At 41.1% G+C, this 243,793-nt stretch overlaps 5 protein-coding genes and 2 long non-coding RNA genes across 13 annotated transcripts; 5 read left to right on the top strand and 2 right to left on the bottom strand.

The window, feature by feature from the left end:
* Positions 1–310: 310 nt before the first annotated feature.
* Positions 311–76,177, bottom strand: XPNPEP3 (X-prolyl aminopeptidase 3). 5 transcript variants are annotated; one of them, XM_078449420.2, is made up of 11 exons: positions 75,894–76,177; positions 60,023–60,139; positions 47,948–48,355; positions 44,624–44,826; positions 22,207–22,269; positions 20,795–20,908; positions 14,248–14,333; positions 7,158–7,338; positions 5,976–6,096; positions 3,716–3,910; positions 311–3,217 (listed from the first exon to the last, which is right to left on the bottom strand). In XM_078449420.2, the coding sequence occupies exons 1-10, from the start codon at positions 75,955–75,957 to the stop codon at positions 3,744–3,746; spliced, it is 1,524 nt and encodes a 507-aa protein (XP_078305546.1). In that variant the 5' UTR covers positions 75,958–76,177; the 3' UTR covers positions 311–3,217; positions 3,716–3,743. The 5 variants fall into 5 exon arrangements, with proteins under 5 accessions (XP_078305546.1, XP_078305545.1, XP_078305547.1 ...); XM_078449419.2 differs by having other exon boundaries at positions 311–3,910; positions 75,894–76,175; XM_078449421.2 differs by lacking the exon at positions 75,894–76,177 and adding an exon at positions 63,854–64,034 and having other exon boundaries at positions 311–3,910.
* Positions 10,774–59,119, top strand: LOC132693692 (uncharacterized). The gene is made up of 3 exons (XR_009616923.3): positions 10,774–11,390; positions 52,862–53,078; positions 59,028–59,119. It is a non-coding gene; the product is annotated as an uncharacterized LOC132693692 (long non-coding RNA).
* On the top strand, positions 68,905–70,118 carry DNAJB7 (DnaJ heat shock protein family (Hsp40) member B7). The gene has a single exon (XM_060656266.3). The coding sequence runs from the start codon at positions 69,145–69,147 to the stop codon at positions 70,033–70,035; it is 891 nt and encodes a 296-aa protein (XP_060512249.1). The 5' UTR covers positions 68,905–69,144; the 3' UTR covers positions 70,036–70,118.
* A 255-nt stretch (positions 76,178–76,432) lies between the features above and the next one.
* On the top strand, positions 76,433–108,436 carry ST13 (ST13 Hsp70 interacting protein). The gene is made up of 12 exons (XM_060656261.3): positions 76,433–76,710; positions 82,519–82,576; positions 84,353–84,428; positions 86,443–86,513; positions 90,805–90,871; positions 95,852–95,936; positions 96,293–96,403; positions 99,935–100,037; positions 101,606–101,722; positions 102,973–103,021; positions 105,434–105,567; positions 106,554–108,436. Exons 1-12 carry the CDS (start codon positions 76,601–76,603, stop codon positions 106,680–106,682), a joined length of 1,110 nt encoding a protein of 369 aa, XP_060512244.1. The 5' UTR covers positions 76,433–76,600; the 3' UTR covers positions 106,683–108,436.
* Positions 108,437–112,641: 4,205 nt separating this feature from the next.
* SLC25A17 (solute carrier family 25 member 17) lies at positions 112,642–158,652 on the top strand. 2 transcript variants are annotated; one of them, XM_060656267.3, is made up of 9 exons: positions 112,643–112,845; positions 138,509–138,569; positions 140,967–141,033; positions 142,446–142,597; positions 151,609–151,725; positions 153,378–153,523; positions 153,609–153,704; positions 155,828–155,910; positions 157,831–158,652. In XM_060656267.3, exons 1-9 carry the CDS (start codon positions 112,792–112,794, stop codon positions 157,976–157,978), a joined length of 924 nt encoding a protein of 307 aa, XP_060512250.1. In that variant the 5' UTR covers positions 112,643–112,791; the 3' UTR covers positions 157,979–158,652. The 2 variants fall into 2 exon arrangements, with proteins under 2 accessions (XP_060512251.1, XP_060512250.1); XM_060656268.3 differs by lacking the exons at positions 140,967–141,033; positions 142,446–142,597 and having other exon boundaries at positions 112,642–112,845.
* Positions 158,653–183,584: 24,932 nt separating this feature from the next.
* Positions 183,585–226,881, top strand: LOC132693695 (uncharacterized). 2 transcript variants are annotated; one of them, XR_009616924.3, is made up of 3 exons: positions 183,585–184,773; positions 188,991–189,061; positions 226,796–226,881. It is a non-coding gene; the product is annotated as an uncharacterized LOC132693695 (long non-coding RNA). The 2 variants fall into 2 exon arrangements; XR_013556632.2 differs by lacking the exon at positions 226,796–226,881 and adding an exon at positions 225,089–225,956.
* On the bottom strand, positions 226,209–229,591 carry MCHR1 (melanin concentrating hormone receptor 1). Its single transcript, XM_060656269.3, has 2 exons — positions 229,073–229,591; positions 226,209–227,740 (listed from the first exon to the last, which is right to left on the bottom strand). Exons 1-2 carry the CDS (start codon positions 229,152–229,154, stop codon positions 226,761–226,763), a joined length of 1,062 nt encoding a protein of 353 aa, XP_060512252.1. The 5' UTR covers positions 229,155–229,591; the 3' UTR covers positions 226,209–226,760.
* Between the last annotated feature and the right edge of the window lie 14,202 nt (positions 229,592–243,793).

The following is a 243,793-nucleotide window of genomic DNA, read 5'->3' as shown; positions in this document are numbered from 1 at the left end:
GGCCCGACGCCCAATGTGGGGCTTGATCTTACGACTGTGAGGTAATGACATGAGCCAAAATCAAGAGTCGGACATGTAACTGATTGAACCACCCAGGTGTTCCTAAATTATATATTTTTAAATATGTATTTATTTAAGTAATCTCTACGCCCAATGTGGGGCTTGAACTCACAGCCCTGAGATCAAGAGTCGCACACTCTACTGACTGAGCCAGCCAGGTGTGCCTCTTTATAAGACATTTTGTAAAACAAAACGTTCTCACATTTAAAGCTATAAACTCTAGATGTGAAAATAACACATACACGCCACACACTGTTATATGGTTTATTTTTAAAATGATAGTAATAAATGCTTTTCCCTTGTTGGGAAATGACATACCTATTTTCAGTGGATAGAGCCTTAAAAAGTAACAGCGTTCTGTTCAAACTGAACTTGTATAATTGCACAAAAGTCATACAAAGCATTAAGAAATGCTAACAAAGCCTGCAGCTCTCTCAGATCCTCATTGAGCACACCCCGTAAGGCCTTGATTTCAGTGGGGACCCCCGATCTGAGCAATACTGATGCCCACGCCAAGTTCCTCAGTGACACTTAGGCAGAGGTTAAGAACAGTCAGGAGGACCCACATGCTTTGTGACAACGGAATTCTGCTCTCATTAAACATTAGCATTAATGATGCATTCACTTTCTCATTATATTAGGAACATTAAACACTTCAGCTTGAAGTATATTTTCCCAGGCTTAAAATGTAACCCTATCAGCTTAAGTTTTAGGTGACAGATTCCCACCTCAGGAAATTAAATTAAAAAAAAAAAAAAAAATTAACATCATAAAAACCTCTTCCAAGAGGGTCCTTTATGCTGCCACCAGCCTGGGTCCTCACTTATTTTCTAACACACACACACACACACACACACACACACACACACACTACATTATTGTTGATCATATGCCAACTGAGGGGTGGCAGATAGGTTCTGACTCAGATCCCAACTTTGTTTTATTGGTAGCGGTTATTGGAAACAGAGTGTTCCAAAGGACTCTGAGGTCACCGCTGACCTGGTGGGCAGTCCCCATGCCTTACTTGTGATCTCTCACACAGACATGGGGGAAGGGGAGCCAGCACTCCTGCATCAGATCTGTAATCTTTGTATTATCAAGAAAGCTAAAGGAGGGTGTTGGTTATCTAAGCTCTGAAAAATATAACAGCTCAATTTTCCTATTTTAATGAGTTACAATGTCTTTATCTTGGGTTTTCTTATTTTATGAATCTTTATCTCAAATTAAGATATAATGTCTATGGTAGGATTTTTCCCTTTCTGACCTTGTTACAAAGCTTAGTGAAAAAATAACCAAGTTTTAAAAGAAGACACAAAGAGAACTTTAAGTCATCTCATGAGGAGTACCTTCCTAATTTGGATATGAGGACTATGGGAAGAGGAGGGTTTCTACTCCAGTATTTCTACTCCTGTGTTTTAAATAAACAGTCTGTTTGTTGAGTAGGAAGAAAAAGAGCAGTTCCTGAGACAAACACACAAAAGGATGTGGCAGAGGCTATCTGGAAGTGCTTCCTTCATTTAGATGGTATGCATCATCAATGACCCAACCATCTCTCTTCAACTGAGGGAGAAAAATCCTAGTGTAACATTTGAAGGATTTCTGAGAATTAAGGTTTTCATTCGGAGAGGCCGGTGTATGAGACTTCGACATGGAGGAAATGTGGGGCATGTCTGTGGTGTGGCTAAGAATGTGTGACATTCTTGCACTGTGCACCACTATCTGCTTAACAAATCCCGAATATATCAGGCGGCCCAGAAACACTAGGCCAGCTCTTGATGGTGCTGACAGTCTGATCCGATGCTTAGCTACTGAAGTTAATCTGGGACTCAAAGGACAATATACTTGGGCCAGGGACTAAAAATCACCAGAAGAATTCTGCAACAGCCATTCTGTGGCTCGCGACAGCTGCAGAACTTGACTAGGTTCTAACCAGAAGTCTGTTTCATGTCCAGGTATGACGCTATACATAAAAGTCACTGGGCTTTTACTTAGAAAGTTGAAGACTACTGAAAACGATTTATAGCCAGAAAAGGAAATTCCTTATTTCAGTATTGTAAATGAACAAAGGAAACTCAATCCAAGGAAAGGGTCGTTGGGGCCACAGAAGCCCAGAGGGTGAGAAGTTGTGGATTTATTTTCAGTCCCCTTCTTTTAGAAAGTAGCACAGGGCTGAGAAGTTGGAGGGAGGGGGGAGGACAGGCCCGGGGACGAGACTCCGGCTGTGTGGCCATCCATTCCCACAGCTGCTTAGCAGAGCCAAGCATTCGAGGGTGAGCACTGGCAGGACACCGTGTGTATCACTGATTTATAACATGATCTTTGTCCCCTGATGATGCCGGGTGTCTGCTTTTGGCTGTGTACCTTGGGTTTTCCTGGTAAGATGGGCAAATATCTAACACCAAGTGTTAATCCCCTTGCCTGTTTCTTTCTTAAAATCCCTTGACTTTACGCTCTAACGACCAGCAGGTTCTGTACATCTTGGGCCATATCCAGGTTTAAAGGAGGTGAACACACTAGTTCTAGGACAGAAGCTCCCAAATAAACCACTTGTGACAATCTAGCCCTGTTCATTCTGCAAACTGAGTTCTTGTATGACTGCAGCCAGTGCCGTGTTGAGGGAAATATGACTCCTTCCTACTGCCCTTCCAGGGCTTCTCATTTCATAGAGAAATGAAAGGATCACAGGATGTTCTTGGTGAACTCTTGGTGAGTTCTGCATTTTGCACTAGAGGAAACTACAGAATTGTAACAGGAGCATCTCTCTGAAACGTGGGTGCCATTCCTCTGACTTCAAGAGGGTTAAGGAGAGGATCTACCTTTTCCCCAGGGCGGCAGCTTCTAGGGTGTGCCATAAGGGTCAGTGCACTAAGAATCTATCAAGAAAGCATGGATGCCTGGGATAGGAATCATCTTCAGCCTGAGAACAGATGGACAGAGGTCTAGATCTACAGAAGACACATATGTTTTTCTTTCTCTTCCATCTCTTCCCTTATCAAGAGTCTAAACATCTTCCAGGCCATAGGCAGCCAAATAGCGAGAAAAACTCAAAACTGTTTTAATAGTTAGTGTTGCTAGAATCTGGATTAGAGCTGAATGGTGGGACTGCAGGACACCAGTGCCCACAAGGGCTCATATGGCTCCAGTAGAGACGTAGGATCTGGAAAAAATGGACAGGAGTTATGGAAGGTATGTACTAGCCACCCACAATCACTGACAGGTGGTTTTTAGTATAGGCAGAGACACTGGTGGTTAGCTCAAAATACAAGCATCATAAACATCTTATGACATTAGGTAGATCTTAGCCAAAGTACAGAAAGGGAAAGACCTGGAGAGAAGGAGAAAAGTTTCTGTATATTTAATTGTGTTAACTGGAATGCATGGAGATATGTAACCACGATTTTTCTTTACATTTAAAAATTCAAACTGCCTTGGTCATTAACTGTACAGAGTTAATGTTACTGAAGTTGTAGTAACATCCAGTTCAAAAATTCAATTTTCTAGATTTCTAGATACTTACAACAAAGAAAGATCACACACAATTACATACATTCATACAGTTGCCACACTCCCAAACAGAACACGTGTATAAATGTGCACACAGAGACACACACACTCAGGACATGCGCACAGATGCGAACAAACACCCCCTTTGAACCTGAGCTGCACGTGGGCTGCAGTGAGGGTCAAGAGGCCCTGCTGCATATCTGTTCTATGTCATTCATTTCTTTGGGACAATCTGCAGAAAGGATGAGAGGTGAGTCCTGAGTCACCACTACATCATCTTCAATCCGTACACCAAGACCACGAAACTTCTCTGGGGCATCTCTGTCATCCTCTGGAATATAAATGCCTGAAAAGTAGAAAAAAGAATGTGCTGTTCATAAATGGCAGTAAGTGGATGATTTGGGATAAGTAAGTTAACCTCTCTGTGTTACAATTCATCTGTAAAACTGGGATCCTAACAGTATCTACCTAGAATTTTGGATATTAACTGAGATAATACACATAAAAGTGTGTGGCACATAATGGTCAATAAATGTTGGCTATCATTACTAGAACTATTACTCTAGTTTTGTGAACCAGACTACAGGCGCCACGTGACCGTGATAATAGTGATCATGATTCTGTCATATTCTAGTGGTTCAAGCAGGCCACTAAAGTTACTTTTGAGTATGTTAATATATGCCAGAAACCAGTAGATTATATAAATGCATTCTTTTCCTCCCGAATCATCCCATGGGAAAAGGGAACTTTGCTAAAATAAGGACATAAAGTATTTTAAAATATATGAAAAACACTTATTTTGAGATTATTAGCCTGAACAACCATAAACTAGAAAAACTCAAGTAAGCTCTTTCCAATAAGCCGTAAATATAACTGATGTACACAATGGAGAGTAAGAGAGAAACAGGAAGACTTTAACAGACATTTGGACAATTCTAAGAGTCCCCTTTCTAATCATGAAGTAAGATAAGAACAGGTCTTTTCATATTTAAGAAACTGGAAACTTCCTCCACTATACTCACAGATGCTGCCCTGGGATAAAAAGAAAAAGATCAGTGAAGGAAAATGTATTCAAAGTCTAAGGAAGCACCCATGTACCAACCAGACTATACTGAATAATACATAAGGCATACATAATAGCAACATGTGACTGGGTACTATAAAGTCGGGTCCCAACTATAATTTATATACTTTAGAGATGAAAACACTTGAAATCTATTGTTGAAATACATTTTCTTGACAAAAACAGCATCATTATTCAAAAATCACTCTTGGGGGGCACCTGGGTGGCTCAGCTGGTTAATTAAGTGTCTGACTTTGGCTCAGGTCAAGATTTCACGGCTCATGAGTTTGAGCCCTGTATGGGGCTCTGTGCTGACAGCTCAGAGCCTGAAGCCTGTTTCATATTCTGTGTCTCCAGTTCTCTTTGCCCCTCCCCTGCTCATACTCTGTGTCGCTCAAAAATAAATAAACATTAAAAATTTTTTGGGGGGGCGTCGGGGAGGCTCAGTCAGTTACGCGTCTGTCTTCAGCTCAGGTCATGATTTCATGGTTCATGGGTTCAAGCCCTGCAATGGGCTCTCCGCTTTCCGCACAGAGCCCGCTTCAGATCCTCTGTCCCCTTCTTTCTCTGCTCCCCCCCCACCTTCTCAAACAACAACAACAAATTTTTTTAAATCACTCTTGGGGTGCCTGGGTGACTCAGTCGGTTGAGCATCTGACTCTTGATTTTGACTCAGGTCATGATCCCAGACTTGTGGGATCAAGCCCCATGGGCTCTGAGCTGAACATGGAGCCTGCTTAAGGTTCTCTCTCTCTCTCTCTCTCTCTCTCTCTCTCTCTCTCTCTCTCCCCCCACCCCCTAAAAATTAAAAACAAAAAACAAAACCAAAAATCCCTCTTGTAACATCAATCCTTACACTCCACTGTGACCACCACTTTTCTGTGGAATTCTGTCCACTGCCCAGGATCGTTCAAACCGGGGAGCTTAGATTGCCAGTTTCCTGTCAAACTTGCGAGAAAGGACCTGGACACCAAGAAGCAGAGCAGCTCTCTGAAGGAAAGCACCTGTGGCTTCAGACGCGTGAGCATCCCACCACTAAACAGGAGACGAGTAGAAATTGGCCCCGGGAAAGGCAGGGTCTAAAAAAAGATTTATTTCTTAATATCTACTTATAGAAAGCAGTCTCCATCTGTTGTTTACTGGAGAAGTCAAATGAAACAAATTGTGTGATGTTAAATAGGAAAGCTCAAGGAAAATCTAAAATAAAATTCCCTTCTACACTGAAGAGATCCATTTTCCTGTCTCTCCTAATTTAATTATGTTGGTTCAGGTAAAACTAAGCAACATTTACCTTTCTACCTGATAGTGTCATGTGTCCCACGGGATCAGGGCCTGCACCCGCCCTTACCTGGCTCTACTGTGATTACCATACCAGGCTGTAGAGGGAGGGAACGGGGCATGTCAGGGGTGTCGTGGACATCCATCCCGAGGTAATGGCCAACGTGATGAGGGCAGTATTTTCGAGCAGTCTGGAAAAGATAATCACCACAGTGTTATTAGGGCAATGACCCCTTAAGGGGAAAGCTGGGCATGTATCGATCAGTGAGATATGTGTTAATACCTCCCCCCTGGTTCTGCCACTTAGGTTTAACCTGTCCTCTGGTTAATGCCTAAGAGACCCGATAAACTGCTACCTCTTAAATGCAATTCTGCTGATGGCATTCAAATGCGTCCAAGTTTCCATTCCCACTATTTGATATACTACATACATGCTGACTTGGGTAACCCCAGCAATGACTACAGTAAATGAAACTCTTTTCAGGGTGGAGGGAGGATGATTATGTTAGAATAGTTCTCTTTTCAATGTTCACAAGTCCCTCTCAGAAAGCCTGCTCTGGAGACTGAATATCTCACAGCAACTTGTGGAGTAGGCACAGGACATTAAATTAACACAGTAATTATTAGGCATTTACCGGCTTGGATATTCCTATCTGTTAATTAGATTTGTTGGCTGCAGCAGCAGGAGGAATTTATAGCGTCTTTCCTATTGATAAAAGAAATCCTGGCAGCCTAAACTTGGAGATGAGATGCCTTAATGGTCTGTTTGGTGTGGCCACCTGGCATCTTAATTTACAGCTAAGGTTTTACATTTTTACTGAATATTATTACATTTTGGCTACAGATGAAATTCACCAAAGACGTGGCCCTTGGGGATATTGTTAGTCTCACCAATGTCACTGAAGCAACAAACACCCTCCCCCATGATTTCTACTTTTCAAAATCACCACAAAAGGACTGAGAGTTAACCTTTTATCCTTTTTGTGTCCTTTTCCATTCTGTCTGCATCAGCCTTCATTTTATATTTTCTGCCCACTGAGCTACTTATACAGGATGCAACGATCTAGAATGTGCTGCCATCTTCTGGAAGAAATAAGTACTGACTCCTTTTGTTTTAATCCATGTTCAATCTAAACCTCTTCTAGATGAAGAATCACAAAGACCATTTTTAAATCTAATTAGTTTTCTAGAGGCTGAAACCCAGCAGCACATCAGGTGTTCTTGAGAGCCGAGGTCAAAAGAGGGGCCATACCTTGAAGGCATTATTTTCCTTAATGTTCTTCACAATCCCCAACTCCTTCAGCTTCTGGGCTATCAGTGTCAGCATCAAGCTGTAGATGTTCTCCAAGCTTGTCCCAGGGGAGCAGAGCGTCAGACAATCTCTCTGAATCTCTAGAACAGCTTCATAGAGTTCTGCCTGAGGTGCTGTGAATCTGGGGACAGGAAAACCAAAGAACTCACATTTGGAATAATCTGATATTGCAGGAAGTTTGCTTCCAAGTCTGATTAGGAAAAACTCCAAGGTGCTGATGATGGGGCATTGTTGATACCTAATCAGTATCAATATATCAGTACTGACAGGACCTTAATTGTGACCTAGACACTCAACAGGAAGAACAATAACTCTTCAAGCTGGGGCAGCAACAGCCTCTCCTGTAAACGATCAGCAGATATACATGAGGTGAGGCTAGCAGATAAAGTCAGCCATGAATGAATCTGGAGGGTCAGACCAGCCTCAACTTGATCCTTTCCATTTTTTTTTTTTTTTACCACTTTAAACACACACACACACACACACACACACACACACACACACACACACAAAGGGTGCTTGGGTGGCTCAGTTGGCTAAGTAAGCATCTCTGACTCTTGGTTTTGGCTCAGGTTATGATCTCACAGTTCCTGAGTTCGAGCCCCAGGTTGGGCTCATGTGCTGTTGGTGTGGAACCTGCTTAGGATTCTCTCTCTCCCTCTTTCTCTGCTTCTCCTCCACTCTCACCATGTGCTCTCTCTCTCTCTCAAAATAAATGAACATTTAAAAAGCAAAAGAAAACAAAGCCTAGGAATCCACTTCTTGTAGGTAAAACCTATGTCATGAGATAAACTAGTAGATACTCTGGATACTAGGTATCCTTAGAATAATAATTTCTTTAGCAATCATGGAGAAAAACGAGAAAAAATTAAGCTGGTGCGGTGTATGATATGTATTTTCTACACTGCTGATGGGGAGTGTAAATTAGTATAGCCGATTAAGTCAAAGGTTTTAATAAAAATATTCATAAAATTTGAGCTTATATTCTGTGCTAAGAATCCATCCTAAGAAAATATTTGACAAAAAACAAATAACCCGTGAAGAAATGGACAGAAAACACAAATAGACACTTCTCTAAAGAAGACATCCGGATGGCCAACAGGCACATGAAAAGATGCTCAACGTCGCTCCTCCTCAGGGAAATACAAATCAAAACCACACTCAGATATCACCTCACACCAGTCAGAGTGGCCAAAATGAACAAATCAGGAGACTATAGATGCTGGGGAGGATGTGGAGAAATGGCAACCCTCTTGCACTGTTGGTGGGAATGCAAATTGGTGCAGCCACTCTGGAAAACAGTGTGGAGGTTCCTCAAAAAATTAAAAATAGACCTACCCTATGACCCAGCAGTAGCACTGCTAGGAATTTACCCAAGGGATACAGGAGTACTGATGCATAGGGGCACTTGTACCCCAATGTTTATAGCAGCATTCTCAACAATAGCCAAATTATGGAAAGAGCCTAAATGTCCATCAACTGATGAATGGATAAAGAAATTGTGGTTTATATGCACAATGGAGTACTACGTGGCAATGAGAAAGAATGAAATATGGCCCTTTGTAGCAACATGGATGGAACTGGAGAGTGTGATGCTAAGTGAAATAAGCCATACAGAGAAAGACAGATACCATATGGTTTCACTCTTATGTGGATCCTGAGAAACTTAACAGAAACCCATGGGGGAGGGGAAGGAAAAAAAAAAAAGAGGTTAGAGTGGGAGAGAGCCAAAGCATAAGAGACTCTTAAAAACTGAGAACAAACTGAGGGTGGATGGGGGGTGGGAGGGAGGGGAGGGTGAGTGATGGGTATTGAGGAGCGTACCTTTTGGGATGAGCACTGGGTGTTGTATGGAAACCAATTTGACAATAAATTTCATATATTGAAAAAAAAGAGAAAATATTTGAAATTCAAAGAAAGCTGAGTATATAAAAATGTTCACTGTAGATAAACTTTAAATGTCCCCTAATAAGAATGGTTAAATATAACAATATAATGAGTATAATGAACATCTACATACCAAATCCAAGTTCGGCCATGAGCAACATGTTATATTTGTATCACTATGAGGCTGCCCACACTCCAACCCCCGAAGTATTTCTAAAGAGTTTTTAATAGTTCTTATTTATTTATTTGTTTGTTTATTTTACTTATTTTTGAGAGAGAGAGAGAGAGAGAGAGAGGGAGAGAGAAAGTGTGAAGGATGCACCCACGTACAAGTAGGGGAGGGGCAAAGACAGAATCCAAAGGAGGCTCTAATTGACACAGGGCTTGAACTCACGAACCCCGAGATCATGACTGGAGCCAAACAAAACCAAGAGTCAGATGCTTAACAAACTGAGCCACCAGGTGCCCCTTAATAGTTCTTTTTTTAAAAGTTTATTTATTTTGAAAGAGACAGAACAAGCAGGGGAGGAGCAGAGAGAGAGAGAGAGAGAGAGAGAGAGGGAGAGAATCTCAAGCAGGGTTCACACTGCCAGCACAGAGCCTGACATAGGCCTGGAACCCACAAACAGTGAGATCACGACCTGAGTCGAAATCAAGAGTTGGACTGAGCCACCCAGGTGCCCTATTAATAGTTCTATTTTTAGTGTAAATTTTATATACACTAAAATACATAAATCTGAGCTGTACAAGTTGGACAAATGTCAATACAATCAAGGTGGTCAATAATGTAATTCACATCTATAAGTTGTGTTTCACCACACTTGGGAAGATTTTGGCCATTATTTCTTCAAAGGTTTTTTCTGATGCATTCGCTCTTCAATTTCTGGGGCTCTAATTAGATGTATGTTAGATGGCTTGAAAATATCTCATAGGTCTCTGAGGTTTTGTTCATTCTTCTACAGTTTATTTCTGTTCTTCAGACTGGATAATTTCTATTTCTCTTCAAGTTCACTTGACTTCTGCCTCCAATTGGACTGTAAAGTCCACCTAGTGAATTATCCATTTCAGCTACTGTACTTTTCGGCTTTAGAATTTATTTAGTTTTTGAAAAAAATCTTTTTATTGTAAACAGAACAGAGGCACAGAAAGCCAAACAAACCAAATATAAATACCTTAAGAAATTAGTGTAAGGTTGACCAGTCAGATAAAAGGTGGAACTTGGCCAACTGTCACAGAAGTCCCTTCTATGTGCCTCATAACTATTACAATTCTCCCAGCATGTAACCATTACTCTAACTTTTCCAGTTATCATTTCCTTGTAGTTTTTCATTTGCATGTACATGTTTATCATTTTTACTGATATAGTTTCTAGATCATAAAATTCACCCACTTTAAAAAGTTTACAGTTCCGTGGTTTTTAGCATTTTCACAAAGTTGTGCAGCCATCATCACTATCTAATTCCAGAGCATTTTCATGCCCCCTCCCGTCTTCTTGTATCCATTAACAGTCACTTTCCATTCCTTGTATTTAAAAAACTATTTTATAACCCAAATGTGCATCCCAGGATAATTATCTTCCTGCTTATTTAAAATAAATTTGATTTGTCTCTTGAATCTCTTTTAGTCAACAGGTTCCTTTCTCTTTTTTTTAATGTTTATTTATTTTTTGAGAGACAGAGGGAGACAGAGTGTGAGCAGGGGAGGGATAGAGAGAGAGGGAGTTACAGAATCCGAAGCAGGCTCCAAGCTCTGAGCTGCCAGCACAGAGTCCAATGTGGAGTTCAAACTCACAAACTGTGAAATCACGACCTGAGCCAAAGTTGGACGCTTAACCGACTGAGCCACACAGGCACCCCAACAGGTTCTTTTTTCTAGCCTTTTTTATTCCCTCGTAAATTATGTGTTAAAGAATCCAGGCTGTTTGAAATACAGGGTTTGTCACAGTCTGAATTTTGCTAATTGTATTCACAGAATGAATGCCTGTGTTTCTCCAAACTTCTTATGTTGAAGCCCTACCCATTAGTGTGGCTGTATTTGGAGATGAGGCCTCTAAAGGAAGTAACTAAGGTAACATGAAGTCATAAAAGCGGGGCCCTGCTCTGACAGAATTAGTGTTCTTATAAGAAGAGACACCACAGAGCTTGCTTTCTCTTACTTTCTCTCTTTGTGTAAAAGAGGTCATGTGAGCATACAGCAAGATGGCGGCTGCTTACAAGCCAGAAGAGGCCTCAGGAGGAAACCTACCTTGCTAGCACCTTGATCTTGGACTTCCCAGCTTTCAGAACTGTGAGAAACAAATTTTTGTGGTCTAAGCCACTAAGTCTGTTGTATTTTGTTACGGCAACTCGAGCTAACATACATATCCTCTCAGCGCAGTTCAACATATTCCTTTGTCTTTTTTATTTGTTACAAATTGGCAGTTGGACCCCAAGAATGAATCAGACTCAGGTTCAGTCTCTTTGGTAAGACTGGCTATATGTAGTACTTGGCAAAATCGTAGGAGGCACATAATATCTGATTATCTCTTTTTGTGATCTTAGCAGTCACTGATCCTTAGTACTTATATCTATACATTAATGGGTGTTGCAAAATGGTAATAATTTTAATTCTCTATTTTTCATTCACTTCATGTAATTTTTTAAATGTTTATATTTAAAAGAGAGAGCGTGGGGTGCCTGGGTGGCTCAGTCGGTTAAGTGTCCGACTTCGGCTCAGGTCATGATCTCACGGTCCGTGAGTTCGAGCCCCGCGTCGGGCTCTGTGCTGACAGCTCAGAGCCTGGAGCCCGTTTCAGATTCTGTGTCTCCCTCTCTCTCTGCCCCTCCCCTGTTCATGCTCTGTCTCTCTCTGTCTCAAAAATAAATAAATAAACGTTAAAAAAAAAATTAAAAAAATAAAAGAGCGCAAGCAGGGGAGGTGCAGAGAGAGAGAGGATCTGAAGCAGGTTCTGTGCTGACAGCAGCGAGCCTGATGCGAGGCTTGAATCACGAACCTTATGACCTGAGCTGAAGTAGGAAGCTTAACCGAGTCACCCAGGCGCCCCTGAGCGCATATTGATATTTCAATTAAAATTTGAGACCACAGAATTTTTATGTAACCTCTCTGTATTTCATTTGCCTTCTTTCTTCTGGGTTCTTGAGGACACAAGGAGGACAGAATTAAAATCATCTTTTACTCTTTTGTTTTATATTTCTTTGTTTTTTATTAACTTTGTATGAGATTAACCAAGATACTTTTTTTATTGCTTACTTTATGTGAAATTAATTTTCCTGAACTTCTGAATGAGGCAGAATTTAGGAAAGATTTTTTAGCCTCACAGAGCTTTTTCTTGTTTTGGTGCAGTGGTAAACAATATGGTAGCTTGCTTTCAATTCCTCTCCCACTCACTCCTTTCCCTTGTCCCTAACTTGCTCAATTTCGATTCTACTTCCAGCAGTTTCTCCTCAGTATGAGAAGGGAGCACAGCACCCTCAAACTTCCTTGGGCCTTTGGAGTGACAAATCTTTCCCATTTCAGTTTCTGTTCTCGAATTGGTCATCATCCTTTCCAGTGAACAGCTATTGGTTATTTGGGAGTTCCTTTGTTCTCAAGCACTTCGGACAGCTTCTTCCACTACTGTTGTTTCCTTCTTTTTCCTTCCACACAGATAGTGATACCAGCCAGGTCTTGTGGTTGTATAGAGTGTGTTCATAACTGTTTGTGCTTTTAGGCTGAAGTGATACCCTATCACCCAGTGTTTGGTTTTGCTACCTAGTTGCTCTACTGTTATTTGACAATTTGGAGAGACAGAAAAACTATGCTTTTGTTGCCATCTCCCCAGAATCCTTGGTTCTTATTTCTTAGTTTCTTATTTCTTACTGAAACTCTCAATCTGTTCACTCACTATATTTATATTTGTTCCTTTAACTCTTTGAACATATCTATAATAGCTGCTTTAAAGTTCTTGTCTGCTCATTGAAATTTTAGGGTTATTCAAGATCTGCTTTTATTGGCTGTATTTTTCTCAACTATGGTTATTTTGATTCTTTTCCTGATTCTTCTCATGTCTAGTGATTTTTTTTTAACGGATTACTGGAATTACTTTTGTAATCAGAAAATAAAAACTTCAAATTTATTTACTTTATTTTACTTTTAAATGTTTATTTTTGAGAGAGTATGAGCAGGGGAGAGGCGGGTGGGGGGGAGGGTGGACAGAGGATCTGAAACAGGCTCTGTGCTGACAGCAGTGAGCCCAATGCAGGGCTTGAACTCATGAACCATGAGATTATGACTGAGCCAAAGTTGGACACTCAATAGACTGAGCCACCCAGTCTATTTATTTAATTTTAAGTTAATTAATTAATTTTTTATTTTTTAAAAAACGTTTATTTAGGGGCTCCTGGGTGGCTCAGTCGGTTAAGTGTCTGACTTCAGGTCAGGTCTGATCTCACGGCTTGTGAATTTGAGCGCCACGTTGGGCTCTGTGCTGACAGCTTGGAGCCTGGAGCCTGCTTCAGATTCTGTGTCTCCCTCTCTCCCTGCCCCTCCCTCACTCTTTCTCTCAGTGATAGACATAAAAAAATTTTTTTAATGAAAAAAATGTTTATTTATATTGAGAGGGTGTGAGTGCAAGTGGGGGAGAGGCGGGGAGAGGCAGGGATAGACAGAGAGAAAGCGAGAATCTCAAGCAGGCTCTGCACTGTCAGCACAGAGCCCGACACAGGGCTTGATCTCATGAACTGTGAGACTGTGACCTGAGCCAAAATCAAGAGTCGGATGCTTAATCCACTGAGCCACTCAGGTGCCCCTTAATTTTTTTTTTAAAGATTCTGTTTTTAAGTAATCTCCACACCCAGTGTGGGGCTCAAACTTACAACACTGAGATCAAGAGTTGTATGTTCTACTGACTGAGCCAGGCAGGCACTCTTCAAATTTATTTTTTAAAAATGTGAATGTTAATTGGGTGTGTTAACTAGGTGTGTCTAGGTGTCTGATCCAGTGATATGATAAATATCATATCAGTCTTAGAAAGTCATCAGGTACTTTGCAAAGGCAGTTAACCTGAGCTAGAGGGGATGAGTATATTTCTTTAGTCCTTTATTCCTCATATACCCATATTCCAACTCATACTCCTAAGAAGCAGTGGGATCTGTAGATGTCCTACCTGCCATTGACAGGCCAGGTCCGGGTTATGTCACTCACATAGCAAGAAGACTCACAACCTCCATCCAGCAGCACCATTTCCCCATCCTGCAACAAAAGTGAGATATGTCAAAGTAGGTGACCTTATGATTGTCAGCTATTTCTTCTCATTTAAACTCTCTGTGCCTTTCACTTTATATATATATTTAAAAAGCTATATCTGTGTTCATTCTCACAAGAAACAGCATCTCAATTTTTCAAATGAATTCACATTGACTCAAGAAAGGTGCCACTGCATAGTAGTCCATAGGCTCTGGAACCACACTGCTTAGATCATCATAAATGTTACTACTATCATTATTAGTTTTACAAATCCTATGTAAGTTGGTATCCAGGGCCTTATTCAAATACAATTACCCTTAACCATTTAACTTTAGAATATCTCTTCCCCATTTGTTCCTCATCAAAGTACACGTGGGGAAAGAAAAAAAACTTTGGGTATCTTTACCTTACTTCTTGTCATGTTATATTGAAATTATTTATGTCCTTGAAGACAGGGAATATCTTATTCATACATAAATGAGCACACAACATGGTATGTAGTAGAATAATGGGCTGAATATTTATGTATGTACATATATATAATAGCAACTTTGAAGAATAGATGTGGTTTTTGTTTCTGGTAAAATGCCAGAATACATTTCTTGTTAGAAAACAACTAGATGCTGGATCGAAAATATATTTTATGAAAGGCTGGCATTACATAAGGCAAGAGATGTCCTAAAGACATTTTCTCTCTTGAAAAAAGACACCTTAGAACTGAAAGTAGAGTGGAAAGTAGTGATAAGGTAAGAGGTACAGTATATATAGAAAAGGAGATGTTGCCCTGAGGTCCTGCAGCAAAGTGGGGAAAATGAGCCGGACATTTTTGCATTAATCTAGGATGCTCATAGAGGATATAGGAGTTGCAGGGCACTAGGATCCACTTGACTTCTGGCAAAAGCATAATCAAACAACCTTTGGAAGAAATTTCCCCCAAATCTGGGCTGGCATGATTTCCAAAAAATAACATCAGGCAAATGTGAGCTCACAAGCCAAGGTTGTCAAGCACCTGACGTAGGTCACCATGCCTGAGAGTCAGCAGGAACAACAAATTTAGATCTTCCAAGACTTCAGATAAGGGAATGATTAGATATGGAAGGGCTATTATGAAAGCCTTAAAGGGATAAAGTACGGAATCACAAAGACGAATAAGCAACAAGAGACAACTGACGATAACTCTGATTTGAAAGGGACCAAAAGGAAATAAAAACAACTGCTGAAGTCAATCACCCAGGGGATGGCTGAAGAAGCAGATAAGACAACCAAAGGGGAAAAAAACTAGTTTCATGGAAGACAGACATACCGAAGGCTCTGAGAACATGACAGAGAGAGACAAGGCAAAAATAAACATGAAAGTTAGCTTACTGAGACCAGACAGAGGTCTAACATACATCTAACTGAGATCACGGAAGAAATGGATAGAGACAGCGTAGGAGAGACGGTATCTACACCAGGTTCTGAGGATTTCCACGAACGCACAGATTCCGGAGGAAGAAGGGACCATAATGACGATATGTAAAAATAAATCTGTTCTTAGACATACAAAAAACCAGAAACACCAAAGAAAAAGAAATCTTAAAAGGAGCCAGAGCAAAAAGAGAGACCCCATAGGAAATGACAATTATGTTTTGTTTGTTTGTTTGTTAACTTTTTTTTTAAATGTTTATTTATTTTTGAGGGAGAAACAGAGACAGCATGAGCAGGGGAGAGGCAGAGAGAGAAGGAGACACAGAATCTGAAAGAGGCTCCAGGCTCTGAACTGTCAGCACACAACCCGACATGGGGCTTGAACTCACAAACTGTGAGATCATGACCTGAGCCCAAGTCAGGTGCTTAGCCAACTGAGCCACCCAGGTGCCCCTGTTTGTTTGTTTTTAATCGGTAACACTGAAAGTCAGGAGAAAGGGGAATGATATACTACAGGTGATGACTGAAAAGGGAAGATAGTTTCTTTGGTACAGGCTTCATCAAGAATTGAGAATGAAATAAAGATATTTCAGCTAAACAAAACCAGAAAATTTTCTCAGCAACAGACCTTCATCTAAAGGATTTTCTTCAGGCTGAAGGAAGGTGATCCCGGGAGGGCCATCGAAGATGTGAGAAGGAAAGGTGAACACGCATGTAAATCGAAACAAACCTGCTTCTGATGGTTGGAGAGAGCTGTGGTGAGCATAGAGGCAGAACCACAGGGCAGCCCGCTCTCGGACTGCATTTCTGCCAGATGCTTACTACCAAGTCCACACCAGAGCTCTCCCAGAGGCCCCATAGTACCCTGCATTTCTTAAAGCTTGTTGAGGACCTTGCCCACTGACTTCACCAGAAAGGACCCTTGTAAACTTTCAGATAACCAAAGCCAAGACTATGACCTAGAAGCTCTCAACTTTTTTTTCTCTCAGGCCAATTTATCTAATAATGGCAATACTTTTCTGTCCCTGTACAGCGACACTGGTGCTTATTCTCCAGTTTTTCAGGAATGAACACTATACTGTTTAGGAACAGACACACTGGTGGTAAAACCAGGAAAACAAAATAAAATGGATTAAAACAAAAGTCAAGATGGTAGAAGACAGAAAGATGTACTTGATATTGCCCAGGGGACTAGTAATGTTCTTTTCATCCTAGATGGTAGACACATGGTTGTTTATTTGATAATTGTTTTTAAGCAGTACATGATATTTATTGTGTGTTTTTTAACGTTTATTTTGAGAGAGAGTGAGCAAGCAGGGGAGAGGCAGAGAGATAGTGAGAAAGAGCCCAAGTAGGCTCTGTACTAGTAGAGCCTTGACGTGGGGCTTGAACTCACAAACTGTGAGATCATGACTTGAGCTGAAACCAAGAGTCAGATACTTAACCGACTGAGCCACGCAGACACCCCTATTTATTGTTTTTAATATACATTTAACAACTTAGGCAAACCTTATGGAATAATGAAAGTGAAAAATCTATCCTTAAACACTTATAATAAGAAAAGAAGGATGAAAATTAATGAGTTCAGTATCTAATTTAAGAACAAGAAAAAAACAAGAGAATAAACACAAAAAGGAGAAGGGTGAAATTAATAAAGGCAAGGGGCCAGTGTAATGAAATAATAAACAAAGATAAAATAGCATTAATGATGAAAAGTTGGTTTTACAAGAGTAGCAAAACCGAACAAACCTCTTTTTTTAGTGAGATTTCCTTTTTTAGTCGAAGTTCTCGAGGTATAATGTACACGGTAAAATGCACAGATTTTTAAGTATATAGAGTTAGGTCAGTTTTGTCAAAACCCATGTAACCACTCCCTCAGGTGCCTTCCCAGTCAATATTCCATCCGAAGCAACCACTGATCTGATTTCTATCAATACAGAGTGGTTTTGCCTATTTCAGAACTTCATACAGACGGGATCATAGAGCGTCTAACTTTTGTGTCTGACTTATTCAGTCAGCACAATGCTTTGAGATCATTTATCTGTTGGTAGTACAGTGGTTTGTTCCTTTTCATTTTAAGAATACACCACATAGCAATTTCCTTACTTAATATCCTGGTAAGAGACGCCTGGTCTATCAGGAGCAAACTTGCTATAAACATTCATTCTTGTACAAGGCATTTTGTGGACCTACATTTCAATTTTTTTGGAAAAATACCTATAAATGGAATTGCTGCTGCATGTTTATGTTTTAAAGAAACTACTAAGATTTATTAGAAAAAAAGAGAAGAGGCAAAAATATATCAAGAATGTAAAAAGGTACATAACTGAAATTACAAAAGATTAAAAGGTAAGACAATACTATGAGTAATTTTAAAAACTTAGACATAATGGTAGAAAATTATAATCTACCAAACTGTCTTAGGCAAAATGAAGTATAAACTGATATAATCACTTCGGAAATGTCTGGCATTTTCTGCTAAAGTTACAAATATGCATACCTATGACCCATCAATTCCACTAATTAAGTGTCCTTAGACAAACTTGATGACTCATATACTAGGAATATGTACAAGAATGTTCACAGAATATTGTTCATAATGGTAAAAACCTGGAAATAATAGAAATGTCCACCTAATGGATATTTATCATATTAATAAATTAAAACAGAAAACTTTATAATATTTATTAATTCATTTAAAAATAACAATGAACCTATTACATGTTAAGATAAACAGCATTTTTAATGAAAAGTAACTATTTTTCTAAATAAAAATAGAAATGTAGCGTACATTTTTACAGATCTCTTTGTCTAGCAAAACAAAAAACAGCTAGAATCTCATATCTGCTTTTGCCTTCAATTTGGTATGATGTTGATGTCATAAAGCCTCTAGGGTCCATTTCTGTGCACTGAAGAGAACGAGAGTGAAAGAGACACATAATGTCTGGGTATTCTTATGAAAATATATTTAACCTCATGGAACACACTTTAACTGCTGTTCCACACTAGAACAAACCACAGTAGCATGCAACAACATACTGTTATACGAAAAAGATGCAGATACAATATTTGAAATTTATAAAGTTCAAACATGACCAAAACCAAACTACATTAAACTCTATTATTCATTAGTAGTAAAATAAAATGAAAAGCAAAGAATTGATGACCATCAAAATCAGGGTAGTGGCTATCCCATCAGGGAGGGAAGAAATTATCATTGGGAAGAACCACATGGTGGAAAAGCTTTTTAGGGGTGGAAGGCTAGTAATGTCCTGATTCAGGCTTTCACAAACTTTTTCTGTAAAGGGATAAATAGTAAATATTTTTTACTTTGTGGACCATACTGTTTCTGATGCAACTATTCAACTCTGCCACTGTGGGAAAGAAAGCAGGAATGGCTGTATTCCAACAAAACTTTATTCACAAAACAAAGTAGCAGGCTGGATTGGCCTAGAGAGGTGTAGCTTGCCAAGTATGGACAATGGTTACGTGGGTGTTCATTTTATAATTAATATTAAACTTTTCCTTTAAGTTTTAAGTACTTTACCGGTAGTTACATTTTGTAATAAGAAATGTTTGTTAAAAAATAAAACAGAAAGCTTTAGTATATTAATGAAATTGAATCGGTAGTTCAAAAAGTCTACAAAGGAAAATATCAGGCCCAAATAGGTCTACAGGGATATTCTACTCAATTTAAAAAAAAAACCACATTAAATCATTTCATAATATTAAAAACAACCTAACTCATTTGATATACTAATCAGAAAAAGACACTATGAGAAAAATAAGCCAATTTCATCCACGAACATAGATTATTATATCCCAAACAACACATCAGCAAGTTGAAAATAGCAGTGCTACAGATTAAAACAGAAAAAAAAATGCTTAATTCCACTGGTAATTAAGGTAATGGAAATTAAGACCACAACGAGATGCTGTTTTATACCAATCAGAATGGCAGAAGTTAAGAAGTCTGATAACATCAAAGGATAAGAGGATGTGGTAAACAGAATTACGCACCACCAGTAGGAGTATAAATAGGTACAAATACTTGGGAAAAAATTTGTATTATCACACTTATGAATAAGAAAAAAAGTTCCCCAAAACTACATATAGCAGTATATAATTTTTATATAGTTCACAAACAAGTAGAACTAACTAATATTGTTTGGGAAATCATGCATGTGTGATACAACTACATAAAAAACATCAAGGGAATGATGAACAAAAATTTAGGGTACCAATTAGTTACCTCTGGGAGGGAGGCATTAGGATAGCAGAGCATAAAGATACATACAGTATTGGTAATGTTCTAGCTCTTGAGCTGAGTGATTGGTTCATGGGTATTCATTTAAAAAATATGCTGTATACTTTACATGTATGCTATATTTATTCTTTTGAAATTACTGAAAATTAAAATAGATAATTGAAAGTGGACTTAATAAAGGTATATACAATCTTTACTTGTATAGTCACTTGGGGAGAAAACCATAAAAGGTAAGTTCCCTCATAGCTAATAAGGTACTCTTAAGGGGCGCCTGGGTGGCGCAGTCGGTTAAGCGTCCGACTTCAGCCAGGTCACGATCTCGCGGTCTGTGAGTTCGAGCCCCGCGTCAGGCTCTGGGCTGATGGCTCGGAGCCTGGAGCCTGTTTCCGATTCTGTGTCTCCCTCTCTCTCTGACCCTCCCCCGTTCATGCTCTGTCTCTCTCTGTCCCAAAAAAAAAAAAAAAAAAAAAAAAAAAAGTTGAAAAAAAAAATAAAAATAAGGTACTCTTAAAATCTGCTCCCAAAATATGCTTGGTCCACTGTTGCCACAAGTCCTTTCAGAAGGAGATGAGCAAAAGCTTTAGAGTAGAATTCTTGGCTCTGCCCTAATGAGTTGCCTAATTTTTTAAGTTTATTTTCCACATCTATTAAACAGGTATGTCAATAGTTGCTCCTATCTCAAAGTACTAACATGAGGATCAAATGAGATAATGTCTGTAAAATCATTTTATAAACAATAAAGTGGTTTGTAAGTGGCACCATAGGAAGCGGCACTGAATGGCATTTCATGTACCTTGATGAGCTGATTATTCTTCACATAGTGCAAAGTGTTGGACCGATTACCTCCAGCGACCACAGGCGGGTAGGCTAAGATGTCCGCACCGCGGGCCCGGCATTCAAATTCGAACTGAAAAACAAGAGCCAAGCATGACGACAAGTATGACTGAAGACAGGATTTCCTCCGGGCTGTGCCAGCCAGGGCTCTCCTTGACAGTCCGTCCCTCCATTCAAGTACTTCTCTGTCATTTCTGGAAAATGAGTTATCAAATGTAACCAGACTTCTTATGCTTCCATTTCAGTCTATTTTTTTATTCCCCGCTCCAATCCTGTTATTTGACCCTATTATTATGTCTGCTTGGTTCCTCTGAGTGCTCCAAATTTCCTAAGATTTTCAAATTAAGTCCAGAAGAGAACACAGAAAACTTACAATCAAGGTTGAGTACAGAGATACAGTCAAGTAAAGTTTCTATCTTTTATTCTTTTTTTTAAATGTTGATTTTTGAGAGAGAGAGAGAGAGAGAGAGAGAGAGCGAGCGCGCACAAGTGGGTGAGGGGCAGAGAAGAAGACACAGAACCTGAAGAAGGCTCCAGGCTCTGAGCTGTCAGCAGAGCCCGACGCGGAATTTGAACTCACGAGCTGTGAGATCATGACCACAGCCAAAGTTGGACGCTTAACCAACTGAGCCATCCAGGTGCCCCACTATTTTTTATTCTTATTTAGATAAACACTGGAATACGGCTTGCATTAACAACACTTCTGCATTACTAATTTCAACTTTTCAAATAGCTACCAACCTACATGTGCTGGAAAAGTGACAAAGGATGCCTGGCAAATGGTCAATTCTACCAATTTCACTTTGTCCTAGGATGGAGCATGCCCATCCATGGAGCTGTCTCCAATACTACTCAGATTCTCCTCCTGTGAGAGGAGACACAATCGTGTCTTTGCTTCTTCATGTGTTCTACTTTGCAATTTTCTTCATTTAATTGTAGCTCTGAGTATTTTAGACACATCTAATACATTATCAGTGACGTTTAAGAACCAAATCCTCTCCACTGATATCCCGGTCACTCCCATGAAAGTCAACTAGAAGCCATCTGCTAATGAACTACTTAATATTTTTGCCTCCAACAAAACCTTCCCAATCTTTATTTTTTTTAATGTTTTATTTTTTATTTTTTATATTTGAGAGAGAGAGACGGAGAGACAGAGAGACAGAGAGCGAGGAGGGGAGGGGCAGAGAGACAGAGACAGAATCCGAAGCAGTCTCCAAGCTTCAAGCTGTCAGCACAGAGCCTGACGCAGGGCATGAACGCAGGGCTGGAACTCACGAACTGTGAGATCACGACCTGAGATGAAGTCGGACGCTTAACCGACTGTACCACCCAGGCACCCCAAAACCTTCCCAATCTTTTAAAGCTCACCTTAGCATAGAGAAAGCCTTCCTCCACAGGAGCTTTGCTGGCGAACATGGTCTCTATGAAAGCCTGCAGACAGAACGGAGAATGAAAAGAACAGTCTCATTTTAACTGTTGCTTACTCATTCAAAATACTGGAGCTCAGGTGAAAAGCACCCTTCTCCCCAATTTTGTTGACCTGAAGTTGTGACTTTGTGAGCATGATAATATAGATTTCTAAGAGGAAACTATTGCTTTTAAGACTATGCGACTGATGACAGATTTAGTGGAAGGGCACCCGACTATCACACTCAGAATATACGCTGTATGCTACAATAAGGGACACGGGAACACATTTTGCCATTTCTGTAACAAAACAGCCCAGAAATATATGAAATAATGGATTGAATGGTCCAGTCTATAGCAAGGTTTCTCAACCTCTGCACTATTGCTGACATTCTGGACTAGATAACTGTATGTTGGGAGGTGGGGGGATTGTCCTGTTCAATGTAGGATGCCAGCAGCACTCCCCAACTGCGACAATAAGGTATTGCCAAATATCCCCTGAGGGACAAAACTGCCCCAAGTTCAGAGTCACATATAGTATAAGTACTTAAATTATTTCTCTGTAGTAGCCACAGTGCATGTGTGTGTTTTCTACTTTTATAAATATATATGCTTAAAATTCACCACTATACCCCATGCCAAAAAAGATTTAGATTAGCTTACACGGATACCGGATACACAAAATACAACAAGATAGCATAAATTCATGGTAGAGTTAAAAAAAAAAAAAGCAAGCCTTAAGGGGAATGGAGCTCAACAAAATAGTAATGTATACTATAATGACCTTCCTGATGACAATAGCAATTGTGGATAGACCACAAATATAACTGAGTTTTCTAGCAGCCAGTGTGAAAAAGGAAAACATCAGCTCAATTTCCCATGCCTGTGGGATAAAAACAAATCAGATGCACAGGGATAGGGCTGTATGATACCATAACCAGAAACGAATTTCTCTGGAGTTGCTATGTTCTAAGAGTGAAGGCAACGTGGGAAGGAATGTTTTTAATAACATTTCTCTAAATACAAGGCAATGACCTCACCATAGAAGAGCCCAATGGAGGATAAGTGAGAGGGATGATAATGGAAACAGCTTCAGGGCTTGCTCCTTTTCTCATTCTGATCTTCTCTCAAAAGTTTCATCCTTAGGCCTTTCTGATCACCCTGCCTAACTGAGCACTGGCACTTTATCCCTTCCACTGCTTCATTTTTCTCGAGAGCATTGAATTCCAGCTGACCATACAGCATGTTTGTTTCTTGTCTTTCAACTGGAGTGTACACTGAGGACAGCGACACACGGCAAGTCTGTGTTGCTCACCACTGTGTCTTTAGAACCTAGAACAGTACCTGGCACCATAGCAAATACTCCATAAATATCTGCTGAATGAATTAATTAAATTTAAAGTATACTTATTTACGTACATACAAATGCAAATGCTGATGAATAAATTGTTGGCACTACATTTTTACCACGAAGCTAAAACAAAACAAGAGAAGAGTATGGGATCTCTAGTGAGGCTCATTCACTTAAAAGAGGGATTTGTCTTTTTTTTTTTTTTTTTTAATGTTTATTTTAGAGAGAGAGAGAGACAGAGTGCGAGCAGGGGGAGGGCAGATAGACACAGAATCTGGAGCAGGCTCCAGGCTCTGAGCTGTGGAACAGAGCCCGATGAGGCGTTCGAACTCACAGACTGCGAGATCATGACTTGGGCTAATGACGGACGCTTAACCGACCGAGCCACCCAGGCGCCCTTGTCTTTTTGTTTTTTGGCTCTAACCAGCACCCTTTGTCTTTTTATTAATTTCCTTTCAAACCTTTACTGAAAGGCACGCATGTAAGCATGTGTGCCTGTGCACACATATATACACACACACACCCTTTTGTCTATGCATTCATCCATTGATGGACATATGGGTTGTTTGCATCTTTTGGCTACTGTGAATACCGCTTCTGTGAACATTTGCATACAAGTATTTGTTTGAGTACCTGTTTTTAATTCTTCTGGTCATACACCTAGGAGTAGAATTGCTAGGGCACATGTTAATTCTGTTTAAGTTTTTCAGAAACCTCCAAGTTATTTTCCACAGTGGCTGAAACATTTCACAATCCCACTGGTAATGTAAAAATGTTCCAAATTTTCACATCTTTACCAAAATTTGTTTTTTTTTCCTGTGTGTGTTTTACTTTTATTTATTTATTTTTTAAGTTTTTATTTTCATCACCGCGTACTCATCACAAATGCACTCCTTAATCACCTATTTCACCCTCTCCTCCTACCCACCTTCCCTCTGGTAAACCCTCAGTTTGTTCTCTACAGTTAAAAGTCTCTTTCTTGGTTTGTCTCTCTTTTTTATCTCCCTTTTGCTCATTTGTTTCATTTCTTAAATTTCACATGAGTGAAATTACATAGTATCTACCTTTCTCCAACTGACTTGCTTTGCTTAGCATTATACTCTCTAGTTCCATCCATGCCTTTGCAAATGGCAAGATTTCATCCTTTTTTTTTATGGCTGAGTAACATTCCATCGTGTATGTGTGTGTGTATACACACATTATACATATATATACATACTACTCTTCTTTATTCACCAATCAGTAGACACTTGGGACTGCTTCCATATCTTGTCTACTGTAAATAATGTGCCTGTAAACATAGGGGTGCACATATCCCTTTGAATTAGTGTTTCTGTATTCTTTGGGTAAATATCCAGGAGTGCAATTGCTGCATCATAGAGTGGTTCTATTTTTAACTTTTTGAGGAACCTCCATACAGTTTTCCAGAGTGGCTGCACCAGTTTGCATTCCTACCAAGAGTGCAAGAGGGTTCCTTTTCTCCACATCCTTGCCAACACCTGTTTTGTGTTTTTGATTTTAGCCATTCTGACAGATGTGAGGTGATATATCATTGTAATTTGAATTTCATTTCCCTGATGATAAGCAATGATGAGCATTTTTAAAAAATTGGTTAATTTTTTAAAAGTTTATTTATTTGAGAGAGAGACCGTGTGTGCGCACAATCAGGGGAGAGAGATGGGGGAGACAGAAAGAATCCCAAGCAGGCTCCATGCTATCAGCAGAGATCTCTGTACCATGAGATCATGACCTGAGCTGAATCTTAACCAACTGAGTCACCCAGGCACTCCTGATGAGCATCTTTTCATGTGTCTTTTGGCCATTTGGATGTCTTCCTTGCAGAAATGTCTGTTCATGTCTTCTGCCCATTTAAAAAAAATGTTTTTATTTATTTATTTTGAGAGAGAGAGATTGAGAGAGGGAGAGAGACAGAGGGAGACAGAGAATCCCAAGCAGGCTCTGATATGGATCTTGAACCCACAAACTGTGAGATCATGACCTGAGTTGAAATCAAGAGTCAGACACTTAATGGACTGAGCCACCCAGGCACCACTTTCTGTCCATTTTTAAGTGGATTATTTGGGGTTTTTTGGGAGAGGGGCTCAGTTTTATAAGTTCTTTATATATTTTGGATACTAACTCTTTATTGGGTATGTCACTTGCAAATATCTTTCCCCATTCTGTAGGTTGCTTTTAGTTCTGTTGATTGTTTCTTTCACTGTGCAGAAGTTTTTTTATTTTGATGTAGTCCCAACAGTTTATTTTTGCTTTTGTTTCCCTTGCCTCAGGGGTCCTATCTAGAAAAAAGTTGTGATGGCCAGTCAGAGAAATTACTGCCTGTGCTCTCTTCAAGGATTTTCATGACTGTAGGTCTTTATTGAGTTTACTTTTGTGTATGGTATAAGTGGTCTAGCTTCATTTTTTGCATGTTGCTGTCTAGTTTTCTCAGCACAATCTTATCGAAGAGGCTGTCTTTTCCCCACTGGATATTCTTTCTTGCTTTGTCAAAATTAATTGGCCATTTAATTATGGGTTTATTTCTAGGCCACCTATTGTGTTCCACTGATCTATGAGTCTATTTTTGTGCTGGTACCATACTGTTTTGATCACTATAGCTTTGAAATAATTTGAAGTCCAGAACTGTGATGTCTCCAGTTGTTTTTCTTTTGCAAGACTGCTTTGGCTATTCAGGGTCTTTTGTTGTTCCACACAAATTTTAGGATTGTTTGTTCTGTGAAAAAATGCTGTTGGTATTGTGACAGGAATTGCATTAAATATGGAGACTGCTTTGCGTAGTACAGACATTTTAACAATAGTTGTTCTTCCAACCCATGAGCATAGAATGTCTTTCCATTTTTTTGTACTGTCTTTAATTTCTTTTATTAGTGTTTTACAGTTTTCAGAGTACAGGTCTCTCACTCTTTGATTAGGTTTCCTGGGTATCTTATTATTTTTGGTGCAATTGTTTTTTTTTTACTTTTAAAAAATGCTTATTTATTTTTGGGGGGGGGGGAGAGAGAGTGTGAGCGGGGCAGGGGCAGAGAGCTGCGACACAGAATGCGAGCTGTCAGCACAGAGCCCAATGCAGGGCTTGAACTCATGAACTGTGAGATCATGATCTGAGCTTAAGCACCCAGGTGCCCCTTTTTGGTGCAACTGTAAATGGGATTTTTTCGTTTACTTCTTTCCTTCCTTCCGAGACATTTTGAGAGACACAAAGATAGTGCGAGTAGGGGAGAGGCAGAGGGAGAGGAGAGAGAATCCCAAGCAGGCTCTGCACTGCCACTGCAGACCCTGATGCGAGGCTCAAATCCACAAAGCTGCGAGATCACCATCTGAGCCAAAACCAAGAGTCAGACACTTAACCGACTGATACACCCAGGCACTCCAATGGGACTGTTTCTTTTCCTTTTCCTTCCTCCTTCCTTCCTTCCTTCCTTCCTTCCTTCCTTCCTTCCTTCCTTCCTTCCTTCCTTCCTTCCTTCCTTCCTGTTTATATTTGTGAGAGAGGGAGATACAGAATCCGAAGCAGGGTCCAGGCTCCGAGCCGTCAGCACAGAGCCGGACGCGGGGCTCCAACTCACGAGCTGCGAGATCATGACCTGAGCCGAAGTTGGAGGCCCAACCGACTGAGCCACCCAGGTGCCCCAATGGGACTGGTTTCTTAATTTCTCTTTCTGCTACTTCCTTATTGGTGTATGGAAATGCAACAGATTTCTGTACATTGATTTTGTATCCTGCGACTTTACTAAATTCATTTATTGGTTCTAGCAGTTTTTTGCTGGGGTCTTTTGAGTTTTCTAACTATATATCATGTCACCTCCAAATAATGAAAGTTTTATGTCTTCCTTACTGATTGGGATGCCTTTATTTCTTTTTGTTGTCTGATTGCTGTGGCTAGAGCTTTGAATATAAGTGGTGAGAGGGGACATCTTTGTCTTGTTCCTGACCTTCGCTGAAAGGCTCTATTTTTTCACATTGAGAATGATGTTAGCTGTTAGTTTTTCACATGTAGCCTTTATTATGTTGAGGTATGTTTCTTTTAAATCTACTTTGTTGAAGATTTTTATCATGAATGGATGTTGTACTTTGTCAAATGCTTTTTCTGCATCTATTGAAATTATCCTACAGTTCTTGTCCTTTCTTTTATTGATATGCAAATTGATTGATATGCAAATATTGGAACCCATGAAACCCAGGAATAAATCCCACTTGATCTTGGTGAATGCTTTTTTTAATGTATTGCTGGATTAGGTTTGCTGGTACTTTGTTGAGGATATTTGCACCCATGCTCATCAGAGCTCTCTTTTTTTGTGGTGTCTTTTTCCGATTTTGGTATCAGGGTAATGCTGGCCTCATAGAATGAATCTGGAAGTTTTCCTTCCTCTTTTATTTTCTGGAATAATCTGCGAAGGATAGGCATTAACTCTTTTTTAAATGTTTGGCAGAATTTGCCTATGAAGTCATCTGGTCCTGAACTTTTGTTTGTTGGGAGTTTTTGATTACTGATTCAATGTCTTTGCTGGTAATCAGTCTGTTTAAAGTTTCTATTTCGTCACATTTCAGTTTGGGTAGATTATATGTTTCTAGGAATTTACCCATTTCTTCTAGGTTGTCCAATTTGTTGGCATACCGTTTTTCATAATATTCTCTTATAAATGTTTGTATTTCTCTGGTGTTTGTTATTTCTCCTCTCTCATTTGTGATTTCATCTGAGTCCTTTCTCTTTTTCTTGAAGAGGCTGGCTAGAGGTTTATCAATTTTATTGATTTTTTTCAAAGAACCAGTTCCTGGTTTCATTGATCTGTTCTGTTGTGTTTTGTTTTGTTTTGTTTTGTAGTTTCTATATCATTTATTTCTGCTCTAGTTTTTAGGTGAAAGGTTATGTTGTTTATTTGAGATTTTACTTGCTTCTTGAGGTAGGCCTGCATTGCTAAAAACTTCCTTCTTAGGACTGCTTTTGCTATATCCAAAAGGTTTTGAAATGTTGTGTTTTCATTTTCATTTGTTTCCATGTACTTTTTTATTTCTTCTTTTATTTCCTGGTTGACTCATTCATTGTTTAGTAGCATGTTATTTAAGCTCTATGCATATGTGGTCTTTTCATATTTTTTCTGGTGGTTGACTTATAGTTTCATAGCATTATAATCAGAAAATATGCATGGTATGACTTCGATCTTTTAGAATTTGTTGAGGCTTGTTTTGTGGTCTAATATGTGATCTATTCTGGAGAATATTCCACATGCACTTGAAAAGAATGTGTATCCTGCTATTTTAGGATAGAATGTCTGAATATATCTGTTAAATCCATCTGGTCCGGTATGTCATTCAAAGCCACTGTTTCCTTGTTGATTTTCTAATTAGATGATCTATCCATGGATGTAAGTGGGTGTTAAAGTCCTCTTATTGTATTATTATCCATTAGTTCTTTTTTTGTTTGTTATTAACTGTTTTATGTATTTGGGTGCTCCATGTTGAGTGCATAAATATTTATAATTGTTATATCTTCTTGTTGGATTGTCCACTTTATTATTATATAGTCCTTTGTCTCGTTACAGTCTTTGTTTTAAAGTCCATTTTGTCTGATACAAGTATTGCTACTCTAGCTTTCTTTTTACATCCATTTGTATGACAACTGTTTCTCCATTCCCTCACTTTCAATCTGCAGGTGTCTTTAGGTCTAAAATGAGTCTTCAGTAGGCAATATATAGATGAGTCTTGTTTTTTAATTCATTCTGTCACCCTATGTCTTTTTTTTTTTTAGTGTTTATTTTTTTTTAAGTTTATTTATTTTAGAGAGACAGAGATAGCGGGAGTAGGGGAGGAACAGAGAGAGAAGGAAAGAATCCCAAGCAGGCTCTGCACTGTGAGTGCAGAGTCCAACCAGGGCTTGATCCCACGAACTGAACCATGAAATCATGACTTGAGGTGAAATCAGGAGTCAGCTGCTTAACCAACTGAGCCACCCAGGCGCCCCATCTCCCCAATTTTTTTTGGTAAGATTTTAAGTAATCTGCACATTCAATGAGGGGCTTAAACTGACAACCCCGAGATCAAGAGGCACATGCTCCACCAACTAAGCCAGCCAGGCATCCTCACCCTATGTCTTCTGATTGGAGCATTTAGTCCATTTACATTCAAAGTAATTATTGGTAGATACATATTTACGGACATCTTATTTGTGGTTGTTTCTTAAAATTTTTTTCTGATCCTTTCTTGTCTTTCTCTCTTTCATGGTTTGCTGGTTTTCTTTAGTGATATATTTGGATTTCTTTCTCTTTATTCTTTGCATAGTTATTAGTGGTTTCTGACTTGTGGTTACCATTAGGTTTGTATATAACCTCTTCTGCATACAGCAGTCTATATAAGTTGATGGGCATTTAAGTTTGAACCCATTATTTACTCCTGTCCTCCCCATGTCTTTGGTACATGGTGTCATATTTGACATCCTTTTATTTTGTGAGTTCCTTGACTGATTTTTTTTTTGACAGAAATATTCATTTTTACTGCTTTTGTGTTTCCTACCTTCATACTGTCATTTTTTCCCTCACTCAATTCTCCTTTAATATTTCTTATAGGACTGGTTTAGTCGTCATGAACTCCTTTAGTTTTTGTTTCTGAAACTCTTTATCTCTCCTCTGTTCTGAAGATAGCCTTGCTGCATATTCTTGGCTGCAGGTTTTTTCCATTCAGCACTTTGAATATATCATGCTATTCCTTTCTTGCTTGGAAAGCTTCACCTGAAAAAATCTGCTGATAGCCTTATGGGATTTCCTTTGTATGTAACTGTATTCTTTTATCTTGCTGCTTTTATTTATTTATATTTACATTTTATTTTATAGAGAGAGCGAGAGAGCGAGAGTATGGGGGACAGGGACAGAGGGAGACAGAATCTCAGGTAGGCTCCATGCTGGCTGTGGAGTCAGATGCTGTCCTTGATCCCACAACCCTGGGATCATGAACTGAGCTGAAATCAAGAGTCGGTTGCTCAACCAACTGAGCTACCCAGGTGTCCCTATTTTGCTGCTTTTAATATTTTTTCTTTATCACTATGTTTGGCTTTATGTATGTATGTATGTACATGTTTATTTATTTATTTGAGCAATCTCTACAACCCAATGTGGGGCTCAAATTCATGACCCCTGAGATCAAGAGCTACATGCTCTACTGACTGAACCAGCTAGGCACCCCTATATTTTGCCATTTTAATTACAATATGTTTTGGTGTGGATCTGCTTCTGTTGATTTTTTGGGGGGGGTTCTCTGTGCCTCCTGGATCTGCATATCTCTTTCCTTCCCCAGATTAGGTAAGTCTTTAGCTATTATTTCTTCAAATAAATGCTCTGCCCCCTTTTCTCTCTGTTCTTCTTCTGGGACTCCTATAATATAAATGTTATTATGTTTGATGGAGTCACTGAATTCCCTAAGTCTATTCTCATTTTGCATAATTCTTTTCTCTCTCTTTTGTTCAGCTTGATTACTTTCTATTACTCTGTCTTCTAGGTCATTACATTGTTTCTCTGCTTCTTCCAGCCTGCTGGAAGAAGGGCCCTTTATCTCTGCTACGTTATTCCTTATCTCTGTGTTATGATCTCTCTGATGCCCTCCACTATTTCTCAAGTTCGTTGAGTAGCCTTATAATCATTGCTTTAAATTCTCCATTGGCAAGTACTTATGCATGTTTTGCATAGCTCTCCAGCCATGACCCTGTCCTGTTCAATTGGGACAAATCTCATCTTTTCATTTTGTCTAAGTCTGTGCTTGTTTAGGAGAGTCAGCTACATCTCCTGTTCTTAAGGGCAATGGCTTTATGAAGAAGAGGTCCTGCAGTGCCCTGCAATGTAGTGTCCTCTGTCTCCAGGGCCTGGTGCTTCGGGGAGTGTCTCCAACATGTGCTGCTATGTCCTGGCTGCTTTATCCTTCAGGCCACTTGTCTGCGGGGGCTCTCTTTGCCTGTTGTGGGCAGTGTCTGGTCCCTGGCCTGAATGTGGTGCATTTCAACTAAGTGTTCTCTGGTCTGCTTGCAAAGAGACCTGTTGCTCCCACCTTTGGAACCAAGGCCTTGCAAAACTCCCGGGCTGGGAAATGTGTTGGCAGGGGTTCAGGCTGGTCTTCTGGGATGGGAGTGGGACCCAATGACCCGGGACTGAGGAAAGTGTGACTGGGAAGAGCAGTTCCACTGGAGTGGAAAAGGGGGGATTGGTGTAAGCAGTTTAGGTAGCAAGTGTTGACACTGCTGGTTCTCAGTAGTGGCCCTGTGCTTATGCTGAGGGGTCGGGGAGGGAAATGGAGCCTGACAGTTCCTTTGTTCTTAGAGGGATCTCTCCATGATTGCTGCTTCACTGGGATACACTCTGAGGTGAACAACTAACCCTCTACAGTCTGTGCCTCAGGTGCTCTTCAAATAGCGGTTTCCACACTGTTTGTCCACAGGCTGTTTGCTCTGCCTTTTCTCCAAGAACGGCCCCAATGTCCTTTGAACTCTCTCAGAGCCAAGCATGCTGACCTTTCAAACTTCAGGCTTTAAGCCCTGCTGGTTGCAAGAACTCACAAAATTTGTGCCCTGTCACTTTCCAAGCCAATTGCTATGGGGATCTGTTATCCCTGAGTGCTCTCCTGTGTGCTAGTTTGTTCTAGCCCTTCCCTGGGATCGTGGCTCCCTCCCCACCGCAGGGGCTGCATTCTGTTTCTCTCCCAAGCGGTGTCTCTGCACTTCCTACCTTCTTCGATGTGGCCTCTTCCCCACCTTTAGTTGTAGAGTTTGTTCTGCCAGTCTTCAGATCAATTTCTGGGGTATATAGGATGGTTTGACAGTTATCTAGTTGTATTTGTGGGATGAAGAGAGCCTAGGGATTCTCCTATTCCACTGCCATCTTCCCTTCCTATGTGCTTTGTTTTTAAATTATAGCCATTTTACCAGGTATGAAGTGGTATCTCATTTTGGTTTTGATTTGCATTTCCCCAATAGCTAATGATATTAAGCATCTCTTTATGTCCTTATTGGCCATTTGTATATCTTCTTTGGAGAAATGCCCATTTAAGTCCTCTGCCTATTTTTTAACTGGGTTATCTTTTTGTTTTTGAGTTGCAAGTGCTCTTTACATATTCTGGATACTGGACCTTTATCAGATATATGGATTGCAAACATTTTATCCTATTCTATAGGTTGTCTTTTCACTTTTTGGATAATGTCCTTTGATTGATGCATAGAAGTTTATAATTTTGATGAAGTCCAATTTATTTCTCTTGTGTTGCTTATTTTGGTGTCATATCTAAGAATTCATTGCCAAATTCAAGGTCATAAATGTTTGTTTCTGCTAAGAATTTTATAGTTGTAGCTCTTAAGTTTAGGTCTTTGATCCATTTTGAGTTAATTTTTGTATATGGTGTGAGGTAGGGATCCTACATCATTCTCTTGCATGTGGATATCCATTTGTTCCAGCATACCTGAATTATTTTTTATTAAATATATGGTTAAAGCATTATTTTTAAAAGAAAAAGAAAGATTCTGATAAAGAGGATGAAAATCCAATTATGAACTTGGGTGACTGCCAAACCATTCTTGGTTTGAATTAGCACTGGCTTTGAAATCTGTGGAATCAGGAAATGATAGAACCTGAACCTTAGCAGGTAGCAAAAATGGACTAGAAGAGAAGTGCACATCAATGGCAGTTCTGCTAAAAACTCAGTGTTTTTTTGTTTGTTTGTTTGTTTGTTTGTTTGCTGCTTTGTATCAGCTGAAAGCAAGCTCAGAATCTCCTTCACAAGAATTCCACCTTTGGCCAATAGGTGGTGCTCCGACCAAAGGAACCCAAGCCACTTTATTTTTTGATAAATCAGCTTGTGAGAGACATTCACTACAACTAATTCAAGTAGGGCAAACTGACGAAGCAGGACAAAAGATAGTGAAAGGGGTTATTCAGTGAAGGAAATGAGCCATTTTTCAGATTTAGATGCAGCAACCTGATGAATTCTTTTTAAAAATGAATCCTGAGAATTTTAGATCAAGGAGCAGTATCTTTGGCTTTAAGCACTGCTGAGGAGAGGAAAATGTTAGGGCTTACTGTGGATCACATGACAATCCCTAGTTTACTAGAATGGATTAAGGGATGTGTCCAACATAGAAGGGATATTGCCCTGACTCTCCCTTGTTATATATATGGTCAGTACCTCCTGAAGCTGCATCAGATAGTCAGTGCTATCTGATGAAGGAAATGAACACCCTTATGGGATGCCCCTTACTTGGTTATGACTGACACTGTAATAAGGGATTTCATATATGACTTTGTTGTTGGAACCCAGGAGGATATAAAAAGACAGTTTCAGATCTTTAATCTCAACTTCCTCCTATGGATAATAAAAAGATAATAATGAATTGAGGACTTTACAAGGGAAATAAAATCCAGTAAGAGGACATGCAAAAGAATAAAAAGTTGAACCATTGTCTTTTTGTTGTTGAGTTATAAGAGTTCTTTATATATTCTGGATATTAGAGTCTTATCAGATACAGATTTGCAAATATTTCTCCTGTTCATAAGTTATCTTTTTATTCTTTTCATGATGTCCTTTGATGCACAAAAGTTTTCAACTTTGATGAAGCCCAATTTGTCCATTTTTTTGTTGTGTTACTACTGCTTTTGGTGTCATATTTAAGAATCCATTGCCAAATCCAGGGTCATGAAGATTTACCCATATGATTCTCTTAAGAAACACATACAAAAATTAACTAAAAAATTGGCAAGGACTAAAATGTAAGAGCTAAAATTATAAAACTCATAGAGAAATACATAGGGGAAAAGTTTCACGATGTTGGATTTGGCAATAATGTTTTGGATAGGACACCAAAAGTATAGGCAACACAAGAAAAAAGAGATAGATGTTGTATGATTCTACTTATATGAGGTACTCAGAATAGACAAGTTCATAGTAGGGTAGAGCTTATCAGGGGATGGTGAAAGGGGAAATGGGGAGTTATTGAAAAGGGAAACTCTAATGGTTAGAATTTCTATCTGGGATGATGAAAAAGTTCTGGAAACAGATAATGATGCTGGTTGTACAACAATGTGAATGTACTCAATGCCACTGAGTTGTACACTTAAAAATGGCTAAAATAGGAAATTTTATGTCATATAAATTTTACAACAAAAATAGCAAATCAAAAAAAATAAGAGAGGGGGCAATAATTCAGATCCTAAAATAATTCAGTTTTTTATGATTAATTAAAAATGATATATGGCACAAAAACAGACACTTAGATCAATGGAACAGAACAGAAAACCCAGAAATGGATCCACAAACAAACGGCCGACTAATCTTTGACAAAGCAGGAAAGAATATCCAATGGAATAAATGGTGCAAATGGTGCTGGGAAAACTGGACAGTGACATGCAGAAGAATGAACCTGGACCACTTTCTTATACCATACACAAAAATAAACTCAAAATGGATGAAAGACCTAAATGTAAGACAGGAAGCCATCAAAGTCCTAGAGGAGAAAGCAGGCAAAAACCTCTTTGACCTTGGCCACAGCAACTTCTTACTCAACACGTCTCTGGCTGCAAGGAAACAAAAGCAAAAATGAACTACTGGGACCTCATCAAAATAAAATCTTCTGCACAGCAAAGGAAACAATCAGCAAAACTAAAAGGCAACTGATGGAACGGGAGAAAATATTTGCAAATGACATATCAGATAAAGGGTTAGTATCCAAAATCTATAAGGAACTTATCAAACTCAACACCCAAAACCCAAATAATCCAGTGAAGACATGGGCAAAAGACATGAATAGACACTTCTCCAAAGAAGACATCCAGATGGCCAGCCGACACATGTAAAAATGCTCAACATCACTCATCATCAGGGAAATACAAATCAATACCACAATGAGATACCACCTCTCACCTGTCAGAATGGCTAACATTAACAACTCAGGCAACAACATTGTTCATTGTTGCACTATATGCTAACTAACTTGGATGTAAATTTAAAAATAAATTAAAAAAAAAAGATATAAAAAGGAGGGGCATCTGGGTGGCTTGGTCAGTTAAGTGTCCAACTTTTGGTTTCAGCTCAGGTCATGATCTCATGGTTTGTGAGTTCAAGCCCCACACTGGGCTTTGCATTGGCAATGTGGAGCCTGCTTGGGATTCTCTCTCTCCCTTACTCTCTGCTTCTCCCCCACTCACTCTCTCTCAAAAATAAATAAACTTAAAAAAAAATTTTTTTAATGATATAAAAAGGAGGAAATTGAGGAGTGTCAAACTTTGATAATTTTAAAGTAAGGCAGAGAATTGGCAAACTGCCTTCCTCAAACTCCTCAGGGTATAAAAATTCCAAGGCAGATATACTCAATTTATCTGAGTTTAGAGGAACTTAGAAAGAAAAAGATTCCAATGAGCTGCTATCATCAGATGTCAAGATATGGGCTCTTGATATAAAAATAATGGAAAGAGAATATTGACATGAAGGCCAGGGTCATCTCTGGCAGGGAACTCAAGACATTTTACAAATGTGTGAGTGACTGGCTGGATGTGGAGAAGAAACTCTTTTGGATCTACTGAATTTAGGAACATAGCATGCAGTACTGCCTAGGGCTGCAAATGAACCCCTTTAGGGATGACAAAATTAATTCAAGGGAACATGGGGATGATACTGTGAAAAGGTTAAAAATTAAAGTGTAGTTAGAAGTTGGAATGTAAATAAAAAGGATACTGTGATGTCTCCCTTACCTGGATGTATAATTGATATGAATATAATGTTTGAATAAAAATTCCTCCCCCTACTGGGTAATAAGAAGAAAGGAATAATTTCCATCCTCCCTTCATCCAGTACTCATCGGACTTGCAACATGGGAGCCTTTTTTTTTCTTTTTTCTTTTTAAACAAATTTTTTTTAACGTTTATTTATTTTTGAGACAGAGAGAGACAGAGCATGAATGGGGGAGGGTCAGAGAGAGGGAGACACAGAATCCGAAACAGGCTCCAGGCTCTGAGCTGTCAGCACAGAGCCCGACGCGGGGCTCAAACCCACGGACCGCGAGATCATGACCTGAGCCGAAGTCGGCCGCTTAACCGACTGAGCCACCCAGGCGCCCCATGGGAGCCTTTAGAATTAACCTAACTCAACTAGTAACTTGGAAACATTATTAGATACCTGGAAGGCACTAAGAAATTACTATTCTAAATAAGGAAATGTCAAGATGCAAGTATATTAGTGTCCATAAACTCACTGCAACAGCCCAGTGTGGCCAGTTAGGCCAACTGATGAATCAGGTCACTGTCAGCAGACTATAGGGGACTCAATAAAACCATATCCTGAAGAGCCTTAGCTGTCTCCAGTACAGTCCTGACTATTCAACTCATGTAAGATAAAGGTGACTGGTATTCTCTATTGATTTGGCTAATGCAGTCTTCTCATTGTCAGTTACCAGTGAGAGCCTACAACAACTTGTATTCATGCAGAATGGTTCCCAATAGACAGTATTACCTCAAAAATATTAGAACTCCTCTGAGTATTGTCACAATCTGATGAAGCAGGACCTAGATCTAACGTAGCTGGACAATACAAATAATTATCATCTGAAACCATGGGTCAAGTTAAAAGCGACTTTACTAAGGTCATAAGTCATATGACTGACTGGGGATGACTGATTAACCTTGCTAGAAATCCAGGGCCCTACACAGACTACGAAATTTTGGGAGATGACATGGGTTGGAGCAATCCGTGACACACCACAGGACACTAGGAATAAACTGTTATCACTCCCTGACCCTCAGATTAAAGAGGCTCAACAACAGCTAACTGTACATATTTGGCTTTTAGAGAAACTATACTTCACTTAGGGATTTTCTTGGCCCCAATTCATAAAATCACAGCGAAAAAGGCCTTATTTGATTAGGGGCCTCAACAAAAAGAAGCCTTCTTAGAACTGCAGAAGGCTGTGGCTTAAGCTATTATGTTAGGATCACATGATCTTAATGCTGAAATGATATTAAAAGTGTCAGCCATCCATACTCATCCCAACTGGAATTTCTAGCAAAAGGCATACTCACAACTCCAAGATAGCCTCTGGGCTTTGCGGCTAAGACATTGTTAGGTGCTGCTTTCCACTCTATGTCTTTTGAAAGATAGCTGCTGACTTATTGTGGGGCATTTACTGAGGTAGCCCCAATAACTGAAAGACTTATAAGAGCAAATTAAGATCTGAAATATGTATGTCATTGGTGATATCAGAAAAGCAAAATTTAGGGGCGCCTGGGTGGCGCAGTCGGTTAAGCGTCCGACTTCAGCCAGGTCACGATCTCGCGGTCTGTGAGTTCGAGCCCCGCGTCAGGCTCTGGGCTGATGGCTCGGAGCCTGGAGCCTGTTTCCGATTCTGTGTCTCCCTCTCTCTCTGCCCCTCCCCCGTTCATGCTCTGTCTCTCTCTGTCCCAAAAATAAATAAAAAACGTTGAAAAAAAAAAATTAAAAAAAAAAAAAAAAAAAAAGAAAAGCAAAATTTAAGTAAGAGGGGTGATACCCAAAGAAGTTCCATCATAAAATGAAAATGCACTATATAGAGCATGCTACCAGAGGATGGGACAGACTCATATTTACAAGTCTTTTTTCCTCGGTTCTTTTCGTTCAACCAACTGCCCAAGGACGCCAGGCAACTGGTCATAGATGGTAGCTCCAGAATTGAGAGTAATTCTGTATGGAAAGCAGGTGCTCTGAGTGCAGAAGAACGTAGAATCCTTTTGGAAGGGGCGCCTGGGTGGCTCAGTCAGTTAAGCGGCTGACTCTTGATTTCCTCTCAGGTCATGATCTTACGGTCGCGAGATCAAGCCCCACATCGGCCTCTGTGCTGGACGTGGAACCTGCTTAAGATTCTCTCTCCCTCAAAAAAAAAAAAAAAAAAAAAATCCTTACGGAAGAATGTAATACAATTTTGTCCACTGAGCTGCATTATATGCTCTGTTCTTACCTGTGACAAAAGAACTAGATGCAAATAGAAGCCTTACTATTTGGATAATACTGATCCTAGGCTATTTCCAATCAACTTTCAATTGGTCTAACAAGTGGGTCATAAATAACTGGATAGTAAAAGATCCCCACATGTGGGGCCAGTGCTCTCTGGAAATCTCTATGGAAAGTCTGAGGCCAAATCAAAGCAGGCCATATGATGCTTACTAAAGAAACCCGATGCCAGGGTTGGAAGGTAAATGGAATCAACAAGTTGATGGCCTAATTCATTCTCTTGAAATGGCAATGAAGGTCCATGAAATGAATGGACATGGAGGGACTCAAGCCAGGCAACAATGTACTAAACAAAGACATAGACCACTGGCCCCCACTGAAGCTCAAATTGTTAATAAAAATTGCTTTGGTTGCCAATAGTTTAGACCCATTTTTCTGTATGTATCCAATTTGTCCTTCTATTATTGGGAATGGACTAACCAGAAAATTCTTCTTCAGTGGTAAAGATGTGGGTTAAAATGAATGACAAATGGAAGAAAGGCCAGATTGTCACTGAGGGGAAGGGAGCCAAAAAGTGAGTTCCACAAAAAGGAAAATCTAACATAATTTTGGTGCCTAAGGAGATGCTTAAAGGAAGAGAATAATATTTTCTCTTAGCTTTAACCCAGAAGCCCTTTGGGGCAAAGGACTCTGTCTGATGAAGCCTCCTCTTCTGGGAGAGAGTTGAACAATAGCTAACCTAACAAATACACTTCCCTGAGTGACATATGTCCTCAAAATAGATCAAGAGATGGGAGCTCTGTCTAGGACTGTATGCAACAATGCAAATGTTTTTGATTCTCATTTCACAGGATGGATCTACTACAGAGGAGCTATGTTGGAAAGCAACATGTAGAAAATATTTAGCTAGTTGAATATGAAATATATTAATAATCTAAATGAACATTACATAGCCATTAATCGTGATGATGGTTTAAAAAAAGGTACCAGAATATGGTGGTAGAATGTTATCTACTGCATATCCCACCTGTCAAAATAATATTATGTGTAAGAATAGCTATTTGCCCTGTTACTGTAGGTAAACAGGCATGAGGAGGAAGAACAATTGGGACACATGGATCACTGATAAAGGATAAGAACAAGGTATAACTTGGTGGGTCCACATTCCTGAAATTTGTTTGGTTATGGGAAGTTCTGTGGAACACTCAAACCAAAGTCTACTTAGGAGTGACTACTACTCATATGATCTAAGCCTGGGGAAATTAACATTTTCAAGATATCAAATGTATTTCCTAACTGTACAAAAGCAGGCAGTACTCATGACAACATATCTGGTGTCCGACCATTTGAAATAAGAGAGCCTTCATGGAATTAGGAGCTGCTTAGGAGTTATTTGGTCAGGCAGATTTGTTTTTAATGAGGAAAGACATACTGCTGAAAAAGACCTACTAAGGTCTAAGGAGTAAGGACAAAAGTGGCGAGCCACTTGAAAAGATAACACGATGCTGACAAAATGGATTTTATAATTAGATCACACACTAAAACAACACGCCCAAATCAACTCAGCAAAGGGAACAAGACTGCGTGTTAAAACACAAGCTGGATTATTAGATACCTTCATTCAAATGGAGTCCAAGGTATCCCAAGCACAGTGGCTAGGCATTCTCACAGCAGAAACCTAGGTGATGCACAAATACGGGCCACTTATGGGCCCTACAGTCTTAAGAAAGTTTTGTTTTCTGGGGCGCCTGGGTGGCTCAGTAGGTTAAGCGGCCGACTTCGGCTCAGGTCATGATTTCGCGGTCCGTGAGTTTGAGCCCTGCGTCGGCCTCTGTGTTGACAGCTCAGAGCCTGGAGCCTGTTTCAGATTCTGTGTCTCCCTCTCTCTGACCCTCCCCTGTTCATGCTCTGTCTCTCTCTGTCTCAAAAATAAATAAACGTTAAAAAAAAAAAGTTTTGTTTTCTACTGTAAGTTTTAACTAGAGGATGCAAACTATTCAGGTGCTCTTTAACAGCTTCAGCCCTTTGACTGGATGCTAACCATCCTTTCCCTACAGCACAGTTTGTGAGCACTGAACAAATTTTATTTTATTAAAATTTTTTTTTTTTAATTTTTAAGTAATCTTTACAACCAACATGAAGCTTGAACTCATGACCCCAAGACCAAGTCACATGTTCTAATGACGGAACCAGTCAGGCACCCCAATACTGGATTACTTTTAAACAGGACTAGAGTGCTTCCGGTAGTAGATTAATAGTTTCTGTTGCTGGTTTCTTCCAACTGGGAACCAATATCTGTCAAACCACCTAACCTGAGGGAAGGAATTTAGCTATGTTCTCAAGATATTTTGAATCCTGAAAAAACAGAGATATGGCCTCTGATCTATAGTCCTATGAGAATAATATATGGCTATAATAAAAGGTAGATTGTGTTGGGAGGGACAAAATAATTATACCATGATTTTCTGATTTATACTGTAACTACAGTGGTGCTGCTATATGGTATTACATGGAAGCATAAGTAAAATTAATATTGTAAATACTAACAAATTTAGTATAATACTGATATTAATGATAAAATATAGTGGGAGATTGAATTAAAGCTATCTCAGTACATTATCCCTATGTAGAAGAACTGGTCTGAGAAATATTCAGAGTTGATTAATGATAGATTAATAATTCAGCAGATTTATTAAGAAGCAGACACTTACAGAGGTGCCTGGGTGACTCACCCAGTTAAGCATACGGTTTCAGTTCAGTTCATGATCTCATGGTTTATGGGTTCAAGCCCCGTGTTGGGCTCTGTGCTGATAGCTCAGAGCCATTCTGTGTCTCCCTCTTTCTCTCTGCCCCTCCCCTCCTTGTGCTCCATCTCTCAAAAATAAATGTAAACAAAACAACCCAGACACTTAAAGATCCAAACAACAAAATAATTATATAGTTAGAAAAACGTGGAAAAGTATAAATGGATGGTTCCACTATCTGTTTAAATCCATACTAACCCCACACTGGATGTTGTAAATGTTTAGATTCTGCATGTACATTTTGATGATCTATCTGGTTACAGGATATTATAAGGCAAGTAAATGACATCACACTAAGGATTATTGTTTCATTAGAAAAAAGGCTTGATAGTGGGCCATGGGAGTGGACTGCTCTGTGAGAGCTATTTCCTGGAATTAGCTTGAGCTGTTTTGCTAAATTCCTGAATGACATTGACTTTGGTCAAGGCATAGCATGAAGCATAGATGAAGCATACAAGTGTTGTGAAGGCAATAAAGACATGGAAAGACATTCAACATCACTAACCATTAGAAAAATGCAAATCAAAACTACAGTCAGATATCCTTTCACACCCACAAGGACGTCTATCATCAAAAAACAGAAAACGAGTGTTTGAATGGATATGGAAAAATAGGAACTCTTGTCCAGTGTCAGTGGGAATGTAAAATGGCACAGGTGCTATGAAAAACAGTATGGTGGTTCCTCAAAATATTGAACACAGAATTACCATTTGATCTAGTAATTCTACTTCTGGGCATATACCCAAAAGAAATGAAAACAGGAGTTTGAAAAGTAGAATGTGCATTGCAGAATTATTCACACTACCCTAAAGACAGAAACAACACAATCAGCAGAACTAAAAGGCAACTGACAGAATGGGAGAAGATATTTGCAAATGACATATCACATAAAGGGTTAGAAACCAAAATCTATAAAGAACTTATCAAATTCAACACCCAAAAAACAAATAATCCAGTGAAGAGATGAGCAAAGACATGAATATTCACTTCTCCAAAGAAGTGTCTTTCCTTATAAGGAAAGAAGACATCCAGATGGCCAACCGACACATGAAAAAATGCTCAACATCACTCATCATCAGGGAAATACAAATCAAAACCACAATGAGATACCACCTCACACCTGTCAGAATGGCTAACATTCACAACTCGGGCAACAACAGATGTTGGCGAGGATGCGGAGAAAGAGGATCTCTTTTGCATTGTTGGTGGGAATGCAAGCTGGTGCATCCACTCTGGAAAACAGTATGGAGGTTCCTCAAAAAATTAAAAATACAACTACCCTATGACCCAGCAATTGCGCTACTAGGTATTTATCCAAGGGATATAGGTATGCTGTTTTGGAGGGACACATGCACCCCCCTGTTTATTTTTTATTTTTTTTATTTAAAAAAAAAAAATTTTTTTTTAACGTTTATTTATTTTTGAGAGAGAGACAGAGCATGAACGGGGGAGGGTCAGAGAGAGGGAGACACAGAATCCGAAACAGGCTCCAGGCCCTGAGCTGTCAGCACAGAGCCCGACACGGGGCTCGAACTCACAGACCGCGAGATCATGACCTGAGCCAAAGTCAGCCGGTCAAGCCACTGAGCCACCCAGGCGCCCCCACCCCCATGTTTAGAGCAGCAATCAACAATAACCAAAGTATGGAAAGAGCCCAAATGCCCATCGATGGATGAATGGATAAAGAAGATGTGGTATATACACACACACACACAAAATGGAGTATCACTCGGCAATCAAAAAAGAATGAAATCTTGCCATTGCAACTATGTGGATGGAACTGGAGGGTATTACGCTAAGTGAAATTAGTCAGTCAGAGAAAGACAAAAATCATGACTTCACTCATATGAGGACTTTAAGAGACAAAACAGATGAACATAAGGGAGGGGGAAACAAAAATAATATAAAAACAGGGAGGAGGACAAAGCATAAGAGACTCGTAAATCTGGAGAACAAACTGAGGGTTACTGGAGGGGTTGTGGGAGGGGGATGGGCTAAATGGGTAAGAGGCATTAAGGAATCTACTCTTGGAATCATTGTTGCACTATACACTAACTAATTTGGATGTAAATTAAAAAAAATAAAATTAAAAAAATTAACGAAAAAACCCCAACCCAATGTCCATCAATAGATGAATAGATAAATAAAATGTTGCATATACATAAAATGGTCTATTACTCAGCCTTAAAAAGAAGGTAAATTCTGATATATACCAGAGCATGGTTGAATACTGGAGACATTTTGCTAAGTGAAATAAGTCAAAAACAAAAGAACAAATATTGTTATGACTCACTTACATGAGGTACCTAAAGTAGTCAAATTATAGAAACAGGAAATAAAATGGTAGTCACCAAGGGTCAGAGGGAAGGAGAAATGGGCAGTTATTGTCTAATGAGTATAGAGTTTCAGCAGGGGATCATGAAATAGTTCTGGAGATATACAGTGGTGGTGGTTGTACAACAATGTGAATGTATTTAATGCCACTGAACTATATACTTAAAAATGGCTAAATTGGCAAATTTTATGCTATATACATTTCACCACAATTAATGAAAAGTGTTGCAAGGAATTTTGGGGCAGTTTGTATCGGTTTCTCAATACTGGTAACAGTGAGATTAATGGTTTGTACTGGTCTAGGAGCTCTGCTGTTACATAGCAGGAATATGCCAATATGAGCAAAACCCAAAAATCCCTAGCTGAGATTCCATTTTGGGCTCCTCGGTCCCAAGATATTCTGTGTGTGTACATCTGTGGTTCCTTATCCATGAGAGAAAATGCATCCCACCTGGCCCTTGCTGAGATAGGACAAGATCCTGCACTTGGCTTCTCTGGATCCTTTTTGTGGGACGGCCATTGACTGTGACAGGTATTCTTACTTTAATGCTGTTGCTGTACTATACCCCTTTCCTATAATAAGTTACAGACTTATAAGTACTGTCATTCTGGGTCCTGAGTCTTCTTTAGCAATCAAACTGTGTTTAACTGCCACTGTTATTGCAGTTATCATAAGGAAAGGGAATACCACTAATTAATTTATGTTGTCCCACAGAGAAACAACTAAGATCATGGGTAAAAGATGCAAGGCAGCTTTATTTTGCCTTGCAAGGTATTGAGCAAGTTTCTAGACATGTTCACTAAACTAAAGCAGAAGGTAGATGTTCACCTACTGTGAAATTCCTTCCTCGGGTACACAACCTCAAGGTACCCACTGAACCCTAGGAACTTAGATTTTTTAATTTGCAGAAAACTTTTTCAATAGGAACCATACCTGTGATGTCAGCTTCCCAGCAATCTGCATTCGCTCAATTTCTGCAGGAGATTTGATCAGCCGGAGGCGCTGTACCAGCTGCTGGACAGCCCGGACCTTATTCTTGCTCCTGGCTTTGACCTCAGTCAGATGCTGCATGTAGTCAGAGTGAAGCTGTGCGTGAGAGGGCCTCATCCAGTCATACCAGACCATATTTGTCTCATCTTAAAATGAGCAGCAAGAAAATAAATTTTAAAATAAAACTAACAGCAACAAGAAATACCAACTGCTATAATGACTTGAACAAGAGTCAAAACCATAAAACCTGTGGTGTGGAATTCTGAAGTGAGCAAAAACTCTCTCAGGACTGAAGCAACTGAAAGGTTAGATCATCTATCACTGGAAAGGCTATTCCCTGAAAATGGCAAGATATTCTGACACCGAATATCCAGCTTCTCTGCCCCTAAACTTCAGTGTTCTTTATACAGATGATAGATGGGACTAAAGCTCTTCTCAAGCTTTGATTTTATTATTTACTAATCATTAAAGAACAACTATAAAAGTGTTCTCCACACTACAATTGAGCTAGATGCCCTGCTGAATTACTGAACATGAACGGACAGAAAAAAGTACTCAGATCATGACGTGGTTAAGTGTTCCCTTTCTAGGGCACCTGGGTGGCTCAGTCGGTTAAGGGTCCGACTTTGGCTCGGGTCATGATCTCACGGTTTGTGAGTCTGGGCCCCGGATCAGGCTCTGTGCTGGCGGCTCAGAGCCTGGAGACTGCTTTGGATTCTGTGTCTCCCTCTCTCTGCCTCTCCCCTGCTCATGCTGTCTCTCTATCTCTCTCAAAGAATGAATAAACATTAAGAAAAAAAAAGTTTTAAGTGTTCCCCTTCTTCACAATCTCTGTTAGTGAATGAGGTTCTTATTGCATTTAGGAGCAAATATTCACGACTATAGAAACACTATAGTTGATGATATGTGCTAGCCCACACTTACCCAGGGCTTTTCCTTTCTCATTTGCCATGTATTCTCATTAGAAAACCACAGCTCTCTTTTTAACTTTAGAGACCCAAGGAAATAGTCTGTATGTGCCTGAGATACATGATGAGAAGGCTCATGATGAAAATGTTCCCATTTAACCCAGGTCTCCATTCATCCCTTTCTATTTTCCTGAGATGGCTTATTAGCAGCATTTCCAACAACTAAAGTCTGAATGTATGTTTTACGCAAAGTATTTGGGACAGAAAAGGGAAAAACCCTAAAAATTTTTATTGGCTATATATTAGTGATACAATCTCCTAAATATTTTCATTTTGAAATAAAAATGGTTTTTAATATATATTACATGTCAAATGCTAATCTTACTTTTAATAGAAATTTAATTGTAGTTTTTAAAAAGTAAAACAACCTCTACTACCTGTTTTCAGTGTATGAAATCATAGCCCAGTTTTTTTTGGTTTTTAAATTTTTACATAAATACGATTTCATGAATCTTTTCCTTTGCCTGCTGCTTTTGTCTAGTAAACTACTAACATTAAGAATGGTGAATGAGGGGCGCTTGGGTGGCTCAGTTGGTTAAGCGTCTGACTTTAGCTCAGGTCATGATCTAAGCTGGTCAGGTTCATGGGTTCAAGCCCCGCATCAGGCTCTGTGCTGACAGCTCAGAGCCTAGAACTGCTTCAGATTCTGTGCCTGCCTCTCTCTCTGCCCCTCCCCCACTTGTTCTCTCTCTCTCTCTCTCTCTCTCTCTCTCTCTCTCTCTCTCAGAAATGAATAAACATTAAAAAACAAAAAGGATGGTGAATGAGAAGTACTTTTGAGAAATACATTTGGTGTAAGGTTTTAACAATACTGGGTTAATGAAATTTAGACTATTGAATAGGACAGCTAGCAACTAATTCAGAAAATCAAAAAGCTAAAAAGAAAATGATTCTGTATCCCACATTTATGACAACTTTGAAGATATGAAAAAGTTCCACTAGTTTAGCTGAGTAACTATCTCTGTAAAATAGAGAACACTTGTATAAAGCAATGAAACAATTCAAACATACTGGAACTTGCATATTCAACTGAGTATTTTCTTTCAAAGAAGGCTTTGTAGGAAACAAGTCCAATAAATTCCATGATCATTGGAAACAATTTTGGAATTCTCTTTTAGAAACTGACTTCAGAAATGGTTTATAAACCATTATAAATTAGACTTTAGAAAATTAGAAAATTAGACATTAGAAAATTATACTTTAATTTTACACCATGTATTATTTTGTCTAAAATTAGACTTTAATTTTATAGCCATATATTATTTTGTCTAAAATTAGTACTTTACAATTTGATTATCTATGCTATTTACCAATTTGGCTCTAAGTGACTTTTGGACACTTCAAAAAATAAAATGCTTCCCAGGCTGTAGATTTACAAGAATCATTAAAGACAGTTTATAATGTAGTGTAGATTCTAAAAAGTTCCGGAAAAAGAATCTCAAAATGTAATGAGTGATTATAATTTTACCAGAAGAAATGTAGAAAAAGTGACTATTTTGAGTGGCATGGACTCAACTCTGTACTGTATGAATCTCCTGAGAATCTTGTTAAAAGGCAGATTCTGATCTAACAGATATGGAAGGGGGAGGCTAAGATTTTACATTTCCGCTATCTACTATGCTTTTGTAATTCTAATATGTATCACCAGGTAATTGTGATGCTGGTGAAGCACTGATCATTCTTTGAGAATACTGCTTCTTTCTGAAGAGTTGGCAGAAGTAATATGTAGTGGTCAAAGGTGGATGGATTGGTTGGTAATCTTGAAGAGTGATCCATGCCCATCCTCCACTTTAAAAGAAAATTCTCTCTGCGATTTCAAACTAGGACAGTTCACGGTCTCTATGAATGAATAATTTAACAAAGACTTAGCAAATGTGTAAATGAAATATTTAAAGTAGTCTTGTGGAAAAGATTTATGTTCCTTTCATGGTGCTCAAGGAAATGCTGCCATGATCATCATTTTCGAAAATTAAGAACTTTAGCGACGCCTGGGTGGCTCAGTCGGTTAAGTGTTTGGCTCTTGATCTCAGCTCAGGTCATGATCTCACAGTTTCTGAGACCTTGAGCCTTGTGTCCGGCTCTGTGCTGATAGCATGGAGCCTGTTTGGGATTTTCTCTCTCTCTCTCTCTCTCTCTCTCTCTCTCTCTGTCCCTCCTGTGCTTGTGCACTCACTCTCTCAAAATAAATAAATAAATTTTAAAAAAAGAGAAAGAAAAAATTAACAACTTCGTCTAAATAGGCAAGGAAGGTCTTAATCCCAAATCTGGCCTGTGATTTGACCTCTGTTCCATTTATTACCTTTCAATTTTGGTACTAGATGTTGAAATTCTTCTAGTGTATAGGCTTCATCCACTCCTGTTAAAGCTATTGCTCCATCAGTGCCAGATCGTGGGCCATCCCAAAGTTCTCGACTAGGGTCTCTCCGAGGTACAAAAAGCATGGCCTTATGTGCTGGTAACTGCTTGCCAGGGAGGCTCTGAAGGACCAGAATGCTATCGGGCTCTTGGAATCCACACAGGTACAGGAAATTGTTGTCTTGGTGGAAAGTATAGGGGATATCATTGCTCATGTAGTATGTAGGGTTGGACAGCAGAACCACCGTCTGGTCTGTCCCACTCTGCCCTTGTGTTTCCTTGTGAATCAGAGACATTAGTTTGTGTCTGCGAAGTGCATATTCCACTTGAGATAGTCCTGGCGTCACCTCTCCTAGAAATGAGAAATAACAGTGATGCTTTTCATTTATATAGTGCCAAAGTACTTTTAAGGTAACAATATTAGATGGAAACACACAAGTTCATTTCTTCAATTTATGCCAAATCTATTCATAGCACATGGGGAATGAAGGAGATGGCACAGGTTCAAATTTTCTATTCCATTGTAAAAATTTTGGAAATGATAGTTAAACGTGGTCCTGCGTGAAAACCAGGATCATGACCCCTTAATATCTTTTGTAGCTCTTTCATTCTTTTACTCGTTTGATCAAATATTTACTAAACATTATCATGTGGAAGGCATTGCTAGGCATATATAATAAGGTTGACTTGAAGTATCAACATGAAAGGCGAGGAGAAGGATCACATTATCCGTGTATGACTTTCCTGAAAGAATGTAAACTCCATGAGGACATAGATTTTTGTCTGTTTGTTCAGTGTTATATTCCTGGAGCCTAGAATAACAACTGGAATATAGCGGGCACTTGATAAATTATTTGTTAAATGATGTATAATTTTTAACATAATAAGGCCAATCTCCTTTTGAATTTCCAAAGCATAATAATACCTTTCTTATAGGTCTTTTTGTATTAATAGTAGAGCTGGGTACATATAATCTCCTTAAGGGTTCCCTCCCTGAGGGAAAATCTTTGTATTTTCCAATTGGGGTCATCTTTGTATTTTTAAAAAACTTTAATAATATTATCTACCCCTTAGGGCTGTCAGAAGTAAACTTGATAAAGCATGTGGTTCTTAAGGATTGAAGACTCCCTAGGGAATCTTTAAAAAGCTGTGGATTCACTGTTTACTGCACCTAGGCACACACAAACTTTTGACATACAATTTCAACAATATCTGATTCCCCTAAGCCCTCCCACAAAACTTGTATTAAGAACCTGTGTTATGAAATGTTATGTGTTAGTTCTCAATATTAGCACCCAGCAGACTGTCTGGCTTCTAGCCCAGTGGTGACTGGGTGAATGCTTCCCTTCTGAAATGGAAATCATGCCTGCTCTTGCTTTAGGTTCCAAAGTAAAAGAACTATGAAAACACTCATGAAAGCTGTATCCCTCAGCCTACACTTAGCATTAATAATAGTAAAACAACACCTGATGCTTACTGAATGCTTTTTATGTGTCTGGTACTATCCTAATTATTTACAGTTATCAACTCGTTTAATCTTTACATTGATTCCATGATGTGGAGTACTATTATTATTCCCTGTAGTATCGAGGCTTCATATGCAAGTATGAAAAGATAGCCATGAAATACTGCTGTATGAAAAAATTACAGAACAAGATGGATAATGATCCCATTTATGTTAAAAAAGAATAAAAAGAAAAAAAGAAGAGAGAGAAAAAGTTTAGTAAAGAATCTCAATTTTTATAGTAGTAATCTATGGGGATTGAGTTAAGACTAAAATTTTCTTTTTAACATGCTTTTTAATATTACTTGAATTTTGTTTCAATGAGTATATACTTTTATGATAAAAATTCCAAATAAAGAGAAAAAGGGAATAAAAGAAATCATGGACAGTCCATCCCATACTCATGACCTACAATGGCTCTTTATTGTCCATTACATCAAATTCAAACTCAAGTAGATTTTAATGCTTTCTACCAGAGGATTCCAATTTATCTTTATATTTATTTATAAACATAAATATCTTTATATTTATTTATTTAACTTAAAAAAAAAGCAGCTTTATTGAGATATTATTTACATACCATACAATCTACCCACTTAAAGTGTACAAATCAGTGGTTTTTGGTATATTCACACAATTGTGCAAACATTACAAAAATCAGTTTTAGAGGGGCACCTGGGTGGCTCAGTCGGTTGAGCGTCCGACTTCGGCTCAGGTCATGATCTCACTCAGGTCTGTGAGTTTGAGCCCCGCATCAGGCTCTGTGCTGACAGCTCAGAGCCTGGAGCCTGCTTCGGATTCTGTGTCTCCCTCTCTCTCTGACCCTCCCCCGTTCATGCTCTGCCTCTCTCTGTCTCAAAAATAAATAAACATTAAAAAATTTAAAAAAAAAAAAAAAACAAAAGTCAGTTTTAGAGCATTTCATCACTCCCAAAAGAAACCCTTGCCCATTAGTAGTCACTCCCCATCTCCTCCCAATCTGCACCCCCAGCCCTTGGCAACCAGTAATCTATTTTCTGTCTTTATGGATTTGTCTCTTGTAGAGATTTAATATGATGAAATCACAAAATATATGGTCTTTGGTGATTTGGCCAACTTTTTAAAATCATTTCTCCAATTATTCTGAAATTAATTCCTTCTTATGTCTTACATAGCTCTATTATTTCCCTAGTACCTTGCTTATGATGTGTCCCTTTTCCAAAATTTATTCTCCCTCCATAGCAATTCCACTCCCAAGATTTTGGGCTCAATGCATGTTTGTTTTTAGACTCCTCTCATTCAAAAGGCTTTCCTGATTAGCCTAGGTCACATTGATTTGTCCCTCTGAATTATTTAACTGTTTCATTTTCTTATATATATACATCCTATAGTTGTGTATAAGTGTAATCACATCATACTGAACTCTCAATAGTTAAATATTTTCCCCCTTTTCCTTTGCTGTTTGACTCTTCACTCCCCTTCCCTTCTACCCACATCAACACCTCATCCATGTTGGTAATGTGGCACATATCCTTTCCTATTTTTCTCAATACTCATATACTTGCATTTAGGGTTTTTTGGTCACTAGTATTTTACAAAAATGGGATACTACACATTCCTCTGTATCTTGCTTTTTCTATCACAGCGATACCTTATAGAAATTCCTCCCACCAAGTCATCTTGCATAGCTTCAGTTCATTCTGCTTGACGTCTCCATAAATATTTTTTGGGTTGATATATCAAAACTTGTTGATCCATTTCCATACTGGTGGGCATTTATATTGTTTTCAGTTTTTGCTGTAATAATAACCATCTTTGTACTTATATCCTGCTACTTTTATGCCCTATGTACTGGTGCTTTTAGTTCTATCATAGTCCTAGGACAGATATTGCTGGATCAAAGACTCTGAATTTTTTTAGTACTCATGTTCAGTACATGTAACTGTTGTTTATGATTACCTTGGAACCATCTAGTTGTTTTACCTATGTATAGTTTATCTCTCCAGCTAACTCTGTTGTTTGCATTCCATTAATATCAATTTTTATTTAACTCTTATTCATTTACAACAGAAAAAAATGTACACTTTTATTGATGAAGTTGGTAAGAAATAAAAGATAAGCAACAGAGTCAGTCCTAGAAGAGCTCACATGGCATTTCTTTTCTTTCTTTTTGTTTTTAAGTTTATTTATTTTGAGAGAGAGAGAAAGCATGAGCTGGGGCAGAGAGAGAGAGAGAGAGAGAGAGAGAGAGAGAGAGAGAAAGAGAATCCCAAGCTGACAGCACAGAGCCCAACACAGGACTCAAAGTCACAAACTGTGAGATCATCACAACCTGAGCTGAAATCAAGAGTCTGATGTTTACCCAGCTAAGTCACCCAGGTGCCCCTCATAGTGCATTTCTTTTTCCCCTGGATTAAGCTGGCTAAGAGTTCTCTAGGGCTTTCGGGCAGAATTCTGACCTTTGTGCCAGAACTATCTGACTGGTAATTACGTATGTTAAGTCTGCCACTGTTACCCAACATTGGAAATTTCCCAGTTACCCAAGCAGTATATACTCTTATAAAAGCAGAGGCTGATTATAATTGATAGATCATCCGACCTTTCCTTTTGTCTTCTTTTTCCCTTTCCTTTTGGTTTGCTTTGCTTTTGGTTTCTTCACAGCTACAGTCCATGTAATAAAACTAAATTAAAAATCAATTCATTTTGTGGGCTTTTTTTTTTAATTTGGAAAATAAGAAAATTCACAATTTTAACGACCTTAATATATGTGTTCTCATTCTCATTAATAACAAAGCACATATATAAATATATTGGAAAATAACTTCTAAAAAAAGATACAATTATTTGGAAATCAAAACGGGATTGGAAAACTATCTTTTACTCCCTTCAAGGCATTCATCTTCCTGAATCCAATTTCATACAAATGACTACATGAGAAACATTTCAAACACAGGCTACATTTTCCCAAGTTTATGAATCATCAACACTATGGAGTGACCATTAACTAAATGCTTCCACACTTCTGAAATCTCAAAGTAAAAAAGAACTCTTTGGTTGTGACAGAAAATTATCCAAGTAAAAAAGGTATCTTTTCTTATTCGAAGGAGGAAAAAAAGGGGGGGGGTGGTAATAAAGCAATGAACTTTAACCCTAGAGGTAAACCTGGCAGTTATTATGGCCTTTGATCATAGAATTAACCATTGTAATGGTCAATCTGGCCTGAATTTCATCTGATAAAACTGTCTGAATAGACACTCTGGTAACTTTGTCAAATTGTAACATAGTAAAGAACAAAGTTAGTACTTTATCACCTTGAGTCAATTAAGGATAGAGGGGCTATTCTAACAAGTTTATTTACCAATCAAATGCCTACAGGTCATAATCTGGACTCTGCAAATAGCAAAGTCTCACAATCAGTTCAGAGACTCTGCAGCCAAGAAGAAAAGCTCTTCCAGGACATTTAGGATTGGACTTCTCACGAAAATAAGAAAAATGTTCTTCATATTTAATCAGCCAAGCAGAAACCCCTAAGAAGAAAGTTTTATAAAGACTGAAAATGGATGGGAAAATGCAGGTCTTTGTTACAATCTAGGTATGTATTTTAATTATTTCCTAAAAGTAACTAGATTAGTATTTTAACATGGTCTGATTTTGAAACTGCATCCTTAAAATGAATTGTTTAATATTAGGTAGTTTTTATTGTCTACAAGAAAGTAGTTTATAAAATGATCCCTATGTAGGTGGAGAATGGGGGTTAAAAAAAAAAAGGTGATGTTTTCTTTAAAGTAAAACACAGACCTCTCTGAAAAAATGAAATGACCAAATAAACAATAAAAAATACTCTAGATTTTATTTGCATATATTGAGCAACACAAGCCAGACAGAAAAGGTACGTACTGTATGATTCCAAGAATAGGCAAAACAATCCATGTTGATAGAAACCAGAGCAATGATTAAGGATGGAAGTGGAAACAGACAAGAGGGGGTGTGAGAAAATTTTCTAGGGTGATGAAAACGTTCTATATCTTGACTGGGGTGTGTGGGTTATATTGGGGCCTACTGATCTGAAATGTTGGGGGTCCAGGAGTGACCGGTCAAGAAAGAATTCTTGAGATGTCTTCAGTGCAAAAGGGTGGTTTTATTAAAGCACGGGGACAGAACCCATGGGCCGAAAGAGCTGCACTGGGGTTGTGACGAGAGGGGGCTAGGGGTAGTGTAAGTCTCTAAGGAATTTTGAAGCAAGGTTTCCAGGACCTTGAGGGGCTATTAGGAAAAGGTCATTTATTACTGTTTAGTAAAACCTCAGACATGAGATCCTTCAGATGTATAACAGTGGGCCATAGACTTAGAGAAGGATTGCTAAAACACATCTTGTAGGGCGGGGATGAGGGGTGGTGTGGAGATAAAGGATCCTGGAGGTTGGGCTAACGTCAAGCTAAGGTTGCCTTTTGCCTCTAGCGAAAATTTAACATTCCGGCAAGCTCCTCAAGGAAGGTCACTCTGCCTTCTCTCATGTACTTGTCAATGGACTATAAGTTGTAAGGAAGTTTAATTTTTTCTTTTGCCTTTGTTCTCCACATCATCTACTGAATTGTGGGGGCGCCTGGATGGCACAGTCAGTTAAGCATTCAACCTCGGCTCATGAGGTCATGATCTCGCAGTCCATGGGTTTGAGCCCTGAGTCGGGCCCTGTGGTGACAGCTCAGAGCCTGGAGCCTGCTTCAGATTCTGTCTCCCTCTCTCTCTGCCCCTCCCCCACTCACACTCTGCCTCTTTCTCTGTCTCTCAAAAATAAATACACACTAAAAAAAATTTTTAAAAACCTCACTGATGCGCGTATCTAAGATCTGTGCAATTCATTATATGTAAATTTTACCACATTAAAAAAAAGCATACCACTCTCTAAACTTGAAATACCTTTTAGACTAAGAATTCCCTCAGTTGAATTTATTCTTATTAAAAATATCATGACAAAGATAGACTTTTCGGAAATTCCAGATAGTATTCTTTGGTACAAATGTTTTGTACTATTTTGTGGTTAAGTGTGGACTCAACAGTCAGAGTTTTATGAACTGGAATCCTGGCTTAACAACTTACTGAGTGACTTGGGGAGAGCTACCAAACTGCTTTATGACTCAGTTTTCTCATTTGTCAAATGGAGATAATAAAAGCAACTACTTCTCAAAGTTGTCAGGAGGATTAAATAATAAAATACTCAGAACGGTAAGCACTATATAAATATTAGTTACAATTATACCATAAAGAATTTACACTTAAAGATGCTGTCATCCTGGTAATCCAAAGCCAAGTAGGACCTTGGAAGAGTAAAATTTACACGGACAACTACTATCTCTATCAAAGTAATTTTTAGATTGAAGCCCTGAAAGTCTTTGGCTTTCTCACACAATTAAGAATGAGTCTCCGGGAGCCGGGGTGGCTGAGTTGGTTAAGTGTCCGACTCTTGATCTTGGCTAAGGTCATGATCTCTCAGTTCATGGGAGCCTATTTGGGATTTTCTCTCTCCCTCTCTCTCTACCCCTCACCTGGTCTATCTCAAAATAAATAAATGAAAACTTAAAAAAAAAAAAAAAAAAAAGAATGAGTCTTATCATTCACAAGTGATTCAGAAGCTTTTTATTATTCAATTCTTTAGAAAATTCCTGATTCTTGTCTAGGGCAGATTCTTGCTAATCTTTACTTCAGAGAATTTCTCGATATGAATGAGAAATATGCACAAAGGTTAAAGAGAAACAGAAAAGTCATTTATTCTTAATGTACCAGTATTTAAGCTGCAGGAACATTATTATAATTCAATTTTTTTTTTCTCCCAGCATTAAAAAACAGAAATACCCTATAATTCTGTACTAGATGGCTGTTTATGGAATTTCTATGAGCTAGCTATCTGTATAATGGTACTTTGGAATGAGTAATCAACATATATCATACATATAGGTTAAATATATAGGTTTATTCACCTGTAAATTTATATATGTAAATACTCTGGTCTTTATTTTGCATTAAAATCTACTTCAGAAGATTATGCTAAGTGAAATTAGTAGGAGAAAGACAAATATATGATTTCATTCATATGAGGAATTTAAGATACAAAACAGATGAACATAAAGGAAGGAAAGCAAAAATAATATAAAAACAGGGAGGGGAACAAAAACCATAAGAGACTCTTAAATACAGAGAACAAACTGAGGGTTGCTGGAGGGGTTCTGGGTGGTGGGATGGGCTAAATGGGCAAGAGGCATTAAGGAGGACACTTGTTGGGATGAGCACTGGGTATTATATGTAGGGGATGAATCACTGGATTCTACTCCCGAAATCATTATTACACTATATGCTAACTAACTTGGATGTAAAAAAAAAAACCAAAAACTCTACTTCAGAAGATGAAGACAAAGGGAAAATGAATAATCAATACAAATATATCATTATTTTTAAAATTCCAGAGGTACACAGGAAGTGAGAAAAGAAAATATGTTACTTTATAAAAACAGGTACACTTCATGGTAAAATATCTATGAAAAAGTAGGCCCTGAACTTAAATTTAAAAGCTCTAGAATATAAAATGTTTTTATACTACTATTCTGCTTATCAGGTATAACGTATAAACAGTGTTTTGAAATGGCTACATAAATACAAAGTGATCATTCAGTAAATGTGTGATGGTGGTGATGATAAAGATATGAATAAATTTGGACGTCTGGGTGGCTCATCATCCAACTTCGGCTCAGGTCATGATCTCATGGTTCATGGGTTCAAGGCCTGCGTCGGGCCCTGTGCTGACAGCTCAGAGCCTGGAGCCTGCTTCAGATTGTGTGTCTCCCTCTCTCTCTGCCCCTCCCCTGCTCACGCTCTGTCCCTCTTTCTCTCAAAGATATGAATTAATTTAAGAACTGAGTGTTTGGGGATGAGGACATAAGAAAAGTAAAAGTACACTCCGCTTCAAAATATGGCCTGTGGCCAAAGATCTGGCTTTAGGCATCTCACACACCCATCTAATGAGTGCCCATTAGGCAGGTGGTGTGCATCAGAAACACCCAGGGAGCTCTTCAAAACATAGGGCTTAAGCCCTTCCCTTGAGATTCAGTAGGTCTATGGGATCCTAGTATGTATTTATATTTTGAAAAAACTCACTCAGTGGTCTAGGCAGATTCAGACCATTTTTAATTTCCATCATTTCTTGAACATATATTTTAATCTTTTAAATAGTATAAAAATCTCACCCCACCAAAATAAATCTTGATCTTTTAAAGTCAACCATTTTAACAAAACTTAAAAAAAAAAAAAAAATACCCTTTGCTCAAGGCAGAACTACAACTAAACCATGACTGAAAGATGGATACCTAATTGGTTTGGACGCTTCTAAGGGAAGAAGATTCAGGAATTATTATCTAGCACTCACTCTAGAACCACTCTTTTCATCATTTTAAATATTACTTAACAAAATACTTGACAATAACTGTATAGTCTCAGCCATCATAGTTGATAAGGGACAATCAGGTAAATGGTAAAAGCATTTTCCCCAATTGTGGGCCATACAGTTGAATACTTCCCAATGGATCTGTTCACTGTTGTAGTTGAAAGAAAACCAATAACCAGTTCTGGATATGTCAGACAAGTCATTCTGATAAGCCAAACTCTCTAAATAAGAGCCCTTTCTTAAGGCGCTACAAACTATATTACATATCCAAAATTATTGTGTCTAGGAATGTAACAATGTTAGAAATACATGTTCTTGGAAATAATGCTTCATTTGGCAGTAATTCTTCCTATTCTCTGATAAATTGCAGTGTTTATGTGAGTTGAACACCTTGCTATTCTAATGACTGCGTTACTCTTGTGGCAATGTCAGAGAACTTTCTCACACAAATATTATAAAAAGTAGATTCACAGTTCATAACTGTGTCATTTGTCTTCCTTCATGGAATCATTTTTTCTGGTTTGGGTGATAAGTGGAGGGCATTTTAGTGATCAAGGTGGATGAATTGACATTTTCTGGCTCTACAGACACAGTCCTTAGCACCAGGATGGCAATGTTAAAAAAGAAATGGGGGAGAGGGGGTGCCTGGCTAGCTCAGTCAGTAGAGCATGCAACTCTTGATCTTGGGGTTGTGAGTAGACAACTAGGACAGAATTCCTTTATCTCTGAGCCATTCTGCTGAATATTTTGCAGGTTACTCTTGCTTCAGCAAACTTAGGTAGGTATAGCCAGGAGAAACCCAGAGGAAATAGCTCCCCAACATTCAGAAAGAGCCAACCCAGGAATTTCATTTCTAAGAATTTATTTTAAGGAAATAATTGATTGGTATAGAATGTGTACACATGTGTATACATACACACATGCACACACACACACACACACCTATATGAGAAATAAGTCTAGAAAAATATATATACCAAAATCTCAATAGCGGTTTTCTATGAGTGGAGGGATTTTGAGTAATTAAAAAAAATTACTTTTATCTGTATTCTCTAGTTTTTCTATATAGACCTTGTGTAATAATTAGAGAAGGGACTGAGGTGTTTTCCAAAAGTTTTAAGTACTTATAAGTACTAGGAAAATAGCTATGCCAAACATGAAATTTTTAGAAGCAAACCAAGTAACGGAGGATATAATTTCACGCTCCAAACTAACAGACTGGCTCTGTGAAAGAAATTTTTAAAAAAGTATTATATCCCTTTTAATTTTTCTTAATAATTTACTTTTTCTCCACTCCATAACCATTTTACCACTTCCATATCTACATGGAAAAAGACAAATGATTAATACTTTGGATACTTATATAGTTTTTGCCTCCAGAAATTGTATATCTGGTTTCTTTAATCCTGATGATTCTGTTTTAAAATTCTATTCCTTCTGGGGCACCTGGGTGGCTCAGTCTGTTGAGCGTCCGACTTCGGCTTAGGTCATGATCTAACGGCTTGTGGGTTTGAGCCCCGCATCAGGCTCTGTGCTGACAGCTCAGAGCCCGGACTCTGCTTCGAATTCTTTGTCTCCCTCTCTCTCTGCCCCTAACCCACTCACATTCTGTCTCTGTCTCTCTCAAAAATAAATAAACATTAAAAAAAAAAAGTTAAAATTCTATTCCTTCTTAGCCCAATATCTAAAATCCTATGTCCAGAAGAGTAAAAATTAAGACAGGCATCCCTTTTCCCTCCATAGCTGAAAAGAACATATGTATATGTATGAATGTGTATATGTATTTTTATTCATAATCATTTTTTATATAGTTATCATGCACATAACATACAATAGCCAACTGTTTAAGACATAGAGGCCATCATCTTGACAATATAATTACTAGTTTCAAGGCCTAGAAAATGCAGCTCACCATGTAAAAATATCTCACCACGAGAAATCAGTAATTTTCAAAGCTGGTAAAACTTAATGCCAATTCTATTTCCTTTTAAAAAAATTGAAGCTACAGGTAGGTTGACAGATTAGAGAAATACTTAAGTTAATACTAACTGGATTGCTATTAAGCTTACCTTACAGCTTTGAAAAACTCTGATTTCTTGTGTGTTTCAGTGGTGAGCTGCATTTCCTGAGTCTCAGCCGATTTCCCAGCAGGAATTCCAGTCTGATGAAGAATCAGCAAAAGGAAGCCCTCACTGAGAGACACACTGGTATCATTCACTGAGTGGAGACAGTGAAAGAGTAACATATTTCTAAAGGCAATTTAGATTCTTAGTACATATGCTCACAAAGTAAATACAGATCTACCTTCCCATGACAGAAGCAATGATTAATTTCCCTTGAAAACCTGACTGCTTTTTCTACAAAGCATTTGGTTTTACCCTACTTACCTCTTTGTGATGATTTTCATTCACCACAGTTCATCCCTTAACTGCCTTTTTATCACTGTTATCACCTCCCAAAGCTGTGAAAATCAAATCTGGAAATCTAGTGTAACCTATACAGCAATATTTTTGTTAAACAAAAGGAAATGAACATTTAGTACTTTGAAGAAAAACACGTTTTCTTTCTTTCATTTCTCTAAGTAGGCTCCAAGCCCAATGTGGGGCTTGAACTCACGACTCCAAGATCAAGAGTTGCACTCGCCACCAACTGAGCCCACTGGGCACTCAAGAAAAACATGTTTTCTCAAATGTCTTTAACACAGCAGTTCACAAGGAATCAATCATTTGAATACAGTTCTAGCAACTGTCTTAGAAAGTAATATAACTTTTAAAACATTATGGTTTACATACTTTTCATGGATAATTCTGAATTGTAAGACTTATATTTATTGCTCTAGATAGCGATGTCAACACCGTACCAACAACCACACATACCTTTTTAAGTTTAAAGTTAAGTTAATAAAAATAAAAATAAAATAAAAAATTTAGTTTCTCAGTTGCACTAGCACCATTATAAGTATATAATAGCCACTTGTGGCTAGTGGTTACTGTATTGGGCAGCATAGACCTAGAACATTTACACTGCTGCAAAAAAAAATCTATTGACAGCACAGTTCTAAATAAAGCATCTAAAGAGAGAGATTTATGGTTAAAAGGGCTTACCTGGCCTAAGGAGGTGTGGGTGTGTGAAGGGGCTGGGCTGGCCTAAGTATCGGTTTGGAATTCTCCTCTGTGGGATGGGCTGGAGGGAGTACCTTCGCTGAGAACATGACATGAATCCTGAAGGAAAAACAAAGAGAGTAGAATGGAACAATAATCAAGAAAGTCCTCACAGTGTATATACATTTATCGATCTCTAGCAGTTGGATGCTCTAGAAAAATGCAAATTAGTGTCTCCTTCAATATTTATATGGCCCTCCCTCTGTGCCAGTTAGGGCCTGTCTTGGGCCCTGGGAAAACAGAAATGAGATCATTTTTACCCTTAGTGATTTCAGTCTACTATAGTATAATAGAGGTACATATATACCGAATAGGACTATGGTATGAATCAGGAACTATGGGAACAGAAGGCAGGCAACAAACAAAAGCAAGGAAGGGGTTAAGAAGTACTTCACAGAAATACTGTGTCCTAAAATTCAGAAAAAGAAGCTGTATCCTAAAATTCAGAAAAAGAGAGCTAACATTTTTACTGAGAATATATGAAGTACAAAAAACATGATATCTCATTGAATCTTGGAATGTTAGAGGTAGATAAAATAAGGTATAAAAATGCTTCATCATAGTATACAACAGACACTATTAGCATTCATTCAGTGAGATTAAGCATGTGACTGGAACACATGCTAGAAGAAGACAAAAGAATGAGGACTATATGCTCTGGTCTTTAGAGAATATACAGTCTAGTGGAGGTGAGACACAACATTCAAGCACTACATGGCGAACACCACGGTGGATTCATTCACAAGGTTTTTTGAGAGCACAAAGACTGAAACACTACTGTGGGATGGGTGCAATATGATCTAGATACAGATACAGTGCTCTGAGGAACACAGAGACGCGCACAAAGGGGTGTTGGTGTGGGACTCTAGAGGTAGGGGATGCCCGCTCTGAATGAGAATTAGTCGAGGGCATCTGGCTGGTTCCGTGGGTAGAGCATGCAACTTGATTTCGGGGTTTTAAGCAAGAGCCCCAAGTTGGGTGTAGAGATTACTTAAAAATAAAATCTTAAAAAAAAAAAAAAAAGGAATCAGCCAAGTGAAAGAGAAAGAGGGGTGTGGAAGGTATCATAAATGAGATTACAAAAGGGAAGTCATAGAAGGCACTGGGTATGTGTGTATGTACATGCATGTGTGTATGTGTGTGTGTGTGTGTGTGTGTGTGTGTGTGTGTGTGTAGGGGGAAGAGAGTTTCAGGTCAGTGTTGATGGAGGAAGAAAAGATTAGAAACGTAAGGATCAGACCATTGAAAGCTTTGTATACCAAATTAAGGAATTAGGATTTTCACTGCCATCATCATTGCTTTTTTACAAAAAAGGAATCAGACTCAGAGAAGTAATTTGTGCAATGTTACAGTTAGTAATGAGGAAGCTAGGATTCAAGCCTAAATTTGTTAAACTTTGAAATCTCTGTTCTTATCCCTCCATCCTGCTGCTCAGTAGGTGTTCTCTGCCGATCCCAAAAACAGAATCAGTACCGTAAAATCTCCTTGTGAACCTACAATCGCTACAATGGTAGAATGTGATGTCTGGATCAAGTTAAAGGTTTTTGTAGGGACTATGTAGTGTGAATGAATGAGGTGTATATATTTGATGAGTTAAGAATCTTAAATGTTAACTCTGAATTAAATTTTCAGAGGATTACTGAAAAAAATTATAGCTTTTTGGATGATTAAAAATACAGAAAATGGCAAAAGTTTCTAGGCAGTATGAAAATACAGTTAAAAATAGTGAAAAAATAAGAAAAAGGACAAAACAAGTATTTCCTGGAATCTGTTTAGAAAATGTACAGAATACATATTAGGGAATATGTCCAGCCTATATAAATTGAAAGCTTAATAAAGATGAGGCAAGCAATTTACAAAAATACAGAGGACAGAGGAACTTGCTAGAGGACAATCTAGGGATGTAATCAACAAAACCCAAATGTGGGAAATACTACAGGACAAAGAACTCCGTTTCTTGCACATAAATTTTATGGCAGGTAGGGATGGTAAGAGATGGAAGGAGGAATCCGTAGATTAAGAAAACCTTAAAAAAATTTATCAACCAATTGTATTATGTGAGCCTTATATGGATCCTGATTCAAGCAACAAATTGTCTATCAAGTATCCACTCATACTATTTACTATAATTACGAAAAAATTGGAAATTTGGACAATTGCATATTTAATAGGATTACAGAAGTAATGTTTACTTCTTTAAGGTGTGATAATAGTGCTGTGCTTATGTTAAAACCACATACTTTTAGAGATATAAACTGAAATATTTATAGATGAAGTGATATGACCTGGAATTTATCTCAAAATAACATGGGGGTGGGGTGGATTGGGGAGAGGATGAACGGGGATTTGGATGAAAGAAGCCACGAGGTGATAATTGTTGAAGCTGGGTGATGGGTACATGGGAGTCCATTATATATACTCTATCTACTTGTATAGGTTTGAAACTTTTCATAATAAAATAAAAGGAACAAGAAAAGATGAGTTAAGCATAGAGAAAAATGAAGGAAGTACACAATCATCTGAAAGGCAATCCAAGACAGAGTTAAAGGCAGCGTGGTACAGTAGGAAAAAAATGCCAGTTCTATGATCTATGTGATCTCAGCATGTTACATAAATTCCCATGCACCACTTCTTTACCTGTGAAATAATGCAGTAATATTAGGTAGTGGCTTTCAAACTTGTGAAACCAAGACTCCCAGTAAGAAACATATTTTACATGGTAACCTAGTATACACATATAAATATGATATACATAAAAATTTCACTAAATACTATACTATGACTGATACTTTTGTCTTATTTCATTAAAAAATTTCTCAGTACACTAACATGATTTTATTACTGCAATGTCTTGAATGGTGGCTCCCAAAAGATATGTCCACATCCTTTTTTGTTGTTGTTGTTTATTCATTTTGAGAGTGAGAGTGTGAGCCGGGGAGGGGCAGAGAGAGAGAGGGAGAGAGAGAATCCCAAGCAGGCTCCATGCTGATAGCGTCTGACAGTATGAAGCCCGATCTGGGGTTCAAACTCATGAACTGTGAGATCACAACTTGAGCGGAAATCAAGGGTTGGTTGCTTAACTGACTGAGCCATGCAGGCGCCCTGATATGTCCACATCTTAATCCCTAGAACCTGTGACTACTAATTTATTTAAAGAAGGGGTCTTGCAGATGTAATTAAGGATCTTGAAATGAGGACATCATCCTGGATCATCTGGGTAGGTCCTAAATTCAATGGTAAGTCCTCTTATAAGAGGAATGCAGAGAGAGAGAGATTTGAGATAGGCAAGAGAAAAGAAGAAGTAATGGAGGCATGTGGAAGCTGAGATTGGAGTGATGTGGCCACAAGCCAAAGAACACCTACAGCCACCAGAAGCTGGAAAGGTAAAGAACAGATTCTTTCCTAGAGCTCTTGGAAGGAATACAGCCCCGCTGCCACTTGATCTCAGACCTCTGGCCTCCAAATCTGTGAGAGAATTCTATTATTTTAAGCCACCATGTTTGTGGTAATTTGTTATGGCAGCCTCAGGAAACCAATACGATGACCCACTAAGATTACAACTTGTCACTGGAAAACACTGCACTAAAAGACTGTATCTCTGTACTGAGGGCGGCTCCAGTTCAGGAGGAGGAGGGATGTGAGGATGCTCAATAATGTTAAGAGCATAAGGGGATCCTGAGACCAACTTCCGCCTCATCCAATCATCAGGTTCCCTACAGTGTTACTTGCAGAAATGACCTTTCCCTACGCATAGCGGCCTTTGGCCCACTTTACCTTTTAGTTATTTGACGCTTGACAGTTGTGTTTCTTGAAAGTAGAAAGTAGAGAAGTGTTTCTCTTCTTTAACAGGGAAGAGAAGATAATGAGCTGTCCATGTGCACGAACATGTTGGTACAGTGACTGGGATGGAGTGTTATGAAGAAGAGGAATACAATTAGGAGTTTAGCAGAACTACCTGAGCTTTTTTCACCTGTAAGCAAACTCTTGTCCTAATCAAAGCTCCATTATAGGAGCTTATTAATCAAAGTTCATTATAGGGTTCCACTCCATTTTTCCTGATTACAACAAATAGAGGCACAGTGTATTTAATACTTTCAAATCCCAGCGTCATTGCTAATAATAATGATCTTGATGACAGCTAACATTACTATTGTTTATTATATTCCAGAAAGTATTCTAAGGACTCTGCATGTATTCACTTATTTAATCCTTACAGTTGTGTAATGTAACTACTATTCCAAACTTTTAACTTATTTTTGAGCTGGTAACATGTTCATACGGATCAAAGTTCAAAAGATGTAGTAAATTGATAGGGAAAAGCCTTCCTCTCACACCTGTCCCCAAGTTAACCTGTCTCCCTTCCTTGAAACAGCCAGTAATATTACTTTTTTGTTGAAATTACACTTATTTTTGTTGAAACCACATCTATATTCTCTTTAAACAAATAATAGCATGTATGCTTGAGGCAGATGTTATTACAGCACTGCCTATTTAAAGATGAGGAAAAAAAGATACACAGAAAAGTTAAGAAACTGGCCCAAGATGAAGAATTACTGAGACAGAACTAGGATTTGAACAATCTATTTATAGAGCCATAACCATTAGACTACATTGTCTACACTACCATTTTGGCAGTAAAATAATTGGATGTAAAATGTTAACCAATTGTCTTTTTAATTTTTTTAATGTTTGTTTTTGAGAGAGAGACAGAGACAGAGCATGAGTGGGGGAAGGGCAGAGAGAGAGGGAGACACAGAATCCAAAGCTGGTTCCAGGCTCTGAGCTGTCAGCACAGAACCCGACACAGGGCTCAGATCCACAGACCAGGAGATCGTGACCTGAGACGAAGTTGGACGCTTAACCGACCATACCACCCAGGTGCCCCTCAATTCTCTTTATGTTCAAACGAAATAATACTAGAATATCAATCCATCTATTTTGGACCACTTCCTGGCATAGGAAGCTTAAGTCTAACAAATGCAAATAAACAATACCTTTACCTACATTTAAGTAAACAGGATTTTTTTGCTCAATATCACATAGCAAAACTGGTATGTCGAGTCCTATTTCTAAAATCCAATCTGATCCAAAGTAGGGCCACTTCCTTAGTATAGACCCTCCTCAATTCACCTGGACACTATGTCTCTTAACTGGTCTGCCTTTCTTGGATCTTGTCTTTCTTCTGTAACTCATCTTCTATAGCTATACTATTTCCAAAGTGATCCCTCTAGTCCTTTGCCTTGATGTCCTCAAAAGTACTGTCAACTAATTCCTGTTTAAATTCAGGATCTGTCCTTAACTTTCCAGCTTCCTACACTAACAGTATATGCCTAGAATTTTCTATCTTTCAGAATACACTTCAACCCCTAGCTTAGCACCCTTCATGATCTGGCCCCTGTCTATTCCTTCTATTCCTCTGGCCTAATAATCCTCAAAAGAACATTAGTACAGCCACACATGAGGAGCCCCAGCTAATTAGTCTGTACTGTAACAGTACTTGCCTTCAAAAATACAGTTCTCTTAACAATGGCTTTTGCCTGCTTCCATGAGCTCAAAAATTAGCTCATACATCACTTACCCTAAGAAGTCTAATTCCCTATCTTTATTGATTCTGATGTAAATGCCCCTCCTCAATGTTCCCATGTTTACTTCTGTTACTATTGTTAATACCTACTATACTGCATTTAATTGCTAATTAGTTTGCCAGTCTATTATAAACTTTTGGAAGGGCAGGAATCATTTGTTCTTTGACTTTATTTCCCCAGTGATTAGACTGGCATATATTTTGAAGACCACAAGTCAAGAAGTCTGCCTTTTGATTAGATGCAGGGATGAAGAAAAAAGAAATTAAGACGATTCCTGGGTTTTTTGGCCTGAATAACAGGATAGATGTTTGTACCATTAAACGAAATGGCAAAGACTGAGATAATTATTGGATATTCCAAATGAGAGTTCAAATAGGCAACCGAAGGTTCAGGGGAAACTAACAGGCTAGATACATGAATTAAGATGTTATAAGCACACAGCTGGTATCTAAAGCCCTGGGACTGGATATGACCTACACAGAACTGTGTAGGTCAAGTTTAGTTACTATTATAGCGTGAGAAGGAAAAGCACAGGAGAAAAGGAAGCAAACTAGAGGAAAATGGTTTTTAGGAAGTTAAACAAGTATTTAATAATTTAATAGAGGAAGTGCTCACCTGTGTGAGGACAACCACTGGATTTGGCAGCACAGAATTCAATGGAGAACCTGACAAGTACAGTTTTATTTATTCATCTTACTTAAAAAATTTTTTTTCTAATATTTTAGAGAGAGAGAGCGAGAAAGCGCGCGCGCGCGAGCATGGGTGGGGGAGGGGCAGAGAGAGAGGAAGACACAGAATCCAAAACAGGCTTCAGGCTCCGAGCTGTCAACACAGAGCCTGATACAGGGCTCAAACTTGTGAACCGTGAGATCATGACCTGAGCTGCAGTCAGATGCTTAACTGACTGAACCACCCAGGTGCCCCTTATTTATTTTTTAAACGTTTATTTTCAGAGAGAGAGAGAGAGAGAGAGAGAGAGCGAGCATGAGCAGGGGAGGAGCAGAGAGAGGATCACAAGCAAGCTCTGCACTGTCAGCACAGAGCCCAGCCTGAAGTGGAGCTGGATCTCAGAAACTGCAAGGGTTGAAATCAAGAGTCAGTTGCTCAACTAACTGAGCCACCAAGGTGACCTGAACAATGTTAGTAAAGTATGAAAGATAGAAGCCAAAATGGGTAAAGGTGGTCAAAAGGTATAAACTTCCAATTATAAGATAATAAGTTCTGGGGATGTAATCTACAGCATAGTGGCTATACTTAACAATTCTGCATTGTGTATTTGAAAATTGCTAAAAACATAGAGCTTCAAAGTTCTTATCACAAGAAAAATAGGGTACCTGGCTGGTTCAATCAGTAGAGCATGAGTCTCTTGATCTCGGGGTTGTGAGTTCAAGCCCCACGTTGGACAGAATTTACTTAAAAAAGGTCTTATCACAAGAGAAAAATTGTAACTATGTGAAGTCATGGGTGATAACTAAACTTATTTTGGTAATCATTTCACTATATATACATATATCAAATCATTATATTGTACACCTTAAACATGTTATATGTAAATTATAACTTAATGAGATGGGGGGGGGGAAGTAGACGCCAGATTGGAGTGTGCCAACAAAGAACAGGATGGAAGAAAGCAGAAACATCAAGCAGAGAGGATAATTTTGACAAGTTTTACTGTAAAGGAATGAGAGAAAGTGGCATAGCAGCTGGAAGGGTCAATAGATAAGGGAGGGGGAATAATTAGAAGCAAATCCTTGTTTTATACCTTCACACTCTATTGCAGTTAGTTTTTGAATGTTTTTTTCAATTGTATAAACTCCTTGAGAGCAGAATTTTCTATTTTCTAACTCCTCTCTGTGTCACAGGTTCTCAATACATATTTGTAGAATGTCTAGAACCTAAATTCCTAAACCCTTGTCCAAAAAAATGCAGTAGAGTAGAAAGAGTAAAATTTGGAATCAGATTCAAGTTCAAATATCATATTTTTCACTAATAAGCTAGATAGCCTTAGACAAATGTATTTGAAGAACCTCAGGTTTCTTATGGGCACAAAATATTTACTTTCTGGAATGCTGTTACAATTACATGAGAGACTGTGTTAAGTCATTTGTGTAAACTGTGTAAACACTTTAGGTGTTTGACCTAAAAATGGTACTCAGATGATTTTATTCTTCTTCTTCATTTTCAATAGCAAGCAAATACAATCATGTGTATACCATACATACATGTAGACATATATACTATAGGGAATTGAAAAACCAATCTAGAGTAGCTCTCTGCCCCCATCACACTACCATTTTTTTTTTTTTTTTTTTGAGGGGGAGCACGTATCACATTATCTCAAATCATTTATTATTTATACTTCATTAATGAAAACACCATGAAAATTGCTATTTTTTTTTAAATTTTTTTTTCAACGTTTTTTATTTATTTTTGGGACAGAGAGAGACAGAGCATGAACGGGGGAGGGGCAGAGAGAGAGGGAGACACAGAATCGGAAACAGGCTCCAGGCTCCGAGCCATCAGCCCAGAGCCTGACGCGGGGCTCGAACTCACGGACCGCGAGATCGTGACCTGGCTGAAGTCGGACGCTTAACCGACTGCGCCACCCAGGCGCCCCGAAAATTGCTATTTTTTAATGTCATTATCATCAGTGGTTAAAACTGTGCCTTGCACAAAGTAGAAATTCAATAATATATACTGAATACATAAGTGTACAACTTTCAAAATCTTTACGTGTTTTAAAGTTGTAAACTTTTAAGTGGGTAAAGATACTGCCATCTCAAATGATTCAATACTGGCATGCAGAAAGCTTGCATATTATGCTCCTTCCTCGGGAATCACCCCAAGTCTGGGCTAGGTCTCTCATATGATTGCTTAGCATCCAGTGCTTCCCCCATCGTAGCCCTTATTATACCGTAATCAAGTTGTTTGTTTCCAGTACAATTGTCTCTTGACTGAAATAAATAAATTATGTCAACTATTTGAATACTTTTTCATGTAGTTCTCAATTTCTTCATTTTTCAAAGCCAAATCACAGAACTGGGAAGTTATTAAGGCTCAGCAGCCTGAAGGTCCTATCATGCAAGGGGCATGCTGTGGCTATCAACAACAGGTTCCACTAGTTTATGAGGCACTGTTGGAGACTTCCAGGGAAATATAGGGGAAATAGTCCTGAGGGTTCAGGATGGTCTGGTAGGACTCTGGACTAGCTTTATTTGGAAGGTCTAGTCCCTACCCCAACCCCGGAATGACACCATAATGCAAACCTCTCTGACATAAGCTGGTAACTCTGCTTGCCACATAATCAGTATCCTAATGTCTCCTAGCAGTGTCCATGGTAGTAACATTGTCTTCAATGTAAAAAGTGCCTATTTGCAGTCACTGCCTCCACCACCACCACCAGGAGTGCTCCAGCTGAGAGGAAGCTACAGTTCTCACTACTCAGACCCAGAACACCCCTTTCCAATGACCTGTTAAAACATGGTGGATTACTATGAAGTTCAAGGAGTGCAGAGATATGCTTCACCTGAGGACATTAAAAAGTCTTATCGTAAAGTGGCACTTAAATGGCACCCTGATAAAAATCCAGAAAATAAAGAAGAAGCTGAGAGAAAATTCAAAGAAGTAGCTGAGGCATATGAAGTATTATCAAATAATGAAAAACGGGACATTTATGATAAATATGGCCAGGAAGGATTAAATGGTGGAAGCAGAAGTCATTTTGATGATTCTTTTGAGTATGGCTTCACATTTCGTAAGCCAGATGATGTCTTTAGAGAAATTTTTGGTGAAAGGGATCCATTTTCATTTCATTTCTTTGAAGACTCACTTGAGGACCTTTTAAATAGTCCAAGAAGCTCCTATGGAAGCAGTGGTACAAGATCCTTCTTCGCTACCTCCAGTGAATATCCAGTTTTTGAGAGATTTTCTTCATATGCTACAGGATATATACCATATGGTTCACCGGGCCATGAGGGGCTTAATTCATTCTCCTCGTTGGCATCTGATAATAGTAGGATGGGCAATTACAGATCTGTTAAAACTTCGGGTAAGACTGTTAATGGCAAAAATACAAATACACAGAGAATTATCGAGAATGATCAAGAAAGAGAAGTTGAAGATGATGGCGAACTGAAGTCCTTCCTTATAAATGGTGTGGCAGATGAAGAGGGCTTTGCAGAAGAATGCAGCTGGAGAAGACAGTTATTCAACAATTATTCACCAAAGTACTTCAGACCCAAACATGTAACTCAACATACTTTTGTGGACAATGATAAGCAAGATATACCTTGGGTCACCAGCAACTGGGATCCCTCTATTTTCTCAGCAGGATTCAAAGAAGGTGGTAAGAGGGAAAAAAAAGAAGCATAAAGAGGTGCAGAAGAAGTCAACCAAAAGGAATCGTTAAATTGACTCTTCAGACACATTATGTTCATATAACAATTGAACATGACTCTTTGTGTGTTTTTGTTAATCACAGAGTTTTGTAGATAACATTTGTTTAGAACTATACTAATATTATGTTTTTAACATGTTTAACAGGATTGTGGACCTGTGGTCAGTGTTGTTTGGAGTAAGTATGTCAGAAAAAGACGAGTTTGTGGTGACAGTGATGTTAAGAATTTGGAAAACAAGAAATACTATTTTGCTATTTCTGAGCTGAACATTTACAAATCATAGAGTTTTTCTTTAGCAGAATTCATGATCTATTTCATTCCTTTTATCTATTTAAAACCACTATACAAACTTCTGAAATATGTACCGCATTAGGAGCTAAAAATTTATTACTATGTACAGATTCAGACTATATAATTATTCATGAAATGACTTTTTTCCAATAGAGGTAGAGCATTTCATACATAAGTACATTATAAATAAAAATTAAAGTATAAAGTATTTTCTCTTAAGTTAAAAATAGCCAGAGTTATATTTGCATTCCCATGTTTACAGTAGCACCTATTCACAACAGTCAAGAGGTGGAAACAACCCAAATATCAATGAATGAATATACATGCATATAGTGGGATATTATTCAGCTTTTTTTTATTAAAAAAATTTTTTTTACATTTATTTCTGAGACAGAGAGAGAGAGAGAGAGAGAGAGAGAGAGAGAATGGGGGAGGGGCAGAGAGAGAGGGAGACAAGAATCCGAAGCAGGCTCCAGGCTCTGAGCTGTTACCACAGAGCCCAACGCGGGGCTTGAACCCATGAACCGTGAGATCATGACCTGAGCTGAAGTCGTATGCTTAACCGACTGAGCTACCCAGGCAGCCCTATTCAGCTTTAAAAAGGAAACCCTGTTAAATGCTACAAAATAGGTAAACTTTGAAACATTACGGTAAGTGAAATGAGCCAGCCATAAAGACAAAATACCTTATGATTCTACTTACATAAGGTAAGAAGTTCATAAAAACAAAGTAGAATTTTAGTTACTGAGGCAAGGGAGGGAGAGGTGTTGTTTGGTGGTCTGTTTCACAATATATATTTTAAAACAATTAACATGGTAAATTTTATGTTATGTGTATTTTACCACAATTAAAAAAGAAAGCTAGACTTATCCTGGATTTCTCAGAGCAATGTGGCTATATCATGTATGGCAGGCCACCAGTGAATCACTCCAGATAGGAAACTTTCTATTTTCTTTTTTAGTATATACCACGTACAAAGGATCTACAAATACATTACTCTAAAACATCTCTACCCACTATAGTTTAAGGTTACAATGGAAGAAAAATGAGTTACATCAGATATTGAGCAAGTAGTCTTAGCTAAATGTTTTCAGACATTTTAAATGAGCTTAGTTTAATTTCAACACAATCACTTCTTAGTTTCCTCTATTTTATTTTCAAAATATATTACTTTTCAGCCTCCGAGTTTTATTCATTCATTCATTCAATGGTATTTTTCGAGTACCTACTGTTTGTCAGGTACTTGGGATACAGTAATGAGCAAACACGAAAAACCTTAGCTGTCATGGAGTTTAAAGCTGGAGAAAGACAATAAACAAATAATAAATAAAATATAATGACAGTCATAGGTGTTAAGGAAAACAAAATAAAGTAAGAATAGGGGACATAAGTTTTGGAGTAGGAGGGTTGAAATTTTAGTTAAGGTACCGAGGGAAAAGTGATGGCTAACATCTTTGTGAAGATGTAAAGAAAGTGAAGGAGTTAGCCATTTGGATATGAAGTGAAAGAGAATTATAGGAGAAGGAACAGCAAGTGAAATGTCTCTAATGCAGAATGTGCAAGGTGTGTTTGAGGCTCAAAGAGATCGTTGTGAACGATTAAGAGAACAAGCAGATGAAATTAAGTAACAGGAGGTCAGATTATGCAGGTACTGCTAGATCACATTATGGACTTTGTTATCATAGGTGGGATGAGAAGCCACTTAAAGGCTCTGAGCAGAAGAATGACAATTTGACATATTTCAACAGGTCCACTCTGGCTGCTGTCATCGAGAAAAGCCTCAAAGTAAGCAGACGTACAAACAGGGAAATCAGGCTATTGCTGGAATTCAGGCAGAGTCTGTAATAGTTTGGTCCAGGGTGATGGACGTAGGCGGGGGAAAGAGTGATCAAATTCTGGATATAGTCTAAAAGTAGGGCCAAACGGAATTTACTGATAGGCTGAATATTGGGCATGACAGGAGTCAAGGTTTTTGGCTTTAGCAACTGAAAAAAGGGATTTGCTATTATCTCAGATAGGACCACAGGTGTTGAGTTTTGGACATGCTGCATTTGAGATGCCTGAATTTATTAACTGAAAATAATTTCTTAACTTGCATCCTGCATATTCCTTGTCATTGAATTCTTAAGTTTTTTTCTTTTTTAGCAAAAAGATTTTCATATTATTTTAATCTTTTATCACTTAGAAATGTAATGACTGCAAATTTTAATGTGACTAAAAGATGGGAACAAATAATCAAGCAAAACTAAAACCCAATCACCTTTGGCAAAATACAGTTCAGTGGCATTTAGCAATGCAACAAATCTGGAAACCAAAAAAGATTATAACATCTACTCTTTAAATGCCTGCTATAGTAAAATGAGGGCTTCTGTTTAACTTTGTGTTGGTTGGTAGATAGGAAATTCTATAGAAAGGTCTGGGGACAATTTGCATTTAAAACTTATTTTCAGAAAGTAAAATCATAAAAGCTTAAAGTATTTTAAATGTTACTTTTATAAAATGTGGTATTTAGTTAAGTATCTGTCATGTATGTGGGACAACTCAGGGTTGGAAAAAACGCAATTTTCCAGTAACAAAACCAAAACCAGCATCTCTAAAAATATAAGAATCACTGACATGCCCTCCAGTCCATTTTCCACTCTTAAAAATTCAGACTTAGTCTTACTCAATAGCTTAAAGTTACTCAATGGTTTCCCACTGCCCAGAAGAGTGGAAATAACAAGACCCTTCATGAGCCAGCAACCTCCTTTTCCTCCCAACTTGGTCTGTTTGTTTGAGAGAGAGAACACAAGCAGGGGAGGGGCATAGAGAGGAGGTACAGAATTTGAAGCAGGCTTCAGGCTCTGATCTTTCAGCACAGAGTCTGAAGTGGGGCTTGAACCCATGAACCATGAGATCATGACCTGAGCCAAAGTTGGATGCTTAACCGGCTGAGCCACCCAGTCATCCCCCAACTTGGTTTTTTAATCACCTCACCCTATACATCTTTTCCCAAATGTGTTCTAAGGGATAAAAAATTCAAGACATCAAAGAAAAAGGGCCCCATGGTCAAATTCAGCTTGCAAATTACTGCCAAATACACTTCTTTCTTAGAGACTCAGAATTAGTCTATTATGTGCATGATGAAATGCAGCTTTCCCCAAACTTATTTAACCACAGAACCATTTTGGTTTAACACCTGCTAACATGCCTAGGAACATATTTCAAAAAAGCTCCCCCAGGCTTACTGATGATTGCAAAGCTTTGTTCCATGCCTTTGCATATGCTCCCCCTGTCAGGATGGCTACGTCACTCTAGTCTGCTTGGTAAAAGCCTTTTTTCAAGTCTCAAATATCTCCTAATATTTAAGGGCATGCCCTACATTACCTCTTGGCCCCTCCCTGCTGTCAGGAAACATCTATCACTTTTTCCTTCTCCACAGCACCGTTACTAAGTTTAGTATGTTATACTACAATTACTTGCTTTTTTGTCTCCCATGATGGTAGAAACTATGCTCTATGTTCATGTGTGGTGCTCAATGTTTGTTGAAAGAATTAACTGCAAACAGGCTTTTAAAAAATTATTCTCTACTTATTCAAAGTTTCCTATTGTACCCAATACTCTACTCAAAGACTCTGTACCCAGAGTCTTTCTAAACAGCAACCAAGAGCACCACAGACATTCAAAGGTCTATCTACGAGCACCTCAAGTCAGCAGAATTTTTAAACTCTGAAACTTAGTAAAATCCCAAAATGACATTTTTTTAAAAAAAATTTTTTTTAACGTTTTATTTATTTTTGAGACAGGGAGAGACAGAGCATGAACAGGGGAGGGTCAGAGAGAGGGAGACACAGAATCTGAAACAGGCTCCAGGCTCTGTGCTGTCAGCACAGAGCCTAACGTGGGGCTCGAACCCACGGACCGCGAGATCATGACCTGAGCTGAAGTCGGACGCTTAACCGACTGAGCCACCCAGGCGCCCCCCAAAATGACATTTTTTAAAAAAATCCATTACTGCCTTTCTTGAGCTCCTAAGTCACTTGAGTCAAGACTATTACAATCCATTGTTATACTGTCATTTATCTATTGCTTATCCATCATTCTGACTAGATAGTAAGCAACTCCACGGAAATGCAGATTCATCCACAAAGACTACTACAAAGTTATTGAATGAAGAGAACATTCTTTCTGGCTCAATAAAAAGTTCCAAAAGGCCTCTACTAAGCCAGAGTTAAGACCTAATGGTGGTACAACAGAAAAAGGACTAGATGGTAATCACACAATTAAAATTTCTGACTTGCAACTTGTGATCCTGTGTTACTTTCAGTTCCCCATCCATAAATTGAGAATACCTACCCTAACTTATAACTTGTGAAGATCCAAGGAGGTCTTATCCAGTCAAAATGCCAATACATATTATGATATTAACGGTAAGAAGCGGTTAAATTTACTTCCTGCATTGAGGCAAACTGAAGCATAATGAATACATTTTTCAACGATCTTAGCATGTATGCTCCAGTATCTAGTCCTAAACTTTCATTAATAAGGTTTTACACAAAGCCTTAACAAATCCAAAAAAAAAAAAAAAAAAAAAAGGCACAAGGCTCTGTGATTAAGATGAACTCCAAATGTATTCATCTACTCCCATGGAGGACAGCTTTCTGTAGCTTAACTATTAGAACCAAAGAGCAAGTTCTGTGCACGGGACAATGGTTACTTTTTTATTTTTTACAGGAAGAAATCTTGATATAATTACCATCCCATTTTCAATAAATTAAAGTACATCAATGTAACAAATATGTTCCAAGACATAGATTTGATTTCAAATACCACATGCTCTGGTTCACACACCGTTCACCTATTGGCCAAAAACCCTGAAATACGATCCAATGGCAGATCCGCCCGCAGGGTAGATAATTCAGCTTTCACTGATCGAGGTTTATGTTCATCAGATTAATTGTTCACGATAGGGTACACCCTGAAAGAATGGTCCCCATTATTCCTGGACTCCTTCATCTTGCCTTTACCAACAGGGCTTTCAGACATTGAAAAGCCCAGGGAGTATCTCCAAGCATTACCTCTTCCGAGAGGAACTGCTCAAATGATTTGTATTACTAAACATGTTTCTTGTATATTCTGTAGACAGCTCTCAAGCCACTCTTTGAAAACACGAAAACAGGATTTTCGATAACCTAACAAAAGCAAGAGCTACTTGATGTGAGACACTTTGTCACCTAAGCAAGTGATAACTGAGACAACGTCTGGGAGTCCGAGTAACTTTGAAGACAGCCCCTCTGGGGGATGGCACACACTTTCTCTCGGCAGTCATTCCAGCTTCCCAGAATACCTCAACGGTAGGGAGAACAGGGCCCACCCTTTTCCAGAAGCAGCAGGTAAAAAAGAAATCCGAGGAGCGCACAAAGGGTTTGGGAGTGGAAGCCCCAGCACGAGAATGGTCCGCCGAACCAGGGATTCCCTGAGACCAACTTGGATTCCTCTAGGGCGCCTCAGGTTTCTCAGAGAGCAAGCCCCGGAAGGGACACCGTGGGAGGTGAGTCTAACCTGAGAGGCAGCGGGCGGTTGCTACGGCGGGAACCAGCTTAGCTGCTGAGAGCAACCAAGACATGACGGCCTCGCTCACGCGGCAGGAAGGATAAAAGGAAAACAGCCAGAGAAGCAACGGGCCGCCGAGCTGTGTCGCCAGGAAACCAAGCCAAACACCCCTCCCCTTCCGGCCGGCGCCGCTCGCGGGGCTTTCCTTCCCCAGCGGCGCAGAATGATGACGTCACGCCTTAGCGCTAGGATTGCCTTCCTGACAGAGAGCCCATTTGGCGTCAGGTCGTCGTGCTCCATTAAATGCCCGTACGCATAGGATGTCCGATTCTAAATGACTGCCAGCAGGGGCTGATATTTCTCGTCTTCTTAAAAGCACCATGTGGGGGGATTGAGGCACCCAGAGAACTGGGTCAGCATTTAGAATATAAGAATGCGGGCGTACAGGCAGGCAACAGCCTGAACAGCCACACTTCTAGAAGGTTCTAGGCAGTGCGCAGGAGCAGAGGTGGAGGGAGTAGGAATGAACAGGCGAAGGACCCGGGGTCACGAGACCGTTGGGTAGGAGGAGCCAGCGGCCGGGGAGGTTCTAGTCTGTTCTGTCTCGCGGCAGCCGCCCCCTTCCCCACGGTGACGCTGGGCTAGTACCTGCGCCTGGAATCGGGCCGCAACCTTAGCTGCGTCCGCCGCCCGCCGCCCGCCGTCGCCTCTGGACCATGGACCCCCGCAAAGTGAGCGAGCTTCGGGCCTTTGTGAAAATGTGTAAGCAGGATCCGAGCGTTCTGCACACCGAGGAAATGCGCTTCCTGCGGGAGTGGGTGGAGAGGTGAGACCCGGGCCGAGGACCGTTGGGGGTGGGAAGAGGGACGGCCGAAGGGGGAGCTGGGCCGCAGCTGGCGCGGGGAGGACGAGCGGGGAGCTCTGCCGCGAGGCCTGCTGAGTTGCCTCCTCTTTGTGGCTCTCCCTGGCCAGGAAAGGAAGGCGACTTCAGGGACTAATGGAGGACCGGGAAGCGTAGATAGTACAGAGGCGGGGACGGGGGGGTGGGGTGGGCACAGCTGGGTCCCCTCACCCTGAGGTCGTCCGGGGTGTGTCTTGATCCAAATATAAATGCAGACGATCGCAGGGACTTGGGACACTGTAGACGTGGTGGTGGTGGGGAAGGGGAGCTGCAAGATTTCTCTTTCGCGTAGAGTTTTCTTGAAATCTCGGGCGTCCTGTTTAAAAGGTCTCGGTGACACATAACTATTTTACGCACTACGTCTTTAAATAGTGTTGTAATAATGATAACTTGTTATATAATGAGTTGTAATAAAAATGGTAACACTGTTTGGCTACCTTTAAATTTACAGCGATTCTAACTGCGTAGAATTATTTTGGGAATCACTTACTGTATCTCCGTAGTAGCAGTGCCATCACACTTAACACTTGAAAAATGATTTTTCAAGGACCAGCATGTAACCATGATCTATTCTTGTTATTCTTAAATCTGGAGTACTTCGCTACGTGCGCGGAATTGAGTAGGCGTTGTGCCAGATGCTTGGAAACAGTATAATAAATACCGAAATTTGTCGTAATATTTACCATATAATAGAGATTAATATTTTGCATATTGGAGGGGAACTTAAGGGAGAAAGGGAAATCTTCCCCGAAATGATTTTTAAAAATCACTATTAGTGGTGAGGAATTTAAAAGATGAAACACAGGCACAAATCGCACCTCATGGTGATAATAGCGACAGTGCAAGGCAACGTGACTCAGAGGTACTACTCTGAACACTGATCTTTTCATAGGGGAGGAGGAACACGCGATTACCAAATACTTGAAAGAATGTTTTTTTCAACAAACTCTTCTAAGGAAGAAGCTTAAGTTAAAGTTTGTCAACGGTGTATATAGTGGTATAATTTTTTTTTTCTCTGAGAAGCTTCTCAGTCTTTTACTTCTCCAGTTTTTGAACTACTGTAAGATTTTGCTCATGCTATTAGTGTAAGATTCCGAGAACACTTACTGTAGTAACGTAACTATTATTGACAATAGCTAACAAGAATACCGTTTTGTAACAGAAAAACCTACAAGATGCTAATTTCAGGACTAGGAATTTAGGCCTAGATTATTTTGGTCCTTTCTTCTTGCTGAATAAGTTGACAATTTCAGTGTCTCACTTGACACGTGAGTATGCTTTTATTCTCTTACATTTAGTCATTAAAGGAAAGAGCCTACAATTAAGTTGTTTCTAAAATTCCAGGTAAAGCAGGCATATATACCACAGGGAAGTTTAATACTTGGCATCAAGAGTGAACATTATACTGAGTGTATACAATGTTTTGTTCCACTGCTCAAGAGGAAAAAGGGAGCTGTGAAGAAAAGGTTAAAACGTCCCTAAAAACAATGTAACTGGTGCTGGAGTGATTATGGCTGTGTAGAGAATTCCAGTTTAAGGTCTGGAAAATATTGTCAGACATTATTTCCAGAAAATACCTAATGTATTTTTTTTTTTTTTTTTTTTTTTTTTTTTAACATTTCACATTGGTAATTCCAGGATTTTTTTCCTGGTTCCATTTATACTTTTTTTTTTTTTTTTCCATTTATGCTTTTCATGTGGCATCCTAAATTTTTGGTTTCATTATGGGATGAGGCATCTTGGCACGTGTAGGGGCCCTATTCTGAAGCTTTTGTTATCTCTTTATTTTAATCTAAATTAAAATTTTTGTAGGCTTTGAGGCCTTTGCTTGAAGTACATCAATTTCTCTCTGACTTCACGTCATCCTTCTTAAGTGCAGGATTATAGAAGATTGGGCTGAATGTGGAGATTTCTGGGCCCAGGAATATTCCTAAGCCTAATCCTACTTTTAGAGCTCCCCAAGTTGCAACCATTTCAGAGTTCTCTCTTCATACTAGATTAGTTGTAGGTACCCTGGCTTAGACATTAAAGAACAATTTATTTAGTCTATTTGCTTATTTGCCAGAATTTCTACCATTGTTTATAGCTTAAAATTTTATTTGGTGTTAAGAATTTATTTAACAGCCTTTCCTTTTTTTTTTTTTTTCCTTTTAAAAAATGTTTATTTTTGAGAGAGAGAGAGAGGGACAGTGCAAGCAGGGGAGGGACAGAGAGGGAGACACAGAATCCAAAGCAGGCTCCAGGCTCTGAGCTGTCAGCACAGAGCCCTATGCAGGGCTCGAACTCATGAGCAGTGATCTCATGACCTGAGCTGACCTCAACAGACTGAGCCACCCAGATGCCCCAACAAGAGCTTTTTCAATGGGACAAAGGGAAATACGAAGCAGAAATTTTTTTGTCTTATTAGTCATTGAGGATCCTGGGAGACTATGATCTTTTCAACAAATATGTTTTGGGATTTTTTTTAGAGGAAGCAGCATTGTTTGACACTGTTTTATTATTTCATTCTATGGTAACTTAAGATCAAAGGGAGTATCTTTGTATTCTAATCTCCACAGTGTTTGGCATATGGCTTTTCAGTAAATATATTAAATGAACAGGTTGCATTTCTAGTCTCAATGAGTTTAGAATGTAACACCCAGTGTTTTTGTACAGGTGCCTAAGTAACTATTGCTTAAAGCAATTGGTATGTATCAAATTAAGGGAATTATGAATGAGGTCTTGTGTGATTCCGTATGAGGAAGGTCTCTGCACTAGCTCTAGTTGGCAACATAAAAGACTATACTGGCAAAGTCCAGTTTGCACCGTTGGGCAGGGAACTAGCTTGTTTTAAATCTTGGAAACATTAAATGAAATTTCTGTACATATAAATTGGTGTTAATCTTCGGACAGGTAACTAGAATTCAGAATGTGAGAAACTGTATGTAGCTTGTGAATAAACCTTGTGTTCCCTCCCCTCCAGTTTTAAAAATAAAAAAATAAAATTTTTGAAACTTGCAGGAAAATCGCAAGTACGATACAAACGATATGTTTCCTGAAACTATTCCCAGTGTTGTGCCCCCAGCACCTTTGTGTATTTCCCACAAACAAGGACAGTCTGTACAATGTAATCATCAAACTTAGGAAACTAAGAATCCTGCATTAATGCTATCAAATCCTCAGAATTACATGTTGTACTTTATTGTTTATGACTCCTAATATCTATTCTGAAAGAATTCTTCAGTCATTTCTTGACTTTCATGACCTTGGCAGTTTTGCATATTACAGACCAATTATTTTGGATAATTTCCCTCAATTTGGGTTTGTCTCATCTTTCCTGAGGATTAGATTTAGCTTAACGCATTTCTTGGCAAGACTGGCCCTTCCCCAAATTTTAATGTAGGTTAGACTGTCACGGCTGCGTTTGAATGTGTACCTCAGTACATTCCTGAATGTTGCATTTCGAAACTTAGGGAAAAAACATGGCCTTAAGAGAGGCCATGTGTCTTCATTAAAATTTAACTGCAAAGAACTGCCATTTGATTACTGTGCTCTTTTGAAAAGTAGTTTCTCTGTAGATTAGAATTTTAAAGAATTTTGTTATGAAAGGTACTAAGTGAAGATTTTTTTTTTTTTTTGTAACTTACATGGAACAGAATGGGAAAAGTGTGCACATTTCTCTTGATTGGTGCTTAACAAGAAATTCCAGACTTTGTTATTGCATTTGCTATTTTGTTTTGTTGTTGTTGTTTGCTTATTTTGAGAGAGAGATTGAGAGCATACAAGCGGGGTGGGGGTAGAGAGAGTGGGAAAGAGAGAATCCCAAGCAGGCTCTGTACTGTCAGCGCAGAGCCTGTTGAAGGGTTTGAACTCACAGAACCCTGAGATTGTGACCTGAGCTGAAATCAAGAGTTAGATGCTTAACAAACTGTGCCATCCAGGTGCTCCTGCATTTACTGTTTTAGATTTCTAGTTTTGTTTCTTGTTGGCTCCAGTGTAAGTGAAAAGACAAGCCACAGGTGAGAGAAGCTATTTGCAGCACATAAAACTGACAGAGGGCTTGTATGCAGAGTATACAAACACCTACAGATAAATGTGACAATCTAATAGCTGGAGGAGAGTTGAATTTTACAAAAAAGGCTATGCAGATGGCTGATAAATAAGTGAAAAGAGACTCAACTACAATGGGATACCACTGTACATCTATCAAAATGACTAAAAATTTAAGACGGACAATAGCTAAGTGTTGGCCAAGTTGTGGAACTGGAATTCTTAGGCACCGCCGATAGAAATATAAATTGGTAGAACTTTGGGGAACCAGTATCCATTTAAATCCAGCATACACATACCCTATGTCCAGAAATTCCACCCACCTGAAATGAATGTAAACATGGATATAGAACTCTAGTCCTAAAGAATCAATCCTTAAGGGTGTTCTGAAGTAGATTCCTTTTTGTTTTCCAAGTTAATATGTCTCCTATTTTACATGAAAGTTAATCTTTTTTCAAGGCAAATTTTTAGTTAAGTCTTCGTGATCTCCAGCTTTCACTATCCTGGAGGCCCTTAATCCATTTAACATTTTATTTATTTTTTTTTTTTTTAATTTTTTTTTTTTCAACGGTTTTTATTTATTTTTGGGACAGAGAGAGACAGAGCATGAACGGGGGAGGGGCAGAGAGAGAGGGAGACACAGAATCGGAATCAGGCTCCAGGCTCTGAGCCATCAGCCCAGAGCCTGACGCGGGGCTCGAACTCACGGACCGCGAGATCGTGACCTGGCTGAAGTCGGACGCTTAACCGACTGCGCCACCCAGGCGCCCCCCATTTAACATTTTAGTCACTGGACTGCTTCCTGGGGCCCATATGCTTCAGAGTCTGCCCCAAATGGAGCATATAGCACTAATTCTTCATAAGCTTTTTTTCCTCCTTGTATTAAAGTTATTTGTGTATGATTCATGGTGTTGCCTTGGAATGTTTGGAAAAGAAGGACTTGCAAGGCCAAGGGGAAGTATTAATCGGTGGATTGTGGGAAGGGATAAGGAGAAAATTTATACTGTGAGGGGCATTTGAATCTAAGCAGAAAGAATCCTTGTAGGTCCCAGTCGGAGGAAACATTTTGAATTATACTGTGATTTCATAATCATTTCATAAACTGCTTATTTGGATTTAAGTGAGCTCTTACTAAAGTTGAAGTTTTGGATTCAGTATACCTGTACAAATGATTTTGTCATTAACGTGTTTTCTGCGAAACTCTTTTCTTCTGGGAATGGGCACAGACCAGCTATGTAATTATGTTTTCATTAGGCTAAGTGAGGCGAAGAAAGGGTTAGATTTTCATTAACCAGTTTGCTAAATTGGGGCGCCTGGGTGGCTCAGTCGGTTAAGCGTCCGACTGGCTCAGGTCATGATCTCATGGTTCGTGGGTTCAGGCCCCTCATCGGGCTCTGTGCTGACAGCTCGGAGCCTGCTTCTGATTCTGTGTCCCCCTCTCTCTCTGCCCCTCCCCTGCTCATGCTGTCTCTCTCTGTCTCTCAAAAATAAATTAATATAAAAAAGTTAAAAAAAAAAACCAGTTTGCTAAATAAATAAAATTTTAAGATGAAAAAATACTGAAGCATTCAAATTAATTGAGTTTACTCTTAAAGGTTTGAAAAGATAATCATCTGTGTCTTTTCTTTCCAGCGTAAATAATGTTGCTTGGCTCAGTGAATTTTAGTTTTCTAAACAAGTATCTTTTTTCTCATCTTCCTCAAGCATGGGGGGTAAAATACCACCTGCTACTCATAAAACTAAATCAGAAGACAATATCAAGGTAAGTTATGAATTTCATTTGTATGTTTAGCAATAAAATTGTATATGAAGTATCTTACAGGTGTTTTTAAAGTGCTGCTCTCAAATTACCACTCCTGGTTTCTTTAGGATCTCTTGGAGATAAGATCTTTGTAAAATTTCTATTCGGACATCAAGTGTCTGGCATCTGATTTAACACCAGGGTTGAACGTTCACCACGTTTGGGAGTAAATGTTCTGTGTGTGTTATATGCATGACCTGTGGGTGGTAAGCTCTGTGATTGTATGCATTTTGTAGTCTTCATCGTCATTCTATGGTTAGCACGTAGCACAGGGTTTTGTGTATTGTGGGTACTTAATTAATACTTGCAAAATAAATGAAAAATAGCCCAAATCAGTAGTTCTTAAGTTTTTCTGCCATACCACCTCAGGGATATTTCTAAGTTATGAGTCATGATGTTGCTTTAACATATTTGCCAAAAAGGTGAGTAAGATCAGGAGGAGTTTGGCAGTAGCTGAAATTTAGTGATGGGGGTGGGTATACTCTTAAGAATGCTTCCTTCAGAATTCTTATTTCTCCTATTTTGGGCTTTTATGTCTAAAATCCCCAAGTTTACTGATTAGAAGTTGATAAGAAAATTTATTTTATCATTTAGAACCTTAAACAAGGTTTATCTATTTAGATATGAAATCAGAAGTTCTGTCTTTGAGCAAGTGATATAAGAGAACTTCGGCAAAAGCCTTCAAAGTAGTTATTCTTTTTTTAGAGGAATCATTTGTGAGTTTAGTAGTTTCTGATAGGATACTTTTGGTAGGATACCGAAATAGGATATTTTACCATGTGGTAAACGTGTATGAAGACAAAATTATATTTAATCTATTTCTGCTAAAATATTTTTGTGACAAAATATTCTGATTTGGAATTCTAACTGGTCTTATTCAGTGTATATGCTAAAGCATCTGACACCTTGCATATGGTAGTCTCAACATATATTTTGTAATAAGGTAGGGCTTTGATTCCAATTTTTAAGAATTACAAAGAGAAACCTAAATAACTGGTTATGTAATTTTACTAATACAATTGTATGAATAGACCGGGGTGTGCTGATTGTGATCTATTGCCTACGATACACAGCATCATTAAATGGAAAGGTCAAAGTGCAGAGCTGTCTTATATATATGCATTGAGAATATCTAATGGGATATGCCAGAAATCACAGCGGTTACTTACAGAATGGGAAAGAAATTTGGTTTTCGTCATGTGCACTTTGAAATTCTTTGAATTCTCATCATTTGTGTATTATAGTTCCATTGCTCCTTATTTGGAATTCCAAACTCAAAAACCCTTGAAATTGTGAAGATTTTTAGTAAGTTTGTTTGGGTGTAAAGCATAATCTAAACAGATGTGAGGCTATTTATAGTCTTTATCCCACTTATTATGAATGCTCAGACTTTCTTTTGCAGAAGTAATGTGTTGATTATGGAGAGTTGTAGACCACAGTGCCTGTTGAGGGTGTAACATAACTGTGGGATATGCATTTGTATTAGCTTCTATAACGCAGTATTTTTTAAATTCTAAAACTCGTCTAAAATGTTTGGATGAAGGATTGGACCTATATTTGATTTAAAAAGAAATGAAAACAGAACTAAAGTTTACCAAAACAGAACAAGAAAGGGAGCATTAACAACTGAAATAACAACGGATGTGAACAGTTTACATATAAGTTTTTATAAATTAGTGTGTATATATTGGGTGTGTTATTAAATACTGAAAGCGTTGTTTGCCTTCCCTTTGCTAGGAAGAAAAAACAGATAGTAAGAAGGCGGAGGAAAACATAAAGACAGACGAACCATCAAGTGAGGAAAGTGATCTAGGTGAGGAGGTAGTAGTTAGTTTGTATTTGATAACCTCATGATAAGATCCGGTGCTGATTTTTACTAAATGGACTAAATCAGGGCTATCTAATAGAAACGTAATGTAGCTGAGCTACACATGAAATGAAATTTTTAGTAGCCATTTAAAAAAAATTAAAAAGTAAACAGATGAAATTCAAATAAATGTATCTAAACTAACAAACCTAAAATGTTAGCATTTCAACATGTAATCAATATGGAGAAATTATTAGTGAAATATCTTCCTTTTTATCATACGACATCTCGAAATCCAGAGTGTATTTTTATCTTTACAGCACATTTCAATGCAGATATTAGAGGTTATATTTTTCTTGGAAATATTTGATCTATATTCAAATTTAATGAAATTTGTAGTTGAAAAAGTTGGGTAACATACCCAAGTTTTAAATATATGTAAAAGTTCCCCCCCCCCCTTTGTTTTTTGTTTTTTGGTTTTTTTTTTTTTTTTTTTTTTTGGTAAAAGTTTTCCAAGGGCCCCTGGGTGGCTCAGTTGGTTAAGCCTTTGGCTCAGGTCAGGATTTCACAGTTTAATGAGTTGAGTTCTGCATCAGGCTCTGCTAACAGCATGGAGCCTATTTGGGATTCTCTCCCCCTCTCTCTCTTTCCTTTCCCTGCTTACACTGTCTCTGTCTTTCTCAAAAATAAATGAACTTAAAAAATTTTTTTTGATAAGATCCAGTGATAAGATAAAAATTGTTTTTAAGTTTTTCAATAACTGAATCAAATACCAAAAAATAATTTTCCTATTTGTACTTGTACACACACTGATAAAACTTGTTCCTTTTAGAAGAGATGATATGCCATTAGTTTGGTTTTTTCTGTTTGGGCTTTTTTTTTAGGCTGCAAACTGACAAAAAGTCTCTTCCTAAATTTGGAAGTCCTTTGAAACTATAAACACATATCCCAGATACTAAATGGGCAGTCTCCTAACTCATAGAATCTGTCTAAAAGCTAAAGAAGAGTACTTGTAATTTTTCAAATTTTGAACGAAGTGAACTTTGGTACTGTTAGAAAGGGCTTCTTGTTTGGAGGCTTAGTTGAAGATCTTTCACTTTTTGTGAAATATCTTTTTTAGTCTTGTAATTTTCTAAAAATTTCCATTAGTATAATAATGTCTTAACCAACTTCATCCAAAAGCTTTTCCTTCTTTTTTTTTTTTTTTTTTTTTTTTTTTTTTTTTGTATGAATTAAGCTGTTTTATGATTAGGCAAAGTGACAGGCTCAGTTACCATTAAAAATTGACTAAAATGTTTTTGTTTGAGATAATTCTGACTTCAGGTAGCTAATTTCAGTTTCATTCTTTTTTGACAACAGGAAACATTAAATTTGCTCTGTTTGCTAAAAATGTCTCTTAATGCCCATTATTTTGAAAAGTTTTTTATATAGAGCAGTTATTTTGTTTTGCTTTGCTGTAACAAATTACAGTTGTCATGAAATCTATGACATACCTCTTATTTACTGTTTTGGTTATAGTGCTAGCTTTGGCATTTGAGTCTGCATTAGCAGGGTGCCTTTATTTTAAAATTAAAATTTATTTAAAAAGTAAATACTTCATTATGAGTTACATCATTATTATAATTTGTGCTATCTGCATAAAATATTTTTTAAAACATTAGAGTACATTGATGTGTAGAATAAAATATTTGAATGGAATCATTTTGACACAAAGTCAGTGGAGTGTGTGTGTAATACTAGAAACTGTGCACTTGCCGACGTTTCTAGGATAAGATAATGATAAATACCTCTGGTGATGCAACAGTTAAAATGAAATATAATTTTAACAAAACAATACAGTAGTATTTAATAAGGAGATATTTTTATTTCCCTAATATGTTTAAATAAATTAACATAAAGTAAAATACTTAGCTTATCAGTTGCAGTAGCCATAGTTCATTAGTTTTTAATAGTCTTATGTGGCTGGTGGCTGCTATGTGGAGCATCACAGGTCTTACTATCATTTTTTTAACTTTGGCAGAAATTGACAATGAAGGTGTGATTGAACCAGATACTGATGCCCCTCAAGAAATGGGAGATGAAAATGTAGAGGTGAGTCCAGTGGCTTATTTTCTGCTTGTCGTAAGGAATGTAAAGGTCCCACCTATCGCAGTGACTTTTATGATGTAATTCTGCCAGGAAAATCACATGCTAAATCTTTCTCTAACTTAAGGCATTTAGGAAAGCATTTTATTTTAGTACTTAAAACATTTGTAGAAATTCCCATTATTTGTAATCATACTCTAACAATCTTTGAAATCTTTGTTATTTGTCATTTATCTGCTTTTTCAATTTGCATCTGGTTTGACTGCTCTTTAAGTTCACCTAACATTTACATTTACAAATGGAATTACTTATTAATGGGATATCTAATATTAAATTGGCTTCCAAAGTGATTTTGTCACAACGGGTACAGTGTTACCCTCAAGGTGGTGAAAATTGGTTCTTTGGAGGGGAGCTTACAAAAAAAAACACTTACATATTACAATGGTTAGTGGTCTTCCAGAGGGTCATAACATACATGTGGTATATCTGTGTGGTATTAAAATGGAGTGGGGGAGTATTAAAAAATGTCTCAAATGGTTCTTTGGGGTTTGATAATGAGAAAGGCTTGAGAAACACTGAAATACAGTAATTGTGGTTTAGAAGCTTGGTCCATTTCCTCGCCAACACTTGATACTATCAGATTTCATCTCTGCCAGGTATGAAATGGTATGCCCTTGTGGCTTTCAATTGGAGTTTTTCTGATTTCTAATAAAGTTGAGCATGTTCTAATGTTTATTAGTCATTCATTCACAGGTATTTGTGAAGTCCTATTTTGACTTTTCCCATTTTTCTTCTGGTTTGCCTTTTTCATACTGATTTATAGTTCATTTTATATTCTAGAGACTAACAATTTGTCATTTATATGTATTTTACATATTTTCTGCTAGTTTGTGACTTGTATTTTTTATGTTTTAATAAACAATCTTTTCTCTTAAATTGATAATTCTCTTATATATCATGCTTTATTATCTCAAGGTTATAATTACTGTAATATATTTTTCCCTTTTGAAAACTTTATGTTAACCTTTCACCTTTAATCTACCTGTCAGCGCTATTAAAGAATTTCTTTCCCCACCAGTGCCAAAATGCACTGTTTCATGTAGTGTGAGCTACTTCTGGTGCTGTGTTCTTGTCTAATTTTTTTCTGTGTGCTGATGACACATTGTCTTACCTTAACCTTAGGGTAAGGACCCCCAGCGGTCTAGGAATATTTTGGCTGTTTTGTTGGCCTTTCTTTTTCCATAGAAATTTTAGAATATTATCAAGTGTCATCCCCCCACCCCAAATCTAATTGATTTAGAATTGCATTAAATCTAAATCAAGTTAGGAGAAGATACAGTTCACTATTGAGATTAACTACCCATGAATCTGTATCTAATTTTTTAGGTCTTTTCTAATGTTTTTAAGTAATTTTTTAGCATTTTCTCCGTAAAGCTGTGTGCATCTTTAAGAACAAATATAGGTACTTTTTGTCATTCTTTGTAAAAGGAATTTTTTAAATTATGGATTTTATTTATTGATGATGTCGTGTCACTTTCAGGTATTTAGGTTTATAATACTTCATTTGTGCTACTTGGGATATATTGGGCATTTAAAAAAAGTTTTCTAAGGCTTTTATTTTGAGAGAGAGAAAGTGAGGGAGGGGCAGAGAGAGAGGGAGACGCAGAATCTGAAGCAGACTCCAGGCTCTGAGCTGTCAGCACAGAGACCGACATGGGACTTGAACTTGTGAACTGTGAGATCACAATCTGAGCCAAAGTTGGACAGTTGATCGACTGAGCCACCCGGGGGCCCCTGTTGGGGATTTTAAATTCTAGGGTTAACTTTCTTAGTTCTGGAACATTCCAACTAATACCTTTCAAATATCGCCTCTTCCCCATTCTCTCTACTGTCATTCTGGAGCCCTAGTTAGATATGTATTAGATTTTTTCACTATTAAGTTTCATCTCTTTATCACTGCTGAATGATGTATGCTGTTGATGTTTGAATTTGAATGCTTGTGTTTTTCATCTTTATGTTTTGTTTTGTTTTTTTTTTTTTTTTTAATTTTTTTTTTTTTCAACGTTTTTTTATTTTTGGGACAGAGAGAGACAGAGCATGAACGGGGGAGGGGCAGAGAGAGAGGGAGACACAGAATCGGAAACAGGCTCCAGGCTCCGAGCCATCAGCCCAGAGCCTGACGCGGGGCTCGAACTCACAGACCGCGAGATCGTGACCTGGCTGAAGTCGGACGCTTAACCGACTGCGCCACCCAGGCGCCCCTATGTTTTGTTTTGATTCATTTTGAAGTACACTTGGTTATTTATAAGTCACTTTTTCCTTACTCATTTTCAAAATGTGCCTCTGTTTTCTTAAACACATTAAAATCTTTATCAAACTCTTACTGGCCTTATTCTTTTACTTTTCCTGACTCTTGCTCATTTATTTGTGGATGGTTTGTGTGTGTGTGGATATTTTGACTGTGTGTACTTATGTGTTGATATCTTGACCATGAGTTCTTTGACATTTCACCTGTGGAAAAGTTTTTGGGGCCTGGGTAGAAGGTGTATTCCTCCAAAGAGGGAAGTGTTTGCTTCCATCAAGACTCTGGATTGGAGGTACCAAGTCAAGGACCACTTTAAAATCTCAGCATGGTTTTTCTGTTGTTTGTGTAACTATACAAGTAATGTGAATTCCACCAGAAACTCTGGCTTATCATTATAAGTTTACAGGGGAGTTTCTTTTTCTTTCTACTTGGCTGTTCCTTTCATTGGGACCAATTTATTTTGGGTTTGCTATTCTTGCAGGTATAGGCATGTGGGTGGGATTCCAGATTTATTGGAGGGTATCTGATTAGACAACATGTATTCTCTTCACCTGAATCTAGATTTTCTTTCATGTGTCCACTACCTTCAAAAACAGAATTGTGAGATCACCAGGTTTGACACCTGCTGAAGGGGTGAAAGCAGATGGAGTACTTGGCTACCTTACTGGATTTCAAGTCTTCATTTAATCTTGTTCTTTGAGGATTTCTACATTCTTATGTCAAAGATGACTTTTACATTTATTCAGGGTTTTATGTGTACCATGTTGCCATAAACTGCGTTGTCTTTTTTTTCTTTTTTAATTATTCTGGATTTGTAGGATGCCTGACTATCTGGTAAAGTGTGTCTTTGTTCTTTTTTGTTCTTTGTTTGAAAAAGATTTTTAAACTTCTACGTAGGAGTTTTTGTTGGAATTACTTTGAATTTACTGAGTAACTTGCGGTTCGGTTGAAGTATTCAAAAAATTTTTTCTTGGGGCACCTGGGTGGCTCAGTCAGTTAAGCCTCTGACTCTTGATCTCAGCTCAGGTCTTAATCTCAGTGTCATAAGTTCAAGCCCCATGTTGGGCGCCATGCTCGGCGTGTAGCCTACTTTAAAAAAAATTTTTTTTTTTCCCCATGAACATGGTATACATCTTGTGTTCTTTAATAGAATTTTACTTTTTCTCCCCTTGAAAGTCTTACATGTTCTTAGAATGGTATCCTGTTCTGTCCAGTTTTGTAATTGATTTTTGCTGATGTGGAGGAACTCTTATTTTTTTATGTTGTTTCTGTGTTTCTAAGGACTTTATTGAATTGTCTTAGTAGATCTAACAACCTGTCAGTTCTATTGGGTTTTCTAGTTAAATATGAAGACAGCTTGGTGTTTCCTTCCAATTCTTAAACCTGTCAAGTTATTTTCTTAATGAACTAGCCAGCAGTAGTAATATTTTACACAGTGGTTAATGGTGGAATGAATCTTTTTGCCTTTTTTAAAAGAAATAACCATTTTCCATTTAGGTAGGATGTTTGCTATAAGTTTTTGTTAGTAATGATCATTGTACTGTCAACATCTTGTATTCTGTACAGTATAGGTACTCTGTAGGTCTTTGTTCGAACAAAAGGATGAGACATTTCACTTAAAATTCAAGTATAACAGGACTTAGTTACATCTTTATGAGGAGATTGAGTTTTAGTATTTGTGAATAACTAGAAAGGAGTTGATAAGACCAGGGCAGGAACATCTTGCTTAGGTTGGTTGGGATGGAGGGACACAAAGGTGATGTCTAAAGTAAAGGTAGGGAGTGCAATTTATTGTTCATTATGAAAGATTAAAGCTCATCCTGTGTAATTTCTTACTAAACACTTACCATAGTTATCCTCTTTGTTCCCTGGAAACAAGAGAAGAATGAGTGAAAATGAGGGTTATATCTCCCCATCCCTAAGAAAGCCCAAGCTGCTTCCTTCTCTTTGCTTTCTCTGTTACTTCTAAGTTGACCTACGATTTCCCCCTAGATAACCGAGGAAATGATGGATCAGGCAAATGATAAAAAAGTGGCTGCCATTGATGCCCTAAATGATGGTGAGTGATTTTTTTTTTCGTCTTTGCTATATTTCTATATATTCTCTTTTTCCCTGCAGCAGCTGTTAAAATAGTGGAACAGTGGAAGGGAACTTAAATTTGCTGAGTATCTTATACTGGAGAAGAAAGTAAGCGTCCTATTCTCTACCCACCCCTTCCCCTTTGATAAAGAGGCTGAAACCACTCAGGTATCAATTACCTTGCCTCAGGGCATTGGATGCATCTTTCTGTGACTCAAAGACTCCTTTACCAGCTATATCCTTGTGTTTCTATACTGAGAAGAGGCAAAAGTCTTAAAAAAAAAAAAGGGGGTAGTAGTAGCAGCACAGTGGCTCTTAACTTTTGACACAGCAACACCCTTGGCAAATGATGTCCATAGGATAATAACATTCTTATTCTAATCTTTGCATGTTAGATCCTCTTCAGAAAATCCTTTCAAAGTGGGAGAGTGCTGGTAGTATTAAGCATAATATTTAATCAGTTATGATTTATAAAAACAAATCATTTCTTGGGTACTATGCAGACCCTTCCATAGCTGTGTGTTAGTGTGTCACAATGCCATTGTGGTGGAGCTGTTGCTGTCTGTTGCTGGAGTGTGTTTGGACTTCCGCCTGTAGAATTAGAAGATGACCGAACTTGAGGAGTTTAGCGTTGATTGCTATTCCAACTTGGCAAATGTATTCGCTTTCTTTTTTTTGTGATCTCACCACCTTCTTAGTTTAGGTCATTTTCACATGTTTATGCCATTGCATTAGCCTCAATAATTTGCCTACCTTAAATGTCTAGTTCCTTTATTGCTTTCTGTTCACTGTCCCTAGATTATTCTTTCTTAGAACCGCTTTTTATTTCCACAAATTCCTTTGCTTGTAACCTCTGACTAGCTTTTTGCACACTTTCTGAAGATCTTCATCAAGGCATTAAACCTGCTAGAGTCAGATCCCATATTTTGCCTTCCCAGCCTTGTTCTCTTCTTTTTGAATATTAACCTCTCATTACAGCCAGACCTTGCTGTCCTAGAACGTTCCTACACTTGTGCTCTGCTGCTTCTCTCTAAAGCTCTTCTTCACCTATTTCTGCTTTAATTCATACCCATCAATTGATCTCAGCCACTTCTCTTCCTGACCACTCCTTTTCCACACTAATCTTTTAATTTTACTACTACCTAATGTCTATTTATCCAACATTTATTTTGTGCTTTCTACCTACCTGACAGTTTTATTGTATTTAATGTGCATTATTTCATTAAAACCTCATACTACTCCCATTTTACAGGTTAATGAATAATCTGAGGTCGCAGAAGGGTTTTGACTTGTGCAGGATCTTACTGTGCCATGATACCAATTCATTTATTATTTTTGTCACTTATTTTGGCATATTGTTTTATATTTCTTAAATTTGTTTTCTTATTATTGCCTTAGCAATTTTTAATAAAATGAAGCTGCTGCCACTACCTGATAAGTCATGTTCTTGTTTTTCCACATTTCTTTCCAAGCTGTATTCATGTGTAAATTTAACCTAGTTCTAGTTTTAGAATAAATGTAATTTTATAGTATATCTTAGAGGGATAAAACATTAGTATTCTAAGCCTGGGATTGTAGATTCAGGCCCTGCGTGGGGTTGGAGAGACAGGAATATAATTAAACACTGAACTTAGGAAGCCAGAGTGCCTGGGTTTTGAATCCCAGTTCTGGCACTTACTAGCTAGGCAAACTTAGAGAAGTTACTCTTTGTCTCTGCTTCTGTTTCCTCCTTTGTATGATAAGGATAATGTACCTACATAGTATATTGAGGAATAAATATGTGTATTATGCCTTGAATAGTATCTGGTATCATTCTTATTAAGGTACTGGTATTTTTTTTTTTTTTTATGTTTATTCATTTTTGAGAGAAAGCATGAGCAGGGGAGGGGCAGAGAGAGATGGGGACATAGGATCCGAAGTGGACTCTAAGCTGACAGCAGTGAGCCCGATGCGGGGCTCAAACTCACGAACCGTGAGATCATGACCTGAGCTGAAGTCAGACCCTCAACCAACTGAGCCACCCAGGCTCCCCAAGTTACTGGTATTTCTAAAGTGTCAGTATTCTTACTGAATTTAAGATCTTAGTAAGTGTTTTTAGCTGTCACGTTATTATGTTACTTTCATTACGCTTTTCTGTTTAATATATTTAAAGCTTAGCATGTTCTAGGCAGTGTTTTTATTTTATTTTCTTAATATTTATTTTTGAGAGAATGAGCATGAGTGGGGGAGGGGCAGAGAGAGAGGGAGATAGAGAATCTGAAGCAGGCTCTGTCTGTGCTTTTAGTGCAAAGCCTGATTGGGGACTTGAACCCACTAGCCTTGAGATATTATGACCTGAGCCGAAGTCACACGCTCAACAGAGTGGGCCGCCCAGGCACCCCTCTAGTCAGTGTTTTATTTTTTATTTTTAAGATTATTTTATATTTACTCATTTTTGAGAGACAGAGGGCGAGCGTCGGAGTGGCAAAGAGAGAGGGAGTCACAGGATCCGAAGCAGGTTCCAGACTCTGAGCTGTCAGGACAGAGCCCGACACGGGGCTCAAACTCACAAACCGTGAGATGACCTGAGCTGAAGTCAGACCCTCAACCAACTGAGCCACCCAGGCACCCTAGGCAGTGTTTTAGATGCTAGATATACAGTGAGAAAAACAAAAGAGACCACGTTTTTTTCCTTTGAACCTCATATATTACTGGGGAACAAAACCAAATTGTAATTTAATGTTGGGTGGTAATAAGCGTGATGAAGAAAAATAGAGCTGAGTAAAAAAATAGTCACTGATGAAAGCTATGTTTTGCAAAGGGTGGTCAGAAAAGTATATGATGAAGTGAGTAAGCAATGTGAGGAAGAGCCTTTGAGACAGGTGAAGAACAAGTACAGAGGCTAACTGGGAGAGCATAACAGAAGGGCCTTGTAGCTGGAGCGAGGCGAGTGAAGGGGTAAGAATGGCAGGTGGAGTTGAGGTCATAGAAGCGCTTTGGAGTAGTGGGAGATGGGTGGTGGGAAGGTGGTGGGGAAGATAGATCACTACACTTCGTAGGTTAGACTGAGGACTTAACAATTTTATCCTTAAGGATGATTGGGAAGCTATTGAGGTGTTGTGGGTAGGGGTTTTTGTTTTTGAGTAGGAGAGCTTCATTGTGAGATGTATTTACTTTTGAAAAGGATTATTCTTGCTCTTTTATGTAAATGAGGTTATAGGGGCAAATAAGGGTATGTTCATTGTAGAAGAAGAAGCCAAAACGTGTTGATGTGCCAGAAATCTAAGAAAATACCTGAGAGGGAAAATGGGAGTGGGGAGAGCCAGAGGAGTTTGGAAGGCAGTGAGAGAGTTGTGTGTTTATCCCTGTGTGGGAGAGAAACACAATCCTCTATGGGTGTGTTTCTAAAACGTCTTGGCAAGCCAGAGTTGTCCAATAGAGGAGTTAACAGTCTCACAATAATGGGCCAGTCTTGGTGTCCTTGCTGTTATTTAGTCATTAACATTAGCTGGGAGCCGCTTGTGAAGTGTATCCTTGAGCACAGAAGATGGGGTTCTCCGGCTCCTCACAGCAGATATAAAGTGCATTGTCATGATACTACAGAGGGAATGCAAGAAATCAAGTCATATTTGATAATCCCAAGTGGCTAATGATGATGGCTTGGATTAGGGCAAAGAGTCTCAGACTTTCTCTGTTCCTAGTGTCCTTACTGTCATGACTTGAACATACCTTTTAGGCCAAAAGAAATGGCTAAGAGTTCCATTTATAATGTAGTTAGGTCCAAATAATTTAATAAGTATCTGTGTCATAACAAGTTAGTGATTGGAAAATCGTATACACAAATTGAAAAAATATATTTAATCTTATTCTTACGTAATATTTGTTTTCTAATAAGCGATGTATATATTTGGGCACTAAATAGCTTTTCGAATCTTGGATTCATATTGAACACTGCCACCCTCATTTCCCGTTCCACATCTGTTTTTCTACAGTTCTTACTTTTTTGTCATAGCAATCAGTAAAAACAGTTTTAGATTGGGGAGTTGAGAATGACTCCCAAGATTTGGGGCATGAGGTAGATGACGAATTAGCCAAACTATAGCCTCCTATTTTTATAAAAATGTAATGGAACAACATAACTACATGCATTTGTTTATGTGTTGTCTACAACTACAACAGCAGAATTGAATAGTTGATGATTGCAAAAATAATTTTTATGTGGCCCTTTCCAGAAAAGTTTGCTGACCTCTAAACTAGAGTGAATGAAAGAACCACATATTTAGTTGATAATATAAGGATGAGAAATGGATTTTATTTTATTTATTTATTTATTTATTTATTTATTTATTTTTAGAGAAGTGGATTTTAGAGATGGGGTCAGAGTTAACAGTTCAGTTTTGAACATGGTAGCTGTGAATTACTTATTAGACCTCCAAGCGTAATAATTTGTCACAGACATCTGCAGTAGTAACTAATGACATTCCACATTCTTCTGCATTGTTTAGGAGTTCTATTAAAGTTCTTTCTTTACACATTTACTAGCTGGGTAAATGTATTTTCCAAAGTGAACTGTGACATTACCTTTAAAACTCTGTGTTTGTCTTCCCTCCCCATGTTTCCTATGCCCCAAAATTAAACTTTGTGTAAAGACTTATTCTAATTGTATAGTATGTTTTATTTGTTGAATGACTTCACTGAAGGCACTAATACACAAAGAAGCTAACTAACTATGTGAATAGGATACACAGTAAATGAATTTAAAATGTGAGTTAAGGACTTTGCATGAGTTCTGGTTTTCTTGAATTTTTATATCATTCCTGTGAATTCAAATAGTATTTTTAATCAACCCTGTAAATTTAGTATGAGTACTTTTTTCTTTGTAAGTTTAAATTTATCCTTTTATTTTTTTTCTTTAAAAAAAACTCATGAGTCCTACTAAGAATGGGAGATATTCTTTATTTCTCAACCTGTTTTACTTTAGGTGAACTACAGAAAGCCATTGACTTGTTCACGGATGCCATCAAGCTGAATCCTCGCTTGGCCATTCTGTATGCCAAGAGAGCCAGGTGAGAGGTCTAAACAAAAAAAAGCATCCCTTTCTGCTGTGAATAATTCCTGCTCATTGATTTCAATAGAATTGCTTCTGTGACTATCTCAAAGGTGTTATTGTTCGAAATGAATACTTTTTTTTAATGTTTGTTTCTTTTGAGAGAGCATGCCCATGCGCAGGGGAGGGGCAGAGAAAGGGAGAGAGGAGAGAATCCAAAGCAGGCTCCACTCTCAGCACAGAGCCCAACGTGGGGCTTGATCTCACAACTGTGAGATCATGACTTGAACCGAAATCAAGAGTCAGACGCTCAACTGACTGAGCCAACCAGGCGCCCCAAAATAAATACTTTTTAATGTTACACTTCTTTTTTAGTGTCTTCATCAAATTACAGAAGCCAAATGCTGCCATCCGAGACTGTGACAGAGCTATTGAAATAAATCCTGATTCAGCTCAGCCTTACAAGTGGCGAGGGAAAGCACACCGGTAAATAATGGAATTTCATTATTTTCAGAACTTCTAAAATTTAAATCTGATGTTTTAATATGCCTTTAAAGCAAAACGAAGTTGCCTAAGGATTTAATTTCAAGATAATATGTGCTCGATAATAATTGAGGGACTATAAGGAACAAATAAAAATTCATTTTATTTCTTCAAAGAAAACCATTGTTTTACAGTTTTTGACTACATATAGTCAAATTTAAGGTAAGGATCAAAATTATTTCTAAAAAAGAACATGGCCTTACAAATTTTCTTTTAATTCTGTAACCTAACGTTAAACAATATGTTGTAGAAGAAGGAATTCCTTAGCCTCAAACTACTTTAGTTACTTACAGGTCACCTGAAAATCAGAAAAAGGGGAAAATAAAGAAGTGAATTTATCCTAGATTAGTCATCATTTCCTGGAAACAAAACTTAATGTTATACAAGTGAGTATTTGTGGCTTGGGGATGAGATGTCCAATGACATTTACATCTTATGTGGATTAGAAGGGTGTTGTACTCCCAAGTGTGGATGGGAATGAAAATGGATATGCATGGGACAACTGTATTAGGTACTCAAAAAAGCTCTGGTGATTATGAAGATGCACGTCAAAGATAAAGGTAAAAGATTAAAATTAGTGCTCTGGGAGTCAAAAAGTTCATGTATTGCTGTTGATCCTCTTGAGAGCCCAGTAATCTTTGAGCATTTCTTTGCTTTATGATACAAGGTAGCATGGGCTCATCTCCTGTTTTGCTTGTCCTAGACTCAGAAGAAACCATTTCTCCAAGAAACTAGGGTTCATTTTTGTGAGGATAATGTTTACAGAAAGTAAAGTTTGGCCACTAAATATGTTCATTGCCTCTGGGATAGCATTATTTCTGTCATTTCATTTGAACAGAGTTAGAAAAACATTTTTTAAATAATGATTTTAAGGAAAAAAGTTATGAAACCTTGAGTTTATACTGATATTTTCAATTAAAATTCAATATTAAATGTTTTCCCTTTTATTTTGCGTTTTTAAAATTTATTTTTTAAATTTACATCCAAGTTAGCATATAGTGCAACAATGATTTCAGGAGTAGATTCCTTAATGCCCCTTATGCATTTATCCCATCTCCCCTCCCACAACCCCTCCAGCAACCCTCTGTTTGTTCTCCATGTTTAAGAGTCTCTTATGTTTTGTCCCCCTCCCTGTTTTTATATTATTTTTGCTTCCCTTCCCTTACGTTTATCTGTTTTCTATCTTAAAGTCCTCATATGAGTGAAGTCATATATTTGTCTTTCCCTGACTAATTTCACTTAGCATAATACCCTCCAGTTCCACCCACATTGTTGCAAATAGCAAGATTTCATTCTTTTTGATTGCCAAGTGATACTCCATTGTATATATGTATGTATGTGTGTATATGTATATATGTATGTGTGTGTATGTATACACACACAGACACACAGACACACACACACCCCACATCTTTATCCATTCATCCATCGATGGACATTTGGGCTCTTTCCATACTTTGGCTATTGTTGATAGTGCTACTATAAACATTGGGTGCACGTGTCCCTTCGAAACAGCACACCTGTATCCCTTGGATAAATACCTAGTAGTGGAATTGCTGGGTCGTAGGGTAGTTGTATTTTTAATTTTTTGAGGAACCTCCATGCTGTTTTCCAGAGTGGCTGCACCAGTTTGCATTCCCACCAGCATTGCAAAAGAGATCCTCTTTCTCTGCATCCTCGCCAACATCTGTTGTTGCCCAAGTTGTGAATGTTAGCCATTCTGACAGGTGTGAGGTGGTACCTCATTGTGGTTTTGATTTGTATTTCCCTGATGATGGGTGATGTTGAGCATTTTTTCATGTGCTGGTTGGCCATCTGGATGTCTTCTTTGGAGAAGTGTCTATTCATGTCTTTTGCCCATTTCTTCACTGGATTATTTGTTTTTTGGATGTTGAATTTGATAAGTTCTTTATAGATTTTGGATACTAACCCTTTATCTGATATGCCATTTGCAAATATCTTCTCCCATTCCGTGAGTTGCCTTTTAGTTTTGCTGATTGTTTCCTTCACTGTGCAGAAGAAGCTTTTTATTTTGATGAGGTCCCAATAGTTCATTTTTGCTTTTGTTTCCCTTGCCTCTGGAGACGTGTTGAGTAAGAAGTTGCTGCGGCCAAGATCAAAGAGGTTTTTGCCTGATTTCTCTTTGAGGATTTTGATGGCTTCCTGTCTTACATTGAGGTCTTTCATCCATTTTGAGTTTCTTTTTGTGGATGGTGTAAGAAAGTGGTCCAGGTTCATTCTTCTGCATGTCGCTGTCCAGTTTTCCCAGCACCACTTGCTGAAGAGACTGTCTTTATTCCGTTGGATATTCTTTCCTGCTTTTTCAAAGATTAGTTGGCCATATGTTTGTGGGTCCATTTCTGGGTTCTGTATTCTGTTCCATTGATCTGAATGTCTGTTTTTGTACCATGCATTTTTGACACTATTCTCTTAGACTCAAAATCCTTATCTGTAATGTGTTTACTTGTTATTCAATAACATACATAAAATTGTTTTTACAGTCCTACCTTAACAATTTTATACTCCCTAAGCAAAGTTGAAAGTTTTTGTGTCTGTTGCAGTTTTTATCCTTAGAATATATCCCAGTTAAGATACATAGTCAAAATGCTGTTTAAAAATTTTTTTTTTTAATGTTTATTTTTCAGAGGGTGTAAGTGGGGGTGGGGCAGAGAGAGAGGGAGACACAGAATCTGAAGCAAACTCCAGGCTCTGGGCTGTTGGCGCAGAGTCTGACTCGGGGCTTGAACTCATGACCTGAGTCAAAGTTGGACGCCCACCAACTGAGCCACCCAGGTGCCCCTCAAAATACTGTTTTAAAAGTTATTTGACTTTTCTGTATGCTGTATGCTCTGTGTGATAAACAGCTGGTTTTTTTTGTTTGTTTGTTTTTCTCTGTTTGTGGTCAGGTTTTGGGGTTACTTTATTTCTGTCTTTTCTGTCTTTAATTTTCATAGTTTGCATGTATAAAACCCTTCTGTGTTTAAAGAGTCAAAACTGAGTTAACAGGTATACCCAGAAAAGTCATTTCTGTTGTTACCCCTCTACTCCATTCTTACCTTCTCCCACAATCTTTTGTTTCTCCTGTCAATAAAATGTGTACACATGTATTATTTCTCTTCTGCCTTTATAGCATACTAAATATACATTATGTTAATTCCATTTTTAAGGAGTTGAAATCAGAATTTCAAATTTGAAAATTGTAGCTCTACATAATTTGAAAAATTTTACAATATTTTGAATTAAAGTAATTTTTTAAAGTTTAAAGTATCTTTTAGAAGAGCAGCTTTATAGTTACCAAAGAGGAAATTAAATTTGCAAGTTTTTATAGAGTAGAACATGGTAATTGAATTGGTTTGTGAAAATTTATACTTCAGATATTTAATTTTAAATTTGTTCGGTAACTTTTTTTTTTTAACAAGAAAGACACCATGCCACATAAGTGGATATGTATAAAATGAATTTAATCTGTTTCAGACTTCTGGGCCATTGGGAAGAAGCAGCACATGATCTTGCCCTTGCTTGTAAACTGGATTATGATGAAGATGCTAGTGCAATGTTGAAAGAAGTTCAGCCAAGGGTATGTTAAAGTACAGAAAGGGAATGTCGTTAACTGTGATGCCCTGTGGCTCTAGTACTCAGCCCCTTGCAATAATTTACCTGTGGAACATACAAAGAAACAGACATTTGGATGTTTTCATCTGTTATCACTGAAGTTTATGCTCACCTCTGGAAATGTCATTAGGTTGTCATGCCTTTATTTCTCTTGCTGTATTAAAGCAAACTGTTACTTTGGTTTGCATGCCTGCAATAGGCTGAAAATTAGAGATGGGAAAGGGGGCATCAAGTTTATAGCAAGGAAAAAAATAGAAAACCTGTAAAATGTGACCCAAGGTTGTGTCCGGTCTTTTTATGTTGTAGGTATATGCAGCCCTGTATAAAGCTTGAGGGCCTTGTGGAAGTAGCAAGTTTCATCCTTTTAAAAATAATATTAAATCCAAAAACTAAAATGATTGTGTTTTAAAAAGACAATTGTTAAGATAATTCTTTTAAGGGGTGCCCAGGTGGCTCAGTGGGTTAAATATCAGACTTCAGCTCAGGTCATGATATCATGGTTCGTGGGTTCGAGCCCTGCATCGGCCTCTGCTATAAGCACAGAGCCTGCTTTTATTTTTAATTTTTATTTATTTTTAATTTTTTTTGAGATAGAATCTTAAGCAACCTCCATGCTCAGCACAGAACCTGACATGGGGCTTGATTCCATGACCCAGGGGATCATGAGCTGAGCCAAAATCAAGAATCAGATGCTCTACCTTCTGAGCCACCCAGGCACCCGTAGAACATGAGATTCTTTAATTTTTTTTTTTTTTAATGTTTATTTATTTTTGAGACAGAGTGCTAGCAGGGGAGGAACAGAGGGAGAGGGAGACACAGAATCTGAAGCAGGCTCCAGGCTCTGAGCTGTCAGCCCAATGCCCAACATGGGGCTCGAAATCAGGAACTGTGAGATCATGACCTGAGCTGAAGTCGGATGCTTAACCACTTGAGCCATGTAGGCACCCCAAGATTCTTAAAAAATAATCATAAACAAACGGAAGTAACAATTGAATATGACTTCAAATTTGTTTTCTGAATAAATAATAGATTCCAAATATTTGGCCCAGGCTATGTGCTAGTGCCTGGTACGTATATTTTCTCTTAATCTTTACAGCATTCTATAAGACTTAAGTATTTCTCTTCTCCTGCCCACCATCCCCTCAGTTTATGGATGCGAAAACTTAAGTATAGTTAGACTGTCACAAATAACTGGTGTGTATATTCTCAGTCTCTACCTTGCCATGGCAAGCATCAGGCAAGAATTGTGCAATTGGAAACCTAATTGTCATCCTTGAGTAGTTACTTGTTTGAAATTTATAAACTTTCTAACTTAGAATCTCATCCTCTTTCTTTTATTTCACAGTGGACTTGTTAAAGTCTGAGTATGTAAGGTATTTTCTTACAAGGTAAATCTGTCATTCAGAACTGTGTGTTGAATTTAACACTTCTCCACAAAGAAAAATGATTCTTTAACGAAACTGGTGGTTGGGTTGCATTTACTCAGCTCTTAAAGGAAACATTTTTCTGTGTGTGTGTTTTTTTTTTCCATAGGCCCAGAAAATTGCTGAACATCGGAGAAAGTATGAGCGAAAACGTGAAGAACGAGAGATCAAAGAAAGAATAGAAAGGGTTAAGAAGGCTCGGGAAGAACATGAGAGAGCCCAGAGGGTAAAGTTTCCGTAGCTAGACCATCAAAGGGAAATACAGTAGATTAGAGTTTTAGGATATCATTCTGATTCTTGGCTCTTAATGCTGGCTGCAGTTCTGTAGGCTGATACTACTTATAGAGAGTTTTCCTTCCTTCTTATCTAATTTGTAGGGATATCTTTTGTCCTTAAATTCTTAAGTGAGCTTATACATCCCCAGTTTATATTCATGTTGTGTCCTCCTAAAATTAGGGATTTTTTTTTTGGGGGGGGGTCGGGTAATTAAAACTTGTCAGTATTATTTGATTTCTTGTGGATGCTTTCCCTGATTTGTTGTTTTACGATTCCTCCTGTTCCAGTGTGGATTCATAGCTATTTAAAATAGACTATTTTTTATTTTTAGTTACAAAGTCCTAAAACTTAGATAAAAGTTACTCGTAATTCGTCCACAATATTCCTACTGTTCTTGTTTCTCTTAGTTTTTCTATATTAGCTTTTTGCATTTGATGTTATCATCTTCCATCTAGTTATTTCCAACAGTTTTGAATAAAAGGATGTAAAGCTATGTTATAATTACGTAACATGACATCCTAATTTTTCATCACTTAATATTAAATATTAATATTTAACAAAATTAATAACACTAATTTATAATTGAATTTAATAAAATAATTTAACACAATAATAAATGCTTTTAAAGCATCATGCTTAATTTTTAGGATTACAGTTTGTAGTCGTCAAAAAATTTCTACAGTTATATATCCTTGATGACTTTATGATTGGTTATGAGGAAAATTTGTATTTTCTTTGTTGGAAATTGCAAAAACAAATCAGTAAAATTCTGGTAGTATTAAGTTATGTGGAGAGAGTATGGAAAAGACGAACCTGAGAAACAAAAGCCATTGGCAGTCTTCATCATTTAACCATGTGCTTTCATTTTAGAGTTTTAACGTTAAGAAGTTACACTTTGCATAAGCATGGACAGACGTCAGTCCGTACTGTATTGCTTTCCAGTTGTTAGGTGTTTTTTTTCCTACCCCAAGTAGAGGTAAAACACTAGACAGCTCTACTAAAAGTAAAGCTCCTTACAACCTAGCTAGAAAATTTTGGAGAGGCGGATGGGGCGTGTTCTTTAGTCCAATATTGCCATTTGAAACTTGTCATTCCTCTAACTAGCTGATTTTACAGTTTTTTGCATGGTTTTGCAGACTCATAACCACTACCACCACCACCACCCCCATTATATAATTTCTTTCTTTCTTTGTATTAAAGGAGGAAGAAGCCAGACGACAATCAGGAGCTCAGTATGGCTCTTTCCCAGGTATTTTTAAAGAAAATTTAAAACTATTAGTATTGTAAATAATCGGAAAATATTCTGAATTGGGGCTCAAATAGGTCTATTATATTTAGTACTATTAGTCCCTGAAATACTGAAAAAAGTCTTTAGAATGTTAGCCTCTAGAAAGTTTCATTCTCATTTAAAAATGTTATATTAGTGGAAATAATATTATATTAATTATTTTCCTCACACTTTGAGCAGTATATATATATTTTTTAAGAAAGTACCCATGCACGCTCATGTGAGGAGAGGTGGGAACGGGAAAGAGAATCGTAAGCAGATTCCACACCCAGGACAGAGCCTGAGGTAAGGCTTGATCTCACAACTGGTGAGATCATGAGCTGAGCCCCGAAATTGAGAGTCAGACACTTAATTGAGCCACCCAGGCACCCACCCCAGAGCAGCTAACATTTATTGAGATATGAACATTGTACTTTAAGAGATGGAGTAAGAGTTGATTATGATGTATTCTAAATATTTCTTTTTTTTTTTTTTAATATTTTTTTTTTTTTAACGTTTATTTATTTTTGAGACAGGGAGAGACAGCATGAACGGGGGAGGGTCAGAGAGAGAGGGAGACACAGAATCGGAAACAGGCTCCAGACTCTGAGCTGTTAGCACAGAGCCTGATGTGGGGCTCGAACTCACAGACCGCGAGATCATGACCTGAGGCGAAGTCGGATGCTTAACCGACTGAGCCACCCAGGCGCCCCAATATTCTAAATATTTCTAAATTATCACAATTGGATTTTATTCTGTTAAATGTTGATATTCACGAGAGACTAGGTAAAAGCACTGTATGAAATTATTCATAAAAAATATTTTGAGTCAAGTGTAAAAATAATATAAGCTCTTTTTTGTAAATGTCAAATGATTAGAAATTACTACAGGGACAAAGTCTTCAATGATAGCAGAGGCCTAGCCTATATGATACAGGTAGAAGAACAGTTAAAAAGGCACTGCAGGAACAATTTTTGAATACTTCCTGAATGAGACAGTGTGAAATTTAAAAACCAGGAAGAGATTTTTTTAAAGTTTGTAATTCTAATGGGGAATCTGCTGCCTTCAGCTGTTTTAATAGTAACCAGCTTTCTCTGAAAGGTTTACAGAGGCAGCTACACACCCCCTAATGGGTGTATGCCACTGGCTGCAACTTAAGTTCCATGGTCACAGGCTAGAAAAGATAGCCTTTATTCTGAAAGGTCATGTGCCAAGCAAGTAAAAAGAAAGAACATCTATTGGGGATGACTTTGTGTTTGAAGAAAAAGCAAGAAAATGCAGTTCATAGCTTACATTCTGCTTAAAATGTAAATAATTTTATATCCAGTATCTTTGCTTTAGAGGAAAACCACTAGTGTAGATTAGTACTAGAGATTACTTTTTTATTATGTGGATTTTATTGTCTAGATTTCACAAGCAGGCCGGTTAACTCTTTTTGTGCTGGACCAGTTATTTTTTTTATGGATAGAAACTACTTTTTCAGTGAGTAGGGGCATCAAGAGAAGCTAGTAGTTTTTTTCCAGCTTCTTAGATTCTCTTACCTGTGATTATTAGCTACTTATGGGAATGTTTTAAATTGTTGAGCCAGGAGGAAATGACTTCGTTCTTTGTGTTTTTTCTTTATGATGGCTTATGTGTAGTCACCCTTGATCTGTAAGATACATTAATGTAAAGTGTATTCCCTTATAGATGTCTATGTTGGTATAATTGTGATTTCATAATATTTCCAGTGGACATAAAAGGTGTATGTAGTGAACAACTGAGTAGAAGATAATTTGTGTTTATAATCTAAAAATATACTGGGAGAATGAAATTTTTTTTGCTAGAGTATTGTCCTCAGTATAAAGAAGAAATACCAGGAGTGCTTGTTAAAAATGCAGATTTTCACTTGCACAGATTTTGATCGTGTCTATGGTGGAGATAGAAATCCACAGCTTTTTAAAACAAGCATTTCATTTAGTTCTTGAAAGAATGCTCTACAGGAATACAGTTTAAACAGAAACAACTAAAGTCTTACAAATCAGAACTTGGAATTGAAACACATAGTATTAAAAAGAGAAAATAAGATGACTGAGATGACTTTATTTGTAATTCCAGGGACTGTTTTAGCTAAGATTAGTTTCTTTCTTTAACAGTCTTAATTACTAGGAAAAACTAAATGCAAAAGGTAGTAAAGTTGATTTACAGCCTTATTTTTTAGGAGAAAATTTGAAGGTAAAATTCTCATTTGCATCCAGTTAGAATGTTAAGACTACTTTGTGGCTAGTAGCCCCCTTGTTCTTTTTGCATGCACTTGTGAGTGTGTGTGATTTTCATTGGAAGGAAATAGTGTGCTGTCACTACTTGAGAAAGAATATGGCTGGTGTCTTGCAGCTACTTCATTTATTCTTGCAGGTGGCTTTCCTGGGGGAATGCCTGGTAATTTTCCTGGAGGCATGCCTGGAATGGCGGGGGGAATGCCTGGAATGGCAGGAATGCCTGGGCTCAATGAAATTCTTAGTGACCCAGAGGTTCTCGCAGCCATGCAGGTAAGACTTGGAAGAACAAAGTTGGGCCTTGTATCCCTAAGGTATTTCTTTTATTAATTCTAAGTAGAGACAAAGGTTACTATGTTAGACATGTTTTACTTGTCAGAATTACCACATAGCTCATTACACAGTTCTACTCTTCATTTTTTATTTCAGAATGAGTAGCTTAAGTTATTAAAAATAATAGTTTGTAGTATAGTTTGTAATACGGTTCTATAATACTATTAGTCTGTAATAGTTTGATTATATCCAGATGTCTTTACTTATTTATTTATATTTCAAGTTTTTATTTAAATTCTAGTTAGTTAACATATAGTGTTATATGTAATACTGGTTTCATGAGTAGAATTTAGTAGTTCAGTTGTCCTTAATATTTATTTTTGAGACAGAGAAAGACAGCATGAACGAGGGGGGGTCAGAGAGGGAGACACAGAATCCGAAGTACACTCCAGGCTCTGAGCTGTCAGCACAGAGCCCAACGTGGGGCTCAAACTCATGAACTGCAAGATCATGACCTGAGCAGAAATCGGATGCTTAACCAACTGAACCACCCAGGCACCCTTAGTTTATTTTGAGTGAGAGAGAGAGAGAGCACGCGCACGAGCAGGAGAGGGACAGAAAGAGAGGGAGAGCACGCAGCTTGACATGGGGCTCGATCCCACAAACTGTGAGAATATGACATGAGCCAAGGTCAAGAATCAGATGCTTAACTGAACCACCCAATCATCCCTAATTTAGTCGTCCTTTTAATCAAAATTGTGTATGCTTTTTTTCATTATCTAGTTAAAGTGATATAATTGGTGTTTGACTTTGAAGTGCACATTAATAATATTTATACTTCGGGGACTTGTCCAAAATTCCATTTAACTTGTCTCTGACAAAATTGTCAAGTTTAAATAAAGAGATAAGATTTAGGATAATAAATGTTAAACCACAGAACTCTTTTAAACGCTAAAAAAAAAACACATTACCTTTTTTTTTTTCAGGATCCAGAAGTTATGGTGGCCTTCCAGGATGTGGCCCAGAACCCAGCAAATATGTCAAAATATCAGAGTAACCCAAAGGTTATGAATCTCATCAGTAAATTGTCAGCCAAATTTGGAGGTCAAGCATAATGCCTTTCTGACAAATAAAGCCCTTGCTGAAGGAAAAGCAACTTCGATCACCTATTGGATGTCGCAATAATACAAACCAGTGTACCTCTGACCTTCTCATGGAGAAAGCTGGGGTGCTGTGAAGATAATCCCTACCCCTCTGCCCCACATACAACTGAGACATTTTTCAGTGGTTTGCCATTAGGGTTTTCATTCAGATGATGTTTTCCTACTAGGAATTACAAACTTTAAACACTTTTTAAACCTTAAAAATATTTAAAAACATATTAAAAGGGTGTGTTAATCCCTACATTTTTCTTTACTAATCATTTCAGTTTTTTTCCTTTGGATTAATTGGGCAAGGAAGATACTTCAGTATGGAAGATTTATTGCTCAGTTTGAAATAAAGGCTTATTAGCGAGAGGCAAATATAACATTTAAATAGATTAAGTTTGAGTTGGGTATAGGTTACTGAGGCATTTTGACTTGTCTTTTTAAATGCTTTATTTTTTAAACATGATTTATTTCAATAAAACCATTGGGACCACCAGTATTGCAGTAGGACCTGGATAGGGGCCGGAAGTTCTTGGCAGGGCAGCAGCAACCTTTCTCCTTTAATATAGCATGCACACTTGTGCAGATGCATTTAAATCTTACACTGTGGTGAAGGGATGATTTTTATAATGCTGCAGTAGAGTTGGATTACTTAGCTGTGTTCTTGTGTGATACAGAAAATAAATGTTTCGTATTATTTCCACACGGGAAATAAGGGAATACTTTTCTTTTTGTATTTCTGTGTTTAGAATGACCTTTCCTAGTCAGAAAATGGCCCATCTCATTGTGTGTTTTCTACTTGTTTTCGCCTCCCCATCCCCTTATTCTTTTTGGGCTAAAGATTGTCCTTTTTCACTGGCACCATCACTAATATCATTCACAGCATAATTGTGCAAGCATATGTAATGCTGGGTTTAATTTAATATGTAATACATATAATGATTATGGAAGGTAATATCCATAGCAGCTGTAGTTTCTTACTTGGCCAACAGATTTCATATTTAAGTGTTAGGTTTTCACTTCAGTGAAAGCTTATATCAAAAGATGTTGGGAGGAGGGATTCCCTTTGTGTTCAGTTCTCTACTTAGGAAATACCTATTGCAATTGGAGTTTATCTTACCTTATTTGTCTTCATATTTTGGAAAGCATGAGGTTTGACTTCATTGATACACTACAGGGGAACTAAACTTTTTGGTCCAACATGAATTATAAAATTGATGAGATCCATGGTTCTTCATTGTGGAGTTGATGGTATTATTATGAGTCCTTGTACTGCTATTCATCTCTTAAATAGTGCACCATATCCCCACCTCTCCTTTTTCTCCCTCCCTCTCTTCAAGGATAAAGAAATGATAGATTTTCTGCTGTACATTCAACTCTTACATTAATTAAGTCCAGGCACTGTACCAGGAATTGCTAGGTTTCTACCTATCTTTCAATTTAAAGTGGCGGGTGTTTAAAAACAGTTTCAAGGGATTAGACGCTCTGTACTTTGCTTATTTGAAGAATCAGTGGTAGGAGCCAGTAAAAAAATTTCATGGAATACATTTCTGAAATAGCACATTTCTGGAGTCATAAGTGACTTGATTCAGGTTCTCATCCTTTGCTGTACACAAACGGTAATGCATCTGTTATATAAGTGAGAAAAGGCTGTATGCTAACTGAGCATGCTTTTTAAACCCTTTAAAAATACTCAGCATATAAACTTGAGTTTGAGCTTGCCAGTGTTTTTTTGTTGTTGTTAATGTGTGTTCTCTCAAAATTTCTAATGTGTGCTGTGAATAACTCAAGAAGACCAGTTCCTTTTGGGTTCCTTGTTTGATTTACTTAATTATATATTACTTAAATACATTCTAACATTGCAAATAGTACCATAAATGGGTAAAAGTAAAATTGGTCTTCAGAAAAATGTGTCCTGTGCTTTTAAGTTCCACAAATACAAAGTACATTCATTTTCATAGAAACTCAGTATCATTTCTAAACCAGAAGTGTTTTTTTCTTGTGCTAACAATGCTATAAGAAGGAAAAGTAAAGTAGTTTTTTTTTTTTTTCTGCTTAAAAATATAGTCAATGGATTTCTAGCTACATTAAAAATAAACTATGGTTTCAAACTGGATATTGACCCCCCCACACTTTTTTTCCCCAGTACATGTTCTGTTTATTTCATGTCTTTAGCACTCACCTTAAGTTATTTGCTGGACACAGTAGGCTTTAGTTCATAAAGTACTGTTACAACGACTTCATAAGAAAAATTAGATGTTAAACAGAGCTTTACTTTTCTTTCAGGTAGCAGTCCAGAGGTAAGCTCTTCTGCCATACTCCAAAGGCAGCTTCTGAGTCCAAAAGTGTTTGTTCTGATGATCATCTTCTAGCGTGAGGAAACAGGAGAGGGCGTCAGGGAAGCACATACTGAGATACTGAGACTGATCCACAGAATTAACATTTTAATGACTTCTCATATTCCATTGGTCAATTTTTTTTTTTTTTTTTTTTTTTTTTTTTTTTTTTTTTTGGTCTTGAGACCATATTTAGCTGCAAGGAAAGCTAGAAAGTAATAGTCCACTGCTTTGTGGTCATGTACCCAATAAAAAACTACAGAAGAAAAAGTTGTTACCTGGGGCAACAGCTAGCAGGCTGCCACCTTAGGATATGCTGGCCTGATTGGGATAAGGGAGAAACAACATTTTAGAGGTTTGGTGCTCTGTAATCAGTTTGAAAGCATTGGCCCCATTCTGGTAATGACCATAACGGTAAGTGCTCTTATTCCCATTTTATATAGATGAGGAAACTGAAGCACTTAAATTGCCCAAGCTGGAGCCCGTGGATGGCGTAGTTAAGTGTCCAACTCGGTTTTGGCTCAGAGCGTGATGTCACGACTCGAGTTTCAGCCTTGTATCAGGCTCCACTCTGACAGTGCAGAGCCTGCTTGGGATTCTCCTCCCTCTCTCTGCCCCTCCCCTGCTCATTCTCTCTCTCGCTCTCAAAAATAAACATTAAAAAAAATAATTAAAAAAAAATAAATTGCCTAAGTTAACACTCCTGCTGATTTGTGAAGCTGATGTTCTCACTAGTCTTATTCTTCAAAGGTCCTCCTCCTTCCCTTGCCCCCAAGGTCTTCCTCTTAAATTCTATGCCCTGCTGCCGTCTGGCGAAGGTTGCTTCTTGCAGGATTGTTCATTACTTCAAAAAATTGGAAAGAAATTTGAGGAGGATTGGCTAAATAAGGAATATCGTACGTCACTGGGTGTACTGATGTGCACACCCAACAGGTTTCTCCGGATAGTAAGGGATGTAGCATCGTGCTTGAAGGGCTTAGAACGCTTGTGACGCCCAAGAATGAGGACAAGAGAAAAAAGGTTTAAAAATTATGCAGTAATTTTAAAGTTTAGTATTTACAACCAATATAGCATACCTATTTGCATAGTTCAGGGAGGAAAATACCCTGACATAAATAGGCAACAAATCCTAAGATAGCCATTAAGCTTTTGAAAGAGTAAACGTGAAATTGGTGAAAGTTATAACAGTGACACCTTTTGTGTGTAGTGCTGGTGGAATTGTAAATTCAAAATGTTCTATAAAGTCGTCTATAAGAATTTTGACATTCTCTTTAGGTGAAAGTAGCAAGGAGGTAAACAGAACTAGACACGTATACGCTTCTGAAAATCTAGTTGTCTGGTATATAATTAAAATGGCCGTAAGTACTCCCCCAGGTCACTAACATTGTCAGGTTGCAGTGTAAGTAACTGGATCATAAATGTGCTGGTGGAGAAGCACGATAACGTGAAATAACTTCTGGGTAGGTTCCTTTTACTCATTTTGTATTTGATGGCATGGGTGTAAAAACACAGAATTTCTTGTATACTATTTGTATAGTGGGAGACTTGATAGTTCTGTAACTCAGGAAGCCCTCTTTAAGGAAAATGCGTCATTATGAACACTAAATTAGGTGTAGAAGTGAATTTAGAAAAATTGCAAACCTCAAAAATCACAACTGCAGAGATTTAATATGTGGTGTAACTATGCAATTACTCCTTTTTTCTTTTTGGCTGTATACTCATGACAACGATTTTGCAGCGTTTTCAGTAGGATAGATAACGCCATCTTGATCAAAATATTTTTGAACGTTGGGGATGCAAAAAAAACCACACAGATTGATATGCTACCTTCTCTGGGTTGGTGCCCTACAAATGGGAGTTCTGATGAATTCTGTTGTGTTTAATTACCAACATAAAGGAGAAGTATTCATAAAATGTTTGTGAATATGTATGCTACATGGTCTGGTATATTCTTGACCGAGAGCTTCCAATTTGATAAGTCCGTGAAAACCGAGTCTTCTGCTTAAATTCTGCAGGGACCAGCCTATTCTCATTTGACCTTTGGACCTGTGCCTTTCTGTTGTCATATTAGGGAGTGGAGAGAGTGTTCCTAGAAGCCATTTCTACAACCAAATATCTAGCAGTAACTTAACCATACATACAGATATCACTGAATTCACCTGTGTCCCAAATTCACCTTTCACTTAGCTTGTGGTCACTAGCACCGTCCTAAATGAAGGGAAGATCGTAACCAGTACCGGTTAAAATATTTCACACAAATTGTGTGAAAACATGACCAAAGAAACATTCTTAGGGCCCTCTCCCAGGGAGTAAATACGATAACACATAAAGCATGGAGCCTGGCATGTAGTAAACACTCAAGAATTATCGAGGCGCCTGGGTGGGAGTTCAGCTAAGGTTCATGATCTCGTTTCCTAAGAAAGAGCCCTGCATAAGGTTCTGTGCTGACATCTCAGAGCCTGGAGCCTGTTTCAGATTCTGGGTCTCCCTCTCTCTGCCCCTACCCCACTCGTGCTCTTTCTCTCAAAAATAAGCATTAAAAAAATTCTCATAGTGGGTATTAGAAGGGTAAACTTGCTGGTACTGAAACTGACAAGAGACACATGGAAATGACATCCCAGTAGAGTTCAGTTGGAGTCCTGAGACATCGTGTCTCACAGTATGACTTAGGTTAGAGATTGAAAGTGGCTTCTGTAGTTCTATGTAGTTTGGTTCTTCACTTGACAACATGTAGTTATTTCTTCAGTATTTTATGAAGTACGTCTACATAAATTAGCTTTTTTTTAATTTTTTTTTTAACGTTTATTTATTTTTGAGAGAGAGAGAGACAGAGCATGAACGGGGGAGGGTCAGAGAGAGAGGGAGACACAGAATCGGAAGCAGGCTCCAGGCTCTGAGCCATCAGCCCAGAGCCCGACACGGGGCTCGAACTCACGGACCGCGAGATCGTGACCTGAGCTGCAGTCGGACGCTTAACCGACTGAGCCACCCAGGCACCCCAACATAAATTAGCTTTTGTAATCCTTACTGCAGTGGAGTTGTATTAACTAATTCTGTCACTTAAAGGAGAAAACCAAAAGGGTGAAATGGCTTTACTAGTTGCTAACGAGTATGATCCCACCTGCATCTAATCACTTTATCTCCAGCTCCGTTTTGTTTTCCCAACACCCCAGGGTTTTTCAGAGTGCAGAACCTTGCCCAATCAGTATTTCCTTTTGGACAAAATATGACTTTAAAAATACTGTCGGTAGAAAATACGAGTTAACTCGCAGGTAAGCAGGAAGATTTGAGTCCCCATCTTGCCTGATTCCGGCCTGTCTTAACGGAGGGAAGGTGGCCATCTAGGCCTCCCTAAGTCCCCATGTTGAAGAACAGCCAGTCAGGCCCCGGGAACGTGAGGGCACTTCCATCAGACCCAGGGCGTGGCTACCGGCTTTCTGCCTGTCCTGCTGCTCCGTATGATTGGGCCAGCGCTTCTCTGCCCCGCCCATGCAGGCCCCGAGGGCCAATCAGAGCCAAGGGGCGTCCCCAGGCCCGGCTTTCCCCTCTTCCAGCCCAGTGGCTTCCGGCGGGAAGACAGCGTGCTCGCTAAGACCCGGAAGGGGTTGTTCCGGAGGAGGCGGGCCTGAGAAGGTGGAGCCTGTGGCGCTTACATCCCGGTCTCCGGCGCTTCTTACCTCTCTCGGCTAGCTGCGGCGCCTGAGGGAGAAGTGTTGCTAGGTGTGCGGGGAGCCGCAGCAATGGCCTCAGTGCTGTCCTACGAAAGCCTTGTCCACGCTGTGGCCGGAGCCGTGGTGAGGCGGGGTCTTCACGCCCGGGCCACTGCGGGGTGTGGGGCTTCTCTGGGGCCAGTCCCAGGATGTGGCTGGGGGATGGGGATGAGAGGGAGAGGGTGGGTTGATATCTGCAGTCGTGACTGTGGGACGGAGAGCAATGAGGCATAGGCGAGAAGATGCTGGAACAGTTTGGGGTGAGGGCCAGCACACCCTCCGCCCCTGGCTGCCGTTTTGGTCTCTTCGAAAATATCTGGGATATAGACAGCGATTGTCCCACATGCCCACAGGGAGCTTGGAAGAAAATAACTGCTGTTTTCTTTGCCTTCTGAAGTCTAAAGGCCAACCATTTCCCTTAAAGGCCACCGCACACACATAAACTTTGTTTCCTTGGACTGGAGGAAAACGTAGGTGTGAAGCTGTGTTGCTTAATCACATGCTTACCTGTAGTCTGTTTTCACACCCTTGCGGCAGAGAAGTAGGATATCTTTGGCCAATATAGGCAGATGATACATTTTTTTTTTAAATCAAGATTAGGGTTGCTGTCCAGGTGTGGTTTACTATGAGTATGTGCGTGGTTCTTGGGTTTTTGGATGTCTCCGTTCTATTTGACACCACTCCCTTTTCCTTGAAACATTCCACTCCTGGCTTGGGTAACTTACTCAGCGGGTTGTCCTCTTTTCCCTCTGGCTTCCCTTTCTCAGATCCTTTTCTTGCTATCAACATGCACCTTTAGCAGTTGGAATCACTGTGACTTCAGAGGAGTATCAGCGTCCTCTCCTTTTAGCGTGCAAAACTTTGCTGAGAGCTCACTTTTCTGTGCACGCTAATCAGGATTGAACCCCAACTCCATCATTCGTTAGATAGGTGACTTGTAAACTTCACTTTCCTAATCTATAAAGTAAGGGTATCGATCGATACCTACCTCACAGACTTTTTTTTTTTTTAATTTATTTACTTTTGAGAGAGAAAGACAGAACATGAGCGGGGAAGGGCAGAGAGAGAGCGAGGGAGACATAGAATCCAGAGCAGGGTCCAGGCTCTGAGCTGTCAGCACAGAGCCCAGTGTGGGGTTTGAAGTCACCAACCGTAAGATCATGACCCAAACGGAAGTCAGACGCTCAACCGACTGAGCCATCCAGGCGCTCCAGACTTGTTTTTTTGAGTTAGTTGACACAATACTTCATGGAAGTGCCTGTTTCATTTAATTAAACCAGAAGAGCCTTTCAGCCAGTGCAAAGGTGCTGAAACGGAAGCTTGCTTGACATGCTCTAGGATGGTCAGGGAAGCCTTATGTGTCTGGGGTGTAGGGAACAAAGGGGCATAGGCTTCAGGGGACCAAATTGTGTGAGACTTTAACACTGACTGGGAAAGAGAGCTAACTAGTTATTGGAGGCTTTGAGCATCCGGCAACTTGATGATTTACATTTTAAACATGATCACCCTGGGTGCTCTGTTGAGAGTAGACTGTAAGGGAGTACAGGTGGGACACAGGGAAATTGTCAGGGGGCTGTGACATCATTCCAGGCACGAGGTGATGGTGGCTTGGACCAGGACAGCAGCAGTGGAGGTGGTTAGCAGTGATCATTCACCTGGAATATATTTATAAGATAGAGCCACCAGGGTTTGGTGGTGGATTGGATATCGGGTATAAGAGGATGAGGGTTGGTTGGCTCCCAAGAGCTTTTGGCTTGAGCAACTGGAAGCATTTACATTTCCTGAGATGTAGTATAACTATCTTACCTCTATTACAACCTCTTCACTATAACTGAACAGTTTCTGGGAGAAAGATTGGTTTTGGACTTTGGATTCTCTTTGAAATGCATAAGAATAGTCATGAGACTAGATAAGTGCCAACTGAGAAAGTTGTGAGCATGCCAGCATTAAGAGATTGAGGAAGTAAGGTAGCACCAGCAAAGGAGACTAAGGAAGGGCCTGTCGGGTAGGAGGAAAACTAAGAGAATGTGGTGTTCTGAAAGTCACACGGAGAAAGGGGTATAGATCAGCTGGGTCAAATAAGATGAGGGGTAAGAATTAACCATTGGACTTATTAACTTGCTCATCGATAGGATAAATCCAGTGGTTAATTGACAAGACACATTTTGGTAGATAGTGGAGTGAATAGTTGGAGAGCATCTAAGGGAAAATGGGAAGATGTGGAAGTTTTGTCTCAGTGAACGCCATTCATTCAGCACTTTCACGGAGTGCTTTCTATGTGTTATGTACTGTTCTAGGTGCTAGAAATATAGAGGAGAACAAAGTTTTTTTCTTCATGAAGATTGCATTCCAGTGAGGGAGTCAGACAATGATTGAGTCAACAAAATAAATAAAATAATTTGATAGTGTTAAGTGCTATAAAAGAAAATAAGGGTTGGCAAATTTTCTCTGTAAGAAGGCAGATGGTAAATATTTTAGATTTTGTGTACAGTCTCTGGTACAGGTACTCAACACTGCCGTGATAGTGTGAAAGCAGCCATTGACAATAATAAGTAGATGAATGAGTGGCGCTGAGTTCCAGTAAAATTCTGTTTATAGAACAAAGCAGTGATTGGATTTGGCCGGAGGGCCATAGTTCTCTGAGCCTTGCTATAGAGAGTGACTGTAGGTAGAGGTGATATATCTCCATATAACCCAGAAAGACATTTCTGTTTTTTTGTCTCCTTGTTGCCTACTTTTCTCTTGTTACAGTTCTTTTTTTTTTTTAATTTTTAAAATGTTTTATTTATTTTTGAGACAGAGAGAGACAGAGCATGAACGGGGGAGGGTCAGAGAGAGAGGGAGACACAGAATCTGAAGCAGACTCCAGGCTCTGAGCTGTCAGCACAGAGCCCGACGCGGGGCTCGAACTCACAGACTGTGAGATCATGACCTGAGCTGAAGTCGGACGCTTAACCGACTGAGCCACCCAGACGCCCCTCTCTTGTTACAGTTCTGCTTGAAATTATGCACCCTGAGTTTGCTAGGGTTTTTCTTTCTCCCATTAATGTAAACTCCCATTGGATTATCTAATACTTTTTAAGAATAATTTTTTTCTCTTGCTTTCCCTCAGAGTAGTAATGTTCCTAGCACATATCTGGGAAGTTGGATTGTGTTTTGTTATTTTTTTGAACTGTCATGCTTAAGGGTGTTCTCAAACTTTTGCGTTCTTTTTTTTTTTCAAATCCTTGTGTTAAGATTAAACATGTAATGCAAGCGCTAGTTTCTTCTGGTTGCTACTAAAGGGAAAAAAATGTCACCGCAAAAATGTCACTACAGTTGATAAAAAAAAAATGGCATTGCGTTTAGTGCTATAGAATTATGGTGGCTTGTGTTTAATTAAATGTCCTGAGCATAGTGTTCAACCAAAGCTTTGAGATGACCAAGGAAAGTCCGCTTAGCATAAAGGTAAGAACACAAGTGTTGATGTGCCTGACTTGAGCCAGGCCGCCTGCATTGGAATCCTGGCTCTGCCTCTCATAGCTGTGTGACTTGCCTAAAACTCCAGGCAAGGCTGCCTACAGTAGTTGCTTCTTCCCCCCCAAAGGATTGTTGGATTGTTGCTTAAGATGTTGATTTACAACCTTTTTGAGTTGACATGTTTCATGTTTATTCACTTCCAAGTTCTACATTCTCTCATCAAGTAGGACGTTCTGCATACACACACACACATTTTAAAAATTAAAATAAATTAATGATTTTGAGTGTTTTGTGGCACACTTTGGGGTAGTTGCAGATAATCTCGAGTATTTGAAAATTAGAATTATTGGGGCGCCTGGGTGGCTCAGTTGGTTGAGCATCCGACTCTTGATCTCAGGTCTTGATCTTAGGGTCGTGGGTTTGAGCCTCATACTGGGAGTGGAGCTTACTTTAAAAAAAAAAAAGACTTTTACTATTTCAGGAGGATGCTGTAGCTCTAATTGATGACTATTATATGATACAATTAGTGGCCTCATAAACATTTCTCAAAATAGTATAATTAGATTCATAATTTTATCTTTTTGCTTCTCATTAGATTAGTTTTGAAAAATAGATTTTATTTGTAGAAATGTGGATTTGTAATTAAGGGAAATTTTATTAACCTACTCTTCACCTACCAATTTGAAGAGTGAAATTGGTTAGAATTGCCTAAATGAGGTTTAGACACTGAAACAGACTTTGTAATTGAAATGGCTAGTAATTAATTAGGGCACTTCTTTTTTCCCTGTAGTTAATTTTAATTTTATTTTTTAATTGCATAATTTACGTTAAAAAATTTTTTTTTACATTTATTCGGGTTTTTTTTTTTTTTTTTTTTTTTTTTTTTTTTTTTTTTTGAGAGATAGCAAACAGGGGAGGAGCAGGGAGAGACATACACACAGAATCTGAAGCAGGCTCCAGGCTCTGAGCCACCAGCACAGAGCCTGATGTGGGGCTCGAACTCACCAACCGTGAGATCATGACCTGAACCTTAAACTGATTGAGCCACCCAGGCGCCCTGTGTAATTTACGTGTTAAAAGAATCACATTTCATTGAGTAAATGATGACTATTAAAAAATTTAGATCATACAGAAATATAAAAGAGCCCTCCTCCTTTCTCCTTCCACTTTACCTTTTATTGCTTTGTAACTCAGAGCCCAGGCACACCTATCTTTAGAACTGTGTAAGAAGGCTTATTCCAAACATTTTTCTCCAGTTTGTATCAGAAGATAAAATTAGGTCCAACTGCCCAACTCTGTGGCTCAACACTTAATATTATTTACACTGGACGTTTTACCGTATAGACTCAATTCCTACCTTTTAGAAGTAGAAACCAAGTAGAGGAACTTTTTGGTTTGCTGTAAAAGACCTTCTAAATATAAAGGTCAGTGAAAGAGTCCCTGTCCTCAGGAAGCTCTTCTTAAGTGTATAGTAGAGGTAATACACGGCCCTTGGTGGTAGTACTAGGGGAGAAGTGGTGGGCTGCATTTGTGAAGGTGATGGGAAGCCCCCAAACTTGATGTATTCAGGCCCAGTCTTGAAGGAAGAGTGGGAGTTTCCTAGGCAAAATGAAATAGGAGGGTGATAAGAGACTTTTAGAACAAAAAACGTGTTCAAAGGTCCTGTGTAAATCAGCGTGCGGGGAATTTCGAGTTCTGTTTCTTCAAGTTTTCCTCATTCTGTTTTCTCTGTGTTTATATACAAATAAGCATTTACAAATAGATTTTTTTGTTTGTTTATATAACTGGTATTACAGAGTTGCGTTTTTCGGTATGTTTATTTCAGAATATAAAGCATATCCCCATATGTATGAGGGTTCTCTGGTTGCAAACTGGAGAAACAGACTTTGAGTATTTTAACAAAAAAAAAAAAAAAAAGTTTATTGGCAGGCTTTTTAGGAGCTCCCAGGATCAGTGGGCAGGCTGAAGACTTGAAGTAGGAGAGAACCATCATTTTCCGAAAAGATTTCTGAAGCAATCCCTGGAGAGTGTTGGGCGCTACCACTGGAATCAGTAGATTTTGTCCCTCTACAGCATTCTCAAGATTTAAAGTCATGGGAGAACCCCAGTTAGTTGTGCTCAAGATCATGTGCCGAGTCCTTGACTGTAACAGGTGGGGAAAGGAAGCGTCCGGCAAAAGGAACCTTCAGGGGCTCTTCAGCAGGTGTAGTGGAGGGTGGGCATCTAGATTTACCATCCTACCAAGATTGTACACAGTGGGAAGAGGTAAAGAAAATCAGGCTGCCCTTAGAAAAAGGAAATGATGCTGTGTGGCCCAAAACATCAGATATCCACTATATCATGTCATTAAAAAAGACTTCAAACAGCATTGTTTTTTTTTTAATATAAAATATTTTATCATGTAAGTGTTCCATAATTTATTTATGGTCATTTACATCATGTCTAACTTTAACTGTAGTAAACATTTGTACAATGTAAATGGTTTTTGTTTTTTTTGTTTTTGTTTTTATTGTTAAACTTACATCCGAGTTAGTTAGCATATAGTGCAAAATGATTTCAGCAGTAGATTCCTTTATTCCCCTTACACATTTAGTCCATCCCCCCTCCCACAGTCCCTCCAGCAGCCCTTTGTTTATTCTCTATATTTAAGTCTCTTATGTTTTGTCCCCTTCCCTGTTTTTATATTATTTTTGCTTCCCTTCCCTTATGTTCATCTGTTTTGTATTTTAAATTCCTCATATGGGTGAAGTCACATGATACTTGTCTCTCCCTAACTAATTTCGCTTAGCATAATACCCTCTAGTTCTGTCCACATAGTTGCAAATGGCAAGATGTCATTCTTTTTGATTGCTGAGTAATACTCCATTGTATATACCACATCTTCTTATCCATTCATGTGTCAATGGACATTTGGGCTCTTTCCATACTTTGGCTATGTACAGTGTAAATGTTAATGTGACCTCCCACAACCCTGTTATGAAGAATCTGTAGGATTGCTTAGTTAAGCGACTTCCCTGATGTCACTCATTAATTTATAGATGAGAAACAAAATGCTGTGTTCTGGATTCAGTTTAGTTAACTCATATTCCAACTTGTAAAATGTTAGTAGCCTCACAGGGTTTTGTGAATGTTAATAAAATAACATAAGTAAGATAGCTTTTATACTATCTGATACATAATAGGGGCCCAATAAATGGAAACTATTAATCATTTTGTGCACAACTCTGTCTTTTAAATTTATTGATTTTGAGAGAGAGTGCATGCATACGCTCACACAAGTGGGTGAGGGGCAGAGAGAATCCCAAGCAGGCTCCACACTGTCAGCACAGAGCCTGATGCAGGGCTTCATCCCACGAGCCATGAGATCATGACATGAGCTGAAATCCAGAGTCAGACACTTAACTGACTGAGCCACCCAGGCTCCCCCACAACTATGTTTTCTAATTTTCTGTGCATCCTAACTTGTTGGAGTTAGTTAATTTCATGTTATATTTAATAATAATATTTAGTATTTAGAATTCCCTGACTTTTTTTTTTTTAAGATTTTTTTTTTAAGTAATCTCTACACCCAACGTGCGACTTGAACTTGCATCTCTAAGATCAAGAGTCACATGCTCCACCAACTGAGCCAGCCAGGTGCCCCTAGAATTCCCTGACTTCTTAAACCCCTCTCACATCTATTAACAACCCCTAGACAGTCATTGTAACAAGTGGTTAAAAGTGTGGACTCTGAAACCAGACTGCCCGAGTTCAGACTCCAGCTCTGTCACTTACCATCTGTGTGACTTTGGGCATGTCTCTCAATCTCTGCCTCAATTTCTCATCTATAGGAAGGGGAAAATAATAATAATACCCACCTAGTAGGGTTGTTTCCGAGGCTTTTGGACAAGTATCTTTATTCTCTTACAGAGACAGGAAAATGGAAACAGGGATGTTAAATGATCTGGCCAGGGTTCCCAAAGAATTGGTCATAGGCAGAAGGCCAGAATCCAGGCCTTTTCTCTCTGCTTTGCCTAGCTGCCTTCTCTTCTTGTCTCATTCCTTTGTGTATTTCAAAACCAGGTTAGATTATCAGAAAACAAGTGACATTAAATATTAAGTATACACATGTATAACCAAACTGGAGGCACTTGGACACTAATTGTTTATTGGGAGTACTTTTTTTAATGTTTTATTTTATTTTTGAGAGAGGGAGCGTGAGCGCGGGAGGGAGATGGCCAGAGAGAGAGAGGGGGACAGAGGATCCAAAGCAGGCTCTGTGCTGACAGAGAGCTGGCTTGAACCCACAAACTGTGAGATCATGACCTGAGCCAAAGTCGGATGCTTAACAAACTGAGCCACCCAGGCGCCCCTTGTTGGGAGTACTTTAAACCACAGTTCTAACAATTCATATGTTCAGTTCTCTTTGAAAGGGTTTACTTTTCCACAGGTGATTCATTCACACCCAGATTTTAAATCTAGTGGCTCAGATTCCCATAGAATTAACTTAGGTTAGTATGTATCTGAGGGTATTATGTTACTTGGTTTAAAAACCTCAAAAGAAGGTAATTGGAGAAAGTCATTATCGTATTATCTTTACTTCCTAGCTTGCTGTTTTATTTCATTTAGGCTTCTGCTAAATCATGATCGAATTATTATATAGTGTTTAGTCTTGAAGACTTCATTGCCTCACTACCCACCATCCGAAATATATCTTGATTTCTTAGTAAACTTTTTTTAAGACTTAATTTTTTAGAGCAGTTTTAGGTTCACAGCAAAATGGAGAAGAAGATACAGAGATTTCCCATATACCCGCAGCCCTCACCCATGCATGGCCTCCCCTATTATTAACATCCCCCCCTGGAGTGGACATTTGTTACAGTTGATAAACCTGCACTGCTACATCATTGTCACCCAAAGTCCATAGTGCATATTAGTGTATATTCACTCTTGATGTTGTACATTCTGTGGGTTTGACAAATGTCTGATGACATGAAACCAGCATGAGAGTATCATATGGAGTACTTCCACTGCCCTAAAAATCTTATGTGCTCTGTTTATTCATCCCTCCTGACCCCCTTAATAAACTTTTCAGCTAACAGGGTCATTTCATTTCAGTTCTCCTAATCTTAAAGATTCTTATGCCATCTTTATGGAAATTATTTTTCTAACTTTGCTTCTTTATGCTTGAATCAGAAAAAGGTTAAATAAAGGAAATTGTATTGCCATACATACAGTAGTTTATAACTTAATTTTTTTTTTTAACGTTTATTTATTTTTGAGACAGAGAGAGACAGAGCATGAACAGGGGAGGGTCAGAGAGAGGGAGACACAGAATCTGAAACAGGCTCCAGGCTCTGAGCGGTCAGCACAGAGCCCGACTCGGGGCTCGAACTCACTGACCGTGAGATCGTGACCTGAGCCGAAGTCGGACGCTTAACCAACCGAACCACCCAGGCGCCCCTATAACTTAATTTTTTAACATAAATGTGGTATAGATGCTGAAAAGTTTTGGAGTAAAAATTATCAATGTCATCTTGGGTCATTTATGTTTTCTTCTGAACCTGAGTTTTCTGAGCTTACTGGGGTTCCCAGAGAAGTAAATGTGGTAACACTTGTGGAGCACCTAGTGCAGTGTCTGGAGAAGTGTACTAAGGCCATAATTTATTTATTTTTCAGATATATTCTTGTAAATACAAATATAGTATTTGTACCCAGTTTCAGAAATTAAATACAAGTGAAATTTGTTCTCTCTTCATATGATCAACTCTGTCCTTTCACTTGTAGCAGGTAATCTCACCTTTTATTCTCTAGATAAAATAGAGGCTTCTTGGGATGAGGTTTCTCACTTTCCATTTTGTCTTATTAAACAATCAATTGCAGTTGTACCCATATGTCCTATATTCTGCTGGCCTCAGAAAAAACAGATGTATCCAGTCTCTGCTACCTTTGATCTTGACCCTTCCCCCTTACTCCATCCCCAATTATGTGTTAGGACTTTACTCCATTAATTTTCACTTCTTTCCTATAGCTTTAACCTCTCTCCAGTGTTTGCTTCCCTTCAGCCCTCAAACATGGTTAGCCCTGTCCTGTCATACCAGTCTGGTCTGGAGACTTGCCTTTTTCTTTTCTTTCTTTTCTTTAAAAAAAAATTTTTTTTTTAGTTTATTTTTTGAGAGAGAGAGCAAGCGAGCAAGGGAGGTGCAGAAAGAGAGGGAGAGAGAGAGAATCCCAAGCAGGCTCCATGCGGTCAGCACAGAGCCCATGCAGGGCTCAGTCTTAGGAACTGTGAGATCACGACCTGAGCTGAAATCAAGAACTGGACGCTTAACTGACTGAGCCACCCAGGCACCTCCTTCTTTTTTTTTTTTTTTTCTTAAGTTTATTTATTTTGAGAGAGAGAGAATGTGCACACAAGTGTGTGAGCAGGAGAGGGAGAGAAAGAGGGAGAGAGAGAGAGACTCCCAAGCAGGCTCCGCACTTCAGTGTGGAGATTTAATGAACCATGAGGTCATGACCTGAGCTAAAGTCAAGAGTAGGATGTTTAACCGACTGAGCCACCCAGGCTCCCAGAGACTGCCTTTTTCTTAGCTGCTGCTGGTTCCCCTAAGTTTACTTAACAGATATTCTGTACTTACTACCTCTCCTACTCATCCAGGCTAACCACTGGAACTACTCTTCCAGAGGCCATCACTGACTTCCTAACGGTGACTTTTTTCATTCTTACTTGATTGGACTTTTTAGTTATTATTTTATACTGTATACTCTCCTACCTTCTTGAGGTGTCTTCTGAAAGAGTAGTTATTCTTTCTTTGTTAATAAATAAAATTACAGTTGTTATTTTGGAAGGAACTTAAGTAACCATTACTAATTTTAGGGTCCTGATTAATACTGAGTTCTAGTGCTAAAAGGTGCTATAAAAAGGATATAGGAACCAACATTTGTTGAGTGCCCATTGTGTACCTGGTATGATGCTAGGTGCTTTTTATTAATTATTTCTCACTTCTCACAGCAATCCTTGATAATTATGTATTGGCCCTAAAATTACAGATGAGGAAATTGAGGCATGGAGATTTGAAGTTATTTATAGTATGTACTATAACTGGGACCTGAACATTGGTTTGTTTTATCCCAAAGCTCATGCTTTTTTCCAGAAGACACTTAGGTGCATTCATTATCTATTAGGCCTTTTGTTTAACTTGTATGTTAAACTTGTATGTTAAAGTTTTGTTTAACTCTGTGTATGGATATGAGAATTTGCTTGATTGCTTTATCAAGGGAAAGACATACTAACTCTGATAGGTAAATAACATTTTTGAGTATGAAAGCCACAGTGAGTAGCTTTCAATCTTTGGGATTTCATTAGCTTGAGATCTACCACTGAAAATGTATTTTAGTTGTTTTTCTTTCTAAAATAGCTCTTTTATCAAATAATGCCTTGTACTCCCACAGGGGATGCTGTACACTGATTTCAGTAGTGTTGTGACTCAACCACCATTTCTAGACTCTTCTCTGGAAATTGACTTTGGAACTGGCATTGCATTTTTTGACTATTTTTCATCCTTCAGGGGTGAATTAACATTTTGGAAATGGTTGAATTTGGTGACTTGGTTGGTAAGCTAACCTAAACGTTATTGTCCTTTAAAGGCATGATGCTCTACTTCTATATGTGTGTGTGTCCCTGTTATTCCCATAAGATTGCACATGCTTAGGGACCACATCTTGACCAAGTTTACCCTATCGTCTCATTCTGACTCTTGTTTGTGGTGGTAGGTGTTTCAGCTCAACGGCATGTGTGTTTATGTTGGCCAAATAAAAAAATAGACTTTGAATGTTTATTGACCTTTTACAGGTCAATAAATGAATAAACCACTATATTTTGGATATGTAACCTGAAATGTAGATGCTGATACATTATTAAGGAATCCAGGTGCTGACTATGGGACTGTTCACAACAGAGAGAAACAAAAATGCCCTAAGCTGAAACTGGTGTATGTGACTTGGTTTGCCATTTTTATCTCTAGCTATAATCTGTGTCCTTAAGCTGTAGTATGCTATTACCAACTGCCTAAAGACTTTTTTTTTTTTTTGCTATTTAGTCATTAATTAATTGTTAAGTTCCTGCCCTTGAGGTGCCCATAGTCTAATAAGGAAGACAAACTCATTAACAACTAAATACAGTACAGTGATTGCTGTGTAATAGAATTTTGTACACAGGATGCACAATAGCATTAGAAGCATCAGGTGAGAGAGTAGTTAATTCATTGTCATCTGAAACTCACTATGTCCAAGATTGAACTAGTAATTTCTTAAAACTATATTCCTCAAATAACTTTCCTAATTCTGTCAATGGTATCTTCATTTCTTATGACTTTCCCTTCTCTCTTACAATCCATATCCAATAAATCAGAAAATACTATTCTTTTAGATCTTCTGGCAGATATCCCTTCTCCATTTTTTTAAGTTTGTTTATTTTGAGAGAGAGAGAGCGCGCACAAGTGGGAGAAGGGAAGAGAGAGAGAGAGAGAGAGAGAGAGAGAGAGAATCCAAGCAGGCTCTGCACTGTAAGCACAGAGCCTGACGCAGGGCTTGAACTCAACAAACCATGATATCATGACCTGAGCCGGAGTCTGATACTTAACTGACTGAGCCACTCAGGTGCCCCTCCTCCATCTTTTTACTGGTTGTATTTGTGGTCTGGTCTTTCAGGTTGTGAGCTCTTGTTGTTGGTTACTTGGATGGCCCCCTAAAAGGCCTTTGGCATGTATTTTAATGAGATACCTGTGTAGTAAAGGTCTAAATTTAGATTTGTGGCTTTTTTCCTTCTTGATTTTGTCATTTTCCTGATTTTTATATACAGGGTAAAATGGTACTATTTAATGTCTGTTTGATTTTCTTTAGTATTACTGTACTAAATTTTATAAATTTTTTGGAGGTGGGTATTAAGTAGAAATAAGTTTCTTAGTTCACTTGTTGAATGTCCAGGGAACATGTAAGAGTGGTGTTATGCTATGAGTGATGTTATGTAGTAATAGATTTGAAATGTGAATATGTTACCAACCTGCCCTTACACAATTTTATCATGAAATAAGAACAAAATTGAATAAACAGCAAAGGAATAAACACATTCACAAAGATTTAAAAATATTTATTTGCCAAGACTAGCAGTAGTCCATTGTAAAATACTTAAAATGAGATTTTGGTTTCTAACTAAGGAGCTAATCAAAGCATCTCCTGAAAACTTCCCTTTATAATTAAAAAAAAAAAAAACAAAAAACAAAAAACCTGTAAAATATTTCTTTAAAAAAAATTTTTTTTTTTTTTTTACATTTATTTACTATTGAGAGATAGAGCATGAGCAGGGGAGGGGCAGAGAGAGAAAGAGACACAGAATCCAAAGCAGGCTCCAGGCTCTGAGCTGTCAGCACAGAGCCCGTTGTGGGGCTCGAACTCACAAACCATGAGTTCATGACCTGAGCTGAAATCGGACACTCAACCAACTGAGCCACCCAGGTGCTTCTGTATAAAATATGTCTTAAGACAACATGAAAGCATTAGTAAGGTGACAAGATAAGGAATTCTCAGACTAGAGAGTGAGTGAAGGCAGGACCTAGAGGGAAAGAGAACATTTGCCTTGCAAGAAGTGATTAAGCAGGTAAACATGAGCTTTAGATTTGTAGCTTTCAGAGATACAGAGAAGAGAAGGAACCCAATCTGCCTGTAGACAGGAAGTCCAGTAGCAGATCACCCAGTAAACCTGGAATCCCAATGGAATCTGCTGTAGCCATGAATGGAAAATAATCTTCCTCCTCCCCAGGAATATCAGCTGTCTCCAGTCTTGGCACTGTTTTGAGTAGGGAAATCACCACTGAAATTTCCCTCTTAGGTTGCAGCCTGAATTCTCACTACTTGGATGATTTGAAAACCTGAAGCCAGTAATTGAACTTAAAGTGATTCAGGTGTGTGGGACCCCAAAGTGCCTTGCAGAAATCCTTTCCAGAAGCACATTATGATGTTTAAAAGAATGCCCCAAAATAAAGTTGTCAGGGAAATGAGCAGTTCAAACTAAACTCACAGAGAAACAAGGCATTGTGAACAAAAACATAGCAGACAGCAACAACAATCGGAAAATGGAATTTTCAGTCACAATCTTAAGCTATTTAGTATGTATAAGAGAAAGAAAGACTACCAAATATGTGTGAGGGTACAAGAGACTAAGATTGGCTAAGCATACTTGAAAGTTAACCAAATAGAATATCTAGAAATGAAAAGTAAAATAACTGAAATTTGAGAGTGGAAGCATGATAGTCATGGGAACGCTGAATACTTATTTAAGCAAAATCACAGTTCTTAGAAGGATGGGACATGAAGAGGGTAGTAGAACAGAGCTAAATTGTCACTGTCTATAATATGAGATAAATAATGTCTGAAATTGATGAATCAAAAGATATTGGGATACTTTTTAATTATGTGGAGATATTTAAATTTCAAAAGAAATACCTAAAAGATGCTAAAATAATTGCCTGTGGGGAGGAAGATTGGGTAAAATGGAGAAGAGTGTGGAGGAACTACTGTATTTTGCCATTTGCATTACATGATTTTTTAAAACTATGTGCATGCTTTTGTTTTGGTCAAATAAAAATTTAAAGGTAAGATAATTAGTGCATAGCTGTAAATTGATAATTGAAGTTGAGTAATAGGCTTATCAATAAATAAAAACAGGCTTATCAATATATTAGACACAACTGAAGATAGAATTAGCGATAGCTGACCCCTGATTCTCATTTGCAGCGATTGTAATCAGAACACTGTGGAGTGTTTTCTTCACTTTGCTGAGAGAAGATGACATCGCCCTAGAATGCTATATCCAGTGAAAATCTTTAAAACGTATGTGAAATGGGGGTGCCTGGGTGGTTCAGTCGGTTGAACGTCCAGCTTCAGCTCAGGTCATGATCTCACAGTTGACAAGCTTGAGCCCCGCATTGGGCTCTGTGCTGACAGCTCAGAGCCTAGAGCCTGCTTAGGATTCTGTGTCTTCCTCTCTCTCTGCCCCTCCCTCGCTCATGCTCTGTATCTCTGTCTCGAAATAAATAAACATTAAAAAGCATGAATAAATAAAACATACGTGAAATAGAGACATTTTGAGACCATCAAAAACACTTTGCCACTAGCAAGATCTTCACGAGAAGAAATTCTAAAGGATGTTATTCATGCACAAGGCAGGTGATGCTGGATGAAAAGTATGAGATGGAAGAAGGGATGAAGAGTAGAAAAAGTGGTAAAATATCGCATGTGTCTAAATCTGAACAACTTTAAATGATAAAACAGATCAACTCATTGTTTGGTGGACGTTAAAAAAGAAACAAAAGAAGTTAGAATTAAAGTAGATAACAATAGCAGGAAGGTGGGTGGGAGTAAATGGAATTAAATGTCTATTGTTTGGGAGGAGGATAATCATATTAAATGTTTTTAGCATTGGTAAGTTAGGAATTTTTTGTGTTGTAATAACTGGATAGCTTGTAAAATTTTATACACACACATACCTCTCCAGAGGGAAGAAATTAAGTAAAAAGAAAAAAACCCAAAAAACCTCTAGTCAAATAAGAAAGCAGGAAAGGGCAGGAAAAGCAACAGAGAACACAAAATAAGATGGCAGCTTTATTATTTTTTAATGGTTTTTTTTTTAATGTTTGAGAGAGAGAGAGAGACAGAACACGAGTGGGAAAGGGGCAGAGAGAGAGGGAGACACAGAATCTGAAGCAGGCTCCAGGCTCTGAGCTGTCAGCACAGAGCCCTCACGAACTGTGAGATCATGACCTGAGCTGAAGTTGGACACTTAACTGACTGAGCCACCCAGGCGCTCCAACAGCTTTATTTGTTTTTAAGTTAGTTAGTTAGTTAGTTAATTTATTTATTTTGTAAGAGAGTGCGGAGGGGCAGAGAGAGAAAGGGGGAGAGAGAGAATCCCAAGCAGGCTCCTCTATGTCAGCACAGAGCCCATTGCAGGGCTCTATCTCAATGAACCGTGGGATCATTATCTGAACTGAACCCAAGAGTCAGATGCTTAACCCACTGAGCCACCCAGGTACCCCTAAGATGCCAGCTTTAAATCCAAATAAATGTCAATTAACTCAATGCTTTGGTTAAAAGAGAATGTACTAGATTGGTTTTTAAAAGAGAAAAATGCAATTTATAAAAGATAACGTTTAGAAAAAAAAAGATGCAGAAAGTTTGAAAGCAAAAATATAAGAAAAGACCTATCAGACAAATACTAACCAAATGAGAGCTATTAACATCGGACAAAATAGACTTTATAGCAGTGGCTATATCATTGAGAAAACTCAGTATGTCAGCAAAATAAAGCAGTTTTAAGTTTGTGTTCATCTAATAACAGTCTCAAAATGTTTAAAGCAAAAATTTAGGAATATACCAATCCATCATCAAAATGGAAGATATTAATATATCTCTCAGTAATTGATAAAACAAGTGAGGAGGGCTATAAAAATATAAAGGATTGAATAATGTATTTAACAAACTTGACCTAATAGACATATTCAGAACATTGTACCCAACAACTGCAGAATACACATTCTGTTTAAGCCAAACATGAAAAAGTTATCAAAATTGACCATTTACTTGGTTGTAAAACAAAACTTAGGGTTGAAATAGTACAGAATGAGTTCTTAAACCACAGTGCAATAAGTAGCAACCAACAACAAAAAGGTAACTTAAAACAAAAAGCATATATGTTTGGAAATTAAACACATTTCTGAAAGATCTATGGGTTAGAGAAGAAATCATAATGGAAATAAAATATTTAGAACTGAGTGATAGTGCAGATAGTGCATATTGAAACTTGGTACACTGAAGAATATAAACTATCATTGAAAAACATTAAAGACTTGAATAAGTGGGAAGACATCCCATGTTCATCGATTGGAAGACAATATAAAGATGGCAATAGTCCCCCAAAGAATCTACAATTCAGTACAATCCCTATCAAAATTCCAATTTGCTTTTTGTAGAAATTGATAAGCTGGTCCTAAAATTCATATGAAAATGCAAAGAATCCAGAAGAGTCAAAATAATCTTGAAAAAGAACAAAGTTGAAGGATTCATATTTCCCAATTTCAAAACCTAATACAGAGCTACAGTAAACAATAAATAGTGTGGTACTGGCATAAGGGTAGATAGATCAATGGAATAGAATTGGGAGTCTCAGAAAGAAACCCTCAATTTTTGTTCATTTGAGTTTTGGCAAGAATGTCAAGATAAATCAATGAGTAGTCTCTTTAATAAATGTTGCAGGCACAACTGGATATCCACACACAGAAGAATGAAGTTGGACCCCTACTTTACACCATACAAAAAAATTAAGTCAAAATAAACCACAGACCTAATGTAATGGTTTCTTGGATATGACACCAAAAGCACAAGTTTATATATATATATATATATGTGTGTGTGTGTGTGTGTGTGTGTGTGTGTGTGTGTGTGTATTGGACTTCATTCAAATTAAAACCTTTTTGTTCTTCAAAGACCCCATCACAAGGGGCGTCGATTGAGCGTCCAACTTCGGCTCAGGTCATGATCTTGCGTTTGTGGGTTTGAGCCCCCCATCAGGCTCTGTGCTAACAGCTCAGAGCCTGGAGCCTGTTTTGGATTCTGTTCCCTCCCCTGCTTACGTTCTGTCTCTCAGAAAACAAAATAAAGTGTTAAAAAAAAAAATGAAAAAAAGAAAAGACCCCATCAAGAAAGTAAAGACAACAGAATAGGAGAACATATTTATAAGTCCTATATCTGTTAAGGGTCTAGCATCCAGAATATATAAAGAATGCCTACAACTCAGTAATAGGCAAATACTCCAGTTAAAATATATACAAAGGATTTGAATAGCCATTTCTCCCATAAAGATATACAAGTGACCACTATACGTGAAAAGATGCTTGGCAGCATTAATTACCAGGGGAATGCAAATCAAAACCACAATGAGATACCATTTCACACCCACCAGGATGGCCATAATCAAAAGGACAGATAATAACAAGTATTGCAAATTTATGGGGAAGTTGGAGACTTCATATTTTACTGGTGAGAATTTAAAATTGTGCAGCACTGTGGAAAATAATTTGGTAGTTCCTCAAAATGTTAAACAGTTACCAGATGACCCAGCAGTTCTACTTCTAGAGAATTGAAAACCTATATTCAAAAAAATTGTACCCAAATGTTTATTGCAACATTATTCATAAAGCAGAAAAGTGGGAGCAACTCAAATGCATCAACTTGATGAATGGGTAAACGAAATGTGATGTGTCCATACAACAGAATATTATTCAGCCATAACAAAATGCAGTTCTGATTCTACAACATGGATGAGCCTTGAAAGAAGCTAGTCACAAAAGATCATGTATTATTTGATTCCATTTATATGAACTATCCAGAATAGGCAAATAGAGACAGAAAATAGATTAGTGGTTGCCAGGGTGTGGGAGAAGGAGAGAATGGAGAGTATTTGCTAATGGGTACAGGTTTCCTTTTGGGATAATTAAAATGGAGTTAGTGGTGATGATTGCACTTCTGTGAATATATTAAAAACCACTGAGTCATAAAGAAAAAAACCTATCAGACACAGCTAAAACACTTGGAAATGAATAGCCTTTAAATCAAGTTTGGAAAAGAAGAAAGACTTAAAATGAATCAACTAGGCATCCGTCTCAAGAAGTTAGATAAAAATATCAAATTTAGGGGTGCCTGGATGGCTCAGTTGAGCATCTGACTTCGGCTCAGATCATGATCTCATGGGTGGTGAGTTCGAGCCCCACATTGGGCTCTCTGCTGTCAGTGCAGAGCCTTCTTCAGATCTTCTGTCCCCCTCTCTGCTCCTCCCCTGCTTGCATTCTCTCTCTCTCAAAAATAAGTAAACATTTAAAAAAATTTTAATTATATCAAAATTAGACCAAAGAATGGAAAAGAGGGGTGCCTGGGTGGCTCAGTTGGTTAAGCCTCTGCCTCCTGATTTAGGCTCAGGTCATGATCTCACAATTTGTAAGGTGGAGCCTTATGTCAGGCTCTGCACTGACAGCATGGAACCTGCTTGGGATTCTTTTTCTCCCTATGTCTCTCTCTGCCCCTCTCCTACTCTGTCTCTCTCTTAAATAAACATTAAAAAAAATAATCCTTTAATAAATGATTAGGTCTAAGGTGATAATTGTAGGCTATACATATTCTTCTTAGAGTTACTTGCCTTTTATTTTATTTTTTTTTAATTTTTTTTTAACGTTTTATTTATTTTTGAGACAGAGAGAGACAGAGCATGAACGGGGGAGGGGCAGAGAGAGGGAGACACAGAATCGGAAGCAGGCTCCAGGCTCTGAGCCATCAGCCCAGAGCCCGACGCGGGGCTCGAACTCACGGACCGTGAGATCGTGACCTGAGCTGAAGTCGGACGCTCAACCGACTGAGCCACCCAGGCGCCCCGCCTTTTATTTTTTTTAATGTTTACTTTTTATTGAGAGAGAGAGGGGGAGAGAGAGAATTCTAAGCAGGCCCAGCGCTGTCAGCACAGAACCTGATCCCACGAACTGTGAGATCACGACCTGAGTTGAAACCAAGAGTCAGGCACCCCCTAGAGTTACTTGCCTTTTAGAGAATTTCCTGGAGAGGACAGTGGGCAGCCCAAAGGTAGTTGATGTTTTCAGTTGATGTCACAATGGCATAATGCAGTTGAAAGGGATATCAGAAGTGATGCGTTAAATAATTGTTCATAATGTACAGTTATATTCAGTGGCATGTTTGTAACAGCAGTTCTCAAACTTTTTGGTCTCAAACTTTTTTTTTTTAATTTTTTTTTTTTTAATGTTTATTTATTTTTGAGACAGAGACAGAGCATGAACAGGGGAGGGTCAGAGAGAGAGGGAGACACAGAATCTGAAACAGGCTCCGGGCTCTGAGCTGTCAGCACGGAGCCCGATGCGGGCTCGAACCCACAGACCGCGAGATCATGACCTGGGCTGAAGTCGGACGCTCAGCCGACTGAACCACCCAGGCACCCCGGTCTCAAACTTCTTATACTCTTAAAAATTATTGCAGACTCTGAAGAGCTTTTGTTTATGTGGTTGTAACTATCAATATTTATTAGAAATTAAAATTGAGAAATCATTAGGTATTTCTTTATTAACAATATTAAACCTGTTACATGTTAACATATATAACATTAAAAAAATCATTTTTCCCTCGGGGCGCCTGGGTGGCCCAGTGGGTTGGGCGTCCGACTTCAGCCAGGTCACGATCTCGCGGTCCGTGAGTTCGAGCCCCGCGTCAGGCTCTGGGCTGATGGCTCAGAGCCTGGAGCCTGTTTCCGATTCTGTGTCTCCCTCTCTCTCTGTCCCTCCCCCGTTCATGCTCTGTCTCTCTCTGTCCCAAAAATAAACGTTGAAAAAAAAAATTATAAAAAAAAAATCATTTTCCCCAAAATAGTAAAAATAGCAACATTATTATTATATATTTTTGCAAACCTTTCTAATGTTTGGCCTAAGAGAAGATAGCTGGTTCCTTGTATCCGCTTCTGTATTCAGTCTCTTACAATATCACATAGCCTGTACCCTCTAGAAAACTTCACTACATGCTGTGAGCAAATGAGAATGAAAAGGCAAATAATGTCATAGTGTTCCTATGAAAATACTTTTAATCCTGTGGACCCCTACAAAGTGTTTGAGGGCTTCCAAGGAGCCCCAGACCATACTTAGAGAATTCCTAGGCTATATTTTCTTGTATTCTGATATCTTTAAAAATATATATTTGCCTAAACTAAATATGTGTTAGCTAAAACTAACACATGCTTATTGTTAAAAAAAAGTTAATAATTACGTGGAGGGTCAATGAGGGAAATGGGGTTACCTTTCATTCCTTTCCTCTCCTCACATATTCACTGTTAAGTTTTTGTGTGTGTGTTTCCCAGATTGTGTGTGTTGTGTACACTTTTATTTATTTTTTTGAAGTTTATTTATTTTTGGGAGAGGGAGTGTGCATGCATGTGACCACGGGCAGGGTAAGGGCAGAGAGAGAAGGAGAGAGAAAATCCCAAGCAGGCTTCATGCTGTCAGCAGAGCCCAACGCAAGGCTCACTCTTGGAAATCATGAGATCATGGCTTGAGCCGAAATCAAGAGTCGGATGCTTAACTGACTGAGCCATTTAGACACCCCGTATTGTGTTCGCTTTGATAAGTGGAAGAGAAGAGTCAAGTTAAAAATCATTTAGGTCTTGACTGAAAAAAGATTGAGAATAAGATAGAACCGTGAACAGGGAACTAGGTGTCCGAGAGCTCTGGGTTCTGACTCAGCCTCTGTCACTCGGGCTTTGGGCATACCTCTTCACCATCCTGGCTCAGACTCCTCAGTTCTCAGGTGACAGGACTCCACACAAGGTGATCCAGGTGCCACTGCCATGTAGGAATTAATTTATTTCCCAAGATCTAATGGTCAAATGCCAGAGAGGGATGGTAGAAAGTTGTAACTAAAAATATTTCCTCCTGGTGAGACACCAGAAGGTTGTTTCTCTGGAAATGGATTCTTTGAAATTGTAATTAATGTTCAGCAGTAGAACTCCCACTCAGATGGTTAGAATTCAGTGGGACTCAAAATAATGGATTTATTTGTATGCCTCTCTGGCACAACAGTATTGTACATCGTGGTTATCGTCTCAGTATTTTGTGCCTTCTAATTTTATGTCAGTGAACAGACAGTCCTAGGGAGGGGGAAAAAAAAACCACTGAGTATTTATGAAAGAGGAATTTAATGCAAATTCTAAAAAGTCATGTGCTTACATAGCTTGGCATAAGACTCGCATCTATAATAAATATTGTCCTTCAGGTAGCAGCTGCTTAGGAAAATGAAAGCAGTCATCTGTGTGTTTGCTTGGTGAGGAGACAAATATAGCAAATCCCCAATGTACAGAATAGCTGTGTTCCAGATTTATCTTTAGCATTTTGAATACATTTTCTCATGGATGTTCCGTTTATTTATAGGTGCATACAGTCATACATGAATTAACAAGTTCAGGGCTTATGCTATGCCAGGCTCTATGCTGAGTTTCCAGACTGGTACACAAAAAAAGATTTGACACCTAAAATAGGTCCCATACTACCCCCTTTTTTTTCTTTTCCAGTAATTTTTGGTAGTATATTAGTAAAAATTTTTTCAAGTATTAATTACAACAGTGGTTAAGAGCGTGAACTCTGGAGCCAGGCTGTCAATGTTCAGACACAGATTCTGCCACTTACAAAGTGTTTAACTTTAGGAAAAGTTATAAAACTTCTTGGTGTTTTTTTTTCCTCATGTATAAAATGGAGAGAATACTAGTACATACCTCATCAGGTTGTTGCGAGGATTAAGTGTTTTTGTTTTTGATTGTATAATTCACATAATATAAAATTAACCATTTTAAAGTGTACAGTTCAGGGGCACCCATCTGGCTCAGTCCAAAGAGCATGCAACTCTTGATCTCGAGGTCCTAAATTCAAGCCCGATATCGGGTGTGGAGATTACTAAAAAACAACTAACTTTAAAGTGTACATTTCAGCAGTACTTAGTACATTCACAGTGTTGTGCAACTCCTACGTCTGTATCATTCCAAAACATTTTGAATAAACACAACGTAGTATATATACACAATCGAATATCACTTGGCCATAAAAAGGAATGAAGTACTGATACATGCTCCAAAGTGGATAAACCTTGAAAACATCATGCTATGTGAAAAAAGTCATACACAAGAGGTCACATTTTGCATGAGTGTTTTTATATGAAATATCAGAGTCAGGGCTGAGTGGAGGGGGAAATAGAACATGCCTGCTTTTCTTTTGAGGTGATGAAAATCTTTTGGAATTTGATAGAGGTCGTGGTTGCACAACATTGTGAATATACTAAATGTCACTGGTATACTTTAAAATTTTTTTTTTTGTTTTTTTTGTTTTAGTGTTTGGTGTGTGTGTGTGTGTGTGTGTGTGTGTGTGTGTGTGTGTGTGTGTGTTTTGTGAGAGCACGAGCAGAAGGGGGCAGAAAGAGGGAGACAGAGGATCCAAAGCAGGCTCTGTGCTGACAGCAGCGAGCCCGATATGGGGCTCCAACTCACCAACCATGAAATCATGACCTGAGCTGAAGTCGGACGCTCAACCAAGCCATCCAGGCACCCTGAATGGCATACTTTTAAATGGTTAATATATGTTATGTGAATCCCACTTCAATTTAAAAGTGGTAATGAAGCCACTTGATCAATTAGACTGGCAAAAGATTCTTAGGCGACCAAAGCCAGCATCTGCTTAATTCTGAGGGTTTCTACTCTTCTTTCTGTCTCCAGTTGATTTCCCTTACTTTCTTGTGAGCTCAGCTAAGCATTTAAAGGATGTTTGTTATATTTTTTTATGTTATGTAACAGTACTAGGTATTTTGCACCATGTTGTCTAGACCACCATATTGCTGGAAATGGAAGCCCTCATTTCACCCTTAAATTTTTAACTCTCACATTTAAACTTAGGTTTTCTAACAAAACCTGGAATAAATGTGTGTGTCTGTGTCTGTGTCTTCTCCTTAAATAGGTAAAACTGGTAAGCTTTTCATTTCCTCCCCATTCCACACTCCTCCCCCCTGCCTATGCATGTTTACTGCTGCTGGCCTCCAGGGGGATGTGATGAAAAGGTGGCATTGTCTTCCTGCAGGGTATGACAATGGCAAGCTTTCTGGTCTCTAGAGTTTTTCCTAGTTTCTCCCATTCTGACTGAGTGTTCCTGACAGATAAACCACCTGAGACTGAGACACCTGACTTCAGTTGTTAGGGTACCCAACTAATCAACCAGAAAGTCACCCCAGAGCTCCCTTCTGCTTCCCAATCCTCATTCCCACCATTTGTAGTAATCCTGTTGTATTAGAGTTCTATTGCTGCTGTAACAAATTACCCCAGATTAAGTGGTTTAAAACAACACAGATTTTATATCTTTAGGTCCGTAGGTCAGAGGTCTGATGCAGGTCTCACTGAGCTAGAATCAAAGGTGTCAGCAGGGCTGTGTTCTTTAATGGAGGCTGTAGGGGAGAATCCATTTCCTTGCCTTTTCTGGCTTCTGAAGACACTTGTATTCCTTGACTAGTGGCCCCTTTGTCTAAAAGCCATCAGCAGTGGTTGAACCTGCACATTGCCTTACTCCCACGTATTCTTCTAGCTCCTTCTACTTTTAAGGACCCTTGTGATTACATTGGACCCAGTCACATAATCCAGAATAATCTCCCTATTTTAAAGTCGGTGATCAGCAACCTGCCATGTAATACAATGTGTTCACAGGTGCTGAGGATTAGGCCATGGACATCTTTCAGGGGACTGTTCTGCTTACCACACCTATCTCCTGTGCATTTTGTCTGTGAGTTCTTTCAAAGTAGCCTCACTCTGCTATCCTTTTAATTTCTGGTCCACCAATAGACCCTTCTTTGTTTTTCTATACAACACTTTCATATATAAGCCTTTTCTGTGATTATTAGTGATTGGAATGAGGGAGGAGGCAATGCTGGGTTTTCAGTTCACTATCTTGATCTAGTCTTTCCACTACTAATAAATTTTACACTTGATCTTAGTCAAAAGGCCGAGAAACAATTCCAGTACTAATAAATTTTAAAAAGCTTTTTAGTTTTACTAAATTTGAACTCGTTTTACTAGATTTGAACTTTTTATGTTAGTTCCTGAGGAGGTAATAGACCATTGAGCTCTTTGGACTGGCTGTTCTCTTTATCTTGGTGTAAGATGTACTTCCCTTTAAGATTTCAAGGTAGGTAGGCAGGGGTTTCTAAGTTAGGAACTTTGGGTGTATGTTTAAAGCTGGCAAGGAAGAGGAATGGAGATGTCCCAGTTGTTTGAAAAAGTTTCCAGACAGGATTTTTCTGCCTGAAATGCCCCATTTATGCAATACCGGCATGGACACGTAGTACTATGCAATAGGAAAAAAAATGCCACAGCCTTAATAACCTTAGTAAGCATTGTCCAGTCCTCATTTTTCTTGGAAAAGAAACCTTAGTAAGCATTTGCAGTCCTCATTTTTCTTGGAAATTGCCTGTAACGTGAGCAAGGATGCCAGAAACATCTCTGTAGACTATAAACCTTTGTAGGTCCAGTGTTCCTTGGGACATCAAATATTACCTAGTCCTTACCAGAAAAGAACATTTATATTGGAGTCATCAAAAAAGCATAAATAACTGAAGGGTAAGTTGAATAAATATTTCATTAATCTATGTTATCCAAAGAGATAGAGTGAATAGTCTTATAATCCCGTAGAGGAGACATATAAACAAGTGCCGTGGGAACACAGAGCATGAACAACATATAGTAATGTAACCTGATAGGCAGGGGGTGGTAACATTCAATCTGAGGTTTGAAGCATTCTAATAGGACAATACAGTGCTCTCCCTTGTCAAACAGGCTGACCTATTTAAATAGCTAAGCGATCTGGCATATGTTTCTTATCTATAAAGTTGACCTAATTTCCAGTCGTTACCATGATTAAAATATTGTACATAACCATTATTAGATCAGTAGCTCAAAACTTGATATTCTGCCTGAGAATATATACCAGTGGGCCTCCATCTAGGTTGAGAACCATAAACCCACCTGGAGATTTCATCTGTATAATTTCATCCCTAACTATATGCTTGTGGTTTTTATCTGTCATAAGGTTTTATGAATGGAAAGACCGGTTGCTGGCTTCTTTCCCTGATAATTTTTGTCATTGTGTTACCCTGGATGAATTATTTATAGAATATTGAGCTGAGATTGTCCCTATTTTATTTCAAACACAAGTAAACAAAGCTATTGTAAAGAACAATATGATTTTTATACCTCTTTTACTTTGTGGTAAATATATTGACTAAGCAAAGAGACTAGAAGTATTTATCTGTTTTATTACTAGATATTTTGGCTTGTAAGGTTATCAGAGAATAGGAACAGCAACTGATCTATAAAAGGTTAAAAAAATCAATTTATCTGCTATTTTTTATGTGTGTCCTGGGTTGCAAACCCCTATGTTTTTCTCTTCAGGGACCCACTTCATTTTCTTTTTCAGTATGAGAGAGAAAAAGATTTCTTCTGGAAAATGAAATACTTGTGTTTAAGTATATAACTTTAGAACTTGAACAGAAATAATCCCAATATTGTATATGTCTGTTCACTGGAAATCTGATTTGACCCCTGGTTAATAATGAACTTTTGTTCATTTAAAAGTCGTGGCTCTTTATTTTTGTGAAACTATAATGGCTAAAGTCTTTTCAAATTTTTCAGGGGAGTGTGACAGCAATGACAGTATTCTTTCCCTTGGATACAGCTCGACTTCGACTTCAAGGTGAGTAACTTTTGTAGGCATCATATTCTTTTCATTTGGTGTCAGGAAACAAACATATTTTTCTAGTAACGTAAGAATATCTGTTTTGTTAGGAATCTACCCTTGTCCTTTTCCGCTGACTTTAAATACTGGTCATCAGTGCTGTTTCCTCATTAACAGAGAGGCGTTCATAAATGAGTCATAGCCTCAAGCATTCTCTAATCTGAGAGAACCTGAGTGGGCTTGCTTTAGTACGTTAGAATCATTACAATTCTTTCCAATAAACAATATGACTTTTTAAAAAAGATTTTATTATTTTTTTTTAAGTAATCTCTACACCCATTATGGGGCTCGAACTTACAACCCCAGGATCAAGCGTTACATGCTCTACCAACTGAGCCAACTAGGAGCCCCAACAATATGACTTTTTAAAGGCACAATGTGGAGAGTTTTTGCTGGGAGTAGATCTTCTCAAAAGAGAACAGAGAAGAAATAGGAAATGCATTGAAGCCAAACACCCACTGTCACTGCTAAATTGGGCGTGTAGTCTTAGTTTGCCTTTTTTGAATTATTGGACTGTGCAACCCTCTATAATTCCTGCTTGTTTTTCCCTCAGTATTTTTCAACTTGAAATTATAAACCTGTGCCAGAACTTACATGAAGAAATAAAAGAGTAAGATTAGCTTTGAACAAACTAATTCCTACAATAAAACCCTTCATGGCTATTATTTTACATTAATTTTAGAGTTTTGTGATAGGTAATAATTTCACATGACTCAAAAGCCAAAAATCTCTAAAACGATACACAGTATGGTGGAAAATCTCACTGTAATCTGCCCCTTCTTTCCCTCTCTTCTCTCCCTTGCAGATAATGTCTTTATTAATCTCTCAAACAGTCTTGCAGAGTTTTGTTATGGAATAACAAATAAAAAAAAAATATATAGGGGCACCTGGGTGATTCAGTTGGTTGAGTGTCTGATGTCAGCTCAGGTCATGATCTCAAGGTTCTTGAGTTCGAGCCCCACATCAGGCACGCTGCTGTCAGCCTATCCACGCAGAGCCTGTTTCAGATCTTCTGTCCCCCTCTCTCTGCCCCTCCCCAACTTGCACGCTCCCAAAAATAAATAAATATTTAAAAAAATAATATATATATTCTTAGTTTTCTCCCTTTCTTACACAAAAAGCATTTTTGCTACACTGTTCTGCACCTTGTATTTTTCACTTAACAGCATATTGTAAATGCCTTCCAAATCAATGCTTTGGGAGCTTCTTCATCCTTCTGGCTGTAGAGTGTTCCATAGTGTGGATGCTCCATAACCTGTTTACCCTTCCCCCTTTCTAGATTCTTGGGTGGTTTCTTCTCTTTTGTAGAATAGACTCGTTCATATGCTGCTTTGTTTCTGTAAGTTCAATGTGATAAATTCCCAGAAATGAGATTGCTGTATCAAAGGGTTAAACCTGTTTGTAAATTTTTTTTTTTTTACAATCGTTGCATTTGTCTTTTATTTTATTTTTATTTCTTTTTTTTTTTTAAATATAATTTATTGTCAAGTTAGCTAACATACAGTGTATACAGTGTGCTCTTGACTTCGGGAGTATATTCCTGTGATGCATCGCTTACATAGGACACCCGGCGCTCATCCCAAAAAGTGCCTTCCTCAATGCCTGTCACCCATTTTCCCTGTAATGTTTTTTTTAATGTTTATTTTTGAGAGAGAGACAAAGTGTTAACAGGGGAGAGGCAGAGAGAGAGAGGGAGACACAGAATCTGAAGCAGGCTCCAGGCTCTGAGCTGTCAGCACAGAGCCCAACGTAGGGCTCAAACTCATGAACCGAGTTTGAGCCCTCCTAGGTGAGGCTCCTAGGTGCTGAGCCTCCTAGGTGCCCCAATTCTCATCCTTTTGAGACCTTTTAGTTTTTAGGTTAGGAAACCGAGCACAAGCCTAAAACTTTGAAAACTTGAGTTTTAATCCTGGCCCTGCTGCCAACTACATGTGTCCTTCACAGCTTTTGTGTCTGTAGCCTCTTCCCTAACAGGGAGATGGTAATTTATTTCCACTCTACTTTATAAGATGTTAAGATAAAAATGAGAATATGTAACTTTGAAAAAAAAAAAAGCCCCAAACAAGATAAGCCTTATGAAATAGAAGATCTCCTGTCACATCTTTTGCTTTGGAAATTAGGTGTTGAATTAAAATGCTTTATGGTTCGTGAATACCAGATGAAACCCAAGGGATCCACAGTTGGGAATTGAGCACATGGGAACAAGGAGGGTTGTTGAGTTCTGAGGCAAGCTAAGGAGCTCAAATAGGGCGGGAGATCGCTCAGGTGAGGTAAATGGCATTTCAGTGAAACTTGCTGATGCTGAAGATCATAATTCTCAGATTTAGTTTAAACGTATATTCTTTCATCTTATAGTTGATGAGAAAAGAAAGTCCAAAACTACACACATGGTGCTCCTGGAGATCATTAAGGAAGAAGGCCTGTGAGTACCAACCACCTTGCTCGTCCTTGTTAGAGCAGGCAGCCCGTTGGGAGATTGCCAGGCTTCTGGCAAATCTGCACTCTCTCCTCCCATTCTCGCAGCCTTACAGTAGTTGTGGATTTTAATTGCCCAACTTATAAGTACATAATTGTTTTCACCTCCTTGAAGTTCTGTGGTTGGCCATTTTGACTCTTGATCATAGAGTCTTCCATGAAACCAATGCTTTATGGTTTTGTTTTGTTTTTTACAGTGAGCTGAAGAAGGTGATAATTTAGTTTGTTCTATGATATATTCAGGCAGATTATGTACTTCTTTTGGTTGGTTTTTTTTTTTTACTTTTTATTTGGAAATAATTTCAAATTCACAAAAAATTATGAAACTAAAAATAGTACAAAGAATATCAGTATATGCTTTATGCAGATGGACCTGTTACACTTTTTCCCATTTATTTTACCATCTGTGCTCATATTCTCTCCCCTCTCACCCTCCCTCTTCTCTGTTACACACACACACACACACACACACACCACACAAACTTTTTTCAGAATTATTTAAGAGTAAGGTACACACCATACATCAAAGCTTTTACCCCTATCACATTAACAATTTTAAAGAATATAACTCCCCTCCCTTTTTTTTTTAATAACATACTTCTCATTTTAACTTTGTCTCACGTTTCTTTATGATTAGATTGAAGCTCTGCATTCTTGGCCAGAATAATGCATAGGTGATATCGTGTCCTTAGGATATCACATCTGGAGTCACGTATTGTCCACTGGCCCATCATTGCTTAATTATGGTTTCTCAGATTTGGGTTAGCCACTGAATAATTTTTCCTCTCTTGCAACTATAAACAGTCTATGAAGAGAAACTTTAGTATCAGTATTAAACTCAAAAATTCCTGCTTTTTCCGTGGCTTATAATTGATTACTATATGATATTATTTTGGTGCTTAAATTGTCCCAGGTGTGGCTAGTAGGAGCCCTTCAGCCATGTTCCTGTGCCCTTATAAATGCGCCCAACCACTTCTTTTTTTTATACTCGCTATCTATATTTTCTTCATTTTAAATGCTGTTACCTTGTAGTAAAATGTGAGTGATGCCACATTTACTAATAGCCATGAGGAAATTGTCTCTAATCTTACATAGTAACTTACTAAAGGAAATCAATGGGAGGAAATCAGTAAAATCAATCACTGAAAGTGTGTTGTTTCTTTGGCCTCATTAATGGTAGAGAAGATGTCTTGGTTTGGGTATCTTTCAGAATATGAAATATATGTGCAGTTTGGAGTATGTTGTAATACAGAAGTGAACTTCGAGAATATGTGAATGATCAGCTTTTCCTGGGACTTTGCCCATTGCTACTGGCTTTTGTCCAGCATCTTTACTTGGCTTATTGTGTTTTTCCTCTAGCCTGGCACCATATCGAGGGTGGTTTCCAGTTATCTCCAGTCTGTGCTGCTCCAATTTTGTCTATTTCTACACTTTTAATAGTCTCAAAGCAGTCTGGGTCAAAGGTCAACGTTCTACTACTGGAAAAGATTTAGTAGTTGGATTTGTTGCAGGTAACAAAGTTTTCTGAGTATAAAATTTTTTATATTTTAATATTTATCTTGTGGTTCATATATTCTGTAAAGTTTATTTTAGCACAAATTAATGCTACAAAGAATGTAATTCGTTTTCTGACTTAGCCGTGTGTGTGTGTGTGTGTGTGTGTGTGTGTGATAAAAACACATAACATATAATTTGCCATTTTAACTATTTTTAAGTGTATACTTAAGCAGTAAGTTCATTTATATCATTGTGAAACAGATCTTCAGAACATTTTCAAACTCTATAACCATTAGACAGCAAACTCTCCCTTCCTCCCTCCCCCTGATAATCACCATTCTACTTTCTATTTCTGTGAATCTGACTACTTGAGATGCCTCATATAACTGGAATCATACAGTATTTGTCTTTTGTGACTGACTTATTTCATTCAGCATAATGCCCTCAAGGTTCATTCATGTTTTGCTCTTTTTTTTTTTTTTTTTTAAGGCCAGATACTATTCAGTTGTATGTATATACCACATTTTGTTTATCCATTCATCTATTGATGGGCATTTAAGTTGTTTTGGCCTCTTGGCCACTGTGAATAGTTGCTGTTACGAACATGGGTTGTGTAAATAAATCTTTTTGAGTCCCTGCTTTCAGTTCCTTTGGATATATACCCAGAAGTGAGGTTGCTGTCATATGGTAGTTTTTTTGTTTTTTTTTTTTTAATTTTGTGAGGAACCACCATACTGTTTCCCACTGTGTCATATAATCCCACCAGCAGTGCACAGCGGTTTTAAGCTCTCCACGTCCTCACCAGCTCTTGTTATTTTCTGGGTGTTTTAGTTTTTTTTTTTTTTTTTTTTTTTTTTTAATGTTTTATTTATTTTTGAGACAGAGAGAGACAGAGCATGAATGGGGGAGGGTCAGAACGAGAGGGAGACACAGAATCTGAAGCAGGCTCCAGGCTCTGAGCTGTCAGCCCAGAGCCTGACGCGGGGCTCGAACTCACGGACCGCGAGATTGTGACCTGAGCCGAAGTCGGACGCTTAACCGACTGAGCCACCCAGGCGCCCCTGGGTGTTTTAGTTTTGATGGTAGCCATCCTGATGATGATAACCATCCTGATAGTGAGGTGATATTTCACTGTGGTTTGATTTGCATTTCTATCTTTTCATATGCTTGTTGGCCATTTGTATGTGATCTTTGGAGAAGTGTCTATTCAAGTCCTTTGCCCATTTTTTAATCAAGTTGCTTGATTTTTTTGTTGTTGAGCTGTAGATTTTTTTCTTATTTTTTTTATTTTAGAGAGAGAGAGAGCATGTGAGCAGGAGAGAGGGGCAGAGGGAGAGAAAAACCATATATATATATGGTCTTTAATCCATTTAGAGTTAACTTTTGTATGTGGTGGAAGATACAGGTCCAACTTCATTCTTTTGTATGTGGATATCCAGATACCCAGTTTTCCTAATACCATTGAAGAGACTGTCCTTTCCCATTTGAATGGTCTTGACATCCTTGTGGAAGATTGTTGACTAATTACACAAAGGTTTATTTCTGAGCTGAGTTGGCTTACTTTTTTCTTTTTTTTAAGTTTATTTATTTATTTTGAGAGACCAGCTACCCGTCTAAATAAATAAACTTAAATAAATAAATAAATTATTTAATTGAAAAACAGTTACCAGGGGTGCCTGGGTATCTCAGTCGGTTAAGCATCCATCTTCAGCTCAGGTCATGATCTCGCGGCTGATGGGTTTGAGCCCCACCCCGGGCTCTGTGTTGACAGCTCAGAGCCTGGAGCCTGCTTTGGATTCTGTGTCTCCCTCGCTCTCTGCCCCTCCCCCTTGCACGCTCTCTCTTTTAAAAATGAATAAACATTAAAAAAAAAAATTAAAAAAACAGTTACCAGGCTAGGAGTTTTCATGTCCCCTCGGTTTTCCTCTTTACCTGTATGAAACCACAGATGTTTTGGGGCACCTGGGTGGCTCAGTTGGTTGAGCGTCCAACTTTGGCTCAGGTCATGGGTCTTGCGGTTCGTGTGTTCAAGCCCCGCGTCTGGCTCTGTACTGACGACTCAGAGCCTGGAGCCTGCTTCAGATTCTGTGTCTCCCTCTCTCTCTGCCCCTCCCCTGCTTGTGCTCTGTCTCTCTCTAAAATAAATAAACGTTAAAAAAAATTTTTTTTTAAAAAGAGTCACATGCTCCACTGACTGGCCCAGCCAGGCGCCCCTGTGGTAAGAAATTTTAAGATCTACTCTCTTAGTAACTTTCAAATACACAATACAGTATTATTAACTGTAGTCATTATGGTGTACATTACATCCCATGACTTACTTATTTTATAACTGAAAGTCTGTACCTTTTGACCCCCCCACCAGACCAAGTTTTACATAAAGAGTATAGCACACAGGATTTCATTCTTTGTGGAAATGAATACTTGTAGGTAACAGAAGACACGAACAGAAGTTCCTCCAAAGAAGACATATACATGGCTAACAGACACATGAAAAAATGCTCAATGTCACTCATTATCAGGGGGAAAAAAATCAAAACCACAATGAGATACCACCTCACACCTCTCAGAATGACTAAAATTAATTCAGGTAACAACAAATGTTGGCGAGAATGCAGAGAAAGGGGAACCCCCTCACACTGTTGGTGGGAATGCAAACTGGTGCACCCACTCTGGGAAACAGTGTGAAGTTTCCTCAGAAAGTTAAAGATGGAACTATCTTATGACCCAGCAATTGCACTACTAAGTATTTATCCAAAAATACTGATTTGAAGGAGCACATGCACCCCAATGTTTATAGCAGCACTATCAATAATAGCCAAATTATGGAAAGAGCCCAAATGTCCATCAACTGATGAATGGATGAAGAAGATATATATATATATATATATATATATATAATATATATATATATATATATTATATGGAATTATGGATATATGGAATATTATATATTCCATATAATGGAATATTACTCAAATGTCCATCAACTGATGAAGAAGATATATATATATATATATATATATTATATGGAATTATATATATGGAATATTATATATTCCATATAATGGAATATTACTCAAATGTCCATCAACTGATGAGCGGATGAAGAAGATATATATATATATATATATATATATAATATGGAATATATATATGGAATATTATATATTCCATATAATGGAATATTACTCAGCCATTAAAAAGAATGAAATTTTGCCATTTGCAGTGATGTGGATGGAACTAGAGTGTATTATGGTAAGCAAAATAATCCAGTCAGAGAAAGGAAAATACCGTATGATTTTACTCATATGTGGAATTTAAGAAACAAAACACAGGAACATAGGGGAAGGGAAGGAAAAATAAAATAAGATAAAAATAGAGAGGGAGGCAAACCATAAGAGACTCTTAACTATAGAGAACAAACTGAGGGTTGCTGGAGGGGAAGTGGGTAGGGGGATGATCTCAATGTGTGATGGGCATTAAGGACGGCACTTGTTATGATGAACACCTGGTGTTATACGTGAGTCATGAATCACTAAATTCTACTCCTGAAACCAATACTATACTACATGTTAACTAACTTGAATCTAAATGAAATTTTGGAAGAGGAAAAAAAAGAAAGTGTGCCCAACTGCACAAAGTGGCTTGTGATCTAGTAAATATAATGCCTTAAAAAAATAAAAATTTTTAAAATTCTAAAAAAATGAATACTTGTAGTAAGTAACTCAGGATAGAAACCCAGGAGTCATTATAGCAAGTGCTGTCTCACCCTCCACATTTGTTTGGTCATCAGGAACCATCAGTCTCAACCAAGAGCACACTGTATACACTGCATATTAGCTAATTTGACAATAAATTATATATATGTAAAGGAACCATCAGTGTCAGGGATGCCTGGCTGACTCAGTCAGTAGATCATGTGACTCTTGGTCTTGGGGTCGTGAGTTCAAGCCCCATGTTGGACATAGAGATTACTTTAAAAAAAAAAAAAAAAAGAGCCATCATCATTCTGTCTCCTAAGTATCTCTAGAATCTGTTCCCTCTTTTCCATATACATAGCCATTTCCCAAAATCAAGCACCATCATCTCTCACCTGGACCATTGTTCTATTCTGTTCTTGCCTCTGAGGTCTTCCTCACTAACCTACTTTGCATAGTCTTGCCCAGCTAACCTTTCTGGAAGAATAGTTTTCTAACACTGTCATAACTCAAAGAACTCAAGTTTGAGATTTGTTCACTTGGAAAAAAAAAAGTCAGAATAGATCCTGAGGTGTCTTATACAGAAGGGATCTTCCTTTTTACACAATTGCAGCAGATGGCAATCTAGTATTATCCTTAATACTTGAGACCAAGTATTTGTAATGTCTTGATTTTTTTTTAATGTTTATTTATTTTGAGAGAGAGTGTGCATGAGCAGAGGAGGGGCAGAAAGAGAGGGAGAGAGAGAATCCCAAGCAGGCCTATGCTGTCAGCACAGAACCTGACACAGGGCTAGATCCCATGAACCGTGAGATCATGACCTGAGCTGATATCCAGAGTTGGATCCTTAACCTACTGAGCTGCACAGGTGCCCCTGTAATATCTTGATTTCAATACATTTTAGATTCTATGGTTTTATGTATTTACATTTAAAAGATTACGAGTCACAGTCAAGGACTAGCTCATATAACTTTCCATGAAACTGCTAATTCATGAGATATATGATGAAATCTTTTTTAATTTTTCAGAGATGTTTATTTGCTAATATCTCACATCCCATTCTCCACCAGGCACACAACACCCTTGTTATTTTCTCTCACTGTGCTCTGCTTGTCTCCTTTCTAACTGTTACACATCTACCATTACAGTAGATTCCCCTATACCTAACACTACTAGACTGGTATAGTAGAGCACTTAGTTTTTAAAAGTCATTTGACCTAGGGAGTATCATAAATAGCATACTTTATATTTTATTTTAACTTAAGATGTATATATGTATATTTTAATCCTTATTTATTTTTGAGAGGGAGGGCAGAGAGAAGGAGACAGAGGATCCGATGTAGGCTCCATGCTGACAGCAGAGAGCCTGATGTGGGGTTTGAACTCAAGAACGCAAGATCATGACCTGAGCTGAAATCAGTTGCTTAACTGACTGAGCCACCCAGGCGCCCCTCATTTTTTTTAGTATATGGCCAAGGTATATCAGTTCACTATGGGAGTTTTGTGCCTTTTCTTGTACATACCCCATATTTGTAGAGTTTTGCCTGCATAACAGATACAATTGACATAAGCAGGTTGGAGAAAAGACATAGTATCAGTCTAATTCACTTACATTCTGTAGTGTCTTCTTGAGTATGTGAAAGAAAGGTGCAATGGGTCTGTGTCAGTTGTGAGCATCATCTGTTACATATCTTCTCAGAGAGATGGTGGAGAACTGCTGTCCTGAAACCCAAATCTGATTATGTTATCCCCAGCTTCAAACCCTTCCATGTCTGCCACCTGCAAATAGGATAAAGTCATGGCGCCTGTAGTGTAAAAGGATGAGAGCCCAACATACAAGATCTGTGTTGATACTGCTTACCTCTAGCTTGATCTCTACTGGCTCCCATCCTCTCTTGGAAAACTGATTCCTTGAATGTACTAATCCATTTAATAACTCCATTCCTCTACAACTATTGTTGTCTGTCCGATACTGACTGTTGTTCATCTGATATACAGCGTCCCCACTCCTGCCCCCAAACACAGGATTATCCAGCCCAGAATCAAAATGTCAGTTGTATCACAGTTGAGAGACACTTGGTCAAATGGATTTTGTCCTCCTTTATAATTCTGAGATTCTCTGATTTCAGGTTGTCTTTTTCTGAAGATAGGGAATTCTTTGGAAATGCCTTTTTGAGTTTTAAAATTTTCCTTGTAAAATGTTTTCTCACATCTTAATACCTATGCATTCTTAGAATTCGAACCACTTTTTCTTTTCCTGCTGTGGGCCTTGTCATGTATTAAAATCACTGTAGAAATGAGTTTCTTTGTCTCCAAGGAGTACTGGAAACAGTATTATTGTTATTCAAGTTCTGCTCGAAACGTAGAAATTTATTACTTACTGTATTTTCATAGGAAAAAGACTCATATAGCTTGATACCTTGGGGAAGGATTTGGGAACAGAATCTTAAGGAAAACTTAAATGAAGAAGATAATTGCCACTTTTATGAAATCGGGATTTTCACCAATAACTGTTTTTGAATGCCAGTGGTGTTACTGTTAGGACAGTTCATATTCCTCTCCTGCCCTCCGGTCTTTAATCTGGTAAGGCGGGTTTGTTCCCCCTTGGGTGTCAAGTTGCATTCCTTCATAGGGAGCCCTATGGTTAGATTTATAGCCTTGATCCGCCTACCCTTTTCCTTTATCAGTAGTAATTGCACTTATTTCCCAGGGGCACACACATAATTAGCATACTTTCTGATGTTTTCTCTCCTTTAACAAAGAAGACTCACTGGTGATAAAACTATTTTGTTTTCAAAATTCCAGAAGTAAATAGCTGTATTCCAATTCCCTGAATCAGTGAATACGATTTTAGTATGTGTGTTCAGTTACTGTTCATTTCTTCTTACTTGTGCTTCTGTTTTCTTATAAATGATTTTTTACAAGTAAAAATAAAATCATTCAAATTGAAAGAAAAACAATTTCTTGTATTTAAGTAGATAAAGTGTTAGTATTCCCATCTTCGAGCTGAAGCATCAGCCACAGCTTGGAACTGAAAGAAGAATTTTCTACCCAGGTTTGTAAATAAGCAGAGAACTTTCTTTCCCCTTCAGCCATATCCCTCGTGCATCGGTGACAGTTGGAATCCCTCATCATGACCATTTGTAGCTTGTTTTTCTCCCATGGAATGCTGTCCTTTGCTTGATGATATAGGTTGTAAGTTTTTAGTAAAGTTTTGAATCCTCAAATATTTTGAGTGTCTTTTCTCAGAACTCGTAAAATTATAGTGGCCAAAAAATACCTCTCCATCTGTTTTGGCTTAGAGGATGAACAAAGTACTTGAACTTTTCAGATACAAAGCTTTGAAATACTAATGTTTTCACAAGGATTTTATGTACTCTTCTTTAGATGATGGAGTGCATTTTTGTACTTGAGATTGTTCTTAGAACCCTCTCCATTTTCAGCTCATGTTAATAACAGAGATATGAAAGCAGAATTTCTTTCTTTTTTTTTTTTTTTTTTTTTTTGGTGCAAAAAGATGATTTTATTAAAGCATGGGGACAGGACCCATGGGTGGAAAGAGCTATGAAAGCAGAATTTTCAATGATGGTTACATCTTAACTGAGGCTGCATTGCCTCCGAAGTGTTTTGTGTGTGCCTACCTCTTGAATAGAACATGAAGGGAATTTTGATTTCTAAAGAATTTGTTTAACAGACAACCCATTTCATTTGTGTAGGAAGGTATGTATGCTATGTCTACAGTATCCACAGAAGCCTGTGATCTCTGTTCCTGAGCTTTCCTGTCTTCATGTTAAAAAAAAAAAAAAAAAAGTAGACTGCTCAGTAGTACCTTCTAGTCTGAATTTTCTGGCTGTTGATTTTTCAGTCAAGAGATGTGTACATTCACTAGGAAGACATTATAAAGTCTGGGCAAAAAGCCATTAAAAAGTCATGTACTGATACTCTTCTGTCGTGGTCTTCTGGGCACTGGCACTTTTTAAAAACAAGATGAGCAAAAATCTCTAGGTAAGGCTTTTTCAGATAATGATCAATGCCTTACGTGACAATGCGTGAATACAGTGAGTCATAGCTTAAAGATGACTCAAGTTATGTGACTCTTCAAAAATATAATAAATACAGCTCATAAAATTTTTTGATGTCTTTCATTTTGAGAAATGTGTTCTCATGATGCTCTTAAGAAAGGGGTAACAAAATGTCTCTCTTTAGCAACTGTATACAGCAAATGAAAAAATTGGACTTGAATCTCTTGGCTGTTTCCTCAAGCTTGTCTTTAGTTAGACTGTGTTTTCTGAATAGTGTGTTTTGAGATTCCTTAAATCAAAACATTCTTTCTCCTGTTGTATTTAAATGACTTTAGTAAAAGAAGATTTCTCTTCCTTAGGATTTTGCCTCTTGGTTCCTCAGAGCGTGGCTAGAGCCAGACAGCTTTATGTGTGGTTGTTTGCTGAATTTGTTCATTGGTTCATTTGTTCAACATTTATTTAACAAATATTTATAAAGTATCTACTATGTGTCAGGCACTTTGTTACAACTCTATCTGGTATTTTTTTTAAATCATTCCAGGACTGATGAGGAATATTTTAAAATTTCAAGATGGTGTTAACTTGGGATCATGTGTTTTCAAAAAAGAAGCACCTGGCTCATTGTATTGTTCCACTCTGAGGCAACTTTGGGGGGCCAAGACCCCCATCCTTAAGCTTGTAAGGATCGTGATGCTTGCGGAGCTGTTTCAGGTGTTTTGTGGTGGTTCATAACTACTGCTTGCTGCCTGCCTATCCTAATTCCCTAAGCGATGAGGAACTCTTCTGGGAGCCTCTATCTAGTCCCTGGTGAAGCTCTTTCAAATGTCACCACTTTCTCCCACCTGTCACCCATTGTACCAAATCCATACTCACTTAAAACCATGTAAGCTACTTACGTGAGAGTTGTAAGTTGTGTGTTTTATCAGATATTGTCATGGACTTAGCATGTGGTCAATAAGCCTTCTGTTATTTTCAAAATGTACATAAGGCTACATCAAAATTGCTGCTTTGGATGCTCTACAAATTGACAAATAGATCACGTCCTGTTATACAAGTGAGGAAACTTGCTCTTTTCACGTGGAAAGTGTTGCTGCCAGCCAGTTTGCTATCTGCAAGGCTTCTGACTTGCTTCTAACAGTAGTGGCTTGTGTTGTACCCTGTCACAGACACACGCCTTACCTCAGGTCTCCTAGTAGGTCAGTGGCAGAAGTAGAAATGAAACATTGGTACATAGATGTAAGGTAAGACAGCAAAGCTTGAAAGGTTACATTTTGCTTTCCCTTTGTCTCCTCTTTCTTTTGGAAGGTGTGGTGAATGTGTTGCTAACAACTCCACTCTGGGTGGTAAACACCAGACTGAAGCTGCAAGGGGCAAAATTTAGGAATGAAGACATTGTACCAACCAACTACAAAGGTATTATTGGTAAGTGTTTCTTGGGTAAGTTCCTATTTAAGGAGTTTCTTTTCTCTATCTGGAATTTATTGCCTCCATAATGCTGCCTATCCGAGAGCCTCAAATCTTGACATCTAACAGTGAGCATTTGTTTAGCTCATGTGTCTGTGGATTGACAAGAATTTGACTTGTTGAGGCTGGGGCCAGCCTGCACATATTCTTCTCTTGGTGATGGCAGAAGTACAGGAGGACACGTCCAGTTGTACAAGGATATTTCCAGCCCCTGTTCACATCTTGTTTGCTAACGTCCTTTTGGCCAAAGCACATCTCATGGCCAAACCCAAAGTCAGGGGCTAGAGAAGTATACTGTTGTTACATGGACTGTTGGTGGAAAGGGGTAAATATTTCTAAAAAATAATCTACACTGTTGTGGGTTTTGTTGTTGTTGTTGTTGTTGTTGTTTTTTAGTGTTGTCTTTGGATAAAACTATCTTATTAACATCTGATGACTTTGAGCTTAATAGTACTACATAACCTGGTTCTCCTTTCCCATGTTTCCATCTTTGTAATGAGAACAGTAGTTTCCTTATTAGTCAGATCCTATATAATGGACCCAGGGAGCTATCTCTTGTTGTCCTGGACTTTGCTATGAAACACATAGGGTATCAGTTCACAATTCTCTGTAATATAGAGTTCCCGGTGGTGGTGGTGGTGGTGGAGGTGGTTATTACTTAGGAAAACCTGACTTTCTTTCTTTCTTTTTTTTTTTTTTAATTTATGCATTTATTTTAATTTTATTTTTTACTATTTTTTAATTTACATCCAAATTAGTTAGCATATAGTGCAACAATGATTTCAGGAGTAGATTCCTTAGTGCCCCTTGCCCAGTTAGCCCATCCCCCCTCCCACAACACCTCCCGTAACCCTCGGTTTGTTCTCCATAGTTATGAGTCTCTTCTATTTTGTCCCCCTCCCTGTTTTTATATTATTTTTGCTTCCCTTCCCTTATGTTCATCTGTTCTGTGTCTTAAAGTCCTCATATGAGTGAAATCATATGATGTTTGTCTTTCTCTGACTGACTAATTTCGTTCAGCATAATACCCTCTAGTTCCATCCACATAGTTGCAAATGGCAAGATGTCATTCTTTTTGATTGCCCGGTAATACTCCATTGTATATATATATACACCACATCTTCTTTATCCATTCATCCATCGATGGACATGTGGACTCTTTCCATACTTTGGCTATTGTTGATTGTGCTGCCATAAACATGGTGCATGTGTCCCTTCGAAACAGCACACCTATATCCTGTAGATAAAGGACTAATAGTGCAATTGCTGGGTCGTAGGGTAGTTCTATTTTTAGTTTTTTGAGGAACCTCCATACTGTTTTCCAGAGTGGCTGCACCAGCTTACGTTCCCAGAAAACTTGACTTTGTAATGCCAGATTGTCAGGAAGAGTTACCTATGATTTAAGTTGGTGTCTCAATAATCTGGTGACCGTCAGTGTCCAATGATTATCAAAAAGTAGTTAACTGATGAGGCTGCCCCCAGAATATCATTGCAAGAAGGAAATTTTAATAGAACCAGTATGATTTGTGTTCTGGGTACATTTGAACAAAATTCACATTGTGTTGTCCAGTTAGGGGATTGTCCTCAAAAGTCCTTGATTTCTTGCCTAGATGCTTTTCACCAGATCATTCGAGACGAAGGAATCTTGGCTTTATGGAATGGCACATTTCCTTCCTTGCTGTTGGTCTTCAATCCTGCCATCCAGTTCATGTTCTATGAAGGTTTAAAACGGCAACTTCTAAAGAAACGAATGAAGGTAATCCCTGATTGTGAAAGCAACAAATAATCTCAGACATTGTCTTATTTGCATTGATGTGGTTTGTTCTTTTTTCGCTTTCCAGCTTTCTTCTTTGGATGTGTTCATCATTGGTGCAATATCCAAAGCGATTGCTACCACAGTCACTTATCCCATGCAGACGGTACAGTCAATTCTGAGGGTGAGTGCTGGGGTTCTCCCTGCATCTAATCAAACAACGTTCTAAAATATGTGGTGTCTCAGGGCGCCTGGGTGCCTCAGTTAAGCATCCGACTTTCGCCCAGGTCACAATCTCGCGGTTTGTGGTTCGAGCCCTGCGTTGGGCTCTGTGCTGACAGCTCAGAGCCTGGAGCCTGCTTCGGATTCTGTGTCTCCCTCTCTCTCTGCCCCTTCCCCACTCATGCTCTGTCTGTCTGTCTGTCTGTCTGTCTCTCTGTCTCTCAAGAATAAATAAGCATTAAAAATTTTTTTTAAATAAATAAAATATAGGGGTGCCTGGGTGGCTCAGTCGGTTGGGCGGCCGACTTCGGCTCAGGTCATGATCTCGTGGTCCGTGAGTTCGAGCCCCGCATCGGGCTCTGTGCTGACAGCTTGGAGCCTGGAGCCTGTTTCAGATTCTGTGTCTCCCTCTCTCTGATCCTCCCCCGTTCATGCTCTGTCTCTCTCTGTCTCAAAAATAAATAAACGTTAAAAAAAATAATAAATTAAAAAATAAAATAAAATAAAATATATGATTTCTCTGTTTAAAACAGTGTTAACAAAGCAATAAAGTAGTCAGTTGGTAGGCTGGAGCATTCCTTATGCATTTTTTCATTTGTTTGATATATTGCCCGCTAGGCTGGCTGTCACTTGGTTTTCTGTTTGGTTTGGAACAAAGATTATATTTGTAATTTCCAGTTAACATAGTGTCTCAGAAAACCCAAATGTGGGACGAATTTCTTTAACAACCTTGGGAAAGTATAAGTTTGTTTCCTTCTCATGAAAGGTGATTTGGTTAGGTTAATCTTTACAAAATCAGATGTTGATTCCTTTAGTTCATTCAGGAGGAATTAATGATTTAGTTTTTCTGAAGAGCTTTCAAATTTCTGTTTTTTTCATTCAATTATTTAATGCCCACTCTGTGTGAGGAGCTGGCTACACATGGTGAATAAAAATCCTAATCCCTGCCCTCCTGGAGGTAATAGAGGAAAGAATGAACCAATAAATAAGCAGAATAAATAGGTTGTTATAAATTGAGAAAAGAACTATCTAGGAAGTGAACTGCATTCTGAGATTTAGTGGAGGGGGGCATGGTGCAGATGTTCTTAGATGGGATGATTGAAGATGACTGGGCTCCTCTGAGGAGGCATGTATAAAAATCAAGACTTAAAAGAACCTAAGGATCCAGGCATCAAAGAGCATTCTAGGTAGAGGGAACATGTTGTGCTAAGAGCTTGGTGAATATTGGGAAATGAAAACAGGCCACTGTGGCTGGAGAGTGGGCTCCGGATGAGATTAGGAAAGTAGCAGGGAAGCCTATAAGTGAGGATTCTAGATTTTATTCTCACCTGAGTGGGAAGCTTTTGAAGGCCGTTTAGCTAGGGAGTGGTGTGATCTGATTTACAATTCGAGAAGATTCCTCTGGTTCTTCTGTGGTGAATTGGTCATAGGGCTAAGAGATGAGGGTGGGAGGGCAATCAGGAGGCCATTTCCATAGTACAGGTAAGAGGTGATGGTGGCCTACACTGAGGTGGTAGCAGAGGAGAGGAGAGAGGACATGGACAGATTCACAATCAGTTTTAGAGAAAAAAATTCAAAGTATTTATGGTAGATAAAATGGGGGTGATAGTGAAAGTATTTCAGTTCAAAAATTTATTACCTTCTGTTAAAAGTATTTCTACTGATGTGCTATTTTTAAATTGATACTTAATACAAGGAATTCAGCAGCATCTAAATAAATGTATTTTGATACTTTTACAGTGTAAACATGTAATGTGAAGAGCTTAGACTGAAGAGGTTCTGATTTGTGGTTATCAGAACTTTTAAAGGACTGGAGGGCAAACCATACCATCAGTATCTAAATCTTCCTTGTGGGCATGTTTGTTTTCTTTTGAGGTAGAATTTTCCCATAATTCTCTGTAAAGTGAAAATTCTCATGCTTGATTCATTGAAAAATATTTCTTATTTTCACTTATTTTATTGAAAAAGAGAAGATTCATGAAATCTACATAGTAATTGGATATTTTTATTACTGTATACTATAAGACCTTACTCAAACATAATTTCCTCTGCAATAGAAATTGATCTTTTTTTCTTCTTCCCCAGTTTGGACGCCACAGACTAAACCCAGAAAACAGAACATTGGGAAGTCTTCGGAATGTTCTCTATCTTCTTCACCAACGAGTAAAGTGAGCTTTGTAAATGCTTCACATTCTGTCCTGTCTTTCAACAGCCATCTCTGCCAGGGAGTAGCTAATTCTGCTTAACTTGCACTACTGCCTTGGCAGTGGTAGCCTAGAAACCTCTTCTTGCATGTTGTGCTCAGACATTTCTCATTTTAGGAGCTTAGTGCAGTATGATAGCGTTTGGGGAAGTTACAGAAAAAGTTCAGGTCTTTATTCTTTGTTACTTAGAAATATACAGGACTCCTGTAGAGAGGGAAGCCTCCTATAATCTAATGTAGAGACTGTTCTGCCCTAGTAGTGCTGTCATCGGTGGTATATCCTGTGACTTCTCTTGTAGATACAAATAAACAGATATTATAGAGCAGTAGTCATAGTGAGAGAGGGAGGGGGTAGTAGGAAGAGTAAGAGTAATTATCGTAATGATGACGACAGTGATGATGATAAGAGTAGCTAACATTTTGAGTGTTTGCTTTGCAGCAGACCCTGAGCTCCGTGCGTCACGTGGGTAATCTCACTTAATCCTAACAGTAGCCCTGTGAGGCAGGTGCCTTCATCATTTCCCTGAATTCATTTCATTTAAAGAAGCTGACCCTTAGGGATGTCAGATAAGTCAGGGGCCTCCTTTGAAGCAAAAGCTGCCATAACTTTCTGTTCCTAGATGTAAGATATTTCGAAAATAAATTTATTGTAAAAACAGAATAAGCTTGGGACACGTGGGTGGTCAGTCAGTTAAGCATCTGGCTTGGACTCAGGTCATGATCTTGCAGTTCATGGGTTCAAGCCCCACAATCAGGCTCTGTGCTGACAGCTCAGAGCCTGGAGCCTGCTTCGGATTCTGTGTCTCCCTCTCTGTCTGTTCCTCCCATGCTCACACTCTGTCTCTTGGGGGGGAAAAATTGTCTAAAAAAATCCAGAATATGCTCGGGATGAAAAAAATCAAAGATAAAGAATTGGTATAAAGTAAAAACTATAAATAATCACCATACCAAGTGTTGGCAAGAATGTGGAGCATCGAGAACTTTCCTTGTGCTGCTGGTGGGAAAATGAAATGGTACGATGACCACTTTGGAAAGCAGTTTGCCATTTTCTTCAAAAGTTAAACATAGAACTACCATAGGACCTAGCCATTCCAGTCAATTTATATACCCAAAAGAAGTGAAATATGTCTGCACAAAAACTTATATACAGATATTAATAGTTTCATTTGTAAGAATCAAAAACTGAAAAGAACGCAGATGTCCCATCATCGAGTGAATAGATACACAAGTTATTATATATCTACATAGTGAAATACTGCTCATAAAAAAGAAGGACTCTCTAATGTTGTATACATGCAACAATATGGATCTCAAAATAATTGTGCTGAGTGAAAGAAATCAGACAAAAAATTCATAGTGTATGATTCCACTTATATAAAATTTGGGAAATGCAAATACAATATCCACACCCCCCCTCCCCCCCCTTATCTACAGTTTCCCTTCCCATGGTTTCAGGTGTCCACAGTCAGCCATGGTATGGAAACAGACGATCTTCCTTCTGACTTATCATCAGAAAGTCGATAGGACCTAGCGCCCAGTCCCAATGCCTGTGTCATCCGCCTCACTTCCCCTCAGAACATAGATGTTATGAGAGAGAGAGAGACCACATTCCCCTAACTGTTATTTCAGTATGTTGTTGTTCTATTTTATTATTAGTTTTTGTTGTTAATCTCTTACTGTGCCTAATTCACAAGTTAAACTTTATGATAGGTGTGTATGTATAGGAAAAAAATAGAGGGTTCAGTACTACCCACGGTTTCAGGCGTCCACTGAGGGTCTTGGAATGGATCCCCCCGGGGCTAAGCGGTGGCGTGCCCCTTTGATGCAAGAGTTGACTTTTGTGAAGAAAACCTTAACTATTTTTTTCACACCTCTTTCTTCTCAGGCGGTTTGGAATAATGGGACTCTACAAAGGCCTTGAAGCCAAACTGCTGCAGACAGTCCTCACCGCTGCTCTCATGTTCCTTGTTTACGAGAAACTGACGGCCGCTACCTTCACAGTTATGGGGCTGAAGAACGTACGCAAGCGCTGAGACACCTCGCCCCGCAAAGTGCAGAAGGCTACTCAAGATGCGGGCTTCCTTCCGTGCGAAGGGACGTGATTCTCTTTTTACTCTTGGCTGCCTGCTCCATGAATTTTACCCTCATAGGCTGGAAAAGCATCTAAGGGTAAACATGGAATAGAGCCAGCTGGACCTGTCGACCACTTCATTTTTATGATGGTTGGCTGAATTTTCTTGGGGAGGTTGGTCTGATGGTCATATGAAAAGAAAACATTATTGAAAACGTAAAAATGAAAGATTGTGGGTGTTTGTTGTTTTTCTTAAGGGGAATGGACTGTTGCTCTCGTGTGTTATCTTTTCCAGTTAAAATCTTTCTTAAATTTACCAGCTGTTCTTTTTCCCTGAACCCCCAGGTTCTAGGAATGTATTCAATACCATGTAATTCTCCTCTTAGGCTTTTGTATGTCTTAATCTTGGTATTTTCCTCACTAAACATACTATGATTGTGCCACAGGCATGACTTTATTTTTGTTGAGCTTTATTCCTCCTCCTTAAGGAAAGGTGTCGTCTTTAGTACATGAGCTGTTTATTTTGTGGGAGAAATGAAAACAATTCATCCCAAATGATTCTCTTATGAAGTATTTGTAAACATCACTTATTCATTAGTACTTGACATAATTAAAAAATATTTATTTTGAATCAGGCTTTTCATTACAAAAGGCTTGAAGTTTTGTTTTTCCATACAAGCCCCATCAAGTCAAGCCCCAATAAACTGTCAGCACAAAAGACATTTTAAAAAGTTGCCCCTTATTCAAGTATCACATTGGGTTTACAACCAGATGGTAAAAATCATAGAAAAGAGAGAGAGAGCAGACGCCTTGTTTAGGCTCTGGAGTATTCTCTTCCTTTACAAAATCCTGGTGAAGGCTGTATATTTTGAGAATAAATGTCTGATTGAGGTGATTTCTATTTGGGAACATCCCTTAAAGCCCTCCCACTTGGAGTTCCTGCATCGAGCAGCATCACTGACATCACTCGGGAGCTTGTTGGGCACGTGGACCCAGACCTTCTGAATCATAGTCTACGGTTTAACAAGATCCCTGGGTGGTTCATACATTAAAGTTTGAGAGACCTTAGAGCCCCTGACTTAACAGAAGCTATGACTGGTTTCAAGGATAGAAACCAAGACAAAGATTTTTCTTAAAGGAAAGTTGGACTAATGCATTGAAACCACCCCTGGCAAAACTGAGTGTCCCACACATCACATCCTTTCCTTTCACCTCCTAGCCCGTGTTAAGGCGGTAAGACTTGAATTATGCAGCTAGGAGTGGATTTAGACCTCTCAAGCCACCCAAGGAGGAAACTCTGGTCATTAGGTGAACAGCTCTTTGGGCTCCTTTGACTTAGTTTTTGTCCCTATAACCAAACACCACGTTTTTCATGCATGGGTCTGATTCAGCCAGAGTCCAAGAGGAATAATGACATATCTGTGGGCTCTAGTATTTTAGTTCAGTTTTGAAAGTGGAAATTTCTTTCTCTTATTGCCTCTCTGGTTCCTGTGGTAATTTCAAAACATGTGATGATCGAACTCCTAATAACTGAAAGATGGTTGTGTATTCTAGAAAGCAAGAATTAGGAGGGGCTAATAATCTGGGAACTAGACTGAACACTCAACCCCTATTTAAGCCAAAGAATTGAAGACAGAATTGGCCCCTTTACTACTTTTCTTTTTTCTTTTTTCCTTCTTTTTGAGAGAGCATGCATGCGTGTGCAGGAGCAGGTGAGGGGCAGAAGGAGAGGGAGAGTCTTAAGCGGACTCCGTGCCCAGCATCCCAGCACAGAGCCCAAAGCAGGGCTCCATTTCACTGCCCATGAGATCACGACCTGAGCCAAAATCAAGAGTCGGATGCTTAACTGACTGAGCCACCCAGGCGCCCCCTCCCCCTGCATTACTACTTTTTATTTTACTTTAAGGTTCCTATGTGTCTGGCAGGGCTTGGGTGGGAAGCACAAGACTTATTTTTATACAGGAGAAGAATGATCATAAAGGTGCCAGGTGTACTTTTGTTGTCTTAATTATGCAAGTTGCTTTGGAATTTGAATTTTGAGCTCAGGTTGGTATGTTAGAATACTTTCCAAGTCAAATTATGTAGTTAAATGAGATTTTATGATGTGAAAATCTATCTGATGCTTCTTTTTTCTGATTTTATGAGTGAACAATTTAATATTGAGGTTTTATGCTCCCTGTGGAAGCTTGCGGACTCACCCAGTTTTGTAACCTTTGGTTAACAATAAGCTATTTGAGAAAACTAAGGAGCTGAAGTCTGTACTGTAGAAATGGAAAATTTTTATTTTTGATTCTTTATGCAGTTTCTCTAGAATGTGAGGATAAGAGCCTTTGGGATTATATTAGTGTCACCACAGTGGAAAACTTAATTTCTGTAAGTATTTAATCTGTGTTTTGAAGTGGACACTAATATTTCTACCCTCATCTTAATTTTACTATTAAATTTGAAATGCAGAAATAGGCTTGACCATAAGATCATAAGCAGTGGGAGTTAGAATCTTGGGTTTTATTCCCAGCTCTACCACCGACCAACTAGCAAATTATATCATCTCCTTGAGCTTCAGCTTTTTGATGAGTGGAGGTAATAATACTACCCACTTCAGAGGATCTTTGAGAACTAATGATGCCAGCTAAATCCCTTTATGATCTCGACAGAGGGAAAATCTGAATGAACCATGTGACTGTTCCTGGATTTATGTAGCAGTTTGTCTTCTTCAAGCTTCAATACTTTCTCATCTTATAATCCCAATGTCTCTGTGAGGTACAAGGAACAGTGTCCCCATTTAATTAACAAGGAAATTGACACAGAACTATCAAATGACTTGCGTGGTTGGAGCCAAAACTAGAGTTGATTTTCCTGCAGTCAAAGATAATGATGTAAAGATTGGGTTCTGGAATTAGACCTAGGTTCAACTCTGGCTCCACTTCTCACCAGCTGTGAGAACAAAGCAATTAGGGAATTTGTATAAAACTTCGTTTCTTTGACTATGAAATGGAGGTCTTGATAAAGCCACCTCAGAGGGTGATTGTGCTGATTAAAGAGATCATATATTCAAATTGCTTAGCACAGTGCTTGCCACATGAGAAGAGCTAGATAAACGTTAGAATGACTCATCATAATACGATTATTACTGTTGAGGGGTATGGCTGCTTGATAGATACCACTGCTCACTGTAGTGAAGTGAGTGGTAAGCACTCTGGGTTTTGAGCCAGACCTGGGTTCAGATTTTTATCTCTTACTTAATAGTATGGTGGCCACAGACAGGTCACTTGCTCACCTTTCTGAATCTGTGTCTTCATCTGTCTGATGGAAATGATTACCTCACAAGGCTGTAACACATCTTTATTTAGATATAGACCTATCTTCTTTAATCTCAGAACAGCTCACAAGACTGAAATATGTATCTGTCTATAGATGGATATACAGAGATAGATGTATCTATCTATAGATAGATACCTTCTTTAATCCTTAATCCTCAGAAGAGCCCTGCAAAGTAATACTTTCTCTTGGACAGATGGAGAGATATATGTATGTACATTTGGCACAGTACATGACATAGATATGTGCTTCATAAATGCTGTTTTTTATATTGAGATGTACATAACATTAGTTCCGGGTATACAACATAATGATTCAATATATGTATGTATTGCAAAATGATCACCACAGTAAGTCTAGTTAACGTCTGTCACCAAAACATTCATCAGATAAGTGATGTTTGAACCAAGAAAATCAACTAGGTTTTACTTTGGGGCAGCATTTCCTCTTTCCATTTGTTTGAATTGTGAGCATGTATTTTCTGGGAGTCTTTCAGTGTACCTCCCCAAAAGAGAAGCCAAATCCAGTAATTTCATGTGTCATTCAGTATTCAGATTAAGTCCCCCAAATATGTATCAGTTAATCAGTAAAATACATACCGGTTCAGTAGCAAAAAGTCACTGGCTAAGTTAGTGTCTCATCTTGGCTCTCTAGAAAAGCTAAAGAATAGTGACTTCATGGGGCCAGATGCCACACACCTAAGGAAAGCCCTCCCTCTGAGCAGCTGAATTACTTACCTGGCGATGTTAAATGTCAGCAAAATACCAAATATATACAAAGGCTCATTTGTAGGATATTTACATATGCAGTAAATATAACTGTGACTTGCAGGGTTTTTACCACCATAAGAATGAAAGGGCCTTGGGTTAGTGCTGCTGTTTGGGGGGCAAACTGGTAGCCCCTGAAAAGTAGGTTCAGTGGGACATAGTGGACAAGAAAAAAAGTTTTCCATGGGCTGGTCAAGAGAAGGAAAGAAAAAAAAATTACTATTTAAAGACAGAAAGTGAAAATGGGAGTCAGCGGAGGGGGGAAACAAGGCACCAATGCCTAGCAGAGCCCTCAGAGAAGGCGCACTAAAAAATGGGTGACAGGCACATAGACTTGGCAGTAAACTGTGGAACCTAGTAAATGAGGTCCAGTCTGTGATGAAGTGAAAAGGGAAAGAAACCCTGGTTTGAAAATGGGCAATGGAACCTCCATGCATTCAGTGCCTACAAAATGCCAGGCACAATTGATTTGCATACATCTTGATATCCTTGTAATAACTCTAAATAGATGAGGATCATTCCTGTTCACAGATGAGTTAGTTAAATCCTAAAGAGTAACTTACCAATGTCAACATACCTAGTGAATGGGGGTCGGGATTTAAAATTTAGGCTGACTCCAGAACTTTCTACACTGCCACACCACATTCCTCAGATGTCCTTAAGAGTAAGGCTTCTAAATGAGTGTGTGGTTCTCTTTTACAACTTAGAGGAGCATGTAAGTGAAGATGTATTTGTTTCTGTAATGAACTGTCTTCACCCCAATATGACACCACAAGGCTCAAAGGAAGCCTATGGCCTCTGTGTCCAAGAATGGTTCATTGAATCCATTGAGGATAGTTCTTGCCTCTGTGTCCAAGAATGGTTCATTGAATCTATTGGGGCTATTTCTTGCCTCACTGTCTTTGTTTATGCTTTCCAGTGTGTTGAGAATCCTCTTCCTACTATTTCTGGTGAATTCCTGCCCAGATCCGTCATCACTTCTTCCCAGAAGCCTTTCTGGAAGTTTGTGCCCTCCCACTCACTCCTCCAACCCCAAAGACTTTTGTACAAAAATGTCTGTCATCACACCTACTACATTGTATTTTGAATTGCAGTAGTCCATCTGTATCTCTGCCTTCCTCTAGATACAAGTTCTTTTCAGGACAGGAAATGAGTCCTTTTTAAAAAAATGTTTATTTTTTTAGAGGGAGAGATAGAGTGAGCACACATGCATAGGGAAGGGGCAGAGAGAGAGAGAGAGAGAGAGAGAGAGAGAGAATCCCAAGCAGTCCCCACTCTTTCAGCACAGAACCTGACACTGGGCTCAAACTCACAAACCAAGAAATCATAACCTGAGCAGAAACCAAGAGTCAGATGTTTAACCAACTGAGCCACCCAGGGGCCCCTGGACAGGAAATGAGTCTCACATGAGTGTTTCAAGTAGCACAGTGTCTTACTCATGGTAGGCACTCAGTTGTTGCAGGAGTGCTTTTGGTTTAACACAGGGTTAGGGCACCTGGGTGGCTCAGTCGGTTAAGCATCTGACTTCGGCTCAGGTCATGATCTCACGGTTCATGAGTTTGAGCCCTGCATCAGTCTCTGTGTTGACAGCTCAGAGTCTGGAGCTTGCTTTGAATTCTGTGTCTCCCTCTCTCTGCCCCTCCCCCACTAGCTCTATCTCTGTCTCTCTTTCTCTCAAAAATAAATAAAAACATTAAAAGAAATTTTTTTTTAAAAGACAGAGTTGACATTTCTCTAATCAAATTGACCTGTTAATTAACAGTTTACATGTTTTTAGGGGTGCCTGGCTGGCTCAGTCAGTAGAGCATGCAACTCTTGATCTCAGGGTCATGAATTCGAGCCCTACCTTGGGTGTAGAGTTTACTTTAAAAAATAAATAAATAAAAGAGTTTACATGTTTTCAGGATTCTTGCACTCTGGTGTTTTCTTGGTTGTTGATTTTCAGTTTTTCAGATTTCTTTGCCTTAATTAGCTCACACTTTTAAAGATTCATTATTTCTTTGCTTTGGTTGGAGTCACCAAAATTATCTACCTTGCGGTATCACTTACCCAAATTCTTTGATGTACTTCATCCTTTTTTGTTTTTAACGTTTATTTATTATTGAGAGACAGAGCATGAGCATGGGAGGGCAGAGAGAGGGGGAGACACAGAATCCGAAGCAGGCTCCAGGCTCTGAGCTGTCAGCACTGAGCCCAAAGCGGGGCTCGAACTCACAAACTGCAAGATCATGGCCTGAGCCGAAGTCAGATGCTTAACCAACTGAGCCACCCAGGCGCCCCACTTCATCCTTGTTTTGCTTTAGTTTCTATAGAACCCACTGGCAGAGCAGATGGTTGGCCAAGTAAGTGATTCCCTATGTAAGGAGGACCTTATTAAATTGCAGATTCCTATTCTAGGAATAACATTTTATCCATTTATTCAGAAAGTATTACCTTCCATATCCAAGCACTATACCAATTGCTGGGATTATCCAGATGAATAATGTCCAGTGTCTGCCTTCATGTGCCTCATTGTTCGGCATGGGAGACAGACAAAAAACAACTTGGAATTTTACCGATGATGAATTCTGATGAGAGTTAAGTTCAGTAGTTGTTTCGGGAGCATGGAGAAGCTGGGGGTAACTCTGTCTTTGTCTGTGTGACCAGAAGGCAACATTTGAATTAGGAACATACCAAGAAGTGGGTAAAGGACTTTTTTTTTTTTTTTAATGTTTATTTATTTTGAGAGAGCCTGCATGAGCAGGTTAGGGGCCATGAGACAGGGAGAGAGAGAATCCTAAGCCAGCTCTGGACGCTGGGCTCGAACTCACAAACTGAGACCATGACCTGAGCTGAAACCAAGAGGTGGATGCTTAACCAACAGAGCCACCCAGGTGCCCCAGGACCTTCTTGACAGAAGAAATAAATAGCATTTACAAAGTAGAAACGGGATGATGGTTTGTTATTTGTACATTGGTTGAATTAGATCCAGATGCTTCCCAACCTAGATCTCAGAGTTGAACACTTGTTGGAATGGCGGAAGGTTAGAGCATCATCAGGTCACTGACCGCCTGCAACAAGGGAAAAGAGGTGATCATGACCCCCATCTTTCCTGACAGTTTTGTCTGCAGTTATACTTGGATCTAAAGAAAGAAGATACATTCCCTCTACTCTCTGAATTTAAAATCTAATTTTGCCCATACTTTAAAAATTAGACATAACACGAATCATTAGTTTCACCTCTATGAAGATAGGCCAGCAAAGCAGTTTAGGCTTAACTTTATCTTGATCAATATGGAAATGTTTACTTGGAAAACAGCTTCCTAGTTGAGGCTAAGACCCTGAGTACTTTCTCATGCATTTGTTAGTGTGTTAAAAATTACTAAAGCAAAGGCGCCTGGCTGGCTCAGTCAGAAGAGCATGTGACTCTTGATCTCTGGGTCCTGAGTTCAAATGCCGCCTTGTGGGTAGAGATTACTAAAAAAATAAATAAATAAGATTTAAAAACACATATATATATGTAGTGAAGTCTTAAGGGAAGGGGAATTTAAAAATTGAGGAAGTCCTTTATTTCTTTTTTAATTTGCAACTAGGTGTGACATTTACAGATTTTTTTCTAATGTGTTCACATTTTATTCTCTATTGTGAGATTTATTTAAAGAATTTCTGTACTGTATAGATGGGGAAATTGAGACACAGATCTGGCTTAGGTCACGTAGTAAAGGATTAGAGAGTCAGAAACAGGAATTCATACCTCCTTGATATTCTATCCAGTAATCTTTCACTGGCTTGTACTGCTTGAAGATAACGGTATTTTCTATTTTGGTTTAAAATTTTCTTTTAGCTTTTTTTGTTTTTAAGTTTATTTATTTTGGGAGCACAAGCAAGGGAGGAGTAAAGAGAGGAGGAGAGAGAGAGAACCCCTAGCAGGCTCCACACTATCAGTGTAGAGCCTGATACAGGGCTTGAACTCACAAACCAGGAGATCATGACTGGAGCCAAAGTCAAGAACTGGTTACTTAACCAACTGTGCCACCCAGGCGCCCTGATATTGTTTCTTCTTATAAAAATAATACATTCATTATAAAAATTTCAGAAAATATAGAAGAGAATAAAGCTATATTCCTATATATGTATATATACCTATACTCGCAATATCTAGAAATCCCTCTAATATTTTAGTATGTCTATTTTCAGACTTGTTTAAATATATACATATATAGGGATTTACTTAATATACACACACATTTATTTATAGAGTTTTTAAATAAATTTTGTAAAATTTCATCTCAAATATATATTTACTGTCAAAATGTCATAATTTTAGTTGCTTCATAGAATTGTACTGTGTGAATGTATCATTAGTTAGACTCTTATTGTGAATGTATCATTATTTAGTTAGACTCTTATTGATGGACTTCTGGGTTGTTTCCAATTTTTTCTATTATAAATGTGATAACATCCTTAATCTATGCGTCTTTTGCCATCATTTTGTTAAGAAAATTTCTAGGAATCCAGTTACTGGGTCAAAAGTTATGTCTACTGTGACATTCTGTTATTAAACTAAAACTTCATCCTATCTGTTCCTTTATGTTCATTGTCGCTTTGGACCTATGTAAACACTGTTTCTCTGCTCACCTCTACTTGGGCAAGCTGCAGGAGAAATTCCATTCAGAGTGTGACAGGCAAGAGGCGCTGTATGCCACAGGCTGGGCTTTGCATGCTTTTTCTGGTAATTCTCACAACAGTCCTGTGAAATATACAATTAAATGAGGTATTATCAAAAGTGCTACAGGAGTTTAGAGCTGAAAATATGATTTCATCCAACCAGTGACTGAGATCATTTAAATACCTCATACTAAAGCATAATAATAGCTACCATTTACTGAGCACCTACTATGCACTGGTTGTCATCCTAGGTGCTTTACATATATTATTTAATCCTCCTACAAAGATTCCAAAGCCCGTGCACTTTCCGTACTTCTCCACTTCGACCTTTGCTTCTATGTCTGCATCCTAGTCCCTGTGCCTTTGTTAGATGGCAGATTCCAGAGTGCAGGGACTTGCTATTAATCATTTTGTGAATCACCATAAACATGGGGTTACATTGGGCAGGGGTCTCTGTAGAAATGCTTTATGATTATAAAGCTTTTGAAATCAAGGACAACTTTTACAATTTATCTTTGTTGACTTTTATGTGTCTGGTTTTTATTTAAATTCTAGTTGGTTAACATATAGTGTAATATTAGTTTCAGAAGTAGAATTTAGTGATTCATTACTTATATATGACACCCAGGGCTCATCCCAACAAATGCCCTCCTTTTTTTTAAATTAATTTCTTTATTTAAAAAATTTTTTTTAATGTTTTTATTTATTTTTGAGACAGAGAGAGACAGAGCATGAGCAGGGGAGGGGCAGAGAGAGGGGGAGACATAGAATCTGAAGCAGGCTCCAGGCTCTCAGCTGTCAGCACACAGCCCGACGCGGGGCTCGAACTCACAGACCGTGAGATCATGACCTGAGCTGAAGTCAGACGCTTAACCGACTGAGCCACCCAGATGCCCCCTATTTTTTTTTTTTAATGTTTATTTATTTCTGAGAGAGAGGCAGAATGTGAGCGGGGGAGGGGCAGAGAGAGAGGGAGACACAGAATCTGAAGCAGATTCCAGGCTCTGAGCCGTCAGCACAGAGCCCAATGAAGGGTTTGAACCTATGAACTGTGAGCTCATGACCTGAGCCCAAGTCGGCCACTTAACTGACTGAGCCACCCAGGTTCCCCACAAGTGCCCCTCTGAATACCCATCACCCATTTAGCATCCTCCCACCCACCTCCCCTTCAGCAACCCTTAGTGTGTTCTCTATACTTAAGAGTCTGTTTTATGATTTGCCTCCCTCTCTTTTTTGTTCCCCTGTGTTCATCTGTTTTGTTTCTTAAATTCCATGTATGCATGAAATCATAGGGTATTTGTCTTATTTTGACTTATTTCACTTAGCATAACACACTCTAGCTCCATCCACTTTGTTGACTTTTTAATATATAAATAAGCTCCTATTTGATAGAAAATGGCTGGGTTGTTTTGTTTTATTTTGTTTCATTTTGCAATCGCAGATACGGAGAAACCTTCAGGCCACCAGAGGGCCTTGCAGTCAGCCTCCTGTATTATCTTCATTGTACATCACTGCTGTCAGAGATGTTTAGTGCAATTTGTTCTCGATGAAACCAAAAACAGAAGCATTCTTAGACCCGCTTAGCAATCTGAATAGGATCTGTGACTTGAACTTGGTGGAGCACTATCTTGGAGCATCTTTTTTATCTATAAAAGCAAAGAAGGGAGTAGGAAGTATTTTGCTAAAAATATATTCTTTTACTTTTTCCTTTCCCCAAGCGTATGCCCGCAGTTTTAATTTGTCATCCATAATTTATAATCTTCTCTTGGCCAGATAATAAAGCCAGTAGCTCTCAATATCAATAGAAATTGAAGTCCAGGAGATAGAGGACAGGTTTTGGCCGGTAGCTTCCACTGCTTTACTGGTCTTTATTGACACTAATAAAAACTTGCAAAATTGACTGATCCATAGTTGACTCCCTTGTTTCTGTTCACCATCTGGTGGAATTGCCACCTGGCAGGAAAACGATTAAAAGGCAGCAGGAGGGAGAAGAGGTAAAAGGCATTTTGATAACCCACAACTTTAAAAATCAATTCAAACCCTTACTAGCCGAGCGGTTTTGATGTAAACAGGTAAATCTTTCCACATTGTTTGAAGTAATGTAACTATTGAGGCTTCTAAGTTGTAGCCCACTAGAGCCCTCATTGATCTGTACTCCAGGAGCATTCAAGATATTAATTTATTTCACAAACATTCAGTATATTCGTACAGGCACCTGGTGAGCACTGGCATACGGATGTGATGTTTGTCCTTATATATTGCTTTGTAGTTTGTAAAACAATGTGACATCTACTAATCTTACTTGGTATTCAGTTCATACCTCTGAGATGAATTAGGCAGATGATCTCCATTTTGTAAGTGTGGAGACAGGTTCAGAATGGTTAAATGGCTCTTTTATAGATGCACACCAGTGACAGAGCAGGATGCAAGCAGAGAGAGGTCTTCTGATTCCAAATGCTATCTTTTCCCACAACGTCATGCTGTGTTCCTGGAAGAAGTAAGCTTGTTACTCTCAAGGGAGGACTTGAGGGGTATAATGTGCCCAAGGACCCAAGGTTAAAAATGGATATATTATAGCTACTTGATGGGTTTGATTGTTGAGTTTAGTGAGCTACTTCAGAAATAAGTTCAAAAGCTTTCCACGGGCACCCGGGTGGCTCAGTCGGTTAAGTGTCCTACTTCAGCTCAGGTCATGATCTCGCAGTTTGTGGGTTCAAGCCCTGCATCAGGCTCTGCACTGGTGGTGCAAAGTCTGCTTGGGATTCTCTCTCTCTTCCTCTCTCTCTCTGCCCCTTCCCCATTTGCACTCCCTCTCTCTCTCTCAAAATAAATAAACCTTAAAAAAAAAACAAAAAAAAAACCTTTCCAGTACTATTTCTCTTTTTGTCCAAAAACAGAAGATAGATTCAGTATGCGGGCAGTGGGGAAAAAAGGTGGGGGGGGGGGGTCTTTTTTACTACTTGGTTGACATATTTACTGGGATTTTAATTCTTTCAGGTCTCTGAGTACCCACATCTTTCCCTGAGGTATGGTTTATGCATAATGGTTTTTGCATTAATGCCCACGTTAAAAAGAACAGGCCCATCATTTGGGTATCAAGCTTGGGTAGGGTTGTCCCTTACACAAAATGCTTTTTATTTCTTTGATAGTTTTTGGAACATAACACCCTGGCTGGAGCTTTATCCAGTACCTCCTGCACTAAGTTGTATTTCTCTGTTAACTTACGTACCTCTCTCAATAGATTGAGCTCTGAACCCTTGTCATCATTACTATGTCCCAGGAGTTATTATAAGTGCTCTATAAATATCTGTCCAATGAGTTTATATATTGAGGGAGATGGGATACATTGTTGAATTTGGGTTTTTCTAAACCAGAGTACCTAGAGTTACAATGCCTGTGATAATATTTTGACAAAAAGTAAGACATGGCTTCCCAGAGTTAGGTGCCTTAGTAATGTCACCATATTAAATATAATATGATACATGTACACTTATCTTTGTTTACACTGAATAAAGTATGGGATATGTCCAGGCAGAAGGGAGCTGAGAAGTAAATTCATAAGCTTAAAGCCTTATAATCAGGCGTGCCTGGGTGGCTCAGTCAGTTAAGCGTCTGACTTCGGTTCAGGTCACAATCTCACTGTTGGTGAGTTCAAGCCCTGCATCGGGCTCTGTGCTGACAGCTCAGAGCCTGAAGCCTGCTTCAGATTCTGTATCTCCCTCTCTCTCTGCCCCTCCCCTGCTTGTGCTCTGTCTCTCTCAAAGGTAAATAAACATTAAAAAAAATTAGAAAAAAGATGGTGAGAGCAGACATCCTATTCCTGATCTTGGACAGAAAGCATTCAGTCTTTTGCTGCTGAGAATGATGTTAGCTGTGGGTTTCGGTAGATTCCCTCCATTGTTTCTTTGGTTGTAGTCAGTCCGTTAACTGGGACTGGGTGCTCAGCACTCTTAGCCGTTCTCAGGAACATGTGATAGGATGCGAACAGTTTTTCTAGCATCATTTGCAGTGCTACCTCTTTATCCACTAAAATGTTCATTTGTTGCTTTGTTTTGTCTTAACCATTTGTATATAAATCTTTCTAAAATGCTAAATATTCCTGACTAAGCATAATTAGAATACATACAATTCAACTGTTTCTTTACAACTTGGACATAATTGTGCTAGCTAATAATGTGGTGATGTCTTTGGGAGGTTATAGGATAGTTTGGCTTTTCAACAAATCCTTCCAAACTGCTGTGCATTTTGGATATCTGTGTCTGCTTTTTACAAATACAGATTGTCCTGTCCCTAGTTGTTAATTGGCACTTTTTCTGACCTTAATATGCCTGCCTCTGAGAACATTCTCTTCTAGTAGGCAATTTCTTTTTTTTTTTTTTTTAATTTTTTAATGTTTATTCATTCTTTAGAGATAGAGACAGAGCCTGAGCGGAGGAGGGGCCGGAACAGAGACACAGAATCTGAACCAGGCTCCAGGCTCTGAGCTGTCAACATGGAACCCAACGCAGGGTTCAAACCCACAAACCGCGAGATCATGACCTGAGCCAAAGTCGGACACCTAACCAACTGATCTACCCAGGCTCCCCTAGTAGGCAATTTCTAATCTCCTGAGGTCCAGGATGCCAAAGAACCAAAACATTTAGAAGATTTCATAAACTAAGAGTAAATAAACAGGAATAAATACCTTGTTTGGTTAAATGCCTTTTGTTTCCTAGATGCTCAGTTCTGTTCTGAACGGATCACTGTCAGGTGTGAGGTATTACTATATCATAAATAAAATTATTTTTTAGAGGCTTGTACAGGTACCCTCCACTTCATCCACTTTCCTAGTCAATTTTCATGAGTTGAACTCCCCCTATTTCTCTTCCTCCTCCAGTACATGAATGTTCATAGCAGCCTTATTCATAATAGCCATAAAATCAAAACAACCTAAAGTTGAATAAGCAACAATTGTCATATTAATTAGTGCAATAGAATGTTACATAGCAATGAAAGTGAACAAATTATAGCTATATTCAGCAACATGGATGAATCACACAATGTTGAATAAAAGAGGCCAGACGTAAAAATTTAATGTGTGATTACACTTATATAAATCTCAAAAACAGTGTTAGAAATCAAGACAGCTGGTACTTTTAAGGAGAAAGAGACAGGGAGAAGGACACTGCTAAAATAAGGTGGAAAGGTAGAAAGTAAAGAGGTGAAAATAGTTACACCAAACAAATACTAAACCAATGGAAAGCTGGTTGATGTTAAAGGAAAAAGCATTTTGCAGGATAGGAAAGGTCATGAGATAATGGTAAAATGGACAAATCACCAGGAATAGGTAAAAGTCCTAAACCTAGATGTACCTACTAACATAGACTAAAACGCATAAGATAGTCAGAATTATGAAAAGAAATTGATATACACTATAAGCACATGGAGATCTTAACATACCCCTTTCTGAAGATTAAGTAGGCTAAAGACTGTTTGAGCAATATCTCATAATTATTCACCCCCAGATTGGAAAATACATTTTCAAGCACACTTAGAACATTTAGAACAGTTCACTGTCACATATTGAGCTGAAATCTGTCTCACTGAGGTTTTTATCTTCTGGTCCTAGTTCTGTCCATTGGAACCATAAAGACATGCTACTCTTCCAGTGACAACCCTTCTAATTTTTAAAAACAGCTAAGTTTGTGACTCCAGTGAGTCACATATCTGGTTTGACCAAACAGGGGTGATTGAAGGATGACCACCACATCCGGGTGGATGGTGGTGACATTTATTGGAATAGAAAACATTGGTGATCCTGGTGGAACAGGCAACAGAGATCTCCCCTTGGATGTCTAGTGGTCTTCTAAAACTTAACATGTCTAAAATTGGTCTCTAGTCCTACATAAAAAATCTGCTTCTCTCCCAGTGTTTCTTACCTCCATGAGCGGCAGCACCACTCACTCAGTTTTTCAAGCCAGAAATCTTGGAATCATTCTTTGTCCTCCCCACCCCGCTATAACAAATCTTTCCAGAATATGTTGCGATCATATCGTTTCTCCCCTTTACCTCTACCACCTCCATTGCTCTTGTCCAGACAATAGCTTCTTAACTGATCCCCTTGCTTCTATGGTTCCCCCACACATTCTCTTCTCAATATTGGAACCAGAAAGAGCCTTTTATGTGTAAGTCAGATCCTGTCTTTCTCCTGTTCTCATCCCTACAGTGACTTCCAACAAACTTAGAGTAGAGTGCAGATTCCTTTGCATGGCCCCCCAAGGTCCCTCATGATCTCACCCCTGGCTACCTCTCTAACCCCATCCCATCTGTGCGTGCACACATACGCACATACACGCACGCAAAACTTTGGCCACATTGGCCACATTCCTAAGACTCAAGCAAGTTACTTACTTGGGTTCTTTGCACTACGCCCTTCCTTCTGTCACTTGCCTATGTGGTCATTTCACTCAGTACCACTCAGGTGTCCTCTTCAGAGGCTTTCCCTGGCCAGTCTATCTAAAATAGCACCAACTACTTCTTATTCCCTTAGCCTGCTTTATTTTTCTGCATAGCACTTCTCACTGCTTGATATTATATATTTATCTGTTCATGGTCTCTTTCCTCTAGTTTTAGCTTCTCCAGGGCAAGGCTTGGTTTAGTTCACCACTCTATCCCTAGTGCCTAGAACAGTTCCTGGCTCATAGAAACCCTTTTATAGGTATTTGAGTGGGTATTAATTCACAGTTCAAAAATCTTCAATGGCTTTTCATTGCCTGGAGCAAGGTTTCTCAGCAGTGACACTGTTGGTGTGTTGGAGAGACTGCCCGGTGCAGGGTGTTTAACAGTACCCCTAGCTTCCACCCACTGCATGTGAGCAGTACCCACCCCGAGTGGCCATCAGAAATGTAGCCATGTGTTACCAAATGCCCCCTGAAGGGTACAGACCTTCCATTTGAGAACCACAGACCTGGAGCAAGCCAACCTAAACCAGATTTACCTGTAGAGCTTAGAGAAAAAGCAAATCCCAAGACTTATCAGAGGCCAGTAGATTCAGAAGCTCATCGGCTTAGGTCAAAAGTGGCTGGTTGACAGGTACAGGGGACTGGCTGGTCTTGGTTATCATCTAGTCCCTGCCTCTCTAAGCATTGCTTCTTTGTCCTCCAACCCTCCAGCTACACCGTGCTCCTTATGACTCCATTTTTTCTGCACGTGTTTTCTTCCCTGAAGCAGAGATTACTCAATTGCTCACTACTAGGAATTTCCTCTTTCTTCATTAGCAACAGAACCCAGAATGGTACTGTTGAATCATGACTGTGCACCCAGTTAAATAACACATTTTCTGACCTTCCTCACCAATGACAGCAGCCTCTCCTCCTGCCCCTCCCCCCGCCCTCCTTCTCCTTCCTACTTTATTGGCAGAAGTTCTCCATGAATACATTCTGGTTGTACAGGCTTCCAACAGTACAAATGTATGCCTTTCACCTGCCTTCCACACAGAAATAACTACCATCAAGAGTTTAGTATATGACCTAACAATTCCCTTCTAGGAATTTAAATCCATTTATTTTCTTCAGAGTCATCCAATGTTTTTGATTCCTTATTTCCTAAGTAATGTTCATCTAGCCTTTTTATTGAGGAATCTCAAGGCACATTTTTAAAAACGTCCCTTTCGGGGCACCTGGGTGGCTCAGTCAGTTAAGTGACTGACTTCGGCTCAGGTCATAATCTCATGATCCGTAATTTCGAGCCCCGCGTCAGGCTCTGTGCTGACAGCTCAGAGCTGGAGCCTGCTCTCTCTGCCCCTCCATGCTCACACTTTCTCTCTCTCTCTCTCTCTCTCTCTCTCTCTCTCTCTCTCTCCCCCCCTCTCTCTCTCCCCCTCTCTCTCTCTCAGAAGTAAATAAACATTAAAAAAATATTTTTTTAAATCTCCCTTTCTAAGGAAATTAAATACTGAAAGTTTGAATTAGAAGATCCTTATGAAAGCCCTGCTATTTTAAATTTAATCAGGAGTCTCCTGGTTTTGAGTTCTTGTTTTCTAAGGAATGATGAAAATCTGCTTTTCTCTCTTAGCCCCCAAGTAGCCAGGTTCCAGTTAGTTTATCTCGACCTTGTCGTCTGCAGAAAGGAAGCACCACACCTTCCTTAGGACAGGGGCACCTGCCAGCGAAGGAGGCAACAGGGCAGGGGCACCTGGGTGGCTCAGTCAGTTGAGCGTCCGACTCTTGATTTCGGCTCATGTCATGATCCCAGGATCGTGGGATCGAGCCCCTCATCGGGCTCCACACTGAGCGTGGAGCCTGCTTAAGATTCTCTCTCTATCCCTCTCCCTACTTGCATTCTCTCTCTCTCTCAAACTAAAACAAACAAAAAAGAGGAGGCAACCGGGCTATACATTTAGGACTGACATATAATTTCTAGTCCGAAACATTTACCAAACGTTACCTTACTGTATTCAAGGCACTGTGGCGACGCTGCAGGGTGGGTGAAGAAACGAGACAACCCTAGCCCCCAAGAAGCTTACAGTTATTGTGGAAGGCAGTCAGCCACACAATGTTGTTTCCTTTTATGTACTTAAGAGTTAGTATCTACAAATCTTCCCGTGTTGCCCTGTCTTCATGCAGCTGAACTGTAAGGTTCACCAGAACAGAGACCGTATCCTATGTTTCATTGAATGTTCCAACACAGAAGCTCTCAGTTCGGATTAAGATGAAACTGAGTTACACAGATCATCATGTTCCTGAGTTTAAGGCTGTCTCTGCAATGAACAGTTGAGCTTCTTTGAAAAAGAAATAGCATCAGCTGCCAGAGATTTGACGTGAGGACATTTGTGCATTGTCTGGAGGTGTAATTTACTAACAGTGGGGACCAATTGCAGAGCATAGATATGTTCTTCCCCTTCCCTCCCCTCCAGCTGCAGCCAAACAGGCAGGAAGGTGACAAGGAACACTGAGATTCAGCCGTGAGAGTCAGATGCGCCCTCTCAGTTAACTGTGAAACCACAGTAGAACTGAGCAGCAGGAAAGAAGACTGGGTTCTCAGGCTCATATGGGGCTGTGGGCAATATGACACCCGGCCACATGCCCCACTGTGGTACCCGTGCCGTCCCCTGAATGACTATTAGGGTTGTGTGCGGCCCCTGTATCCTCTTATTATACTTTCTTCCCAGGCTAGCCCCCCATCTAATGCCAAGTTCAAGACCCGATCCTGTTCTGGCAACCTGAACTTTGAAATTTTTTCTAGTCTACACTCCTTACTCTCAGGCAACTTTTACCTATGTTACTCCCAACTATGACATGATTTAAAATTTCATACCTTCATTATACAGATTTCCTCACTGAAAAAAACTTAGGCCAAGTAGATCAACGGATAAAGAAAAAGAAATCACTCAGGGTTCTGTCCATGCCCCCCCCCCAACAAAACAGCCATTGTTAATATTTAATGTATTTCTCCTTTGTCTTTGCATCCATGTGTGTGTATGTGTAAAGCTAAGATTGGGATGTACATAAGTATAGTTTTAAAACATAGTGCTAATGGGCAATTTTGCATCCTATGTTTGCTACTCTACATCAGGTTATACCTAGTTCCCATGTTATGGTTTGGTATGTATAATTTTTAATGGTCCACTGCATTGTTGTTGTTTTTTTAATGCTTATTTTTGAGAGAGAGAGAGAGAGAGAGAGAGAGAGTGTGGGAGGACCAGAGAGATAGGGAGACACAGAATCTGAAGCAGGCTCTAGGCTCTGAGTTGTCAGCACGGAGCCCGACACAGGGCTCGAACCCACAAACCGTGAGATCATGACCCGAGCCAAAGTCGGATGCTTAACCGACTAAGCCACCCAGGTGCCTCTCCTCGCATTGTTAATGTAGCCCAGTGAATGCTGAGGAACTCCACATCTCACAAATTAGGGACCAGTGACTGGGTGGAGAGAAAACCCAGGAGTTTTCTGTCCAAACTGCTTCCTTCTGGAGGAAAAGTCAGATACATCTCAGACTTGGTCTCGTGGTTAAGACCTGGACTGACCCCAGGACAGCTCAGTCTCCAATCTCAGCTTTACCACAGACTGGCTATATGACCTCAGGCAAGCTACTTGGCCTTAGTTTCCCCATCTGCAAAGTCAAGATGAATATAGTTCCTTTGTTCTAAAGTTTGGGGGAGGATTAAATGAGTTAATATATGTAAAGTGCATAGAACAGTGCTTGGTATATGCTAAGTGTCTTGTAAGTGTTAGCTATTTTTCTTAGCTATGGCCCGAGGTCCTACAGGGAGGTTAGGGGATGGTGATATTTTTATTTTGTATGTCTCTGCTATGATTTAACAGTTTTTATGCCTTTAGATGGTCCTTTATTTTACTCAGGAACAGATGCATTGCTTCAGTATGAATATCAGAATTTAATTTAATTCAGGAGGAAAGGAAAAAGATTCAGGGGGAAAAATCCTCTCACAAACTTAGCCTATCATTAATTTTTTTCCCTCAAAAATGCCAAAATCCTGATTCCTCTTGATAAATCTGCCACAGAGCTTTCTTAGGGCTCTGAGCTACTAGTTTGTAAAAGCCTCTCACGTGGCCCTCTCTGTGAGCTCTGTGATCACTTCCATGATATTTGCTTCTAGAAAATCATTTCATCTAAGTTGTTTCCCCAAGGATTTAGACAGGAAAACTAGTTGTTTTTTGAATCATACCTAGAACTCATTGGCATGCTCACCGGATGTAGGGCTGGGAGACGTGGGTTCAAATCCCAGCTGCCTCCTCTGTCCTTTCACTAATCATCTGGGTGGCTTTGGGCAAACCGCATGGCATCTTTGAAGCTTGGGTTTAAATGGACATCTGCTGAAAATAGGAGTGGGTGTTGTACTTAACAGCCTCAGAAGAATGGTAGAGGCTTAGATTAAATTCAACCGTGCAAGAAAATGTAGTCAAAATTAAAAGGCATTGTATAGATATGTCATTCTTGTTTATTAGATGGAGTAACAAACTCACTTTGATTCCCCATCTGAAAGGGGCTGGGGTTTTTTGATCTCCCCAACATGTCTCCTGCATGTGCCTTCTGGAAGCCTGCCATGTCCAATAGCTAAAGATGTTCCACAATGAACAAATAATTACAGGGTCCAGCTTTTGTTTCCTCTTGGCTCTCATTATGGACTAGCCTGTTTATTTCCATCTGACAGAAGCAGACCCATTATTTTTATTGTATCTTGTTCTGTCACGTTCACGCTATTGAGTGTCACTTCATTAATTATAAGTTACAAGAGAAAATATCTCTATTTAGGCAGCGATCTACAGCTCATATGACCAGCATGGCCTTTTTAGGGAGCCTACCGCATGGTGTGCTGTGCTCCCTGAAAGACAGGCTTGTAGCTATAGTAACTGAAACCTCGTTCAGGCCAGTGGTGTGGAAAAGGCAGGGGTAGTGCTGACTGTCTCTTCACGGTGGCTCCAAACCCCCTGGGGACATTGGTAGGCTTATTGAGAGCTGGTTCCCCTGACCCCCAGCAGTGTCTTTGTCCTTCTAAGACATTCGATGTAAAACTAAAGAAGATGGCACATAGAGGATTACATATTTTAATAGCCTTGGACCAAAACGATCTATGGCACTAAGCATAGTACCTACACCTGTGGGAATCAGGATATGGTTATTCATTTGTTCAAAAGACACTTATTGAATGGATGGCTTTCAGACCAATGTGAACACATTAAAAAAAATTTTTTTTAAGCTTATTTAATTTTTTTAGTAATCTCTATGCCCAACATGGGGCTTGAACCCACAACCCTGAGATCAAGAGTCACACCCTCTTCAGGCTCTTCCACCTGAGCCAGCCAGTTGCCCCCTTTTTAAAAATTTATTGAGTGTGAACACATTTATAACATCCACATTTGCAAAAACTGTTTTCAGGTTCTGTTCCTTACTGGTATTACTTTTGCACCCACGGTAGAACATACACTCTGTTTTTCTCAGTGAAGAAGGAGTAGCGTTGGTGGTTGGTTTCCCTCCCTGTCTCTCTAAGTCCTCTTTGTGCACAGCAAGGACTTGTCAAAAGGCTGGCAGGGTTGGGGCACCTGGGTGGCTCAGTCAGTTAAGTGTCCGACTTCGGCTTAGGTCATCATCTCCTGGTCCATGGGTTCGAGCCCCATATCAGGCTCTGTGCTGACAGCTCAGAGCCTGGAGCCTGCTTTGGATTCTGTGTGTCCCTCTCTCTCTGCCCTCCCCCACTCACGCTTTCTCTCTCTCTCTCTCTCTCTCTCTCAAAAGCGAATAAACATTAAAAAAATAAAAAAAGTAAAAAAGGCTGGCAGGGGTTAGAGGTGAACCCACACTGTGACCACATCTGAACTTGAACCCAGTGTCCTTTGACCAACATTGATTAAGTAAGTATGTGCCAGGTATATGCTAAGTTCTGGGAATAAATGTGACGTGCCTGTCTGTGCTCGTGATGCAGTGGGGGATACAGACTCGGAGCAAATGAGTCTGAGAGGGCTGGTCAGGGATATACTGGAGCGCTGTGGGAACATTCAGCCGTGGTCTAGCTGGCCCGACATGAGCTTCTCGCCCCTTCTTTCTCACGTGCTGGTTCCCTGGAGGAGACGCTTTTCCAGACTCTTTCCACTAGGATAACTCCTCATCTGACCTCCCAAATTCAGTTCAAACGTCCTTTTCTAGAGAGCTTTTTTTTTTTTTTATATTCTGCCCACCCCAAACCTGTTTCCTCAGAACCCTCTGTATTAAGTTGTAGGTTTGCTCACCCAGTTCAAGATATTTTGACTATATACTATGTATTTAGCAATATGCTTAATACAAAATTAATTTGGCCCTTTTGAAGATTAGCTCATCTGATTGACACAAACCAAACTCACAAGAATCTAATATATTAACCAGAGAGATATGGTCCTCGTTTCCTGGGAGCAGGGGAGACTCGACGGGGAGAGCAGAGGAGAAGACTACACCTTTCCAAGGTCCCCCTTCTGGGCTCCTGCTGTCTGATGCACATCTCTGTGCAGTGGCAGGAGCTTGTGGGAGCCTTCTCCCAGCTGGGCTGGGAGATCCTGAAGGACAAGGACCGGGTGTTCATGAGGATGGAAAGAAGAGAACAAAGATTCCACCTGAAGGCTGTATCGGTAACATTATCGTCAACCTTGTGTCAACGTGGCTAAGCAAGAGTACCCAGTTGTTTGGTCAAACACCAGTGGAGGGGCGCATGGGTGGCTCAGTCGGTTAAGCGTCCGACTTCAGCTCAGGTCATGATCTCGTGGTTTGTGAGTTCGAGCCCCGAGTCGGGCTGTGTGCTGACAGCTCAGAGCCTGGAGCCTGAGCTCCAGAGCTTCAGACTCTGTGTCTCCCTCTCTCTGCCCCTCCCCTGCTCATGCTCTATCTCTCTGTCTCAAAAATAAATAAAAACATTTTTAAAAAATAAAAAAAAAAAGAAGCAGGTTTATAGGGGCACCTGGGTGACTTAGTAGGTTAAGCTCATAGCTGAGTAGGTTAAGTAAGTAGGCTCAGCTCATGAGTTCACAGTTCATGGGTTCGAGCCCCGCATCCGGCTCTGTGCTGACAGCTTAGAGTCTGGAGCCTGCTTCGGATTCTGTGTCTCCCTCTCTCTCTGCCCCTCCCCACTTCCACTCCATCTCTCAAAAATGAATAAACACTAACAAAAAAAAAGAAGAAGAAGCAGGTTCATAAAATGACATCAATTGTAAACTCCATTTGTTACCTGCTGATACCTGCTTAAGGAAATACCCAAACTCCCATAGATGGTGAGTTTGTTTCCCCAACTAATTCTAAGAGAAGCGCCTTCCTGATTCTATCACTCAAACTGAAGACGATCCTGAGGCTCCTGATCCCAGTGACTCCTCTGCTAATTAACCCTTGCCTGCCAGCCAGGCTGTACACTTAGGCATGGTTGGTGACAGCCTGTGGAGTTTGAAGGACATGACGAAGACATCCCCTATCAGTTATTGTTGTTACTCTCTGGAATTCACTCACCGGAAGCTGAATCATCTGTGTTAAGTAAGTACTGTCCTGTCCCAGACACTCACTGAGCACCTACTGTGCACCTGGTCCTATGCTAGTTACTGGAAATAAAGAGGTGAACAGATGAGTAAGACATGGTCCTGTACTTCAAGGAGCTCACAGTCTGGAGGGTTTAGGAAGACACAAGAACAAATAGTTACAGTGCCATGTAGTAAGTCCAAGTGTGGGTGAGTTCCCAAGCCAACCGCCAGCTTGGGTAGAAGGGGAAGTTGAGAGAAGGAGACAAAGAATGTTCCCTGGAGGAGGTAATGCCCACACTGAGCCTGGAAGAGAGGCAGGAGAAGGCCTTAGCCAGGCGAGGTGAAAGGGGGTGGTGCTGGCAGGAGGTCTGGCAGATAGAGAAACTACAAGCAGTTGTCCATGTTGCCTGGGGGACAGGAACAGCAGGAGATGAGACTGATGGAGGATAAGAGCAGACCATGGGGAGCCTTGCAGGCAGCGGGGAGCCCCTGGAAGGTTTTAAGGAGGAGAATGAAATGGTCATTTTAGACAGATTGCTGTATAGTTGCTGTGGGAGGAGGGATTAAGGGGTTGAGATTAGACAGGGAACCCAGGGGCGCCTGGGAGGCTCAGTCAGGTAAGCATCTGACTCTGGCTCAGATCATGATCTTGTGGTTCATGAGTTTGAGCCCTGGGTGCCGACAGCTCAGAGCCCGGAGACTGCTTCAGATTTGTGTCTCCCTCTCTTTCTGCCCCTCTCCCACTCACACTCTGTGTGTCTCTCTCAAAAATAAATAAACATTTTTAAAAAAGTTTTAAAGGAGCAGGGAACCCAGTTGGAAGGGGCCTCAAGGAGAAATGAAAAGATGAATTTGAGAAATATTTAGAAGGATAAAATGTACAGGACTTGATGATTAACTGAATGTAGGCATCCCGCCCCAGGATATTTTGAAGCAAATCTCAGGTCTTCACATCCTTTCATCTGCAAATAGTTCAGGATATCTATCTAAAGGATGAAGATCCTTAGAAAAATAACCACAATACTATTTTCACTCCCCTCAATGAACAATCATGCTTTAATAGTACCAAATATCTAGTCAGTGTTCAATTTCCATCATTGTTAGCTCCTTGATTTTTTAAAAAAATATTTGAATCAGAATCAATAAGACCCATACACTGTGATGGGTTGGCATGTCGGATTCTCTCTCTGTTATTTAGAAACTGGCTCATTAGTCCCATAGCATTTCCCATGGTACAGATTGTGCTGATCACATCCTGTGATGGCTCTTGAATGTGTTCTCCTGTCACTTTTATTTTCTGTAAAATGTTCCTTGGTTATAGAGACCTGATCACATTCAGGTTTGATTTTTTTTCCCTTTTGGTCAAGATTAGGTGGTACTGTTCTTCTCACAAGGCTTGATCGTCTCTCTTTTTGTGATGTTAGCAGCCACTGGTGACAATTGCCTAGATTTATGAATTTGTTAGGTTTTGCAAAATGACAACGCATCCTTTTAAGAGGCTGTGACACATTGTCTATCATGGCAGTGTGAATAAGTGTGCCACACCTTCTTCTCCAGGGGGACACATGACACCTGTGCTGGCCAGGGGGAGAAAGGGGAGAAAGGTGACAGAGGACACATCCTTTACCTCAGGCACACTCCCCCTACCCGCTCTGCCAGTTCCTCCTAGGGGTATTCCGTTCCTCCGGGGTGGAGGTACCTCAGAACTGAAAGATTCCGTTTCCCAGGGAGGATCTAAACTAGTAAAAGCCTTACCTGATGGGATGAGATTAGACCTGCTCCTTCAGGGAAGAAGTGTCTTCTAAATCAAAGCAGGACTTTGCTGGAATTAATCATGGCCATAGATGTGTCATCTTGGTCTGACTAAACAGAGTGTAAAAGCAAGCTGGGGTCTGATAAATGACACCGGTGAGCTGAGGAAGGACTATGTGCCCAGAAGGAACTTCTCTACTTTCATTTTAGGAAAAGGACAGCAAAAACAAAGAAATTAGCAGTGATTGCCCAGTGCTAGCGCCAAGGGAGGGAAAATGCTAAATCTATGGTCACTAGAGCAGTACATTCTGCCTTGGGCAGGGATATTCATTTACTCATTCAGCAAACACATATTGAGTGCTTACTGTATACCAAGCATTGTGTGTCACACCCTAGGGGTTGAATGTAAGCTCTGCTCTCACCTTTCCCATTCTGGTGGAAACACAGAACGATATACAGATAGAGTTCACAGGGCTAAGTGCCTAAAGGGGTAGGACAGAGCCCCCCAGAAGCATGAGATTCTGAGTTCACCAAGCCCCCTGGGGAACCTGACCATGGAAAAGGACCTGCCAACATGAGACCACCACTGCCTCGCCCGTCTCCCCATTTTTTAATTTTTTTAAAGGGTTTTTTTTTTTTTTTTTTAATGTTTATTTATTTATGGGAGACAGAGAGACAGAGTGGGGAGGGGCAGAGAGAGAGGCAGACACAGAATCCCAAGCAGGCTGCAGGTTCTGAGCTGTCAGCACAGAGCCTGATTTGAGGCTCGAACCCATGAACCGTGAGATGGTGAACTGAGCCGAAGTCAGATGCTTACCTGACTGAGCCACCCAGGCGCCCCCCCCCCCATTGTTTGATTTTTAGGGAATTGTGACTTTTGCAATCCGCGATAACGTAACAAGATGGATACTTGTTTGGGTTCGAACACTCTTATCAGATCCTATGACACCCATTCTGCTGTGCCATAGGCAGGGAACAGGCAACGTTCTAGCCAAGGCTTGGCCCCATAAGAAAACTTACACACACACAAATACATCCCGTTGTTTTTAATTGTGGTAAAATTCACGTAACAATTTACCATCTTCATTTTTAAGTGTACAGTTCAGTGGTGTTTCATACATTCACGACGTTGTGGCCCGAAGTAAAGGGGATCCCTATATTAAGTAAAAGGATGAGCTGGAAAACCTTTAAAGCTCCTTCTAGATAATAGGTTTTATAGAAATCACAACTTTTCGGTGCTGGCAAACTCTACCCTCCCCGTGACTGGATCCGGCTGTCACTTCTCTTGCCAGTGATACCAGAACGGCTGGCTTGCCTCTGTCACAGCAAATGATGAGGTGGCCATGCTCCAGTGGTCCTGAAGAGAATTCATTTTCTCCCCGATACAATGGGGAAAGCAGAAATTAATATATTGAATGTCACACTTTTTTAAAACCAGACATTTATTGTGCAACGAATCCTTGGAATCTTTTTTTAAAATGTTTATTTATTTATTCTTGACAGAGACAGAGAGAGAGAGAGAGAGAGAGAGAGAGCGCACGCACAAGTAGGGGAGGGCAGAGAGCGAGAGAGAAGGAGGCACGGAATCCCAGGCAGGCTCCAGTCTCTGAGCAGTCAGCACAGAGCACAGAGCCCCACGCAGGGCTCGAACTCACAAACTGTGAGCTCGTGACCTGAGCCAAAGTCAGCCGCTCAACCAACTGAGCCACCCAGGCGCCCCAGAAATCATTTTTTTAAGCTTCTTTTTGAGAGAGCGAGCAAGGGAGGGGTAGAGAGGGGCCAAGCAGGCTCTGCACTTGACAGCAGAGGGCCCGATGCAGGCCTCGAACTCACGACTGCGAGATCCTGACCCGAGCTGATACCGAGAGTCCCACGCTTACCCCACGGCGCCACCCAGCCGCCCCTAATCCTTGAAATCCTGAAGATGAACCGGATTCTGCAACAGCTGCCCTCTTGGGGGAGGGGTTCTTCCTTCACGGGATCCGGGCCCGAACGCGCGGTACACAGGTTTCAGGCGCCTCACGTTACAGGCTCCCAGGGACGCTTCATCTTGTAGCCTTGGAGCTCTGGTTGCACTTTCTCTTCCGCTTGCCCGGGCGGCCAACTTCTGAGGGTGGCGGAGTCACCGCGGCGCCACGGCACGTGCGTCTTCCCCTCTCGTTTCTGCGGCCCAGACGGAGGAGGCCGGAAGAGAAGACACTTCCGCTCTCTGAACACGGCTTTTCTCGACTAAGTTCGCCAGCGCGTTAGGGGACTGGCCCAGTTGGCGGCATGAAACTACCCATGGGCGTGAAACTAAGTATAAGGTGAGGTCGTATTTAATTTTTTGTGTTGCGGTCATCTTTCATCCCAGACCCTCCCGTCTGCCCTCTGGAGAGCTACGTGGTTGTTGTCATTTCCCTTCACGGTGTGAAAAAAAAATTTTTTTTAACATTTATTTATTTTTGAGAGACTGAGACAGCACGAGTGGGGGAGGGGCAGAGAGAGAGGGAGACGGAATCCGAAGCAGGCTCCGTGGGGGCTTGAACCCACAAACCGTGAACCGAATGAGCCCCCCCCCCGCCCCAGGCGCTCCCCCCCCCCCCCACAGTTTTTATTTTCATGTTCAGCTAACTCACACGTATCCATCATGGTGTCACTCCAAGGAGACTACCGGAGGCTTGCTAGAAGGCGGATGGGAGACTGGGCCCCGGGGGTGGTGGCTGCTTGCTGGGGACAGGCTCTGCTACCAAGCAGAGCTGAATTTCAATCCTGGTTCCGCCCCTTTTACTAGCGAGTGACTTGAACCAAGTTGGCCCATATTTCTGAACCTTCATTTCAGCATCTGTAAAATGAAAGAAGCCACACCCACCTGAGAAGGTTCAAGGAAGGACTAAAGGTCCAGAGCGGACATGTACTGGTCATCTCCTATCAGTCCCTTGATTTTAAGCTGGGGACTCTCCTGCTCCCAGCCATGTATCCTGAGTGGGAGACATCATCTCTGCCCCTCGACACGGTTCCTGATTGGCTTAGGACAGCCAATATGCCTTCCCCGGTCACAGGGGTAGGGCTACTGATGGGCACGGACCTTAGAGCTGATGGGAGGCACAGGAACATAGGCTGGGGGTTTCTGGGAAGGAGAAACTGCTCTCATCCATGTGGACTTGAACAAGGAAAGATGTCACCCCAGGAGCTGCTCACAGCTCCTCCTTGTGAGGAGCCCCTCACAGAAGGTAGGGGAAGAGTCTGCCTGAGAATGGAGCCAGTCCTGCACGCCTCGCCTGAAGCTAGAGAGTTCCCCTGGACCGTTCAGCTAAATGGGCCAGTAGATCTACTTTGTTATTTCAGCCAGGTTGAGGTGAGTTTTCTGTTTCTTACAACATCGTCAAGATGTAGTGGGTTGTAATTGATTGTAGTGGGTTAAACGGTGGTCCAAAATGATACATTCACATCTTAGCCCCTAGAACTCGTGAACGTGACTTATTGGGAAAAAGGGTCTTTGCAGATATTGTGAAGTTAAAGATCTCGAGACGAGATCATCCTGGATTTTCCAGGTGCGCCCTAAACCAATGACAGGTGCCCTGATGAGAGACGCAGAGGTGGAGACAGAGACCAGAGTTGTGGCCCCAAAGGCCGAGGCACACCCAGAGCCCCCACAAGCTGGGAGAGACAAGGAGGTGTCCTCCTTTAGAGCCGTCAGGAAGAACATGGCCCTGCCGACACCTCGATCTTGGACTCCGGCCTCCAGAGCCCCATGAGAGAAGAAATGTCCATTATTTTAAACCACCTAGTCTATGGTTATTTGATACACTGATCAATGTGCATTTACAAATATTAGTGTCCTCATCTTTATGTACATTTAACTTCTTTCCGTGACTTTCCCATTCACCTTCCCTAAAAGGGCTGAGGCAGTCCAGCCTCAAGTTCAGCCTCAAGCCAGGCTGCCTTGGTTACATACCAGCTTGGCCACTTCCTAGCTGTGTGACTTTAAGCAAATTACTTACCCTCTCTGTGCCTCAGTTTCCTCCCCTGTAAAATGTTTTTAGTAGGACTCAATGAGTGAGTGCATGTAAGTGCTTAGAGTAGTGCCTGGCGCGTAGCAAGCTGTGCACATACGCAGTGGCTGTTATGTATTCTCCCCTGTTCTTGGGTGATTTCCTTTCCTCATCGGAATGCTGCTTCTTCATGGTAATGAGCCCGGTTTTGTTCCTGACTAGATTTTTAAAATTATTATTACTTGTGATTCAGTCACCTCATTATGCTTTGGGGCCATTAAACTGGGGGACATGTCACTCAAAAAAAGTATGAACACACTGAGTCCGGTGGGATCTCCCTAGACAGCCAAAGTTAATGATTAGGAAAGTCAAAAGTCTACACCATTAGCAAAACAGAAAGACAAAGAGCCTGATTTAACTAATAAGCTGTTCAATACCATGGCTTCTAATTGACTTTCTCTAGGCTTCCTTTTGAAATGCTTATTTCAAAGGGTATAAATAATTTAATTGATTTTCAGAATAATTGACTTGTTTTTGGCAGGTATTTCTGCTTCTTTGCTTTGTGGTGGGAGGAGATCCTGGGAGAAGGAAGGATTACTAGATTTAAGGGCCCCTACAACTATCCTGTTTTCCAAATTTTAAAGACAACATTTGTTTTTCAAATAAACATTGTTTTCTTTTCTTCAAAGGAATTTGAAAGTAGGCTTTAGCTTAGAAATCGTGGCACAAGGGCTTTTATGACTGTTTCTAATCCAGACACTGTCAATTTCCAGAAATGATAAACTTACTAGTACAGCTGGACCTCCAGAGCATGCCTTCCGTGTCTCACTAGTAGCTGCAAGTCCCTACCTCCCTGCTCACCCACGGGGCCTGCTCATCTTAAAACTGGACTGTGGGGGCGCCTGGGTGGCTTGGTCGGTTAAGCGTCCGACTTCGGCTCAGGTCATGATCTCACGGTCCGTGGGTTCGAGCCCCGCGTCGGGCTCTGTGCTGACAGCTCAGAGCCTGGAGCCTGTTTCGGATTCTGTGTCTCCCTCTCTCTCTGCTCCTCCCCTGTTCATGCTCTGTCTCTCTCTGTCTCAAAAATAAATAAACGTTAAAAAAATTTTTTTTAAAAACTGGACTGTGTTCGGGGCACCTGGGTGGCTCGGTTGGTTAAGCATCTGACTCTTGGTTTCGGGTCAGGTAATGATCTCATGTTTCATGAGTTCGAGCCTCACATCAGGCTCCATGCTGATAGTGCCGAATAGGCTTGGGATTCCCTCTCTCTCTCTCTCTCTTTCTGCCCCTCTCCTGCGCTCTCTCTGTCTCTCTCAACATGAAAAAATAAACTTAAAATTTTTTTGAAAAACTGGACTATGTTTTTTTCTTCTCACTCTCCTTCCTTCCTATAAATGGGGAAGGAGAGAGGGACAGATACGTCTGCTTCCCAAGCAGATTCCTTTGCCATATTTGCAAAATCAAAAGCCTTTTGTGGTACGATGAGCATGGCTAGAAACCTTGATTTATGTGACGTCAGATTTCCTAAAAGAGGGAGACCTCTATGTGGCTCTCACCTTCATGAGCAAGACCTTCATGGGCAATTCTTAGAGCAAGTGACTTATTAAGAAAGCTCAGAGGGATGCCTGGGTGGCTCAGTCAGTTAAGTGTCTGATATCAGCTCAGGTCAATCTCATGGTTCGTGGGTTTCAGCCCCGCATTGGGTTCTGTGCTGACAGCTCATAGCCTAGAGCCTGCTTCAGATTCTGTCTCCCTCTCTCTCTGCCCCTCCACCACTTGCACTCTGTCTCTCTCAAAAATAAATAAACGTTGAAAAGAAAAAAGAATGAAAAAAAAAGCCTGAGAGAATAAAATTATTGCTACCATTGTATAGAACAACAATGACAACAACAACAACAAAAACAACAACAACAACAACAACAACAAGACTAGTACCATCTTATCAATGCCATGTTTGAAAAATGAAGACCTAATTCTTTGCACTGTGATTTTATGACATCTGGAGGCTCTTATTCAGTATGGTAGGCGAAGTACTCATTTTGAAAAAGGCACTGGCATGGCTCTGTGCCCTGGGTAAGCTCTGACTTCTCTCCTTGAGCTGGGTGGACACTGGTGGGTGAGTTTCAAGATACAACAGTGAGAGGCTTTGACATGATACCTGTCCCGATCTTACCAGAAGCCTCCGAGCCAGAGGCCAGCCGTATCTTCACCTGGGCTGAGCAGCAACCAGATGGTGGGTTTGGGGTTCAGGGGTGGAAGTGGGAAAGGCAGGGGGGAAAAAGGAGAATGCAAATGAGGGGTGGGAGGAGGAAGAAAAAAAACCAAACAGATCAGACATTAGGAAGAAGGAAGCACAGGCCTTTGCCATATGTCAGTGTCGTGTCTCAGTCTGCACTTTGTGGTTTCGGTGCTGTTAGAGAAGCAGAAGGAGTCCAAGATGGCAAGAGAACATTTTCCTAAAAGAAAACCATTCTAAAAAAAGGTTTATGGTGGTAGAGATAAAACTCCTGCTTAAATTGGTTTTCTCACTATTCTTGCTTTTTCTGCAGGCTGAGAATGGTGTCATGGAACAAAGAATAATCACCATTTCTTAAAAGGCCCCGGTCTAAAGTGAACACAGGTATGTACGGATCTGTTACTTTCTACCTCTCCCTGGTCTGTAGACTGTCTGGTGCTATAGGTAGATGGAAGGCAGTAAGGATTGTGTTTAGGAGAAATCTGTTCATGGTGGCTTTACTGAAAGGGAGTTATTGTTCTTATACACCAAATCTGGAAGTAGTCAGTCCACGGATAGCATTTGGGCTTTCTGTCTTCCATTTGACCATCTTTAGCGTGAGCTTCCCTCCACATGGTCATAAGATGGCTACCAAGCCTCCGAGCGTTGCCTTCAAGTTCCAAGCAGGATGGTTAAGAGCAGAAGGTAAAAGACACACGTCAACTGAGTTTATTTCCTTCCCCAAAGCTTATTATCTCATCGTCCAGAACTGAGTCACGTGGCCTCCCAAGGAACAAGGGGGCTGCTACTCCAAATGAAGTTGGGGTCATTAATAGGGAAAACAGGAAAAAGAATGTGAATAGGCAACTCTCAGTGTCTGTTACACAGGGGTCCTTTACCTAGCTAGGCTCCGTGGGCCTCCAGAGAGCTATGGTGAGTATTCATAGAAACATTTGCACAAATGTGTCTATGTGCATTTTTCTCCAAATTCTCAGCTTTATCTCTCCAAATATTTCCTCTCCTCCATTCTCCTCTGTCTTTTCTTTTTGGACTCCAGGTAGGCATATACTAAACTTTCTCACTTTGGGAGTTTACTCTCTTTGATATTTCTATCTTATCGTCTCTGTGTTATACACTGTACAATAGCCTCAGGTCCAATTCACTAATTTGCTCTTCAAATTATCTATAACCTTCTGCTTAACACATCCACAGTTGTTTTCATGTTCTAAACTTCTCAATGGGGCTCCTGGCGCTCAGTTGGTAAAGTATGTGACTTGATTTCAGGGTCATGAGTTCAAACTTCACTGTTGGACATGGAGCCTACTTAAGAAGAAAGTTCTAGTTAGTTCTTTTTTTTAAATTGCCTTCCTACTTTTCAACAATCTCTTTCTCATTTTCATTCTGTCTCTTTAAAAAAAATTGTTTTTAATGTTTCTTTTAAGAGAGCAGAGCATGCACATGCATGTCAGGGAGGAGCAGAGAGAGAGGGAGAGAACGTCAAGCAGGCTCCGTGCTGTCAGTGCAGAGCCCAGTGCGGGGCTCGAACTCACTAATGTGAGAGCATGACCTGAGCCAAAAAGAGTCAGGCATTTAACTGACTGAGCCACTCAGGCGCCCAAGAGATACATTTTTTTTTTTTTTTTAACTTTTTTTTTTTCTTTTGAGACAGAGAGAGACAGAGCATGAATGGGGGAGGGGCAGAGAAAGAGGGAGACACAGAATCGGAAGCAGGCTCCAGGCTCTGAACCATCAGCCCAGAGCCCGACGCAGGGCTCGAACCCACGGACCGCGAGATCGTGACCCGAGCTGAAGTCGGACGCTCAACCGACTGAGCCACCCAGGCGCCCCCCAAGAGATACATTTTTAAAACATATTTGAGGGGCGCCTGGGTGGCTCAGTCAGTTAAGTATCTGACTTCGGCTCAGGTCGTGTTCTCCTGTTTCATGAGCTCAAGCCCCACATCAGGCTCTGTGCTGACAGCTGAGAGCCTGGGGCCTGCTTCGGATTCTGTGTCTCCTTCTCTCTCTGCCCCACCCCCGCTTGCACTCTGTCTCTCTGTCTCTCTGTCTCTCTCAAAAAAAACATTAAAAAAAATTTTAAACATATATTTGAAACTTTAAAAACACCTCTCTCAATAACTCATGGGTCAAAGTTAATGGATATTTAATTAATGGACATTTAAATTATTTAGCATTGAATAATGAACATGCCTCATGTTAAAACTTGGGAGATGCCATGGAAGCCATACTTCAAGGGAAATTGATGGCCTTAAATGCTTCTATTAGAAGAGAAAAAAGGATAAAAGTCATGAGATAAACATCCAACCCAATAAACTTAAGGACAGGAGAAAGAAGGTGATGGTAGAGATAAAAGGAGTAACTAAACCATGGATCTGGGTAGAGGCCCAGGTCATCCACCAGAGGTCATTGCTTTTCACCATGTGATGGGGTCTTGGACACCCTGGTTGTAGGCTGCTACCCTTGGGGCTGGGGCCAGGCCATGCTGTCTCCTTGCCAAGAGGCCCAGTTGCTGTCACCCACCAGGTGACACCTTCCCGTGCTGCCCCCTGCTTCTTTTCCCACCTGCCTCCAACCCAAAGCCGCCGGCATAAACGCTCCTCATTGGAACCCTGCTTAGTGGTGAGCCATCCGGTTCCTCATTCTTCTCCCTGCACATCCTGTCCTCTCCTGGCTCTTCCCCAAGGTCACCATGCCTTGGCAGCCAGCCAGGAACTTACTTCTCATTTCCCCACACCTGTCACACCAGTGGTCTGGGGATGCACTTTGCATCCTCCTGCTCCGCCGCCCCCCACCTCCAGTCACATCTTCCTTCCCTTCCTCTCCTGCCTGCTACCCCTGCCCTACGTCAGACCTCATCATACTTGTCCTAATTTTTGCAAGAGCCTCCGCATGGTCTCTCTGCCTTCAGCCTGGCCCTCCCTTTTCATTCTCCCCACAGCAGGTCATTCCCAGAGTAACCTTTGTAGAAGCACAGATCACGTGGCCCCTCTTTACACTGGCTTACATTTCCTGGGAGGTCTCCATTAACTCCCCAGGCAGTTAGGGACTCTGTCCCTGCTATTCCTCTAACACCCAGAGCAAACCTTGGTCATATTACCTGTTATGTCCCTGGCACATGTATGGACCTTGTGGAGAGGGACCACGTAGGTGTCGCTGGTCGGAGTGTGGTCTGTGAACTAGCACCTTCAGTATCACATGGGGGCTCCTTAGAAGTACAGAATCTCAGGCCTCACCCAAATCTACAGAATCTTAATTTGCATTTAATAAGCTCCCAGGTGATTCATTTGTTCCTTAAGATTTGAGAAGCACTAATGACTGATGAGCAGTTTCTGCAAGGGTGGAGGGCAAAAGAATCTGAAGTTCAAGTTGGTCTTTTCATTTCCTTTGTTTTGGTGAGCTCTGGGTGGGGGTGGAAGGGTGGAGGCAGCCTATTGAAATGACCTACACGCATCCTAGACTGAATAAAATCAATGCACGCTTTGAGACTTAGATCAGAAAGAGAACTGATTATTCTGGAAACAGCTGACAATTTCAGGTTAATGCTGTGCTGCCCTGAATAAGGCAGACAGATGCCAGGATATGTCAGCAAAAGGACCTGTCATGGCATCAATTAGGAGAAATACTGAACACTCACCCCTTTGTTGGAGCCCAGCATGAAGGGGAGTACAGCGGGAGGGTGAGAAGAAGGGAGACAGCTCTGTCCTGGCAACAGGAAATTGCCTTAGGAAGATTGATTTGCGCATAGTGCAAAGTCATTGTTAGACAGAAAAGACTGTGTGCTGAGCCTTTCCTGCATGTTTCACTCACCCAGGCTGTCCTACCCAATATATTCTTAGCACTCCTCTTGCTCATCCAGCAGTCACAGGAGTGGCACTTAAATAATGGGCCCCGAAGCCTCACTTCCTGAAAGGCTCCAGTAATCTTTTGTTGATACAAAATAGATCTCCAGGGCATATCTAAGCTTTCCGACGTGGAGGCTGCTTGGTGGGGTCTGGGACAGGGCAGGGCTGTAACAACAGCCTTCGGGTAGCCAAGAGAGCCCCTGCTGAGGAGAGCATCACTATTTGTTAAAGATTCGTCTTCAAAAAGGGCGCACGGGTGGCCCTTTTTGATTCTTGATCCTAGCTCAGGTCATGATCTCACGGTCCCTGGGATCAAACCCCGAATTGAGCTCCTTGCTGACAGCGCGGAGCCTGCTTGGGATTCTGTCTCCCTCTCTCTCTCTCTTTGCCCCTCACATGCTTTGTGTCTCTCTCTCTCTCTTTCAAAAATAAATAAATAAACTTAAAAAAAAAAAAAAAAAAAGATCTACCTCCATATACCGAGCACCATGCTGGCAAATGGACATACATGACCATACTCATTCCTCTCTCTGGCCATATCACCCTGGTATTCTCATTCCTACAGCTGAAGGAGCTGAGAGACATTGGCACGTGGGTGGCATCCCACAGCTAACAAATGGCAGCGATGGCATTATAAATGGCAGAGGGTTAAATTGTGACACCTCTCCCCCCCACCAAAAAAAGATACGTTGAAGTTCTCACCCCTAATATTTCAGGATGTGAGCTTATTTGGAAACAGGTTCATCGCAGAGGTCATTGGTTAAGGTGATACTGTACTAGGGTGGGCCCTAAATCAAACATGACTGGCGTCCTTATGAGAAGAGACACAGGAGGGAGAAGGCGGGGGTGAGAATGAGGGAAGAGATGGGACGGATGCAGCTGCTGGGCAAGGAGCACAGGACTGCAGGAAAACATGAGAAGCCAGATATGGCAAGGGAGGGTGTTCCCCTACAGATTTCAGGTGGAGTATGCCACTGTTGACACCTTGATTTTGGACTTCTAGCCTCCACAGTGATGAGGCAATAAAGTTCTCTCGTTTCAAGCCACTGCTGGCACTTTGTGGCAGTCCAGTGCACCTGGGAGCATGGTTTTCCCATTGCCATCACCCCACAGACAGGATCTCAAGGGAGCCATTCGGGGCGCTCAGATCGACAGCATCCACACTCACGTGCCCACTCCAGACCCTTCCTGTGCACATGTGAGATGGTCATCATGGTGGAGAAACTCAGCTCTGCTTGGAGGGCTCCTAAGGTGGGGCTGACAGATGCGCAGCAGGGGAGCCAGGGGTGCCTGGGTGGCTCAGTCAGTTGGGCGTCCGGCTTTGGCTCCAGTCGTGGTCTCGCAGTTAGTGAGTTCAAGCCCCGTGTCGGGCTCTGTGCTGACAGCTCAGAGCCTAGAGCCTGCTTCAGATTCTGTGTCTCCCTCTCTCTCTGCCCCTCCCCTTCTCATGCTCCCTCTCTCTCTCAAAAATAAATAAACATTAAAAGAAAAAAGCAGGAGAGCCAAAATCCTTCCTGGAGAGACCCTGGAAACCCCACCATTTTATAAAGAAAGAAAGCAGGAGAGAGTGTCAGAGTCAGACCCCGGGAGACTGGGATCCTTGCAAATCTTTGCAAGGGATTTTTTGAGGGAGGGCTCTCAGGAGAAACCTGCAAGAGGAAGATGCTGAGGAAAGATGTGGCTTCGGGAGATGACCGGCCTCCACCTGACCCTGTGGGAAGCTCAGAGCACAACTTGCCCCACAGAGGTGGTTTCCCCCGGCAAAAAGGCAAGGGATGTTGTAAAAGAATCCTGGCCTCCACCCACCACTGGCTAGGCTGAGGCTGTTTTGTTTTTGCACAGCGTATATTCACGTGATGATGGGAGGAGATGGAGTGGGGTGGAGGGAGGGGGGGAAAGAAGGAACTAACTAGAAGTTAATTAAGGTTCCTTCTTGGTGTGACTCTGGAGGAGTAGGGGGCACAGGAGGGAAAGATAGTGTTGACAGAATCCCTCATCGTTTAATGATCAATGTTCCAAGAGCAACACAGCCTTTGACTTCTTCCCCCTCTGGAACTCATTACTTACATAGAAGTTTGACTAAAATTCAAAATACCTTAAAAAAAAAAAAAAAGATTTGGATCAATTAATGAAGCAGGTTTTCTAAATAAGGAGGACCCAGGGGTGCTTGGAGCACATCCGCAGCTCTCTGAAATGATGATGCTCTCTTCCTTCCCCATCCTTATGCCTCAAGAATAAAACCAAACACAGCAAGGCCTTCCTTGGTCCTAGCATCAAGGTTAAAGCCCAGGGCCAACGACTTTCCTTTACTGGAAGGCAAGCACAACGATGTGCGGTGGGGGGAGAATGGAAGACAGAGAGGCTTCTGTCCCCAGTGCAGGACAGCCCCTGGGGGAGGCTGATCCTGGGGACTATGCAGAGACCCTACGGAGCTGCTTCAGGGCTGGCCTGGGGCTCTTTGTGCCGCTTCTTCATTTCTTCTCACCTACTTTATCTGATGCCTCTGTGAGCTGGGGAGACAGCGTGTCTTTTCTCATCTCACCGGGAATGGGGAACGGAAGTAAGGACAGGGCTGGCCGTGGGCCAACTGGGAGACGCTGGGACAGTCCCCCACTGCTCCCTCTGCTCCCTGGTGGTGCTGGTGCGGGTGCCGCCTGCCCACACATGCCTCCATCTGGAGGCATCTGGAGCCTCCTCTGAGTTCTTCCTTCCTGCTCACCCTGAAGAGCTTCCTGTTCTCCCCACTCCCCCCACCCCATACCTTTGCCTCCAGTTATCCAGTTACCTGGTTGGTAACCAGCCAGAACTAGAAGCCATGCTCCTCTCCATGCTCACCTGTCTCCCTCACACTTCCATTCATACTAAGGTGCACATGGCTGATAGGAACCTCACTCTCCCTGGGATGGGGGGGAGAGGGTGTCATTCTTTTACATCCATCAGAGTACTGAGCTGACACATGGAGCTCCCCGGGGAAGAACTGTAGACTTGGGAAGTGAGTGGCAGAGATGGGAGTCCCTGGAACCACATATTGATTACTAATTCATTTCACAGTATTTATTGAGCCAGGGCAGTGGGGGTGGGGGGAGATGTAGAAATAGAGATTTGGCAAAATTTTATGTACGAAATGGATCTCATAGGAGCTCTCCTGTTCTCGATCTACATCATAGACCACTCCTAGTGGGGTATGTCTGTGTGATGTGTGTGTGGTGTGTGTGCGTGAGGCATGTGATGTGGGGTGTGTGTGTGTGATTTGGTGGTGTATGTTGGGGGATGTGTAGTGTTGTGTACAATATGTGGGATGTGTGGGATGTCTGTGATGTATGTATGATATGCTCAGTGTGTGTGGTGTGGAATGCATATTGTGCTTGTACGTGCGTGTATGTGTGTGTGTAAAGGAGCACCTTCCATAGCACCCTGGTTGGCATAAAATACTCACCTTTTGTCTATACCCCAAATACTCAGTCTACCTCCATCTCTACCTTCTCAAGCACCATTTGGGGGCACTGGGACAAGTGAGGACACTCAGTCTCTCAGCTGTTATTTATTGAATCTCTACCTCAAATCAAAGATGGCCATTTTGCATTCATTTCTGTGTATGGTGCTAGGTAGGGGTCCAGCTACATTCTTTTGCATGGGGACACCCAGTTTTCCCAGCACCATTTGTTGAAAAGACTGTTATTTCCCCATTGAATCACCTTGGCCCTCTTTATTGAAAACATTTGACATATATACAAAGGTTTATTTCTGGGTTCTCTATTCTATTCCATTCGTCTACATATCTGTCTTTATTCCAGGACCACATTATCTTTAAATTTTTTTTAATGTTTTATTTATTTTGGGGACAGAGAGAGACACAGCATGAGCAGGGGAGGGGCAGAGAGAGAGGGAGACACAGAATCTGAAGCAGGCTCCAGGCTCTGAGCTGTGAGCACAGAGCCCGACGCGGGGCTTGAACTCACAAACTGTGGGATCATGACCTGATCCAAAGTCAGACCCTTAACCTACTGAGCCACCCAGGCGCCCCTCCAGGACCACATTATCTTGTAGTACGTTTTAAAATCAGGAAGCCTGAGTCCTCCAGCGTTGTTCTCTTTCAAGATTTTTTGGGTAATTCAGGATCCCTTAAGGTTCCATATGAATTTTAAAATGTATTTTTCAGGGTGCCTGGGTGGCTCAGTCGGTTAAGTGCTGACTTTGGCTCAGGTCATGATCTCGCGGTTCGTGGGTTCAAGCCCCCTGTCAACCTCTGTGCTGACAGCTCAGAGCCTGGAGCCTGCTTTCGATCCTATATTTCCCTCTCTGCCCCTCCCCCACTCATGCTCGCTCTCTCTTGCTCTCTCAAAACTAAAATAAACATTCAATTTTTTAAATGGATTTTTCTTTATTTCTTTATCTTTTTATTTATTTTTTAATATAATTTATTGTTACATTGGTTTTCATACAACACCCAGTGCTCATCCCGACAAGTGCCCTCCTCAATGCCCATCACCCACTTTCCCCTCTCCCCCACCCCCCATCAACCCTCAGTTTGTTCTCAGTATCCAAGAGTCTCTTATGGTTTGCCTCCCTCCCTCTCTGTAACTTTTTTTTCCCCCTTCCCCTCCTCCATGGTCTTCTGTTAAGTTTCTCAAGATCCACATATGAATGAAAACATATGGTGTCGGTCTTTCTCTGACTGACTTATTTCACTTAGCATAATACCCTCCAGTTCCATCCATGTTGCTGCAAATGGCCAGATTTCATTCTTTCTCATTGCCATCTTCTTTATCCATTCATCAGTTGATGGACATTTAGGCTCTTTCCATAATTTGGCTATTGTTGAGAGTGCTGCTATAAACATTGGGGTACAAGTGCCCCTATGCATCAGTACTCCTGTATCCCTTGGGTAAATTCCTAGCAGTGCTATTGCTGGGTCACAGGGTAGTTCTATTTTTAATTTTTTGAGGAATCTCCACACTGTTTTTCAGAGCAGCTGCATTTAATGGATTTTTCAATTTCTACAAAATAACAGAGATGGCATCGAACCTGTTGATCAATTTGGGTAGCATTGACATCTTAACAATCCAGGAACAAGAAACAGCTTTCCAGTTATTGTCTTCTTTAACATCTGTCAGCAACATTTTGCAGTTCTCATTGTATAAGTTCTTCACCTTCTTGGTTAAATTTATTCCTCAGTATTTTATTCTTTATGATGCTATTGTAAATTGAATTGTTGTCTTAATTTCTTTTTAAGATTGTTCATTATAGAAACACGACCAATTTTTGTGTTGATTTTGTGTCCTGCAGCTTTGCTAACCATATTAGTTCTAACAGTTTGTTTTTGTGGAAAGGAAAGGTTTTTTAATTTTCCAGTTGATGAGGAAAGCGATGGATCTTAATCAGCAAATATAAATCTTCTACCCACCAGAGTCTCGGCAGAAACACGTTGGGTAAATGACTTTCATGGAGAACTGAGCTGAGGGATGTGTGGGCTTTCCATTCTCCTGGGTAATCAATATGTTGTCCTTAAGCTTGACCATAAAGGAGGGTCTGTACAGAGGTCCTTGTGTGTAACCACTCTGATATTTTTGCTTGCATGTTTATAACGCGTTATTTAATTATGTTGAATGTGTCATACACTCCCAGAGTACAAAATGCAGAAGGTACAAAAGACTGTATAATGAAAAGTCCACTTCTTGCCTTTGTCACCCTCTGCCTGGTTCCCCTCCCCAGAAGTCAGCAGCTGCTTCAGGTCCCTTCCAGAAATGATCTCGGGTACATGCAAGCATTTAAGTGTATACACTTTTTTTTTTCATTTATAGGCATCATTCTACCCCTTGCTTTTTTTTTTTTTTCCATTTCCCAATACATCTTGGTGATTGTTTCATATGAATACCTAAATTGTTCTTCTTTCTTTTTATTTTTATTTATTTATTTATTTATTTATTTATTTTAACATTTATTTATTTTTGAGACAGAGAGAGACAGAGCATGAACGGGGGAGGGGCAGAGAGAGAGGGAGACACAGAATCGGAAGCAGGCTCCAGGCTCTGAGCCATCAGCCCAGAGCCCGACGCGGGGCTCGAACTCACGGACCGCGAGATCGTGACCTGAGCTGAAGTCGGACGCTAAACCGACTGAGCCACCCAGGCGCCCCTCTTCTTTCTTTTTAACAGCTGTGTAGTACTCCATTGGAAGTTTGTACTTCAGTGTGTTTGAGGGACATTGAGGCTGTCTCCACTTTCTGATCTTACAAACAGCCCAAAAAGATTATTAGGATTACTCTGGGATGACATTTTACTGCCACAGTTAACACTGAGGCACATTATGAGAAATGATTGTTATTGTATCTGTTGTCAGGGTACCATTGAGGGCATCCATTTGTCTCCTGCATCCCAGGGTCATCTTTAGGTGGACGATGGGGGAACTCCTGCCAGGTTTCTGCACCAGGGTTAAGGTGATACTTCTGAGTTCTGCGTTTTTTCCATTGACTGTCGGTCGCCCTTAGCTTTGGCCACTAAGGTTCTCAGAACCAAGTGTACGGGCCTTGTTAGCAACCTCACAGAACTATTTATTGCACACTTATGGATGCTAATCTTACTCCTAGTTTCATTATTTTCCCTCCCTTTATTTCCCTCTCACGGCAGCTCCCAAAGCTGTTTGTTTTCTTCCTTGACATTGTGCACATTTTTTGCAAACCATCTCAGGATCTTTATGTAATGAAGTGGGTATAAATAAACATATATAAATACATCCATCATACATAAATAAAATATGAGTTTGAGTCGTGTGTCTAGAAGCAGACTTGACCTCCCTTCAACCGTCTTATTTGCATGGGACACAGGTCTCCCCTCCCTGAGCCTCTGTAGGTAGGGGCCCCAGCCGGCCTGCCCTGTGGCCCGGGAGCCCGCTTTCCACTGACTCCAGGAGATACGCTAGTCCATCAAAATGCTTCTAGGCCCTGCTGTCCCAGTCAAAGGCTGAGGAGAAAACCTGACTCTCACATTCTGTACACCTGGGAAGGAGGAGAGAATTCCTGGTGGCTTCACCCTGCCCGGCATCAGGGGCCCCTCTGGCTCGGGGGTCCTGCTGCCGCGGGGCTCCCTCTCCCTCCCTCTTCCCCCAGTAAGCTGCATCCCCTTGTCACTTCATCCCACCCACAAACATTCTTTTGCTTCAGTGTGAAAAAGCAATTTGCATCCAACCAGCAGGACTAAGTGAGATAGATGGAGGTAGGCTGCTTTCTCATCTCAGAAACCTCTTTCATCTTGCAGGGCCCTCTGCGCAGCCAGGGCGGTTCTGTTCTAATGTGGCCCCTGCAGGCTGAGTGTCAGATTTGTGGTTTATCTGCCTCAGGGAGGCTGGCTGAGTGAACAGCTGGGAATACTGCAGTCTAAGGACGCAACGCTCTGGGACCCTGCCCGAGTGGCCTCTGGGTCCTGCACAGGGCCGCTGTTTGAAGTCAGAGGGAGAGAGGACCAGGTGTGTTTGCAATGCCTGGGGTGGGCTCGGGGCACCTGAGCAGTGCTAGGGGAAATGGGATTCAGGACTCAGAGATGCATGTGGGGCGCTGCTCTGTCCCAGGGCTTCTCTGCTTGGGCCTTTTCCAGAGCTGAGTTTGATCTTTGCAATCCTCAGTGTCTTTACCTGCAAAATGGGCATGTAATAGTACTGGGCTCACAGAGTTTTGAGGATTAAGTAATAATGGCTAGTGCTTTAATAGCTCTTATTACATACTGATCATCATTGTTAAGTGCCTTACATACAAATAACTCCTTTGATGCTTACAACACTCTTTAGTTATTATTATCCCATTTTTCAGAGGAGGAAACTGAGGCTCGGAGAGTTTAAGTACTTTGTCCAAGTTCACACAACTAGTGAGTGACAGACCTGAGATTTGGACCCAAGTAATCTGGCCCCAGAGTCTGTGCCCTTAAGCACTCAGGCTCTAAGACTTGTCTCCAAAGGGCGGTGCCTGGCACCCGGAAGTCACTCATTCAAACATTGTTCTGGTGTCTGAGCCTCTGAGCCGGTTTCCTGCCTGACCTGGGAGGTGAGATCAACCCAGGTGATCTAGGTGATTCCTTGGCAGCAGCCCCCCCCACCCCCCCACCACCACCACATTCCTTCCCCGGGTTGGCCGCCCTTCTGGCCCTGGTGCGTATCTCCATCAGTGTACTTAGCACCTTGGGCTTGGGCTGAGATTCTCTGTTTATATCTGTCTTCCCTGCTCTTCTGCCAGCAACTCTTTCCTCCCATATCCCAGAACTTAACATAGTTCTTGATAGATAATAGGTGCTTAACGTTTATTTAAGATTGTTTCTTCCAGGGCACCTGGGTGGCTCAGTCGGTTAAGTATCCGACTCTTGGTTTCGGCACAGGTCATGATCTCATGGTTCGTGTGTTCGAGTTTTGGGATTCTCTCTCTTTCTCTCTGCCCCTCCCTCTCTCTCTCTCTTTCTGTCTTTCTCCCTCTCAAAATAAATAAATGAACTTTAAAAAAAAAAGATTGTTTCTTCTTTGTCTTGCACTGGGGCTCTGAGATTTCCCTGGGAGAGCTTACTGCTAGGTGACCTCGCCATCCTGGAGGCCTGAGCCAGAGATGTCCCTTACCTAATCTGTCCTTTTGCTTTGTCTGCTCATATCTCAAGCAGGCTGTGTGGAGGCTTTAAAAATATCTTTTTAATTGTTATTATTTTCCAGCACAAAAGCAAATTATGCCTTTAAAAAAGGAATGTGGGGCACCTGGGTGGCTCAGTTGGTTAAGCATCTGATTCTTTTTTTTTTAATGTTTATTAATTTAGAGAGTGTGAACAAGAGAGAGCAAGTGGGGGAGGGGCAGAGAGAGAGGAAGAGAGAGAATCCCAGGCTCCGTTCTGCCAGCGTGGAGCCCCATGCTGGGCTTGAACTCCCAAACCGTGAGATCGTGACTTGAGCTGAGATCAGTCAGTGCTCAACCAACTGAGCCACCTGGGTGCCCCAGGCATCTGGCTCTTGATTTCCTCTCAGTCATGATCTCACCGTTCATGAGATCCAGCCCCACATCAGGCTTTGCACTGACAGCACAGGCTCTGTTGGGATTCTTTCTTTCTCCCTCCCCCTCTGCCCCTCCCCCACTCACATGCACTTGCTTTCTCTCAAAATAAATAAATAAACATTTTTTAAAAATAAAAATAGGGGTGCCTGGGTAGCTTAGTTGGTTAAGCACCCAGCTCTCCATCTCAGCTCAGATCACAATCTCATAGTTCATGAGTTCAAGCCCCAAGCCAGGCTCCGCACTGTCAGTGCAGAGCTTGCTTGGGATTCTCTCTCTCCTCTCTCTCTGCCCCTTCCCCGCTCATACTTGCGTGCATGCTATCTCTCTCTCTCAAAATAAATAAACTATAAATAAATAAATAAATAAATAAATAAATAAATAAGGAATGTGAACATTACAGGAATTTTGAAAATGAAAGTCCTCCTTAGTCTGCTAGCGTGATTTCTGACTCAGCATCACCTGGGAACTTGTCAGAAATGCAGAGTCTCAGGCCGCTCCTACCCTGACCTGCTGAGTCGGATTCTGCATTTAACAGGATCCCACTGACTCAGGCCATCTGAAAATGTGAAGAGCTGGCAGTAACCCTCCTTCTCCCCGACCCCAGCTGAGACAACAAGTGTCACCGGGTTTGTGTGCATGAAAGCCTTTTAAAAAGCACGCTCTTCTAACCTCCCAGTAATTACCTGCAATTTTCCAACCTCATCTAAAACCAAAATGCTCGTCAAAGCTGTTCAGCAGGAAGCTAATAAAGACATCATTATCTGGTCTGTCTGCTTTCACTCTTGCCCCCTCTCCAACCCATTCCCTCCAGGGCAGCCATGGTGATCTTTTTAAAACATAAATTAGATCATGTCACTCTTCTGCTGAGAATCCTGCAGCCCTGGGAACCGGGAACACGCCTCGGCCTCCTCGCCTCTAGTCGCCTACCCTCTCCTTCCTGCTTTCAGTCCTGACACATTGACCTGTCTCCTCAGGCTCTGGGTCTTTGGAATCACTTCTCCTGGGCCCAGATCCCCTTCCTTCCTTCCCTGCCTGGCTCCTTCCAGCCTTCAGGTCTCAGCTTAAATGGCACCTCCTCAGAGGTGTGAGAGGACATGGGGAAAGCAGTTCTTGCCTTCCAGTATTCTCTGTGTCTGGCCCCAGCTGTGCTTAGACTGTCCACTGTAGGAGTGTAACCCCCAGGAGGGCAGGGACTCTCCCTCAAACTTAGCACAGTGCCTGTACACAGTAGGTTAACATCAATAAATAAATAAATTCATGCCTGCTTCCTGGTATCAGGTATGTTAATATCATCTTCCTTCATTTACCGGTTTGTTGAAATTACAAAAATAATAAATGCTAATTATATATGTCTTAAAACTCTGTGGGAAGGAATAAAATGAGAAGCAATATCCTGTTTTTCCTCGATTCCTTCCCACTGCAAAAGGAACCACTGGTAACAGCTTATTTTGTCTCCTTCCCAAACTGCATTGCCATTAAACACGCACACGCATGCACATACTCATGCACACACAAATAAGATCGTGCTGTCAGTATTGATTCTATTCTGCAACTTGCTTTTCTGGAATGTTGTGGTGAAATACGCAAACCAAATTTACTGTCTTAACCGTTTTTAAGTTTACAGTTCAGTAGTGCTAAGTATATGTACATTGCTGGGCAACTGATCTCAGAACTTTTTCATCTCACAATACTAAAACTGTACACCTATTTTGTTTTTTAAAGATTTTATCTTTAAGTTATCTCTACATCCCACGTGGGGCTCGAACCCACAACCCCGAGATCAAGAGGGCATTCCACCGACTGAGCCAGCCAGGAGCCCTTGAAGCTGTACGCCTATTAAACAGTTCCCCCCCATTCCCCCCTCCCAGTGTTCTCTGCCACCATTCTACTTTCTACTTCTATGAGTCTGAACAACTTGCTCGAGCAACTTGCTTTTTGAACTTAATGCATCTTCCCATGGGGGCTCGTGGGATCTAGCTCATTATTCCTACAGTCACATAGTATTCCACAGTAGCCACGGCTGATATTTAACCAGTTCCCTCTCAGTGATAGGAAGATTTGCTGCTACAGAAATGCTGAGGTGCCAGGGTTAAATCCCAGAACTGCGAGGTCAGAGAGTATGTACTTCCATTTGACTAAATTGCCAAAGAAGTTGTTCCAACTACCTTCCCACCTACAGAGGAGGAGAGGGTTTCTTTCCGGCTCTTCCCAATGTAAGCCAAGTAAATACTGTCCCATCCCAGGGACAGGAGGCACCGGCTTTGAAAGGAGGGTCAGTGGCTCCCTTCTGTGGTGGTTTCCCTGGGGAGAAGCCTGGAGGGTGAGCTGGTGTCGAGATGGGAATCCAGCTGCTAGATGTATACACAGGAGGAAGTCTAATTCAAAAGCCATATAATAAGTGGACTTGGGAAGGAGCTCGTTGCCATGGCAACCTGACTCCCCTGCTGCCAAAAGCGGGTTTTCTTCTTTCTTCTGCACCTGGCAGAGGCTTCTCTCCTCTCAAGATTACTTGAGGAAGAAAGACGGAGTTTGGCATTCTTTTATTGAGGTCAGTGCACATTTTCAGACAGTGACCACCCTGTCACTGACAAAATGTGATTCTCAGATGTCCTCTGGAGGCGAGGAGCTGGCTGAGCCCCATTCACCCAGCGCACGGCTGCACCTGTGTCTCTTGCCTAAAACACTGAGACAATGGACCCCACCGACCTGCACTGTCTTTTCTTTTTTTTTTTTTTTTTTTTTAATTTTTTTTTTTCAACATTTTTTTTATATTTATTTTTGGGACAGAGAGAGACAGAGCATGAACGGGGGAGGGGCAGAGAGAGAGGGAGACACAGAATCGGAAACAGGCTCCAGGCTCCGAGCCATCAGCCCAGAGCCTGACGCGGGGCTCGAACTCACGGACCGCGAGATCGTGACCTGGCCGAAGTCGGACGCTTAACCGACTGCGCCACCCAGGCGCCCCTGCGCTGTCTTTTCTGATGCTCTCCGGAGGCAGCAGGTGGGCCAAGCTCCCGAGGAGACTGTTCTGTTCCCTTCACAAGAAAAGGTTTTCTAGATCGTGTTTTTTAAGAACGCCAAAGGTCAAGGTCAGGGGAAGCTTGCTTGGTCAGGCTTCTTAAACCAGTCCCTGGTTTAAATCACTCTGCTCTGGGGTGCCAGGGTGGCTCAGTCTGTTAAGCATCCAACTTCATCTCAGGTTATGATCTTTCAGTCTGTGAGTTCGAGCTCCACGCCAGGCTCTGTGCTGACAGCTCAGAGCCTGGAGCCGGCTTCAGATTCTGTGTCTCCCTCTCTGCCCCCTCCTCTCAAAAATAAATACAAACATTAAAAAAAAAAAAAAAAAAAAAAATTAAATCACTCTGCTCTGCTTTCTCCAGAGCATTTAGCCTTGAAAATGATGACTGGAACAGAGCAGAATGAAATTATTTTGACCTGTTCCCTGTATCAGGCTCTGAGCTGGGCACACTGTGGACATACCCTCATCTAACCCTTCAGCCCTCACTCCATAAGGGGAATTATTGCCCCCATTGTTCTTTTTTGTTGTTGTTAATGCTTTAGTATCTCCTTTTATTTTATTATTATTATTTTTTAATGTTTATTTTATTTTTGAGGGACAGAGCGTGAGTGGGGGAGGAGCAGAGAGAGAAGGAGACACAAAATCCGAAGTAGGCTCCAGGCTCTGAGCTGTCAGCACAGAGCCCGACTTGGGACTCAAACTCACGAACTGAACTGTGAGGTCATGACCTGAGTCCCCCAGGCGTCCCCATCCCCATTGTTCTAAGAATGAAATCAGAGGCCCCAAAGCTTAAGTTATTTGCCCAAGATCTCACTGCAGATACATGAACCTGGCCCTGCCTGGGTCCCAAGGTCATGTTCCCCACCCCCAACCAGTAGATAATTTGGAGATGACAAAGAGGTCTATGGGGACTTGACCCATGAGCTTCCTGTGCTCCCCTCACCTGCCAGTCCCCTCCTCCTTAACCTCCACCTCCCTCTCGAATCAGGCAGTGAGCTATGGTGGGGAAAACATGGGGGCGTGGAGGTTCAGACCCATACTAGCTGTGGATCATGACCTCGTCTGAACCCCCATTTCAAAATAGGAATATGGGAAACCGGTGCTCTGGGTCTTGTCTGTTTTTTATAAGAACACTTAGCGCTGTGGGGAGGATGAAGTGAACCGAGAGGAAGGATCCCATGATGTGACATTTCTGTTCAACAGCCCAGATCTCCACCCAGCCAGTGGCTTGGGAGCCTTTTCTGCTTTCTCTTACGCCGCCTCTCTGGTGGGAAGGTGCTTCCCTAGCCTTCAGGGTATATGACAGTATAGATTTATATCCTCGAATTTGATTTTTCTACATCCCGTGCCAGCGGCAACCATCCCTGGAACCATTCCCAGAAGAATCTTGTCCCATTCACACACACAGTTAGTCTCCACGGTCCAGACCCACAAGCAACCCTGTCCCACAAGCCCACCCCTTGCGGCAGGCCTCAGAAATGCCGCCCCAGGCGTGCTGTGCGGCCCAGCTTTCGGAGCGCCGCCTGGTGACCGTGGCAAGGGGAGCAGGTACAAAGATTCAAGGAAAAATGGTTCCTGTAACTTCTCTGATGAGCCCCTGCCCCTCTTCGGGGAGGTAGAAAGGAAAGGTAATTTGCCAGTTCACGATGACTCAGTTTCTGGAGGGTAAATGCACAGTCCTTTAAAGTTCCTTTCCTTTCTACTGCCACTATCCATGGTGGTGGTGGCCAGGGCCACCGAGGGCTTTCTGGAGTGTCTTGCTGACAGCCACTGCTGGAATCATGCCCTACAAAGGGTGGTTTCCGAGACCCTCTGGGCCCTCCAGCACCCCAGTTCCCTTAGTGGATCCCAGAGGAATTTCGGGATCCCCTGCAGCCAGGGGGACCAGGGTCACTTAGCCAGTCATTTTCCCACCTCCGTGTTGCATTTTTGCCCCTCTGCTTGCTGGACACGCTGTCTAGCCCACTGTGGGTCTCCTAGGGATCCAAATAAGAAGGAGGGCCAAGAAGGCAGTGCTTTTCGCTACTCCTCAACCCTCTCACACGCTGTCCCCCTGCCCCTGGCTTTGGCCCAGAGGAGGAGATTGAAACCCTGTGTGTCCCTGGCCTCTGCCTTCCACTCCAGGCTCGTAACAAAACTCGGTGGCCTAGTCCACCAGGACTGGCTCTTGATATGTTAATGTGGGTTTATATTATTTAGAAAATCTTGTCTCTCTTGGCAGAGACTGGCTTTCAAGGCTATTCGCTTTTGCTTTACACGCTGGAATATTTTTGGGGATGTGCAAAGCCAAGCAGCGATTCCCTCTTTCTCTTTGCATTCCCAATCCTCTCCAGGGCAAACAGATGCTTCTGGCGGATCCTCTTTCCCAGATTCCCTTTCAACAGATCCTCTTCCCAGTCCACACACTTCTGACCAGGCATGTTTAAGGGTCCTTCCAGCCCTGAAAGTCTGTGAATCTGTGGATTCTGTCCTTCTAACACTGTTGGGCATAGGAACTCCTATGAGCAGTATTTTGTAAAAAACAAAAGCCAAACAAAACAAAAACCTTGCGGTGCCTGGGTGACTCAGTCAGTTAAGAGTCCAACTTCGGCTCAGGTCATGATCTCGCAGTTGGGAAGTTCAAGCCCCGCGTTGGGCTCTGTGCTGACAGCTCAGAGCCTGGAGCCTGCTTTGGATTCTGTCTCCCTCTCTCTCTGCCCCTCCCCAGCTCACACTCTGTCTCTCTCTTTCTCTCTCAAAAAATGAATTAATAAAATTAAAAAATAAAAGCCCTTTTCTTTAGATGACCTAGTTTTAGTTACTGCCCTCATCTCCTCACCCCTCTAGTAAAGCTTCCTGGAAAAGGTGTTCCTACTACTTCAGAACCTACCATGGTCAACCAACAACCACTCTATTTCTTTTTTTCTTTTTAATTTTTTAATGTTTATTTATTTTTGAGAGAGAGAGCACAAGCAGGGGAAGGGCAGAGAGAGACGGAGACAGAATCCAAAGCAGTCTCCAGGCTCCGAGCTGTCAGCACAGAGCCCGACATGGAGCTCGAACTCACAAACCGTGAGATCATGACCTGAGCCGAAGCCAGACTGAGGTCCGACTGAACCACCCAGGCGCCCACAACCACTGTATTCATAAATGCAAGGCGTCCTCTATTAGTTCCCAGAGTTGCTGTAACAGGACCACAAACATGGTAGCTTGTGACAAAAGCAAACGTAAGAGAAATGTATTCTCTCACTGAGGCCAGAAAACCGAAATCCAGAGATCGGTGCCTCTCTCCTAATTTCTGGTGTTCATGGACACCTTCATCCAGTCTCTGCCTCAGTCTTTACATACCTTGCCCTCTGTGTCTCTGTGTCTCTGTGTCCCTGTGTCCCTCTCCTTTAATAAACACCAAGGACATCAGTCATTGGATTTACGACCCACCCTAAATCAAGGGCAATCTTTTTTTTTAATTTAATTATTTTTTTAATTTACATCCAAGTTAGCATATAGAGCAATAATGATTTCAGGAGTAGATTCCAATGATTCATCCCCTGTGTATAACACCCAGGGCTCATCCCAACAAGTGCCCTCCTTAATGCCCCTTACCCATTTAGCCTGTCTCCCCACTCACAACCCCTCCAGGAACCCTCAGTTTGTTCTCTGTATTTAAGAGTCTCTTATGTTTTGTCCCCTTCATTGTTTTTATATTTTTGCTCCCCTTCCCTTATGTGCATCTGTTTTGTACCTTAAATTCCTCATATGAATGAAGTCATATGATACTTGTCTTTCTCTGACTAGTTTTGCTGAGCATAATACCCTCTAGGTCCATCCACGTGGTTGCAAATGGCAAGATTTCATTCTTTTTGATTGCCGAGTAATACTCCATTGTATATATATATACCACATCTTCTTTATCCATTCATCTGTCGATGGACATTTGGGCTCTTTCCATACTTGGCTATTGTCGATAGGGCTGCTATAAACATTGGGGTGCATGTGCCCCTTTGAAACCACACACCTGTATCCCTTGGATAAATACCTAGTAGTAGAATTGCTGGGTCACAGGGCAGTTCTATTTTTAATTTTTTGAGGAACCTCCATACTGTTTTCCAGAGTGAAGGGCAATCTTATCTTGACATCCTTAACTTAATTACAGCTGCAAAGACCCAATTTCCAAATAAAGTCACATTCACAAGTGTGGGGGGTTAAGACTTGACACATCTTTTTGGAGGACAGTATTCAAACTCGTGACATGCCCTTTTCAGTTCTCTACTTGACCTTTCTGCAACATTTGACACTCGTGATCACTTTCTCTTGGAAACTAACTTTTTCTGGATGCCGGGCCTACCTCTCTACCTGGCCTTCTACAAGCTCCTCTACTGGTTCTCTTCCTTCCAGCCCTGAAAGGCTAATGTCCCCAACCTTCTGTCCTGTCCTTAGGTCTCTTCATCTTCCAGTCCCCCTCAGGCAATCACAATCATTCCCATGGTCCTCAACAAGACACAGTGGAGTCATCCTGGGATGTATGAGGCCATGCTATTGCACATTTTAGGACTAGAAAAGGTCTTCAGCTTTACCTGATGGCAATAGCAAAGGACTGTTATAGGGTCAGAAGAGTGGGAAAAGGAACACAATATTTTGAGATTTCTCTGGTCTTGGTGTTTGGATATATTGGATTGTAGAAGAAGATTAGAAAACTGGGGACCTTTGGGAAGTATGTGATGAGGAGGGTTTAGATTAGGATGCTACCAAGGGAGACAGCAAGGGCAGAAGAGAACTTGTCCGTGTTTTATGGGGCAACTAGTGGGTACCACTTACCACTTTACATATGCTTCAAGTCCCACAGCAACTTTGCAAGGAATGTATTCTTACCTCCATTTTCCAGATTATAAAGCTCAGGGAGGTTGGGGCACCTGGGCGGCTCAGTCAGTTAAGTGTCTGACTCTTGGTTTTGGCTCAGGTCATGATCTCACAGTTCATGGGTTTGAGCCCCATGTCAGGCTCCACACTGACAGCACAGAGTCTGCTTGGTATTCTCTCTCCCTCTCTCTCTGCCCCTCCCCTGCTCACTCTCTCTGTCTCTCTCTCAAAATAAATAAACTTGAAAAAAAAAAAAAGCTCAGAGAGGTTAAGTGATTTACCCAGGGTCACACAGCAAGTTAATGGCCATGCTGGGGTATAAACCCATGTGTCTCTGAGTCTAGAAATTAAATAGAAGGAATGAATCTGTGAAATAATTTAATATAAGACATGCTGGGACTTCATGATGGAACAAATATACTGGATGAAAAAGAGCAAAAGACATGATGCCCTGAAGAAAAATGGGGGATTGGGAGAGTTAGTGTGAGGAGTAAGTAGCAGGAGGATAGTAAAAATACAGCTTCTGGGGCACCTGGGTGGTCAGTCGGTTGAGCCTCCAGCTTTGGCTCAGGTCAGGATCCCATGGTTCTTGAGCTGGAGCCCTACATCGGGCTTGCTGCTGTTAGCACAGAGCCCGCTTCGGATCCTCTGTCCCCTCTCTCAGCCCCTCCCCTATCTGAGCTCTCTCTCTTTCAAAAATAAGTACATTAAATAAATAAACAAATAAATAATAAACATATGGCTTCCACCATATTGAGTCTGGGATGGTAGACAGATGGGAACCTTGGACCAGGGGGCAGGAAGGGAGATAGGAATTTGAGAAGCATCACTAAAAAGGGGGGAGTGGTCAACTGGTCAAGGAGATGGAGATGAGGGCAAAGGCTGTGACTGGTGACTTTCGGGTGCTGTACCTGCTTTATCTACAAGGTGCTCTGGCATTTAAAGTTCCCTTCCCCATTTCCTTCAGGAAGATAGTTGGCTTGATTTCTGATTTCTTCCTCTTAACTCCATTTCCCGAGGAAGGAAGGAGAACTGGGGAGGCCACCAGAAATAACGAAGGTCTCCAGAAAAGCTCTTGTTGGCAGGCAGCCAGGTGAGCCTGGGTAGAAGCTGCCGGGGACCTGGCTGCAGGGCAGAGCACTGATGCTACTCTCAGATGCCCTGTAGCAGGGGTGCGGGCTTGGTAGCAGTGGTGGGGGAGCTGACCTAGGAGGACCAAGCAGTGGTTCTGCGGTAGGGTGGTTTGTGCTCAAGATCCATTTGTCTGATGAGTCAGAGCTTTATCAAGTATGGGTGGTAATTAAGCTGGCATTTGGGATTGCAGCCTTTTTATTTTTATTTTTTCTACTGAGATCCAGGAGAGACCAGGATGGAAAGACAGCAGAGCTTCTATGAACCAAACTCTCTTGTTTTTCCCTTTTGCAATGAATGGTTTGCCCCCAGACTGCTATTACAACCACAACCACAATTACAACCACATTTCTTTCTTTTTAAACATTTTTTAGTGTTTATTTATTATTTTGAGCAGGGTAGGGGCAGAGGGAGAGGGAGACACAGAATGCGAAGCAGACTCCAGGCTCTGAGCTGTCAGAACAGAGCCCAAAGCGGGACTCAAACCCATGACTGAGAGATCATGACCTGAACGAAAGTCGGATGCTCAACTGACTGAGCCACCCAGGGGCCCCCAGATTTCTTTCTTGTTTCTCACTATAAAGTAGACCCAGGAGGACATGAGAACACAGTAGGGCTCACCCTGGGTTCACCATATCAGGGCATCCATCAGCCTTTCCTTCACCTCCTTCCAAACACAAGGCTCTTGCACAGGTGACTCCCTTTAGCAGGAAGGCCCCTCCGCTCCGTATCCTTTCTGGCTTGGTGGGTGAAATGTCACTTCTTCAGCTCTATCCTTGTCCGGCACTTATTCTCTCTCATACCTCTCTGTTGTAGAATCCCAACTGTTTACGTTGATGTGTGGGATTATCTGATGAACGTTTCTAGATTTCACCTCTAGGAATTGCTCATTCCTCAGGGTTCTTCTTCGGGCATCCAGGGAGGAGGTTAAAAACCCTCCACACTTATTTGCAGTATTTTTTTTTTTTAAGTAGTCTCTATGCCCAATGTGGGGCTCCCAACTCACGACCTGGAGATCAAGAGTTGCATGCTCCACGACTGAACCATCCAGGCGCCCCTTACTTGCCGTATTTTAAGTGCACGTGGAAATGTTTATTTGAGATGGGGAGAATCCAGATTTTCGTCAGATTCAAGATTGAAGATTCCTTCCTGTGCAAAATCCTCAACAGCAAACAGCTCTCATTCTTGGGGTCACCTACATCCTTTGCCCATTTGACTTTCTATGCCCTCCTCTCTACTACTGAGACCCAGCCCGGCAGAATATCTGTTGATTTTGTCTTCCTATCACCTTTCTGTCTACTTGAGGTAATAGAAACGCTCTTTTTCTTTTTTCTCTTAAAAGAAATGGCGCACAAGCACACAATGGGGCTTCCAATGAAATGGCCCCACTGGGGTGAACGCGTGACTTGGACTAGCCGACAGGAGTGTCCCATTTTCCTAGTTCTCACACTTGGTCGAGTGGAAGTGGGAAAGTCTGTAAACACAGAACCAAAATCAGAGGCCTCTTCCCGTTTTGAAACAGATGTTGTGGGGCCAAGGTCTTATCAGGTGACAGGACGGAAATGCTGGCTAAGCCTAGAGCTGTTGTCTGTGAGGACAATGCAAGTTCATACACCTGCTGGTGGCCATCTTTGCCACCACATGGGCGGCCATCCCTTGAGCATGAAGTTGAGGAAGAGCGAAATTAAGGAAAGCCATGAAGAGAGGGAGGGGCATGAGGAAGAGAAAAAGGGAGAGTGTGTGCTAATCGCAGAGTTTGAGCCCTTGGATCCAGTCATGACTTAAAGCCTTAGCCAGCCCTGAACTTTTTACTTAATAGGCCAATACATTCCCCTTTTTTGCTCAAGTCAGTTGGAGTTGAAGTTCTGTCACTGACAATCAAAAAATTCTTGCAGATTGTCTCAGTCAGCTCAGGCTTCTGTAATAAAATACCATAGACTGACTGGCTCAAACAATGGACTTTGATTTCTTCCAGTTCTGGAAGCTAGAAGTCTAAGATCAAAGTGCTGCATCCCTGAATGAACCACTGTAGCCGGGGAGATGGGATAGAGTGATTGGTTAAAGCCAGCTGGGGCCCATCCCTGGAGCTGGGAGGTGGGGTCAGTCCTTGGTAAACCACAAGGTTACAAGTTCAGGATGTTATCAGGAGAGTTAACAGAACCGTTATTAAACAAATAGAAGTTATTTTCTTGCACAACAAGAAGTCTGGAGGATGATGTTGGTTCAGCAAGTCAGTGATAGCTTCAGGGACCCATGCTCTTTCTGTCTTTCTGCCCCACCAACCTCAGTGCATTGATTAGCATTCTCATACTTGTCACCTCATGATGCCAGGAGAGTGGCTGCAGCTCCAGACAAAGTATCTGCATTCAAGGCAGGGAGAAAGGAGGAAGGGCCCAATGGTCTGAAGCTCATCTGTTTCCTTCAATCAGGAAGGAAAACTTCCCATCAGACATCTGCTTAGGTCCTCTTGGCCAAAACTGGATCACATGTGCACCCTTAGCTGCAAGGGAGGCTGGGAAAGCAGGAGACTGTTTTGTCCAATGGTCTTGGACTAATTGTGATCCGTCACATGGAGATTCTGTTGGTGAGGAAGAAGAGGGCATGACTATTGGGGGGGGGCCACCGATAATGTTAGGCAGAGTCCTTTAAATACATTCAAACTGGGGTGCCTGGGTGGCTCAGTCAGTTAAGCATCCTGCTTCAGCTCAGGTCATGATTTCATGGTTCATGAGTTTGAGCCCCTCATCAGGTGAGCTCGATCCCCACTTTGGGCTCCACGCTGACAGTGTGGAACCTGCATGGGGATCCTCTCTCTCCTTTTCTCTCTCCCCCTTGTTCATTCTCTCTTTCTCTTGCTCTCTCTCTCTTTCTGTCTCTCCAAAATAAATAAATAAACTTTATGGGGCGCCTGGGTGGCTCAGTCAGTTAAGCATCTGACTTCAGTTCAGTTCATGATCTCGAGGTTCACAAGTTCAAGCCTCACATCAGGCTCTGTGCTGACAGCATGGAACTTGCTTTTGATCCTCTGCCCTCCCACCCCCCATTCTGTCCCTCCCCTGCTTGTGCTCTCCCTCTCTCTCAGAAGTAAATAAACATTAATAAATAAACAGGGGCGCCTGGGTGGCTCAGTCGGTTAAGCGTCCAGCTTCAGCTCGGGTCACGATCTCGCGGAGCGTGAGTTCGAGCCCGGCGTCAGGCTCTGGGCTGATGGCTCAGAGCCTGGAGCCTGCTTCCGGTTCTGTGTCTCCCTCTCTCTCTGCCTCTCCCCCGTTCATGCTCTGTCTTTCTCTGTCCCAAAAAAATAAATAAACGTTAAAAAAATAAAAATAAAAAAATAAATAAACAAATAAACTTTTTAAAAAAGTTTAAAAGATAAATACACTCAAGCTTTCTCAACTCTACATATTTGTTCAAGTTTTTTCCACCTTTCTGAAACTTGTTCTTCTCCATCTTTGCTTATCACAGTCCTATCTGCTCTCCAAAATCTTTTTCAAATGCCCCAAACCCCCAGTGAGATGTGAAGACTTCTTCAGCCTCCTCCATCACCTTCTACTTTTATTCGGGGACTTAATTCTGTCTTGTGGATGGTCACGTGCATGAGGCAGTATTCCAATGTGGTGCAGCTTTATGGTTATGGCTTGGATCAGCCGCTGAACCTCTCCAGGGCTTTAATTTCCTCATCTATAAAACGGGAGTAATGATAAAACCTACCTCACAGAGTTGCTGTGAGGATTTAGTAGGATAATTTATTTATGGTAAATATTTAGCCTCGTGTGTATCCCATACCCAGCACTTGATAACTATTAGCCATTATTATTACTGTCCTGTTCTCCTCATCACCTCCCCTAGTCTCCACCTCCCTCAGCTTTGCATACTCTGCCACTTTTCTTAAAATTGAGATATAATTCACATACCATAAGAGTTACCCTTTTACAGTGTACAATTCAGTGGTTTTTAGTAGATTCACAAGGTTGTGCAATTGCCACTGCTGTCTAATTCTAGAACATTTCTATCATCCTCTCCCCAAAGATGGCAACCACTATCTGTTTTCCGTCTCTATGGATTTGCCAATTCTCAGACATTTCATATGAATGGAATCATACAACATGTGGTCTTTCGTGACTGGACTCTTTTGTGTAGCAGAGTGTTTCCAAGTTGATCCACGATGTAACATGTGTGGTTTCTTTTTCATTCTTTCTGTGGCCTAATATTATTCCACTGCATGGATTTGCCACATTTTGTTCATCCAGTAATCAGTTAATTGACATTTGGGTTGCTTTTACCTTTTGGCTATTACGAAGAATGTTGCTATGAACATTTGTGTACAGGTTTTTGTGTGGATGTATGTTTTTATTTCTTTTGAGTGTACATCCAGCAGCAGAATTGATGGGTCATGCGCTAACTCTGTGTTTAACCTTTTTTTTAAAAAAATTGTCTAATGTTTTTATTTATTTTGAGAAAGAGAGAGACAGAATGTGAACAGAGGAGGGGCAGAGAGAGAGGGAGACACAGAATGTGCAGCAGGTTCCGGGCTCTGAGCTGTCAGCACAGAGCCCGACACGGGGCTCAAACTTGTGAACCACGAGATCATGACCTGGGCTGAGGTCAGACGCTCAACCGACTGAGCCGCCCTGGTGCCACCCCCACCTTTTTTTAATGTTTATTTATTTTGGAGAGAGGGAGAGAGAGACAGAGTACGAGCAGGGGAGGGGCAGAGAGAAAGGGAGACACAGAATCCGAAGCAGGCTCCAGGCTCAGAGCTGTCAGCCCAGAGCCCGACGCGGGGCTCGAACCGACCAACGGTGAGATCATAACCTGAGCTGAAGACGGAAGCTGAACCGACTGAGCCACCCAGGCGGCCCTGTGCTTCACCTTTTGAAGAACCGCCACACTGCTTTCCACAGTGGCTGCACCTGTTACATCCCCGCGAGTAGTGTTTGAGGGTTCTGATTTCTCCACATCCTCGCCAGAACTTGTTAGTGCCCGTCTTACTCTGCCACCGTGACTGCACGCGGTAGGCGTTCAACTCGTTGAACTGAAGCTCTCTGGGGCTCTCGCTCCTCCACAGTTCTGTGAGGCTGGCACAGGAGCGTTAACCGCGACACCATGGATTTGGGGAGAACCGCTGTTTCTGCTTTCACTCTGCTGACTTTGTATCAGGCCCAGTGCTGGACCCTGGTCTCCATGTTGTCGTGGAGCCCAGAGTCTATGGAGGCACAGATAAGTCAACAGACTAGGGAATTGCAACGTAGTGAGTATAATCCTGGAGGGTCACCCAGGGCACGGTGGAGAGATGACAGCCGTTCTCCCATCTAGGAGGGAGGAGGCTATTCAAGGAGGGCTTCCTGAAAGAGGCACCACCTGACCTTTGTCAGGAGTTACTTGGGCAAAAAAGGGGGGAACAGTGTTCCCAGGCAAAGAGATTGGTACAACAAAAGGCGTGATGATAGGAAACACCTGGACTGTGCTGTGGAGGAGGCGGGAGGAGAATAAAGTGGAGTTTCAGTGGCGAGGGAAGAAATAGCTCAGAGTGTGAGAAGTCTAGCTTCCACACAGGAGACATGGGAAAGATGGGAGGTCTGCCTCAGTCTCCTCATCTGTAAAATGGGGAGAATGGTATTATCTACCTCGTAGGGATCTTGTATGGGTTTAATGAGCCTGAACAAAATGTTTGTACAGCATGTGAAACCGTCCCTGACACACATTCAATAAGTGTTGGCCGTGACTGCTGCTTTCTGCCAGGAACTTGGTGAGACATCTTTGTATGTTCCTGTCAGGGCCTCAGAGAGGAGTGAATGGGCAGGGAAGAGGGTTGAGGTGGCAGGTGTTCCCCAGTAAAGACATCATGCTTCTTTTGTCACCATGAGGGGGGAGGGGGGAGGCAGAGGGACAGTAGACATTTTCCAGAAAAGGAAGATGGATCTGTCAGACAAAACAATAGGTGTCCACTTCTAGGAAGGTGTGATTAAGTTATCAATCAGCCATTATGTTGGGACCTACTGTGTGCAAGACGATGTGTAAAAATTGCTGGGATGTATAGAAATATACCTCCCTGACCACAAGTTTACAATTAAGTTGGAGAGACAAGGCAATAATTCAAGTAGATAACCATCCAAGTCACATGTCAGAGCAAGATTAATCACGTAAGTGGCATAGCTAGGAAGTTTTATGAGTCCGGAGAATGATTCACTCACTGGAGACTAGTGAGGGCTGGGAAGGCTGTACAGAGAAGCAGGAAACTGAGCTGGAACAGAAGGGTGGGTAGGATTCAAGTAGGCACAGGGGATGAAAGGTCAAATCAGATGGAGGAAACCCCATAGGGCAGGAGCAGAGGGGTTTTTGTTTTGTTTTTTAATGTTTATTTCTGAAAGAGAGAGAGAGAGAGTGAGAGACAGAGTGCAAGTTGGGGAGGGGCAGAGAGAGAGGGAGACACAGAATCTGAAGCAGGTTTCAGCCTCCGAGCTGTCAGCACAGAGCCCAACACAGGACTTGAACTCACAGACCATGAGATCTTGACCTGAGCTGAAGTCAGATGCTTAACCAGCTGAGCCACCCAGGCGCCCCTGGGGCAGAGCCTTTAAGTTATTTGCAATCAACCAGAGAAGAAAAGAGTCTGGAGCATCCCGTGGAGGTTTATGGAGAACAGGACAGGAAAAAGTGAGATAATTAACCACTAACATTTATGAAGTGCTAGGCCTAATGTTAAGTGCTTTTTATGTTAGGAGAAAGAAAAATCACTGTTTTAAAATTATGCTGCAAAATAGGACTTGCTGCTGCAGGGCAAGGGTGAGATGTATAAATGCTTCCAGGAACCGGACAAAATAAATGTGACTCTGGACCAAGTGTTAGATGGGAAGGAGTGGTGGGGCTGTGACAAACTAGGGAGCATTTGCTTCCTCTGAAAGGAAGCCATCACTCCCCAGCCCCAGTGAGCTGTGGTCTTCAGTAACCACCGTGATCTTAAATCCAATGGACCCTTTCATGCCTCATTGACCTGACCTCCTAGGCAGCTTTGCTCCAGCTGACTCCTCCTCCTTAAACTACTCCGTGCTTCGATGATGCCACACTTCCTCGGTGTTCCTACTACCCCTGTGACTCTTCCTTTACAGATGTGTTCACTGGCCTGTCTGTTCCTCCTCAGTTCAGCCTCTGCATTGGAATTTCCCAGGACTCAGGCCAAGCCTCTTCCTTTTTTTTTTTTTTTTAATGTTTATTTATTTTTGAGAGAGCGTGAGCAGGGGAGGGGCAGAGAGAGAGGGAGACACAGAATCTGAAGCAGGCTCCAGGCTCCGAGCTGTCAGCACAGAGCCTGATGTGGGGTTGGAAACCAAGAACAGTGAGATCATGACCTGAGCGAAAGTCTGACGCTCAACTGACTGAGCTACTCAGGCGCCCCGAGGCCTAAGCCTCTTCTTATCTGACTCTGCACTTACTCTCCCCTTAGGCCATCTCATCCATCTGTGGGCCAGTGGCCCTCGACTTTGCATTCCCAGCCTGGCTCTTCTGAAATCAATGGGATACTTGAGCGTCTCACATATGAACAAACCCCATACGGGACTTAGGATGTCCTCCCATAAATTTGCACCCCTTTCGGGTCCCCCGTTTCCATCAACGGAAGCCCTATCCCCCCCCAGTTACACATTCCATCAACTCATTCTCCACCCTCCACATCCAGCTCATCCCAGGCCCCATGGCTTCTTCTTCACAAATGTGTCTCGCATGTGTCCACCTCTCTCCGTCTCCACGGCCACCACCCAATGCAGGCCACTCCTTGCCAGAGTTACTACTGTAGACTGGCCCTTTGCTTTTATTCTCTACCCGCTCCTAATCCACTGTCTACACAGAACGCAGGATGATGACTTTCAGATACAAACATAAGCATATCATTCACATGCTTAAAGCCTTTTGATGGTTTCTCTTAGATTTGGTATAAAATCCAGAATCACTGGGCACCTGGCTGACTCATTTGGTGGAGCAGGCGACTCTTCATCTTGGGGTTGCGAGTTCAAACCCCACCTTGGGCATGGAGCTATAAACAAACAAACAAAATAAATCAAAATAAAAATAAAATCATTGGTATGGTTCACAATACCCTATATGAGCTGGGCCCAGGGCTAGGCTATGAAATCAAATGTCTAGAGGGTACAGGCAAGTGACTTAGATAAATGAAACTAGCAGAGTCAAGGAAACAATAAGGAAGAGTGGGGACTGTGGCAAACTGTAGCGTGCATGCCTGTGAAAGGGGATGGTCTCTCTCGAATCCAGCAGATTGTTGGCCTGGGAGAAGGCAGGCCCCATCGCCAGACCTTCCGATATTTTAAGAGAAGCTAGGTCATTCAGATTTTTAAGTAAATCTAGGAATTTAAAAGTTGGCAACTAACTTGCAAACTCTTTTATCTTAACAAAGCAAAACCCAAAAATTCACATCTATAGGTCAGATGCAGCATCTTAGGCAGCCAAACATAGACTTCTGCTTTAAGGATCATGGACGGAAAACTCTCCTTCGAAAAGTTACTGGGGCACCTGGGCGGCTCAGTTGGTTGAGCATCCGACTTCGGCTCAGGTCCTGGTCTCACAGTTCTTGAGTTTGAGCCCCACGTTGGGCTCACTGCTGTCAGCCTGTCAGTGCAGAGCCCACTTTGGATCCTCTGCACCCCCCTCTCTGCTCCTCCCCTTTTTGCGAGTTCCCAAAATAAAATAAATATTTAAAAAAGGAAAAAAAAGAAAAGTTACTGACAGTTTACTGTGAGAAGCACTTTGTGCGGTTAGGAGGCGGGGTTTGCAAAGATCAAGTGTCTCTTCTTCCCCTGTCAGCAGTGAGATAGGTTGAGATACAGAGACTTAAATACATTGTTCTGCATAATAGAGTAAAAGGGTATATCTTCTTTGGCAGGAACAATTTTGCATTTTACCTTGGATTGTGGGTTTTCTTTGAGCAGGCTAGGGAAGAAGAGATTGGAGGCCTTAAAGCAAGGAGGAAGAAGGAGACGGGGAAAGGGTCCAGGTCCAGTGTCCATGGCTCAGTAACAGGGCAACAGTCCCAGCCCGTGAAGAGGGGGCAGAAGTGACTCCCTGTGTCCTGGTGTCACAGACAGACTGCAGGAATCCTGAGACCTGCTGGCCACCTCAGTCCTTGCATTCTGGGCCCTCCCCTCCTTCCCTGCTTTGACAGTCTCTGAGTCCCGCTGTCCCAGGCTTGGGCTAGCCCTGGCTGCCTCAGGGTGAAGCCACCTGCAGAGAGCCAGGCAGGGGAGGGTCTGAGCCAGCGGTGGCTGGTGATACACAACCACTGGCAGAAATGTTTGAGGAGGCACCGGCCTGCCTGCAACCCCCCCCACCCCAGGACAGAGATGTTAAGTTCAGGTGAAGGTGAACCTGGGAATCCCTCAGGGTGCATATGTGACATTTCCTTTAATCACCCCAACAGCCCACCGCCCAGGTGTTGTTCTCCCCATTTTACAGATAAGGAAATGGGCCCAAGGGAGGAAGTCACTTGTCAAGGCCACCGCCTACTAAGTGCTAGCAAGTCGTGGGATTTACCTGCACGGCCCTTGTGGGGAGAAAGGGAGGCGCAGTATTTCTGAAGAGACAGAGCCTGAAAGGGGGCCATAGAAGTAGAAATGGCAGGGGGATGAAAACCTGGTTTGCTTTGGCCAATTTGTGAGTCAGTCTACAGCCTTTGGGCCTTCTCTGGAGCCTCCTGGACAAGTCTGTTTATGATGGGCTGGACTAGAAGACCAGTGCCGGCCTCCCAACCGCATGATTCCATGATGTTTCATGTGGATGATGTATGCGCTTGAGCTTTTGTGCTGGGGGTCCTGTGAGAGAGGCTGAGAAGCAAAAGTGAATAATCCCGGCCTGGGCAGCTCACTCACTGGAGGAGGCAAATGCACTAAAGAGCCCTTCAGCAAGGTGGTAACTGAGGGGGAGTGGGGTGCTTATGCAGAGCTCTGGGAATCCAGAAGGGAAAGCAATTAAACCTCAGGAGGGGAGGCCCTTGTCCTTCCAGATGAGAACACATCAGAGATGAGACGTGGGGGGTACATTAGTTTCCTGATGCTGCTATACATAACAAAGTACCACAAAGTGGGTGGCTTAAAACAACAGAATTTGTGAAATGTGAAGTCAGGGGATGGGCAGGACCAGAGAGGTGGTCTCTCTGAAGATGCTAGAGAAGGGTCTGTCACAGGACTGTCTCCCAGCTGCTAGTTGCCTCAGGCATTCCTTGGCTTCTAGATGGATCACTCTAATTTGCCATCTTCCATGGCATTCTCCCCATGTCTTCACATGATCTTCCCTGAGTGTGTGTCTGTTCATGTCCAAATTCCCTTTTTTCATAAGGACACCAATCATATTGGATTAGGACCCACGCTGATTAGATTAGGACCCTCATCTGGATTTGGGTAAATCCGTAAGACCCTATTTCCAAATAAGGTCACATTCTGAGGTATTGGGAGGTAACACTTCAGCGTGTCTCCTTTTGGGGGATGCAGTTCATCTCAGAGGGCAAGCAAGAATTGCACCTGGGAGAGGAGAAGGGGTTCTTCAGCTCAGGGGTGTACAAGGCAGAGAGATGTGAGACCCAGGGTGCAGTTATTGGAGGTCGGTGGAGATGAGACTCAGGCCAATTTGAGGAAAAGCATATGATTTGAGAAGAGATAATACAGTATGTGGACTTCAGAATCAAGCATATTTGAATTTGAATCTTGGCACTGCCACTAACTCTGTGACCTTGGGCAAGTCATTTAGCCTAAGTCACAACTGACCCGTCTCTAAAATGGGCATAAAGTTCTCCCTCCCACAAAAGGCTTGTGGGGGGATTAAATGAGTTATTAAGTAAATATAGTATTTAGCATAGCACTTGGCAGAAGAATGACCTTAAAAAGAAACAGAAGCTACTCTTTTTATTTTTCTTTTAACAAAGGATGTCGCCTTTCTGTGTCACCTGAGACCACCACTACCCATCACTAATGGAGGAGATAGCTTAGCAGATAATTAAGTGAATGGCTTCTTTATTCCACCCCGACCTTCTAGAAGGTTCTTCCCTTGGTTATCCTTTGAGAGTTAGACATGAGGCTGGGGTACTCACAGTAGGTTGCCCATCGCTGTTCAACAGGAATCCCGCCTCAAAGAGGAATTCCCTCCCCTTCCCCATCGCCATGACCACCACCCCCATTTCCACAATCTCAAAATTTAGGTATAATTAGTAAGTCATCGCTAATTGTAAAATTACGTTTAGCCTGGCCTCGCCAAACCTCTTCCAAGATGGGATGCTGCCTTGCTTTCTCTGACCTCTTCACCTGAAGCTACTGGATCAGTTTGACTCTTGCACGTCATAAGTCAGGAGGGAGGAGGAGGTTTTGGAGGCTTTGTGGTTTTCCATCCGAATGTTCAAGGCCGGGGAGGAGGGAGGCGGGTGGGCAGAGACAAGTAAACTCATTGAATAGCAAGGAGAAATAGCCTAGCTAAAATAATGGTTTTTTTTCTTAGTAATAAGGCATTAAGAACCTGCCTTATTGAGGTTGAGTATAATATTATTGCTAACAATAAAAAAGAACCCAATTTTAAAAATGGGCAAAGGGCTTGAACAGACATTTCTCCAAAAAAGATATACAAATAGTCAATAAGCACATGAAAAGATGTTCAACATCATTTATCAATAGGGAGGTGCAATTCAAAACCACAGTAAGACCACTTTATACTCATTAGGATAGCTATTAGTTAAGAGAGAGAAGAGGGAGAAAGAAAGAAAAAGAAAGAAAGAAAGAAAGAAGGAAGGAAAGAAAGAACTATTGTTGGCAAGGATGTAGAGAAATTGGAACCCTTGAGCATTGCCAGAAGGAAAGTAAAATGGCACAGCCACTGTGGAAAAAGTATGGCAGTTCCTCAAAAAGTTAAACATAGAATTGCCATATGATTCAGCAATTTCACTTTTGGCTATAAACACACAAAAAAATTGAAAGCAGGATCTCAAACAGATGTTTGTACACCCATGTTCATAGCAGCATTATTCACAATAGCCAAAAGGTACAAACAGGCTAAATGCCCATTGACAGATGAATGGATAAATGAAAGGTGGTAAATACATACAATGAAATGTTATTCAACTTTGAAAAGGAACTATTTTGATACATGCTATAAACTGGATGAACCTTCAAGGCATTATAGTAATTGAAATAAGCCAGACACAAAAGGACAAACATTGTATAATTTTACTTATATGAAGTACATAGAGTAGTCAAAATCATGGACAGAAAATAGAATGGTGGTTGCCAGGAGCTGTGGGGAAGGAGAATGGGGAGTTGGTGTTTGATGGGTATAGAGTTTCAGTATGGGAAGACCAAAAAATTTTGGAGATGAGTAGTGGTGGTAGTTGCACAATAATGTGAATTATTTAATGTCACTGAATTTTACACTTGAATGTGGTTAATATATACAGAAAATATGTATGTATTATATATTTTTTGTGGTAAAATACACATAATTAAAACGTACCATCTTGACTTTTTTTTTTTTTAGAGAGAGAGAGAGAGAGAGAGAGAGAGAGAATGAGCAGGGGATAGGGGCAGAGGGAGGTGGAGAGAGAATCTTAAGCAGGCTCCACGCCCAGTGCAGAGCTAAACGCGCGGCTCGATCTCATGACTGTGACATCATGACCTGAGCTGAAATCAAGAGTTGGACACTTAACAACTGAGCCATGCAGGCGCCCCTATTTTGTTTCTTATTGTGGTAAAATATACATAACAACTGAACTGTACATTCAAAAGCAGTCAAGATGAGGGGCACCTGGGTGACTAAGTCGGTTAAGCATCCGACTCTTGATTTCAGCTCAGGTCATGATCTCCAGGTGTTGGGATCAAGCCCCACATTGGGCTTCTGCACTGTCAGAAAGGAGACTCCTTGGGATCCTCCCCCTCCATCTCTCTCTGCCTCTGCCCTAATCACTTGCATGCGCGCTCTCTCTCTCTCTCTCTCAAAATAAATAAATAAACATAAAAATAAATAAATGGGGCGCCTGGTGGCTCAGTTGGTTAAGTGTTTAGTTCTTGGTTTCCGCTCAGGTCACGATCTCACGGTTAGGGAGTTTGAGCCCCGCTTTGGGCTCTGTGCTGACAGTGCAGAGCTTGCTTGGGATTCTCTCCCTCCCTCTCTCTCTGCCCCTCTCCTGCTTGCTCACTCTCTCTCTAATTAATTAATTAATTAAAAAAACATTTTTAAAAAGGGGGATGCCGGGGTGGCTCAGTCAATTGATCGTCCAACTCTGGGTTTCGGTTCAGGTCACGATCTCACAGTTTTGTGGGTTCTAGCCCCACGTCAGGCTCTGCGTCGGCAGCATGGAGCCTGCTTGGGATTCTCTCCTCCCCTCCCCTCTCCTCTCTGCCCCTCCCCCACTTGCACTGTCTCTGTCTCTCTCAAAATAAGTAAATAAACTTTAAAAAAATTTATTAAAAAAATTAAAAATCAAATAAAACTGATAATACAGGAAATAAAAATATCATTCCTAGTCCCTTTATTTGGTGTTCTTGTCAGTACTTCTTTAGTGAGTATGAATATGCAGAAGGGTTTCCCTGCAGTCACTTAGTCACTTGCAATCTTGGCTTGCATCATCTGTGAGATCCTAAGTCCCCCTGCTGCAGAATCCTTCCACCACAGGGGACTTTAGGGACTTAATCCTCACAGTTGGAGAGGAAATATCTTCTGGGGAGTAGAGGAGGGGGCAGCGTAGAGGGCACTCACCCGGTTTGGGGAGATGGTGTGACGGGGCCCAATGAGAGAGATGGTATTTGTTAGGTGTGGAAAGGGGAAAAAGAGCAAAGAGATCAGTTTTGTCTTCTTCACCCACTTCCGGTACTCTCTCTGTACCACATCGTGGCCCCCCCCCCCCCAGTTCCCTGAAGTTTGGGCTGTTCATAGCCCCAGCTTGAATGAGGAGGAAAGGAAAATCCCACTCATTCCTCAGACCAGCCTCAAGCCCTACTCTCAGCCCACCATTCCCAGTAACCATGTCACGAAGAGCGTCCTGCCAGTGCCACCACCCCCTCTTCCTGCACACGCTTGTTCTTACCCGGTGTCACCTGCAGGTTTGGGCTGGGGAAGGATGTGTTGGCGAGGGTTCCCCCATTATAATCTCCCTGCCCCCCTCCTCTCTGTGTGCCCGTGTTCCTCCAACTCTTCTCCAACTCTCCCCCATCCTCTCCCTTCCCTTCTGTTTACATTTCCACCCACTCACTTTCTGTTTCAACCTACTTTGCTTCAATATCAGTTTTCAGTAGGGGTTGAGAGCTGAAGGAAGGGGTGTCCCCTCTCCAGGGCTTGCTGGGCCTTCCTCAGCCCGCCTACCTCAGTGAGCTGTAGACTGGGTCACTTGCATTTCCTGGGAGAGGCCACCTCACCTATTTCTCCTCCCAGATTCCTTTTTGGAGGGGGCGGGAGGGGTAGACCCCCAGGAAGCCTTTCACAGGCAAACCAGATGCAGGAAAACCTCCTTTTCTGGAACTGGTGGGTGGGAGCTGCCTCAAGGCTCCCCTAAGAATCTTTTTTCTTTTGTTGGATGTGAATCTGAAATAGCTTGGGAGTTTACCTGTGGCAGCTACAGCCCCCACTGTCAGCGAGTAAGGACAACTGTCAGCTTCTCGGCTCCCCCTGGTACCGAGGTGGAGTGGAACGCAAGCCCCAAGACACTGCGGCTAATGACGATGACAAAAAGAGCTGCCCGGGACCCGAAGTTTGCTAGGCAGCCTATACCTGCTGCAACCGTGCAGTGAAAAACACCCAGCAAGAAGAGGCTGTGCCGCGGCACCCGCTTTAAAGATGCATCTGGACAAGCTGGGAGCTCGCAATGTGTTGCCCCCATCTCATCCACTTCTGCCGAGCAGTTTGCCCCGGACTCCTGGCTCCCAGCTCCTCCCGGAGAAGAAGCTGAGAAGCAGCAGGCTTGGCTGCCGCCCAGCGGCCCGTCTGTAATCTTCCTGCTCAACACCACATCTTGGCAGCAGCAGGAGGCAGGCTCGGGCTGCCCCAGAAGCCAGCCTTGAGACTGGTGACTCAGCGGGGGAGGTGGCGGGTGGGACTTGGGGCCCCGGGGGCCAGGACTGATGACAACTGAGCAGAAGACAGGAAGATGAGTCCTGAGCCCAAGCTGAGCAGCAATCTAATGAATTCACAGCAATTCCGTTTGTGTGGCTGAATCCTCCCTGTGGGTTTAGAGGATCCCTCCCTGTGGGTTTAGATCCCCTGCTTCCTGCTTTCTAAAATGCAGCCTGACCAAGGTCTAGATGCCGCAGCAAGTGACCCCTCTTTTCCTTTGCTGCCACCCACCCCCACCCCCAAACCCAAGCAATTATACAGGAACATCCAAAGAGATGTGGGTGGAGATTTTCCTTTATTCGTTTTTTATTTTGGAGAGGAAGGGCTGGAGCAAAAAGATTATGCCAACACACCAGGCATCAGAATGACCCTTGCACATGCAGGACTCTGATGGACACTCACTCCAGATCAGGTGATTAACAAATGTGCCTCATGACAACAACGTCCCCACAGCTGCAAAAGCCCCCTTGTTCTTCCCCATTTTTCTTAATTTTAAAGACTTCTGCCCATACCCACCTAAGGTAGCCTTGTCATTCTCAATAAGTGGCTCTCCTACTCCTGTGGGCTCAGAGCCCCACCCCACCCCACCCTACCCCGCCCCAAAATAAACATGCATCCCCTAGAGATACAGGCAAATCGACACAGGATGCTGGAACGCAGAGAGATGGCATGCTTCGTTTCATCACCCGCCAGCTTGGGAGAAGGGCTGCCCTCCATCACACCAGGGAGAGATGGGAAGGAGCGTTGAGGCCACATCACTTTCCAACCTCCCCAGGGCCCCGCTGCTCACACCCTGGCCTTCCCAGGTTTTAAATAAATCAGCAATTGAGAAAAAGACACTGGGGAGCCAAGAGATATAGGGCTCAACTGAACATTTGAATGAAAATTTTCTTCTTGTTCAGTTTCTGTTCAACCCAAAGGTCTCTTCCTCCTCTCCTAAGGGGATGTCTGATGCTTGAAGCCCCCAAAATCTGGCTGCCAGCCACCCCGGCAATTTGTGGACCCCGTGGAATGTTTTTAGTTGCAACAACCCCTCACCACCCAGCCTCCCCGCATTCTCCCAGAGGGGTCTTGGGTTCTTCTCAGCGTCTCTCCCCATCATGGTCCGCCGTGCTGTCCCGACTTGGAGGTGCCCAGGGTTGTAGGGGAAGCGTCAGGTGCCCTTGCTTTCTGTCCTCTCCTCATCAGCTGTCTGGACATTGCTGACGGCTCGAAGCCGCCCCTGGGCAGCAGGCTTCACCGACAGGACCAAGCGTTTGCGGAATGTCTCACAGAGCACGATGTACACAAAGGGATTGAGGCAGCTGTTGGCATAGCCCAAGCTGATGGCTGCGTTGTACAGGTACACAAAGGTGAGTGTCGGGCGGCTGATGTACAACTGGGTCAGCTGCAGCACATAGTAGGGGGCCCAGCACACAAAGAAGACCAGGCAGATGGCGATGGCTGTACGAGTCACCCTCTTTGTCCGCAGCCGGATGCTGCGCTGAGAGGCGGGAGCTACGGAGGACATCATGCGCTGCAGGATCCTCACATACGCAGCTGTGATGACCACAAAGGGCAGGGCGAAGGCCAGGAAGAACTGGTACAGGGTGAACCAGTACAGGTCAGTGTCTGGGTTGGGCAGGCGGATGCCACAGCCCACCGTGCCCCCTGGGAAGGGGATAAGCCTAGCGTAGAGCCACACGGGGGTGATGCTGATGAAGGAGAGGGCCCACAGGAGGCAGATCACCAGGGTGGCCACAGAAGGCTTCCGGAACTTGGTGGAGGAGATAGGGTGGACGGTGGCCAGGTAGCGGTCAATGGCCATGGCGGTCAGGATGTAGGTGCTGGTGAACTGACTGTTGGCGTCCATGGCCGTGATGAGTGTGCACATGGTCTCTCCAAAGTGCCAGACTCCATTGCCCATGAGCTGGTGGATCATGAAGGGCATGCCCAGGAGAAAGAGGAGGTCCACCACCGAGAGGTTGATGATGAAGATGTCGGGCACGTTGCTGCACCAGTGCAGCTTGGACTTCTTCACCACCGCGAAGATGACTGTGGAGTTCCCGATGATGCCCAGGAGGCAGATGGTGCCAAACACTGAAGGCATGATGATGTTGATGTAGGAGACACTCCCTCTGCGAGGAGGTGACCCTGGGGACAAAAGGAGCGAGCTGTGACCATTTATCATGGACTCCTCTCTAAGGGCTAATGTCCTACTGGGTGCTTAGCCTCCAGCAATCATGTGCTTGCTTACCTCTTTATCTTCTTTCCGGTTCCCTCAGGGCTCGCCATTCATCTGGAATCCTTTCCTACTGTTCTCCCTCCCCACATTCTCCCTCTCCACACCGTTGCTAATCCTGTTCCCTTGCCCTCCTCCACCGGTTCCCTGGCTAATCCTACCAGATTCTCCCGCACCACCTGTTAGTTGAAGGACCCGGTCCTTTGCTTCCTGCATTGTCTCAGAAGGCACAGATTCAAGAACCACAGCTGTCTGCAGAGAATTATTCTGTGGGCCCCTAGGCTTTACCAGGAAACCTCATCAAAATAGCCAGAAGGACATGAAAGTGTGTGTGTGTGTGTGTGTGTGTGTGTGTGCGCGCGCGCGCGCATGCGGGCGAGCAAGAGTATGCATGGGCGCATGCATGTGTTTTCCTATTTGCAGCCCTGATCATCTCATTTTAGAAATCACTGGTTGGAAGCTGTGCGCTGATTCCTAGGCATATCTGTGGGCCACTCTCCTGTGGAGAGAGGTTTTTGCACATCAGGCCCGCAGCCCTCTCTTCTCTTGGGTGCCTATCAGGGACTTCCTTGGTCTGTATCTTCTGAGCCTGGGCTTCCCAAGTGAGCAGAGACCAAAGCTGTGTGTTGCAGCCTAAGCCGCTTGAGATTTTTCTCCACCAAGCCTTTCCTCTTTTTTCCTTCCTCAGAGCTAGAATTTCAGGGCATCTCAGCTCTGGAAATGTCAGGAAGCTTCAGTCACCAGCAAAGTTAATCCTCTCGTGGCTCTGTGAGTTATCTCTTCCCATGGCCTTTCCCAGGGGTCAGTAAGGATGTTTCAGATCCCACTACCACAGTTTCAGTAAAAAGACAGGGGGACCAGCAAATGAGTGAGCCTACCCGGCTGTCTCCTCACACACTGTCCTCTATCTTCTCTTGCTTGCTTTTCCAGCCTGGAATTTTTATCTGCAAAGCATTTGGAACTCACGGGTGAATCTCCTCCTGTCTCCCTCAGGGCTGGCCCCCATCCCCTGCCACTTCCCAATGTGCCTTTTCGCTCTTCTCATTCTCCTCCTCCCCGGCCCCCTTCTGCCCCTGCCTGCCCCGCCCCCTTCTCCCCTTCCCCTCCGGGCAAAGCAGACTGCAGGTCTGATCCTCTAGAACTGTAATAAAGTTTCCTGAGCAGTTCCTGAGCGCAGAGGTGAAACCTTCCCACTCCCCACCCCCAGCGCAGAGGAGGGAGGACTCCCCTCCAACACTACTCACCCGCCAAGGTGAGGTTATCGGGGCCGTCCGAGGTGTTGCTGGCATTAGGGCCGGTGGGCAGCAGCGAGGCTTCTAGGTCCATCCTGCCGCTGCCCGTCGCCTGCCCGCCCGTCCACCCACGCAGGCTGCGGCAGCGCCGCCCGCCAGTCCCAGAGCACGAGCCCTGCAGTCCGGAAGGGGGTCTTGCTGGCGGTCTGGCAGCTTCTGCCGCCTCCTAGCCCCGCTTCTCTCCCCACTCCCTCCTTCCCCGGCTCCCACTGACATCACCTAGACACATTAACATTCGGAGGCAGATGCACGTTAACCTCTTCAGTCCCGAGCAGCAGCTCCCGCATCCGACTGCCTGCGGAGCCCCCGGAGCCTGGGGGAGCTGGTGGGGGCGCGGGGGCGAGCTCAGGCAAAGCCATCGGGGAGGGGGCTTCCTTCCCACGTGCACTGGGGGCTGTGCTCCTGTGCCCCCAGGAGCTTGCCTCCTGGGGGGATCCAGGTGCCTGTAAAGACAAACGGGCTGCCTCCCTCCGGAAAAGTGAATGAGCCTGGCCTAGTCCCTAACCCCAGATATGGGTGGCTGGGCCATGTGGCAGGGGCTAGGGGTGACTTCACAGAGCTGGGAGATGGAAGGCTCAGACCACAGCATGCCTGTCCCCCAGGCCACCCTCAGCTGCTCTCCGGTACCCTAACCATCTCACCGGCTGGACCTCCAGCATCCGCCACAAGCAGATTCGTTGGCCGCTGAGCTGTTGACCAGCACTCAGAGGTGACTGGGGTCACTCTTTGATGCTGCTGATGGCCAGGGTCTTAGGGACCAGAAGGGGCACTACCCTCTGCACAGAATTGAGGACCAAACGTACAGAGATTTTTCTTTTTCTTTCTTTCTTTTTTTTTTAAGTTTATGTATTTATTTTGAGAGAGAGAGGTGGGGAAGGGCAGAGAGAGAGAGGGAAAGAGAGAATCCCAAGCAGGCTCCACACTGTCAGCTCAGAGCCGGACGAAGGACTCCATCTCATGAACTGTGAGATCATGACCTGAGCTGAGATCAAGAGTCAGGTGGTTAACTGACTGAGCCACTCAGGGGCCCCGAGATTTGATTCTTGAGACAAATTTCAGAGTGTAGCACCCCCGTCCCTGAAGTTGTCAACTGGGAACCTTAGAGAGCAAAGCATTGAAGGAATTCTGGGCAGAGGTGTCCTGCTGCCAGCCTCCAGTGCCCCTCACGGCCAAGAGCTGCCAACACACCTACCACCAGACTCGGGAGCAGGGGCTTCAAGGTAACAACAGCCTGATCCCTACCTGTGTGTGTCTTCAGTCTTATTTATTCGTTTCATCCAACAAATATTTATTGAGCACTTACTACTTGCCAAGCACTGTTCTAGGTTTTGTAATGAAACAACAACAACAACAACAACAACAACAACAATAAAGTCCCTGAATCCTTGTCCTCATGGAGATTACATTCAAGTTGAGGAGGGAGGGTTGGGGGGAATGGAAAGTATACAAAAAATAAAAAAGACAATTTACGAGGTTAGGGATTAGTGCTATGAAAACGAGGGGGCCAGGCAACACTAGGGGAAGTGGAGGTTGCTATTTTACATAGGAAGGCCTCTCTGGAAGTGTTTTCAGAAGAGTCCTGAAGGAAATGAAGAGGCATGGTTGGGAATATCTGCAAGAAGAGCCAGTGCAAAGGCCCTGAGGCAGGAGGGTGCTCACACCCGAGGTAAGAGGCAAGTGAATCTTGTGCTGGAACTAAGAGGACTCCGACAGTATGAAATCCAGGGCAAAAAGCAAACAGGTGCGAGGTGTGCACTCGAGGCAAGACACGATAAGCATAGGATCAGCTAAACTCACCTACAACTGTCCGCTGCAGCCAGAGCTGAAGTCAGAAGTGGCCGGGGGGAAATGTGACATGGGTTACCAGAAACGTCCCATGTAAAAGGCTGCTGTGACAATCCAATTGAAAGAGGATGGCGTCCCAGATCAGGAAGGCAGAGGTGGGGAGAAATGGTGGGCTTGTATACACTGTATAGAGACCAGACCATTTGCTGGAGAGCTGGAAGTGTGTGAGAGGAAGAGGCATCGGGGTCACTCCCAAGTTTGGAGCCCAAACAACTAATGAATGCAGTTGTCATTTACTGAGATAAGGAAGTCTGTGGGAGGAGAAGATTTGGAGGAGAAATTAAGAGTTCCATTTTGGATCTGTTATATTCTAGATGCCTATTAACACCTGAGTGGAAATGTTGGGTGGTAGTCAGATGTGAGTCAGAAACTCGAGGCAGAAGTGGTGCCTGGAGATACAAAATTAAACTGACGACCCTGGATGAGCTCACCTAGGGAGTGCATGCGGGTGGATAGAGTTGTGTGGACTTGACCCTGGGGCATTCCAAAGCTTTCAGGGTGGGAAAATGAGCATTATGACCTCTTCTTCCACTTGCCATCGTCTTCCCGCCTCCATCTGTCCATCCATCTGTCCAGCAAATCATTGGGTTTTTAAAAAAATTTTTTTAATGTTTATTTATTTTTGACAGAGGCAAAGAGCGAGTGGGGGAGGGGCGCAGAGAGAGAGAGAGAGACAGAGACAGAGACAGAGTCCGAAGCAGGCTCCAGGTTCTGAGCTGTCAGCACAGAGCCCGACACGGGGCTTGAACTCGGGAACGGTGAGATTATGACCTAGGCCAAAGTCAGACCCTTAACCGACTGAGCTACCCAGGTGCCCCCAACAAATCATTCTTGAGCTTCTGCTGTGCACCAGGCACCATCCACACAGTAAAGAATACAAGTGCCTGCTATCAAGGAGCTTCAGCTTAAGTGGGGACATGTAGCTAATAACGAGCAAGTTGGCAAGTAAACAAGATACCCCTTTCCCTGCTGAGATCCAGCCAAGTCCAGGTGACTTCATCACGAAGGGATTTAGGTGTTCATAAAAAGGGCAAATGATGCCACCACTTCCACCATCGGCACTAGCAAAATGACTCTGCTTGAATTTAAACCGTGACTGAGCAGCAAGGGCAGGTTTGATCTTTCTAGCTTTTGCACGCTGGGGGGTGGGGGTGTGTGTGAACACTGAGTTAGTCAACTCACAGTGGCAGCCACACGGGCTGATTACTCACTGTGGTAGCGTCACCAAGGGAATGACTGGGGTCCTTTAGAGAGGAGAGTTAAGGATGACTTCTTTGAGGAGGCATTCGGGTGGAACCCTCAGCATCCATTCATCACAAATGATTGATTTAAACCAGTCAATGGCAACCTCATGACCCTCACCAGCGGCCATTTTAGGAATGAGCATGTCTACTGGTTGCCCACGTGCACCCCTTCAAATCCTCTTGGCCACACAGGTTATATTCCATCCATTGCTGCAGTGACCCACTCTGCACAGTCCCTGACCAACTTCAGGTACAGGTGCAGGTGCAGGTATGACCTGTTGGCGCTGTGTCTTAGCCTTGCGCCATGTGTCCTTTACCCTCTGCTCTGTGTTGCTGTCACAACTTAGAATATGGGAATCCATGAAAGTGCCCCATGTATGAGCAACTCTAAAGTACAGGGAGAGTTAACACCCCTTAGGGTGAACATTTAACCAGTGGATGGGGTGAACCATTTAACCAGCACTCCCATGGGGTAGAGCAACCAGTCACCTGTACTGATGGCCAACTCGACTTCCTTCCATAGTGCTCCCAGCTTCCCTCCTTTGCTGCTCAGTCCTCACTTCTGATTCCTAGAGCCACACTTTCCACTCAAACACCCAAGCTGTCAAACACCCAGAGACTTTGTCTCTGGCTCTGTTTTCTAGGAACCCAAGACTGAGACGTGTGGCTCATTCCTACTGGCAGTAAAGGGGAGGAGTGTTGAGGTGAGAGATGTTTGGCCAAGTTCTTCTCCTTGCAAAGAGGATGCAGGAAGAGACAGTCTAGTTTGCCTCTAGTTTGTTGGATGAATAAATGGCTAATAGAGGACTATATGGGGAAGCCCTGAGAGACATGGGCACAGGGGAGAAGAACACAAGCCCTATTGGCCATGCTCCCTTCTCCAAGGCTCCATTCAGCCCCAGTGCTTCGTGGCCAACCTGGCAGCAGTGGCCACAAGGCCCATGACCAGGCAGTGGGCATCTCTCAGCTGTGAGTTAACCCAGAGGCCACAGTCAGGTTCTTTCTGATGGTGAGAAAGACAAAATAGATCACCTTCAGGGATAGCGATTCATCAAAAGGATTCATGGAAATCCCAAGCAAGCACGAGAAAGCAGCTGAGGTAAGAGTACTTACATGGGGGGAACCAGAGGGGGCTCAGCCTAAGTGTCCCACTTCGGCTCAAGTCATGATCTCACAGTTTGTGAGTTCAGCCTCGCATCAGACTCTCTGATGTCAGTGCAGAGCCCGCTTCAGATCCTCTCTCTCTGCCCCTCCTATGCTCTAGTTCTCTCACTCTCTCTCTCTCTCTCTCTCAAAAAAAAAAATAATAATAATAATAATAAAATAAATAAATAAACAAACAAACAAACAAACATTAAAAGAAATCCTTAAAATGAAATTCTGACATTATGGATGAACCTTGAAGACATTCTACTAAGTAAAATAACTAGATACAAAAGGACAAATATTGTATGATCCCACTTATGTGAGGTACCTAGACTAGTCAAATTCTTAGAGACAGAAAGTAGAATGGAATTTGCCAGGGGCTGGGAGAATGGAGAATGGGGAGTTGCTATTTAATGGGGACAGAGTTTCAGTTTGGGATAATGAAAAAATTCTGTAGATGGATGGTGGTGACCGTTGCACAAAGATGTAAATGTATTTAATGCCACCGAGCTGTACACTTAAAAACAAAGTAAATTTTATGTTGGGTGTATTTTATCACAATTTAAAAATATGTTAAACAGTTAAAAGAAAAAGGTATTGCATGCAGTAAATCAGTTCAAGAGCTTTCTATGGGATTCCAAAAGCCTACTATAAATCATTTACTTAGACATTGCAGCTCTGTTGCATGTTCAATTAAATATCTTTTTTTTTAAGTTTATTTTTTTGAGAGTGAGATAGATTGTGAGTGGGGTAGGAGAAGGGATTAAGGGAGACACAGAATCTGAAGCAGGATCCAGGCTCCAGGCTCCAAGCTGTCAGCACAGAGTCCAACACGGGGCTCGAACCCACAAACCGTGAGATCATGACCTGAGCTGAAGTTGGACACTTAACTGACTGAGCCACCAGGTGCCCCAAATATCTTTTCTTAATAAAACATGGAAAAACTAAAAACACACCACTACTTTGGGCCCCAGAGATTCCAGACATCAGGCCACATGGAGATGTGGGGCAGCAATGTAACATCTTTGGAAGAACAGATCAGAGTAGGTCACCTGCCTTCTTGTAGGTACTCAGACCTTGTGCTATCCAAGAGAAAATCGGATTTTTTTTTTTTTTTTTTTTTTTGCCTCTATCAAGTATTAAGACATCAAGTGACCTCAGAACATAGGCACTGATCTGAGATGCCTGTGCCCAGGGGCAAAAGCTGGTTTCACCTGCCAAAAGTCATAAGAGTTGCCCAAAGTGCATGTACAAAGAACTGTTCAAGGCCTACTTTCCTTAAAAAGGGGCTGTGTGATATTTTGACATGGGTGCCAAACAATTCAGTGAGGAAAAGGATAGATAGTTTTTCAACAAATGACACCGGGACAACTGGATATCCATGCACACAAAAAATGAAGTTGGACCCCTACCTCACACCATATACAAAAATTAACTCAAGGGGCGCCTGGGTGGCTCAGTCAGTTAGCCATCTGACTTTGGCTCAGGTCATGATCTTGCAGTTCATGAGTTTGAGCCCCGCATTGGGCTCTGTGCTGACAGCTCAGAGCCTGGAGCCTGTTTAGGATTCTGTCTCTTCCTCTCTCTCTCTGTCCCTCCTCCACTTGCAGCCTGCCTGTCTCTCTCTCTCAAAAATAAATAAACATTTAAAAAATTTAAAAAAAACCACAATGACAGTCTCTTCAGCAAGTGGTGCTGGGAAAACTGGACAGCGACATGCAGAAGAATGAACCTGGACCACTCTCTTACACCATACACAAAAAGAAACCCAAAATGGATGAAAGACCTAAATGTAAGACAGGAAGCCATCAAAATCCTAGAGGAGAAAGCAGGAAAAAACCTTTTTGACCTCAGCCACAACAACTTCTTACTCAGCACATCTCCAGAGGCAAGGGAAACAAAAGCAAAAATGAACTATTGGGACCTCATCAAGATAAAAAGCTTCTACACAGCAAAGAAAACAATCAGCAAAACTAAAAGGCAACCGACAGAATGGGAGAAGATATTTGCAAATGACATATCAGATAAAGGGTTAGTATCCAAAATCTATAAAGAACTTATTAAACTCAACACCCAAAAAACAAATAATCCAGTGAAGAAATGGACAAAAGACATGAATAGACACTTCTCCGAAGAAGACATCCAGATGGCCAACCGATACATGAAAAAATGCTCCATATCACTCATCATCAGGGAAATACAAATCAAAACCACAATGAGGTACCACCTCACACCTGTCAGAATGGCTAACATTAACAACTCAGGCAACAACAGATGTTGGCGAGGATGCAGAGAAAGAGGATCTCTTTCGCACCGTTGGTGGGAATGCAAACTGGTGCAGGCACTCTGGAAAACAGTATGGAGGTTCCTCAAAAAACTAACAATAGAACTACCCTACAACCCAGCAATTGCACTACTAGGTATTTGTTCACAGGATACAGGTGTGCTGTTTCGAAGGGACACATGCACCCCCATGTTTATAGCAGCACTATCAACAATAGCCAAAGTATGGAAAGAGCCCAAATGCCCATCGATGGATGAATGGATAAAGAAGATGTGATATATATATATATATATATATATATATATATATATATATATATACACACACACACACACACACACACACACACACACACACACACAATGGAGTATTACTTGCCAACCAAAAAGAATAAAATCTTGCCATTTGCAACTATGTGGATGGAACTGGAGGGTATTCTGCTGAGGGAAATTAGTCAGAGAAAGACAAAAATCATATGACTTCACTCCTATGAGGACTCTAAGAGACAAAACAGATGAACATAAGGGAAGGGAAACAAAAATAATATAAAAACATGGAGGGGGACAAAACAGAAGAGACTCATAAATATGGAGAACAAACTGAGGGTTACGGGAGGGGTCGTGGGAGGGGGGATGGGCTAAATGGGCAAGGGGCACTAAGGAATCTACTCCTGAAATCATTGTTGCACTATATGCTAACTAACTTGGATGTAAATTTTAAAAAATAAAATCAAAAAATAAAATAAAATAAAAATAAATAAATAGATCTAATCAGAAAAAAAAATACAATAAGATACAATTTCACACCCACTAGGATAGTTATAACAGAAATAATAGATAATAATTCTTGGCGAGGATGTGGAGAAATTGAAATCCTCATACATTGTTGGTGGGAATGTACAGTGGCGCAGCCACCTTGGAAAACAGTTTAGCATTTGTTAAAAATGTTAAACCTAGAGTTACCACATGACCCAGCAGTTCCACTCCTGGGTCTATACCCAAGAGAAATGCCGTGTGAAGTTGGGCCACAGCCGGTTCTGCTGACGACACTGGAGTCGGTGACTTGGGTGGGTTTTCACTTTGGCTGTGCCGCAGACTTGCTGTGTCATCCGGTAAGTCCCCGACCTGCTCAGTGCCAGACAGTTAACTGGAGCAGAGTGAGCCTGCCTCGGGATTCTCCTTGCTGTGGGTTTCATTTATATCTTTTTTGAGGCAAAAGTATAGTAACTGACATTTGGACAGCCTTTGTTACACACGTGCCGTATCTTAGCTAACCCAGTGGAATGGATGTGATCCCCAGTGACAGATATGGAAATGAAGGCTCAGAGAGTTGGGTGCCTTTTCCAGAATGATCCAGCTGGCACGGTGGTGCTGGACCCTAGGCCCTCTGCTTTTCCGACTCCAGATTCTGCACTCAATTCCTCTCCATAGGACTCCCTTGCAATGACACATTCTTCCTACTTCCAGAATGCCGACGTGGAGAAAACAACTTAACTTTCATTTGGTCTCAACCCCTTGGAGGTGGCCCCTCCCTGGCCATCCTCCCCGCTTCAATTCTGCAGCATCGGGGTCCCTATCTCACCCAACTGAACATGGGTGGGCTGACTTTGCCTGTGACAGCTCAGAAATGTTCACAGAAGAGACAGAGGTGGGGGTGGAATGAGAATCCATTTCTTTTTAAAAGGACTTTAATCCTTAATTTTGTATCATGGCACCCAGGACCCTTCATGATCTGGCCTCTGTCCACCTGCCAGACCTCTTCCCCCACCACCTCCCATTTCCACTCTATGCCCAGTGTCTCACTTAAGGATCTTAGTCTTTCCAGAAAGCTCTGTGTGCTCCTACAACTTTTGTACACCTTGACCCCATGGATCTTTCTTTGGCCCCTTTCCCCCTGCCCCTCCGCCCTTTTGCTCCCTACCCTGTCCTCCACCCAACACCCAGCCCTGAACACATTGCAACAAATGATCTTGGTGCTCTCCCAGGCCTTTACAGGCCAGTGAGCCCATCCCCCAGCTGCTGTGAGTGTCAGTTCCAAGGACTCACAGCTACCCCAGCTGTCCCCTTGGGTGGAGAATTGCTCTTGGCTGATAGGAATCTCCTTGCCATGGAGGTTACCACCCCCATAAGCCTGCAGCCAAAGCCCGAAAGGGAGCAAGGAAGGAAAGGGGACCCACTGCACTGGGCAGTATCCCGAGCCCACCCCCAGCCCTCTGGATCAGGCCAAGGCTAGAGTGACCTGAGACCTCCTGCTTGGCAGCTTATCCCTCACTCACCTGTTTCACTCCTCCCTCAAGGGTATTCTCCTTCCATAAACCCCCATGCCCAGATCCCTGCCATCACATTCTATTGCAATTAAGGATTTTCTTATTGTCTCCCAGACTAGACTCTGCACTTCCTGAAGGCAAGGATAACGTCCTATTTATTTCTGTGTCCACACTGCCTGGCTGGGAACCGGGCAGAGAGCAGGTGCTCCGTGTTGAATTCCGTCCAGCTTCGGAGAGGCTGTAAATAGCACACCATGAGATTCTGCACCGTCCCTGCCCCCTTGCCTTCCTCCCTCTCTCTTCCACATCCTCACCCCTGGGATTCCCTCCTGTGTCTCCCCGCTCTATTCTTTCCCTACCCGCCAAGTGACAAAGAGATAGATTTCCCCCTGTCCTGCCACTTGCAACTTAGGTTTGAAAGAAAGAGACTGGCAGAGCTGGAGGGGAGCTGGAAAGACACGGCCGGGCTAGCCACAGGGCAGACCCTGCTGGCAGAAGAGGTTGTAGTTAGGGGCAGTGGCAGCTGTGAGCTCACCTCCAGGGGCACTGGGCAGCCTGAAACCGATTACAGAAATCTGATCGCCGCTCTTGACTTTTCCCTCTTTCTCTCTGTACATCTTAACTCCATAAACATTCTAGGAACCACGGTGTTCCCACTCTTTCTCATTCATTCCCACCCACTCGTGGCACCAACCCACGTCACCGGAGGAACGTCTTGCCTCAAAGGCTTATTAACTTTCCAGGCAGCATCCAGCTCACGTAGGAGCTGAGTCAGTGCATCTCAGCCGGCCCGGGGGAGGGAGTCTGCGCAGGGCTGACTCTGCCGCAGCCAGAGGGTCCTAGCAGAGGCCCTCTCCAGCCACACACAGTAGTCAGAGGGTAGGTCCCAACTGCTCTGGGGAGAGGCTCAACCCCGGGCCAAGCACTGGGCTAGTGCTCCCATGGCTAATCTCACCTAATTCCCCACAGCCCACCTGTAAATCACATCTATTGTTTCTGCTGCCCCATGTCTATTCTCCTTGTTCTCCTCCCCTCTGGAGACCCAGCAGCCCGGGAGCTCCCAAGAGGGCAACTCAGTGCAGGTGTGTCCTAACTGACCCAGTAACCATGCTGTCTGGCCCAGGGCTGGGCACGTGACCTGTCAGAGCCAATGAGAGGCATCGAGACTCAGGTTAAAAATTTGGGGATGGAGGGCCACCTGGCTGGTTCAGTCCCTAGAGCGCGTGGGACGCTTGATCTTGATGTCGTAAGTTGAAGCCCATGTTGGGCGTAGTGCTTACTCTTTTATAAAATTGGGGGCGGGAGAGGAATTTTGGCTTGAAGACACTCATTCCTTTTTGCTGAACTCTAAGTCTGAGAGGATGTGGGGGTTAGAGTTGCCGGCTCCAGCTCGATACCATGTGAAACGTGAGACTGAAACCATCCCTGTAGAAGAGAGAGAAAGGGTGAGAGAACAGAGTCCTGATTATCTCCTGGAGTCCTGAATCCAGCCATACCTGAAGCTGGAATAATGGACTTTTGAATGTCTGTGGATCAGTATATCCCTTTGCTCAAGTCTGTCTGGGTTGAGTTTTCTGCCAGTCACTACTAATCAATACTGATATCAATTACCACATTTAACTGATTCTAAGACATACTCCCCCCCCCCCCCCATTTTAACATCTCTAATGTTAGGAGTGTGTCTTATAATCAATAGTAACGTCCTGATGGAGCCATCATTGTTTGCAAATTTGAGATATTGAGCACAGCTGTTCATATTGTCTTCACCCCAACTGAGTTAAACGCACCTTTGGTACTGCATGTACTGAATTTAGTGCTGTTTCAAATGTCTCCAGAAAAATCATGTTGTGATTTAGCATTCAGATGAAAGGGGATTATGTGAAGAGAAAGGCAGGAATATGGGAGCAACAGGGAGTGAAATTGATATTAGTGAAACAAAGTTTTTTTTTTCTTTGGAGGACTCACTGCTCTTTTCTTACAAAGCAAGAGTGAGTGCTTTGCAGAACAAACCATGAGCAGAAGTTGTGATACATTTTGTTCCTAAGGTGAAAAGATTGGCTGTCATGCATCAGCAGTGCAACTGAAGGCAGGAGAAATGGTGAATCTCGCAGAAGCGAGGAGAGGTATTTCGAAGCAACAGGTCGCTGTGACTGGTTTAGGGCTTTGTCTCCAGAGACTGTTAAGATGTTTTGTCATAACTGCAGTTGGTGTGTTTTCTTTCTTGGTGGTGCCTCTCATAACCGCTGGAATACATTATCACTCCCTAGTTGCAAAAGTGCTCTTACAGTCACTGGCTCAAGGTCATATGCTCATTACCATCAGATTTAGGCCACAGTGTTAAGTTCTTTATTGTGATTCTCTTTACTCTGTGTTTCTCTGTGGGGAAATAGAGACACAAGGTGAGGAAGGGAAATAAGAGATCCTGGCCTGGGGCCTCTGGGAAGGAGGCTTTGAGGGGGCGGGGCCTAAGAGTCCACCCACAGCAGAGTGCGGGGAGGCCCCCAACGGATCTGATCTGCGAGTGAGGGGACACGCGAAGACAATGAAGATTCAGGAGACACCTGAGAGAGAACTTCTACTCTCCCTTGAGGTGTCCCCCAGAGCTGAACCCCATAGCAGGGCTGGGGCAGAAGATCAGTTGTAATACGAATGTTATGCCTAATATGCACATGACAAGATCCAAACTCAGGGACACTCAGTAAATTATCTAAGATCACCTGGCTAGCAGGGCAGAGCCAGGCCTGGCCTTCCACTAAGTTCCCCTGCCTCTCTTTGCTGTTTCTTGAGAAGTGCCCGTTTTATTGCTGCTGTCACAGGTACACGTTCACCTGCAGGGAGCTGGTACATTGGTGTAATGGAGTCATTTAGCTTGACTCTAAATGAGTGTTTTTGCCGCCACTGGTTTTTACCACACTCTACTTTTCAAAGAGTCAGGGGACAGGGGGTCATTGTCCATTCAGGCAAGAAAAAAAAAATCCACTTAAGAATGAATTGGTAGGATGGCAACACAGACAGGTATGTGAAAAATTACTTGTTCTGGTGAGGTGGAACTTTGGTAGGAGAGAAACCAGTATAACCTGTTCCACCGACCCAGAGCACACACAGAACTCCAGCCAATTGCCCGCATTGTGATTTGCCCCCAAGTGCTGAGGGCTTCAAGCATGGCTCGGTACAGAGAAGTAAATGACGGCATGGAGACCCTGCCTCTCTCTCTCTTGTCTCCACCTTTTGGTGCTGCTTGTCATTCCTGGGCTTTACCCCCAAGTCTTCTCTTACCACCTGGCAGCAAGCTGCAGCCCAGCCTACCTTGTCTTTATAGTTTATGAAGTTAGAGGAGAAGCGAGAAGCTTTTCCTACAGCAAAAGTCCCAGCGAGCACTCTGAATTGGCCTGGTTGGGTGACATCTCTATCCTTGGTGTACTGACTACCCTGGTCAGAATTTGTGTAGCCTCCTTGTGGTACAGAGGAGGGCTCAACCCCACGGAAATCACACGGAATGAGAAGGATGTCTGAGGAATAGGTGTGGATTATTTTCTTTTATTTTTTATTTAAAAAAATTTTTTTTAACGTTTATTCATTTTTGAGACAGAGAGAGACAGAGCATGAGTGGGGGAAGGTCAGAGAGAGAAGGAGACACAGAATCTGAAACAGGCTCCAGGCTCTGAGCTGTCAGCACAGAGCCCGACGCGGGGCTCAAACTCACGGACCGCGAGATCATGACCTGAGCCGAAGTCGGACGCCCAGCCGACTGAGCCATCCAGGCGCCCCTAATTATTTTCCAGAGTTTAATGGGCTGAGAAGATATACCCACTTGACCTTATGTGTGGCACCACCTGGAAACATGGACACCGGAGATCGATCTGTTTCAGTTAGACTGCTTCTGGCTTCAAATAACAGCAAAAAATCTCAAATAAGCTTAAGCAGTGAGGAAATGTATTATGCCATCCAGCAGGGGCTCAAGCTCTGGGAGTGGTGAGTCAGATGCTCAATAATGCCGTAGAGGTGCCAGGATTTTTCCGTCTCTCCCCTCGGCCTTTCTCCATGTCAGACCCATTGTCAGTCTACATTTCCTTCTGGCCACGAGATGGTTGTAGCAGTTCTGGATATCACACAAGAAAACCTTTCCCCAACCACCCTCCTCCTGCCCTCAATGGCCACCTCTCTCAGTGCTCTATTGTATCTCATGGGCCACGACTGGGGAACTACCCCATTCCTAAACCAGCAACTGCCAGGAGGCCTGGGACATGACTGTCATGGGCTTAGAACAAACATTTCAGGGAGGGAATGGAAGGCAGGGTGCCAACCATGAAGGGCACTTTACCCTCCTCCCTGGCGGGAGAACATGTAGATGAAGAGATTTAAGCATCAATAACCTAAAATGAAAAGAGAAGTAAGAGTATAAAATTTCTGTATGCTATCAAAGTTACACTGCCATCAGCTTCAAATAGGATGTTATAACTATAAAATATTTATGGAAGCCTCATGGTAATCACAAAAGAAAAACTTGTAGTCGATACATAAAAAATTATTACAAAAGAGTCAAAGCATACTGCCACCAAGAGTCATCAAATCATAAAGGAAGTTGGCACAAGAGGAAGCAAGAAACAGAGGCTCTATGGACCAGTCAGAAACAATTAACAAAATGGCAGTGGGAAGTCCACACACTTATCAATAATTGCCAGTAATATTTAAATTGTTCTAATGATCAAAATTCTATAGTTTTGCTAATTCTATAATTATCAAAATCATATCGTTTTTAAATTTAAAAAATGTTTTAAATGTTTATTTATTTTTGAGGGAGAGAGTGTGCACGCACACAAGAGCAGGGTAGGGGCAGAGAGAGAGGGAGAGACAGAATCCGAAGCAGGCTCCGGGCTCCGAGCTGTTAGCACAGAGCCCAACGGGGGCTCGAACCCACAAACGGTGAGATGATGACCTGAGCCCAAGTTGGACATTTAACCGACTGAGCCACCCAGGCACTTCTGAATCATATCATTTTTAATTTTTTTTAACGTTTATTTATTTTTTTGAGACAGAGAGAGACAGAGCATGAACAGGGAAGGGTCAGAGAGAGGGAGACACAGAATCCGAAACAGGCTCCAGGCTCTGAGCTGTCAGCACAGAGCCTGACGCGGGGCTCAAACTCACGGACCGTGAGATCATGACCTGAGATGAAGTCGGACGTTCAACTGACTGAGCCACCCAGGCGCCCCCTATATCATTTTTAAATGTAAGTGGATTAAATTCTCCAGTCAAAAGACATAGAATGGCTGAATGGATGAAAAAACAAGATCCAACTGCAAAAATTAGTAACAAGAAACCTCAGGTGGAGTGGGGAGGTTTTGGTAGGGGGAGCTCTCATGCCCTACCACTTTGTAGTCAATTGCAGATGGAATTGACCTTGCACGAACTTGACCTTGCATGTGGCTACTACTTTACTATCTTGGCTGGAGAAAGAAACACTTTACTTATTGCTCCCCCACCCCTGCAAATGCTCAGCATATGAGAAGCCACTATACTTTGAACTCCCAGTTTATTCCAATGGACTTTTATTTATTTATTTTTTTAAATGTTTATTTATTTTTGAGACAGAGAGAGACAGAGCATGAACAGGGGAGGAGCAGAGAGAGAGGGAGACACAGAATCCAAAGCAGTCTCCAGGCTCTGAGCCGTCAGCCCAGAGCCCAACGCGGGGCTCGAACTCACGGACCATGAGATCATGACCTGAGCCGAAGTCGGACGCTTAACGGACTGAGCCACCCAGGTGCCCCTGTTTTTTCAATGTTTATTTATTTTTGAGAGAGAGAGTAGACAGTGTGAGTGGGGGAGGGGGAGGGGCAGAGGGAGAGGGAGACACAGAATCTGAAGCAGGCTCCAGGCTCTGAGCT

This window comes from Panthera onca, chromosome B4 (genome assembly GCF_046562875.1).
Source record: "Panthera onca isolate mPanOnc1 chromosome B4, mPanOnc1 haplotype 2, whole genome shotgun sequence".
In the NCBI taxonomy this organism is placed as follows: Eukaryota; Metazoa; Chordata; class Mammalia; order Carnivora; family Felidae; genus Panthera; species Panthera onca.
This window is presented reverse-complemented; position numbering and strand designations above follow the sequence as displayed.

Bases quoted from the DNA above. Each gene is read 5' to 3' on its own strand.
- DNAJB7 (XM_060656266.3), top strand. From the start codon at position 69,145: ATGGTGGATTACTATGAAGTTCAAGGAGTGCAGAGATATGCTTCACCT.
- XPNPEP3 (XM_078449420.2), bottom strand. From the start codon at position 75,957: ATGTCTTGGTTGCTCTCAGCAGCTAAGCTGGTTCCCGCCGTAGCAACC. The intron at 14,334-20,794 runs GTACATGAAATG...CTTTTGTTGCAG, and splicing joins AGAATAATCAGCTCATCAAG to GATGGGGAAATGGTGCTGCT. The intron at 7,339-14,247 runs GTAGGACATCTA...TCCTGTCCCCAG, and splicing joins ACCTGGCCTGTCAATGGCAG to ATTCACAGCACCTCAGGCAG.
- ST13 (XM_060656261.3), top strand. From the start codon at position 76,601: ATGGACCCCCGCAAAGTGAGCGAGCTTCGGGCCTTTGTGAAAATGTGT. The intron at 76,711-82,518 runs GTGAGACCCGGG...ATCTTCCTCAAG, and splicing joins CTGCGGGAGTGGGTGGAGAG to CATGGGGGGTAAAATACCAC. The intron at 90,872-95,851 runs GTGAGTGATTTT...GTTTTACTTTAG, and splicing joins CATTGATGCCCTAAATGATG to GTGAACTACAGAAAGCCATT.
- SLC25A17 (XM_060656267.3), top strand. From the start codon at position 112,792: ATGGCCTCAGTGCTGTCCTACGAAAGCCTTGTCCACGCTGTGGCCGGA. The intron at 112,846-138,508 runs GTGAGGCGGGGT...CAAATTTTTCAG, and splicing joins ACGCTGTGGCCGGAGCCGTG to GGGAGTGTGACAGCAATGAC. The intron at 138,570-140,966 runs GTGAGTAACTTT...TTCATCTTATAG, and splicing joins AGCTCGACTTCGACTTCAAG to TTGATGAGAAAAGAAAGTCC.
- MCHR1 (XM_060656269.3), bottom strand. From the start codon at position 229,154: ATGGACCTAGAAGCCTCGCTGCTGCCCACCGGCCCTAATGCCAGCAAC. The intron at 227,741-229,072 runs GTGAGTAGTGTT...TTTTGTCCCCAG, and splicing joins CGATAACCTCACCTTGGCGG to GGTCACCTCCTCGCAGAGGG.